General features: G+C 37.9%; 7 protein-coding genes and 1 pseudogene across 29 annotated transcripts; 3 read left to right on the top strand and 5 right to left on the bottom strand.

Moving 5' to 3' along the window:
• The first annotated feature begins 6,692 nt into the window (after positions 1-6,692).
• LOC127447953 (major facilitator superfamily domain-containing protein 6-B-like) lies at positions 6,693-23,664 on the top strand. The gene is made up of 7 exons (XM_051710207.1): positions 6,693-7,087; positions 8,226-9,702; positions 17,087-17,184; positions 19,134-19,295; positions 20,317-20,415; positions 20,516-20,793; positions 22,994-23,664. Exons 2-7 carry the CDS (start codon positions 8,228-8,230, stop codon positions 23,246-23,248), a joined length of 2,367 nt encoding a protein of 788 aa, XP_051566167.1. The 5' UTR covers positions 6,693-7,087; positions 8,226-8,227; the 3' UTR covers positions 23,249-23,664.
• A 571-nt stretch (positions 23,665-24,235) lies between these two features.
• nemp2 (nuclear envelope integral membrane protein 2) lies at positions 24,236-43,622 on the bottom strand. Of its 3 annotated transcripts, XM_051710210.1 has the most exons (10): positions 43,415-43,542; positions 41,790-42,174; positions 40,508-40,617; positions 38,378-38,609; positions 38,223-38,295; positions 37,434-37,527; positions 35,271-35,385; positions 30,880-31,105; positions 29,381-29,569; positions 24,236-25,219 (listed from the first exon to the last, which is right to left on the bottom strand). In XM_051710210.1, exons 3-10 carry the CDS (start codon positions 40,523-40,525, stop codon positions 24,916-24,918), a joined length of 1,251 nt encoding a protein of 416 aa, XP_051566170.1. In that variant the 5' UTR covers positions 40,526-40,617; positions 41,790-42,174; positions 43,415-43,542; the 3' UTR covers positions 24,236-24,915. The 3 variants fall into 3 exon arrangements, with proteins under 3 accessions (XP_051566170.1, XP_051566169.1, XP_051566172.1); XM_051710209.1 differs by lacking the exon at positions 41,790-42,174 and having other exon boundaries at positions 43,415-43,622; XM_051710212.1 differs by lacking the exons at positions 41,790-42,174; positions 43,415-43,542 and adding an exon at positions 40,938-41,776.
• A 35,118-nt stretch (positions 43,623-78,740) lies between these two features.
• LOC127447954 (NGFI-A-binding protein 1-like) lies at positions 78,741-108,698 on the top strand. Its single transcript, XM_051710208.1, has 8 exons — positions 78,741-79,039; positions 86,099-86,904; positions 88,360-88,493; positions 91,276-91,327; positions 97,525-97,644; positions 100,022-100,187; positions 104,619-104,768; positions 106,003-108,698. The coding sequence occupies exons 2-8, from the start codon at positions 86,101-86,103 to the stop codon at positions 106,083-106,085; spliced, it is 1,509 nt and encodes a 502-aa protein (XP_051566168.1). The 5' UTR covers positions 78,741-79,039; positions 86,099-86,100; the 3' UTR covers positions 106,086-108,698.
• Positions 108,699-115,453: 6,755 nt separating this feature from the next.
• On the top strand, positions 115,454-178,880 carry glsb (glutaminase b). 6 transcript variants are annotated; one of them, XM_051710171.1, is made up of 18 exons: positions 115,454-115,886; positions 135,993-136,089; positions 136,494-136,615; positions 146,022-146,151; positions 146,274-146,353; positions 149,257-149,420; positions 149,843-149,901; positions 156,502-156,534; positions 156,634-156,692; positions 157,116-157,182; positions 157,350-157,400; positions 160,715-160,891; positions 161,036-161,191; positions 164,216-164,308; positions 174,681-174,742; positions 176,836-176,912; positions 177,614-177,677; positions 177,831-178,880. In XM_051710171.1, the coding sequence occupies exons 1-18, from the start codon at positions 115,594-115,596 to the stop codon at positions 177,985-177,987; spliced, it is 1,941 nt and encodes a 646-aa protein (XP_051566131.1). In that variant the 5' UTR covers positions 115,454-115,593; the 3' UTR covers positions 177,988-178,880. The 6 variants fall into 6 exon arrangements, with proteins under 6 accessions (XP_051566131.1, XP_051566134.1, XP_051566137.1 ...); XM_051710172.1 differs by having other exon boundaries at positions 115,456-115,886; positions 161,036-161,167; XM_051710174.1 differs by lacking the exons at positions 174,681-174,742; positions 176,836-176,912; positions 177,614-177,677; positions 177,831-178,880 and adding an exon at positions 166,146-169,109.
• Positions 178,881-182,049: 3,169 nt separating this feature from the next.
• LOC127448035 (signal transducer and activator of transcription 1-like) lies at positions 182,050-195,397 on the bottom strand (annotated as a pseudogene).
• A 3,859-nt stretch (positions 195,398-199,256) lies between these two features.
• LOC127448086 (signal transducer and activator of transcription 1-like) lies at positions 199,257-225,958 on the bottom strand. Of its 2 annotated transcripts, XM_051710362.1 has the most exons (24): positions 225,835-225,958; positions 221,667-221,794; positions 221,250-221,394; positions 221,036-221,131; positions 220,826-220,915; positions 220,333-220,411; positions 217,361-217,455; positions 214,325-214,476; positions 213,428-213,586; positions 213,111-213,203; positions 212,737-212,796; positions 212,592-212,621; positions 212,341-212,431; positions 212,180-212,218; positions 212,002-212,085; positions 210,345-210,443; positions 210,116-210,257; positions 209,946-210,001; positions 209,563-209,657; positions 208,774-208,913; positions 208,485-208,673; positions 200,147-200,237; positions 199,946-200,000; positions 199,257-199,806 (listed from the first exon to the last, which is right to left on the bottom strand). In XM_051710362.1, exons 2-23 carry the CDS (start codon positions 221,792-221,794, stop codon positions 199,982-199,984), a joined length of 2,172 nt encoding a protein of 723 aa, XP_051566322.1. In that variant the 5' UTR covers positions 225,835-225,958; the 3' UTR covers positions 199,257-199,806; positions 199,946-199,981. The 2 variants fall into 2 exon arrangements, with proteins under 2 accessions (XP_051566322.1, XP_051566323.1); XM_051710363.1 differs by lacking the exon at positions 225,835-225,958 and having other exon boundaries at positions 221,250-221,407.
• Positions 217,478-219,769, bottom strand: LOC127448087 (saposin-like protein 11). 10 transcript variants are annotated; one of them, XM_051710372.1, is made up of 3 exons: positions 219,102-219,769; positions 218,673-218,945; positions 217,478-218,633 (listed from the first exon to the last, which is right to left on the bottom strand). In XM_051710372.1, exons 1-3 carry the CDS (start codon positions 219,366-219,368, stop codon positions 218,427-218,429), a joined length of 747 nt encoding a protein of 248 aa, XP_051566332.1. In that variant the 5' UTR covers positions 219,369-219,769; the 3' UTR covers positions 217,478-218,426. The 10 variants fall into 10 exon arrangements, with proteins under 10 accessions (XP_051566332.1, XP_051566327.1, XP_051566325.1 ...); XM_051710367.1 differs by having other exon boundaries at positions 217,478-218,516; positions 218,907-218,945; XM_051710365.1 differs by having other exon boundaries at positions 218,673-219,769.
• A 1,488-nt stretch (positions 225,959-227,446) lies between the features above and the next one.
• On the bottom strand, positions 227,447-260,831 carry stat4 (signal transducer and activator of transcription 4). 6 transcript variants are annotated; one of them, XM_051710275.1, is made up of 24 exons: positions 260,303-260,824; positions 259,638-259,772; positions 259,329-259,464; positions 253,584-253,682; positions 251,824-251,916; positions 251,647-251,725; positions 250,330-250,415; positions 249,063-249,214; positions 247,541-247,699; positions 242,825-242,917; positions 242,629-242,688; positions 242,406-242,426; positions 241,734-241,824; positions 241,106-241,147; positions 239,284-239,367; positions 238,786-238,884; positions 238,405-238,549; positions 238,206-238,258; positions 237,995-238,089; positions 235,950-236,086; positions 233,721-233,912; positions 228,555-228,600; positions 228,340-228,442; positions 227,460-228,163 (listed from the first exon to the last, which is right to left on the bottom strand). In XM_051710275.1, the coding sequence occupies exons 2-24, from the start codon at positions 259,763-259,765 to the stop codon at positions 228,149-228,151; spliced, it is 2,208 nt and encodes a 735-aa protein (XP_051566235.1). In that variant the 5' UTR covers positions 259,766-259,772; positions 260,303-260,824; the 3' UTR covers positions 227,460-228,148. The 6 variants fall into 6 exon arrangements, with proteins under 6 accessions (XP_051566238.1, XP_051566235.1, XP_051566239.1 ...); XM_051710277.1 differs by having other exon boundaries at positions 227,462-228,163; positions 238,414-238,549; XM_051710274.1 differs by having other exon boundaries at positions 227,463-228,163; positions 241,106-241,150; positions 260,303-260,823.
• Positions 260,832-261,921: the final 1,090 nt, after the last annotated feature.

Genomic DNA, 261,921 nt, shown 5'->3' with positions numbered 1-261,921 from the left:
CTTTTACCATCATGGTTTTAGTTTATGCAATTGGTGGAGAGCAACTATGGTGCCTAGCTCTGAAAACTGCAGACGCCTTGCTGTCGTGAGTATTTTGGCACGTCAGCATAACGTCACAGCGGTGATACAGCATATCTCACACACACCTAGCGGTTATCACTGGCTATTGGCTTTGCACAGAACTTCCTTATCTTATATGAGCCTAATGTGACCAATATCAGCTGCAGAGTGGTACTGGAATTCTTTTATAAATGATCTCTTCTGAAGGATTCACATTTCTCAAGCCACCCTTAGAACAAAGCATATTGATATTTGACGATCTCATTATGAGCAGTAACGATGATAGTAATCAGGATTAATGAATATCCCTAATGAGTATAATGAGTGCAATGATATATCTAAAAAAAAAACAACAACAACAAAAAACACACTCAATCCAAGAAAGAACATGAGAAAAACAAAAGGCCCTAAAAACAACAGCTGCTATACAACATAGACTGCCATCTGCTGGACATTCTGTACAGATGCAAGTATAATTAAATGGTTGTGTATTGTGAAGACAAAAACACATCATACACTGAATGCAAAATCAATAAGTGAATGTGTACAGGCAACAAACTACTAAGTTCAAATTTCACTCAAATAATAGTGCTTAAAAAATAAGATACTGAAAATTATGGACATAACAGATTTTCAAGGATGTAGGCTAACCAAATATTCAGTATTGACTTGTGATATTCAGAATATTCCGTTTTCAATTTTAAGAGTCTGTATTTAAAAACCCATAATGATCATCCCCTCAATGTCTATGGTGGTTACAGCCCTGCAGATTTGTATACATTTCACTACTTGAAAAGAATCAATTACTTTCACAGCTCCACGAATGAACCTCTGTAGTGTTCTTTACAACAACATCGTTCAACATTAAAGCATATGCCAGATGCTTCAATCCAAAGCAACTTATGTTGCATTCAACATACATTTATCAGCATGTGTGTACCCTGGGAATTGAACCCTTGACCTTGGCGTCGTTATCCCCATGCTCTACCAGTTAAGATACAGGAACCTGTGGCTCATATTTTTTTCAATTACAAATAAAATCACATACCGTAACCCTCTTGTACATTCAACAGATGGTTAGTGTCCCCTTTTCCTACTTTTACAATTATATCATTAAACAAGTAAAATGATTTCACAGGGCTACACTGATCCACAACAATATCAATTTCATGCTAAGCATGTGCTCCCTTCTCCCTGGAACTCCCTTTGAAAGGAAAATCCTTTCTGCGATTTGTCCTGCCAGACCCTGTTGTCATAGAAACACCATCACTCTCTGGACTGCTCAATTGAGAGCAAATGTGTGGATGCTGCACAGGTCTGTGTGGGAGGGAGCAAGGGAGGCAGATACAAGACTTTACTATTCTAACACAATAGGGGAGAAACAGATGCTTCAGTTGGCCACTGTTTTAGGGGGTAAAATGATTGGAAAAGGCATGGATGAATGACAGTAATGGAGACATTGGGTGTGAGGATGATAACATTAAAGGACGACAATGAAGATAAGAGTTACACTTACGTGTGGTCGAGTCTCACTTAAAGCTGGAGGCAGAGCACTGAGATGCTGTGATGAGTGGAGCGTCTGAAGTGAGTGTAAAACATCGCCCTCTGCTGGCTGAAACATAACCCTGACAATCAGGGTGTTTCCTCTGTGATGTCACTGAGCATAGATGATGCCCACATTTGTAATAATGCTTCTCACATGTAGCTACAAATCAGTAAATGTTTGCACTGAATAGCAGGAAAAGACAGAAAAATACATTAATCCCTCAATTAGGGGAACTTTTATATTCCTTTTAAAATTCAAGAAAGTGTTTATCCCTATGCCCTACTCTGAAGGGCAGAGCCCTAGAAGTGGGAAGTCTAAAGGGGGCATTGCATTACTGTATGAATGTACCCTTCACCAACAGTCTTGTGGAAGGGCCCTTAGTGAAAAGATACTTTTTTTTTTATCTTTTTTTTTGGAACAACCTTTCGAGAAAAGGCCCAGGGCGCCATACAACCAAGAACAGCTAATGCATCCAGCCCTTTCGCTTCACTGCAGCGGTTCATGCATCCATTTGTGGTTGCTTTTTCTGAGATCTAAACACTTTAATTTCCGTTAGTTACATGCATCCAGGGAGCATCCAGCCACCAACAACATGGTCCACATTTTAATAATGACATTTTATGAAAATCCTGTTAACATTAGTAACATTAAGCATGTTAATATCACTAGAATGAAGAGCCTCTCACTGTTGTTTTGAATTGGCTTGACAACTAGAAGGAAATGTTCAAGGGACAAAGATGAACAGTCCTTGAAATGGTCTATAGGTGTGGGTGAGAAACAGATTAATATAAATTATATTCTATATAATTCTTTTTTACTATAAACTTCCAACTTCATTTACACATCCACATTCTTCTTTTGTTTTTGGTGATTTGCATTCTTTGTGCATATCACTTACAGGGCTGGGAGAATTTATAGTAAAAAAGGATACTGATTGTTTCTCGTCCACACCTATAAAATAGCTACAGGTGCATCTCAATAAATTAGAATGTCGTGGAAAAGTTCATTTATTTCAGTAATTCAACTCAAATTGTGAAACTCGTGTATTAAATAAATTCAATGCACACAGACTGAAGTAGTTTAAGTCTTTGGTTCTTTTAATTGTGATGATTTTGGCTCACATTTAACAAAAACCCACCAATTCACTATCTCAAAAAATTAGAATATGGTGACATGCCAATCAGCTAATCAACTCAAAACACCTGCAAAGGTTTCCTGAGCCTTCAAAATGGTCTCTCAGTTTGGTTCACTAGGCTACACAATCATGGGGAAGACTGCTGATCTGACAGTTATCCAGAGAACAATCATTGACACCCTTCACAAGGAGGGTAAGCCACAAACATTCATTGCCAAAGAAGCTGGCTGTTCACAGAGTGCTGTATCCAAGCATGTTAACAGAAAGTTGAGTGGAAGGAAAAAGTGTTGAAGAAAAAGATGCACAACCAACCGAGAGAACCGCAGCCTTATGATTGTCAAGCAAAATCGATTCAAGAATTTGGGTGAACTTCACAAAGAACAGACTGAGGCTGGGGTCAAGGCATCAAGAGCCACCACACACAGACGTGTCAAGGAATTTGGCTACAGTCGTATTCCTCTTGTTAAGCCACTCCTGAACCACAGACAATGTCAGAGGCGTCTTACCTGGGCTAAGGAGAAGAAGAACTGGACTGTTGCCCAGTGGTCCAAAGTCCTCTTTTCAGATGAGAGCAAGTTTTGTATTTCATTTGGAAACCAAGGTCCTGGAGTCTGGAGGAAGGGTGGAGAAGCTCATAGCCCAAGTTGCTTGAAGTCCAGTGTTAAGTTTCCACAGTCTGTGATGATTTGGGGTGCAATGTCATCTGCTGGTGTTGGTCCATTGTGTTTTTTGAAAACCAAAGTCACTGCACCTGTTTACCAAGAAATTTTGGAGCACTTCATGCTTCCTTCTGCTGAAAGATGCTGATTTCATTTTCCAGCAGGATTTGGCACCTGCCCACACTGCCAAAAGCACCAAAAGTTGGTTAAATGACCATGGTGTTGGTGTGCTTGACTGGCCAGCAAACTCACCAGACCTGAACCCCATAGAGAATCTATGGGGTATTGTCAAGAGGAAAATGAGAAACAAGAGACTAAAAAATGCAGATGAGCTGAAGGCCACTGTCAAAGAAACCTGGGCTTCCATACCACCTCAGCAGTGCCACAAACTGATCACCTCCATGCCACGCCAAATTGAGGCAGTAATTAAAGCAAAATGAGCCCCTACCAAGTATTGAGTACATATACAGTAAATTAACATACTTTCCAGAAGGCCAACAATTCACTAAAAATGATTTTTTTATTGGTCTTATGATGTATTCTAATTTTTTGAGATAGTGAATTGGTGGGTTTTTGTTAAATGTGAGCCAAAATCATCACAATTAAAAGAATCAAAGACTTAAGCTACTTCAGTCTGTGTGCAATGAATTTATTTAATACACAAGTTTCACAATTTGAGTTGAATTACTGAAATAAATGAACTTTTCCACGACATTCTAATTTATTGAGATGCACCTGTATATATACTGTATACACTGGTGGCCAAAAGTTTGGAATAATGTACAGATTTTGCTCTTATGGAAAGAAATTGGTAATTTTATTCACCAAAGTGGCATTCAACTGATCACAATATACGGTCAGGACATTAATAATGTGAAAAATTACTATTACAATTTGAAAAAAAAAAAATCAGAACTTCTTAAACTACTTCAAAGAGTTCTCATCAAAACATCTTCCATGTGCAGCAATGACAGCTTTGCAGATACTTGGCATTCTAGCTGTATTCCTGTAGCACTTGCCATAGATGTGGCTGTCTTGTCGGGCACTTCTCATGCACCTTACAGTCTAGCTGATCCCACAAAAGCTCAATGGTGTTAAGATCCATAACACTCTTTTCCAATTATCTGTTGTCCAATGTCTGTGTTTCTTTGCCCACTCTAACCTTTTCTTTTTTTATTTCTGTTTCAAAAGTGGCTTTTTCTCTGCAATTCTTCCCATAAGGTCTGCACCCCTGAGTCTTCTCTTTACTGTTGTACATGAAACTGGTGTTGAGCGGGTAGAATTCAATGAAGCTGTCAGCTGAGGACATGTGAGGCATCTATTTCTCAAACTAGAGACTCTGATGTACTTATCCTCTTGTTTAGTTGTACATCTGGCCTTCCACATCTCTTTCTGTCCTTGTTAGAGCCAGTTGTCCTTTGTCTTTGAAGACTGTAGTGTACACCTTTGTATGAAATCTTTTTCCAATCTATTGCCTTCATTCATCAAAGCATTGATTGACTGATGAGTTTCTAGAGAAAGCTGTTTCTTTTTTGCCATTTTTGACCTTAAGACATGCCAGTCTATTGCATACTGTGTCAAATCAAAACAAAGACAATGTTAAGCTTCATTTAACGAACCAAACAGCTTTCAGCAGTGTTTGATATAATGGCAAGTGATTTTCTAGTACTAAATTAGCAATGTAGCATGATTACGTGTTGGAGTGATGTCTGCTTAACATTTTAACATTTTACATTTTTATAGTAAAAATGTTGGAATGTTAGTTAAAGGGATGGTTCATCTAAAAATGAAAAACATATATATATAAATATACATACATATCACCTGGCTGGTGCCTACAGATTTCATATTAGTAAATATTCAGACGAACCACTAACTGCTCTTGACTGGATGAAATTAGCTGCTTCAATAAGAGGTTTAAGGATCCATTTATCTTACATGCCTGCTTTTCAGTCCCAGACAGCGAAAATCATCCGGTGGTGACCGGTTAGACACTTGCACAAACTTCGAAGTGGAAAAATGAACTGGTCTGCACATAGTTGTTGTCCAGCTTCACCAGAAAAGTAGTGTAGTACCTAGTTCTCCCACGCCATCTGCTGGTACAGCTGGAACGTTGTGTGCGCTCGTGCATAGTCTTTACAGTTGTCCTTTTGTTTCTTGTGGCAAAAGTGGCATTTTAATCTTTCGTGAGTTGTTATAACTTTACTGTTTGCCTGCAGATGTCGCTGTTGTCAACGTTTCGGTTTCGGGATCCTATTGCAGAAAATCAATGTCGCCGGTCAGAAATATTTTGTTGGATAATTTTGATTTTTAGAGCAAACTTGTCCACCACACATAAAAGATAAATAAATAAAATGCACCGTTATCCCACCAAGAATTTAAAAAATATTAGAACCTTTGTTCATAAATTATAAACAACCCCATGTAGGCTATCACCAGCATCTGAATGTTAGGCGGTTAGAATGTTAAGACGGCATCTTTTCTTAAAGGGATAGTTCACCCAAAAATTGTCTCATTATTCATTCACTCTCAAGCAATCCCAGATGTGTGACTTCCTTTCTTTTGCAGAACACAAACAAAGATTTTTAGAAGAATATCCCACCTTTGTTCGTCCATTCATTGCAAGTGAATTTGATTCTAGCCCTTACGGTTGCGGAGACATGAGCAAAAACGCAAAAGTGCGTATTAGAGCGCCACCTTGTCTGAATTTAGTAGTTCCAAAAAGCACATGAAGGCATCATGAAAGTAATCCATGAAAGTAAATCCAGTGGTTAAATCCATGTCTTCTGAAGCAATATAATACTTGTGGGGTGAGAAATAGATCAACATTTAAGCCCTTTTTTACTACAAATCACCACTTTCACTTTCACTTCCACATTTTTATTTTGTTTTTGGTGATTCACTTTCAACGTGCTTCTGCCACTTACTGGTCTGGGCTGGTAAAAGGTGGAGATTTATAGTAAAAAAGGACTTAAATATTGATCTGTTTCTCACCCACACCTATCGTATGTTTCTGAAGACATTGATTTAACTTTATTGATACTTTTATGCTGCCTTTATATGCTTTATGGAGCTTCAAAGTTTTGGCCACAATTCACTTGCATTTGACCAACAGAGCTGAGATATTCTTCTAAAAATCTTAATTTGTGTTCTGCACAATAAAGAAAGTAATACACATCTGTGATGGCAGAAGGGTGAGTAAATGATGAGAGAATTTACATTTTTGGGTGAACTATTCTTTTAAGGGCTGTTCACACGCATTTTGCGCTGATTTCCCATTGTTTTTGCTTTGAAAACATGTGCTGGACGGACGTTTTTGACCGCCACATCTCGACGTTTTTTAAAGCTTTAAATTTGAAAATTTTCCGCGTTTAAAAGCGAAATCGGGTGTCACAGTCGCTCAATGACATCAGTGAAAATGAAGGCCGTCCCATGAACGCTACGCACATTTCAGGCAGGTGTGAGATTGACGTCAGGTCTAATGAAAATATGATGGCCAGAGAATAACCTGCTCTCCTGCTCTACCGGAATACGTCGCTGTTTGAGGATTATCTATAGAAAAGTACGGAGAATTCCGGGATGGTGAGAACATTATGGTTGGACGGAGGGACAGTCTGTGTTTGAAAGGAGCGTCTTCCTTCAGTGCGAGACGGTGAAATAAAATAAACTTCCAAAAACACAAATTGGGTAAGCATGTATTGAGTCACACCGCCTGTTTTATACGTACTCAATGTATAAGAGGCATTTTGATGTTTAATCATGCCAAATTGTAAATCTAAACCCGACGTCTTTTTTTATTTTATTTTTTATTTCACGTTTTATTTTTATTTCATTGAATGAAGTTATAATGTTAACTATTAAATTATGTCAGGACAGTGTAGTTCACGATTTGCTCATAAACATTTTGTATTGTGTTTTTAAAAAAAAATTACAGAATGCTCACGCGCCTTTGTGTTCGTGAATAATGTCAGTATAGGCTGTGTTTGTTTCTCGGTTTCTAGGGACAATACCCTTTTAAGTTTATTCTGATACACGATGGTGGTGTTTTGAATATTGACTGTACATATTCTTGTTTACACAACACCCTGATCTCTTAATTGCATTGGATTATACAGCTCTTACAAAGAAATCTTCAGCAAAATATTCACTTGAAAGAATTCAGCTGTTGTGTTTGATGATAGTAATGTGATTTCATTTTTATAAATCAAGGATTAATTGTAATTTCGTTAATTCTGTTTTAGGTCAGTCTATATAACAAACTGATTGAGGTGTGTTGCATTGTAAGATTACCCATAATTGTTTTTCTTCCTTGAGAACTACTAAATAAAACAATGACTAATCAATAGCACATCTTGTACAATGATATTAAAAGCAGTAATTCTCAAATGTTTTACTTTAGGACCCATTTTTTTAATTGGACATTAAGTGGCGATTCAACACTGTACCAAAATTGTTTAGCATACAAAAGAAAACAAAATTGTCCTTTAAATCAAACTTTGAAATGTATTAATAATACTCCCAATAACTGCATAGGCAACAATGTGCAAAATTACTAGCAAGTCATGAATAATAATAATAAAAAAAAGAAAAATAAATGTATAAACAACAGCAGAAGTGTGATTAAGCCTTTGATGTAACCAGCAAAAGACGGGAAGTGTTTTCTCTTCCTAAAAGTTTGTTTATTTTGCATTTATAACTATGTATGATTATGGTTAGTTGCATTTTATTATTTGTATTTAGCATTGTTTTTCCCTGCTGTGTTAAAGGATAAAACATGATGTTGTCCAAATGTCCTTTATAGATGTTTATCTTTTCTGTTTTACAGTAATGGCGAGTGATCGGGTAGCCATTCTTACGGATGACGAGGAGGACCAGAAGAGGAAATATGTCCTATCTGAACCATTCAATACCCTGTCCCTGGGCCAGGTAGCAAACACGACCCCACCCAGTCAAACAGCACCACTTCCTTCCCAACCCTCTCAGAGTATAGGCTGCATGGAAAGGTGCTGTGCACAAATAGACAATCATCTCTTGATATCCAAGATCTTCTACTTTTTCTTTTACTCTGCATATGGCTCCTTACACCCCTTGCTTGCTGTATACTACAAGCAGCTGGGAATGACACCCAGCCAGAGTGGCCTGCTGGTAGGGATCCGTTATTTCATAGAGTTCTGCAGTGCACCATTCTGGGGCATTATGGCGGACCGTTTCAAGAAAGGAAAGGCAGTTTTGCTATTTTCTGTGCTCTGCTGGGTAGTGTTTAACTGCGGTATTGGCTTTGTCAAGCCAGCAGCTATGAGCTGTGTCAGTAAGGACCCTACCATGGCACCACCAGCCAATTTTACAAACCATACGCAATCTGGTAACCATACCAGACAACGGAGATACTTGACAGAGGATTTATTCTCAGCATATGGACCTCACTCTAGGTACATTAGAAGTGTGGACGTAAATACAAAAAACAATCCCATTAGTATGCCATCTAACTCGACAACAGTGACACCCCTTACCTCCACAGTCACATCAAAATCTACCTCTACTACTGTAACACAAACTACAACTGCCAAACTAAAAGAGTATAGCATAATCTTCAATAAGGAACAAGTAGACACTATATTCCTCGTGATCCTGCTGGTGATTATTATCGGTGAGTTCTTCAGTGCCCCAGCTGTGACTATTGTGGATACAGTCACTCTTCAGTACCTGGGCCAGCACCGGGACCGTTATGGACTCCAGAGGATGTGGGGATCTCTGGGCTGGGGTATTGCTATGCTGTCAGTGGGCATTTGGATTGACCACACACACATCACTATCTTCATCCAGGGCTCGGGTTGCATTCTGCCCGACTACAAGAACTACATGATTGCATTTATTGTTTTTGGAGTTCTGATGACCTCTGCACTTATTGTGGCCACTCAGTTTCACTTTGACTACAGGGTTTACCAGTCAGGTGAGGAGGAAGCCAAGAAGAAGGATGTGGAAATACCTCAAGTCATTCAGGAGGTGACCCCTCCCGAGTCGACTTCAGATGAGGCACCTGTGTGCCCTGAAAGCAACCCCCAACATTTTCCCTTTAAAGACTTGTTTCGGATACTCTGTGGCATCCAGTATGGTACTGTTCTCTTTGTGGCCTGGTTCATGGGGTTTGGCTACGGCTTTGTGTTCACTTTCCTCTACTGGCATCTGGAGGACCTGAAGGGCACCACCACTCTCTTCGGCATCTGTTCAGTGCTCAGCCATGTGTCTGAGCTGGCCGCCTATTTCACCAGCCACAAACTCATTGAGCTAGTTGGACACATCAGGTGGGAATTACTTAATGGAGGGCCTAAAAATGGAGGGCATGCATTTATATAACCATGCCTTTTTTTAAAAAAGGTTAGTTAATATACTTGCATATCAATAGTCATGTTTCCATCCAAGTTACAAATTAAATGTATGTGCAAAATCGGGAAATCGTGAAAACAGTTTACAAATAGAGCTGCATTTCCATTCCATTTGTTTAACCTCGTACGACCCCGTATCCACATGCATGGGCGTTGTATTTTGGCTCCGCTGTACGCAACGCATAATTTAATTTAAACTGACTGAATACTTTTCCCAACACTCTAGACTGTCATTAAGGGTTAAACTTCTGCTGCACCGAGCATTGTGACACAACAGCATGCCGTCGATTTCCGTGAAGCGCTTCTACAGGCGCAGAGCCAACAAAAGTGCCTCTGGTATGAAACCTCTTAAGTTTTTTCATTGAAACATGTTTGGGTGTAAAGAGTAGGGTCTCTAGTTTCGTTTGATATGGTGGTTTAAAAAATCCATAAATTTTTTGCGCATCAGTGTGCTGACAAACATGATGTCCACATACGTGGATTTTGGGACATTATTCCCTCAAAAGTTGAAAAAACGTGTTATTTTGAATATCTTTTAACATTAACACATCGGTGGGTAACGTGGCTTCATTTTAATATACATTTTGTTAGATTTTATTTTGTTATCACTGTACAATACGGTTCTATTCATTAACATTAGTAAATGCATTCCTATATCCACTGTGCATTTTCACATTGAGAATCAATGGGTTCATCCAAAAGCTGAAGAATTCTGCTTTCAGAGGCTTGGACATGGAGTTAGGATGAAAATAAGGTGCAACTGTTCTGAGACCAGTGCAGACAGACAGCACACTGGAGGTTAAGTCATTCAATAAATAGGGAGCAAGGGGACATCCTATAGCTTTCTATGCAGCAAAGTGCATTCACTCCTAAAATCCGACCAAAAGTTCAGTTTAAGGCTACAGATGATGTTTGGACCGCTCAACTTGTTTGGCAGAGATGGGACAATAGTAATCAGTACATAGATTCAGAATTTATAATGTTAAATCTTATTTTAACAGGGTTTGCAGTGATTGGATGCTGCTGGCCATTACTTTGAATAAGAATTATTTATTCAGCTTTACAGAAAATTAGCTGTTATGTCTGTAACGTATCAAAAACATGAATACCCAACACTCCTGGAAAAAAATTTGGTGAAAACAATCTGACTTTCTATAGCTTGGTATTATTTAAAATTGCACAACTTAGTCCCATCAATTATTAGGAGAACTATTTGCTCCAGAAACAAATATATATATATATATATATATATATATATATATATATATATATATTTGCTTCTTTATTGGGTGCTACTACTTACAAACCAAAAAGGGAAATGGAAAATGCAGAAAAGCGCAGGTCTCAGGAAGTTAAGAGAACAAAATCATCACTTCTGGGAAAATTGGTGCAAAAAAGAAATGTATATGGAAGTTGAAGCCTCTGTGGCTATTTTATTAAATGTAATAAATTATTTATGGTTTGTGAGTGCACAGACAAATCGCTCTGACAAACTTTGACAATTTCACAATAACCAGAGCAACATTTGAGATGCTATTCAATGATATTGATGATATTATCTGAGCGAATTATGTATTTTCATATTGCTTGTTGAGGTAAAGCCACATGACTTTTTCGATGCGCCTCTAAATTCCTATATGACTACTACATAAATATATTCGGTAAATGTGTTTCTATTGTAGTTAATCCACGTCTTCTTATTGAATACAAAAATGTACCCACCATTAGCGAGTGTATACACAAACCTTTCAACAGACCATTGAGGGTGGAGCTTTCTGCAGTTCTGCAAAGTGTTTCAACAAACAGTAAAAGTTCAAACAAGCCATTCGTCTTGTCAAAAAGATAGAGCTATCAGCACAGACAAGCCTTCCTCAAATGACTCATTCAATGAGGCATGAATAAAAGTGGTACATCTAACCCTGAAAGAAAAAAATTGAGGATACAGTTTTTTGTGTATTTTGGAGATTGTACTTGCATCAATATCCCAAAATTCACATAAAAATAAATGGATGGAAACCTAGCTAATGTTTCTTGGAGCTGATTGTGGAGCAAAATGTATCTACTATATTTGCTCTAAGGTTTAGGATTTGTCTGAAAAGTGGGTGGGGCACAATATAAACTGCATCAGCCTGGCGACATCATGTTCGCCCATAATGTTTGTCAAAAGGTAAGTTGGGATAGCCATATTCAAATTACCGCTTAATCACTGCTACTGTCATTCAGTCTACTGTTGTGTTACTGCTGTGTGGTTTTGTTTGGTTAGAAATGGTTTCATAAAGGTAAAAATACCCTGTAAATCAATTCCAGGGGGCAAATATTGGCCCTCAATTAGAAAGTTAATTTCCGACACTGTTTGCAGGATTTACTAGTGTTCATTTTGTCATAGCTTTGACTGTTTGACCACACATATTTGTTTTATAATTTATTGGTAGATGTGTTGACTCAATAGACTCAGTAGTGTCAGTAGAACTCCAAAGTTAAAGCTACAGTCATGAGACTCATGCCTTCCACCTTTTGACTAGTCTTCAGAAAGAGCCTATTGATGTGGTGGCAGCTGCAACATTTTTACTTACTGACTCAACACAGTCTATAAAAGCTGATGTTGTCAGCACTGATACTTTTTAAGTACTTTAAAAGAGCTTGGGTTTTTACTAGATACAGTGACAAGATAGACAGGGTTAGACACATATTTGCTGTGACCTCAGGGATCAGTGTTAAGTTAGTTTATGAATTTTGGACCTGTGCCCAAGCACCACCTTCATACAATGGTTATCATATCCTGGTTGCTTAATATTTTATGAGAACAGAACGAAGCGCATCTGTTCAAAAACAACATTAGTGCCCTTTTGTCTTCTGCCTCACCTTTGTTTTAATACATTTAAAGACTGGCGTACTTGTGTCATAGAGGTGTATATTTGGGAAGTACAAAGGTTGTTTTCAACATCCATCCATCCATCCATCTTCGACCGCTTATCTGGGACCGGGTCGCGGTGGCAGCAGACTAAGCAAAGACTTCAAAATATTCCAGTAACTATTGTTGATTTTGGCTAAGCTCTAAATGGGCACTGCCTACTAGTCTGGGCACACACTGCACAACCAAGATGCAGACACCCTTTATCAGGATATTTACCATTCGTATGAGGGCACATGGAAAGGTCTGCTCACATCCTCTATCTGCATTGTGGTATTTCTCAAGTGTGTGGGATTTCCCAGAGCATGCACTCCTCTTCAGAGTTAGACAAATCCCTTTAAAGGGATAGCTCGCTCAAAAATGAAAATTCTCTCTCATCATTTACTCACCCTCATGCCATCCCAGATGTGAATGACTTTCTTTCTTCTGCTTAACACAAACTAAGATTTTTAGAAGAATATTTCATCTCTGTAGGTCCATACAATGCAAGTGAATGGGTGCCAACATTTCTGGAGCTCCAAAATGCACATAAACACAACATAAATGTAATCCAAAATACTCCAGTGGTTAAATACATATCTCCTGAAGCGATATGATTGGTGTGGGTAAGAAACAGTTCAATATAAACTTTCACTTTTACATTCTTGTTTTCTTTTTAGTGATTCACATTCTTGGTGCATATCGCCTCCTACTGGGCAGGGAGGAGAATTTATGGTAAAATATTGATCTGTTTCTCAAACTCACCTTTCATATAGCTTCTGAAGACATGGATTTAACCACTGGAGTCGTATGGATTACTTTTATGCTGACTTTATGTGCTTTTTGGAGCTTAACATTTTTGGCACCCAATCACTTGCATTGCATGGACCTTTTAAAGACCCCATGAAATGACTGGAAGAGTGCAGTTTTAACATATTGAAACAGGATGTTGGGCATGATATATCAAAGGGTTTGTCCCTTTTTATTTTTTATTTTTTTTTAAGTCAATTGCTTTTAGTTTCCCTCACATCCATGAACACACGTTACTTGCTATTGCCAGTCAGATGTAGGCAGTATAAGGGGAAGATACATTCTCATTCTAGATAGCATTGTATTGGATGATAACAGGATTCAAATATGTCTTTGATTGAGCACATGCAAACACTGGTTTGTCATCAAAAGATACTACTTAGATTTCTCACACATAAACCCTACACAGTTTACTAGATTCCTTGTACTTCATACAAATGGAAATGAGTAAGAATTCCTGTGTTCTGCAATTAAATAAAACATACAAAAGCAGTAAGACTGTTTGCTGTTCTGCATGATAGCTGCAGTCCTATCTTTCTAGTTTTAGATAGTGTCATTTTTTCATGCATGCTTGCCAAGTGGAACCCTGAGCATGTAACTTAATCCTGCCATTAGGCTCAGCATGCATTGCCTAGGCTTTTAAGCATTGATCCACACAGCTTTCTTCTTTTGTGGATCAATTGTAAAGCTTTCCATAGGCAAAAGGGTGTGGCGGAGCAAAAGCTGTGGATATTGAGACATTCTCTGTAGTTAGTGGAGTCCAGATTTGCACGACTATCTTCCAGACATGTAGCTGCACCTGAATATTGTATAGCGTTGACGTTCATGGAGAAAGTAGTTTAAAATCTCTTTAAAATACCAGAAAATAACTTTTTTAGTGGACAACCAATATCACGTTTTTAATGTCCTATACTGCTACCTATATCAGTGTAATACAATTTGATAGAATGAAAATGAGTTGAACGTAAACTTGCTAAAATTAAAGAAACACTCATTTTACATAATATTTACTAAAAATTTGCACAAAAAAAAAAAAAAAAAGAAAGAAAATAGTTGGAATAGTTTAATGTATGTTAGGTCGGCCAATATATTTTTCTTAAATGGCTGATACTGCTACAGTTATCTAGAGAACAGGCTGACTGATGGCCTCACTGTACCCCAGATTTTTTCTTTTTTTTTAAGAAAAGGAGGGACAAGTCAAAACAATTTTTTGTGGTAACCAATATTATGCCACAAATATTGCTGATTGATCTTAACTTGTATTGAAACCAGGAATATTCCTTTAATCCAGATTACATGTAGTCCATTACTACTTAACTGTGATTGCAGATATATGTAATACAATGCAACGATAGATGTAAATAAAATGTAATGAATATTGAACGCTTATTTTACACAATGATTCCTCAAAGTTCACTAAGAATATTTGAAAGCAAAAAAATTGTGCATGGAAAGGCTGTTGGCAGATTTTGGAATCGACACTTGGTGGAATGCCACCTTCTGTTAATGTGCACAGTTAACGGCCAATAAAAAAAATGGCCAACATATTGGTCTGTCACTAACACTACTGACAGTGTGTGGCAAATGGTCTGCCAACAATTGCTTCATCTCAAAAATAAAATTGTAAATATATATATATATATATATATACACACACACACACTGGGGGTCAAAAGTTTGGAATAATGTAAAGAAATATGGAAAGAAAGAAATTATGGAAAGAAATTGGTATTTTTATTCACCAAAGTGGCATTCAACTGATAACAATGTATAGTCAGGACTAGAGCCCGACCGATACCGATTTTAGAGAGGGAAAATTCACCGATTACCGATATGGTGGCCGAAATATTAAATATTTGAGCTGGAATGAAAACAGACCTTTTCTATGTGGATTGTGCACCGATATGACTATGCAAAGGTACTCAGAAGGCTGCTTCCTTAAACAAATATTTTTTTATCAAAGAATATTTGACATTATTATTATTATACATTGTCAACAAATTCTAGAAATGAACACTGAGAAAACAAAGAATACATTAAAATAAATACTTAAATAAACATCAGTACTGTTTAGTATCAGTCAAATGCTGACCATTAAAATAAAGAATAAATAAAATAAAATAAATAGCTAAATAAACATCAGTACTGTTTAGTATCAGTCAAATGCTGACTATATTAATATTGCCGAGTCAAGATAAACAAATAAGCAGTGGTGTTACACCGTATTCTTCTATACAAGTTCAGGGGAAACTTTCAACGGTGGAAAACCAGACTTTTAAATATTACATTTTATAAATGCAATGACTGGAATTGTTTGGTTGAAGGGTGTATATATATATATATATATAGTATGTATATATGTATGTGTATAAAGCAAAAATACAATGTTAAGTTAACTTCAGCAAAGCTAAGGTTAAGCTAAAAGGTTCATTGTCTCTCTAAAGTTAAATTAAAAGAATGTACATAATTTACAGTAAAGTATTTTACTTCTCAATAATTTTAAATGGCTTTACATACTTTGTTAATAGTTGTGAATAGTTCACCCAAAAAATTAAAATTCTCTCATCATTTACTCATCTTCATGCCATCCCGGATGTGTATGACTTTTTTTCTTCTGCAGAACACAAATTATGATTTTTAGAAGAATATTTCAGCTCTGTAGGTCCATACAATGCAAGTGAATGGGTGCCTAAAATTTTGATCCTCCAAAAAGCACATAAAGGCATCATAAAAGTAATCCATATGACTCCGGTGTTTTAATCGATATTTTCAGAAGTGATATGATAGGTGTGGGTGAGAAACAGATCAACATTTAAGTCATTTTTTGCTAGAAATTCTTCTCCCTGCCCAGCAGGGGGCGGTATGCATGAAGAATGTGAATCACCAAAAATACAAGAAGAAGAATGTAAAAGTGATCTGAAATGAGAGAAAAAGAGAAATTCTTCTAAAAATCTTCATTTGAATTTAGCCGATGAAAGAAAGTCACACATCTGGGATGGCATAAGGGTAAATGATGAGAGAATTTTCATTTTTGGGCAAACTATTCCTTTAATATGGTACAATGTGCATGTGATAGGCCAGGCTTAAAATGCAACACTCTTATACAATATGGGACAGGTTTCCTGCTCAGTTTATCCAGCCAAGGGGGCCTTGACCTGAAAAAGGTTGAAGACTCCTGCAATAGATAATTACAGAATTCTTCTCCAGCAAAGATCTTTAGAATTGTAATAGTATCTCTCAGAATTCTCAGTTCATCAGAATTAACATTATATTTGTAATTGCGGCTATTTAAAATTCTGTTTGTAGACTAGCACTGGTGAGATCTTGTGCTGTCACGCTCACTGACAGCCCATCCTTAGTACAGAGTGACTCATTTCATGACTTCATTTCAGCTTCAGAATAGAGACTGCTATCACCAGCAAATGCATCACCCAGTCTTTAGGACAATAGGCCTTATAAAAAGACTGCTTGGCTACACCCAGTGTGACATTTTCATTGTCAAGAAAGGCATTGTATTTCATATGGTTAAAGAAAAGATGGCATGTCAGTATTACGTGATTGTTATTCTATCTCTTGTTTGTATTTTTTTTTTTTTTTTTTTAGAGTCCTCTATATTGGGCTGGCCTGCAACACTGCACGCTATCTGTACATTTCCTACCTGGAGAACGCATGGATAGTTTTACCCATGGAGGTGCTTCAAGGTGAGAAATGAGGCATGCTTGTGTAGCCGCCTAGTTGTGTGACTTATCAAGTAAGAAGTGTTTGGATTGGAGGGCTGTGCACTTGTGTGACCACAGCTGACAATAAGTTCACCCAAGGACATGATTCAGCTGTTTTGCCATACATTTGACAACTTTTTTCATATCAAACACCCTTATTGTACATGTTGCAATCACTCTGTGACAGTTGAAAAATAAACAGTCAGTTTTAAACAGTGCAGTGTGCCATATATATATATATATATATAATGTGTCAAACCTGAACGGAATGTGGACTTCATAAAGGTTGTTCAATGTCAGTTCTTATAAGACTGGAAAAGAAAAAAGTATTTTCTGTATAAAGTATGTTTATCAGCACTCTACTCAAGGAAGAATGTCAGGACCTATGAAACTTAGAAAAGCAGGTTCTGAAAGCCAGTTTAACTGCTTCAGCCACTATTTGAGTATGCAGGCCCAGTTCCTACCTCACATGTCCACCGTTTATACTGCTGTAGATGTGTGGCTGTCAGTGGCAGGATTGATTTACGTTATTTACACATGAAAGTAATGAAAATATATGAAGTAATGCAAAAATACATAGCAGGATATGTCCAAAACAAGGCAAGATGAGCATTAGGCTGATATTAAGGGGTGTTGTTAAACTCTGCATGCATTGTACCTATTTGCAGTTACCGAGCAACGACACAAAAGCTTTGAATCTGGCTCATCCAATTAGAACCAAAGTCTTTCTAGCAAGTCAGTCCACTGTCAGCCATCTTTGGAATGCTCTCGGGAGGCTATTTCTAGTCATGCCAGTGCAGCTCCTATCAACTTGAATTGGAAAAAAACGAAATCTCAAAAGCGTTTGGTCAAGATTACGATCAAAGAACATATTTCAAATCAGCAATTAAATTTGATAATATTGGAATCATAAATTGTGCTTCTTTACCTCATATTACGCTAAAAAACACAATTTTCCCAGCTTGTGTAGTTGATGCGCATGCGTGTTTTCGGGTTGATTGACAGGCGATGTCTGCATCTAAAAGGTGACTGGCTCTTTTACCTTTAAGGCGGGATTTCCTTTCTACATCCGTTGACCATTGTGCGCTTGAGCTTCCTGGTTGGGTGTTCCAATTTCTCCCATTCATTTAAATAGAAGTGGCTCGTCTCTGCTAAATAATCTCTGGTCAAACTGTCCATTCAATATTATTTTATCTTTTGTTTTGAATTTAGTCTTTAAAAAAACTGTATTTGCACTGATACTTGCACTGATACCAGATTCATCACTAATTTGTTTTGGTTTGTGTCCATCATGTTTCAAATTAAAGGGGAAAATAATAAAAAGTGAACAAGCTTCTTTCATCTGTAAAGTATGATGTTCAATGGATTATCCAAATATAGGCATTGCCAAATGGTTATTTAATATACAACACATTTTTTATTTAATTTAAATAAAATAACTATATTGTGATATACTGTTACCTTAATATATATCGAATTATATCTTACCTTAATACAAAAGCTAAGATATATAATAAGATATAAGGTTTTGGTTATACTGCCCATTCCTATCTTTAACTATATTTAACTAACTTTTACTATTTGGCCTCAGGCTTTTGAGTTTATTGTGATAAAATCGCTTACTAACCTGATCTGTGTAAAGTTATATGCTATATTACAACTTTGATGTCATAGTCATCCCAGTATTGGATAAAACTTTACACAGATAAGACTAGTAGGCGATTTTACTTTAATGATCACCAATAGCAAGTCATAATTATATAAAACTTGTAGAGAGTTGCTTTTCAGCATTATTTAAACTGTATTTGTTTTGTTTAGCAATTGCAAATATTGTCTTTTTGTTGTGGTCACATGCATTCTTAAGAACTTATTGTACGTCTATCTTTTTGAAGCAGATGCATGAATGTTTTTTATTTTAATCTATCGTGCAGGTTTGACACATGCTTCAGTGTGGGCGGCATGCATCTCGTATTTAAGCGCGGCTGTCCCGCCAGCCCTGCGCACCTCAGCCCAGGGGATCCTGCAGGGTTTGCACCTGGGGCTAGGGAGAGGCTGTGGAGCCATGCTAGGAGGAGTTTTTGTCAACTTCTTTGGTATGACATCAGCAAAAACCTTGTGACAGAGCAAACATACCACATTACTCATGCTGAGCTATTGTGACTAATCACATCAGAGGTACTAGAATTAAAAAGTCTGTCAAGATAAACTTTGATGTTGGCTTGACAAAGCTTTGCCTGGAAGTTTAAAATATTATTTAAAGCTTGAAAGTGTAAAGGTTATTTTCCCCCCAGTTAAATATGCCAACAAGTCAGCCAGAATGGATGGATAGATGGGTAGGTACAGTATACGGGTATATCATAAAATATTATAGCTATGTGATATTATTGCCATCATAAATAACAGTAAATATAAGTATATTCTAGTAATATATATATATATATATATATATATCCGGAGTGAATTCTAGAGACTGTTGTGTGTGAAAATCCCAGGAGATCAGCTGTTACAGAAATACTCAGACCAGCTCGTCTGGCACCAACAATCACCCATGCGATTATCTAATCAGCCAATCGTGTGGCAGCAGTGCAAAGCATAAAATCATGCAGATACAGGTCAGGAGCTTCAGTTAATGTTCACATCAACCATCAGAATGGGGGAAAAAATGTGATCTCAGTGATTTGGAGCCTGGCATGTTTATTGGTGCCAGACGGGCTGGTTTGAGTATTTCTGTAACTGCTGATCTCCTGGGATTTTGACGCACAACAGTCTCTAGAATGGTGCCAAAATCAAAAAACATCCAGTGAGCGGCAGTTCTGCAGATGGAAATGCCTTGTTGATGAGAGAGGTCAACAGAGAATGGCCAGACTGGTTCGTACTGACAAAGTCAACGGGTAACACAGATAACCGCTCTGTTCAATTGTGGTGAGAAGAATATCATTTCATCCCCAATATCATGGGGGTCATACCATCTGTTGCAGGATTCCTTGTTCTGCTTCCATTTGCAGAAATAAAAACCATTTATTTTGTGCTTTCTGGTGTGAATAACTTTCATCTGAAAGTATTGAGCTTGTTTCCTCTCAAACTCCCTGTTAATTGTGTAAATTTCCTGTTTAGGTGCTGCTGAAACCTTCAGAGGCCTTGGAATGGCATCGCTGGTCACATTACTCATCTTCTCTCTCATTCAATGGTTATTTGGTCAAAATGATGATAAAAGTAAGTTTCTTCCTGCTGCTGTAAAGTAGAGGTTGTTTTGCTGCAATTAAAACATGAGACGGCTCATTGATTTTTATTTAAATCTTTGTGTTCTTTACAGAGGTCTCAATGCTGGCTGAGAACATCCCAGTACCATCCAGCCCAGTGCCTATTGCCACCATTGACTTAGTGCAGAACCAGACTGAGTCTCAGCCAAATCCAGAATCCAAGACACCTCCAAAAAAGACCAGGCACCAGGAAGAGCAGGAGGACACCAACAAGCCCGCCTTTGTGGTGTCTGCTTCCCCCTGGGTCACCATCGCTTTTGCCCTCTATCAGATCAGAGATATGGTCGCTATGACGAAAAACAACCACTGCATTGAAAGTGAACCCCCGCAGGTAGGGTGGCACACTTTGTGATTTGGGATGTGGACCTAAGGAGGAAGTGAACGTTTCACTGATTCTTTTTAAATTAATAACTTTTGTTTCATTACTTTTTCCTGCTAATTTTCTCAATTCTGTCTGTATTGGCTTTTTGGTATGTAATTGTTTTGAAAACCTATATGGAGACCCCATGAAATCAAAATTTGAGCTTTGAGGCTATCTATATGATAACTGTGATCCTAAAAGTGGAAAAAGTTAACTTTTAGCAGATAGATTCATTTAAAATGTAGTCTTTCTCATCTGGGAAAACAGACAAAAAATATTGATGATTCCTGTTCCACTGCACAGTTAAGCGATTTAATGGGGTCTTTTAATATCTTACTGATGGCTATTTATAAATGACTAATTTTTACTAAACTTTTCTTTCTCTTTGCATTCATGCTGTCATTTTCTCAGGGAAAAGGTGAGAAAAAATATCTTTGCACTATGACTTTCACAATTAATGCACTCCTGTCACAAGTCTGATTTGTCACATTCTTGCATTTCCCCTTCCATTCTGAATGCATTCTTGAATAATTTACAGCACTAACACCATTGTATCACTCTCTTCCTACCAAAATAAATGCTTTTCTGTTGTCATTTTTTGGTTTGTTGTCCCTTTAAAAGAAAAACTGCTTGAACTGCCTTTTTGTCCAAAGTTCTTTCTACGTTGAGGATTCTAAACTTGCTCTGTCAATGCTTTAGCTAAAGCTCTGATCGGTAAATGTGTTATTTAAACATATTTGTGTATTTTTCAGCACATCTATGGAAATGCTGTTCATTTGTTGTGTGGATGTGTGTGAATGCCTGTGTGATGTGGCAAAGTGTTGGTCAAATTTTGTGTGGAACAAATGGCTTACTGATCATTCAAAGTGCTGATCCAATTGTCCGTGCTAACACTAAACAGAAAAGTATCCGATATATTGTCCGCAGTGTCACAAAACCATTTGTACATGCTTAGCATCCAATTAAGATTTCACTTTAAAAATCAAAAGAAAGAAATTTGCTAAATAAATATGAAGCACATTAGGATTATTTTGCATTGTGACATTTTTATTATGACATTTAGGCACGCCCCCTCCCATTTTCATTACTGTTATGTAAAAATCTCATTCTGATAACTGTAACGTAAAGAAATTATTATAATTTAATGATTAAGTATTAATACAGTACATCATTACCATGATGTAAAATTATTATTTGTTTTTACTGCAATTCAGTATTTCAGTGGAGGTGAACATTTTGGAGGTGAAATGTGCTTAATTTTCATAAAAATAATACAAATCCATAATGCAAAAACCAATTAAAAATCTTAATGTTTCTTAAAAAAAGAGGTTAAATATTAAAGGGATAGTTCACCCAAAAATGAAAATCTCTCATCATTTACTCACCATCATGCCATCCCAGATGTGTAGGATTTTCTTTCTTCTGCAGAACACAAATGAAGATTTTTAGTAGAATATTTCAGCTCTGTTGGTTCTCACAATGCAAGTGAATGTGTACAAAAAAATTTAAGCTCCAAAAAGCACATAAAGGCAGTCCATACGACTCCAGTGGTTAAATCCATATCTTCTGAAGTGATATGATAGGTCTGGGTGAGAAACAGATCAATCTCCACCTTTGAGCAGCCCCTACCAGTAAGTGGCTGAATGAAAGTGAAAGCCACTTCAACACCAGAATGTTGAAAGTGAAAGTGTAGATTACAGTTAAAAAAGGACTTAAATATTGATCTGTAAATCTACACTTTCACTTCCACATTCTGGTGTTGAAGTGACTTTCACTTTCATTCAGCCACCTACTGGTAGGGGCTGCTCAAAGGTGGAGATTGATGGTAAAAAAAAAAAAAAGGACTTAAATATTGATCTGTTTCTCACCCACTCCCATCATATCACTTCAGAAGATACTGATTTAACCACTTATATTTTACTTTTATACTGCCTTCAGTTCTGGTCACCATTCACTTGCATTGTGAGGACAAATAGAGCTATTTGAAATATTCTTTTAAAAATCTTTGTGTTAGCAGAAGAAAGTAAATAATACACATCAGGGATTGCATGAGGGTGAGTAAATGATGAGAGAAAGTTCACCCAAAAATGAACAATCCTTTTAAATATCTAAATCCTGTATATAAATGCAGTCATTTGTGCTGTAACACTATGATATCCTCCTCTTGTAGGGGACTAGTGAGCAAACCTCAGTGATGCCACCTGATGAATCTACATCATCACAACCCAGTTCATCATGTCCAACAGAATTTCCCTCCCCATTCCAACCTGCTGCCAGTGCATTTGTTCTTCAAAACACAGATCTTTTCAGCCCTGTGAAAGAGCTGCCTCCATCCATAGAGAAAAATGAACCAGCAGAGAACCACAATCCATTGCCAGGACACTCAAAACAACTTCCCCAAAAACAAAACAAGAATCAACAATGAACTGATCTTCTTGGGGATATGGCCTTATCATTTAAAGGGATAGTTTTATCCTTTTCAAGACAGACTGTAGCATGGGGTGTGAATGCTGAGATTTAGGACTTTGGACAAAAAATAAAAAATATATATACACAGTATATCGTCAGGTATTCTATTTTAAGCAAGGGTTTTTCTTGCCAAGGCAATAGAATCAATATACTTTGCACTGCCAGCGGATGTCTAGTCTTTTGTACAGATTGCTTGAAGGTAAAAGCCGATGATGTGCACTACACATTACAGACAGTTTAATTGTCTATAAGCAAACAGCTGAGGTGGGCCAGCTTCAGAATAATATTCCTGGGATTCAGTGTTTCAAAATAGTTGCTTCACACTCTGTATAAAATGGGTTTGTTTTGCTAATCATGGTTCTATATAACTTGTGACCAAATAATCCAAACATCTACCCAGTATAAAATAAATTGTTATAGCCTTGTTCTGTTCTGTTGTGTATATAGTCTACTGTTATCTGTAAAGCGAAGGTGGTAAAACCAAGTATGCCATCTGAAGGTATTTATTTGCACAGTGTGGATGTGGTATCTCTCATCTTTGTGTATATGTTGTGTATCAGACTTACCTCTCCTGTTCTCCAAAATACATGAAAGAAATGTTTACATTTGATGAAACAATACAATGTTCTTGATGAGATTTCAAATAGTAATTTGTCTTTTTTTTTTTATTAAATAAGAGAATCTAAAAAGCTGTAAAAAACACAATTTAAAATGAACTGTTCATAAAACATGCATTCTCTCTTCAGATTAAAATCCAATAAAAAAAAGACCAGCAAATGGCAAAATGTACACATAATAAACCTGTGTGGATACTGATCATTCCCTTATAGTAAAATATAGTTCACCCAAAAATTCAAATTCTAACTTAAACATAAATTAACAAACTTTTCTTTTTGTGTTGAATAGAGAAGAGAAAGTCAAAGGGGTTTCAAAAACCATTAGACTGAGTAAATGATGACAGAATTGTAGTTTGTGGGTTAACTGTGCCTTTAACTGACACTAGAGGCCAGTGTTCCCTTATATTACAAACTGAAACAAATATCTCAGTAACTGCAAGGATGTCTTGATATACCTGAGAGCAGCACACCACCATCTATTCAGAAACATTATAAACATACAGTATGTACAGAACAGTGGTATCCTCAACAGAACTTAAAGGGATAGTTCACCCAAAAATGAACATTTTGTCATCATTTACTCACCCTCACGTTGTTCCAAACCTGTATGATTTTCTTTCTTCCGTGGAACACAAAAGGAGAGGTTAGGCAGAATGTTAGCCTCAGTCACCATTCACTTTCATTGTATGGAAAAAAGGTGAAAGGTAACTGAGACTAACATACTGTCCAATATCTCCCTTGTGTTCCACAGAAGAAAGTCATATGGGTTTGGAACAATATGAGGCGAGTACACGACAGAATTTTCATTTTTGGGTGAACTACAAATACAGGTTCACTTTTACAAAACAGCCCACGCTGTATCAAAGAGATAATTTAAGAAAACATGAGACAATCTTTACAAATCTTAGAGATCTTCTAAGGTTCCTTAGTGTCATGCTTTCCTTATGATATTGTGAAATTCAAAAAGTTTATTTAAAAACCTTAAAATCACATCCTTCAGTCAGATTCAAAAGAAATCCTGGTCTTCTGGATCCATGGGTTCTGGCTGAGCAGTGTAGGTGGCTGTGGGGAAGGGGCAGACAGCAGCGCTGTATTCTGGGGGACTGGGGAGGTTGTTTGGGGTTGGAGGACTGGTTCTATGTAGCTCGTCCTCGCTGTCATCGTCCTCTTCTCTCTCAGGCAGTCCATCACTGGAGCTGTGGTTAAACAGCATGTGCTCGTAGTACGCCCCACCAGGGCCATACTGTCTTTCGTGACACTGAAGCTCCTCCTGAGTGACGTGCGAGCCACTGCGCAGAAACTCTGCAAATCTGAAAGAGGTGGATGTAACTGATAAAGATATTTCTCCACTTCAGTTTTATAATTTAAAAATGTAGGAAACAAAACGAGATGTTGGGCAGCAAGTTAGCCTCAGTCACTTTTCAATTTCGTTCAAGGTCAGAAATTAACTTTTTTTACTATGGGGCAATTATTGGACCCTGGATCTGATTTTCAGAGGAATTTTTTTTTTCTTTTTGATGTTAGTTTTAAAGGGATTGTTCACCCAAAAATGAAAATTCTCTCATCATTTACTCACCCTCATGCCATCCCAGATGTGCATGACTTTCTTACTTCTGCAGAACAAAAATTTTTTTTTTTTAGAAGAATATCTCAGCTCTGTAGGTCCATACAATGCAAGTGAATGGTGATCAGACATTTGTAGCTCCAAAAATCACATAAAAGTAAACAGCAGTAATCCATAAAGGCCGAAACATACTTCACGCAAGTACGCGAACGCAGACTCGAGCACTTGGCCAATGCATAGCCTACGCGCGGTCCCGTTGTACATACTTTACGTGCGTTCTTGCGTTGCTCTGGCAGTTACAAACCTCACACCACAAGGGGGCGATAGAGTTTTTTTTTGTTGGTGCCACGAAACTGAATCACGAAAATTTGACTCTGTGGTCTGGTGTTTTATGAAGTCAAAAAGCCATCCCAACATGTCCAAAATGACTGGATATCCGTAGCTAGTTGCGGCATCTCCACTGCGGACGCCTTTCCATTTCTTGCTGGCTCTGAGAAATCGGTCCCGTAGTTGTTTCCATTTTCTCTTTACAGTGTCGTTATCAGAATTTAGGGAAGCTGCAATTTCTTGCCAAGCATTGTTTCTGTTTTATTCGAATGGAGAGGGAACAAGGGGTCGTAAATATGTTTGTATAATCTAACTTGTTTGGCAAGACTCTCCTCAAATTGCTGCTCCGCCATGACAGTTAACTGAAAACAGAAAATCTGCTCTAGCGCCCCTTGCGGCAACACAGAGAATGCAGCGTGTACTTGCGTTGGGTTATGAATTGAGCGCAGACACATATCTCTACGCAACGATGCGTGGAATCGAGCTTGCGTAGCTGGACTATGAGATGTGTTTTCTTCCTCTCCTCTGTCAGGCGCGATCTGCAGTGCTGCTCTTGTGTGCAATCATTAGAGTTTCATATGATCTTATGTTACGTTAAGATCAAACAACTATTCGACGATTTTTTATTGTTGACGTTGTCGATAACGTCAACTAATCGTTTCACCCTTAGTTTGGGCCTTAAGACTTCTGAAGATATGGTTAAATCCATATGTTCAGAAGCTATATAACAGGTGTGGGTGAGAAGCAAATAAAAATGTATGTCCTTTTTTTACTCAATCTCCACTTTCATTTTTACATCTGAAAGTCACATGTGGTGTTTAGTTTCACTTTCACATCTGAGAGTAAAAAGTTAAAGTGGAGATTTAGAGTAAAAAAAGGACTTAAATATTGTTTTGTTTCTCACCCACACCTATCATCACACAACACATATCGCTTCTGAAGATATGGATTTGGAGTCATATGGATTACTTTTATGTTTCCTTTGTGATTTTTGGAGCTACAAACTTCTGATCACCATTCAGTTGCATTGTGAGGACCTACAGAGCTAAGATATTCTTCTAAAAATCTTGGTTTGTGTTCTGCAGAAGAAAGAAAATCATACATATCTAGGATGGCATAAGTAAATGATGACAGAATGTTCATTTTTGGGAGAACTATCCATTTAAAAACCACTGTGTCATACTTCAATGCAAATACTTGAATCTGATCATTTTATTAATTTAAATTATAATTTCTAATATAAAATATAAATATTAATATAAAAGAAAATAAATACTTAGATGCTTTAGATGCAAATTTACGGCGTAGGCTACGCGTAGCTACGGTGGTTGCGGCGTAGCCTACGGCATAGCCTGACATGCACCTCCTCAAAACTTTACTGCGCGTCGCATCGACACAGACCACAACAGCTGTGATTGGTCCACTTTAACCAGAGACCACCCCGGGATAACAACAAGGATGTCTGAAGTAGCGTCGCATTTTATCCAAGATTATTTCCAAATACATATCACATTGTATTTGGACTCAGGACCATTAAAGAAATTGTCTCAATTGGGAGCATCTGCTGTTTTTTTTTTTTTAATCTGTTTGTGTTTCATAATAATAATAATAATATGTTTATTTTATATAGCACCTTTGTTGAACCCAAGGTCACTTTACATGAGAACAAATACATGAAATACAGCAAACGGATAGATAACACATACACTCCAAAAAAACAAACAAAAAGAAACTCCCAAACAAGCAGCCAAGAGATAACACTGAGAGAAGAAATGCGTTTTAGATGTGATTTAAAGGAGGAGGAAGTAGTGAGTTCCCGAATGGGTTGTGGGAGAGCATTCCAATGTCGAGGAGCAACAGTCATAAATGACCTGCCTCCCATTGGAGACAACATGAACTTCGGGGTAACAGGAAATTTGCACCAGTAGACCGTAGAGTGCGAGTGGGAATATAAGGGCGAAGCAACTCAGTGATATACTGAGCAGCAAGTGTGTGAAGTGCCTTGAAAGTTATCAACAATATCTTGTATTGAATGCGATAGGTAACTGGTAGCCAATGGAGCTGTTGGGGAATGGGGGTGATGTGTGCAGACTTTTTACTGGAAGTAAGAACTGTAGCTGCAGAATTTTGGATGTATTGTAGGCGAAGATGTATTTCATGAAGTTAGTAAAGTTTAGAAAAGTTAATGAAGAGAAAAGTTTACTTCACATTGTAGTAAGTGTTATGGAGGGGCGAATTTATGAACTTGCCACGCAAGAAAACAGGAAGTGTGCACAATAAACATTGAAAAATTTTATTAATGTAGTTCAATAACTGGGGTCTCTGGATACTCGGAAATTATAAGGTAAAAATGTATTAAAATAAATTGAGACGTTCAACATCTCTTCATAAATTTCAACCATTTTAAAATATTTAATGTAGCTTTGTACTCTCAAAGACATCATTTGTGAGGCAAAACGTGTGTGAAAAACACTTTGGTGTAAAGTTGGAGCCGAGGTTGTGCTAATGCGTCACTTCATAGACTTCAATGTATTCGGCAGCACTGACACATCATGTGAAATCCCCTCAACGTGTAGAAACATCAGTCACTTTTACACATTAATAGCTCTTCTGCCCTTTTCTCTCCATGATGAACAAGCTAGACTCACATGCTGAAGTAAATGAACAACATGCCCCTCTCATTCAGTCGGTCGGTACAAGTACCAGGTCATTCAGTTTGTTTATGAATGAGAAATTTCACGAATGCCGCTTCTTACTTTGCACGCGCCACTGAAGCAAAGCACGCGATTGGTCGTAGCTGTAACCAATCAAGAGATCTACCTCGGTTGGACCACGATTGCCAAGCACACGACTGGCTGCTGCTGTAATCAGTCATGAGGGTGTAAGCGCCCTTAACCACTGATGTTGTTTCAAAATGCGCAGCCACCAGCAGTGAAAAAACTATACAAATGTGTGTATTTGACTCCTATTCCGAGTCAGATCGTTACCATGTTTTTGTGCTTGTAACGGAAACCTTGCTAGCAACACAGTCAAATGGTTATATTAACATTTTCCAGGACAAATCATTATTTTTCCAGGACATTTAGGTATTTTTCAAATTTTCAATGACTGGAAAACTGCATTGCAAAATTCCAGTCCTGAATGCAGTGAGATTGGGACGGGACTACTTCTTTGTGTGACCAATGGCAGACAGACTTGGTCTGTTTGAAAATCTTTCAAACATCATTATTTTTGCAATTCTGTTTGGTGCCGCCAATGTAGCAGAAATGACACACTTCATCTTTAAATCTATTAATAATGTTAGTCAAGATTTCTTGCACCAAAACCAGTTGTAATTTAGTTTTATGTGGCCATTTTCCACCCACTCCCTGACCCTTTTGACACTGTATCTTTGACCTCTATAATGCTTGGCTACTCTAATACCATCAAGATTTCTGAACAACCCATTTTTGCTGCTTAACTTCAATAAATGGGCTGGGTTGACTGGAGAGGTAGCTCTGAATTCTGTACGAGCAAGGAAAATCCAGTTTATCGTAATATGTTCCCTAATGAATAAAAATTATTAATAATTTTTTGTTACTTTTGCGGTGCTCTGAGCCTCAAAACTGTCTCCCACGCAGGAAAACCAGGCTTGTTGCAGTGCTCCCTCAGTTCATCCAGTGACTCTTTAGTGTGGATCTCTCCCTGCTCTCTGTATTCCTCTTCGTTCAGCAACCTAGCCTTGGGGCGTTTCTTCCACCGGAACAGTCCAAGGAAAGAGAAGAAGAGACTGAAAACAGAAATGCAGACAATGCAGAAATTGACACCATTTACTTAATGCACGTTCCTGATCTTTTTATGCACGATTCATTGGTGCAACTTATTCCAAAGAAGAAGAAAAAAAATGTCTTTGTAATGTTTTATGAAAACTAGAGATCCACCAATATTGTTTTTATTTTTTTACGGCCGATGCAAGTGTCTGATAACTGATATGCAGAAAAAACATTCTGCTCTGTGACGCAGTAATAAATAAATAATAATTAAACAATAACAACAATAAACAATAGCAACAATAAAACCACATGCACTATGAATATTTTACTATTATTTATATCATTATATTTAGGCAAACTTCGTTTATGATCTAAATTCTCAATTAAGAATGAATGGCTGTTACATAAAAACAATGCATTAAACAATTACTTTGTGAATATCTGATTATCTCTCTCAAATCAAAATGTAATAACTAGGGATGTCCTGATTCCATTTTGTTTTTTTTTTGAGAACGAGTACGAGTACCGATACTTCCTACATGGTACTCGCCAATACTGAGCCAGATACCTGTTTTTTTTTGTTTTTTTTTTTCTGAATTCCATAATAGTTTATAACAATGTTATCATCAAGATGTTGGTTAAATAAATGAATTTATTAAAACTGTCATCAAATGAAAATATAATTAATTTTTCAACATAATATTTTTTTTTATCAAATAAAGTGCTTTTATACAGAACCTCACAGCACAATCCAAAATACAACATTGGAGTTATATTTTGTCAAATAAAGTGCTGCAGAACAGAGCATCACAGATGTGAGATATTGCTTAAATATAATACAATTACTATTGAATTATGATTATTATTTTTAGTAGTAGTATTACAATTAATACTGCATAACTTTATAGTAGTGATGTACTTTATTTACTTTTTTTTTTTTCATTAAATTGAGCTTTTAGTTTGACGTGTTTAAGACAGCCAGTTCAGAAAAGCCGGTCGCTACGTGACTCAAAGTGATTATTAAACCGCAAAAGGCTGCTATTTAATTAAATAAGTTTGCACTCTGTATGTGCTTCGCGCTACAAAATGAATTAGCACTCTATTCCCTGTCATCTGCTACAAACAGAAAATACGATGCTCATTATGGTGTTTTCCCTGTATGAGCCCTGAAGGAGCTTTAAAAGGTATGAGCAGCCAGTATCGGTATCAGGACATCCCTAGTAATAATGTGCTCTGCCTCAGAAACAACTTTCCTTTTCTAAATTAAAATGGGTTGCATATGGAATTTCACTATGACTTTAAACACATTTTGTGGTTGTTTTCTAACCTGCATATCCCCATTAGAAGGCTCAGGACCAAGGGCAGGATCTTCCAGCACAACAGGCAAGCAAGCATTATGTAGTAGGCAGGGGGGAATGTAATGCCATAGTAAAGCAACACTATGCCTACAGCTTGCATGCACCAGGTCATCAAGTTCAGGGTGTAGTTGTTGGTGATGGGGCCGTGCTTGTAGCATATGATGAAGCTAAATGAGCCCGAGATCAGCACATAGACTGCAGAAAAAGGGAAAATGTGTAAAAAGCACTTTTGTTTGCACTCTTCAGGATAATCACCTTATGAATACTTATAGCAGATCTGTCTCACTTGTCAGGGGGACAAAAACTTGGTTTTAGCCACATTCAACTGTGGTGTGACCATTACCCATGATCCTATCTGGTAGGATAATAACCTACCTATTATTTTGTTGTTTACATTAAAGTGGAACTAAGATTTGAGAGCACACCTGTTCAAGTTAACAACAACATTAAAAGCATCTCCAATTTGTATCAGACAGAAGCAGCCTGCCTTAGCTTGTCTGTCATTCATTGGTGATTTTGGCAAGCAGTCTATTAAAAAACAATATGTATGTTACAATATGTACAGGTGTTGCAAAGCACACTAAGTTGCAACATAATCACGAAATATATATATACACGTTGTAACAACTCAACATCACGTCTTTTTTGTTCTTTAAACAGGCAGCTCAAATATGATTTGGGTGTGCCTGTGTTTAATGCAACTGTTAAGCCCTGTTTATACTGACAGAGATTAAAGAAATAGCTCACCCCAAATTGAAAATTCTGTCATAATTTCCTCACTCTCATATCGTTCCATCCAAGCCTGTATGACTTTCTTTTTTTATGCAGAACACAAAAGATGTTTCAATGAATATTGCGGCCCGTCTCTTCAATAAAATGGCAGTGACTCACTTTAAAGCTTAAAAAAGCACCCAAAAGTACCACAGAAGTAGTCCATGTGGCTCGTGCCCAACCTATAAGTTTTCAGTGGAAATATTAAAATCCATATGAGAGAAGCTTGTTCACACCAGAGTGAATTCAGAATTGAATGAAGAATGTTAAGTCAATTCTAACTAAATTCCTGAATATGAATTGAGGTAGCAAATGTAGAATTGCAATTCGAATTTGACTTTAAGGAAGCAGAATTTAAATGGAATGAAATGTAAAGGAAGTTCATGAATGTTTTTAAGTTTATTTTTTAATACTAAATTTGATTTTCCAGTATAGTGTGAAACAGGTTATCATATTATCATATGTACAACAAATCGGATATTTCCAAAAACACTACACTGTAAAATAATTTTGTAGATCAAGTAAACAATGCTGAAAAAACATAGCAAGATTTACTTGATTATCGTAGTATTTTGGGCTTAGCAACTTCAAAGCTGAAGTATGTAATTTCTGCGCCACTAGCGCCACCAAATGGAATTGCAAAAATAAACTTTGTTTTCAAAACAGCTTTCTGAAAAAGTTACACAGTTCATCTTTACAGTAATGCATCTCAATGCAGCTTTTCTAATACAACATACTTAGTCGAACCAACAAGCACAGCAGTGAGTTAATTGTTAATTGGATTAATGTATTTATTTCAGTTCAAATTAGCCTACATAAAATGTGTTCATGTGTTGAGTAAAAATGTGATCTTATTGGCTTAAGACAGCAAGCACATCATTCTCCATGAAATATATGTTTATAGAAATGTGCATGAGATGCTCAGAATTGTTTAAAAACATGTAATAAAGCAGCAATTGTCATAGGACTAAGTTGACAGAGTTCAAGAAATATTCTTAAATTTAACTTAATTTAAATATGTAATTGTTAAACATGTAAAATGAATATGCAATGAGTACAGCTAATATGTATAAGTCATGGGAGGTTGACATTTTAAGTTCAGTTAATTTAAAATGCAGTTGATTAATTCAACTTGAAAAGGCAATGCAAACTTAATTTCTTTAAGTTTTACAAACACATCGCTTTTTACAGTATCAATAATCAATAATAAACATAATAAAATGTACTAATGTTTAAAAATACCACCTGTAGAATTTTCATTCATTTCACTATATTTAGTGCATTTTCATTTTATGGACCATAGTGGAAGAACACTTCATTTCCAGGAATGCTCTAATTTGCTCTATATATTAAACATTTAATAGATTAAAATTTTGAATCTATTTTTATGAAGTTATTTGAAAACAATGTGATGGCCCATTTGTGGTGCTGTACAGAAAAACTAATATCTTTTAATTTAATTTATTTTTTAGAGAAAGAAATTTTATGTCTAAGTTAAAAATTGTAATTCTACCATTTAGGGAATAAATAGGCATACTTGTTTAAAAAAAAAAAAAAAAAAAAAAAAAAATATATATATATATATATATAATAACGTAATTATTCGTCACAAAATGTGTCTTGGACTAATAAAATTGTCTAATGAAATGTATTTTAATTACAGTTCAGTAAATTCCATTTCCTATCATTCAAATAAAAATTTCAATTAAACTTCCTGTGGGCCATGGCCAATTTAATTCAAGTTCTAACTCATGAATTAAAAGGGAGATAATTCTGAAATCACAATGGCTCATGTGTTCATGCAAGAAGTCATGCAAGAAGCATTGTTTTTAGCGCTAAGAAGATATATACGTTTTTTTAATACGTATATCTTGGTTAACCACTAGCCAGGACATTCTGCTACACTTTTCCTCGAGTTTCAAGGTAGAAAAAAAGTAATTTAGATTTGGAACGACATGAGGCAAAATTTTCATTTTGTTATTACAAGGCAAGCTTTGAGGGTAATTACACTAGGTCACTTCATGCATTTTTACTGATCGGATTGCTTTCCATCATGAAAAGACCAAGTGTAAACACCCTCCAACATGGATTCGAAACGGATGTAAATCCGATCATTCAAACCACCTTCAGAGGTGGTTTGAGACACATTCCATTTGAAACTGGGTCAGGTGTAAATGCATCTGGCTGTTCAAGCCACATATGTAAACTTTACTCCGCCCAAACAACACTACGTCAGCATATGAAAAATGCAAAAAGTAACCGAGTATTTGCATGGGGCTAGCGTGGTGCAATAAATAATAACAAAGTAAGAAAAGGATGCACGTTGTAGAAGAGACAGCAATTTATTCTTCATTTATTTGATGCAGATCGCTGACAAAACTGAAAGACGCGCATGACGCATCTTACCTACGACAAGCACTGAGGGGAAAAATACACAGTGCACACACACACACACACACACACACACACACACACACAGACACCGGCGTGCAGGGCAAACTCACTTGGCATCAAATAATAAATCACATATTTAAAATTCGCTGCCCTGCATTAGCATAATCACGGAAACAAAGTCAGTTTTATTTGCATACAGCACAGGAATTGAAGATCGGATTTATATCTGTTTGGCAGAGACACATTGCTGTGGCCAATTGTAAATGCAATGTGCTTATTCAATCGGACCAAGTGTAAATACCCTATAATGTGTCAATGCCAAACAGTGGATGCCATGTGTCTGTATTTGTCTTGCTTTCACTCACTTAATGCATACATTACCGCCTACTGCTGCAACAACGCAATGAATTGCTGAATACTCCAATATAAAAGCAAAAGGAACAACGCTGAATTATGAATTTAACAACAATGGTGCTATTAATACTACAGTAGGTCTGTTTAAACAAAAGAGGGTAAAAAACACTGAAAATAAAAGGGTAAGTAAAAAGACACACATTGGCACTATAATTTTCCCATAGCCTTTTTGTTTAAGGCATAGAAATCAATGTTCCACCAGCACAGCTCTGCCTCTTTCCCTTAATCTTAATATGCCTGTGGTTTTCACATTCAAATAGTGATGCATTTACATACTGCAAGTGCTTGAAGAGGGAAATTGATTTGGCAGAGAATAGAATCTATTGAGCAGTCAAGAGGCAGTCATTTCTGCATTCAAAATACTTGGCCCTCATATTATAACACTAACTGAGCCAGGATATATGATACAAAAGGTGAATGTCAATCTGCTCTAGTCTGTTACCGTACGATGCTGGGGTGTTAAAACATGCGTGTATTTCAGATAATGAAACATGCAATGAGAGAGAAGAAAGATAATTGCTGTCAAAATGATGTACAGATATTTATTTATGTAACCATTGTATAGAGAGTGTGTCAAGCACAGAGGAAAGCACATAACAGACAAAACATGGCATTTGACTGATGTAGAACGCAGCACGCTGTGACTGTACAAAAGGTACATTTAAAAGTTAATTTGTAATGTTAGCAAAGGCTTACTGTCTGATGACATTGGCTGATTAGATGATCAGGGCAAGAGAGGGAAAATTAGGTCATAAATTATAAAGAAAGGTTGCCTAGTTACCCAGCAATTCTATCCAGTGCTCAGTCACGATGTTGTCCCATTCATTTAACACCCTCTGGATCCCTATGTAGGATAAACTGGAGCCAGCACCCAACAACACCAGAAACAGCCCTCGCTGTGGAAAAAGCAGGACCCAAGTGAATGTGGTTACGTGTAGGCTTTACCCAGGGTTATACTGTATAACTTTCATCAAAAGCATTAAAACATTAAAGAACATTACCGTTTTTCCTTCTATAATGATTAAAAGATCATGTGACCTGAAAAGTTTTATTTCAGTCAAGACTGTACAAACTTATTTTTGCATGATTGCTGATCAACTGGTTGAGCAATATAAAGTATTCACAATATGCACACAAGGATTTTAAAAGCACTATTTTTTCACAAATTTTTTATTTAGCAATCAAATTTCCTTTAGACTGTGTCATCAGACTAGATTCATGATGCTATCTTGTGTCGGGAATTGTGAGGATGATAGCATGAAGACAGATGTTTTAGTGCTTTAGATTTAAATATCAGAATCGCAGTGGTGCTAAACTTAGTTTGATTCATATCTGTGAATCACTTCAAACGGTTTCAATGAATCGATTTAAAACTCTGATGAAATGATTTCTTTGCATCGTTACTCAAAAGTGTTTACGGAGGTCCCCATCAGGCATTCTAAATAATTTATATAAAATGTTTTCAATAAAATGTTATGAACGTAGTGCTTTTTATTGTTACACTGATGCATATAAATGACAATGATTAAACATTTTCATCTGTTCATTTAGAAAACGTGCAATGATTGTTTTTACTTAGACTTTTACTGCATTTTACTTTTTGCATAAAACATTTTGAATTTACTTCAGCATCAGTAGGTGTTTGGTCAAAATGATAGTTCCTCTGATTGGATTTTTTTTCCAGTAATTTAAGAGCAAATACATGATTTTATGGATGGATGGATAATTGTGTAATAAATATCATAATCTACAATATAATAATATTATCTTAATATAATATATATATATATATATATATATATATATATATATATATAGGAAAAAACACATACAGAGATAGTCAAAATGTGATATATGCGTATATGAGATGTAAATGCTAATCCTTCCTGGTGCGTCCCATACAGCAGCGAAGCAACACCCCTCACCTGTAAATCAACCACTAAGTTATACAAGAGTTTTAAACAATGCCATAAGCGTGCAGCCTTAACAGGAAATGATCGTCCGATCAGAAATTTCGAAAAAGTGAATACATATATCTGCACAAAAATTTTACAGATCTTCTTCTATGTGTCTGATATCAACATGCAGGGACACAGATGACATACATGCACACCTGAAGCTCAGTTAATACAGTATTTTCTGTCTTTTTTGCTGTTTGATGCATTTCGTCATGAGACCCTCCCCTCCTTTACAAGTTGCATTTTATGGACCCACAGAGCTGAAATATTCATCTAAAAATCTTAATTTGTGTTCTGCTGAAGAAAGAAAGTCTGGGATGACATGAGGTGAGTAAATGATGAGAGAATTTTCATTATTGGGTGAACTTTTCCTTTAATACCAGATGTAAAAGGGGGTCTATAATTTAATAGACAGAGACAATAAGCACATTAACATGCACGTTCTAACACGGATTGCACTGACAACGTGTGTGATGAGCATGTAAATGCTTTAAACAGCATTCCTTTATCGGAATAAGTTCATAAACGGCATAAGAATAAACCTATCAATATGCATCTATTTTTGCCCATTACGCCAATTTCACGCTCTTACCGATCCAATGTGCACACGCCTCTTTAAGGTTCGACATCAAAAGCAGAGAATAACAGATAATAATGCAATTATTTCAAATGTCATTTAAACGCAGATTTCTTGCTTTGTCAGGTTTTTTTTAAATAAGTTTATTTTTGGGAGAATCAGCATATTGCTGTGCATGTAAACAGGCTCACTAGCAGCATCGACATGCTTACACCCAGACTTGTAAATCCAACATGTTTGATCAGTGTGAGGAAACATATGATACTGTGTATCCTGGGTATTTAACAATTAAGTTATTTTGATAAAAGCATAAATGTGTCGAAAGGAACCCTGCGGCCACAATGGCAATGATTTTCAATATTGTATGTTTAAACATTTTTGAGTAGACATTGACAGAAGCATTGCAAACCTTTGGTATGAAGTTCCTTAGGATAAGTATTAGAAAGACAAATGTGGCGATGACTCCCAATGTCACTCCAGTGATGTAGAAAAACAGTGAGCTCCTGAAAAACATGGAGGTTGGGTCAGATTGACATTTGACATTGACATTACTCCCTTAATCTCAGTAACCATCTTGTTATTGGACACTTTCACTCTTGGATTAAATGAATCATGGCTGATTGTGAATAGTGAATTTCTGCAATGGCATCTGTAACTGAAAACTATTGATTTTGAATGATGCAGCATCCACACCACTAGGTGTCACTGTAAGTCCAAGATGACACAAAGACAAAAGTTACTGAGTGCACCTTTAAAGGAAGGACTTAAAGGAACAATTCACACAAAAATTATTTGTTATTCACTGAAAATCTTTCCCTCCACTGCAGCTTTCAAATCTCATTTGAGGTCTTTGGTATAGGGGAAGATTATCAGGGAATAATGACTTAAATTTCAGTCTGTTCCTTGGATTAATATTCTGGTGCTTTTTGGACATCCACGGTCACTATGAACTGTTGTTATATGGAGAATTCTCCTTTTGTGTTTCACAGAAAAAACAGAAGAAAAAAAAACAGCAGACAAGTTTGGAACAACATAAGGATGGGTACATAAGGACAGAATGTTCATGTATGAGTGAACTTTTCATGTAACTGGATAATGTCTGTGCAAGGAAACACCCTTGATCCCAATTCATTCTGACATTATTCTATAGATTTCCTCTAGATGAAAACAACTAAACTAGAGCAAAATTGCCATTTACCTGCATATGGATCTCGCTCCCAAAAAAAGTGCCAGCCCACAGAAAAAGAGCAAGAAGCACATTCTATTTAACCCTGTAAATGAAAGTAAATCATCATGATTCAGTGCCCAAGTCCTTTGTATTCTTATAAGGTGTTATTGATTGCTCTTGCTCACTTTTGTTTGAGACATGTAGTGTGTATTCAGTGTTGCTTCTAGGTGATTCGGTCATAAAGCAGACAATTTCATCAACCAGAGGAATGTCCAAAGCCTTCTCCTTTTGGATAGTGGATGGCCAGTAATGTTCAACAAAGCACTTAGTAACTGTGAGAAGATCATCTGGATGGTGGCAATTACTGGTCTCCATCGGGAACATGATGAAGACGTCCTCATAACTCGTCACGTTCACCTGTGAACAATGCGAATACAGATCAGCCTTCATCATACATGGCGTGCACTGTCTGTGCTTAATTTAAAGAAATAGTTCACCAAATAATAAGAATTCTGTCATTATTTATTTGCCCTCATGAACTGTTATTCCAAAACCATATGCTGTTTATTTTTGCACTGTATTCCATGTGACGACTTCTTGTTCTTCTTTCGGCTGCTCCCGTTAGAGGTCGCCACAGCGGACCATCCATGATGTTGTTGTTGTTTTTGGTATTTATTGCCATATCAGCATCAAGGGCTATATCATGGCAAGTACTAGTTATAATAAAAAAAATCAATAAATACAGCAAATAAATACATTATTACCGCAACTGAGATTCGTCCTCCGCCACCCGGATTGAGGCGAGTCACTACGCCACCACGAGAACTTAGAGTGCATTGGGAATTAGGCATTCCAAATTGGGCAGAAAACAATTACAATAAATACAAATTCTAAAAGTTTTCCAGGTGACCCTGTATTCAACAAATCCTTCAAAATTTTATCTGAAATGTTGCCTAATTACATTAAAAGCAGAACAGTCAAAAATAATATGTTTCACAGTCAGAGTAATATTACAATGATGACATTTTGGTGGTTCCTCACCCCTCAATAAAAACCCATGTGTCAGTCTAGTATGACCTATGCAACACCTTGTGTGTACCACTTGATCATGTCTAGATTTAAAAGAATTAAAGATTCTTTTGCCAACCACAGGATTCATTTGAAATAATTTGTTTTTGTCACATTCTTCCTATTCTGCTTGCCATTTGTTTAATATGTAAGAGTTCAACAAGGACTTGAGGTCTGAAGGTGGAATCTGACAACTGATTTTTGTTGATAGGGCCTCTTTAGCAGCAATATCTGCTTGTTCATTGCGAAAAAGACTGCTATGGCTCTGAATCCAACAGAATACAATGCTGTAACTTTTGCTTCTGTAAAAGGTCTACTTTAACTTTGTGGGGTGGTGTAGTGGACTAAAGCACTGAACTGGTAAGTGGAAGGTTGTTGGTTCAATCCCCACAGCCACCACCATTGTGTCCTTGAGAAAGGCACTTAAATCCAGGTTGCTCCAGGGGGATTGTCCCTGTAATCAGGGCACTGTAAGTCGCTTTGGATAAAAGCGTCAGCCAAATGCATAAATGTAAATGTTAACTAAAATATGAACAATAATAGGGTGATCAGTCTTTAACGATTCAAGTGCTTGGAAGCAAGATTTTGAATCAGTAAAAATTAAAAAGTTCCATTCTTGTGCATTTTCAATGTGTTCCAGGGCTAAAAGCAAAGCTTTGTCCTGGAATGCGAATGCCATATCGCTGATGACCAATCACTGCCACTACAGATACATAACTGTTCACTTTAGACCCATAGGTTTATGATGAGGAAAATGGCTTCTTATGTCAAAGACCTATTGTTGATATACATTTGGAATTGTAACAGCATTCTTATTGCGAGTTAAATCCAAGTTGATATTTAACTTTTTCAGACTCCAGGGAGGAAACCATCTGTGATCCGCATATTTGACTGGCACAGGTTTTACGCCAGATGCCCTTCCTGACGCAACCCCCAGTGGTGGTTTTAAACATGGGGAAACCGAAACCCATGCAAACTCCACACAGAAAGGCCCAGTTGAGACGAGACTCAAAACCAGGACCTTCTTACTGTAAGGTCACAGTGCTAACCACTAAGGCACCATGCCACCCCACTGTATTCCATGTCATGAACAGCTAAAATTGCTTTTTATTGCTAACTGCTTTGGACTTTGTTTTAAAGACTAGCAATTCTCATCATCAAGGCATAAGACATGCATCTTCCTCATTTAACCCAACAAAAAAACACAGGAAGATTAACTAATAGGACAGCAGGATGCAGTAGATTACCTTGAAGGTGGACCACATGTCTTTCCATTTGATTACTGTACCAGAGCTGTAACAGAAGCATCGGCTCCCAGAATATGTATGGTCACTGTCTCCATTTACATAGGCGCAATCTGTCAGACACAGAATCAGGAAAGGATTAGAATTTCTCATCTGCTTTAATGTATAAAAAGAAACTAATTTTGGGCATCATAGACAAATTTTTTTGCAATTTGCCAAAAATGCTGTCTACATAGGGAGCTTGATACATTTTGAGACACCTAAATTATGATAAAACATTTCGGTGGTCAAACATCAAGACTCATTTTACTAATCTCATTGATAAAGGTATTTATTTAGAGCACACTAGACATAAATGAACCCTGACTTAAATGCAGTCTATGATTTAATCATATTCATAATCTCATAGATAAATGTGTATAGAATAACATACCATGTTATGTTTGGAGATATGCGTGACGTTTTAGCTGCCAAACAGTATTTTAGGCATCATATGGATTTTGGAAGCACCAATGATCTCCCAAAAATGCTGTCTAGGTAGGGAGCTAGCTAGTTTTTGAGGCACATACTGTGTCCAGACCGCACAGTTCACTGGTGATAAATCAAGACTGATTTAAAGGTGCACTCAGTAATTCTAATCCAATACACTTTGTCAAAGTCTGCAAATATCTCCTCACATTCTACTAGCTGTCCATTCTGTGGGTGGGCTGAAAACAAATCTAGTATTTGTACACAGCCCTGGCTCTGTAAATGGAACAAAAAAAAAGTGGAACAGACCGATCCATACAACACTACTCAAGCCAGTCAGCAACAGGGGGTGGTGCTTGCGCATGCACAGGATGGGGGGTGGGGGCAGAGCGAGAGGGAAATTAATTAGAAGAGCGATGGCAAATCTGGCTGAAGCAAACTTTATAATCTCCAAGGAGGACAAATGGTGAGAAACAGACCAAGAGATAATGGTCAGACGAATATAAACTAAAAAAATAAGGATTAGGATAAGTCGAGGGCTAGGAGCCACATCAACATGGGTGAGGTTTTTTAGCAGTGGAGAGACCTCTGAGAGGGTTTGAAGGCTTGAAGACAGATGCAGAAGTTGCTCTTTTTCTTCTCAATAGGTGGGTAACACACTCCTCCCTTCAGGAGCAGTTGTTTTGGCAGTTGAGTTCAAATATCAACAGTGTTTCTCAGGAATCGCTGAGTGCACCTTTAACTCCAGTTTGTGATCCAATCACATTGATGTTAATCGCTCTCTTATTTATTAGATAAAAGATATTGAGAATGGGACCTTGGTAGCTGATTACCACCCCTGGTGTCGCGAGTTCGAATCCAGGGTGTGCTGAGTGACTCCAGCCAGGTCTCCCCAGCAACCAAATTGGCCTGGTTGCTAAGGAGGGCAGAGTCACATGGGGTAACCACCTCGTGGTCGTGATTAGTGGTTCTCGCTTTCAATGGGGGCACAGGGTAAGTTGTGCATGGATCGCGGAGATTAGCATGAGCCTCCACATGCTGGGAGTCTCCGCGGTGTCATGCACAACGAGCCACGTGATAAGATGCCTGGATTGACGGTGGCAAAAGGAGGAAACTGGGACTTGTCCTCCACCACCTGGATTGAGGTGAGTAACCACGCCACCACGAGGACCTACTAAGTAGTGGCAACTGGGCATTCCAAACTGGGAGAAAAGGGGATAAAAAAAAATAAAAAAAAGATAGAGAAGAGGGTCACATCCATGTACAATATCATCTATAAAAAGACTCATTGAGTCTAAAAAAAAACCTAGCAAAATGACAACATGGACAAGAATTTTAGCATCATATGAAATATGGATGTTGTAAAGCCTGTACAGTGTAATGCCCAAAAATACTGTCTAGGTAGGTAGCTTGCAAGGTTTTTAGGAACATAATTCAAGATTGATTTTAAGGAATATAAACCTTATTCATGGTGGCGCCATCTTTGATTTTTCATAGGAATGACAACGTGGCTGTGAGGGATAGACTTACAGTCTCTTCAATGGCATGTACAGTATAAAGCTGTAAAAAGCTCCTTGGTCACATCTGATTTTCCATAAATCACGTTGTCTGGAGTTTTTAGTCTACTGAATGTTCTTAGAAATATATTTTGTCAATGTTTTGTCCGCGGATGATCCAGAAACACTTTAAACTGCAATACAGCCCATTGAAGAGACTTACGGTGCTGCTGTGAATAAGGTCTATTCCAGGTTCAATACAAGTTAAGATCAATCAGCAGCATTTGTGGCACAATGTTGATTTATAACAACAACAAAAAATAATAATAATTTCGACTCGTCCCTCTTTTTCCAAGCAAAAATCAACGTTACAGTGAGGTACATACAATGGAAGTGAATGAGGCCAATTTTTGAAAGTTTTAAAGGCAGAAATGTGACTTATAATTTTATAAAAGAACTTACATCAATTCCTTTGTTAAATCTCGTTTATTATTTGAGCTACAATGTTGATTAAATCATCGTTTACATGGATTACAGCGCAATAACAAATGGTTAGTAAGTGATTTTATCATGAATACTGTTTTTGGCTATACTTTTAAAACAGTGATTATTTTAACGTTTACGGATTGGCCTATTTACTTCCATTGTAAGCACCTCAATGTAACTTCGATTTTTGCTTCTTCTTTTTTTTAAAGAAAAGTTGGAACGAGTCGAAATGATTTTTGTGGTAATCAACATTATGCCACAAATGCTGTCGATTGAGTTTAAATTGTATTAATCCCGGAATATTCCTTTAACTGCAATCTGTTGGAATTATCAGGTAAAGGTAAATTGAATTCTATCCATGTACAGTATAATTCAGCCCTGTGGATCTGTTTTGTAATGTTTGTGTTGTTTGTTTATGCTTATGCTGCTGGCTTTTTAGCATGTGATGCAAATCATTTACCTGCGTAGGAATGTCCTCTGTTTCCCTCTGCACTTTGCCAGCGAGTACATAATAGCATTAAAACGGGTATAAAAACACATATCTTGCCCATGATTTGCGGTATATTGTGTTAAATGGACGGATTTTACAGAAACTACCGGTAAATGATTTACTCGTTTAGCTTGAGCTAAGCTAATGTTTTTGGTTTCAAATTCGGTGGGCTTCCTGTAAACCAGACCCAACTAACAGATTCAGATTGCATGATGGGTACTGATATTTACGCTATTTAACTTCATCCATCATGTAGAGAGGTTCAAATGCCTTCTTATAAAAACAAGCAAGTTGCTTTATATATAAATGAACACATTTAAACCGTATTTAAATGTTCGTAATTCTGCACGTCGATTTGCGTGTTACTGATCTATTAGTCAGGACTGAATCCGTGATCAAAAGTTTAAAAATAAACATGGCTGTGTCTCGTTTCGAAGGCTGCGTGCTAGGTAGGTCGCGTCCTTTGAAGGCTGCAGTATACCGAGTGCCCTCCTTTAAACAAGCCTCGTTTAAACGAGACGGCCTTCGTGGGACAAACGGAAACGGTACGTAACATGGTTGCTATGACAGCACGCCACTCTTTAACAAGCGCGAGCGCTTTGAGTGAGAAGGGAACAAAGTTCCTCTGGAAGGGAATGCATGAGGTACATTTTAGGAGAGTGATAAAGATGTAAAGAGAAAAGAAAATAGATTTTACAGGTGTGCTTTTAGTCTAATACTTTATTTTAATTATATATTATTATAATTATACATATTATATACTCTGCACCCATCTACTGAGGTACTTCAACTTGAGATTTAACATTCCTTGCGTTTGAATATCATATTTACGGGCATTTTTTTTAAACATTTCCGCTGAAGCAAAGAACTGTGGGTTGTGAGTGCCCACGAAGGCTACACCACATGCATCCTCCGAATTCCTGTGAAAGAAGGTCACATTCGAATGCTGCATTCGAAGTGTCCTACTCGCTTTTGCTGAAACGAGATTCGATGATGTATGCGGCCGACAAATGCGACCTCCGGAGGACGCAGCCTTCCAGACGAGACACAGCCACAGGCTGAGTGCGGAATGGCATACTACCCGTACTACTCTTATTACTTCTGCCATATGTGTCTATGGCAGAAATAGTATGAGTAGTATGGTAGTATGTCAATGCACACTCAGCCACAGTATACATTATGCAACGTTAAACGTGTTAAACACTGACTACTTGAATGGAGAAAGACCAAAATCTAAAAAACAGTTGGTCAAGATTACAATCAAAAGTTTGCATACCCTAGCAGAAATTGTGAAATTTTGGCATTGATTTTGAAAAGTCTTTTATTTAAGGATAGTGATCATATGAAGCCATTTATTATCACATAGTTGTTTGGCTCCTTTTTAAATCATAATGGTAACAGAAATCACCCAAATGGCCCTGATCAAAAGTTTATATACCCTTGAATGTTTGGCCTTGTTGCAGACACACAAGGTGACACACACAGGTTTAAATGGCAATTAAAGGTTAATTTCCCACACCTGTGGCTTTTTAAATAGCTGTTAGTGTCTGTGTATAAATAGTCAGTGAGTTTGTTAGCTCTCACGTGGATGCACTGAGCAGGCTAGATACTGAGCCATGGGGAGCAGAAAAGAACTGTCAAAAGACCTGCGTAACAAGGTAATGGAACTTTATAAAGATGGAAAAGGATATAAAAAGATATCCAAAGCCTTGAAATGCCAGTTTTGAGCACAACTGTATTTCAAATCAGCAATAAAATCTGACAATGCTGGAATTATAAATTATGATACTTTACCTTACATTACGCTAAAAAAACGCTATTTTTCTGGCTCGCATAGCTAATGCGCATGCGTGTTCTAGAGTTGATTGACAGGTGATGTCTGTATCTAAAAGGTGATTGGCTCTTTTAACTATAATGCGGGACTTCCTTTCTATATCCGTTGACCATTGGGTGCTTGAGCTTCTTGGTTGGGCGTTCCAATTTCTCCCATTCATTTTAATAGAAGTGGCCCGTCTCTGCTAAATAATCTCTGATATAACACTAGCTTGCAATTCATTTTGTATTATTATTATTTTAAAATATTATGTGAAACAGTATGCATTATCCAACGATAAATTTTTCAAACAGTGTGCTACAACAGGGATTTTCAACCTGTGGGCATGGGGCACCATATGGGTATTCTGATTCATCCTGACTCGAGTGTTTTTGAATCCATTCAAGAGATGCATTTACTGATGAGTTCAGTAAAAATCATTGTGAATTATAGCTTTACGCTTATGGATGGTGTGTAATTTGTAATGAGTGAGTCATTGAATCATTCATTTAAAGGTGCACTGAATTGTAATTTTGAAACACATATAAAATCATGAGCACTCACATGAGATGAGGACTCTAGTTATATCAGTAACCGCATAAAAGCTGTTTTATTCTACATGGTGCAGAGGCGCCCTCATGGGGGCTGCCATTTTAGAATCACATGACCAGCTTAATACTACTCTCTTAATCTCAGTAACTGTCTTGTTATTGGACACTTTCACTCTTGGATTAAATTAATCATGGCTGATTGTGAACAGTGAATTTCTACAATAGACCTTTTACACACTCAGGGTTTTGGAACGCGGAAGTAAACGTTTGCAGGGTAAACTTCGACAGCAGTGAATGGGAGACCACAGCAAATATTATTTTCACTAACCCATTTGCTCCAAGAGCAAAAGAAAAAAATCCACTATTACATTTGAATGACTTTCCAGAAGAAGAAAAAAATAGAGAGCGGTGAATTAAGATGGGAGAAGATGCCAAATTTACTGTCACTCTCTCAGCAGCTGTAATTGAAACACCCTCGCAGCTGTGGTAATTCATTTTTTAAAACTAATTTCAGGGTAATATAACAAAAAGAATAATGTTATAAACTTACACTCAAAAGTTTAGAAAATTATCATATAAAAAGGTTTGCTAGATTTACACTGCTAAATAAGGTGGAAACGCATCACCACAGTCTGTGAAAAAGGTCTATGGCATCTGTAACTGAAAGCTATTGATTTTGAATGATGCTGCATCCACACCACTAGGTATCACTATGTCCAAGATGACACAAACAAAAAGTTACTGAGTGCACATTTAACTGATTTGTTCTAAAAAATACTAGGTGCGTCCCAACCTGCACATTTCTGCACTACTCTACGTCATTTTGTAGAGTAAGTAGTGCCGGTAGTACACCGAAAATGCAACAAAAGGAAGTGTACTATGAATACCCGGATGATGCACTTCTTCAACCATGAAAACAGAGTGTGGAATATTGGCAGAGACTATTTAGTAGATATGGGCCACTTCTATTTAAATGAATGGGAGAAATTGGAATGCCAAACCAAGAAGCTCTAGCGCCTAATGGTCAACGGATGTAGAAAGGAAGTCCCGCCTTACAGGTAAAACAGCCAATCACCTTTTAGATGCAGACATCGCCTGTCAGTCATCTCGAGAACACTATACAAGCTGAGAAAACTCTTTTTGTATCATAATCTGAGGTAAGGAACCACAATTTATGATACCAGCATTGTCAGATTTTACTGCTGATTTGAAATGTGTTCTTTGACCAACCGTTTTGGAGATTTCGGTGTTCCCCCTTCAAGTAGATAAGAGCTGCACTGTCAGGACTGGAAATAGTCTCCCGGGAGCAATCCAAAGATGGCTGACTGTGGACTGACTTGCTAGAAAAACTTTGATATTGGTCACTTCATGCACTCAGCGCCCGCTGCTTGCCATGCGACGCGGAAGGGGTGGAGTTACCTGGATGCGTTGCTGGTCTGATAAACCAACTGCAAATGGAGAATGTGGCAACAAGCAAAACCTTGTTGAACACAGCACCTTACAAATGTGATTTGAACACTTTAGCATCATGTTGTTTGAGTTATAAGTGTTGAACTGAGGTTAGCTAATGCTCTAAAGCTAGCGGCAACACATTGCATGCTTTTGAAACTTCACTTCTATCAGCTCTCAAACAATGAATGCCTCCGTGTTGGAAAAAAAAACGTTACGTGTTCCATTTGGGACAATACTACACTGAAAATTTTAACACTACATGGCTGAGTGCACAGTGTATATTGTAAGTGCATAGTGTAAAGTGCGTCATTTGGGACACAGCTAGTCGTTCACAACCAAAACAATGTATATAAACAAGAACGGTTCGTTCACTTAAAAGATAAGTTAAAACCAATTAGTTCAAAACGAACATATTCTCAAGCGAAGCAAAGAAGATTGGACAGAACAATGGAGGTGTGATGAATTGTACATAAAATACAAATTCACATGCATCATAAATAACGAACCATGTCTACAGTTTGTTATATGTTCCGAGGTGCTCGTGAGCCAAGCTAAAGATTGTATTCTTTATTCACTAATTATAAAGTCCTTACAATAAAGTGAGGAAAGCAGATTGTAAAAGGGTCATAATTAATTAGTATTTGTTCAAATTGAATCAATCAAGATGAAAATGATTTACTTTATTTACTTTATATACAACTTTACATTGAAGGTTTCTTAGTTGTAAAGTCATATCTTTGTTGTAAAGTCACTTATGCCCAAACTTTATTTACTGTTATTATCTGTTTAACTTTAGTGCAAATGCATGCACAAGAAAAGAACATGGAAAATCTAGTGTGAGATTTTGCTATCAGAATTTTTTATCTTAAATGCAGGTTTAAAGCAAAGACACAGAAAAGCTGTGGGAAGAAAAACGTTAAACCAAAATCTAGTGGAGACCAGATGAAAAAGTCTTCGCTCTTTGAAATGGAAGGGGGTTTTTGTGGTGGGCGTAGACACAGCAGACGGCTGCTTTCTCATTTCTCTTGGATGCAGAGACAACAGCAGCTTTTCCTGACAGACACACCCACGCCAGGCTGAGACCCACTGTCACTTACGCTTGATTGGAGTCAGCATGCATATGACTAATGCAGATGCTGTCATTTTGGTTTCTAGGAAGAATTGTAACCTCATTCACTCAGAAAGAATGCGTTCCCTTTCAATCATCCTTTCTGAATAACACTCATGCTGTTCAATGCAAAAGCAATTTTTGTCTGTCATTTTTTCTGCCTTGTTGCCATATGCATGCTTGAAATGTTGGTACAGTGCATTTAGAAATGTACCTCTCTCACTGCAGTGTGTGATGAATAAATACTGCTTTTTTGCAATGGTAGCTGTGCTCTTTCAAACATTTGGCTCCATAAAGGCTTATCTTTAGTTGCTGTTGCAGACTCAAACAGTTGATGTTGTGTCCCACAGGGGAAAAGTATTGAGAAAAAAGTGTTGGTTAGAGGAAGGCTTTGTAGTTTTTGTTTTAGCACAAAAAGTCCCTTTTGATTCAGAGTCAGTTAAGGGCCTTTAAACAAAACAATTAATCTGGTGACCATTGCATGAGAGTTGTAACAGAAGCTATGGTTGGAATATGTTAGAGAAAATAGTAAATAAGGTAATTCAAAGTTTATTCCAAGACTACATTTGGTAATACTTTATATTACATGTGTCTACAGTGTGTTACACATATTACCCTCAGTGTGGGTCTATTTTTTGACCAGTTTTACCATCGACCAGGTGAAAATTCCAGTTGTTTATAAAAGTAATAGCACACATCCACCAATGGGTGTTTGTACACTGGGGGAAAAAAGGTAAATAAATAATTTTCTTAATTTGTATTTTTGTATAATTTGTAACATCCAGTAAAAAACAATATCTAAACATACTTAAAGCAAGATACAGTTACTTGAAAAGCAAAATAGCACATACTTAATCTTAGGGGGAAGGTATTCTTTGAAAACAAGTCAAATTATCTTTATAATTTGTACTTTTGACTAAAATACTGATTAAGATTTTTTTTTTTTTTTTACATATTTGTAAATATGCAGTAGGCTATTGAACATTTTAATGTAAAGTGTGTGGCCCTAAACTTTTTTTATTCTCAATTTGTGTCTTTACCCTACAAAATCCTTATCCGTGAGGCACAAGTTTCAAAGTGAGACACAAGTAAGTTTCATTATAACAACCACACGCTACTTCAAAAAGAGGTTTTGGCAAAGGGCTGATTCCACAGACAAACGCCTCTCCAAACCAAAGAAGGACTTCTGACTTTGTGATTAGTGGGTTAAAATCTGACACCCACAGAGCTGGGCCTGGTGGTGCACTTAAGCCCATCCTACACCCAGGATAGTTATAGAACCTTGAAGGCGAATAAAGCCTAGGGGTTTACAAGGCTTTTGATGGGAGGGATGGGAGCTAAACTGTATAATGGAAACTTTTAATGCTCTTTCTGTCCCTTTTTTTCATAATTTTTTAAAGAGGTAAAGGCCATATATTTTGCAATAGTTTATGTCTCATTTTTATAGTAGCAGCCCGTTTACGTTATGGAGGCTATCTATGGGTGCATTCCATTCAGAAGTAATCATCCTTAAGCCCTATACCCTTCGAAGACTTTACCATCCACCGTGAGAGCTTTGGAGTGCTGAAAAGTGTGGGGCTCAAAAACTAACGGTCATTTGGAACTCACTTTTAAAGTAATTTTTATTAGAAATTCTGCTTGGAATGATTTTTCTCCCTTCGAAGTGCCCTCAGGCATCTTTTAGGGGATTTGGAATGTAGGGTATGTTGTTGTTCAATTAGGGGTTGTTCACACCGAACACATTCTTGTGCCAGTCTACACTGTTTTTCTTTGTACGCAATGGACGGACATTTTTGACCGTTGCACCACATCTCACTGTTTTTTTTAGAGTTTCGTGCGGGAGCACCATGTTTTTAAGAGGCCATTTCAAGTTAAAATAACTTAAACTTTCTTAAAAACCATCTTGAGACAACTGCGTTCTGTTCTACTCGTGGTTCATCAAGCTTTTTTGGTGCAAGAATGTGCTCATCTGAATGGCCCCTTAGTCAGGTCTATGGTGCATTCACACCATGTCGGAATTACTGTAATTGCAAGATTCCGACTTGTAAAAAGTGTATATGTTTTCGTAGAACTCGTAATTACGAGTTGTAAACTCTGAATTCTATGAAAGCTCCAACTTGACAGTTGTGACATCATGTTAAAAGAACCAATATGGCAGCGGCCTCAACAGTTAAAGGAATAGTTCATGCAAAAATGAAAATTATCTTATCATTTACTCACCCTCATGCCATCCCAGATGTGTATGACTTTCTTTCTTCAGCAGAGCACAAAGATTTTTTAGAAAAATATACAATGTAAGTGAATTGTGATCAGACATTTGTAGCTCCAAAAATCACATAAAGAAAATATAAAAGTAATCCATAAGACTCCAGTGGTTAATTCCATATCTTCAGAAGCAAAATTATAGGCGTGGGTGAGAAACAGAACAATATTTAAGTCCTTTTTTACTCTAAATCTCCACTTTAACTTTCAGATGTGAAAGTGAAACTAAACAGACACCACATGTGACTTTCAGATGTAAAAGTGAAAGTGGAGATTTAGAGTAAAAACGACTTACATTTTGATCTGTTTCTCACCCACACCTATTATATTGGTTTTCTTTTTTTGTTTTTTTTTTTTTTTTTTTTTTAAAGTTCTGAATTCTTGGTGGTCCGATCAATCTTTCAGAATAGTTGTAGAAGCTTCAGGGCTTAGGGGTTTTACAAGGCTTTCTGCTCCATGCTGAGAGTTGACTTTTAACGCTCTTTCTTTCCCTTTTGTTTTCATGATCATTCAAAGAGGTTTAAGCCACATGTTTCTGTCACATTTTTATCACTGTGGCATGTTTGCGTCGTTTCATCTTTGTTTTGCAAGTTGGAAGACTGGCAGTTTCTTTTTTCTTTTTTTAAACACTTGTTTATGCTTTTTTTCCCATTTCTATTTCCTAAAGGAGGATTGGGTGGTAGGCTGCTGCTAGGTTGCAGAGAGCAAACACGGTGATTGACATGAGCAGAGAGCAGAGAAAAAAAAACTAGTTGAGGCTGAGTCTTTCTGTAGGTGGGCGGATGAGTGGGGAGAACCAATCCTCAGCAGAGCTTGTTTTTAATTGCCGTCTGGTAAACATCAAACACGAGCGGAGACGATTCCATCTTAAGATACAGTACAGTGTTTTGGAAAGTATTTAACACTTTGTGATTTTATATACACCTTGCCACTGAACATATTTTGAGTTATTATATTACTGAGATGCTCAGTTTCTCGGGTCATTAAAACTCAGTGTCAACTCTTGTTTGCTTTGTTGACGGAACTGTAAGTAGTGCAGATGTTGAAGAGGAGTTTTGACTTGAGGGAACATTTGAATGTTTTCATGCTCTTCTTTGTGGTAAATGTTGTTCTTTAATGTAGTGCTGCCTGGTTTACCCAAATATAAAATTTGTCATCATTTACTCACCCTCATGTCATTCCAAAATGACTTTTTTTTTATTTTTTTTATTGCTAGACCTCAAAAGGAGACTTAAGTCATTTTTTCATACTGATATTTTCCATAGAGTGAAAGTAAATGGTGACGAGGAGCTGTTAAGGTGCAAAAATTATATAGACTGTATATATATATGTACAATCACTGACCTCTTAGGTACACCTGTACACCTAATTATTCATGCGATTATCTAATCAGCCATTCGTGTGGCAGCAGTGCAATGCATAAAATCATGCAGATACGAGTCAGGTGCTTCAATTAACATTTACATCAACCATCAGAATGTGGAAAAACGGTGATCTCAGTGATTTCGACTTGTCGACTTGATCGTTGCTTAATTGTTGGGGTCAGACGGACTGGTTTGAGTATTTCTGTAACTGCTGATCTCCTGGGATTTTCACACACAGCAGTCTCTAGAGTGTACAGAGAATGGTGTGAAAAACAAAAAACATCCAGCGATGTTCCATCCAGTTCTGTGGGTGAAAACAGATTTTTAATGATATAGGTCAGAGAAGAATGGCCAGACTGGTCCAAGCTGACAGGAAGGTGACAGTAGCCCAAATAATCACACGTTATAATGGTGCTATGCAGAAAAGCATTTCTGAACATACAACATGTCAAATGTTGATGCGGATGGGCTACAACAGCAGAAGACACCTTCAGGTACTACTGTCAGCTGAGAACAGGAAACTGAGGCTGGAAACGAATCTGCCAGATTCCAGCCTTGCTGAAGCACCCCCAGATCATCTCCGATCCTCCACCTGGTCATCTAATGATTAGACGGAGACCTGGAGAGGCCTTCAAGCCACAGTGTTTCGTACCCACTGTGAAATTTGGTGGAGGATCGGTGATGAACTGGGGGTGCTTCAGCAAGGCTGGAATCGGGCAGATTCATCTTTGTGAAGGACACATGAATCAAGCCACGTACAAGGTTATCCTGGAAGAAAACTTGATTCCTTCTGCTCTGACAATGTTCCCCAACTCTGAGGATTGTTTTTTCCAGCAGGACAATGCTCCATGCTACATAGTCAGGTCAATCAAGGTGTGGATGGAGGACCACCAGATCAAGACCCTGTCATGGCCAGCCCAATCTCCAGACCTGAACCCCATTGAAAACTTCTGAAATGTGATCAAGAGGAAGATGGATGGCCACAAGCCATCAAACAAAGCTGAGCTGCTTGAATTTTTGCACCAGGAGTGGCATAAAGGCACCCAAAAGCAATGTGAAAGACTGGTAGAGAGCATGCCAAGGCACATGAAAGCTGTGATTGAAAATCAGGGTTATTCCACCAAATATTGATTTCTGAACTGTACCTAAGTTAAAACATTAGTATTGTGTTGTTTAAAAATGAATATGAACTTGTTTTCTTTGCATTATTCGAGGTCTGAAAACACTGCATCTTTTTTGTTATTTTGACCAGTTGTCATTTTCTGCAAATAAATGCTCTAAATGACAATATTTTTATTTGGACTTTGGGAGAAATGTTGTCAGTACTTTATAGAATAAAACAATGTTCATTTTACTCAAACACATACCTATAAATAGTAAATCCAGAGAAACTGAAAATTTTGCAGTGGTCTCTTAATTTTTTCCAGAGCTGTATATATATCAGTGAATAATGGCTGTTTTGGTGACTTCAGGAGACTTATAAGAAATATAAGAAATAATTCCTATGGACAACTTTTATGGTGCTCTTTGTTGTTTTTGTAACTAGACAACTCCTAGGCACAATTAGTTTTCATTGTATGGAAAAGAGCAGCATCAACATTTTGCTTAAATTCTCCTTTTTGTTCCTATATGCGGAATGAGAACTCTTCCTTAAACTTTGCAATTAATCCTTGTCTCTTTTCAGTACAGAATGAGGTTTAGGGAATAATAAAGCCATATAGTCAAGCATTTTTGAAAATATGATGCACATCAACCATTATTCAATATTCAATCAAATAATGATTCAAACAGCTATTGCTGTCTGAGAGATCTGGGCACTCTTAATTAATCCCGTTATTCTTATTTCTCTATTTAAGGTTCCTCACTGATCAGTTGGATCATTCCTCATTAGCCATGCTGTGCAGAAAATGGAAGGGTGGGCTGCAATGAGACTCTGCTAGTGGTAGAGGCCCCACCCACACAGCCAGGCCCACCAGGGGCTCAGAGATGTGATTACAGTTCATTAACATGGTGTGTGTGCATGGGGTGGGTGGGACACTGGTCATTATTGTGTTGAAATGTAGGTGGTGCCCTGAAACACACAGGAAGACGTGGGCAGAACTCACGCCCATGCTGTAGCCCTTAAGTCCTTTGTGAGGAATATTGGATGCAGAGTTTGACTCTAGGGAGTTGGCAGTGCATAATTACTTGGACGCGCAGACAGAAATGTGTGTTTGCTACAGTGGCACCTTGCATTTGACAGGGTTATTTGGAAGACTAGCTCATATTCTAAATTCATCCACCAGTATTCTTGCACCTACAAATTAACCACAGGTGTAATTTATGAGGCGCCACATGTATTCCTGATGGCATTTGTTTATGGTGAATAAAGTGCATATATAGACACATTTACTATATATAAAAAAGCATTAATGGATTTGGAAATAAAAAGCAGAAGTGTGTAAATGATAGCTACTTGTTGCAAAGACCATTTTAACCTGACCCTTTTCCTGGACTCTGCTTGATTGACCAGTGGAAGTGTTCAGAATTTTTGCAATTCTGTTTGGTGATACTATTTGCACAGATATGTCACACTTCCCCTTTAACTTTATCTGACAATAGAGTGCAGCAGTCCGGTTCTGGAAGTTAAAATCCCATTCATTTTCTTGAAAAATTGGCAGATTGATTTTGGTGACACTTTACAATAAGGTTCCATTTGAACTAACAATGAACAATATAATTTTACAGCATTTATTAATATTGGTTAAAGGAATAGTTCACCCAAAAATAAAAATTCTCTCTTCATTCACTCACCTTTATGCTGTCTCAAACTCATATGACTTACTTTCTTCTGCTGAACACAAACAAAGATATTTTTATGGAGAAATGATTTGAATTTATCTATAAAATGCAAGTCAATGGGGTCCAACACTTCCAAGCTCCAAAAAAGACATAAAGGCAGCATAAAGGTAATCCCTACGACTCAAGTGGTTTAATACATGTCTTCTGTAGCGAAACGATTGGTTTTGGGTGAGAAAGACCAAAACGTAACTCCTTTTTCACTAAAAAAACCATCTGCAGTCTCCTTGGCACAATTATGATTTGAAGCTCGATAGACCTTTTTCATAGACTGTGATGATGTGTTTCCACCTTATTTAGCAGCGTAAATCTCGCAAAATGTTTTATATTATAAATTTTTTAAATATTGAGTGTAAATGTATAACATTATGCTTATTGTTATATTACCCTGAAATTACTTAAAAAAAAAAAAAAAAAAATGAATTACCACAGCTGCGAGGGGGTTTCGATTACAGCTGCTGAGAAACTGACAGTATATTTGGCATCTTCTCCCATCTGACTTGCTAAATCCACTTCTCTCTATTTTTTTTCCTCTTCTGGAAAGTCATTCAAACATAATAGTGGATTTTTTCTTTTGGTCTTGGAGCAAATGGGTAAGTTAAAATAACATTTGCTGTGATCTCCCATTCACCGCTGTCGAAGTTTACCCTGCAAACGTTTACTTCCACATTGTAAAACCCCGAGTATGAAAAAGGTCTAATATGCTGTGTTCCATTCAACTCAGAAAGTCAGATTTTCCCAATTCCTACTGGGAAATGTGCAATGGAACGCCACTTGAAGCCATAATTCCAACTTGTAAAGTCATGTAGAGATTTTAAACTCTGATTTTGCCAAAATGCAGGTGCGTGACGTCACACAATCCTGTTGGCACCCAGGAAGATATAAAAAATAAGTGATAAACATTCACTTGTATTAAATAATATCAATAAATGAGTCAAAGTTCCTTCATTACATGATATTAAAGCGTGTTTAACAAACGTTAGCAGAGTAGCAGGTGTTCAAAACATGGTAAATTATACTCTCTTTTGATAATCATACACCTGTAGCACAAATCGTACACAAATGCTAGCGTTGCAAATTGTTTATGAATTGGGTTGCTAGGAGACATCTCTGGTGACAGTCAAACACCTGCTAAGCTAACAGCAGCGTTGCAGTTTTGTTTCCTTAAACGTCCACCTTCATCTGGCAATGGAATGCATTTATGGTTGGAGATCAGAGATATCAAGTAGGAATATCCCACACCCGATCTGAATGGAACGCAGCATTACTTCCTTGTGCTTGACAAACGCGCACCGCAAATCAGAATCAGAATCAGAATCAGCTTTATTGTCTTGGTGATAGGAGCTTCCAGTGTACAACAATACATAAACAATACAAAAACAGCAGCAAGACATAGATAATAATAAAAAATTATTATACACATACGTACATACACACACAGACACACACATACATACACACATACACATACGTAGTGCAAATGGTGCTCAGAGCTCTGAAGTGTCGGCCAGAAGGCAACAGTTCAAAAAGGTAATGGGCAGGGTGAGTGGGGACCAGAGTGATTTTTCCAGCCTTCTTCCTCACTCTGGAAGTGTATAGTTCTTGAAGGGGTTGCAGGGGGCAACCAATAATCGTCTCAGCAGTCCGAACTGTCCTTTGTGGTCTTCTGATGTCTGATTTCTTAGCTGAACCAAACCAGACTGTTATTGAAGTGCAGAGGACAGACTCAATGACTGCTGAGTAGAACTGTATCAGCAGCGCCTGTGGCAGGTTGAAATTCCTCAGCTGGCAAAGGAAGTACAACCTCTGCTGGGCCTTTTTCACAATGGAGTCAATGTGGGTCTCCCACTTCAGGTCCTGTGAGATGGTAGTGCCCAGGAACCTGAAGGACTCCACTGCTGCCACAGTGCATTTTAGAATGGTGAGGGGGGTCAGTGTTGTGGTGTTCCTCCTAAAGTCTACAGTCATCTCCACCGTTCTGAGCATGTTCAGCTCAAGGATGTTTTGACTGCACCAGATAGCCAGCTGTTCAATCTCCCTTCTGTATGCAGACTCATCGTCATCTCGGATGAGGCCGATGACAGCGGTGTCGTCTGCAAACTTCAGGAGCTTGACAGAGGGGTCCTTGGCGATGCAGTCATTGGTGTAGAGGGAGAAGAGTAGCTGGGAGAGTACACATCCCTGGGGGGCACCAGTGCTGATTGTACAGGTGCTGGAAGTGAGTTTCCCCTGTCTCACAAGCTGCTGCCTGTCCATCAGAAAGCTGGTAATCCACTGACAGATAGACATGGGAACAGAGAGTTGGTGTAATTTATTCTGGAGTATAGCTGGGATGATGGTTGAAAGCTGAACTGAAGTCCACAAAAAGTCTCTGGTCTGTCAAGATGTTGCAGGATATGATGCAATCCCATGTTGACAGCATCATCCTGGTCTGGTCTGTAGTCATTAAGTCCTTGGATTTTTGGTTTCTTTGGGACAGGAATAATGATTGAGCATTTGAAGCAGCATGGGACTTCACACTGCTCCAGTGATCTATTGAAGATCTGTGTGAAGATGGGGGCCAGCTGGTTAGCACATGATCGAAGACACGCTGGTGAGACGCCATCTGGGCCTGAAGTTTTCCTCGTCTTTTGTTTCCGAAAGACGCGGCTCACAGCATCTTCACAGATCTTAAGTGCAGGTTGAGTAGCAGAAGGGGGGATGAGGTGGGTTGCAGGAGGTGTTGGTGTTTGTGTGAAGTGAAAGTTAGAGTGGGTGTGGGGTGTGAGATTGGGCCTTTCAAATCTGCAGTAGAACACATTCATGTCATCAGTCAGTTGTTGGTCCACCACAGGGTTGGGGGTAGGAGTCTTGTAATTTGTGAGTTGTTTCATGCCACTCCACACTGTTGCAGGGTCGTTAGCTGAAAACTTGTTTTTCAGCTTCTCAGAGTATCTTCTTTTAGCCACCTTGATTTCCTTGTTCAGTGTGTTCATGGCCTGATTGTACAAGACTTTATCCCCACCCCTGTAAGCATCCTCTTTGGCCTGACGAAGCTGCCTGATCTCTGCTGTAAACCATGGTTTGTCGTTGTTGAACTTTAAATAACTCCTTGTAGGAATGCACATATCCTCACAGAAACTGATGTAACAGTATCTGTGAGCTCGACCAGGTCTGTGGCTGCAGCCTCAAAAACACTCCAATCCGTGCAATCGAAGCAGGCTTGTAGTTCCAGCTCTGCTTCATTGGTCCATCTCTTTACAGTCCTTACTACTGGCTTGGTTGATTATAATTTCTGCCTGTAGGTTGGAAGAAGATGAACCAGACAGTGATCAGATAGTCCCAAAGCTGCTCTAGGGACAGAGCGATATGCATCCTTTATTGTTGTGTAACAATGATCCACTATGTTCCTGCCTCTGGTGGGGCATGTAATGTGCAGTTTGTATATGGGCAGTTCACATGTGAGGTTTGCTTTGTTAAAATCCGCAAGAATAATAATAACTGAGTCCGGGTATTGTTGTTCTGTGTCTGTGATTTGATCAGTCAGCTGTTGCAGCACTGTGTTCACACACGCGTTTGGCGCGATATACACACTCACCTGAATAAATGAGGAAAACTCCCGCGGCGAGTAGAATGGCTTACAGTTAATAAAGAGAGCATCCAAATTAGGACAGCACATCCTCTTTAACGTTGTTACATCTGTACACCAACTTTCACTGATGTAAACGCATGTTCCACCACCTCTCGTTTTCCACATTAACTCCGCGATGCGATCTGCTCTGAACAGCTGAAAGTCCGGCAGCTGTAACGCGCTGTCCGGAATGGCTTCATTCAGCCAGGTTTCTGTGAAGCACAAGGCAGCAGAGTTTGAAAAGTCCTTGTTTGTATGGGTGAGGAGATGTAGTTCATCCGTTTTGTTAGGAAGAGAGCGGAGATTCGCTAGATGAACGCTCAGCAGCGCTGTTCGAAAGCCACGGTGACAGAGCCTGACCATCGCGCCTGCTCGTCTCCCTCGCCTGCGTCTCCCAAGCAACACAGCCGCGGCTCCAACTAAAATGTCCATCAAAACATCAGAATATTCAAAAACCGGGAAAAGGTTGTCTGGTATATGCTGCCGAATGTTCAGCAGTTCGTCCCTGGTAAAACTGACTGGAAAAATATTACTAAACACAGGACAAACAAACAAAAACAACAAAAGAACTGAAGAGCTACACACCGAGGTGGCCATCCGCGGCACCATCTTTTTGCCAAGGCCACCCATTGTTTGTATATGAAACCTGTGGATTAGTAGACACTTAAGCCCAAAGTATACCTCGCCTGTCCGCATTCCGCGACGGTACGCGCACAGTCCGTGTGACGTAATTTTCGTCATCAGGAGTGTCCGCGTGCAGCCATATATTTCTGTCCGCGTGGACTGTGCGCGGACAAATGCGCATGCGCAAGGTTGACTGTTGAGTCCACTAGGTGGCAATACGCACAGATGGGCTGTACTGTCAAGCAGTAGTCGAAGAACATATCCTTCTCCATCGTTTTGTTGTTGTTTTTCTTGCTTCCTTTAATGGTGGATCCTCAGTTTTTCTTCTTCTTTATCCTTCAGAGCGGATGTCCTGTAAATGACACAACTCGGTACTGCCCTCTAACGTCTGGTAGCATATAACAAAGCAATTGTACTGCGCATGTGTCGAACGCGTCCATTCGCGGTCATCCACATGAGGTATACTTTCAAAGCTGTGCACACACAGCTGTGCATGAGACGGAATGGAACCTGCAAAGTGAAGTATACACCTATACTTCATTTTTGCGTGTTCCGGATCAGCTCGCGCCTGGCCGACTGCGTTGACTTTGTGAGTATACTCTTCTGACCGCAAGTGAATACAAACGCGTTTGACGCATGCCCACTACAACTTCTTAGTGATACTCTTTTAGTAGAGTCAATGGCTGGCGCATGCGCCGACGATGCGTGTAGACAATGGCCCAGCCGCGAGTCAAAAAACTCTGACCACGTGGACTGGATTATGACAAAATTTATGTCAACAATACTGTGCGCGGAGCAATCAGCAACGTGGACGCGGCAAGTATAATTTGGCCTTTAAAACATTCGTGCTCTTAAATTTTTTTATCTTGCCCTATTAGGTTCTTTCCATCTGAGCTGATAACATTAATCTGTCAGTTTATTTCCTCCAGCGCTCATGCAGCTATCGCTAAGCAAAGCCACCTTTAAGTGTGACAAGTGTTCCCTGGGGCAAAACGTGCTGGAAGCCTTCTGTGTTCAAACCGCAGGGATTACACCACTCAATCCCCGTAGCAAATAAGGGAATTAGGGTGAAATTTAATCATATACTTAATTATAGTCACTGACACGTTACTACTGCCCCCCCTTGAGCTCTGTGTGAATGCAGCTCAGACTGATTTGACTTAATCTCATTCCTCAACCTGAATTCTTGATCATGGTATATTCCTTGTTTGGTATTTAGTCTAATTTATGATGGATTTCCCTGTGAGCATGTTCACATTTCAGATTCTTGAGCATTTAAAGTTCTTTCATTGTGATTGTCAGGATGTCACTTGCTTCTTTTGTTCGTTATAGGAATAGTTCACCCAAAAATATAGATTCTGTCATTATTTAATCACCTTCATGTCGTTACAAACCTATGTTTTTGTTTTTGTGTGTGGAACATAACAGGAAATTTGAAGAATATTTCTGCAGCTGTTCATTGTGACTGCAGCTGTTCATTGTGACTACAACTGTCAAGCTCCAAAAAGGATCAGAAAAAAGCTCAATAAAAGTATTTCTCATGACGTGTGTGCTATATTCCAAGTTATCTGAAGCCATACTATTTGTTTGTGTGAAGAACAGATTGACATTCAAGTCATATCTAAAGCAGAGGTGGGCTAGATGCTTTGGCAGAGATTAATATGATCAGTGAAAAACAATTACAATTTTGGTCTGTTACTCTAACAAAGCTAGCATATTGCTTCGGAAGACTTGGAAAATAACACAAGATTGGATGGACTACTTTTACAGTGCTTTTATGGTGTTTTTTTGTCTTAATTTTGAACTTGACTGCCCCTGATCACAATGAACTGTCATTGTACTGTACGTAACAGGGCTTCTTTGGAAAGTTCTCCTTTTGCGTTCCACAAAAAAAAATAATAGCAAACACTTGGAATTACATGAGTGTGAGTAAATAATGACAGAATTTTCATTATGGGAGAAAATGTTTTTTTTTTTTTTTTTGTCTCTGTAGTCTGAGCTGCTTTTGTGTGATTCCTCGCTGCTTCATATAATTGATCTTAGAATGAAGAGCATTGTTAAACCTGTCTGATGTGAGTTACTGATCTTACATCAATAACATGTTTCATGGTTGTGATCAGTCATTAAGATATTCTCAGTTCTTTTCTCCATGTTCTGTATTCATTCTCAAAGTCATATTGTAGGCTGATTTCTTTGTTCCTCCAGTGAAATTAGGTACATTCCAAACAACACTCTTGTCTCAACTAACCTGAAACACTTGATATTGCAAACATACTGTTACTATCTTACTGTAATCTGTAACATGCTCACGTCCTATTTGGGATCAATAAGAAGAATTTCAAATAAACTGCTTTTAGAGATCCAAGGTATTTTTTAATTTTTTTACTTTTTGTAAATGATGAATAATTCTTTTCTTTTTAGGATCTTAATAAAATGGATAGTTCCGGCATTCTGATTGGATGAGCCTTGTTTGAGGCTCTAACACACCTGATTAAACTCATCAGCTTCTTAATAGAGGCTCCATGACCTGAATTGGGTAAGTTAAATAAAAAATACTTGCAAAATATGCAGTGTTGGGGGTACTCCAGGATCAGGAAACACTGATTTAGTAAATACTTGTTGAGGCACTCCAAGGGTTGATACCAGACATCCGTTCACACTCCCTCATTCTCTTTGCTCTTAATACAGGTCAATGATTCTCCAGCATATACAAGTGTGTGTGTGTGTGTGTGTGTGTGTGTGTGTGTGTGTGTGTGTGGTGCTCTGGGGTCACAGCACGCCAAGCTTGTTTTTTTTTTTAGAATTCTCCTTTCTGTTCCTTTCTCAATACACGCCCATTCATGAACAAACATTTACTCTCTTACACAGGAAGTTTGTGTTCTATTTACACTATCATGAGGGGACAAGCTTGAAAAATCCAGTTCTCAACTGGATTTGCTTTAGGAGCCAGATTTTACATCAGACATCAATTGACGACCCAGCACTGTACAAAAATTGTTTAAAGGGATAATTCACCCCAAAAATTAAAATTCTCTCATCATTTAGTCACCATCATGCCATCCCAGATGTGTATGACTGACTTTCTTCTGCAGAACACAAATTAAGATTTTTAGGAGAATATCTCAGCTCTGTAGGTCAATACAATGCAAGTGAATGGTGGCCAAAATTCTGAAGGTCCAAAAAGCACATAAAGGCAATATACAATTAATCAATACGACTCCAGTGGTTAAATCCATGTCTTCAGAAGCTAAATGATAGGTGTGGGTAAAAAACAGATAAATATTTAATCCTTTTATACTATAAATCTCCACCTTTGTAAAGCCCCAACCAGAAGGTGGCGATATGCACGAAGAATACGAATCACCAAAAAACAAAAGAAGAGTATACATAAGTGAAAATAAAAGTGGATATTTATAGTAAAAAATGACTTAAATATTAATTGTTTTTCCCCACCTATCATATAACTTCTAAAGATATGGATTTAAGCTCTGGAGTCTTATGGTTTACTTTTATACTGCCTTTATGTGCTTTTTTGAGCTTCAAAGTTTTGGTCACCATTCACTTGCATTGTATGGACCTACAGAGCTGATATATTCTTCTAAAAAAATCTACATTTGTGTTCTGCATGCACAAGAAAGAAAATCATACACATCTGGGATAGCATGAGGGTAAATGATGAGAGAATTTTTATTTCTGGGTGAACTATCCCTTTAACATGTAAACAAAATAAATCTTTCAAATCAAATATTGAAATTTATTACTATTACCATGAACTGCATATGCCCTAAAATATCTAAAATCTTTAACATGACAGGATGAAAGTGAAAATTCAACAAACACATTGTGGTCAGCACAAATCATGTTGCTGAATTGCCGCAGTTTGCAAGGTTAGTGGAATAAAATCTTTGTAAGATCCTGAGAGTTTTTGTTTGAGGTGCTTAGTAGCAAGTAAACAAGTAGAATTGTATATGATAAATACATAATTGTATATTGCTTTGTTCTGAAATGTCTGTGAAATAATCTGTACATATGGCTTTTTGACAGACAGAAATTCTGATTACAAAGTCGACACACATTTGCGCTAATGTCTTTAGCATTTTTTGCATAGCACAATGTTTGTTAAGGTGGTATCAACTATTTCAGATAAACTTGACCCTAAATGGTTGCTCTTCACAGTGAGACAGTCTCTTCTGTCTAAGTGGGCAGCTCTTGGCCAGAATAAACTGCAAACTCAACCAGACTTTATGCCGATAGTGAAAAAAGTCTGGCTATGTGAGACTAACTAAATTTATACTAATTAATTTCAATCTTTAGTTTTTGACACACAGCTGTCGTAATGTAATTACCATAAAGCAAGTCCAAAGAAACAGAGAGCCCAGTCAATTGAAAATCATCTTCGCCAAAGTGAACAATGACCTCTGACTCTGCACTGGAGCCATGGGAAAGTTTGCTGGGAAAGCTTGGACAGAAAAAGCCAGACAGCTACCAGTCCCAGTCGCTATCTTTGGGTGCCAGATACCCCCCACCCACACCAAAACACACCCAAGCGCTAGAAATCTGCCCACGCTTGCACACACATGCTCTCTCACAGATACATTCACACATACAAAACACAGATGTGTGCAGCTCACCCACCCACACACTCCTAAACACTCGAACACACTAACACATAAATACCTGCCCACACTCACATACGTTTGCATAGACACGCGAAGACACAAACACTCTGTGGCCAACAAGTTTATTTGTATAAATTTCCATGTACTCTACTGCAACTCAGTGCTTTCCTGCGTGGTGCTGGGGAAGCTACTCTGAAAGTTTAGCTATTCAAGGATTTAAAGGAATGATTCACCCCAAAATGAAAATTCTGTCTTGATTTACTCACCCGTATGTTGTTCAAAACCCATATGACTTTCATTCCTCCGTGGAACACAAAAGTTAGCAGAATGTTAGCTTCAGTCACCATTCATTTTTATTGTGTGGAAAAAAAGTGCAATGAAAGTAAATGTTGGACTAAGGCTAAAATTCTACTGAACATCTCCAAGGAAGAAAGAAGTCATGCTGGTTTAGAAAAACATGACATGAGTTGTTTAAACTACAGTAAAACTACCTTTTTCCAAAAAATAGTTAGCTACACTAAAGCTACTAACAAACAGTAACTGACTCAATTGAAGAAGCATGCATAAGGCGGAAGTGTCTTTTTAAATATATAACTATGTGATAATAGTGGGCAGGGCCAAGTGTGCGATGATGTAAAGTAGGCGTTGATGTTGTTGCTATAGAGGTGGTCGTGAATTAACGAGTACCCTTTGTGACATCACAAAATTACGGAAGTAGAGAACGAGGCATTTTGGCATCTTGGGTTCAATAAATGCTTTTATTGCATTGGGGATTAAGTTTTCAGTTCTGAAATTTACAGTAGGTTTTTGTAGTAGAAAGACCTCTTAACCTATGTCAAAATATCAAGGAAAATTTGTTTCCTCATGACATGACCCCTTTAAAATGCAAGAACGCACTGTGAATGGTCCCTTAGTGAGCTAGAAACGTTTAGTTAGTTACTCCCCAGCACTGGTCCTGCATTCTTCTAATCTGAATTGGCCCCTCTCTTGCTTCATCCTCTCACACAAGCGTGCACAAATTCACATACTCCTTGCCTCCCTCACACACATAGCCCAAATAAATTGTCTTTGTTTGTGTCCACGTCTGTGTCTGTCTTTCTCTCTCTCTCTCTTCCTCTTCCTCTCATATGCACCCTAGCAAGGGCAGAATGTGTGTGTGTGTATATGTGGGCGTCGTGGTAAGAAGGGGTAGGTCTTAGATGCTGAATAACAGTAGTGTGTCTCTGGCAGCTGTGTGTGTGAGAGATGCTGTGTGCAGAGCTGCGTGGGCGTCCTCATCACGGCATCCATACAGAGACTGTCAGTTTCAGACTGGGCATTGTGGCTTCTAGCCACCATACTAATTGGGGAGAGTTGAAGTATATGCTATCCACAGCCTGAAATACAATAGCAGTAAAGTCTGAAACACCCACAATGCACGGTTCACACAAAGTCTCATGTTACAGTGGGATCAAACTTTCACAGAATACATTTTGATCTAAATTTGGCCTTACAGGTACAATGAAATTCGATTTCGACATTTTGAAACTCCTTAGTGGGATGATTTGATTCATATTTCACTCTCACAAAAAGATTTTTCACAGGACTGAATTGCCCTGATGCAGTTATAAATAAAAAGTTATGAATGAGAATAATGCAATAAGCCAGGTGAGGCCGTAAGGACTGTTCTTTGAAGCAGAGGAAAGGAGAGAAATCATGGCAACAGCAATATGAAAAAAGGCACCGATATACAAATAGTTAAGTTTCATCATAAACATCATAATCAGAATAAACAATTATTCTGCTAAACAATATTATTCATTGGCCTTACTGTTAGCTGTTTAATATATTCATTAAAGAGATCGTTCTGTATGACTTTCTTTTGTGGAATGCAAAAGCAGATGTTAGGGAGAATGCTAACCTCAGTCACTATTCACTTTCATTGCATCTTTTTTTCATACAATGAAAGTGAGTGATGACTGAGGCTAACGTACTTCCAAACTTTCCTCCTGGAATGACTGAAAATGTTGTTGTGTTACACAAGCCTGCCAGCTTTTAAACCGGCTAAATTAGTAGAATCAGAGACTATTTAGCAGAGACAGGCCACTTCTATTAAAATTAATAGGAGAAATTGGAACGCCAACCAAGGAGCTCTAAGCGCCCAGCGGTCAACAGATGTAGAAAGGAAGTCCCACCTTACAGCTAAAAGAGCCAATCACCTTTTAGATCCACACATTGCAAGCGCATTAGCTACAAGCAGGGAAATTGTGTTTGTTTTTTGTTTTTTAGCATAATCTGAAGTAAAGAAGCACAATTTAGGGTATCAGTGTTGTCAGATTTTACTGCTGATTTGAAATATGTTCTTTGATCGTAATCTTGACCAACAGTTTTGGAAATTTTGGTCTTTCCCCATACAAGTAGATAGGAGCTGCACTGGCATGACTGGAAATAGCCTCCTAAGAGTGTTCCAAAGATGGCTGACAGTGGACTGACTTTCTAGAAAGACTTTGGTAGAATTTCCTGGTTATCTTTATCGCTAGTCTTCATTAACAGTACACAAAATCCTTACAAACTAAATTAAGTTATTAAGTTATCATTTATACCAGTTAGCCTCCTCAATGGCTACACCCAAAACTTGGGATGATACACCCAAAACTTGTAAATTCTGGGCTCATACAGCTATCAAGTGGAGTTGGAAATATCGTAATTACAAGTTACATGCATATGAATGACTAAGCATAGTCATCTTTATAAATAGGGAACTCAGAGTTCTTAATTACACCCAAGTTGTTGAGATCTGACGTTGGAAGGGATTGTTCACGTGAAAGATAGAGGAAAGCAAGTTGGCAGTATATGGCAATGGATGATATTGCGCAGTTATTTCAATTGCAGTGCTGTACTTTACGCAAGTACATGGATGCAGACACTTCGAGCTACGCAAGCTCGATTTCGTGCATTGCTGCATTACCAAAATGTTTAAGACCACAATTCATGACAACACAAGAACGTGTTACAGTCTCAATCTTGCAATAAGGGGCGATAAAGCGGACATTAGTGTAAACTACAGTGAGTTTTCTCTTTTAAGCCAACTACTGTCATGGCGGAGCAAACGTTTGAAGAGAATATTGCTGAGCACGTTAGTTAAAAATCGCAATTTGTCCTTGCACCGTAGCGCTTCACTGCAAACAAACAGCGCTTCTCCTGTGTTTGAGTCAGAGATGTGTGAGCGCGAGGGGGCCTCTAGTGGCTACAGGCGGCACTTCAGCAAAGCAACATAACATTAAACAACACATTATCGTTAAATCGCCTTGTTGGACAGCAAAAGACGCATTTAATAGATCCTGATTTAAATCTCTCACCCTCTGTGCAAAACAAGCTGAATATTACTCTGTAATGTTATGTTGCTATGGTTACAAACAGCACATATTGAACAGTGATTAAAACTGACTGGAACTACCTGTGCATTCAATGGTTTGAACTGCATGCATTCCAGCCAATCAGAATCAAGTATTAGAACAGACCATGGTATAAATAAATATATTACCCACCATATATATATATAAACTCAGCAAAAAATGAAATGTCCTCTCACTTTCAAATGCTTTTATTTTCAGCAAACTTAACATGTGTAAATATTTGTATGAACATAAAAAGATTTAACAGCTAAGACATAAACTGAACAAGTTTCACAGACATGTGACTAACAGAAATGGAATAATGTGTCCCTGAACAAGGGTGAGGGGGGGGTCAAAATCAAAAGTAACAGTCAGTATCTGGTGTGACCACCAGCTGCATTAAGCACTGCAGTGCATCTCCTCCTCATAGACTGCACCAGATTTACCAGTTTTTGCTGTGAGATGTTACCCCACTCTTCCACCAAGGCACTTGCAAGTTCCCGGACATTTCTGCGTGCTATGGCCCTAGCCCTCACCCTCCGATCCAACAGGTCCCAGACGCGCTCAATGGGATTGAGATCCGGGCTCTTCGCTGGCCATGGCAGAACACTGACATCCCTGTGTTGCAGGAAATCACGCACAGAACAAGCAGTATGGCTGGTGGCATTGTCATGCTGAAGGGTCATGTCAAGATGAGCCTGCAGGAAAGGTACCACATGAGGGAGGAGGATGTCTTCCCTGTAATGCACAGTGTTTAGATTGCCTGCAATAACAACAAACTCAGTCCGATGATGCTGTGATACACCACCCCAGACCATGACGGACCCTCCACCTCCAAATCAATCCCACACCAGAGTACAGGCCTCGGTGTAACGCTCATTCCTTCGATGATAAACGCGAGTCCGACCATCACCCCTGGTGAGACAAAACCATGACTCGTCAGTGAAGAGCACTTTTTGCCAGTCCTGTCTGGTCCAGTGAAGGTGGGTTTGTGCCCACAGGCGACGTTGTTGCCGGTGATGTCTGGTAAGGACCTGCATTACAACAGGCCTACAAGCCCTCAGTCCAGCCTATCTCAGACTATTGCGGACAGTCTGAGCACAGATGGAGGGATTGTGCATTCCTGGTGTAACTCGGGCAATTGTTGTTGCCATCCTGTACCTGTCCCGCAGGTGTGATATTCGGATGTACCTATCCTGTGCAGGTGTTGTTAAACGTGGTCTGCCACTGCGAGGACGATCAGCTGTCCTTCCTGTCTCCCTGTAGTGCTGTCTTAGGCGTCTCACAGTATGGACATTGCAATTTATTGCCCTGGCCACATCTGCAGTCCTCATGCCTCCATGCAGCATGCCTAAGGCACGTTCACACAGATGAGCAGGGACCCTGGGCATCTTTCTTTTGGTGTTTTTCAGAGTCAGTAGAAAGGTCTCTTTAGTGTCCTAAGTTTTTATAACTGTGCCTACTGTCTGTAAGCTGTTAGTGTTTTAACGACCGTTCCACAGGTGCATGTTCATTAATTGTTTATGGTTCATTGAACAAGCATGGAAAACATGTTTAAACCCTTTACAATAAAGATCTGTAAAGTTATATGGATTTTTACAATATTATCTTTAAAATACAGTGTCCTGAAAAAGGGACGTTTCTTTTTTTTGCTGTGTTTATATACATACAGTTTTAGGGTTGCCATCCCATTTTTAACCCTTGTGCATCAATAAAAAAAGGTTACTCAGAGGTCCTTAGAGGACAAAAATGTCCACATCAAAAAACTGCCATATTAATATTATATATTACTATTATTTTCCACTTTCAATTAGTAAATTTTTTTAACCAACATCAGTCCTGATCATAACTACCAAAACATCAGTCCTGATCATAACTACCAAATGTTCATTAATTTTCAGGATTTTAACCCTTTAAATACCAGTTTGTTTACATAATGCTACTGTGGTTTTTTTACACACACACACACACACACACACACACACACACACACACACACATTTCTCAATACACACATACAAAACACATTCTGAAATCCATACCAACACACCCACACAGTTTTAGCTGCATCATTATTAAATTGGCCTTTAGTGCTTTATAATACAGCAAACATAAAATAGGAAAAAAGCATGTATTTGCTCCATAGGCTAAACATGAGAAAAATGGCGCCATCTGGTGGAAAATATTAAAATGTTTTATTTTGAAGCCAGGGCTCCGGAATGAAAGCATAATATCATAGAATTCATGATTTTATGCTTTAATGGCACTGGGATAAAATATTTACATTTACGTTTATTCATTTGGCAGACACTTTTATCCAAAGCGATTCATCTTAAGGAGACATATTGCCGTTTTAATAGGTTTCAGTGGGGACATTTTTGTCCTGAAGGTTCTGAGTCTAACTATTTTGTGTACACAGTGTATTATAGATGTATTATAGGAACTGAGGTTGAAATATCAAAATTTTCCCAAAAATACACACCTTTGGCAAAATTTATGCCGTTAGCATTAACACATTTTTTTTATAAGTCATGGGTCAGGAATGTTCTCATTGTAGCATATAAGAAAGGATATACAAATTGCATTAATAATGCTAAAACTGTGGTTAGGGGCCATGATTCCCCAAACAACCCCCCCCCCCCCCCCCCCCCACACACACACACCCCATTTAAATGTCCCTTATTTTACAACTTCAAAAGTGGCAACCATATACAGTATATGTTTATGTGTATATATCAGTGTGCCGACCTTTCACAAATTGCATAAATACCTTATCAAAGTTGTGTAAAAATGATGCAAGTGTATATACTTATGCTTATATGCCATTACAAATCAGCCTTTTACAATGGCTTTGAACACGGTTCATCTGATCAGAATTTAGAAGCACAACTGTCCGTTTTGAGCCTAATTTTGAAAGCAAGGGAAAGAGATGATCTAATGATTGGCTGTCCTCTAGTGAGAGCAGAGGGAAAGAGATGTGGGGAAAGCACAATGCTAAGCATGTCCTGTCTGCCCAGAGAAGGAAAAAAAGAGAGAGAGGGAACACAGGAAAATAAAGAGTGAGGCCACATTGAGGGCAGTTCAAAGCCCAGGGGAAATGAGCCACAGGCCGTAGGCGTTGAGAGAGAGAGTGAGCTACCTGTTCTGTTCTGTTCTGGAGAAGCCGATGTCATTACGCTCTGGGCACACAGATCTGACAGCTGCTGCATTAGTTCTCCAGCCAGTGATCAAATAAAAGATCCTTTTGTCCTATGAGACCAATACACAAGAGAGCGAAGGGTCTGGAGGAGACGCAGCCAATTAAACCGCATGGATCTCTTTTTCTTACTTAAAAGAATGAGTGGATGTTATGCACAGGAATGCATCCTTTTTTCATGTATCTTTGCATTGAAACTACATTTCATATAGGGGTACTAGACTGCATTTCCTGTGGTTTCTGACAATAGGGATGCCAAAAATGCTCTCTCAAGTGTCAAGGGTCATTTTGGATCTGTTCCAAAACCTAATAGGGTACCTACATAGGCAGCATTTATAGACAGCAAGAAAGCTCAGTATAGATCCTTTACTGTAATCAAGCACTTATACAGACAGGGTAGAATGAAATACTGTATAGTGCCACCAAGGGTTTTAGGGCATGTAAAACAAAATATTGCTCTGACCCCCATCATCAGCAAATGCTTTGAGAGACTAATCAGAGATTACATCTGCTCTGTGCTGCCTCCATCACTGGACCCATTGCACTTTGCTTACCGCAACAACCGCTCCACCGATGATGCCATTGCATCTACAATACACACTGCTCTTTCCCACCTGGAAAAAAGGAACACTTATGTGAGAATGCTGTTTGTAGACTACAGCTCAGCATTCAACACCATAGTGCCCTCCAAGCTTGATGAGAAACTCCGGGCTCTGGGCTTAAACAGCTCGCTGTGCAGCTGGATCCTGGACTTCCTGTCAAGCAGACGCCAGGTGGTTAGAATGGGCAGTAAAATCTCCTCATCACTGACCCTCAACACTGGAGCCCCGCTGGGCTATGTTCTTAGCCCACTCCTGTATTCCCTGTACACACATGACTGTGTGGTAACACATAGCTCCAATGCCATCATTAAGTTTGCTGATGATACGACGGTGGTAGGTCTGATCACTGACGATGATGAAACAGCCTACAGAGAGGAGGTGCACACTCTGACATGCTGGTGTCAGGAGCACAACCTCTCCCTCAACGTCAGTAAGACAAATGAGCTTGTAAAGACTTCAGGAGAAGAGAAAGAGAACACAGCCCCATCATCATCAATGGAGCACCAGAGTCAGCAGCTTCAAGTTCCTGGGTGTCCACATCACTGAGGAACTCACATGGTTCATCCACACTGAGGTCGTTGTGAAGAAGGCTCATCAGCGCCTCTTCTTCCTGAGACGGCTGAGGAAGTTTGGAATGAACCGCCACATCCTCACACGGTTCGACACCAACACTGTAGACATCCTGACTGGCTGCATCTGAAAAAAGCTCAGAGGATCATCAGAGACTCAAGCCACCCGAGCCATGGGCTGCTCTCACTGCTACCATCAGGCAGGCGGTATCGCAGCATCAGGACCCGCACCAGCCGACTTCATGACAGCTTCTTCCTCCAAGCAATCAGACTTTTGAACTCTTGATCTCTCACGATCAATATACATCAGCACTGCACTTTACTAATCTTATTATCTCACACTGGACTGTCATAAATTATATTCTTTTAAAAACACACTGGCAAATGACTATCAACCGACAGCCTGAATGTCAATACAGTACAATACAACTTACTGTACATTTTATATATACTATATATACTATTTTTTTTATTGTATACTGTGTATTCTATATTGTGGGTATTGTATACTGTACATTGTATGTTATTATTTGTATATTGTGTTGTGTGTAATTATGTGTATATTAGATTCTAAATTGTGTTGTGTAAATTTGATGTTTATTGTAGATTGGTATATGTCTCATCACTGTCACGACTGCTATGTTGCTCAGAACTGCACCCAAGAATTTCATACACTATTGCACTTGTGTATATGGCTGTGTGACAATAAAAGTGATTTGATTTGATTTGAACAGACAGCTGTTGAGGTTATAGTGGTATGTAAAATGGATAGAAAAGTAAAATCATTCATAATAATAAATATAAGTTCATTAAAAAATCATAATACATAAGATATAAAAAATGGTAAGAGATAACGGTTACACTTTACAATAAGGTTGTATTTGTTAACATTCGTTAATACATTAGGTATCGTTAACTAACAATAAACAATATTTCTTTCAGAATTTATTCATTTAGGTTAATGTCCATTTATCACAACACTATTATTCATTGTTTGACCATGATATTTCATGAAGTCTATGTTAGTTCATAATGCATTAACTAATGTTTCAATATCCACATTTTAATTTTACAAATGCATTAGTAGCCTATAGAATTTAACATTAACCAATATTATTAAATGTTGTAAAGGTATTGTTCATTGTTAGTGCAAGATAACTATTGCATTAACATATAACATATAGTGTTACATGAGAAAACAAATAATACCACAACGCCTCTCATCAAGCTCTTATGAGATACATTTGCACATCAGTCCACAGTTATTTGCATTTGAAGTGCCATGAGAGTATTCCGTTATTGGCCTTCCTCTTTAAACAGACTGTTAATGAATACAGTAATACATTGTTATTTATTTATTATTGATGTATTACATTCAGTTGTTCACTGAGATCTATAAATCAGATTCATGATTCAAAATGTTTCGTTTTAGAGTTGACAGATCATTTCCTTTTGCAACAACAAAGAATTGAAAAATTATAATATAGAAAAAATTATCCGAAGAGGTATAAAAGAGGTTTTAATTGAAGGAGGTATGACACATGTATCAACACCCAGCTCGTTACAGCTGCTTCTTGAAAACTTAATGAGTGTAATCAGATCAGATGTATTGGTTCTATATGAGGTCAAGCAGTTATAACATCCATTATGAAAAGAGTATATTATATTAATTTCAGACTGCAGTTGAGGGGAAACACTTGACAGTACCCACTCACCTGCTTCTGCATATAATTTACCTTGTTGGAGCACTTTCTGACACTGTTTCGACAAGTGTCATTCACTTTCATTTTAAATAGAGTGCAATGCTTACACCCAGAACCATGATTTAACTATATGCATGCAAATTAATTTTCACTAACCATGATAATGCATAAATCAGAAAAATCATGTTTAGGAATATTGTGGAAAGGATTTGCAGTGATATTTAGCCTACATACAAATTTGTGCACTGTGATTGCCTGGGCCAGGCCGTAGTTCTATACCTTTCTGGGAGGTTCTCACTGAGCGCGTTTACATGCACACCATAATAAGCTTAATAATCTGACAACGTATGTAATCATGTAAACGCCTTAAATGGTGTTTATTTATCGTATTACATCATAAACAATTTAAGCAAAAACTGATCGGCACCTTTTGCACTGATTTTGTGCATTACCCCGATTTCGAGTTGCACGTGAACACCTTTACTGGCGTTTTTACAGGTTTTTCCAATGTTTACATTGCAGAGAATAACCCAATGATTTAAAATCTCATTGAAATCACAGTTTTCGTATGTTGTTGGATTTTTGAATTAAGCTGATTTTTGGTAGTTGTAATCATGTTCACTGATACTTCCTGATGCTCTCATTATATACAGTATATATATATATATATTTAAACATACAAGAGTGTATTGCATTAAAAACTAAGAAAACAATATAAACAACAAAGAATAAACCAAAGTACTTTTAATTATTTTTACAATTATAAAGCTGTAATGTTCTATTTAATCAGGAAAATCGAACAGATTAAAGATGTAGATGGTAAAATGTTAAAGTATTTTTGTCTGTAAGTCTCTCTAAACGTTTGTCTGTGAATCAGTTGTATTCCCTTTAGAGTGATTTCAAGTGTTTTTAAAATTTGTCAATTAAACAGTTGCCTTTTCAATATGGATCAATGTGGTAGCCATCTGCAAACCAGCTGTCAAAACAGAAATGTTGAATACTTTTACTGGCATCATTTGATTGCATTTTAGCACACTTTTGTTACATTTATCATCTCCCCGAAATCGTCTCTTTGTGACGAGGAAAAAGAAGTATAAAAAAAAACTCAAGCATGCATGGCACCTTCGCTGGGCTGCTAGCTGTTGCTGGCCTACTTCCTAAAAATAGCATCTAATACCAAGGCAGATTTGATTTTTTTACTGTACTGCATTCTCTCTCTCACTTTCTCTCTTTCTCTTCATTCTCGCACCCATCACCCCACCCTCTCCTTTGTCTCCCCTTCTCTCTCAGTCGCTCCATCTTTTATTAGTGGGCACTGGGCACACTGAATGTGTTGTTTAGCTATTTATATCATTAACTGCGACATGTAAATGTATAATAAAAAAATTCTGTCCAGTATTCACATATTTATTTAAGTATGAATCAAGTTGTGATTTTTCTCTGTGCATTTTATATATGCAACCAAATACAAAATAAATAAATACATTTTAAAAATAAGGTGCCAGTAATAATGATACTAAAATAATGTAATATTAAAATGCAAAATATATAAATTTAAACAAATAATAAATAATACTTTGAGTATTAATAAATTGTACTTTTAAACAAAAATTTTTTTTTAGTTTTTATACAAAATACACAATATTCACAAATGTGAATTACTTGCAGAGGGAGAATCTCAGTCATAGACTTTTGACCATGGGTGTCTGATGCAGTCTAATCCAGCAGCTGTGTGTGTGTGTGTGTGTGTGTGTGTGGGTTTGGGTGGTTTCCGAGGAAATTTTTTTCAGTTACAAACTGGTAATTACAAAGGTATTATGCTATAAATGTGGTTTATGAGGACATTTCTAGTGTCCCCATAATTCAAATCGCTTAAAAAACATACTAAACAATGCTTTTTTGACAATTTAAAAATGCAGACATTTTTTGTGAGGGTTAGGTTTAGGGGTAGGGGTAGGGTTAGGGGATAGAATCTATAGTTCGTACAGTATAAAAATCATTATGTCTATGGAGAGTCCTCATAAGGATAGCCACACATGTGTGTGTATGTGTGTGTGTGTGTGTGTGTGTGTGAGTGTGTGTGTATGTGTGGGCAAGTTTAAGTGGTTTACAAGAACTTTTTTTTAGGTTACAAACTGGTAATTACAAGGGTTTTATGCTATAAATGTGGTTTATGAGGACATTTCTAGTGTCCCCATAATTTAAATTGCTTAAAAAAACATACTAAACAATGTTTTATTGAAAATGTAAAAATGCAGAAAGTTTTTTTGTGAGGGTTAGTTTTAGGGGTAGGGTTAGGGGACAGAATATATCGTTCGTACAGTATAAAAATCATTATGTCTATGGAGAGTCCTCATAAGGATAGCCGCACGTGTGTGTGTGTGTGTGTGTGTGTGTGTGTGTGTGTGTAAAGTATTAGAGCCAGCTGCATCACTGTGTGTGGGAGTGTAAATATCCTGAAAGGGGAGTGAGTAGTGGCTGCATACAGGACCATGGCCCCTCCTATCATATCCCTTTTCATTCTGCTTCCTGTTGCATACCCCAAAACACGTCTGTGAGCACATCTCTCAATGAATCTCCACATCTGATGAGCAACAAGATAGATGTGCTGAGGGGAGAGGTTTGTTTTGATTGAGTCACTGTAACAATGAAAGCCTCTCAGTCACAAACCCCTTAGAAGGTTATAGTTCCCAGTGGGTATTTTACTAAAAGGCTACACAAGGACCACACTCAAAGAAAGCATGCACATCTGTGTAAATGCAAAAGTAAGAATGACTTCCATTTTTGTAGGGCTTGCAAGGCATGTTCTAAACCCCTTACCCTTTGGAATTGGAATTTTGTGGCTTTTAGTCAGTATTAACTTTGATGCCAACAATATGCTAGTGTACTCCTTAACGTTGACTAAACTGACCTTAATACGCATTTAAAATTGATTGTATATTCTCTTCTGGAAAAACAGGCCAAAAAGTTTGATGACATAATGTGCACAGCAAAGATTTTTTTTTCCAATCAAATGCTCTCTAGATTGAGAATGTCCCTCCCCCTAGCACCCACTTCTGACTAGCAATAGCCTATTAGCAAATCATGTTCATGGTTGTGACAGAAACCTAAGTCTACTGGCAATAAAAAAATAAAAAAAAAGGACAAGTCCTGATATATGTCCTGCTCCAACTTTCTGTTTCAATAGCAAACTTGTCAACACAGAAGAGAAAACTGTTGTTGTCAAGCCAGTTCATTTGGACTTTAAGCAGAACCAAAGCCTAAGGAGCCTTTCAGACCGGATGTGTTCTTGCCCTAAAAAAAGTAAAAAGTTCCTTTCAAGACAAGTCAGTCCACCCGGTGGCCATATTTGGAATGCTCACGGGCAGCTGATTTCTAAGAGGCATGAAAGTATAGCTCATTTCTACTTCAATGGGGAAAGACCGAAATCTTCAATACAATTGGTCAAGATTACAGCCAAAGAACATATTTCAAATCAACTGTAAAATCTGACAACAATGGTATCATAAATTGTGCTTCTTCAGCTAAGATCACACCAAAAAACAAACAAACAAAAAAACACTATTTTTTCAGGCTGGTCCAGCATGCGCATACACATTCTCGGGTTTATTGGCAGGCGATGTCTGCATCTAAAAGTTGATTGGCTCTTTTTTTTACAACCGCCATATTGGGCGTTACAATTTCTCCCATTCATTTTAATACAAGTGGTCTGTCTCGGGCTAAATAGACTCTGGAAGCAGCACAATCACTGATATATACTGTATATACAGTATATATATATATATATATATATATATATATATATATAGAACTGGATCGCTGATGATGTTATATCATTGAAGCCACTGCGCCGCCATATTGCTGTACCCAGACATTCCAATGTCCCTATTGATATAATGGGAAATCATCTCATTCCAGCGAGTAAACATTCGTCATTCAAACAGACATTTTCAGACTTATTTATTGTGAACATCCAAGTGTTTGTTCAGAGCTACTTGTTTTATGTTTTCATCAAAAAGTGCACTGTTCTCGTGGTCATTTGTATAAGAGCGCGCGCCCTCTCTCCCTCTATCACACGTGTAGCCGGTGCGTGTATGAGACTTGCAAAGCTGGTTAACGTTAAACTAATACGCTAGGTTTAAATGGCAAACAAACATGTATTTATGACATATTTCCATGTATGACTACAGAGAGCACATCACTATAAAAACAGGCAAATCCCGGGCATTTAAGGCTATTTAGAAATCCTGGTCTGAATATTTTACAGTCCCTTTCAGGAGTAAGGATGTATTGTCACCCTAAAAAATCAGATACATAACAATCAGGCTGATAAACTTTTCCTACTTATATTACAACTTGTGCACAGTTTTGCCATTTCTTTTGGTGATCGTTGTGCTGCACCGGTAGACTGAACACGGAGGCAGGTGAGTGCTCTGACATCGCGATCGGCGTATATCTTCTCCCTCTTAACGGATATTATCCAGAACAAGCAAATTAAACATTAAACATGATTGTGACTAGAGTGCGAAATGCAACCGTCGTATCTGGAAGTCGGAGATGGTGAAACGGGGGTGTTTTCACCTGTCAGTCATTGATGCTCTATGACAGTTTGGGCATACTAAGATGGCAGCTCGAACACTTCCAGTGGCTTCACCTCCTACAGGCAGTTTACCATTGCGTCAGCGATCCTGTTCTATATATATATATATATATATAAGTGAGCGCAATGCATATAACATAACGTATGTGTCGCATTACACGTTTTTTCAAGATTACGGTCTTTTTTTACCTGCTGTGGCATCTACAGTATGCGCCGCTCCTGCGCGAGATGCTGAAAAACAGCTGGACGTGCCGCAAGTGGTCCATCTTGCATGTTTACGTAGAAAAATAAAGGAAAAGTGCAGACAAACACAAAAATGCATTTAGTGTGAATGGCCCCTTAATCTAAACTTACCTAAAACTTTAATGCTGACTTTAAAGCGTGGGTATTTCCCTCAAGAAATGCAAATTTATTATGTCTTTGTGAATTTTTTTTTTTTTTCATCTTACATATTACCTTGTTTAATCACAATTTCAAGACCCACTATTGCAGAAACTTGCATTGGTTAATTAAATCTAATTGAATTAAATCTTCAGAAAGTTTATTTGAGAAAGAGAAATGTGATTGTTATGAGTAAAGCTCAGATTGCTTGCTGTTTGGTCATTAGCAAGTTGTGCAAAACACTCTAAAAATGGAACAGGTAGAACTAATAAGATTTAAAACTGAGCCCAGTGGAATGAAAAAGGACTCGGTGTGACAGGCTGTAGGCAGCAGGTGAATTCACACTGGAGGGGGAGGTGGGGGGCAAGAATAGCACAGGTGTGGGCGTACAGGCGGCCACCGAACCACCGAACCGTACGCGTCCGTTACGCTGTATGATGGTGTGTATTTTCATTAAGGTCAACAAACATGATACATGTCCATGTATATATATCTATGTGAGGCGGTGCATGCGGCTGATATGAGGTTTGGTATTCCATGCAGCAGCCTCCCACGCGCCGCTACCGCCCACGCCAGGATCTGCGTCACGCAGCCGCGTGGGAGTAAGAGAGCAATGTAGCAAGCGCGGAATATCCCAATTCTGCAGTAGGGGAGAGAACGGAAACCAACTAGTTTGAGAGTCCCTCTTTTGTGAGCACCATAGTTTAAACTACAGAGCGTGTGAGACAGAGTTAATTCAATAACACAGAGTCGAAATACGCGTCTCGCGCGCGCACGTATCCTCTCCCCGCCAGCTGGACGTCAGGTGAAGCGTCGCGTCACTGAGCGGAGCGTCATAAATTCTAACTTGTAATTATCCAACATCTCTTTTGGAACAAGGGAAGAATCTTTAGGTGGGGAAAAAACAAAGAAAGAAAGAAAAATTAAAGGTACGTACCAGACATTTCTTCAGTTTGGCTTGTTTGTGCTTGTATTTGAGCTCGAGCGCTGAATTCATGTGCGCATTTACTGCATGGTGCAACTTTCCTGTCTGTTTTTGAGTGGTTTTGGTCCATGTGGCGCGTCTTGCCGTGCAGACCGGACAGCGCTCGATTCCGTATGTGAATGCGCCCCGTGGGCGTCTGTTCGTCGGCAGCTGTGCGGATAGGACAGCATCCTCAGCGTTTCCTCAATTCCAATGAAGTTTTCCCAATGGTTTCAGTTGTATTTGCTTGTGCAATAGCTTTTGAATGTGTGCTAATGATAGATTCATAGAAAAAAAACATGGTCAAGATACGTCAAAAGAATTAAAAAGTATTTTTTATAAATATTTTGTAAAACAGTTTTAAAGCGTTTAAGTTATAAAGGATAATAATAATAATAATAATAATAATAATAATAATAATAATAATATGTGATAGACTGATAACCATCACATTATATATCATTTACATCTTATATTAATATTAATTGGCTGCATTAGGTCAAATGTTTTTTTTTTTTTTTTTTTTTTGCATACATAAGCCATTACAACTCCATATCATTCAACCTCTAAATTTTAACTGGCTGATATTTGGCCATTTCTGAGATGATTTGTATGTTGCCTGTTTGGCAAACTAACAGAAGTTGTCATCGCACCTAGTGTCAGTTGGAAAACAATTCTGGAGAGGCTTGTAAATATATAATGCATATTTTCTGTTTTCAAATATTATTTGAGTGAATTTTAAGTAAGTATTGAGTAAAATAAGTGTATTTAAATTAAGCAATTTTGAGTATACACATACAGTACAACTAATCAACAACAATAATATTCCCATAAATTCCCATAAACATTAGTAATAGTTGATGATGCATCGTGTTTGGGTCATTATTTGAGTAATATTTTGAATGAGGTAATGGGACATTTTATTTTGAATTGTGTTTTCTGTCTTGTGGAGATATGACTCATTGTTTGCCACCTCACCATATACACAAGGCCCCCTAATATACCATCTCAGATGTTACTAATATTAAATGCAGGGTGGTGAACTTTGGTCATGCCTGTTTTCCTTCACTAATATTTTCCTTTACTCTTCAAAATACCCTGTAATTAATCCCATTTATGTTAAAGGCACTGTCACGATTTAGAGTCTATTTGCACCCTTCCTTTGAAGAGTTTTTAGTCTTCGGAGTGAAAAGCATCAAGTCAATAGTTCTCATTAGGAAATGAAAGCATTGAAAAGGAAATATTGAAGACATCTATATCTGTGAGAATGCAGTTGTATTCCATTGGGATTTGTTGTATGCATTTAAAACATTTAAAATATTTTACACCTTGTGATAATCTGTAAGGAAGGAATCTTGATCTTGATCTGCTTTTTGGAGCTTCAGAGTTCTGGCCACCATTCACTTGTATTGAATGGACCTTAGATATTCTTCTAAAAATCTTTGTGTTCAGCAGAAGAAAGAAAGTCATACACATCTTGGATGGCATGAGGGTGAGTAAATGATGAGAGAATTTTCATTTTTGGGTGAACTATCCCTTAAATGGCCTACATTTAAAGCATTTTATTTTGTAGCCCTCCACTTAAATGAATAGTTCACTCAAAAATGAAAATTCTGTCATCATTTACTTGCCCTTGTTCCAAACCTGCATGACTTTGCTTTCTTCTGTTGAAAACAAAATACATTTTAATGACGCCACTCTTTTCAATACAATGAAAGTGAATAGCAACTGAGACTGCCAGAATTCAGCATTTTGCCTGATAACATCTCCTTTTGTGTTCCATGGCAGAAAGAAATTCAAATGGGTTTGGAACAACATGAAAGGGAGTAAATAATGACAGAATGTTCATTTTTGGCCAAACTATCCATTTAAGAAGTAAGCAGATTGTATCCCTCCTAGTAGTGGTGCACGCAATATGTTCATATGGAAAACAGCTGTCCCTCAAATATTTAGTAGCTATTTTAGCACAGGACTGATAGGTTGCTTACACTTCAAGTGAAGCTCCTTTTTAATAGTTTCATCCCACAATATTGGACAGATCTCAATGTGAATCCATTATTCATTTAGATTGATAAGCGTCTGCTGTGGGGCACTGTAAGTACATGCTGTGAGTGCTCTCAGCATGTTGCGTGAAGCCCTGGACTTAGATCTCCAGCGTTAGGAGCCCAGCATGCTGGGGGGAGCAACAGCTCTGGATAAATTGCTGCCTAAGTGCCATCCATGCTAACACTGAATTGTTTTCAACAAGGCACCCTTCACTTGGGTCTAGGCCTCAGTCATCCATTAGTGCTGTGCAGTGGGGCGTGCTCATTAGAGTGCATACACTCACTCTTCAGTACGCGCTCTCAGCCTCACTGGGAGACTGTTCTTACTCAATTCTAATGCACTGAAACTCATGATGACTTAGCAGCATCTGTCATCTTTTACTGCCACTAAAATAATATTAATTGAGACCTGGCATTTACATTGTTTAAATGTTGAGTTTTCGAATGTTCTCTTGAGAGTCATACAGCATAGAGTTGTCATAAAAGACAGTGTGTTTTAAAGGAATAATCAACCTACACTGTAAAAAAAATCCTGTTAAATTTACGGTAAAAAACTGGCAGCTGAGGCTGCCAGAAATTTACTGTAAAAAATACAGTAACCACATTTCAGGCTTTACGGGATGTAATTTTGATGTCTGTATATTTTACGGTGCATTACCGTTGTTTATATTATTAAATAATAAACTTGATATATTAACCTTCTGGAACTGTAAAAATCTGCTTTTCACTTTATAATGTATTGTTAATCACCGTAGTATTTACAGAAGGGCACATGATGACATGAAGTTAATCAACAAAGGCCTTTCCAGGAGTAATGACCAATAAACATGTAGAGACAGTGCTCAGTGTCACTCACACAAACACTAAACACCATCAGGGTAACACATGTGAAATTAAAATAATATAATAAACATTAACTAAACTACATCAAATATAACACAGAACACCCCCAAAGCACATAACTGATATTAAAAATAAGAAGAAACATAACTATTCCCATAAAATATAGTGAAATGAAATGGGTCATGCAGGGAATTCTGGGAACGCCTGATTATTTTTTTTACTGTAATTTTAACAATAATTTACCGTAAAAAGTACATGTACACTCTTAAACATAATATACATTTTTTTACTGTTAATTAAACAGAAAATCATACTTTTGACATTACATTTACATTTTTTTTACAAACTTTTACTGTAAAACTACATGTATTGTCTTTTTAAATATATATTTAAAAAATTACCGTATATTTTAAAGTAACTATCTGTTAACCAATTAACGTTTTTTTACTGTAGCATTTTTAGTCTTTTACTGTTAAAATTGCAAACATTTTTTACAGTGTACAAATGAAATGTCGTTTCAAACCTGTAATACTTTCTTTCCTCCACTGAACACAAAAGGAGATATTAGGCAGATTTTAACCTCAGTCACCATTCAATTTCATTGCTTCTTTTTTCCATACAATGCAAATGAATGGTGACGGAGGCTGTACAATACAATACAATTCCATACAAGTTAAGCTCAGTCGACAGCATTTGTGGCATAATATTGATTACCACAAAAATTCATTTTGACTTGCCCCTCCTTTTCTTTATAAAAAGCAAAAATCTGGGTTCCAGTGAGGAACTTACAATGGAAGTGAATGGGGGCCAATTTATTAATGTTAAAATACTCACTTTTTCAAAAGTATAGCCACAAGACATTGACAGTGTGTTAACATGATTTTATCGTGATAAAAGTGCTTACTTACCTTTTCTGTGTAAAGTTATAGCCAGTTTTACAATTTCGTAGGAATGACGATTAGTGTCAACAAACCTTAAAACCCTAAAATGACTGTAAAAATTAAGATTTAATCAACTTTACAGCTCATAATAATACATTAGTTTTAACAGAAGAATTAATGGGTGTGCTTTTATAAAATTATAAGCTTCACATTTCTGTCTTTAAACCCTCAAAAAAATGGCCACATTCACTTCCATTGTAAGTTCCTCACTGTATACTCGATTTTTGCTTTTTTTAAAGAAAAGGAGGGATGATGTGAAATAATTTTTTTGTGGTAATAATCAACATTATGCGACAAATTCTGTTAATTGAGCTTAACTTGTATTGAACCCAGAAAATTCCTTTAACTGAATTAATCCAGAAAAATTAATTTGGTTAATGTGTGTTTGTAAAAATGCAATTGTTAATTATCAGTTCATGTATTAACTAATGTTAACACAATCACAGCTAATTTAAAAGAATATATTAGTATGTGTTGAAATTAACATTAACCAAGAATAAAAACTGCTGTAAAACTAAATTATTCATTGTTAGTTCATGTTAACTAATGTAGTTAACTAATGTTAAAGAAAACAACCATACTGTAAAGTGTTAATTTTTTTTTCTTTTTTAAACTAAGCATTGTATGGATAAGCATGCTTTTAATGTAGAACACCTCAAAACATTTCCAATGACACTCAAAACACATGTTCAATGAGATATCTTTAGGGTCAGAATGGTCTCAATATGAATATATTCACAAAATATGACTCACAAATGCATAAAATAATTCACATTAACAAAGTTAAATTAATATGTTCACAAAACATGAATCACATGCATAACCACATTCACCAAATATTATTCACAAAAGCATAACCAAATTCACATTCACAAGATATGATTCACAAATGCAAAGCATAATTCATAAATATACAAGTGCGTTCACACATTTTTTTTGGAATGTTTTTACATTTATCCATATTGTACATTTGTGCAATCATCTTTTTGGGGGGGATCCCATAAATACGTTATGGAGGTGTATTTTTTATGTGAAATACTGTAGGTTACACATTTGTTAATGTTTATTTTGTGTCTATTTTGACCCCATAGATGTATAGACTCTCATATCAGATGCTTTCTGTAGCTATGACAAGATATGGTGGGCCTTTTCCCCATCTCAGGCTCATTATTCATAGAATTTCCAGACTGTCATCTCACATAACAGACAAATGAGCAAAGTGAGCTCGGTTACACATTAGTATGCATTACGGTGTCTCTGACAAAGTTTGCAAAAAACATTATGTGCGTGTGTGTTTGTGATCATCGTACATCCATACTCCTTGGATCCATTTAAGGAAGCAGTGGGTGAATTAAAGTGAAATGCAGAAGTATATCTTCTAGCACGCACACCTACCATCCCACTCCCACACAGCTCCATTACCCCACCTCCGTCCCTCCCCTGCAGCCAATCTGGCTTTTATCACTGCTGCTGCTGTGGATGCAGATCCTGACAGTGGCAGCTGTAGAGGCAGTATCCCGGCAGAAACAAATGAGGCCTGTGCTGTGAGAGGCCACCTACGCGTGCTGCAGAGGTGGAGTGTGGTATGCGACTCTCCCAGCAGCCCAGGAGCCTGACAGGCACTCTCTTATAGTCGCCACTCTTGGATCCAGCCATACATTTCTGTCTCCCCCTTCTTTGGCAACCAGTGTTGGGGAGTAACTAACTAAAAGTAGCCACGCTTCTAACTTCAAGAGATAGATCACCTTTCCTCCGTGGAACACAAAAGGAGATGTTTGGCAGAATGTTCAGTCTCAGTCACCATTCACTTCTATTGCATCTTTTTTCCATATAATGAAAGTAAATGGTGACTAATGGTAAAACATTCTGCCTAACGTCTCCTTTTGTGTTCCATAGAAGAAAGTCATACAGTTTTGGAGCAACATGAGGTAAATGGTGACAGAATTTTCATTTGTTGGTCCCTTTTTCAGCGATTAGCTGTGTACTGTGACAAAATACTAAATTGCAATTTTTTCGTCACATTTAATTGCACCTACAGCATTACAGCAAAGCAAACTGAGATTCATAATCAGAAGCAATCACCTAAAATAAACACTCTCATGAAGCATTTGGAGGTCGTAAAGATGGTTAATTTCAATTAACCAGTAAAAAAAAAAAAAAGGTTCACAGATTCATTTGAGTTCCAGGGCAGATGGCAGCACAGCATTTTACGCCTTTTTTGTAGCACTATTCTAATAACTTTATTATAAAATTTAGTTAAATGATGTTGTTCATTACCATGTTTTCGACTCTATTTTATTAATTATATTGTCAATTAATCTATTAAAATGCCATTTAATGATGTCACTCTAGTTGAGATCCTCATTTTTTTTTGTGTCAGATAAACACTGCTCTGATATGGTAGTTAAGTAGTATATTTAAAAAGAAATTACCCCTCCCCCAATGGCTTTAATGTAGTTACATTAATTAAAGGTGCACTCAGTAGCTTTTTGTTTGTGTCATCTTGGACTTACAGTGACACCTAGTGGTGTGGATGCAGCATCATTCAAAATCAATAGTTTTCAGTTTCAGATGCCATTGTAGAAATTCGCTATTCACAGTCAGCCATGATTTATTTAATCCAAGAATGAAAATGTCCAATAAAAAGACTATTACTGAGATTAAGCGAGTAGTATTCTGCTGGTCATGTGATTGTAAAATGGCAGCACCCATGAGGGCACCCCTCCCCCATGTAGAATAAAGCAGCTTTTGTAAGGTTACTGATATGACTAGAGTCCTCATCTCATGGGGGAGGTCATGATTTTATACATATGTTTTAAAATTACAATTCATTTCTTTAGGAGTAAAACTTTTTTAACGGGGAAAAAATTGCTGAGTGCACCTTGAAAGCTCCTTTTTATTAGCAGCTTGTGGTGTAGCTAACAGTTTTTTTTTTTTTTTTTTTTTAAAGAGTAGTGTGACTGTAGTCACAACCATTTTAAAATGATCAGTAGAGTAAAGGAATGTTCTGGGTTCAATACAAGTTAAGCTCAATCGACAGAATTTGTGGCATAATGTTGATTACCACAAAAATGTATTTCCTAACAAGCAACATTTTTTAAGTAGCTTCCCAATGTGCTCTCTTTCTCTCTAGTTCTTTTGATTCTGCCCTGTTTTATTTCCTGTAATTGCTTAGTTTGTTCCCTCCTTTCTCAGGTATGGCAGCGACTTTACCCAGAACCCTTGGGGAGTTGCAGCTCTACCGCATCCTTCAGAGGGCCAACCTGCTATGCTACTACGACGCATTCATTCAGCAGGGCGGCGACGATGTTCAGCAGCTCTGCGAGGCTGGCGAGGATGAGTTTCTTGAGATCATGGCACTCGTGGGCATGGCTAGCAAACCACTGCATGTCAGACGCCTACAGAAAGCTCTGCGCGACTGGGTCACAAACCCCGCCCTTTTCAATCAACCTCTCACTTCCCTGCCCGTCTGCAGTATCCCAGTCTACAAGCTGCCCGAGGGGTCACCTACATTGTTGCCCGGTAATGGTGCCCGGGGTGATACCCAAGTTAAAGTGCCCAAGTGTTTGGCAGCTGCCTGTGTGGACCCAGGAAAGGGAGAGCCAGGCAATGGCAGTTCTTCGGCAACTGTTTCACCCCTCCAAAGTGGCAGCGAGCCACGGTTTTGGGCCAGTCATGGTACGGAGAGCGAGCACAGTCTATCCCCGGCAGAACTGGGCTCCCCGTCTTCCCCTCGAGATGGGCTTGAGGCACTCGATGCGGCCGCGGTTCAGTCTGTGGCAGAGTGCGTAGAAAGAATTGCACAGACTTTGCCCAAAAGTGACCCAGGAGAGGTTAAAGAACAATTAAAGGGCAATAAAAAGCTAGCCAAAATGATCAGTCACATCTTCGATTTAAGTGAAGAGGATCCCCACAGAGAGGAGGAAATCCGCAAGTTTAGTGCCATATATGGCAGATTCGACTCTAAGAGAAAAGATGGAAAGCATCTGACTCTGCATGAGGTACGTAATATGGTGCTCTCACCTCTTTTTTATTGTTTTTTTTTTTTTTTACTTAATCCAATTGGAATAAAATTCCTTGACTTTGTTCACATATGATATCTGAAAACACACAAAAGAATCAGACCATTTTCTTTACATTTATTTGGTTATATTTCACTTTGTTACACTTAATGTATTCCCAGTCAAAAATGACCAGCCACTGGAAATGAATGGATTAGACAACAAAATACAGAAAAATTAAGTATTCAGGAGCATCCCAATCGTTTGGATGAGCACATATGTGGATGTGTGTTTGCACACACAAAGTCCTCGGACATGTGCACATACACAACACACACATACACTCACACACACACACAAGATGTGTGTTGAACGCCCATTTGTGCATCGTCTTTCCATGTACACACTGAGGAATATTTCAAGATCTACTTATATTATGTTGTGTTTGGGCTCGTTTGAATCAGGATAGTTTGCTGTAAGTTACAATATGTCATTGTCTATGTTATGTATATATATAATATATAAGGAAAAACATGACAAAAACCCACTCCTGTTTATTATATTTATGTGTGTCAGTGGGAATTCCATACTCAAATACCCATTTGCTTATTGCATTCTACTAATTGAGACCTTCCCAATGATATATAATACAAGGCTATCTCATCTTTTTTTATGGTTTTACCTACTCTGAATATAATTGTTGTGATAACGAATTTGCAAATGATGAGAACAAAACAGCAAAACAGCTAAATGCATTGTAATGTCCAGATTCTAAGCTTTAAAATGACACCTATTTTGCTCAGATCAAGAAAGTATAAAAGTATAAGCTCAGTTCAATTAATCCTTCTATCAATAAAAGTGTATTTAAAAAAAAATATATACAACACCTGTCATAATTACTAAAAAATAAGTTGATAAAAAGATCTAATGCAATAGCTTGTGATAATATATGCAATATGAGAGATTTATAAACAATCATAGTGGGCCGTTCATTTCTGACCAGGAATACAAAGTGTGTTGGCACAAAATGAACACAACACAAGGGTTAAATAAATAATGGTAATTTTTTTATGTTAAAATATCCCAGCGTAATGTGCAGAGACATCTATAAGTAAGCCATATCTGATTTTTTTTACTGAAAGGTAAGTGTAAAGTGCACTATAAAAACATTGCTCAGCTTATTTGAGCATCATGACCAGCCCGAAACAGCAACATTGTCTCAATCAATGGCATGACTTTGGGGTGGGACTATCTGTTTGTTCGGCCAATGGAAGATGGGGGGAGTGTCCAGCAAATCTGTTTGAAAATCATTATTTTTCCAAATCCATTTGCTGACACTAGTGGTGCAGAAATGACACACTTCAGCTTTCTTTTTAGCATTAAATTCTGTTGTGTGTAAATTACTTTGCTGAGTGGCATTATCAAATAAATATACGTCTCCTCCCTTTTCTATAGCTGACAGTAAATGAGGCCGCAGCTCAGCTTTGCATGAAGGAGGTGGCATTGCTGACTCGCAGAGATGAGCTTTTTGGACTGGCACGTCAGGTTTCCAGAGAGGTCACCTATAAATACACCTACAGAACTAGCAAGTAAGAACTTTATAAGAGTGATTCCTCAAATCATTTAACACCTGCACTACTACTTTGGATTTTTGGTTTAAACTAGACCCATAGAATTCTGCAGTAAGCTTAGCAGAATTGGAACGTAGTCATTCACAAAGATCTGCGTGTCCTCTGCACCTTGCATGTTCATTTACGAAATATTTTGGCTAATTTGATTATGCTTTCAGATAACAATAAGAATAGAGTGTTCTCAGCAATTTCTACACATTTGACCATTCTGAGGAATTTTCCTCATAATCAGTGCAGAAAGTGTGATCAAAAAACTCTGCAGATTCTGTCGGGGCTTGTTTAAAACGAAGGTTTAAAAGATATGTTGAAAGGGGGGTTGTTAGTGTGTGTTGTTTTAATGGATTAAAACTCTGCATGCAGCCTTTTCTACACCTCACATGCAGCTGGAGTAATCAGTCATGATGTTTAACCTTTAAGCCAAGCAGAGAGATAGCTAATACTAATGCATTGTGAGCAGCTTAGTATCTGCTCTCTGGTAGTCTGCTTAGAGCCAAGCCAAGATATCAAGTCGGCTTTATGCGTGGCTTTTGTGTAGAGGTGTGAAGTACTGCACTGAAGTCTATGGAGACATGAGAACACTCCCACTTCTTTGCATCTAAAGGCACACAGGCCTTAACACACACTTAAAAGCTGGCATCCAAAGAGACCATACAGGTGTCTCCTGGATAACCAGGCTTGCGTGTCAGAGGATGGAAAATTCCATCTGGCGTTACGTAATTGCAGTCACTCATTCAAACTTTTTAGACAAGATTGCATCACAGTCATGGACTATGTGTTTCAAAAGTTATCTAGGTCACGTTTTCTTACAATGCATCTTACGTCATTATGAGATGATTCACTATGCAGGTGAAAAGCTACAATGATTTGAGAAACATGTTTGTACTATATGGTTATTTTACTCCCATTGTTTAAGAGAAATTCAGCCTAGCTCATTTTTCCTAAGAATTTGATAGTTGTGAATTTAGGGTTGCATCAAAGTTAATTTAAATTCCTTCTTTAATGCTATTTAATGCAATTCATATCAATCCATACAGAGTAAATCTGACTTAAGTAATTTGTCCATGATGGTGATCATCTGATTATGCTCTCTGTTAGGTGGAGATCAGACAAAATCTAATCACAGTATAAAATCAGCATCATGTTATGATTTTAAAATGGTTGTGAATAAATATGTGTGTAAATTCTTTCGATGTTACAATACTTTCCCCTATCCCAACTTAAAGGAATATTCCAGGTTCAATACAAGTTCAGCTCAATTAACAGCATTTGTGGCAGAATGTTGATTACAGTGAGGCACTTCCAATGAAAATAAATTTTTGGAGGGTTTAAGGCAGAAAGGTGAAGCTTATAATTTTATAAAAACACTTACTTTAAGTCCTCTGTTTAAGGGATAGTTCACCCAAAAATTAAAATTCTCTTATTATTTAAGAGATTATTCTTTTTATTCTCTTGCCATCCCAGTTGTGTATGACTTTCTTTCTTCAGCTTTGTAGCTCCAAAAATCACATATAGGAAACAAAAATGTAATCCACATGACTCCAGTGGTTAAATCCATATATTCAGAAGCAACATAATAGGTGTGGGTGAGAAACAGAACAATATTTAAGTCCTTTTTTTCACTCTAAATCTCCACTTTCACTTTTACATCTGAAAGTTATATGTGCTGCCAGTTTAGTTTCACTTTCAAATCTGAAAGTGAAAGTTAAAGTGGATATTTATAGTAAAAAAGGACTTAAATATTGCTCTGTTTCTCACCCACACCTAATATGTTGCTTCTGAATATATGGATTTAACCACTGGAGTCATATGGATTACATTTATGTCTCCTTTATGTGCTTTTTGGAGCTACAGTCTCCATTCACTTGCATTGTACGGACCTACAGAGCTGAGATATTTTTCAAAAAATCTTTATTTGTGTTCTGCTGAAGAAATTTTTGGGTGAATTATCCCTTTAAGACTTGTACATTAATCGAATTGTAAAGTTGTTTTAATCGTCATTTTTTAGGGTTGTTTTAGGGTTTACGGCGTTACGTCATCATGGCAGCAATGTTGTAAAATTGGATATAACGTTACACAGAAAAGGTTAGTAAGCAATTTTAACTCATTAAAATCATGTTAACTCTATACTGGCTATACTTTTGAAACTATTTTTTGATGTTTACGGATTGGCCCCATTCACCTCCATTGGAAGTGCCTCTGTAATCCAGGTCTTTGCTTTTTTTTAAAGAAAATGAGAGACAAGTCCAAATACATTTTTGTGGTAATCAACATTATGCTAAAAATGCTGTCGATTGAACTTAACTTGTATTGAACCTGGAATATTCCTTTAATATGGATAGACAACTGCAAGTAAGCAATTCGTAGGCTGAACTCCCCAAAAGATCTAAACAGAGTGGTTCTGTAGCGCTTTAAAAAAAATTGCTGTTTGTTTGAGTGTCCTGACCGGCCTGATATGGCAACATTGGCTCAACCAATGATGTGAGGTTGGGGCGGAACAAGCTGTTTGTCCAGCAATAGAAGACGATGGGAGTATTCTTGAAACCTGTCTAAAAAAAGTTATTTTGCATTTGCTTTTGATGCCGGTAGTTGCGCAGAAATACACGCTTCAGCTTTAAGGTTTTATTTATTCATGCTTAGTCAGGACACAATGTTGTGAAAAAGTTTAAAATTTCTGTTGTTTCAGTGCTAGTGGTTTTTCCCAGCTTGTTCAGAGCTAAACATTTCACTTCCTTTGTTACAGATCACGATGTGGCGACAGAGACGAGCCCTCCCCTAAGAGAATTAAAACTGAGGTGAGAACAACTGCTTCATAATTTCGCAACCTGAACAGTCTCTTAATGTCAAATAATCAGTGGGGTAGATTCCTCTCCAAAATTGAAGAAATAGGTTCACACTAAAATGACAATTCTGTCATTATTTACTCACTCTCAAACAGTGTGCAGTTATTTTTCTGTGGAAAAGAGCTGCCTTTGTGTTCCTTAGACAAAATAACAACATACGGGTTTGAAACGGCATGAAGATGAGTAAATAATGACATAATTTTCACTTTTGGGTGAAATATTCCTTTAAGGTTCCAACAGAATTGCTCAAGTCTGTTACTGATGCATGCTGAATTGCAGTGTTAACACCAATATGCGAGGAAACAGTTGTAGGAGGCTGGATTGACTCTGGGTGGGTCCAGTGGCTTTTGTTTGCATAGCTGCCTGTCAGCATACTGAACTGTGTGGGAGGGCTTTGCAGGAGCGTGTGGGGTAGCTCCATCAGGACTTCATGTCATGATGTAGGGGAAAGGGCAAAGTTCAGCATGCAGAAGTTACAAAGCGCTAATGTTCACGAGCCCACGCCTTCGATCACACCTTAAATCCATATTTAGACGGCCCACAGCCATTATCTTTCTATAACCTACATGTATGTGATCTGCCCTAAACATAGTGATCGTATTGATGTTGTCTGATGAAGAAGCCTTTGTGCTCTGCTTTTGTATCTATGGCAGCTGTCCATTCATAGCTCTCTGGTGACATACAGTATTTGATCATTGTCCAGTCGTTAGATATTCTGGAAATTTCTAATGTTCCACATCAATGCTATGGGCTGGGTTAGTGTTTCAAAATGAGCAGGTGTTTGCCTGTCTCACTTTGCTCTGGTTTCAGTCCACATATGCAGGCACAGACATGTGACCATCTCGGAAAATCAGTGGTCTTCACCCACTATAGCTCTAATGAGAAATGAGTATGTCTTTATATCATTATCAGGTAGTGGCAAATTACCAAGCACCTACTTTTTCCCCCTAATTTGCATTGTTGCTCACTTAATATCACATTTTACCTCACTTTGCGTCACATTCCTACACTAGACCTGTGAATGAATAGCAGTGATGGGAAAGCTATTATGAAGCTGTAGCTTCTCATGCAACAAGCTACTCATAATTGGCAATATCTAAACTACAGTCAAATGTCTTAGCCAAACGTCAAGATGTTATAGAACCACATTTAAGCTATTTAAGGGAGAAAAATATATTTATTTATAAATTTAGATAATACATTTATTTTTACAGTCAGAGCAGGATTTATCTGGCACAAAAACAATAAGAATCTCAATTAGAGTGACAGCATTAAACGAATGCACATTTACACTATATATTAAATGACACTATATTACACATAAATGTTTACATTAAATAAAAAAAAATAAAAAAAATAATTAATTTAATATTTCACTATAAAGAAGTGGACCTAAATGCCACACATGAACTTTGAACAGTGCAGACTAAAATCAATCAGTGAATCATTTTATGAAACAAACAAACAGATTCACTAAAACGAATCAGACTTTTCACCGCTACATTAAAAAAGAGGGCATATTTATCAGACCGCATTTTATTGTTGCCTCAACTCACTATGTTCAAAATACATGCAACAAAATACAGCAATGGAGAATTCTGTCATGCTACTCCGCTACTGGTTGCAAAAAGTAGCTTGTTATTGGAAAAGCTAGTCTATTTGAAAACCAGCTTATCTACTGTCATGCTACTGAAAATGTAGTTAAATTAGTAGTTGCTACATAAGTAGTGTTAGTTACTCCCAACACTAAAGAACAGTTGCAACAGTGTTCTTTTAAATTGCTCATTTTTATGATGCAGTAAAGTGGACAGCACTCAACTCGCTCAGCTCTAGAATGGATTTTCCATGTTTAACCATATCAAAGTGTCTTACGGTTAATAGCCTTGTGTCTCAAAGGCAAAAAACAAAAAACTTCCCTTCCCCCTCCCCCCATCGCTGTCCCTGTCTGGCCTCGACTCTACCCACACTACGCTCCCATCCACACCAATGAGAATAAGCCGTCCGCCCACACGCACCCAGACAAGGTCCAAATGAGATCAGTTGTGCGCCTACCTATATTCTTGAGGTAGAAGTGACATCATTACGTGGGTGCACTCGGAATCACCCACGCCCTTGCATATGCGCAGATACCACAAAGTGAATAGGGACAGTCTAGTCTAAAGGCACATGCGTAATACATGCAGGCACACTGACATATGCACACACCTTCTTCATCTATAAGCCCATTAAACCAGTCTCTATTTCACAATCACAGCAGTATTTATCTGGAACAAAACAATGTGGATTGCATTAAAAACAAAAACTTGAAAACACCCAAAATATATATAATTGAATTGAAAGCATGGTTATGGACAGCAACATTTAACTACATATTTTGCTTTAAAAAAATAATGAGAATTTTGAATCATTCTTTGAACTGTTCATTTGATTTGTTCGAACAAAATGACTCTAATAAAAGAATACAAATTCCCACTGCTATATATGTAAGATACACTACAAACTATTAAACAGAGACATTTAAGATATTTAAGGGGGCATTATATATAACTAATTCAATGATAACAGTAATTTATGTATTATTTTTTTCATCAGAGCAGTATTTATCAGTTTATAAAAAAAAAATTGAGGATCTTAGAGTGCTTTCACACTAGCACTTTTGGTGCATACCCGACGTATGCTGCATACTGACGTCAAAGTTCGGTTCATTTGGGTGGTGTGAACGCTGTTTTCCGAACTCGGGTGTGCACCCGCGAACCACACCCGAGTCCACTTGAAAAGGTGGTGTGGGGTACGGTTCATGTAAACTCCGGTGCGGTTCGCTGCTGATGTGAACGCAATCGTACCAAATCGCGGAAGAGAACCGCTATTGATGACGTATAATTTGTGCAGGCTCCCGATCGCAGTTATTATGGTTTCATGAATTTCTCATACCAGCTTGTGTCCAAATATTGCAAATCACCTTCAGAGAGCAGATCACATTCTTCACATCTCTTGCAACGCATCCGCGGGCTTGTGGCAGACAAATGCTAATATTCTTCACATCATTGCACATTCAGTGCATCCGTGGCAGACAAAAATAATTGTTGTTTTGTGCATGTAAAGTTTTGGTGGTAAATCCAAAGAGATTAATACATTAATAGCACAGCAAATCTGATGTCTTCTTGAGTTTTTGCCTAGTTACAGTGGTAAACAGCTGCAGCTTGTACTCACGTTGATGACATAATTGGACCGTGGTTCGGACACAAAAATATGATGTGAACAGAGACCGGGGGGGCAGGGGGAGGGGGGAGGAAACAAACTCGGGTTCGGTCCAAGCAATCGAACCAAGTGTGATAGCACCCTTTATTAAACCTATACATTTAAAAGCACACTAACCAATTGTTATATCAGAGTTGAAAACATAGTGATTGACAGCAAGATTTAACTGACTATTTTGCTATAAAATAGAAGACCTAAAATACCACACAGGAACTTAGAACTGTGCAGAGATTCAGACCTATGATTTTCATTGTTTTTTGTTTTTTTTAACTTAACTGTCCTCCCATAGGAAGGAGAACTCACCAATCAGTGAACATAATTTTTTTTTTTTTACTGAACATAGCGATTCACTAAAATTAATCGGACCTCTCAGAGCTACAGTAAACAAAGAGCCTATTTAGCAGAGCGCAACAACCAAAAACACTTGAAAACAACCAAAATATATATAACTGAGTCGAAAACACAGTGATGGACAGCAACATTTAACTAAGTAATTAGCTTTAAAAAGTAAACATTTTTTAACTGTTCATTTAGTTCGTCTGATTGAAATGTCTCACTGAAAAGAATCAAACTTCCCACAGCTACATACGAGAGAGAGAGTGTGCTTAGCAGAGTGCATTTCAATGTTGCCTCAACCTGCTGCATGCAAGATACAATGTGACAAAAAAAAACAGCATTGTACCGTTTTGTCGCGCAGCTCTGCTACTTGTTGGTAAACGTGTTTGTGTTACTGGAAAAGCTACACTGTTTTGCAAAACAGCTAATCTGAAAAATTTAATAAGTTAATAGCATTGTTAGTTTTACTTAGTTAATGTACTCCCCAACACTGATGAACAGGTGGGCAAATTTAATTTGGTTCTACCCATATTCTTGAGGTAGAAGTGACATCATTATGTGGGTGCACTGAGAATCACTCACGCCCATGCATTTGCACAGATACCACAAAGTGAAAAGGAGCAGAGTCTGAAGACACATGCGTATACATGCAGGCGCACAGACGTATGCACACACCTTTGTCTATAAGCTCAAAAAGTCATGGAAGAACGAGAGCTGTAACTGATAGGAGTGGCTCAATGACCTCATTGCTGCTGCGTGAGCGTTGGCAAATTTGCGTCAGAACTGTTATTAACAGTTACCTCTCCGCCTTAAATCCAACACCCAACTAGTAGTGAAAAGAGTGTAATGTTTTTGGTAGCATGTAGCCATGGCAACTTATGTAAACATTTAAAGTTTTGAAGCTCATCCTTCATGTAGTAATTTAAAATGTTGTGGCACGTCAAACAAAATGTTCAGTTTGCTAATCTGTCTGTCCAGTGGTTATACCTCGTTTTACGAAATTCATCCTCAGGGGATTCTTAAGCGGGATGCCATTTATTAAGTATTACCTGACCTTTTTACTTTGGAGGAATGAAGCTTTTTGGGTCTCCGTTAGTAAAAATGTGTGCCTTTGTTTATGTGAATTGGTTGAGATTTAGCTCATGGAATTGTTCAGGTTTTCTTCAAATGCCACCTTAACCTTGGCAACCACCAGTCTGAAAATATTGCTTAACATACCAGATTTATACCTGATACCATGTTTCTGACCATTGCAATCATAGTTTGTGGACCCACTAGAGGCGGTCACATTTTCAGTAGTTATTACACATACAGTGCTGTCCAAAATTCTGAGATTACTAGTGAAAATGCTTCTATTTTTATTTAGTATCTTTTTTTTTCTATTTTAATGCAAAATGATTCATTAGAAATTATGTTAGCTGCCTAAAAGTTTCATTAAAAAATGTACATGAATTTTAGAATTTCTTATTATTGGAATGTGTCCCCTTTTGCTTTAAAGGGTAGTTCACCCAAAAATTCTCTCATCATTTACTCTCCCTCATGTCATCCCAGATGTGTATGACTTTCTTTCTTCTGCTGAACATAAATTACAATTTTTAGAAGAATATTTCAGCTCTTTTGGTCCATACAATGCAAGTGAATGGGTGCCAAAATTTTGAAGCACCACAAAATCACATAAATCAGCATAAAAGTAATCCATAAGACTTCAGTGGTTAAATCAATATCTTCAGAAGCGATATGATAGGTGTGGGTGAGAAACAGATCAATTTCACATTCTTCTTCTTGTGTTTTTGGTGATTCAGATTCTTCATGCATATCGCCCCCAACTGGGCAGGGAGAATAATTTCAAGCAAACAATTACTTAAATATTGATCTGTTTCTCACCCTCACCTATCATATCACTTCAGAACATATGGATTAAAACACTGGAGTTGTATGGACTACTTTTATGATGCCTTTATGTGCCTTTTGGAGCATCAAATATTTGGCACCCATTCACTTGCATTGTATGGACATACAGAGCTGAAATATTCTTCTAAAAATCATCATTTGTGTTCTGCAGAAAGAAAGAAAGTCATACACATCTGAGATGGCATGAGGGTGAGTAAATGATGAGAGAATTTTCATTTTTGAGTGAACTATCCCTTTAATGACAGCATGCACTTGAACTGACATGGACTCCACAAGTTTGTGCAAAACCTGATAATCCATGTTATTGATTTGAGAATTTTCCAAAGACCATTTTGTGTGTTAAATAAATCTGACCTTTCGTACAAAGGCGTTAACATAGCCAATATCGTAAATTTGCTTACACTTGATTAGTTACCTAGAAATAGGGCAGAATTCGAAATATTTTACATCATAGTTTGTTTTTGTTTTTCTAAAACTTTTATTTTTTTTCTAGGTTTAAATTAAAAATAATATATGATATATTAATAGTAAAATCCCAGATTTTCAATGTGGACACCACTGTATGATCTTTACCTTTACTGACTCCATATCTTTAACCTCAGATTTGATCAAAGAGAAATAACAGTTCCATGTTATCTGTGCAGGAGGGCTGTTTTGACCTCCAGGAGGCGCTACAGGCCATTCACATGCGCCAGGAGACCCTTAAGGAACAGCTAGCCCACGCCAGGTCCAAGGGCGAAGAGACAGTTGGACGGAACATCCAGGTGACTAACTGCATTATTACAGTGTGTGTGTGTGTGTGTGTGTGTGTGTGGGAGAGGAATGCTCACAGGCGCCAAGCTGACTCCGTCTTCATGTCTGTCTACCATCATACGACTCACTCTGGTATCCTATCACACAGGTTTTCAAGTCAAAGCTGCAAATATTTCACCTGTCTGTCTGACCATACTGTGTGAACTGTTTTGGTTGTCTAATTAAATATATAAAGAGCCAATGGTTATACTACATTTTTTGAATGCATATGTCATGCCATAGCTGATCAAAAAGAGGAGGAGGACCTATGATTTTCATTTTTTATTTTTTTTTTAACTAACTGTCCTCCCATAGGAAGGAGAACTCACAAGGAGATTTCTTTTGTATCTCAAATGATAGAGGTTAAAGGTGCACTCAGTAATTTTTTCCTCATTAAAAAAGTTTTACTACTAAAGAAATGGATAGTAATTTTAAAACATGTGCCTGAAATAATGTCCACCCGCATGAGATTAAGACTCTAGTCATATCAGTAAGTTTATCAAATCTGTTTTATTCTACATGGAGAGGGTCCCCTCATGGGGGCTGCCATGTTAGGATCACATGAATTGCCAAATACTACTCATTTAATCTCAGTAACTGTCCTGTTATTGGACACTTTCACTCATGGAATAAATGAATCATGGCTGACTGGAAACAATGAAATTCTACAATGGCATTGGTAACTGAAAACTATTGATTTTGAATGATGCTGCCTCCAGGCCCCTAGGTGTCAGTGTTAGTATGAGACGACATAAACAAACAATGACTGAGTGCACCTTTAAATTGAGAACAAATGGAGACTTCTGCTTAAGTCTCAGGTTTTTCTCCTGAAGAAAAGACCCTAGCAATCTCACACATGTCTCTTTTTTCAGATGGGATTTCAACAATAAGCTCTATATATTTCATAATTAGTTAAGTCATGATGCCAATAGGCCATATTCTAATGGTTTTTTCAAAATAGCGATTTATGATTTCGATTTAATTCAAAAACCTATTGGAAATTCCAGAAAAATAATAATTCTCTTTTAGCTTTTGGACTAGAAACTGAACAGCTCTATAAAACACATTGTGATTTGCCAAGATACCAATACCTGCTACTAAAGATCTAAGATTATAAAATGAACTCTTCTTTGAATATCAAATTATGTGAGCTATACTATCCACTACTTTTATAGCTCTACGCTCTCTTTCAACAATTGTCTCATTTGTGTCTATTTTTAATTCTCCTAAGGAACTTTAAGAGAAGCATATGAGACCAAGTTGGTAATCAAATAAAACATGCTTGCTGAGCTATGAAAGAGCAACTTCTGAGCATTTAAAATTCTCTAGACTGTCTGTTCTCTATAATCATTGTCTTTTCACTAGACAGACTGACACAATGCACAATGTCTCAGAAACATCAGTTAATTGTGCCACATTTGTGTTCTTTTATTTATAGTGAAAAAGTGTCATTTTGTAACTGTGAAAAACATCTTCCTGTGTAAAAAACAACCAGTAAAAGTTTTGTTTGTTTGCCACTGTAGGTAGCATGCTATTGCACATGTAGGAGGGGTGTTAATGGAATGAATCAAGCACCAAGCTTTGTGCTGTTTTTAATAATAATCTTGATCATCATTAGCAGAATCATGTCACTTTTGGAAAAATAGCGAGAACTGTTGGAAACGAGATCTCTTTAATATCTCAATTGTTTATCCTAGACTGCAATAAGATTAAATTGAGAGCAAATTGATATTGAAGTCTTCTGTTTCTCAGATATTCAGAGGAGATCTCAACAATGTCCCAAACTATGCTCAGATTTGCCAGGAAACCAAAGTCTTCAATAATAATTCAGATATGTCAATATGAACTCAAACATTTCTTATCAAATTCTTCCAAGGCCAAATTATCTAGACTGTGCAATCCACATTCATTTTATCGCTCTATACTTGGTGTTCTGAATGTCAGTTGTCTCATTTGCACCTATTTTTATTTCTCCAAAGAATCTTAGAAGACACATAATAAAAAGTTATTACTTATTATAAATGAAACATAGCCTAACTGACTATTTAGCTATGAAAGTGCACCCTCAGAGCAATAACATTTTCCTCCGAGTACTGTAATATATTCATAATGAAATGTTTGTAGAAATTGCACACCCTGATTCACATTCAAATGTGAATGAAGAACATTTAGAAATGAGATATTTATACTGTAGGTGTAGGGGTTCGTTTATGGTTAGTTTTGTTTTGTGTCACTAGAGTTTTGGTATGTTTGTGAATGTTGAATATCGTAAATCATTTCTGTCACACTGTACATATGACAGTATATACATCCACCTGTCTGACACCCTGCTGTCTGTACATCTTATAGATTCAGCTGGAGCGACTGTTGGCCAAGCAGATGGAGATACTGCATGACGCTGCAGCACAGGACAGACTGCAGGCTCTAGAGTGGAGGGTTCCACCAGGTCCATACAAACACAGTGCGGACAGGCAGAAGAGCAATGGGGTTTCCACCGACAAAAGTGCTGAACATGGTGAGATTGTGCTAGCAGATGCTTTTTATTCAAAGAATCTCGCTGTACATTACTTGCAAGGACAGTCCTTGTAGAGCAAGTCCCAGTGGACTATTCTTTATCCAGCAAAGCAATTTAACGCAGTGGTTCTCAACTAGTAGGTTGCAGTGCAAAAATGGGTCGTAGGGGTGTTCTGATAGCAATAGGTAGGAAAAATAACAAAAAAGATCTCTTTAACATCTCAGTTGTTTCTCTTAGACAGCAATGAGATAACATGAGGAGCAAATGGAGACATTTGAGAGAGACCTTTTCTCTTCCTGCAAGTCTGCAACCAAAGTCTGCAACCAAAAGTTAAAGATTTCAGAATGAACTCAACATATTTGTCCAAGATCAAATTATCTGAGCTGTGCTATCCAGATTAAATTATAGGTCTATACTGGTTTCTTTAAACTACAACAATTGTCAAACAAAAGTTTTACAATTGTAAAGTTTGTAAGTTATACATTTTAGGAGAAACATTTGAGACAATGTTAATACACAAATGAAACTGAGATATACATTAAGTCTCCTGAGATATGAAAGAGCTTTATTTTTTAGGGAAGAGAAAACGCTTCAGAATTTTTGTATTATTATTATTATTATTATTGACATCAAAGGCCTTGCATCCAATCAAACTCTTTGGAATTTTTGCACAAATTCATCTGTCACTTGGTAGAAGCTTGCAAAATGACATAGATGCCAACATGGAGAGGTTGCGTGAAATGCTCTCGTCCTCGGAAACCAAAAAACTATGCAAGGTACTGTAAAAGAAAAGACTAGACTAGAATATACCAGACTATATTAAAGACAGGTTCACTTGCAGCATGTATAAACATGGTTTGGGTAACCACTTGAAATCCAATGTCAAATCTTGGTTCTACGGAAGCTAAACCAGCAAAGAACCACTGATTTAATACACGCTATGTAAGAGTTGTTACGTAGTGTAAAAAAAGCATTTTCATGATGATTTTCAATAAAAAAAAATTTAAAAAACAGCTATTATTACCACAAGAAAAGCAGACAAACTGTCATTCACTCTTGACTGACCATCCACAATATTTTTGTACCAGCAAAGTGTTTCAGTTGTTATTTCTCAGATAATTCAGTCACTTGCATCACCTGTTCCAGACTTCTTTTCTTTTTTTCTCATTTCTTATTGGCACTCTCATTTCTGGGGCTCATCTGCAGCTGCAGGTGGAGGCTGGGTGGTGGGTGTCAGGGAGGGGAGGGGAGGGGGGGGGAGGGGGGGGCATATAAACAGAGCTCTGCATTTTGCTGCTAATCTTGTGCCCTAGAATGCTGCCTCAGACTGTAGTTTATTTTGACCCTTGTGCTGGTTGGTACATGATGATAATTACTGCATGTACACTGAATCTGAGCACTGATTATCCACATCACAGCACAGGTACAAATGTTTACAAATGTTCAAGGGTTTTTACATTACAAGTAGTTGTGTTTGACCAATATGTTTTTTTTTTAATTGCATCTAGAGAGCAGAGTGGCCGATGGCCAATATATGCATACAAGTAAGGGATAATGTATAGTATAGTGTAGTCATTATCGCAAAATGAACCCAGACAGGGCAATCAGGTCTTGCATCACCCTTAAGGTTTTATTTTGCAATAATGCTTACCCAACTGGTTGTAAAATATCCTGCTTATCAAATGGCTACTTACCACATAAATAATAAATACTGATTTGAAAATATTTTATTGTATTATGTTAATTTAAATGATTTAAATGATTATATTTTATTTATTGAGTTTATTTATTTATCATGTGAAAAAGAGAGACCAAGGAGTGATATGGGTATGAGCTTACTAGCAAAGCTATGTAGAAAATTGGTTGCTTGGTACAACAGTCAGTTATACAGTTTAGTGGTCATTGTACAAAAATATTTAGCTGAAGAATGCCGCCAATTAGAATCAAGTGTTCCAGAGAGCAATGTAATAATACAATTTTATGATAATAAATACAATATAAGCTACACAAAATGTATACATTTAAATGAATGCTTATTTTATAAAAATTTTAATTTCGGCCAATGTGATAATCTGCAAATATTGGCCAATTAAATCACCTTGCTGGAAACTACATAATCAGCCTTTATTTCTCCAGTATAATGTGACACTGTGCTCAGTATTTTTAATGATTATTTGTCGTCCTGTTTTACGGTTTCACATTGCGCTAACAGAGTGCTCTCCCTCCCCATCTCTGAGAATAACTCCTTCATGAACTCTTTGAGTACATGATCTCTCTCAGCTCCCTAATATCCCATGTGTTCTCAAAACTCCAGAGTGGGCGTACAATATCTGCAGAGAACAGAGGGAGAGACAGAGAGAGAGAGAGAGAGAGAGAGAGGGAGAGCAAAACAGAAATTGAGAATTAAATGAGAAAGAAATCTATTCCTCTCTGGCAGGTAGAGTTTACCAAACTGAATCAATGTTGTTGTTAATTAAATAGTATCACATTAAAGGGATATCTCACCCAAAAATGGATCACCCTCTTGTCGTTCCAAACTGGTTTAACCTGTTTTCTTCCGTGGAACACAAAAGGAGATACATTGGGCCAAAAAGTATTTTTTGAACACTTAAGCCACACTTAAAAATGCATGAATGGCTTTGCATTATAAAACAAAATATAAAACCTGGTGGCATTTATTTTGATGAAAAGTGGCACTAGAACACTTTTCAAGTAATAGATTTTTCAAAATAAAGTTTAGGCTGGCCCTGATACCCATTCACTTTCATTATATAGAAAAGAGGAACTTGTACATTCAGCTAAATAACCCCTCTTGTGTTACATGCAAGAAAGCAAGTCAAATGGGTTTGAAACATGACAACATGATGATGATTAAATTATTTAAAAAATTTCATTTTTAGGTGAACTTTCCCTTTAAGGTAAAAAAGAAAGATTAGTCCTGACGGTGTGCTGTGCTGATGTTGTCAATAGACCCAAATGAGATCAGCCAGCCAGGGACAGAGGAGGTTAATGTGCTTTGTAAAGAAAGGAGGAGACAAACACAAAGGTGTAAGCGCAGAATGTAACCTGCATTCAGTGTGCTTTAAGCTACATCCGTTGTCCTCGAGCTATTACGCCGTGTGCGTTGGCAGGCTGCAGTTGAAGAAAAGGTGCATTCGTATTAAATGAAGATCAGTTGCTTGCATGAGTGAGAGTATTGTGCTGAGTGTTTCTGGTAGGCGGAATTCTTGTCTTGTAGCATTAGTTTGTTACGAGGCGCTTGGTAATGGACATAATGATTGAGGCTTGCATTTTGTTAACCGACAATCATGAATACAATAGCAAGGTGAAAAGACATATGAGTTAAAGATGCACTCAGTAATTCATTCCTCAATAAAAAAGTTTTACACATAAAGAAATGAATTACAATTTTGAAAACTGATGTACACCTCAGATGAAGACTCCAATCATATCAACACAGTCATGGAAAACCTGGAAATATCAGGGAATTTTTAAATTGTGATTTCCAGACCTGGAAAAGTCATGGAAATTGATAAAATCTTGTGGAAAAGTTGTGGAAATGTATATATTGAATATAAATTTTTCTAGTTTTCCTCTGCTTAAAAATATCTCAGCAGCTAGACAGTAGAGTTAAACTTACAAGCCATAGAAATGTCTGATTTGTGAGCGAATCGTTCTTTTAAATAAATTATTCGCTAGTCAGTCGGTGACCCTGTTTACATGCATTTAAGAAACTGCTTATTCCAAGGTTTTTGCAGAAAGTTGCATTCTGAAACAGCATGTTTACACAAACAGCATTTTCCTTACGCCGTTTATGAGATTAGGAGAAAGTGTTTTATCACAACTAGGTTTCTGCCAGAGAACGCTGCTTATGTGGCCATTTAAATGCATAAGCACCATTCTTGTAGGTTTTTGAAGAGTGTGCATGAGCGTATGCACTTAAGTGTATGACAGGAGAGGGAATCTCCACTATTGCAGTGCAAAGGCAATGAAAAGTTAAGGAAACAAACACAGCAGCAACTGGAACATCCAGAAATAAACCGTAGCAACGAAGAAAAAAATGGCGAAGTCATCCTCAGATGCCATGTTCGTTATTTAAACCAGCTCCCGGGAAATTGCCTTATTTCCTAAAGATGCTTTCTGACCGAGCCGCATGTACTGTAAACAGGAGTAAAGAGGAAACTATTTACACAGTGCATTTTTTGCTCTTTTTAAAGAAAAAAAGAGACAGGTCATAATAATTTTTGTGATAAATTAACATTATGCCACAAATGCTGTCGATTGAGCTTAACTTGTATTAAAAACCAAATATTCCTTTAACAAGTAATGACTTGCCTGCACCTTTAAAATGAGGGGTTTGTTTTTTGTATGTTGTGTTATCTGACATTGCTTACATTGTGTGTGTGTGTGTGTGTGTGTGTGTCTTTGAAGGAGAGAGGCCGCTGAATCTGAGGGTGAATAGCCAGAGAACATGTACATCAGAGGGAGAGACGCCTCTTGGAAAGCAGCTGGCCAATGAGTTGAAGAGGCACCACCAAGTACTGACCACTAATACTGAAAGCAAGACATCAGCAGCCACAGGTGGGTATTAAAAGGAACCTAGTGAACTGCCGAGCTTATTTAGTACTGAAGAAATAATGATATCTGATTTAACCCTTGTGCGTCAATTAAAAAAAGTTTCTCAGATGTCCTTAGAGGACAAAAATGTCAGCGTCAAAAAAATGTCAGCGTCAAAAAACTGCCATAATAATATTATATATTCATATTATTTTCCAATTTCAGTTAGTTAATTTTTTTAACCAACATCAGTCCTGATCATAACTACCAAATATTCATTCATTTTCAGGATTTTAACCCTTGAAATGCCAGTTTGTTTACATAATGCCACTGTTATTTTTTTACACACACACACACACACAAATTTCTCAATACACACATACAAAACACACTCTGACATCCATACAACACACCCACACAATTTTAACTGCATCATTTATTCAATTGGCCTACAGTACTCTATAATACAGAAAACAGGAAAAAAGCATGTATTTGCTCCATAGGCTAAACATGAGACAAATGGCGCCATCTGGTGGAAAATATAAAATAATAATAATTTTGAAGCCAAGGCTCTGGAATGAAAGCATAATATCTTAGAATTCATGATTTTATGCTTTAATGGCACTGGGATCAAATATTGCAGTTTTAATGGTTTCTTTGGGGACATTTTTGTCCTTAAGGTCCTGAGTGTAACTCTTTTGTGTACACAGTGTATTATAGATGTATTATAGGAACTGAGGTTGAAATGTCCCCAAAAAATACACACCTTTGGCAAAATTTATGCAGTTGGCATTAACACAGCCAAAATGATCGAAAAACATTTTGATTGAAAAAGACAAAAATGTCCCGAAGGTCGCACAAGGGTTAATGCTTTTTAGAGTATCTCATTATTAGCATAGCAACATGCTAATGCCAAACTCTGTAGAAATTAATTCGATGCTTTTATTGCACATTATCTCTCAAGCTTACACCCTAAAACCATAAACACAATAGTGCTCCATGGCCGACCAACTAGAAACTTGATTTTCATATATCATATTTGCCATTGGCCACTTAAAGGGATGGTTCACCCAAAAATGAAAATTCTGTCATCATTTACTCACCTGTATAACTTTCTTTCTTTCAAGGAACACAGAAAGAGATGTTAGGCAGAATGTTTGGGATTGACAACCTTAGTCACCATTTACTTTCACTGCATGGAAAAAAAGATGCTATTAAAGTGAATGGTGATTGAGGCTAACTCTTAATCTTTTTCCAGAAAATGGAGCAGACACATCTTCACGAGCCCTCAACCTTTCCGAGAAGAAGATCATCAAATCAGAGCCGGAGGATTCCAGATAGCAGTCCGGAATTCTTTTTTGTTTTTTAACCTATAACAATTTACGTCCTCTGTCAGTGAATACTAAACAAGCACAACTACAGTAGAGCCTTAACAACCAATGTTGCCTCAAAATAGAGTTTATTTTAGTTTCTCTCCATTTTTGTTTTTGCCAAAGCACCTAGAGCCCTTATTTTCATTCTCTTGAGTAGATTTACACTGTTTGTGCTGTCACTGACTCTACTCACATGTTTTTTCTGTTCATGCTTTCTATCTCAAGTTGGTGTGGACCACGATGTCCGCAATTTGTACATATATTTGTTCATACATAGAAACTGTCTGTTTGAAAATGATGTTATTTAAATACAGTATGTGTTGTATGTATATATGAATGCATGTAAAAACAGGGAAGGGACGCAGTGTTGTCGTCTTAAAATGTTCAGTACGCAGCTGTTTATTGTCACCTATTTAAGTGAGCCTTCTGAATTGATTTTCTCGTTAAGGGAGAATAGCTAGTTGACTTTTCCTCTGTCAGGGTTTCTGATAGCAATGCTAATGAATCTGAATTTAAAAGTATACTATGGTGCTATGGTTGTATTTAATTACTCACAGAGAGATACTGTGGTACTAACACATTGCTATTTAAACACTGAAATCTTTAAACACACAAAAAAATATCATTTTCTTAATCAGTATTTTTGTCTTTTTTTCAGTAAAAAGTAAAATTGTGTTAAGATAATAAGACTTGTTGTTTTCCTTGTTTAAAGCTTAAACTTTGTGTTTAAAACAAGAAAAAACAAAATGCAAGAAAGAAAATTAAGTCTTAATATCTAATGCACTTTTTTCTCAAGTAAGTTTAAGGATGTTTTATTATTTTTACTGGAAAACAAGACAAAATACTGAAATAGACAATTATTCATGAACCAGATATTTGGTTTCCTTTTTATCTTGAATAAGTAGTAATGCCTGATTTATTCCTAATGTAAGATATTAAGCACAGTTAATATATTTCATCGTACTCTCTACATTCTTATGAGTGAAACCAACAAAATACTAAAATTGTAAAGCATGTCTGTGAAATAACAATTCCATTCTTTAACATTAGAAAAGATAGTAGTGTAAATAATTTCAAATGACTGGATTTGAGAACAGGGCACCATTTCAGTCTTTATCATAATCACGTAATCTATTGTAATTCTGAATATTTAGTAGTAGAGCAATACCGGGTAGCTGTTGTCACTCAACTCAGTGAAAGTGTCTAGGTGTCCCAATCTCAGAGGACATTCACTGTACAGTATTTCTAATCTGTTTATTAGTGTAGCTAACGTGCAAATGTATGTGAAACTGATATGCACTAGTGTTTTATTCTAAAGGCATTTTTAGAATTTGCATCCTTTTGCGCATCATTTCTCGTGTTTCTCAATGGTGATACATGTTTTTGTAGGACTCGTACCGTGATATCTACCTATCATTGGTTTGGCCTTGATTCTCACTCTCTGTGTAGTTTTAGAGTACCACGTATGGTGACATAGGCACAAGATAATCAGGTTTTCACAGTTATATGTCTGTAATGTACCGGTCAAGCTGTTATAAATAATCTGTATATGCGTTGATGACAAATACCTCTTTCTATCTATTTAACGTCCTGATCATACACTTCAGTATTTTGAGGGAATATGTGGAGATGTTGTATGTGCTTTTATTTTTTTAGGATTACTTTCAGAGACTAAAGAGACCTTAAGTATGCAAAATCTTTCTTAATTTAAGTGCCATTTTAAACCTATTTCTGAAATTGTGATTGGCATGTGATAAGTGTGGTGATACGTTGGAGGATTACATTGCAAATGCTAAAGTCAAGCATTATAATGGTAGATTATTACATTTCTGACGATTGTGTTAAGATTTATCTGCATTTTCAACATTTTGCCTTAGTTAAAGCATTCCACATTAAGATGTTCACTTAACTGAGTGCTGTTTTGCTGGACGTTTATTATGGATGTTTGTTTTAGGTGGAATGGACAAAGAGAATTGGAAGTTGTATGACAATTGAGAGTTCAAGGGATAATTCACCCAAAAATGAAAATTTTGCCATCATTTAGTCACCCTTATGTCCTTGTGGCATTCTGCTTAATATCTCCTGTTATGTTCCATGCAAGAAAGAGAGTTATACATGTGAGTAAATAATGACAGAATTTTCCTTTTTGGGTGCATCTCGTTAAAGCCTTTGCAATATTAAGTTCTCTGAAATATCAAACAAATTTGATTGTTAAAAAAACTTTGCTCAGTTTGACAAAGAAGAAAGCTCATATCTGATTGGACCTCACTGATAACACCATTACAATGACCTATATAGCAAGACATATCTAGACACCTACATTTGTTCTTTGCTTGTTACTGTCTCTAAACACTTACAGAATATGATCAGTCTTTCTCTTATCTTTGTACTTGCTTTGTAAAATAGACTTATGCATCTTGGACTGTGGGATGAAACTGTGTTGTCAGTAGAACTTATTCTCATCACCTTTGAGTAGAGAGTACATTAGCATATGCATACAGTAGTCCTGCACATATTGTTTTGTACACTAATATATTTAATTTGTTATACAGCACATGAACATTAAACTCTATTTTTTTGAGATCTGATTGTGAAGTACTTCATTTTCACCTCCATCTGATACCTTCATCATGCAAAATGCTTTTAGTCATTTTAGTAAGCAAAGTGCATACAAGTGCCTTATTATAATAGCTTTCACTAAATGTGCACACCAAAGCCTTTTTCGCCCTTTCCAGTGGCCCAAAATTTGTATTTGGACACCAGAGCCACACTTAATAATGGATACATGTAATTGCATTAACTTATCAAAGTGAATGGCGTTTATTTGAAAGAAAGATGGTACACTTTTCAAGCTCAACATTTCACAGAAGGAAATGTGTTCTGTTTAAAATGATAAAACAATAGATATACAATACTCTTAAAATTGAAGACAAAGTATTTGGACAATTTGGTCAACTGACCAAAAATAAATTCACTAAAAATGGATGTTATGAGGCCTTTAGGCCAGTTGATTAAAAATAATTGCAAAAATGCTTAGTTCAGAAAAAAGCTTTAGCATCATTTGTTTGTGGATGCCACTTGGATTGATATTTTCTTATCTTTTGTATTTTTGCATTTTATCATCTAATGCAGTGATATTTAACATTTTTAAGTGTGATTTATATATACATTTTCAGTCTGCTGTATCTGAAAAAGTTTGATAAGGCCTATATCCTCCTGTTCTGTGGGCAGGAACAGATGCTAATGGACAAAACAAATTTACAGAATCACTATTAATATTTTCCACATTTTAGAATAATAGTAAAGTCATCAAATGTAGCCAACATAAATATTGGAAGTATGAGAAGTATGTAGAGACAAAAAGTTACATTTTGACTAGTAGTGTACAAGAAATGGGGGTCACACTTTATTTGACAGTGTTTATGTTACTGGTGTAATTACTGAGTAATACTAATGACCTACACGTATTTACTGTGTAATTATTTGCTTTACTTACATAATGTTATTACTATAGTAATTAATATTAAAAATAGTAATTTATTTGGCAAAATAAGCAACTGTGGGCTAAAATAAATGATCATTTGCATCCTAATAATACGCATAGTACAATAAGCACATCAGTGACGTGAAGTTTGTTAGTGTTGCTTATCTTCTTTCAAGTAGGCCTATTCGCCTTTGATGACATGCTTACAGGCAGATGACAGGGGGGGGCAGTATGTGGGTCGATGTGTTTTCACCTCTATTAATTTGCATCTACATCATATTTACACATTTCATAACTGCAGAATGACTCACACACATTCACTATTGTGCTTCCATTCTGTTGTGCGTATGCAGTGACTCTGTGGGTCTAAACTTTGTGCTGATAAACACCCCACCGATCGCCCACAGAAGACTGATGCCTTCCCCACGGGGATGTTGCAGTTAGTTCCTGGTGCCTCACCCAATGGCGTAATTCAAGTCAACATGAAATCAAAAGTGACCCTTGTTACTTTAAAACACATTCTTAGTCTTATTGTGAATGATTCTTTGGTGCACGTTATTTCACGTCTTTGTAATCTCCCCTTTGTAAGGAGGCACTGTTAAAAAAATGCAAGTAGTTTTACTACTTTAGTATTTTTATTTTTATTTGATTTGATTTATTTGACAAATTTTTACAAAATGCACAAGTATTATAATATATACACCACCCCATACTATTAAAAAAATAAATTAAAAAAATACATTGAGGGAAACAAACTTTTCCATTGGGGTCTTATTTGAGCTTAAAAGATGAAAGCACTAACTATTGAGAGGCTAACAATAACATACTTTACTAAACAAATAATAAATACTTAAAATACCAGTAAAATCTAAAAAAAAAATAAAAAAATAAATCATTATTATATATATTATTAAAATTATTATTTAAAATGTTATGGGTAACATAACCCAATTTTGTTAAAATAACCTTAAAACAAAGATCCTTAAAACGTTTTGTACCCAGATGAGTAACATTATATGAGTTATGTTAAAGGGATAGTTCACCAAAAAATGAAAATTCTCTCATCATTTACTCATCAGCAGATCTATATTTAAGTCCTTTTTTTTTATTATTATTATTTTTTTTACTATAAATCTCTACTTTCACTTTCACATTTTTCTTCTTTTGTTTTAGGAGATTCGCAGTCTACATGCATATCGCCACCTACTGGGCAGAGAGGCGAATTTGTAATAAAAAAGCACTTACATTTTTATCTGTTTGTAACCCACACCTACATTATTGCTTCAGAAGACATGGAGTTAACCACTGGAGTCGTATGGATTACTTTTATGTTGCTTTTATGTCATTTTTGGAGCTTCAAAGTTCTGGACACCATTCGCTTGCATTGAATGGACCTACAGAGCTGAGATATTCATTTGTGTTCAGCAGAAGTCATACACATCTGGGGTGGCATGAGGGTAAGTAAATGATGAGAGAATTTTCATTTTTGGGTAAACAGTGGAAAAAATGGACAAGATTTGAATGCTGATTTCAGCAAAAGACTACATAAATTCATTGAATCAATGCTTATTAGCAGACAGAGATTAGGTAATTTTGTTAAGCAGTAAAGAGCACAAGTTTGTGTTTAGTGTACATTGCTTATTATATACAGTATCTCATTGTGTGTTTCACAGAAGAAAGGGTCTGTTCTAGAAATCTTTGAAGGAGGGGGCCACAGAGGGGCCAAAATGTGCAGAGAGGGTTTCTATTGAAATGTGAACGTAAGACCTAGTACAAAATGAATGTAAAAACAAACTTGTTAAAAATACATGCATTGTTCTTTTATATATTCTTTTACATTGATCAACTCGTTGAATAATGAACATAAATTCAAAAAAGGTTATCAGGAGTGGGTCGTTGAGAACAATTGTAAACTTAATTGTCATGAAATGTAATTTACATGAGGAGGTGGATCACATTTACATCCAAATGGTAAGTAATTTACATGGTGGGTCTGTGCAACCTGGCTGTTATTCTTTCAAGTGCAGTAGTATTGCAGAAGTGCTGCTTTTGTGTGCAGCATGAAACAGGCAAGTTGAACGTAGGGGTCTCGAGAGGTGTTTTTAAAAGTTGAACTTCTTTTAACTTGACACAGCGCTCCTGGCGCAAGATCTAAGTCATACAAATTACTTTGTTTTTTTGATGTTGTGCTGTTGATGTTCACACTGCGCACTAATGTCACTACTTTAAATGGATAGTTCACCCAAAAAGTTTTATTCTCTCATTATTTACTCACCCTCATGATATCCCAGGTGAGTATGAATTTCTTTCTTCAGCAGAACACATTTTAAGAAGAATAGAAAAATCAGCTCAGTAGGTCCTTAAAATGCAAGTGGATGGTGATCCGACTTTTGAAGCTCCAAAAAGAACAGACAGTCAGCATAAACGTCATTTATACTACTTCAGTGGTTAAATATATGTCTTCTAAAGCGATACGATCACTTTTGGTGTGAAAAAAATATAATTATTTAAGTACTTTTGAACTATAATCCAGTGCTTCCGGTAAGCTTCACGAGAGGGATCACGCGGTCTCTCGTGTGATGTGTTTGCGTTGCCATTACGGACGTAATCTCCTCATTCTCCTCTCGGTTAAGACATCCAGAATAAGCACTAAATGCACCATTGTGAGTAAAGAAACAGATAAATACAGATCTAAACCAAAACCAACTAAGCTTCTGTACAGCGTTCCTCCTACTTACTTGTAAACAGCACTGCTCTTCCATGTGTGTAGCACGTGCCTCAGTTCTCTCGTGTCACATGTGTCACACGTGCCACTGCGATTACGTCACACGCATATACCGCTGCTGACCGGAAGCGATGATACAGCAATAAAAAACAAAAAGGTACTTAAATATTGATCTTTTTCGCACCAAAAATGATCGTGTTGCTTTAGAAGACATTAATTTAACTACTGGAGTCAGTATGGATGATATTTATGCTGACTATCTGTTCTTTTTGGAGCTTCAAATGTCAGATAACCATCAAAATGCAACAACCATTTGCATTTTAAGAACCTATAGTTCGTCACAAAGTCGTCACTGCTGTATACACATTTTCCACAAGATGGCAGCAACACACCTTGCACAAAACACAACACAGCAACACAAAAGCACTGGACACATTTTAAAAACAACTTCTCACCTTCAGTAGTCTTGGAAACAGTTCTCACACGTCTCTAACAGGAGCCAAAGATACTTGGTCCCTCAGATATATGTCCTGCATTTATTAACCTCATACCTGTCTGAGCAAGGACAGAACTGCCCTCTGTAAACAATAATAAAGCATGATGAAATGTCACGTCATTCCTCCTATATAGTTACAGAATAACCTAAACTAAACAAATGCAATTAGTATGTTTTATTTTAAAGCATTGGCATTTACGAAACATTTTCACTCTGCATTATTTTCTTTTGCCATGCATGAGAACCCAGAGTGAAATATTTTCACAGATCTCATGTGCAGTACCTGTCTGTGATGGTAGGGGGTTTGAAACATTACAGTTGGCTTTAGTTTTAGCCACAGTTGAACTAAAGAGAAGTTTCCAGAATGGGTAGGCTCTTGGTTGATGACTCATATAATAACTCCTTATTTGTCTCAAATGCTAAAGGCACGTGGTCTAAAAATAAGTTCCATACAGAAAATAAAAAGTCTTCTGTTACTGAACAAAATGTTCAATTAAGGTTCTTGCGTAGGCCATCAAATGTAAACTGAACATGGTCTTTGTCTGACTTACTGATTCAAACAGACATTTCTCACTTTAAAAAAATAAATAAACAAAATCAGAGTTTAATCTGCAATTTGCTGGCCATTAACTTCTGACACTAACAGTAGCAGTAGGCCATTTCGATCGGGTGGCTCCACCCCAATGTTAATAAAAAGAAAGATTTTTTAACAGATCAATCCCAAAATCCCAGAGTGAAGATTTCTATATGGCAGAGGAAGGTCAAACCCACACCTAAATTGATTGGAACAGCTGAATCCTTCTCTATTTAAGATGTCATTATCTTCTAGTTCACATATGGGGGCACGGGGCTATCAGCAATGAGAATTTTCTCATGTGCTCTATGCGGGCCTGACCTGTTAGAGATAAGCAGCTTTCTCTGAAGCATCCCACAATCCAAAAACAAGCGTCTCTTATATTGACATACAGTATCCTGGCCCTAAATTGAAAAGTAGAGTTCATAATGACATTATTGCATCAAGCTCATTTTTTAAGAATGCTCAATTTATTTATTTTTTTACAAAAGTGACTGGAGATATAATGTCTCATCAAATTTGTCCACAAAGATAGAAGTTATTCTCATGACTCTTCAATTAGAATGTTTCCATTGAAGTCAGGATGTTTCAATTGAACAAGCCTACGGGAAGTGATATTGTATGTTGAATGACAAAATGAGGAGCATAAATGACTTCCAGGCTTATATTACCATCAATAAATGTAATTCAAGAAAAACTACAAAAGTAGTTTGCCTTTCCATGAGCTTCTATATGCATATTATACACTCAAAAATATTTTAGCCTATTATTAAGATTTATGCATTTCAATTTCATAAAACAATTCCAGCAAATTGAATTACTAATGTTTAACTAAATTAAATTAATTAAAAAACATTTTATTTTATTTTATTTATTTTTATTTTATTTATTTTTATTAAAGATTACACAATTCAGGAATTTTGTTATAAAATTGAAATGCATAAGAGTACATTTGTAAAAAAAAAAAAGAAAGAAAAAAAAACTACAGAGTTAAAACTGACATTAGACTGAACAGTATTGCATTAGACAGTTATTATATTTTATTTAGTTTCTTTCTAATTTAAGAAAGCATTGCAAGAAGAATTATTTCTGCACAAAAGAACAATTACATTATTATTATTTAAATCTAATTAGTACCTAATTTTGTACTTAGAAATTATGGTTATAATTGTGTGTGTGTGTGTGTGTGTGTGTGTGTGTGTGTGTGTGTGTGTGTGGGTGGGTGGGTGGGTGGGTGTGTGTGTGTGTGTGTGCTACATTACAGTTATTTGTAATGTAGCCTAAATGTCTTAAAGGGATAGTTCACCCAAAAATGAAAATCCTCTCATCATTTACTCACCCTCATGCCATTCCAGATGTGTATGACTTTCTTTCTTCTGCAGAACATAAACAAATATTTTTAGAAGAATATTTCAGCTCTGTTGGTGCATTCAATGCAAGTGAATGGTGGTCAGAACTTTGAAGCTCCAATAAGGACATAAAGGCAGCTTAAAAGTAATCCATAAGACTCCAGTGGTTAAATCCATGTCTTCAGAAGAAATAGTACAGGTGTGGGTGAGAAACAGATCAACATTTAAGTCCTTTATTTTACTCTAAATCTTCACTTCGTTTTCACTTCCACATTCTTCTTCTTTTGTTTTTTTTACGATTCACATTCTTTGTGCATATCGTCAACTACTGGTCAACGGTGGAGATTTATAGTAAAAAAAAAAAAGGACTTTAAAAAAAATTATCTGTTTCTCACCCACACCTGCCATATCTCTTCATTTGTGTTCTGCAGAAGAAAGAAAGTCATACACATCTGGAATGGCATGGTGAGAAAATAATGAGAGAATTTTCATTTTTGGGTGAACTATCCCTTTAAAAACATGTATGTGCTAAATTAATGAACAGTACTCTCTTGAGTTTACAGGAACATGTGGGTCATACATAGGCCTACTGTGAGTCATGCATCAAGAATGAAACAATATGTTTCCAGCCAATAACTGGAAGAATTCTTTTTAACACGTTTTCACTTTATCCAATAGGACGTTAAGAGGGCGTGTACGTAGGCATTTTACCCGGTGAGCCTCTACAGTTAGCTTCAGAGTTCATATTCACAAGGTGCGCAGAGAGTACGGGATTTGACTCTGCTGTAGCTTCCAGAAGTACTATTAAAACAAAAGAGATTCAACTCAATTAGCTCGACGGGACTGAGATGTTACAGTTTAGGGCTTCATTTGTGCTGAAGGAGTTGATTCATACCAGCCCTAAGCGTTCGCTGTCTGACATTATAAGGCATAAAAAGACTTTACCAAACGCGTACTGCTTTGCCACTACTTATCCGGATAGTAAACTATCTAAGTTAAAAACTGTCCACAATGGAAGACATCTGCCTTTCATGCGACCTTCACCTGGGAGAAGATTCCTATGTACAAAGACCGAGGGAGCGATTGAACCTACAGAGCCAGTGAAAAAAGATGAAACCGTCCAGGAAGCCGCGGAAGACAAGTACGATATTCATTTATGTCGTTTGGTCATGACTCGTGTGTTAATTGATCATAAATGTACAGCATGTGTTCAGTTTAAGCGCCAGAATACTCCTCGCATCTCTCGAGCCGGAAGCTAACTGTACGCAGTTTGTTAACTGTTCGTGGCGCTGCGTGTAGCGGTTTTCAGCGAATACACGCGTTCGGTGTGAAGTACGTTTTGTTATGTCAAATATTAGAATAGATCGTTATGCATGTATTGGCCTAGGCCAAGTATACAGTGTTTCTTCTGGCAATCTAACACTGTAAAACCTGTCATTTGAAGTAGATTTGAAGTGCAGCATGCTGTGGTGGTGTAGATCCACGTTTCCTGAGTGGAAGCCGAATAGGGGAGGGCGCCATCTAGCGGTCTGATATCTATGAGTAACAACCGCACATCCGGGAATCAAGACGTATCAAACCACTCATCGGTGTAGTGCGTGCCATCTTTCCTGCTTCTCGGATCATTGTGCAATCTCTACAAGCAAGTCAATAAAATACTCAAATCAATGTTATCAGCTGCTGTATTATGACACCATACATACCACAGCTGTGGAATGTCAATAACCTAGATCCTCGGAGCGTTGGGAAACCATTAAAACACTACAGTTGGTTTAGTTTCAACTTATGGGCGTTTTTCTCTTGTAACAGAAGTTATATGAATGTTACATGAATCTCTATTTGTAGATAGAGATATAAATGCTTTCTCGTGTTTTTACTGTTTCTTTCGTGCTCTTCTGTTTCCTGCGGTTCACACGGTGCGTGTGACTCATCACTCGTCTGTCCATATGGGTTATTTATAAGATGAGGCAGGAGGTTCGTTCTGTGCCTGCAGAGAGACTTTAATCGAAAGCTTGATCATCATCCTCCTTTTTTTTTTTTCTTTTTTTTTTATGTGGTTTGTTTGGTTTGCCAGCCATTCTCAGGGACTGATGAGGTGACTTTCATGTTCCAGACAGTCACCTGGGACAAAGTGTAGCCTAAAATTAAGGGCAGTTTTCTGTAAAGTTTGTGGCAATCTCTTGAATTTGTACCTATCACCAGGTAAAAGTAGCTAATAACTTCTCCATTTAATTTTTTTAAAGTTATGTTTTGGGGTGTATTTTGTAATTACTAAAAGTGAAACACTGGGCATTTGTTAAGCTGGTTTAAATACTTTAGCGTATAATCCTATTTAGTGACGTGTTGGAATTGGATTACTAAAGAGTAAAATGTTGCATTACAGCATACAGTCTGGTCCAATTTGCTACTTATTTTGGCCAAGCACAAGACCTGCCCACTTAGACATTCAGAACTTTTACGTGCACTTTATGAAGGCCAGATTATACTTCGGTTGTGCGCGTTGCTGATCAGAACGCACATAGTATGCGTGACGGAAATTTCATCATCAGCACAGTCTGTCCCACATCTGACAGTGGACGGAAAGTCCACATTTGTGCGCAAACTGTGCATGTGTCGAACGTGTTCGTATTTGCTAGTGGTCAAAAGAGTATACTTTGAAGGGAAACGTGGTCGGCCAGGTGCAATCTGATCCGTAACACAGATATAAGTATACCTGGGTCTTATGTTTGATTTCAGTTGAATTGAAACAATTTTGTCTTTTTTAAAAATCTGACCAATTGAATTTTTTTCTTCTTTGATTTTTGCCCTATTAGAGGCCATTTACACAGAACGCCTTCCGCGCTTATATTTCCAATGTATTTTTCCGATGTAATTTGCACTAAATAGATGTCTTTGACCGTTACGGCATGTCTTGCTATTTTTTCTTTTTCAGCGTCTCGAAGTTGGTCTAACAAACCTATGTAATGGGGTTGTAGCTTGGCTTTGTCCAGCATGTTTAAACGTAAATCGGACCCCTTTTTGTGCACAACATGCAAGAGATGCTTTTGTCATTCTTATCAAATATGTGTCAATCCATGCAGAAATGGCTATAGTTAAACAGAAAGATGCACCATCTTATTTTCAGGTTATATCCTCAAAGTACCTCTGTAATAAGATCATTTTCACTAAGGACAGGACGTTGGGATGGTCCTGAAGCTGAACATAAACACCAGATTGCATGCTGACTCAGACTCTCAGAGCTACACTGATGTTACCTTGACAATAAGACTAACAGGTCGTAATGAGAGAAGGTGTAAGAGAACTGTGAGATTTATTTGTAGAATTGCTCTCTAATGTTCAAACCTTTATGTAGTGGTCGACTGATATGGGTTTTTAATAGCTTGTACTGATAAGGATTTGTATCGTGACATATATTGGCCACTGAATGCTGATTTAAAGTGTATAATACAATTTAATGACAGCTAGTGAGATGTACACAAAAAGCTTACGGTATTAGAAAATATGTACTTGACGAGGCTGATAACGATATTAAGCTCATAATATATTATGTATTGTAGGCATAAACAGTTTAAAGCAATTAATATGTAAACATACTTAAAATTAAGCATTTCTTAAATTGTATTTGCTAAAAATATTTGAAAACAGAAATTGTCCATTTTTCATTGCCGTTGATGTATTCTGGTGGATTTTGGAACTTCTAACACTTCTGTTAATCGGCCAAGTGGAAACGGTCATTGGCCGATACGATCATTTCAAAATCGCCAAATATCAGCTTATTTAGCTGCCTGGCAGATAAATCTGTCTAGCACTATGCTGAACCTGAAATTCTTTTCCAGATCCTCTGTATTTTGTTAGAATCTTTTGCATTTTGTCAGCAAGAACATTTAGGAGATTAGTTCATTTAGTTCAAGTTGAGATTGAATGGCTCTATTCCTAAACCTAGTGAGCTACCCACGAGTAGCATTTTATGGAATCATAGGTGCCCTTGTCCAAAAGGTAGGCAGCATTATGTTGCCTTCTAAGCTACCTTCATTCGAAGATGGCATTGTTTTGTGGATGTCCTTCATGCAAAAGGCAATCCCGTAAGACAGTACATTACGACAAGCTCTTTAATAACAATACATCCATGATGATGCGCAAAACGAAAAAAATTGATTTTACATCTAATTCATTCGTATAATGAAAAGTATAAAAATACTATAATCGAATTCAAATATTTTAGCCACTATTTGTTTGCTATGCATTTTATGCTTATTAGAGTATCTCGTTGTAAGCTTAGCAACATGCTATACATGCAACTCGATCAAAATCAGTTCTTAATCTCTGTGCGCTTCCGCTAAGAAACACTATTTGTATGTCGTTTTGATGACATTGATTCTAGTAAATTGTTTTTGAGTGGGGGCGGTTCAAAATATAATAAAGCATTAATTCTCCAATTAAAACTTGTGTTATAACACCCTATAATGCTATGAAACTGCTATAAAAATGTTATAAAAGGCAATGATCAGAGCTGTGCATTTACTGACATTCACAGCTTTGGTATTTTAAAGATATTTTTACACACATGTTGACAGCAACCAGTTATTCATATATTTCGAAAAATGTATAAACCGTAATTGAAATATTTGAACGAACATAAGATTTAGGCTAGACTTATGATCAAAAAATAAATAACATATAAAAACTGTCCTTGTGAAAGCCTGAGCTCCTGAAATAACAGCATACCAAAGTATTAGCTAGTATTAAGTCTTTTTACTATTTGTTTTAGGGACATTTATTAATTTTCTGCGTTTTTACGGAAACAGCGTTTACAATGCATTCTAACAGTTCAAGTTCACCTGTGTATTTGCTTCTCTGTACAAATTAATAAAAGTCCCTAAAACAAATAGTAAAAAGACTGTAACTTCTAAAACGATGTACGTTGTTTTATTAAGTTTTAGTTGTAGATACAGGTATAGCCTAGCTGATTTATCTCATGCAGTAGCCTATGCATTTGAGAGAAGTAATTAAACTGTTAAAGCTGTTCAGTTTACCGGTGATCAGCTCAACTCACGCAGCTCAAGTGGGAATATTTCCAATCTTTTTAGATTATTATTCTTCTCCTTAATTCTTATAAATGTTTTAAGCGTACACTTTCTTGACAACATTTCACAGGGCGTGCTGTAATGCCGATAGTGGTTCTGCAGCACCCCCAGCACCCATATTTCCTGCAGCTATGAGAGCAATTGTTTCAATAGTAATTGTCCCAATCACATTCTAGTCTCTCTATGTGTGTAACATGACCATGGCTTAACACAGGTCAACTCTTTGCAAGAGGCTGAAATAACTAAACATGGTGCCAGTGGAAATATCTGAGGCCAAAAAAGCTACAGCCATATCTGTTGATATCTGTGCCCGCTAATGGCCTAAAAACAAAGTCTTTTAAAGGCAAGTCAGTCCACTCTGCGGAAATCTTGGGAGTGCTCTCGGGCAGCTATTTTCTATGGATACAAGAAAATACAGCTCCTACTTGAACCATGCAAGTAGAAAGACAGAAATCTCCAAAACGCTTGGTCAAGATTAAAATCAAATAAAAATGTTCAAATCAGCAGTAAAATCGGACAACAACAATATCATAAATTGTGCTTCTTTAGCTATGATCACGTAAAAAAAATGCTGTATGTCAGGCCGGTTCTGATAATGCATGTGCGCGTTCTTGAGTTAACTGACAGGTGATGTCTGTATCTAAAAGATAGCTCTTTTATTATTTGTTTGTTTATTTGTTTAAGGACAATACACAATAAATATATTGTAACAGTATTAGCTAGAAGCTAAATTTCAACCACAGTCCCTCGGCGGCAGTTGCGGTACTACCCTGGAAAGCCATGTGTATCCCTAAGGCCTCTAAGGCGGGACTTCCTTTTCTACATCCGCCACACTGGGCATTCCAATTTCTCCCATTAATTTTAAGAAGTGCTCTGTCTTGGGCTAAATAGTATCTGCCTAAAAAAAATAACAGAAGAATGGACAATTCCTGTGATGAAAAATACAGCCTGTGCCAACCCACTGACTGGTGGAAAGTCTGCAATGAAGCTTTTGACAGCATACTTCCTGTCTAATGAGTTAGACAGGTACGCATGAGCTCTCTCCAAAGGTTCAGCTAATTGTGTCCAAGGTGACAAAGTGTGAAAAATTGACTGAGCCCTTGTCTTTGTCTGCCAGGGCACTTGTTTTCCAAATCAGTGAAGATATTGCTAAAAGCTGTCAAACATAGCTCCATCTGGCCACAGAGGACATTTAGCTTCAGTTCACAGAATACTGATGATTTTCATCATTGTTAGCTGTGGATGGTAATAGATGGACACATTACACACATAAACTAGATTTGTAGGAGAAAATGTGAGCGGTGCTTACTCGTGCAAAACACGTCATCACAATGCTCTTGGTGGTTGCTAGGGCATTGCTATGTGGTTTCTAGGTTATATGTGATTAGAGGTCATCCGATATATTGCATTTACAGATTAACCGGGGCCGATAGTTGCGTTTTTTAATCGGCTATCGGAAAAAACCCCCAACTCCGATAGTTTCCGATAGTTATTTTCAGTTTCATTTATCTGTGGTCGGTGCTGGAGGGTTCTACAGTCTGAACTCCTTGTTTCTACAGTATAATGGTGCCCTCTAGAGGTTAAATAAAAAACAATCACTGACTCTGCATGGAGTGTTTTGTGAAACGTGATTAGGCTATTTATAGAGACGGACGCTTCAAACCAGGGTTTAAAACATGGACAGAGAAAAGCCAAAGTTTGTATACAATACACGTTATTATTATTGTCATGGTACAATAAATCAGTCATTTAAGACAACCAAAGGTGGTTAATTAATTTGTTTATAACTTATCGCTGTACTGGAGAATTGCATTGCCAACAAGGTAGAGAGGAAGTCAAGGATGGAAACTGCTTACCTTTACTCAGTGGCGGACTGGCCATTGGGAGAATCGGGACTTTTCCCGGTGGGCCGGCCGCGAAATGGGGCTGCATGGGCCGGCGCGTTATGCAGAACGCGCCACAAAACGGCGCAGCAATATTCAGAAAAGGACAGCAACCCCCCCGCCCCCCCCCCCTACAACTTTTGGCCCAGTTTCTATGTAAAATTCCGGGCCGAATTTTCTTCCAAGTCCACCCCTGACTTTACTCTTACTATGATGTTTTGGGGAAAAAAAAAAATCACTTAAGAATTTGTGCAAATCCATTGAGTTTTTTTTCCCAGGGCTGAGGGGCGTCCAATTTGTTCCAGTCAGATTATAAACATGAGTGCCCTGAAGAGGTTTTTTTTTCTAAATTAACTTATAAGTTAATTATCAGTAGTAAATCAATCATTAATGCCAACCCTATATGAAAATGCTGCCCGAGTTTTTGCCTTTGCTCGGCCAATCGCATGCTTCAGAAGACAAAGCGCAAGCACAGTTCACTGTGTGAATGCACGCGCACAGGAACAGTTTTATAGTTTTCCATTTTATAGTTTTTTACTAAATTCTCCCAAACTTTTCTCTGTTCTCACAAAATGTACTTTTGTCCAAGCTTCCTAATTTTATGACGTAGTTATGTACAAAAAACGTAAGAACATGGTAAAATACATCCATCTGAAATAAATGTGATGTGAGTGGAAAGTTTAAATTCACATTATAAATTTTAAAAACTATCGGCTGATTAATTGGCTGTTGTCTGTTTTCCCACCTTAGTTATCAGTATCGGCAAAACCCACTATCGTTCGACCTCTCTTAGTGATAGACTGATACATTGGCCAGACCGATTAAATGGCCGATGTTTGGCCATAACCACATTCGCTGTCTTTGTCAAGTGCGAATGCACATGCACTTCTCTGCAAGCAAATAGGCAGCACATACTTTCTGAATCAGTCAGACTGGTTAGTCTGGAGTTTGCTTACAGTTTTCCACTGTTGCAATACATTTGATACCTTTTCTAGCTGTTTTTCTGGCCTATCATTTAAACTTAATCCCTTAATCACAGAAGATGTTCAGACAAACAAATTGCTGCAGATAAAAGGTGAATAAACATGAAGATATGATACCTGGAATTAAAGCCCTTATGTTGAGTTGATCCGCCAGCTCTCTCTTTCTCACAGGTGGGTAAAGTTATGTGACACCTGAAACCTGCACTGTTTGTTCCCCTGAGCAGTTTGCGCAACATTGCATGGTTCCTTTCCTCCAAGGGCCCCACAGAGGTGCAACAGAAGTTGCCACAATCCTCTGGTGAGCTTCACAGACAGGCACATGGCACTTTTTAGTTGGTACAACACTGTAAAATTTAAATTAAAATAAAATAATAATAAAAACATTTATAGGAAGGGTAAATAAAAAATAAAAAAAATCTCTTACATGCACAAGTACGCAATATTAAAGGGCTGGGTTAAAAATTATCTCAATTAGTGGTCAACTGATATATCGGCGAGGCCAATAAATTGGCCAGTATTCTGACCTTTTTCATTATCGGCCGATACATTTTCCCGTTTAGCCGATTTTTCTTTTCTTGATGGTGCCGAAAATTGCCTGCTTGCATGTGAAGCGAATGAGACGTGTAAATTACCAGTCACTGTTCATTTTGTTGTTACGTGCCATCGTGTTACTACAATAATAGACCGGTGTGCAACACTGTCTCATTTAAATGGTCCGCATATCAGAGATGCGGTAGATGCGTTTGAGCTCATAATGTTAAATTGCTCGCCTGTTTCATTCTCCCTCTCTCTCCTCAACAATTCCCTGTAACTTTTAACTGTCTTGTCTAATGATAAAAAGGCAAATATCAATAAAACTAATATCATATACTGTCTGCAAATATGCATATACCTCGTTTAGACAGATGTAATAAACCAACCTCACACAACTTCAGCAGATCCAGCATTCTGTGGAGCGCTCATAAATCTTCCTCTGAAGCATGTATTCTAACAGTCTATACTAAACATTTCCCTGTAACTTTTCTAGTGATAAAAGGCAAATATAAATAAAACTTGTATTATATACCATTTGCAAATATGCAGATATCTCGTTTAAACGGATGTCGTTCACAAACTTTCCGTCGAGCGCTCATCTAATATCTTCCTCTATTCTATCAGCCAAAATCAAAAACTTCAGGGTCAGGATCAAAAAAAGTTCATCTGATTCACAAATTATGACGACAATCCAAGCAGGCGACCCAGGCCGTGCTGGATCCGCACGAGCGCTTTAGTGCAACTTCAAGGCTGCATCCGAAACCAGGAAAATGCTGCCGCCGGAGGCTGTATATGGAGATACGATGAAAATAAGGTGCTTTTCAAACTGTTCGGAGACCAGTTTCCTTAAGAGTTCCATTCATTCAAAACAGATGGCAGTTATGCAAATAACTGATTAGGCAGCAAGGTAGCAAGTCAGCTGCCTACGTTTTCGGATGCAGCCCAAGGTAAAAGCTCTTCGCGTGTGCTATAAGTAAATGCCTTATTCACTATGCACTGTACAGTTGAAGTCAGAAGTTTACATACACCTTAGCCAAATACATTTAAACTCAGTTTTTTGCAATTCCTGACATTTAATCGTAGAAAACATTCCCTGTCTTAGGTCAGTTAGGATCACTACTTTATTTTAAGAATGTGAAATGTCAGTCAAACAGAGCGCATCCAAACTGTGATCTGTAATAATTTAATTTACAATTAGAGCTTTGGTTGAAAGAGATCTAATGCTTAGTAGCCCTACCTTTATATGATGTTTATCTTCAATTTTTCTAAATTATTTAATGAGGGGTTTGTGTTTGGTAGTTTGGGGAACAGACACAGCCTTTATATGATATCTAGGTGGTACAGTCTCTATGTGTTGTAGTTTATGTGACCTGTGTGATGTCTCAAGGCAGCTAGCAGACGTTTGGTTGAACCAGTTTTGTCTGCTTCATGACCTGGGCCCCAGTTAGTCAAATACTATCACTATTAAGACTATGAGCCAAATTACTAGAGAGGAGAGCGGCACCTTCCCTGGAGGGATGGAGTCCATCTCTCTTTAGCAGGTCAGGTCTAATCAAGGAAATTACATCAAAGTCATCAAGGGAATTACGAGAATATGTAACTGACACTTCGCTGATCCCCACCTTAAAAGCGTTTCTGACCAATCCTGGCTTAGCAGCTGTTGCCATCCGCCATTTCTCTGACATTTGCTGTTTTCCAATGAGAGCCTGTAGGAGTAATGTGGGTTGGAATACAACATATTGTTGGCCGATAAACGGGAAAATCAAAATATTATTATCACGCCGATTAGGGTTGCGATGTTTACTGGTACTGACGAAGTATTGCGTTACCAAAAAAATTACAACGGTACGATATCATCTTGTTCCTAATTCAGTACCATATCACAGTATGCTGTCATTAGCAAAATGATATGAGATGTGACAAATTTGAGATGAAATTTGAAAATAAAATATAAAACTTCTGGTTATGGCCAAATGTGACCTTTAAATAGTAGAAGGATGTCATTTAATTAAATAATATACAGTCACATGCGCTGCACACTACAGAATGAACAAGAGGTGCCGCTCTGCTCTGTCATATGATTCCCACACACGCGCACATGCACGCACACGCACACACACGGGCGAATGCATGCGCACACACTCACACAAACGCAACACACACTGCTGGTGCTTTACTTTCATGCGGTGTGTTTAGAGTATAAACGGTTAACGCTTAAATGAACTCCTCGGGTGCAGCTTGGAGATTCGCAGCGGGAGTATCCCAGCATTGATGGGAAGCTTTATATAACTATCCCGTAAAAACAGGTAGAACTCAAAGGTCTGTCAAAATAAAAGTCCTGCTAACATGAAAGCTCTATTCAAATGGATGCCTGAAATTGAAGACAGAAAAATATAACTACTGTTTAAAAAAGAAATAATCAAAAAGTAGCAATAATACTCATTATATATGTAATATTAAATGGTTGTATTTATTATTATTATTATTATTATTATTATTATTATTATTATTATCTGTAAGCAATATCACAAACGCAAGCAGTCTTGTGCTACAGGTAATCATATTTTTTCATTAATGTTTTCATTAATACTGTGAATCTCTCTTGTGGAGCATTTTATTTGACCAAAAATAAAATTGTCATTTTTTGTAAAAAAATAAATAAATAATAATAATTATGATATTTTTATTTGATTAAAACTGCATGTATCAATTTGATTAAACACGATTTGATTAACATTTAATTAAAATACTTAACATAGAACAACGCATAATTTGAATGTGTAAGACTTTAAGCAGTTTTAATCAAGTCATTTTCTGTGTAATTTCATAAAAATCGAAGGCTTTTTATTTATTGATTATAGTATTGTTTAGTATCGATACCGAGGTACTAGGGCTGGTATCGTACCAAAGCCAAAATTTGGGTATCGAAGCAACCCTAGCTCCGATAATGGAATTGCCACCGATATGTTCGCTGATAATTTGTTATGGTTTATTTACTCAAGGCTGAAATTTTCTGACTGCCTGCGGCGTCTTTCCTTCAGGCAGAGATTCGGGCAGTCTCAAGTGACAGTGCGCGTGTGTGCATACACAGCGTGTCTGTGTGAGTGAAAGCCAAGCTTATGTACAACTCTGCACCTTGTTAGGTTGTTTTGGGGCTGGTTTTAGTCATCTGCTGTAAGTAACGATGGAATTTTCCATATTCTGTTGGTTTCATGAGGCAATAAACAAATTGCGACAAAAACATGCATGATTGTTACTTGGGGGCTATCGTTTTTGCTTATTACTTCTTGAAACATAAACAGAATGTGGGAAATAGCACATCGTTACATACATCGCAGCATTGTGATTAAAACAAGTCCAAGCACAATCTAAAATGGCACATTAAATAAGTTATACAGTGGAACTGTCACAGATGAGCGCTGTAGCAAACATTTGTGAATGGGACACGCATAAGCACAAGAATGCACATTCATAACACACACAAACCACCGCTGTACTTGCAGTCTGGCTGCCGACACTAATAATACACAATGTATACAGAGATTAGGGTTTGTTTTGTGTGTTTTTGTTGTATAATATTCATTACATGTAGTTTATCACCTCATTTTGGTTTAATGCATTATTACAGCTGTGTAAAGTTCAATATTCTCACCAGGATTACCGTAAACACCTATATACAGTTGAAATCAGAAGTTTTCATACACCTTAGCCAAATTACATTTAATCGTAGAAAACATTCCCTGTCTTAGGTCAGTTAGGATCACTATTTTAATAATGTGAAATGTCAGAATAATAGTAGAGAGAATGATTTATGTCAGCTTTTATTTCTTTCATCACATTCCCAGTGGGTCAGACGTTTACATGCACTTTGTTAGTATTTGGTAGCATTGCCTTTAAATTGATTAACTTGGATCAGACTTTTTGGGTAGCCTTCCACAAGCTTCTAACAATAAGTTGCTGGAATTTTGGCCAATTCCTCCAGACAGAACTGGTGTAACTGAGTCAGATTTGTAGGCCTCCTTGCTCGCACACGCTTTTTCAGTTCTGCCTATCAGATTGCGGTCAGGGCTTTGTGATGGCCACTCCAATAACTTGACTTTGTTGTCCTTAAGCCATTTTGCCACAACTTTGGAGGTATGCTTGGGGTCATTGTCCATTTGGAAGACCCATTTGTGACCAAGCTTTAATTTCATGGCTGATGTCTTGAGATTTTGCTTTAATAAATCCACATAATTTTCCTTCCACATGATGCCATCTATTTTGTGAAGTCCACCAGTCCCTCCTGCAGCAAAGCACCCCCACAGCATGATGCTGCCACCCCCATGCTTTACGTTTGGGATGGTGTTCTGCGGCTTGCAAGCCTCACCCTTTTTCATCCAAACATAACGATGGACATTATGGCCAAAAAGTTCAATTTTTGTTTCATCAGACCAGAGGAAATGTCTCCAGAAAGTAAGCTCTTTGTCTCCATGTGCACTTGCAAACTGTATTCTGGATTTTTTATGGCGGTTTTGGAACAGTGGCTTCTTCCTTGCTGAGCAGCCTTACAGATTATGTCGATATAGGTCTCGTTTTACTGTGGATTTAGATACTTGTCTACCTGTTTCCTCCAACATCTTCACAAGGTCCTTTGATGTTATTCTGGAATTGATTTGCACTTTTCATACCAAACTACATTCATCTCTAGGAGACAGAATGCATCTCCTTCCTGAGTTGTATGATGGCTGAGTGGTCCCATGGCATTTATTATAAACAGGAAAATGTATCGGCCGATGCGATAATTAAAAAAGTCAGAATATCGGCCAATTTATCGGCCTCGGCGATATATCGGTTGACCACTACCAAACAGTTATTAGCTGAGCGAGTATTTTCAGTTAATTCCTATGGAAATATTGTGCCACGCTCGCTAGGTGGCTTGTGGGATTGACAGCGGAGCAGGGCAAGCGTGGAAAGCGGCCAAGGGCATCAAAAAGTTGAGAAATGCTCGGGTTTAATCAAATGAAAGAAAAACGGCGGGCGGCCACCAGTCACTGTAAGCTGAAAGCATTGACGTCTGTCATAAGCACTTCAACATGTGAAGATAATGCTGAAGTTTCTGCTGGATTCAGTGCTTTAATCCCAACGAGACTGCATGCATTCATTGTGAAAATACCCTGGCTGAATGAAAGGGAGGGTCCAGCGGTAGATAGATGTGTCGCCGGACCCCCGGCACGAATCAGATTCGACTACGTGGACCGGGATTCTGGGTCGCCACTCCCCTAACACACCACAGGCCAGGGAAGCCGGGTTGCTCCTAAGAAGCCGCCACTCCTCACGATCAAAGAGGGGGGGATCACATTGCGGCCACCGGACCTCGCCCATTTTACCTGGACATTACCCTCTCATCACTACCCTTCCTTCACATAACCCCATTCACCGCGAGGACGCCAGATTCCCATTTGTTTTGGACACTTTATTCCCCCTTCTCTGTTTAGTATTATTTCAAACAAATGCCTCTCTGAGGCCTGACGCTACACCCACTATGTCTGTCTTTGCTCACCCCACCACACTATCCAGAATAGTTATTTCCACTTGGCACATGGACCAATAAAGTGCTTTATCAGCAGCACTAATTGTAGAATACAGTTAGTCCTGTCCTCCACTCCATGCACTTTGAAGAACAAACACTTAACCATAAGCTTAGACAGCTGGATTTACAAATGGCTAATGCATCAGGTTCATTTTAGTCTTCATTGAGAGCTGTCAGCTGAAGATAATTTAGACAGCAGCTTCAGGTTGTAGCATCTGTCAATGGACAGAGAGTAATTGAACTTAAAGAATTTTTAGGGGTATTTTTTTGCCAGAAAATTATTAAGTATACTAGTTATATAAAATAAATAACTGTCCGATATTTATTTATTTATTTATTTATTTATTTTAAAAAAAAGCTCATACATGCGCAAGACTTCGCATTTAGACTTTATGCCTGATATTAACATGCAGTGAAGCAGATCATGTGAAGCAAAGCATGCACATTGACTAACAATGAACATTCCGCTTAAAGCGCCATGTTTGCGCTGTGAGATTCAAATTAAAAAGTATATTTGAGAGCAACAGTGTGCAGGCTTTTTTGTCATTTTTGTTCTTGATCAGCATTCAATAACACACTGATTTAGTGATACATGTAGCACACAATCAGAAAACCACCCTTTGAAGAAATCCAATTAAAAATGGTCACAGGAGATGCATGTGAATACCAGTTTTAAATTACAATCTATCTTAGCTAACCACTTGTTACCAGATCTTTCGAAGCAGATGTTTATACCAGGTGAAAACGGGGCCGTGGTCTTTGGAAGAAGCAATTAATCATGGGTCGACTAACTTATGTCTACCAAATGTAGACGCATTATTATCACTTCCTATACAGCAACAGGGCTGAAAGGATTACTCTCTTAACTACCAGCAGCACATTACTCTTGGAAATGGGGGTTACTCATCAGGGGGTTTGGACCATTCATTTCTAAATGACATCCTGCTGCTCAAAGGAAAACACTGTCTGTTTCTTGGCAACTAAACAAGTGTTTTCTCAACTTGGTCAATATGCTTTTTATTCACCTGATCTCACCTGATCTCCATGTTGATATGAACTTGTCAACATCAAAAAAAAATAAAAATAATTAAATGTGGAATGAGTAATGATCTGTAATGGCCTTGAAAAAGTAAGGCCTTGTTGAGCCCATAGTGTAGCATAGATATCGTATAATAGGCAGATTTATCTTCACCAACTGGTACAAGAAGTCGGCCAAAACTGGATGCCAATAATGGCCTATTATATCGGTTTTTTTTCTTCATCAACAATAGAATTAACATAGACTTTCCCATGTTTTTTTGTTTGTTTGCTTGGTGACACTGCCAAAGCAAACATTGCTTATTCTGATATTACAATAGTCCACTCAACTTTATTGTCAACCAGATCCAGGCCTGCATCGAAGGCTCTAGCAACAAAAAATGTGAAACCACCCAACAATTTAATGGTGCAATGTATCTTAAAACTGTAATCTTTTAGTGCAGCATTTCTTTAACTATGGGTCGCAACGTATTTTAATATATATGTAATTAATTCCTTAGTAAGAATAACTGAAATTGCTAAGAGCAAATGCACTCTGTTCAGCACACTTTAAGTTGTTGCGCTGGCCAGGACTGTCTTTCGGCTCTTTTCCACAATATCATTTGATAGGCAGGCTCTCCCTCTGCAATTTGAAGCGAGGTGAAGGCGCTGTCAGGTGCTGAGGTGATGCAATCAACGGGCTGGTGAGTTTAACATTTTTCACAGCGCCAATAACTGTTTACACAAGACAAACAAAAAGATGACAAATCCTTACTCAAAAAAACATCAAACACAACATTTCTATTTTGGTTGCTGAGGTGAGAAGGTTTAAGAAACCCTACTTTAGTGTAAAATAGGCAATTTAATCCAGTTGCAATTCAATTCCGAATATACAATGATTGATAGTCTTTGACCACCACATTAGGTACAGGTTGTTTTTGTTTCTATTTAATTGTATATATTTTTATGCAATACACTGTTTACCATTTTTTGGTTTTGTTTTTTACAATAGGCATCTGTCTGATTAGGCCATTAGTGGGAATAAATAGTAGTAATGTAGGGCGTATTAAGTTCTACCAGAAAGTCTCGGATATAGCATTGCATGTAAAAAGATTATTATACATTAATAAAACAGATAATATGAGAACGTTCTTTGGCGTAAGCCCCCGTCCGATGATCAATGAGAGACATCAAAATCTGCCGGGAGAATGGCAGGGGTGAGGAGCCTACTCCCTGCAGAAGGACAGGGACTCAACTGGTGGTGAAAGGGGTGGAGGAGATTGCCACACAGGCACACTGTAGGCAGCAGTATGGTAGGCTGTTCACGGACCTATAAAGTGAGAGGTGCGATATGATTGGTTGAACAAAATTCTGAATGGCGTGCTCGACTACTAGGAGTCTTCATGTTTGAATTACCGCTATGCTTTCATTTCTAATTCTGATAGTATAGTCTTTTTCTATTATTAAAAAAAAAAATACATTATAGGTTTAGGATGCCATCATATCAGTTATAAGCAATAACATAATGGATTTTTGGATCTGCCAACATTTCTACTAGGGATGTGCAAAACTACCAATTTTCATAATCGACTTGGTCGGTTGTTTGAACAACTATTGGACTAGTTGGTGTTAAGGATTATAATGTATAATTAGGCTCTGTTATGTTCATGTGACCATGATCAGACCTATTACAGAGGGATATATGGATGCTAATCACAGCACATGGTAACTAACTAACTGATATTCAACAAATAATAGGCTAAATAATGATAACATTCATCTAACAAACATTACTCACAGCTGAGGGTTTAACGTCCGACAGTTATCGTCTTGAAATGTATTGTTGATGGAGCACTTTGCTGTAACAACAGCGCATAAAAAGGCTAAACCTAAAGCATTAAAGAGACTAAATGTCTTGCAGAGGGTTTTATTGTACTTTTTCGACCACCCGGGCACATCCCTAAATTCTACAGTGGTGCATCACTAGTTTAGTTTAGATTTATTTTTATTTTTTTAGATTGGCCAATTAATTGTAAAACCAACTTTTGCCCTACCCTAATTAGTTAGTAGCAAAATCCATGATTGGTCTTCCTCTAGTGTGAACTTTGTGAAGCACTGACAACAAAGGCTTCTATTGGTCTATCAGTAGAAGCTTTTGTTTAGGGACCAAAAGGGAAATATGTTGACGGAAGTATCGCCCTTTCCTGTACAAGTTCATGGACAGGATGTTACGAAGAACCATAAAAGAAATAGCAGCAAGTGTACCTTAATAGTGCATGGAAGTTTAACACTCTTGCTCCCAGGGTCGTTGTCTCCTTTAGTGAGATCAAACAAATCAACAAATGATATACTTGGCATAGTGTGTGTATTTCAAAATTGACTGTAACGAGACTGCCAGTGCAATGATCAGAAAAACAGGAAGTTATAGTGTTTGCTTCCCCAGTAGGGCTTCAACTAACGATTAATTTGATAATCGACTAATCTAACAATTATTCAGCTATTCTGCCGATTATTGCAACGATTAATCATTAGCTCTTAACGACTATTCAGCTTGTGCCTCGACTTGAAAGGTTGTATGAAACATGCTTACTAACAATAAAGAGGACATAATCATCTTTTATAAATACCTCTAAATGACATTCACTGAATTACAAGGAAAAAAATACATATATTTACATATACATATATTCCCTGTAAAAAAATATTTTTGTTATCAGGTGTTTTTGATCTAAAAAATCTAAATGATCTAACAATCCTTATAAGAAGATACATTTTCCTGAGATATGATATTCAGAGTAGCTTTCAGAGAATGTATCTTTTTTTTTTTTTTTCACCAATTTGGCATGCCCAATCCCCAATGCACTCTAGGTCCTCGTGGTGGCAAAGTGACTCCATCACTAGTCAATCCGGGTGGCGGAGGATAAATCTCAGTTGCCTCCGCGTCAGAGACAGTCAATCCGTGCATCTTATCACGTGGCTTGTTGAGCGTGTTACTGCGGAGACCTAGCGCGTGTGGAGGCTCACGCTATTTCCCGCGGCATCCACACACAACTCACCATGTGCCCCACCGAGAGCGAGAACCACATTATAGTGACCACAAGGAGGTTAACCCAACGTGTCTCTACCCACCCTAGCAATCGGGCCAATTGGTTGCTTAGGAAGCCTGACTGGAGTCACTCAGCACGCCCTGGGTTCGAACTTGCGATTCCAGGTGTGGTAGTCAGCGTCTTTACTTGCTGAGTTAGTCAGGCCCCCCTCAGAGAATGTATCTTGAATATGTGCATTTTGTATATACACTATATTGCCAAAAGTATTCGCTCATCTGCCTTTAGACGCATATGAACTTAAGTGACATCCCATTCTTAATCCATAGGGTTTAATATGACGTCGGCCCACCCTTTGCAGCTATAACAGCTTCAACTCTTCTGGGAAGGCTTTCCACAGGGTTTAGGAGTGTGTATATGGGAATTTTTGACCATTCTTCCAGAAGCGCATTTGTGAGATCAGACACTGATGTTGGACGAGAAGGCCTGGCTCGCAGTCTTCGCTCTAATTCATCCCAAAGGTGCTCTATCAGGTTGAGGTCAGGACTCTGTGCAGGCCAGTCAATTTCTTCCACACCAAACTCGCTCATCCATGTCTTTATGGTTCTTGCTTTGTGCACTGGTGCGCAGTCATGTTGGACCAGGAAGGGGCCATCCCCAAACTGTTCCCACAAAGTTGGGTGCATGGAATTGTCCAAAATCTCTTGGTATGCTGAAGCATTCAGAGTTCCTTTCACTGGAACTAAGGGGCCAAGCCCAGCTCCTGAAAAACAACTCCACACCATAATCCCCCCTCCACCAAACTTCACAGTTGGCACAATGCAGTCAGACAAGTACCGTTCTCCTGGCAACCGCCAAACCCAGACTCGTCCATCAGATTGCCAGATGGAGAAGCATGATTCGTCACTCCAGAGAACGCGTCTCCACTGCTCTAGAGTCCAGTGGCGGCGTGCTTTACACCACTGCATCTGACACTTTGCATTGCACTTGGTGATGTATGGCTTGGATGCAGCTGCTCGGCCATGGAAACCCATTCCATGAAGCTCTCTACGCACTGTTCTTGAGCTAATCTGAAGGCCACGTGAACTTTGGAGGTCTGTAGCGATCGACTCTGCAGAAAGTTGGCGACCTCTGCGCACTATGCGCCTCAGCATCCGCTGACCCCGCTCTGTCATTTTACGTGGCCTACCACTTCGTGGCTGAGTTGCTGTCATTCCCAATCGCTTCCACTTTGTTATAATACCACTGACAGTTGACCGTGGAATATTTAGTAGCGAGGAAATTTCATGACTGGACTTGTTGCACAGGTGGCATCCTATCACAGTACCACGCTGGAATTCACTGAGCTCCTGAGAGCGGCCCATTCTTTCACAAATGTTTGTAGAAGCAGTCTGCATGCCTAGGTGCTTCATTTTATACACCTGTGGCCATGGAAGTGATTGGAACACCTGAATTCAATTATTTGGATGGGTGAGCGAATTCTTTTGGCAATATAGTGTAAGTGTATTTTTTCACTTGTTCATACTTATGCTAGTGCAGTAAAGACAAAATATTCTTATATATAATATATATTCTCTGAAAGCAAGTCTAAAAATCTTATGTTGCTTCTCAGGTAAATGCATCTTGTTTTAAAGATTTTTAGATATTTTAAAATATTAAAATATATTAAATATTATATTCAACATTCTCTAATATTTTTTTTTTCTTCTGCAGTATAGCTTCTAAAGTAAATGTACGTAAGGAGTTTTAGATATCTATATTGGAAAATAAAACCAAAACAGACATAAAAAAACGTGTTTTTCTTTTCTTTTTTGCATTGTATAATGGTCTTAAGTTTAAGACTACACTCTCTCACCTTTTTGTTAACTTCGATCCATCTTTAACTTACTAGCTCTTCTTAATAGAGCTGTGTATCAATGATTTTATTTATGATAAGATACACACTGTCAGTGACACATTTATATTATGATTCACTACGTCACAAGCCATCATGTTATAATCTAGCTGCAGCAAGGAGGGATGAGCATCTCTGCGCATCAGAGTGTATCAGCCAGGAGAAGTTTGACACTCTCTCGCTATGAGCAGCTCTGACCGCACAGACACATTTTAGACTTTGTGCTTATTTACACAACCTGCTTCCTTATTATTTGAACTTTAATAAAGGATGCATTAAAGATATAACGATGTGTTTTCTTCTTCTCAATCAGGCCTTTCAAATGATCTCGTGTTGCGTTACATGAGATTGGACGACTGTTCGACAACGTAATGTCAACATTGACGATAACGTCGACTAATCGTTTCAGCCCTACCCTGTATATTACATGATTTGATTAGGTCTCATTTGAATGCAGGTCTTATTTGAGAACAGAAAAGGCCAATGTCACAAAAAAAAGTGTTTTTATCATATTTGAGGATTCAGTTTTGAAAATTATGGAACACGGAAAGGGAAACTGTTTAACATGTTAGTAGAATTAGAATACCTTTATTGTCATTGCACAACTGTACAACTAAATTTAGTGCTTCTCCTCAGTGGTACACACATACATGAAAACATACATACAACAATTAATGTACACCCAAAAATGAAAATTCTGTCATCATTTTCCCCAAACTTTCTCAAAAGTGAAAAGTCAAACCATTTCTTCTGTGAAAAATAAAGAGCGATGTTAGGCAGAATGTTGGCAAGAGTCACCATTCACTTTTGTTGCATCTATTTTCTGTTCCAAGGAAAGTAAATGGTGACTAAAGCTCCTTTTGTGTTCCACTGAATCAAGAAAGTCAAATGGGGTTTGAAGGACATGAGGGTGAGTAAAAATGAAAAAATGAAATCAAGATCCTGAACAATGCCAAAGTCTCCCTGAAACATGATGACCAGTGACTCATGCCATTCTGGGCATAAAGTCAGTCATTCACAAGGAAAGGAAGGAATGGCCAATGCATTAGATTGTTGATCTTACATTGGTCACATTTAAGTCGAAACAAACAGGAGAGAACAAATTTCCCCAGAGATGAGGCAATCTAAATTGGAAATCAATATTCAAACTACTATAGTTTGCGTAATTGTTTCTATTACAGCAGTCATTGATTAAGGTCAACTCACTTAATGTCAATGCACTTTTCTGTCTTTTTCCAGGAGAAGGAAGGCTGGCATCCTGCCCAGCTTGGAGGACCTGCTCTTTTACAGTATTGCAGAAGGCCAGGAGAGGATCCCAGCTCACAAATTCATTACTGTGAGTTACAGCACTTATTATACACAGCTATTATTGGCCACAGGATGTTTATGTTTACGTTTTGTACTAGTGGGTCAATGTATCTGTGTGAAAGTATGACCGAAGGTCTGTGATGGGGCCAGGGTGTACTGTTACCGCTTAGTTGTTGTTATTATCAGCACCACTAAATTTGGCACTGAGCCATGTTTTATTACACCAAGGCTATCTTATCTAACCTGGCCAACAAAGCAAGTAAAACCCAGATAAGATTACTGTCATTGATGATAGTAATAAGTAATGCACTGAGATTTGTTTGTATTTGAAAACAACCTGTGTTAACTCTGACAGTTTGAATTTTGATTCATGGAAATTTCTTGTTTGTTGTGTGTGTGTGTGTGTGTGTGTGTGTGTGTGTATACAAATAGGCACTGAAGGCCACTGGACTTCGAACAGGAGATCCACGGCTGAAGGAATGTATGGACATGTTAAAAGTCACCCTTAAGTCCACATCAGATGGTGTAATGCTGGACCGGCACCTTTTCAAAAAGTAAGTTTTAAATGTGCTATAGGCTCAGAGTTTATTTTTAGAGTTCCTAATAGTCATGAAAAAGATTTCCAAAACATGATTTCCAGACCTGGAAAAGCCATAGAAATTACTGGGCTCTATTTTAAGAACATTAGTGCCATAAGACATAAGTGCAAAGTCAATGGGCATGGCTGTGAAGTTTAGGTATTTTTGTGCAAATATGCGCTAAGTCTAGGCGCAAGTGGGTTTGGCCAAATTGCGCACGCAGCGTGCTAATGGGGTGGGTCAAGTGCAATTTAATTCTGAGGTTCTTCTCCGGTTATTGCAGCATCTGCGTCTTATTATATAGTCCATTCCCTCAAGCACCCGCAATATAAACAAAAACGGCACATTCATTCAGCACAGAAATATTTCTATAATAATGACACAATCCTTTTAAATGCTTAAAATGTTTTATTTTCATCAGAATTTGGATGTACGCTCAGTTAAATTATAGGAAATGCAAGTATTATGAATAATTTTCATCTACTGACACACAAATCATGGCTAGTATTAATAGTGATTGTATCAGCATGCACTTCACTTCTGCTGGTCGGTTTTGAACAGTTAAATTCATTTATTGAAACATGAAAAAATTAAACAAAAAAATATTTCTAAATTCAAATTACACTTCAAACGAAATGAAAATATACTCAAAATAACGAACTGGTCAAAAAAATCATACCAAATCCAAACATTTTATCCTGTCCAACTTCTTTCACCGGCACCTTTTGCAGTGACTTAAAAATCATTCTATGAAACAAGGCAGAAAAGTACCAATACAGATTAGATCATAAATACAATTGTAAATATAAGCATAATAATAAGAATTGAAAAATAATCCATGACCAATAGATAATTTAACACAAATCTCATACTTTATTGTTTCATAAGACGACTACAACTCTGATCGTCAGGGACATAATTTGATGTTCCACTATATTTTCAGGGTTTGGACATGAACTTTTATTACCACTTGCTGGTGGTGGAGTCTAACAGGGTTCTTCCTGAAACAGATGACCTCTGCTTACAATAGACCAGGGTTTCTCAATGGGGGTGTTCAAAGTATGCCAGGGGGCGATGAGAGCAAATTAGTAGAGAGGGGGGCATTAGCTTACAAATGGGGGGCGTTTATCAGTCATAATAATCAAATCTATCGTCAAGTTCCTCTTTGCATTAAAACATTTATCTAGACTTGGAGTATATCAGTTGGTTCTCAATTCTACAGATTGGTATGTAATTGTACCGCGGTTCATCTGATTTTGAAGTCTAACGACACATCTGAAGTATCTGGTTTAGCAGCGTCAAATACACAAGCAGAGGCACAACCTCCGCTAATGCACCTGTATGGCTCTGTAGGTGGATACGGCTCAATGGTCAGAGCAGCGCGAGGCAAGGAAGGTGCGTTTTTTTTCTCGCTCTTAAAGTCGCAGCTTTGCGAGAATCAGTGAGAGGCAAGGCGCGAGAAGCGGAACCATTTGAATTCGGCACAGAATTCTACATCACCACCCTTGAATTTACTAAAGTAACACTAACTGTACTTTAAGCAGAAATAGATTGATAATAAATATTATCATACCACTACTTCAGCTCTATTAAATTTGTCATAGGCTACATTAGGGGAGTGAGGGAATATAGTACATTTTTGTTACAACTTATAAATATTTATATTTTGTATTTATTGTTTTTACATGTGTTTAGAGTAGGTCTACTGTTTATAATTTTAAAAATGCCATAGTTTGTTTTATAGAAATCTTGTTACATCTAACCACGGTAGTGCAGAAGATCCATGCTTCCATGTGCTTACTATGGTCATGTTACAAATACCACAGTTAAAACAATTTAAAAATATATATAATTAATGAATAAAATAAAATTTTCAAAAGGGCAAATGCAAAATAAACCATTTTTTTTAAAGATGAAATAGAAATGTGTAAATCCTAAAAAATAGGCACAAATATTTTTTTTGTGTGTAAGAAAAAACTGGTTTACTTTTTATAGGTGTTATAGATAACATTACTGTTGTTAATACGAGTAAATTTACATCTGCTTCCAACTCAAAATCAATGCTGTAATGTAGAATAAGCATTTTAGTGGGACAAAATATGCAATATTATTTTTATTTTTTTTCACTTATTTTTGAAATATATGAACAATGTCACTTTTATTATTAGTTTCTGTCTTCGCATTTTCATTTTATAGGCCCCAGATATAGCCTTGCATCTGTTTGAATTCAAGAAACGCAAGGTTTGGTCTCACATTCATGATGCGTAAGCCTGCTGAACAAAACTTTTAAATTATGCAGTGCATCGAAGTTGCATCGAGCAAATCAAGCAAATAACACAAATATTGAGTTTTGTGTTTTATGTTTTTTGGTAAAACAAATTCTCCACTTTCAAATTTTGTGTGTCAACACACAGTCAAACACGTTTCATGACATTTGTGATTGGTGGGTGGCACTCTGCATCTTATATATAGTAAGTTGTCCCCATCAGTTGGCCACACATCAGCGGAACCCACACAGTCTGCTTCTTCTAATTGTGCATCACTCCCCAGACATAATCCATAACACATCTCTACATAACCAGCCTGATAAATGTCTATTTTTTTTTAGCTTGCCTTCTGCGTGACTGTTGCTGGTGCTGTGTTCACTGACAGCTTCAATACTGGCTAAGAGAGTATATACAGTGGGTTTGTGTCAGCTTGTAGAGGCTTGGTAGATAACGGCAGGCAGTGACCTTGCATGAGAGACAGGGTCATAAAGAGAGAGAGGGAGAGAGAGAGGGCGTGTAAAGGAAAACGAGTGTACTGCTTGATGCATACAGATCCGTATACAGTATATTGAAATGTCTATAATGAATATACATTTTTCTAATTATGAGAAAATATTTAATTGGTTAGTAATTGCTTTGAGATTGCAACATCTGTAAAATTACTTTAAACGAAACTAGAGAAGTCATGGAAATTCCTTGGACAAAAAGTATGTGATTCAGTGTGGCATCCAGTTAACATCTTGGAAACATACAGTTGCAACTGTAATAAAATTTTCTATAAAAATGTCTTCACATGGCAGTTTTTGGTAGTTTAAACAAAAAAGTCACCAAGGTCACAAGTGCATTGCATTGTGGGATACAAGTACCCAGCACAGTGTGCTCTGTTTTATGCTGTACATTTTGGCAAATGTAGAACGTTATCCAGGTTATTTGCACACTGAACACAGTATACATACTACAAAAATAGTACGAGTACTCTGTTGCAAGGTATTCTGTACCTGTTTCTTTTTCTGTGCCCTACAGACAGCATGCAAAAGATTACCTCTGTCAATAATTCACATCCACATACATTTATACGCCAGCAATGTGTGTAGCTATTTTGAGCATCTCTGCCCCTTCAGGAACCTTGGTGAAACAACTGGACCAATATTTTAGACACAATAATAAAAACTTTCCTCTAGATCAGAGGGGAGGTTTTCTGTTTAGCACCATGTACTTGCCTCTTCTGTTGTGGAAATGAATAACACAGACATGGTTTCTTCTCTCACGCCGTAGATGTTTTGATATTTTACAATGAATTGCATATATTTCTGTGGAAATGTGTGTTGGTTCAGATCTCGCTGCCACCTGCTCTTACCTTTGATCAGCGTTGCTTTGAAATAAAACACCAGCTTCGTGCCTCTATGAGAATAAAATATATACACTTACAGTGAAAAGTTTGGACACACTTGACAGATCTGTAGACAAATTAGGTCCTTTGTTTGAATATCTTTGCAAAACATTTCCTGCCCAGGGGCGTCGGACCGAATGTAATGGTGGACCTGAGTAACAGAAAATCAAAAAGAGAAAGTATAGAATCTAGAGTTTCTTACAGTAGGAAGGTCAGTTATATGTGTCAACATAGCTACTTGGGAAATATTTGTTAAATATTTAATTAACACTTGGCATGTAGGGCTGCTCGATTATGGCAAAAATCATAATCGCGATTATTTTGGTCAATATTGAGATCACGATTATTTAACATGATTACTCATTGACTTTGGAAACATCATGCATTTATTGAACTTTTTAAAATCTTGTCTTTTTAGCAGTGGATTTCCTTGAAATGTAAACTGCACTGAGTAGGGGAGGAGGCTGTTGTCATATAATTATTTTATGTCACGTATGGTTGTCTCAGGTCTATTGAATGAGATCTTCTTTTCCATCGTGTTACTGCAGCAAGATCTACCAAGGCTATACATGATCACAATACCAAAATTTCAGTAGTCGGTAGTGAAATTTGACTATTCTCAATTCCAGCTTCAAAACCACAACAAATAATAACTAACTAATATGTTAATTATGGAAGAAAGTTTTCATGTTCTTAAGTAATTATTCAAGACTAGTAAACAGTCAGTAATAAAATAACAACAAAAATAGCAATGGGGGGATATAGATTAAAAATAATAGAACAAATTAAGAAACTTCAGTGCTTTTTAACAGCTTTAAATGTTTTTAACAGCAGTAGGCTATCAAGTATTCAAGGAAACATTCAGAATGAAATGCAACATAAAACTACTACTGGTCTTCACTGTATGATTATAATACATCAATACTTTTTAAAGTTACTAAAGTTACTCAGTCAAGAGCAGTGAGTGTTTTCTCGTTCTCATGTTCTGGTTGTTTGATTATTATAATGACACACTAGACGGCAGCAGGTCTGTTAGCTTACATTTATACTTACAAGTCCGACATTTTAATACAAAGCCGCTTTTTTCTCCGCTGTTTACATTCACTTTAGACATCACTCTCTGCATTTACATGAATACCTCACCAAGACGAGCATTTTGGCAGAATTTTGAAATGTATTTGACCGTTCAGGTGCGCATTAGCGCGAGCATTTTCAGAACACATGTGCATGTTAAGCACACACAGACGCCACTTGTCAATCAAACAGGGCGCAGCTGTTACTAGATCGCTAGCGAATTATACAATTATGTGCTCTTCATTACTTTCAACAGCAGAATAAGAATATGAACTTTCTAATAAGTGACACAGGCCTAGGCTATCACAAATATAGCCGGTTATTTTTTCATTATTGACGTTTTAATCAGTCTACTTGTCCGGTCGGGCAAGTGAAATTCTCTTTCACTTGCCCCTTCAAAAATCCACTTGTCCAGGACAAGCTTTAATGTTGAGCCCTGCTTAAATATTGTATTCAACATTCTCAGATAACAATGTTTTCTTCTGCAGTATAGCTCCTAAAGTAAATCAGGGTTCGTAAAGGTGCTTGAAGTGCTTCAAATTTAAGTTCTGGAAAACCCTTGAAAATAGCAGTTTTTACCAAGAGGTGCTTAAAAAGTTCTTGGATTACAGAAAATCTTAAAATACGTTGCTTAAATCATTTAATAAATGAAATGTATTATTTATTTTTGGAAAAACACGACGACAGACCACTAGACCACTGCTGAAGCAGGCAGCGCATAGCCACGCTGTCACGTGGCACCTGTTACTATTGGCAGCGCTGTTCAGAATGGACCAATCACAATCAAGTGTTACTGGAGGATTTAAAAATATATATATATTTTATAGATACTGCTGTGGTGGATTTAACAAGTATGAATCCTTGCAACTATCAGTTTTAATTACAATTTACTCTCCAGAGTGAAAAAATTATATGAGATTTAATGGCTTGACTGTTTTGCAAATTTTTTTAGAAAATATATTTGAAATAGTTAATTGCCTGAAAAAAAATCCTTGTTCCCGTCATCTGGTACACCACTTCTATGACATGTAAAGTTATTAAAAATAAGTACAAAATAAATACACGAATAAAAGTGTGCAAAAAAGCAAAACAAAATTATTATTAATAATTTAAGAATGTTTGTCCATTGATTTCATGATATTGGTTTTATCAATGTTCGAACCTTTTCTTTTTTCTTTTTTTTTTTTTATGTTTTAAAATTGATTTAAATACAAAAAGTTGTAGAAAATAATTTTTAAGGTTTAAGTTCAGAGGCTGCTTAAATATGCATATAGTGAGTTTTCCCAGCATGTTAAAAGTTATTCACATTTTAACTAATATTTTCACACAAATATATTTGGTGTTGTACCCCATTGAACCCTCAAAATGTGGTGTTGTAACCCATTTAACCCTCATTAGTGTTAACTTGCTTAATTTGTGAAACAAAATTAAATAATAAAAGAAAGAACAACAGTCAAGTTGTCCTTTATGAATAAAAATTAATGTAAACATGTTACAAAATGTTAACCCTCAGCGTTTGTAGGCAAAAACTGAACTAAATGGAAAATTTCAATATTTTGTAAGTTGGAAAGTCACATTTTTTTGAGAATGACTCATTTGCAATTTCGGTCAGTTCCTCACATAAATCTGTGGTGTGACTTTAGAAAACATGGAACACAGCACATGAGTCATATGGACTACTGTTTACAGACCCAGTTATTCACTTTTGTTAGAAAGTGAAGTGCGTTTTAAGGGAGCACTCTACAACTGCACATCAATTTCGTCATGAATGTATCAAGAATTGTTACTGTGAGAATATGTAGTTAAAGATGCTCATTGTTGTACTTGTAATAAGTGGTGTTTTATAAAAATAAATTAACTGAATGGTTAAACTATTTTTATTTAAAATTAACAAGAATTATTTGTTTTAATGACATCTCGAGCATATTCCTTGAAAACAAATATAAATGTGCTTGAAAAGTCCTTGAAAGTCCTTGAATTTAACTTTGAAGCATCTGTACGAACCCTGGTAAATGTACGTTGTTTTAAATGAGTTTTAGATATTATTTTGGAAAACAAGCCAAAAAAGACTAATCAAACACGTATTTTGTTTTAGTGTATAATGGGCTAAGACTACACTCTCTCACCTTTTATGTTCACTTTGATCCATCTTTAACTCACAAAAAATAAACTTTCTTTTTTTTTTTTCTCCCAATTTGGAATGCCCAATTCCCAATGTGCTTTTAAGTCCCCGTGGTCACATAGTGATTTGCCTCAGTCCAGGTGGCGGAGGACGAATCCCAGTTGCCTCCACGTCTGAGATTGTCAACCCGCGCATCTCATCACATGGCTTGTTGAACCACATTATAGTGATCACGAGGAGGTTACCCCATGTGACTTTACCCTCCCTAGCAACCGGGCCAATTTGGTTGCTTAGGAGACCTGGCTGGAGTCACTCAGCACGCCCTGGGATTCAAACTAGCGAACTAGCGAACTCCAGGGGTGGTAGCCAGCGTCTTTTCCACTGAGCTACCCAGGCCCCCTAAACTTTCTTTTCTTAATAGAGCTGCATACCGCCGAGTTTCTTCATGATAAGATACCCGCAGTGAACGTGACATATATTATGATTCACTACGTCGCAAGCCATCATGTTATAATCTAGCTGCAGCGTGTGTGTGACAAGCGTCCCCACGCCAATGTGTGCATCCACTGGGAGAAGATTCAGTCTCTTCCCTCATCACTTCATGCAACTCATAGATGTGGCACTGACCGCACAGAGAAATGCAGTTTTTGGAGTTTATTTTCATAACCCATTTTCTTATTATTTGAACTTTAATAAAGGATGCTTTAAAGATATAACGCCGGGGTGTTTCATTGCAAAACGGAATGCGGCACAGTAATCGTTTTCATAATTGTTGGAAGCCAAAATTGTAACTGAAAATACAATTTTATTAATCGCTTAGCCCTATTGGCATGTGCCAAATGCAAAATTAGCACAGACTCGGCACACACGAAATGCAATAAAAAAAAAATATTTTTTTGCGAGTTACTTAAACGGAATTATTTACCAGTTGGCCGGCAACATTATTAGCGAATACACTGAACTGTGAGAGCAATAATCTGACCCTTGCTAAATAAAGTGACGTGTGTGAATTAAACTGTTAAAGGAAAACATCTGCTGCAGCTCGTGCATCTTCAGAAATCTTTAACCTCAGTGGAAAGTTTGCAGTCAGAAATTTATCTACAGTATGATGCCTGAAGGTTTTTTCCTCCAGAACTCAATGAGATACATGTAGAATATTCCTAACATTAAGCCACCAAATGAATATGTGAGGAACAAAATCTTGTTCTCGCAGAGGTGCAGTTTCACTTTACTGACACAATGAATAACCTGCGTTGTTTGTCACTGATATGCAAGGAAAAAACAGATAAATATTTCTGCTGTAATAGAAACAAAAATACATTTTTTTTTTTTTTATATAATGCAAAATATAGTTTTTATGGCTTACTAAGAAATACTTTTAAACATTTTTATAGTAAATAAATTAGAATAAAAATTATAATTTGTTTTGTAATATTTTAAGTTAATCTTGGACCCTGTGTAAATTTAAATTAGCAAGGAAAGACTTGCAAGAACTACCTGAGAACAAAATAGACTGAACAACCTGGCACTCCTCTCATTTCATACATCTTATGCTGATTTTTTTCCAACAAGAAAACTCATTCATTTATACATGTATAATTTATTTTGTTAGTAGGCAGTGTTTTATGTTTTTATTTATTGCTTAATCCAAAGTTTATTTTATTTATTTATTTTGAAAATAAAAGATTGTGAATTACTTGTACATAATATTAGGGATGCACACTACTCACCTTTCAGCTAAAGTCACCTTTTCTGAAGCTAATTTGTCAAAATTGTTTGGAAAAATATTCAGCATTTTACTTGAAAAGGTTACTTTAAAGGTGCACTCAGTAACTTTTTGTTCATGTCGTCTTGGACTTACAGTGACACCTAGTGTTGTGGATGCAGCATCATTCAAAATCAATAGTTTTCAGTTTCAGATGCCATTGTAGAAATTCACTATTCACAGTCAGCCATGATAATTTAATCCAAGAGTGAAAGTGTCCAATAACAAGACCGTAACTTACATTAAGCAAGTAGTATTCTGCTGGTCATGTGATTCTAAAATGGCAGCCCCCATGAGGGCACCCCTGCTCCATGTAGAATAAAACAGCTTTTATAAGGTTACTGATATAACTAGAGTCCTCATCTCATGTGGGAGGTCATGATTTTATACATATGTTTAAAAATTACAACTCATTTCTTTGGGAGTAAAACTTTTTTAATGGAGGAAAAAAAATACTGAGTGCACCTTTAAACTTAAACACTTGAAGTTTTAAATACAACTAAAATTATAAATACAACAAACACCTGCTATGACTTTCTCACCTTTTTCACCTCTCATGAGCAACACTGTAATAAAGCACTGTTTTGTTTCCATCTAAAAAACGGTCATATATTTCCCCCACCGCACTCAAATTGTTTAGGGGGCCCTAAGATAGTTCTGTGCCCTGGGACCAACATTTGGTGCTACGCCCCTGTTCCTGCCTTTCTGCAATATCAGTGTTATCAAACCAATTCTATATGAAAAAATGTCTTTTCTGTCTTCAGGTGTGTCCAGAGCAACATTGTGCTCCTCACTCAGGCCTTCCGCAAGAAGTTTGCTATCCCTGATTTTCAGACGTTTGCTTCTCACATTGATACTCTCTATGAGAAATGCCGAAAACTTTCTGGGGGGCAGGTAAGAAGACAAACCTAGAAATTTTAAATCTCATTCGTTCAACTAAAACTTCTTTTTTTGCTTGATAAGGGTTTCATTTCTTTAAAGAACTGTGATTACATATCTCTTTCTTTTGCTTTCAGGTTGCTGACTACATTCCCCAACTTGCCAAATTTAGCCCTGACCTATGGGCTGTGTCCCTTTGCACAGTAGATGGACAAAGGTGTGAAGGAGCTTCTAGTGAATGCCCATTTTTTTTTTTTTTTTTTTAAGTTCAAAACAAATCATTATACTGTATAAATTAAATTGAACAAACACTTTAAGTAGACCAAACAATTCTCTATGAATTCATACTTGGACTTGTCTTGAAAGTCCTATTTAGTTAGGGGCTCAATTCAGTTTCCATTCACACGGATGTTGTTTTTTTTTTTGTTTTTTTGGAGCTAAGATTAGGCTGCTCCTAAAGTTGTTGTGTAAGGTTTCCACTCTTACTTCTTTTTGAAAATACTAGCAAAAGAAATAAAGAATACCAAAAAAGTATTCTAACAAGGTTTAATTATCATTTTGGATATTTATTAACCAGAACACTTGTAAAGCGTTATCACTGGCCATTCACCGTACCTTTATGTCAAGTACCGGAAATGCTTCATACAGTTAATGTTGGTCACACAACCATTAGATAAAATGCCAACTAATCTTATCATTCGGTAAGCAGTACACTTTTCCCCTGGACTTGTTACCAGTGGAGATAAAACACATAGGGTAGAGCAAAGGGGATGTTCTAATCTGCTAGTCATGTGAGGATCACTGATAACAAGACCATAAATTAATAGTCATTTAAGTTTCCCTCAATACAGTATTCAGAACCATGTGCTGTGGCATATTCTTTTATCCCTGATAACAAAGATATATGTTTTAACTCCTTGCTGTAAAATTTGTTTTAAAGATACATGGAGCACCTACATATAGTACATACTGTACATTGCCAAAACCTGAACCATCGACAGGTCCATATAGAAACTGCTGACTGTTTTCACATTTTTTGATCTGTTTTTTGGGGGGAATTCAGTGGAATTCTGCGGAACGTATTTAAATGGATAGTTCACCCAGCAATGAAATTTCTGACATTATTTCTTCACACTAAGGTTGCGCCAACTTTGTATGACTTACTGTCTACTGTGGAACACAAAAGGTACATTTAAAAAAAGTATTCACACAGTTGTCATAATGACAGTAAATAGTGATTCGGGTCTGTCAATCTCAAAAAAGGACCAAAAAACGCAATAAACCACCGTAAAAGTATATGAAACGACTCGCATCTCAGACTTTACGCATATACCTCACATTTGTTTGACGTTGCTTTAACTTTTGTTCTTAAACTGTAAGAACAAAATGGCTAAGATCTTTCTATTGAATGCCTAAATAATTCATGAGGCCCACACTTTTTTCCCATATTTTTTAATGTCTGCAAATCATTCACATTGTAGCTTTTAGGGTCTGCTGACTCTTTGTTTATGATTGTCCATTTGATAAATGAACATCGGTTCAGTAACTTTATTATCCACAATGTGGAAATTTGTCTTTGGCTTCATCATAGACAGTATAAACACCAACACATCGACATAAAACAGTATACAAAAAACATAAAAACATGATCATTTAAAAGTGTACCTTATGCAGGCATATTCGCATACCCACACACATATGCATACATATACAGCTACACATTTAATATTCTGACAGCTTTTGGCACAAATGACATCTGATACACATTCTTGATGGCCCGTGGTTGCGTAAAACGCCTCCCTGAGGGCAATAACTGAAAGTGACAGTGTAGAGGATGGGAAAGTTACTTTATAAGATTTGCTTTTGAGATTATATATATATATATATATATATATATATATATATATATATATATATAGTTGTGCTCAAAAGTTTGCATACCCTGGCATATAAAAAGTTATCCAAAGCCTTAAAAATGCCAGTCAGTACTGTTCAATCACTTAAGAAGTGGAAAATTCGGGGATCACTTGATACCAAGCCAAGGTCAGGTAGACCAAAAAAGATTTCAGCCACAACTGCCAGAAGAATTGTTTGGGATACAAAGAAAAACCCACAGGTAACCTTAGGAGAAAAAGACGATGTGGTTGTTTCAAGGAGCGCAATACTTGTTGACCCCTCTCCAAACATAGCGCTTATGGTTGTGACCATAAAGCTCTATTTTGGTCTCGTCACTCCAAATTACAGTGTGCCAGAAGCTGTGAGGCATGTCAAGGTGTTGTCGGGCATATTGTAACTGGGCTTTTTTGTGGCATTGGCTTCTTTCTGGCAACTTGACCATGCAGCTAATTTTTGTTCAAGTATTGTTGCATTGTGCTCCTTGAAACAACCACACCGTCTTTTTCCAGAACAGCCTGTATTTCTCCTGAGGTTACCTGTGGGTTTTTCTTTGTATCCCGAACAATTCTTCTGGCAGTTGTGGCTGAAATCTTTCTTGGTCTACCTGACCTTGGCTTGGTATCAAGAGATCCCCGAATTTTCCACTTCTTAAGTGATTGAACAGTACTGACTGGCATTTTTAAGGCTTTGGATAACTTTTTATATCCTTTTCCATCTTTGTAAAGTTCCACTTATGCACTCAGTCAACACCAGTTCTGAAGGGAATTTACATGGTTATAATAAAGATTATTCCTTTCTGTTTCTCCTTTTTGCAAAAGGCCAAAAAGTGCCATGGCACATGAATATTTAAATAGACTTAAAATGTGCATCTTGAATTTTTAATTCATTAGTATACAAAGAGAATAGTAAAGGTGACAGTATGGTTCCTTGTGGTGCACCTGTGTTTAAAATAGTTGTCTTTGACACTTTACCATTAACATACACTCTTTGTGGACTAATGGAAAGAAAATCTCTGATCCACCAGATGAGGACACCATTAACCCTAAAATCAAATAATCTCTGTAAGAGAATGTCTATCTTCATTGTATTAAAGGCTGAACTACAATCTTTAAATAAAATTCTAGCATAGTGTGGTCTGCTGTATATGTTCAGCAACTGAGTTACATACCATGTATTGTACGATCGTGTCACTTGTTTTGATCCATGTTCTCTCATTTTGCTCAGGCACACAGTTGGTGACACTAAAGTGCCATTTTGTCTGCAGTCGTGCGTGAAGCCGCTCAAGTATGCTATTGCTGTGCATGACTACGGCACTGAGTATGTGCACCAGTTCATTGGGAAAGAGCCCAGCGGTTTACGCTTCAACAAGCTCTTTCTGGATGAGGACGGTAAGGATTTTCAGCATCAGAAAAAGTGTTGTCTTTTGTAAAGAAATAAATGGCAAATTATGTTTTGCATTAAGGATAACCATTGGCATTACAGTATAACGTTATTTTCATGACAATTAACAGCTTTTAATTGGTTGTACTGTCTTAAAGCATATATTGTTACTGTGATATATAATTACTAGCACGGCCACAGTTTGGTGTTGACCTGAAATCAGTGAGTGGCTTCAGTCCTAGTCCAGCATTCATACCTGAAAGAAGTATTTGGACTTCATCTAGAAGAAAGATTACTTGTCTCTCTGAATTCTGCCACTCAAAACAGTAAATTATGTACTATACATGTATGTTGCCTATGCACTATCAACACAGGTATTTTGTGTGTTTTTCTGTTTTGTTTTGTTTTGTTTTTTTGTTGGGGACCACAGATAAACCCCATAATCCAATGGTGAATGCTGGTGCAATTGTGTGTACTTCCCTAATTAAGGTAAGCATCTAATTCCACTTGTTTTTCCTGTTTTCTTTTTTAATGTTAGAAATTGTTTTCAACTACTTCTCTTAACTGTACTCACATTTACTTTAGCCAGAATAGACTACTTGGTATTTGGTATTGGCTGAATTTTCTTCAAAACGGATTTTGTGGCATTTACAGTAATCATAATGAGAGGTTTTGTCTGTAGATGTATTTTTAAACTTTGTAAATGAGTCTGAGAAGTGATCATCAGTGCATATTATTATGCTTCTTGTCCTTTCTTGTGTTTTATTGCTGTGCACAGTCTATCTATAAATATCTAACACACCTACTCAAGGCCTTCATTATCATAGTTAAAGAAAATGTGGAGATCATCCCATTTTGAGGACCATTTTTTAAAAAGTCTGTTTGCTATGAATTTTAAGTGAAATTCATTCAGACTTTTTGTTCTCCAAACGTTTCCCTTCCACCCTCTGTTGTGACAAGGTCTGGGCAATATAGCGAAAAGAAATACATTAAAAAAACACATCATTTTTTTACCATTATTGTTTATATCTCTATTTATTTGCTCTAAAATGACTTAAAAGTTATATATGTATATACTGTGTATATACTGTATATATATTTTTTTCAATCAGAAGAACCAATATTTCCATCAAAGGGCCATTGATGACAAGTAGATTCAAAATGTTTAATGTAAGAACTTAAACTATTCAAGGCATGTTTTCCACTAAATGATCACAAGAAAGATAATTAATAATTTTCATTTATAAGCACCGATATAACAACACTAATCAAACAGTAAAAGTAATGAACAGCAATATTTACTAAATATACAGTTGTACTCAAAAGTTTGCATACCTGGCAGAAATTGTGAAATTTTGGCATTGATTTTGAAAATATGACTGATCATGCAAAAAAACTGTCTTTTATTTAGTGATCATATGAAGCCATTTATTATCACATAGTTTTTTGGCTCCTTTTTAAATCATAGTGATAACAGAAATCACCCAAATGGCCCTGATCAAAAGTTTACATACCCTTGAACGTTTGGCCTTGTTACAGACACACACAGGTTTAAATGGCAATTAAAGGTTAATTTCCCACACCTGTGGCTTTTTAAATTGCAATTAGTGTCTGTGTATAAATAGTCAATGAGTTGTTAGCGCTCATGTGGATGCACTGAGCAGGCTAGATACTGAGCCATGGGGAGCAGAAAAGAAATATCAAAAGACCTGCGTAACAAGGTAATGGAACTTTATAAAGATGGAAAAGGATATAAAAAGATATCCAAAGCCTTGAAAATGCCAGTCAGTACTGTTCAATCATTTATTAAGAAGTGGAAAATTCGGGTATCTCTTGATACCAAGCCAAGGTCAGGTAGACCAAGAAGAAGCCACAACTGCCAGAAAAAGCCAGTTACAATATGCCCGACAACACCTTGACACGCCTCACAGCTTCTGGAACACTGTAATTTGGAGGGACGAGACCAAAATAGAGCTTTATGGTCACAACCATAAGCGCTATGTTTGGAGAGGGGTCAACAAGGCCTATAGTGAAAAGAATACCATCCCCACTGTGAAGCATGGTGGTGGCTCACTGATGTTTTGGGGGTGTGTGAGCTCTAAAGGCATGGGGAATCTTGTGAAAATTGATGGCAAGATGCATGCAGCATGTTATCAGAAAATACTGGGAGACAGTTTGCATTCTTCTGCACGAAAGCTGCGCATGGGACGCTCTTGGACTTTCCAGCACGACAAGGACCCTAAGCACAAGGCCAAGTTAACGAATGGGCAGCTATACCACCTGCAAGAATTTGGGGCCTCATAGACAACTATTACAAAAGACTGCATGCTGTCATTGATGCTAAAGGGGGCAATACACAGTATTAAGAACTAAGGGTATGCAGACTTTTGAACAGGGATCATTTAAATTTTTTCTTTGTTATAAATGATGACGCTAACATATTGATAAATCTAGAGTTTTGAATCGATTCAATGAAATTATCATTTGAAGTGATTAACGGAAATGTTACAAAATCATTGATATTCACAATGTATCTTAATTTTATATTGCCAGCAAAAATTAAATAATTAAATATATCGTGAATATCTGATATATCACCCAGCCCAACTTGTGCCTTATTAAAAAAATAAAATCACCATAGACCATAAAATACATTATATTGTATTTACTGTTATATTTACACATTTTGCTGTATGCATATATAGAGGGTTTATGAAGCCTGGCTGGTATTTCTTGGAGTTGTTTGCACCTTTTAGTTTTGTTTGTGTGTGATGTAGCCGAGTTATATTTGTGTTTTGATCCATGTGCAAGCACACAAGAGAGTAAAAACACTCCAGCTGGGTTAATGGTGGTTTTGTAATGTAAGGTTTAGATTTAAGTGTTTTGATGGCCTTACATAAAGATGGCACTGTACTATATGCCCACAGTTGTGCCCTTGTATACAGTGTGCATGTGTATGTTTTTATCAGAAAACCAAAAGTGATTCATTTCTGTACAAACACACACAAACCCTCAAATACATTTTCAGCAGGCTTTTCTGAGCTGGGCCAGCAGAAACTGTTCTCATCCTCTGCTGTGACAGGCTCATATAAGTAGGGATGGGAATCATAAGCAAATTATAAATTACTAAACAAAATAATTATATTTTTTGTAACATATTTTGTTAAATATAATTTATTACAACAAAATTCTGTTGCAATGTGAACAACCAGTGAGTTATCACATTGATTTAAGTTTTACACCCTGTCTACACCGGGCGTGTACATTTACGCAAAACACCGCAACGGCTTGAGGCTGTCTACATTTGACGCATTGAAGCGAACATTCCAAACTTTTTATTTGTTCTGTTGGCAGGAGAAGCGGCAGTGTGTGCAGCGCAAAATGGAATGAGACATCCATTTACTGTCTGCACAACACACTGCAACGTACGCTTCCAGTATAGACAGCTTCATTGATTATAATGGGATCTATTTGCTTTGACACGCCATTCGCATCTGGAGTAGACTGGGTGTTACAAACCTTAAGTGGAGCATAACTCAGTTCTTGTTGCCTTGTTTGCATGTAATGACTTGTGGATCAATAAGTGAGTCAGATGTTAATTCAGTAATCGGTCCGACTGATTCAGTGAGTGAGTTTATAGCCCTATTCAGATGGGACTAGTTTTCCCTCAGGAGGTCAAGGAAGTCCGTTTCACAGGCGTACTTTGTGATTTTAATCACGTTCAATTATGACAAGTCTGTGTTTTTCCTCTCACAACCTCTGTACAAATTACAGAGCAAATGACCTACTGTTTTTTGGCTAACTCAAGGGTCCTCTGAGAAATCTAATCCCATCCAAATGCGAAAGTCTGTGATTGCTGATATTGAATTTTCCCAACGCCGCTTCTCATTTATTTTGACCTGCATGAACTACCGTTAAGATCGTACATACAGTATTTGCGCCAATCTTCTGCCTGCTGTGTGCTTTTCAATATGTATGTAGATTTGTTTTGCCATCTGACAAAAAAGTAAGAAAATAAAATCAACAAGGAGAGCTAAATCGTGAAAACTGCTCAGACTGGCCACTGTAAAATCAGCATCAGGCAGGATTTTCTCTGCTCAATTACTTAATATCATAATTATATAATTGACAGATAAGTCTCGTTTATTTCAGTGGGTTTGTTAAAAGCAGCCACTTCTATAGACACTTGTGAAGTTTATTTTAATAGGCTTTTTAAAATAAGTAATTTATAATGTATAATTAATCAATTAAAATGAAATCAATTAATTAAATAATTAGTTATTTAAAATGTAGTTTTATAATGATAAATCATTTTAAACTTAAACAGATAAAGTTTTAAAGATACGTTCATTTTAACACCTCAATTCATGTGTTCAACCTTCTGTAACAACCATATCTAGAAAACACACACTCCCACCTCTGTAATAAACATGGAGATAGTCCCCTTCGAATCAGTACATGAAATCACAGACGTCGGGTGATAATAATTGTTACTCAAACGTTGTTTAGAAAAGTAGTCCCGTCCGAATAGGGCTTATTTCACTGATTCATTACAAACAATCGGCTCATAATCGTTTAGTCATTCATTCGAGCATCAGACTTCACTAGTTGCCCTGTTTGTTATTGTGTGAAACCAGTGAGGACAACGCAATAGAATAGATGTGTTGTCTGTTTATCTTTTTTATAGAAAGACCTTTCTCTTGCAGTGGTGCTATAGATTCAGCAGCACCGCTGCCATTGAATAGCGGTGCAGAAAATACCATATTTTAGTACGGTATTCCATATGCACTGGCAAAATAATGCAGACATTACATAACTATTTATGGAACTGAGCATTGTAAAAAATCTTTCAGTTCTGGTATTTTTTATAAAATGAAGCTGGTTCTGAATAAGAACCGATTCTTGATTCCCAACCCTACACATAAGAAAAACTGTCCATATTTTTTATGTATTTGTTTTAACCTTGCACAAATCCACACAAAAGGATGCACCGTCACCCTCTGTAATTAATGATTAGCATCCTGTGAACAACACACCCGTGAAGTTTAAGCTCATTTAATTTCCCATCACACCCTAAACTCAACCATTATATTCTTATATTGCTCTCTTGTGAATGGTATTGGTGTAACGTAAATTGTCTTTTACCTCTTTGATGTGTCGACCAGTAGGTCAGTGCTAAATGTAAGTTTTGCCTGTCGGTTTCCTTTGCACTTTCGTAGCGCATGACATCATTTCCTCCCTTTGTGCCCAAGAGTCCTTGAGCAGTGCCATGAGCATATACTAAAGCGTATGATATGCTGTTGAAGGCTCTTTGTTTGCTGTTTTATGTTGCATATTTTACAGACGTAGGATCTATGGGATTTTTTGAGCACTGCTGCAGGTCAAAGACGTTGGTAATTTTTCCTTTCCATTTTTCTTCCCTCCCCATGAACAAGCCTGGATACTAAAATATCAGTAGTGTCATTGTGCTCTTTAATAAGGCAATGAAATAGGGACACAGTAGAGCATCTGTGCAGGATAAAATGCTCTTTTTGATGTAAACTACTGGAGCCAAAAGAGGCCATGCATATTATTGTATTCTGTCTTGCTTTCTTAAAATCACAACCTATTTTTCTTGTGAAACAAGACAAAAAAATACACTGCAACCGGTTTTAAGGATTGGATTGCATTGGGTTGGACAGACAGACAGACTGATTGATTGATCGAACTTAGGTAGTTAGTTACTTACAGTTTGAAATCATAAACATTCGACGCCAGACACTGAACGTTTTTTCAATGTCTGCTTTGGGAAATCTGATCTAGTATATAAGTAAAAGCTTTCTGTGTCAAAACAGGCTGCAGGACTGTGCAGAGTAGGGCTGTCACAATTATGAAATTTGGCTGACAATTAATTGTCAAACAAATAATCGGATTATGACGATTAATTGACTGTTTTAGGGCTTTCACGATAATGACGTTAATTGTCATACAAATTGTCATACTTCTTAAGGCGTCATACTGCTTCATACACCTTAATAATTAATTTATTCATATTTAACTTATAATAAAATAGAGATATTTGATTTCCTTTAAGGCTCTAAAAACGTGGAAAATATTGTACTGGGGTAGTGACATGAAAAATTATATTTTAATTCTTAAAATATTTCCAAGTACTTCTCTTATTTGGATTGTAAAATATGATTGAAATTTGAAGTGCACACGCACAATAATCGTGGTTAGATTAAATAATCGAGATCAGACAGTTATTTAATAATCGTGACAGGCCTAGTGCCAAGTTTGGTGGACATTGCTTTAAAGTATCAAAGGAGGAGTTCCATTTAGAAGTTGTGCTTTAGAATCTTTGTACAATAACAGTATGTTGGCCTTGTCAAGCCATCATTATAATAATGCATGGTCTCTGTGGGCTTCCATGGTAAAATGTAGTACAAGCATATTTCTTCATACATTTTTCCCTTTTGCTTTAATGTTCAACAATCTTAATTTTTAACAAACACACAAATTAGCCATTGTTGATTTAGAAAGATAATCCAATGTGGCAATGCTAAAAGTTGTAGGTTAATGGATACTGATCCATACAGTTGTCCAGATGATGCACACGTGTTAGCCTTAATTTGAACAACCCGTTTCATACCTCCTCCACGCACTCATAAATGCATCAACACACAATGCACAGATCCTCACAAGTACCTGTACCATCTTAAAATGTTATCAACCATGCTGATTTACAGCCACTTTGTTTTTTGACCCACTTCTCTGTTTGGCCTGCAGGTTTTCATGCACAGTTTTAACTCTTTCCACAATAGCAGTTCATCATCATTTCCTTTGTAGAGCATAACAGTACTTTACTGAAGTCAACATATGAAATCATGATCTTACTGATTTCTAACAGCAGACTACTAACCAATTTTAGTGTTGTACTGAATTGATTTTTACCTTGATATTACATTCAAACTGATATGATATAGAATATAATATGCTCTATTTTTGTTTGTGGATTTTATAATGAGAGCATTGTGAACACTTGAGGAACAGAGAATTTATTTCCATGTAAGTTTCGTATTTCCCTTAATCTCTTTCTGTGTCTTTCAGCAAGGGGCAGGCAATGCCGAGAAGTTTGATTATGTGAGTGAATAATTAGTAGATTACAATACAACTCTTCTAAGGAACTGTTTTCTTTTGGTTCCGTTTTATTTACCTGTCGTGATACATGCTCTCCTGCAGGTGATGAACTTCTTGAAGAAGATGGCAGGAAACGAATATGTTGGTTTCAGCAATGCTACGTAAGTGGAAATGCCATTTCTGTGCTTTTATCTGAACCATCACTCATTATGTCATTCTTTTCACTCTCCCACTTCTTAAAAAGCCCTTAGCAAACATTGATAAAGTTTGGTTGCATCTGAATAAGGGTAATTGATGCTTTCATGATTTTAGGTTAGAATTTAAAGGAATGTATACAGGAAGGTGTATATTTTAGGTACTGTAACAGGCCACCCAATTTATTTCACTTTTTAATAACTGTTTGGCCTTCACTATAGTATAGTATGTCAACTTCCCAAAAGTATTTCATGTCAACTACACATAAGCAAAGTTCATCATTGAAGATGATGTAAAAAGGGAGGAAAAAAGCAAAAGATGAATAGCATGTGAAAATTAGACTGTACTGTATGTGTCTGAATCTGAATGTTCGCTGTTTCTTGATCCAGATTCCAGTCAGAGCGTGAGTCAGGAGACAGGAATTTCGCTATTGGCTACTACCTGAAAGAAAAGAAGGTTGGTAAATTAGGATGCTTTTGAATATGCTCAGCGTTCCTGTCACCTCTGATTTATAGCATCCAATGATCTAGAAATATTTCTGTTTGGAATGATTTATTGACAGCTTAATAGATGTCTAACCTCTCTGAATTTAAACCTTAACCCTTCATTCTCTTTCTATGTAGTGCTTTCCAGAGGGCACAGACATGACTGCAGTTCTGGACTTTTACTTTCAGGTGTGTCTGACTCGTTTCTGAGTTAGACTTGTCAGATTTTGGTTTACAGACAATGTAACAGGTGCAACATAAGGTGTCCTCCAAAGCCAAATCTCTTACTTTGAAATCCATGAATAGAAACATTTTTGATTATCCAGCCACCAGTTGAAGTGTAAAATATGTAAACATCTTACAACACAATGATGAAACTGGAAGGTCAATATAATCAAATCTGATAACAAAATTTTAGCTGGTACCAATACCAGTGAAATTTCACAATTCTTGTTATTTGAAATTCAATAACACAGTAAAAATAGATAATATGCTATTATGGCATGTAACTATAAACATATTAAATACAAACAATGGCATGTTGCATTAGTGTTTCTCAGTTAAGTGAACACTGTTTCATTTTTTTTTTTAATTCAGGTAAATAGTCATAATAATAAATAACAATAATAATTTTTAAACAAAAAAAAAGTATTAGCCTAAGTATTAAGTAAACTAAGAACATAGTAGGCCGGTAAAAATAAATAAATAAAGAGCAGTCAGTGGCTTTCTTTTCAGTATTGTTGTTTGATTAATATTAACAATATAATAGACAGCGACAGATCTATTAGGCTGCATTATTGCATTTACACTGCAAAGTCTTATGCACAGATGCAATATTTTGACACATACCTGATTTGTTGCACGCGTTTGCATTCACGTAGGTCTTAAGCGACTGTTTACACTGGCGGCCAAATGTTTGGAATAACTGGAATAATGGTTTTGCTTTTATGGAAAGTAATTGGCACTTTTATTCACCAAAGTGGCACTCATCAGATCACAATGTAAAGCCAGGACATTAATAACATGAAAAATTACTATTACAATTTGAAAAAATTTTAAACAATTTGAAGTTAAACTACTTCAAAGAGTTCTCATCAAAAAATCCTCTACATGTAGCAATGACAGCTTTGCAGATCCTTGGCATTCTAGCTGTCAGTTTGTCCAGATACTCAGGTGACATTTCACCCCACGCTTTCTGTAGCATTTGTCATAGATGTGGCTGTCTTGTCGGGCACTTCTCACACACCTTACAGTCTAGCTGATCCCACAAAAGCTCAATGGGTTTAAGATCCATAACACTCGTGGGACCTGGGTAGCTCAGCAAGTACTGATGCTGACTGCCACCCCTGGAGTCGCAAGTTTGAATCCAGGGCATGCTGAGTGAGTCCAGCCAGGTCTCCTAAGCAGCTAAACTGGCCCGGTTGCTAGGGAGGGTAGAGTCACATGGGGTAACCTCCTTGTGGCCGCGATTAGTGGTTCTCGCTCTCAATGGGGCACGTGGTAAGTTGTGCATGGATCGCGGAGAGTAGCGTGTGTCTCCACATGCAGAGTCTCCGCGGTGTCATGCACGACGCGGATTGATGGTCTCAGAAGCGGAGGCAACTGAGACTTGTCCTCCACCACCCGGACTGAGGTGAGTAACCGCGCCACCACGAGGGACTACTAAGTAGTGGGGATTGGGCATTCCAAATTGGGAGAAAAAGGGGATACAAATTTTTATTAAAAAAAAAAAAGATCCATAACACTCTTTCCTAGTTATCTATTGTCCAATGTCTGTGTTTCTTTGCCCGCTCTAAACTTTTTTTTTTGTTTTTCTGTTTCAAAAGTCTTCTCTTTACTGTTGTACATGAAACTGGTGTTGAGCATGTAGAATTCAATGAAGCTGTCAGCTGAGGACATGTGAGGCGTCTATTTCTCAAACTAGAGACTCTGGTGTACTTATCCTCTTGTTTAGTTGAACATCTGGCCTTCCACATCTCTTTCTGTTCTTGTTAGAGCCAGTTGTCCTTTGTCTTTGAAGACTGTAGTGCACACCTTTGTATGAAATCTTCAGTTTTTTGGCAATTTCACGCATTGTATAGCCTTCATTCCTCAAAACAATGATTGACTGACGAGTGTCTAGAGAAAGCTGTTTCTTTTTTGCCATTTTTGACCTAATATTGACCTTAAGACATGCCAGTCTATTGCATACTCAACTCAGAAACAAAGACAATGTTAAGCTTCATTTAACGAACCAAATAGCTTTCAACTGTGTTTGATATAATGGCAAGTGATTTTCTAGTACCAAATTAGCAATTTAGCATGATTACTCAAGGATAAGGTGATGGAGTGATGGCTGCTGGAAATGGGGCCTGTCTAGATTTGATCAAAAATGACTTTTTTCAAATAGTGATGGTGCTGTTTTTTACATCAGTAATGTCCTGACTATACTTTGTAATCAGTTGAATGCCACTTTGGTGAATTAAAGTTCCAATTTCCTTCCGAAACAGCAAAATCTCTACATTATTCTTTTGGCCACCAGTGTATGTTTAATCACTCGCGGGACGGGTATCGATCATGAAGCACATTTAACCATTCAGGTGCGCAGCCGCATTTCCGCATTCACAAACAGCGCTTGCACCTATTGGTATATGTTGTTTCATGACTCAGTACTGAGTATTCACACAAGCTTTCACTCAAAGCTTCAGCTCCATACTGAAAAAAAATAACATTCACATGGACTTCAGTTGAAACATTGAGCATGCATTTACCTCTGATTCAGGAAAATCTCTAGGTTTTCCCACACACTTGAGTCCACCATCTGCGCATATGGTTTTTCCGGCTATTCTGGAGCAACATCAGAAGTGCACATCTAGACCCATCTACCTTATAGAGTGTGTGCAATTTCATTTACAATTCGTATGATTATGGAGGCAGTCTGTCTAGCATTGTGTGTGTCTCAGAAATTCAAACTTCTCCAGAGCACAATATAAAGTGTATATTCTACTGAAGTTGTTTTATGTATTGTTCATTCTCTTCATAAACTGTTATTTCATACCTTTCTCACTCCTCAAGAAGGCTGCATTGTTTATAAAAATAAGCAAAATGTCTCACATGAGTGGCTTTGGCTTAGTTTGACATGGCAAAGGCATGAAATGACTGTGGCCTGGTGACTGTCCCTTGACTCCTCTCATGTGCCTCTGAAATCATACGCATCTGAAATAGGATAGCCCAACTGATGGCTCTCTCACACTCACACATACTATTGCTCAAGTGCACTTAGGGTGTTGATGCCTCAAAAGGCCCTTCACTCTCTAAATAAAACCATGTAAGGTAATTTTTGAACAAGAAAATCAAAGATTGTCCAGTCAGAATTTGTTGACAAATGTAGATTGCTATTTATTAAGTGGAATAGCCCTCATGCAGTTGTGCTGGACTGGTAATACAGTGTTTTAATTGTGATTTGCATTGATTGTCATGTTGTATTCATTATTCATACTGTGTGTTTGTGTTGATATATGCAGCTGTGCTCCATCGAGGTAACATGTGAAAGCGCCAGCGTCATGGCTGCCACGCTGGCCAATGGCGGCTTCTGTCCAATTACAGGCGAGCGTGTGCTGAGCCCTGAGGCCGTACGAGACACTCTTAGCCTCATGCACTCCTGCGGCATGTATGACTTCTCTGGGCAGTTTGCCTTCCATGTAAGTCTTTGTGTGCATTTTCTATCAGCAGTAATTAATTAAATGATAATCAAATAATAATCACTATAACCGCACATACGGTATATCCAGAAATGCAGTGTAGTTTCTCTTTAATTTAAAGTCATTTATTTGTTGTTTGTTCAGGTGGGTCTTCCGGCCAAGTCTGGTGTGGCTGGTGGCATTCTGCTTGTTGTGCCCAATGTGATGGGCATCATGTGCTGGTCTCCGCCGTTGGACAAACTGGGAAACAGTGTTCGGGGCATCCAGTTCTGCACAGTGTGTGAATGTTCTTCTTTGCAGGCACAACCACCCACCCACACACACAAACACTTTAATTTCTTAAAAGTTTACACCCATGTTCTGGCAACTTCATGAAATATATTTAATGATTAACCAAGATAGGAGGCGACGAGAAACCTTCTTGTGTGTAGAGATGTTGGGTACGGTATGCACTTTTCACAAATGTGAATCACATACAGTACTGTGCAAAAGTTTTAGGCACTTGTGAAATGTTGCATAGTGAGGATGTCTTCAAAAATAATGACATAAATAGTTTTCATTTATCACTTAATGTCATACAAAGTCCAGTAAACAACAAAAACTAAATCAATATTCGGTGTGACCACCTTTGCCTTTAAAACAGCCCCAATTCTCCTAGGTAAACCTGGACACAGTTTTTCTTGGTTGTTGACAGATAGGATGTACCAAGCTTCTTGGAGAATTCGCCACAGTTCTTCTATCTATTTAGGCTGTCTCAATTGCTTCTGTCTCTTTATGTAATCTCAGACAGACACGATGTTCAGTATGTGGCTTTGTGGGGGCCATGACATCTGTTGCAGGGCTCCCTGTTCTTCTATTCTAATCTTTTCTATTTGCAAAAGTAATGTTTGTGAGTCTAATTTTATATTTCCTACTGACACACTAAAGCTGAAGATATAAATAACCATCTTAAGACAAATGTTTTTGTGAAACATCTTATGTGCCTAAGACTTTTGCACAGTACTCTGTGTGATACATGTAGGGGCATATAGGGTTATATTGAATAGTAACAATGTATTAGTAATGATTTTGCTGGTGATATGAAATTAAACAATATCAGGGTGAATTTAATGTGCTTTTATGGGTAAATAAATATATTATTGGTTGATAAATATTGTTTTATTAAATAGGTGCATGTAAAGTTAAATTATTAAATACAATTACCAGTATTATGTTCATTAATTCATTTAAAAAAATCAAGCAATATCGCTGTGATTTTAATATGCTTTAATTGGTAAATAAATATATTGTTGGTTGGTAAATGTTGCTGTATTAAATGGGTACTTATGCATTTAAATTATTAAATATAATTACCGGTATTTATCAAGTTTATATTTAAAAAAAATTTTTTGTTAAATACATATACAGTATATTGAATATCACAAGACCGAATAATAATGAGAACTGTTCAATATTTCAAGAAATGGGGCATATAGCTTTTTTAAAGATGCCACTTTTGGGGGGGCCTGGGTAGCTCAGTGGTTAAAAAAAACCCACTGGCTACCACCTCTGGAGTTCACTAGTTCGAATCCCAGGGCGTGCTGAGTGACTCCAGCCAGGTCTCCTAAGCAACCAAATTGGCCCGGTTGCTAGGGAGGGTAGAGTCACATGGGGTAACCTCCTCGTGATCGCTATAATGTGGTTCGTTCTCGGTGGGGTGCATGGTGAGTTGAGCGTGGATGCCGCAGTGGATGGTGTGAAGCCTCCACACGTGCTATGTCTCCATGGCAACGTGCTCAACAAGCCATGTGATAAGATGCACAGGTTGAAGGTCTGAGACGCGGAGGCAGCTGGGATTTGTCCTCCGCCACCCGGATTGAGGTGAATCACTACACGACCATGAGGACTTAAAAGCGTATTGGGAATTGGGCATTCCAAAATTGGGTGAAAAGGGAAAAATTTTTTTTATTTTTTTCCCCTCCCCTTTTTCTCCCCAATTTGGAATGCCCACTTCACAATGCGCTCTAAGTCCTCCTGGTGGCGTAGTGCCTCAATCTGGATGGCGGAGGACGAATCTCAGTTGCATCTTATCACGTTGCTTGTTGAACACGTTACCGCGGAGGCATAGCGTGTGTGGAGGCTTCACGCTATTCTCCGCAGCATCCACGCACAACTCACCACATGCCCCACTGAGAGTGAACCACATTATAGCATCTACGAGGAGTTTACCCCATGTGACTCTACCATCCCTAGCAACCAGGCCAATTTGGTTGCTTAGGAGACCTGGCTGGAGTCACTCAGCATGCCCTGGATTTGAACTTGCGACTCCAGGGGTGGTAGTCAGCGTCTTTACTCACTGAGCTACCCAGGCCCCCTGTTTGTAGAATTTTTAATCCCACAGTGCAGTTCTCATTAGTGCTTTTCATCATGTAGCTGTGAAGTGATGAAAACCCGTCAGTGTTATTTTAGATCTCCCTGAGAAACAGCACTTGTTAATTTCTGAATATCTACAAAGCATTCTCTAGAGTCTCTCAGATCCTTGTTTAAGGTCAGGAAGTCTATAATTACTGCCTGAATCTCGTGTGTTGGGTACACATGGGTGTGGGTGTATTCTGTCTCTTCAATCTATACTCGATCTGAAAGTGTAAGTTTTCTTTCCTCTTGTAGTGTTCTTCTGTTCACCTTCTGTGTTCATTCACCTTAGTGTTTCTTTGCCGGAGAACAGTAACAACTGGCAAATCAGGCAGTAACCAGACAGGAAATGTGCTTATTATTAGACTTTCAGGCATTCCTGCCAACTCGGTCATACTTCCAACAAAATTCAGGGAGACTTCATAAAGTTCTGGGTTAGGGTAAAGGGTTAATATGATCAATGTCACAAATATGATTAGTGACCTTGAAATGCATAATTTTAATTATATCCTATTCATTTTATGTCATAACATGTCTTTGTTTTACATTTGTCAAAATCCTACAACTTTGTTTATTTCCATGTTTAAATTAGACTTTGATTCCTAGATTATTAATGTCTGTTTATCTTGTGCCATTCTGTTCTTTTAGGCATAACCACCTTTAAAGACCATTAAAATTATAACTCAGGCTAAACCTCAGTGAACTTAAGAACCAACTAATGACATTGTGATGAAAGCTCATTTCAGCATTATCATTGTACAAAGGGCTCTTATGAAAGGGGACTTTTCTGTGCACCACACAGTCTACTGTCACTAGCAGACCACCTTGATACACTCAACACGAGCATAACCGGCCCTTAATCGAGCAATGTGTGTTTGTGTGTGTGATTTATGCCCTCTTGGACTGACTCCTGTTGCCTCTTCTCTGTTTTAGGATCTGGTGTCCTTGTTCAACTTTCACAACTATGACAACCTGAGGCACTTCGCCAAGAAGCTCGATCCTCGCCGAGAGGGTGGGGACCAGCGGGTGAGTGCCCTCTTCCCTCCCCACATGACCCATCGATGCATTACCTCACGTCTTGTATGAATTAATGCACATTTACTGAAGGGCGAATTATAGTTATATACTAAAAACTCTTTAAAAATTGCAGAGGAAGCTTATTTCCACACCACAACTGTAGAGAAACATTGTGCCCCCTACAGGACCATTTTGACACTACATAACTGCCAGTTGGGTAGCTAAACTAAAACGAGAGAAATTTGTTGGTGTTCTGTGGTCTCCGTGAAGCAGGACAGCTAAAGTAGTGAGAAAGAGCAGCAGTTAGTTCTTCAGAAATTCTCAGCTGTGCATGTGATTCTAATCCTGCATGCCAAATGCCACCTCTTATATTGCCCTTTTTCATGCAGTTTATCTGAAAGAGATTTTTCATTTTGCTTGCTTCCATTTTCATTTGCAGGCCCAGATGGGATCTGCAGATTTTTTATGGGGGGGGCGGGGGGGTAATTGTTTGTAATACGACACAGCAAGATTGACCATGTTTACCTGCACTTAAGAAAACAATTTATTCCAAGGTTTTTGCAGAAAGTGCCGTTCTAAAACGTCATGTAAACTAGAACACTGATTTCCATATGCCGTTTCCTTATGCCGTTTTGATTAAGAGAAAGCGGTTTAACACACCTAGGTTTCTCTTGGAGAATGCAGCTTATGTGGTCATGTAAATGCATAAGCGGCATTCTGATGGGTGTTTGAAGTGTGCGCATGAGTGGAACAGACCAGGACAAAAAACGTCATAGGATAAAGCCCAACAACAAGTCAACACAGGGGAAAGAATTCAACATTTCTGGGAGTCCAGTGGGAAAATCACATACACTATAAACTACCCATTTATACACACCAATGTAAAATATTGACTGTCCCTCATGTGGGCAAATATGCGCTTGTACATTGGGGGAATCCCGGAGTGTTATGTAAGAGGGGAAACCCCACTATTGCAGTTCAATTCAGCTGCTGGTCCATAGAAAATTACGGAAACAAACACAGCAACAACTCTGGAATATCTGAAAATAAAGCGAAGCAGCGGAGAATAAAATAGCAAAGTCTTCCTCGGATCCCATGTTTGCTATCTACAGAAGCGTCGGGGAGAAATTGCGTTGCTGTGGAGAAAGCTGCTTACTGAACGAGCATGTATACGGGAGTAAAGAGTATGCCGATTATACATTGCATGTAATAGGAACACTTTTTTTCTCACAATAAGCCGCCTTCTGTTGTCCATGTAGACATAGTCATTGGCTAAACCAATGCTGTGAGTTTGGAGCGGAACTAAGTTTTTGTACGACCAATGGCTGACAAGGAAGTATTCGGAAAATTGTTTGAAAACAGTCGTTATTTTCGCCATTCAGTTTGGTACAGTAAGTGGCAGAAAAATTACACACATCACCTTTAATTAACAATCATGCCAGCGGCTGGGGGATGTGTAGAACTTTATGAATAAAGATCGTTGTAATTCTGTGGAAATCAGAACTGGAACGGAGTTCTGCACGCATTGATTCCGTGTGGATCGGTTAGCTATTAGTAATAATCATGACCTTAGTGAGTCTTTTGCAACCTAAATGAGGTATTTGCGATTAATGTTTTAGGAGGCAATTGGTTTCTATACTAAGACAGACCTTTTTTGGTTTTGGTTTTAAATTTGTGTGCATTGTGAATAGGGGGTTCTCTCTGTGTTTGTTTTAGTTGACTTCAAAATCTTAAGTCTATTAATTGAACAATGTGAGTCATCTAGACATCAACACACACACTAACAGCAGCCTTTGCCTAGAAGCCCACAAAACTAATATGTTCTCCGTGTTGCTCAACACAGCAGTACACCTTTGGACCCATGGATTACGAGAGCCTTCAGAAAGAGCTTGCTCTCAAAGACACTGTATGGACAAAAGTGTCTCCTACAGAGTGCAATGAGGACAGCTCCACCACTGTAGTCTATAGGATGGAGAATATCGAAGATCAGAACTAAGATGGAGCAGACTCATCTGTTTTGACATGATATATTTATGTAAATTATCAACAGTTATTTATTTTCAAAGAACCTCAATGGATTTTAATTTTGGTCACATGTATATGGTTCTTCACCAGAGTCACTGTATCTATCCCTCTCTCTTGGTAAACACCCTGCTGGAAAATCCAGCTTAAGCTGATAGCTGTGTTTTGGAACGTGATAGCTGGTCTGAACTGGTCATTAGCTGTTTCATGCTAGTCATTAGCTTGTACAAACTGGTCATTTGCTTGTCCAAGCTGGTTGAAAGATAGTTCAAGCTGTTCATTAGATGGTTCAAACTGGACATTAGCTGGTACATGATGGTCATTAGTTGGTCCAACCTGGTCGTTAGCTGGTCCAATGTAGTCAATAGCTTGTCCAACCTGGTCGTTAACTACTCCACACTGGCCATTGGCTGGTCCAAGCTGGTCATTAGTTGGTACAAACTGGTTGTTAGCTGGTCCAAGCTGGTCCTTTGGTGATTAGCTGGTCCAAGCTGGTCGTTAGTTGGTCCAAACTGATTGTTAGTTGGTCCAAACTGGTAATTAGCTGCTCCAAGCTTGTAGTTAGTCAGTCCACACTGGTCATTGGCTGGTCCAAGCTAGTCATTTGCTGGTCTATGCTGGTTCGAGCTGGTGGTTAGCTGTTCCAAACTGGTCGAAAGCTGGTCCAAGCTGGTCATTAGTTGGTCTAAACTGGTTGTTAGCTGGCCCAAGCTGGTCCTTTGGTCATTAGCTGATCCAAGCTGGATGTTAGTTGATCCAGCTGGTCATTAGCTGGTCCAAACTGATCATTAGCTACTCCAAGCTTGTCGTTAGCTGGTCCACACTGGTTATTGGCTGGTTGACCAGCCATCATGTTCCAATCATGTACTGTACCAACCTGACCAACTCATAGCTAGTTTGTTGCTGGTCCAGGATCATCTACCAGCTTTGACAGCTAATAACTAGCTTTGACCTGCAATGACCAACGTAGACCAGCTTGAAACCAGCTACTACCTTCTTAAAACACAGCTACCAGGTTGAGCTTGAATTTCCAGCAGGGTATGATTGAGTACGGTAGAGGATGTGGTTGTAGCTTGTGTCTGGGGCAGCTTGGTTCTCTTTTAGTTGTCTGGGATTTATTAATTACATCAGACAACACATTTATATTCAGTGCAGTAGGCAGGCAGTACAATTTTGAAAAAATTGTAACGTATGCCTACTATTTTTCTGTATATTCTTTCATAGACCATCAAGTGTTTTTTGGTGAAAGTCAAGGACTGGTACAGTCAGACTGACTGATAAACAGGCTGCAGGTGCTTGTCTTTTGCACTACGGTTGAATGTTTGATCATACATCTCACACACAAGGCCTCAAGCAAACCAAACTTGTGTAAATTGTTTGTAGTACCATTTTTACATAAATTGTCTCATTAAATTCAATGCAACAATTTATGCAAGAATGTTTTCTCTTTTTTTACACAGAAAACAATTACAAAAATGTATTCACTCATTGAGTGTACAATAATATCAGTGTCATTATAACTTTATGGCGAGACAAACATAAAAGCACACTGATGGACCCACCCAATTCTCTAAAACAGGTATCGTAGTTGGTGCTGAATTGGGAGGATTGAGTTTTTTGCCAGATGTCAGGGAGACCTTTATTCTCACCTTAATATTATGGTGTTCAATTCTAGAATTTCAACACTAGACCTTAGAACATAATGTGATTTAAATGCAACCTTGCAGTCCAAAGCAAGGTTAAAACTAATACTTTTGGCAATTCATGTATCATGCTGTTACTAATTAGCTGTCAGTTTTTGGTCAGGTTTAGTTGTTCATTTACAGATTAGTTACAATATGTTCCTAATGAATTGCTTTTCTTGGTGACTTTGTGTTCTGAGAAAACCTCTGCCATGTTTTTGTATCACAGAGCTCTGTTAGTACTGCTCAGCAGCCAATTTAAACCTGCTGTCAGTCGATCTTTGCAGTCTTTTATAAGGTGAAATCAATAACTTTACAAACACTCCGCTCTTGTGTCTGACCGCATTTGGATGTCTATCTCTACACATTTTCAGATTCTATTGCTGGAATTACTGTCAACGTTTACGCACCTTATTTATGATTCAAGATTTCAGTTCATATCAGATGAAGCTTTGATTTAGATTTTTTAATGAGTGGAAAGATACTGCCCTCATCAGACAGTTTTGTATATTTTTGATTTTATGATTGTTCTGAAAACCCACATTTTAATTTTGGTTTTTATTATATATTAATTCTGCATGAATTATATATATTAATTCAAATTCTCATAATATATTAAATGCAAGCTTGAATATTTATGCTAAAACAGGAATCTAATATGGGTTTGTTTTGCCTAGTTTCATGTTTTTTTGTCATTTTCATGTAATATATCATGTTTTTGTGCTGCTACAGTGTTATCAGTCTTTTGCTATTTAGTGGATGTGATTCTCATGTGCTTACACTTTTAACAGTGTCACAATAGATCTCTGTTGTTCAAACACTTGCTTGCACTCACTACATGAACTGTCCTGCAAATGTGAAAACTTCTGTTTCCAGTGTAATAGAAATGCTGTCTAATTTTCCAACATATCACAGTTTGTCATCATCTGATTTCACTTGTAATGTATCTCTCCCACAGTTCTGAATGAATTCTGTTTATCTTTTCATGTTTTTCCTTTTGTGTGTATGTAAAAGTCCTGCTTTCCTGTTTTTCCATTTTTTTTTTTTTTTTTGTCATTAATAAATGTATTTAATCCCATTCCATTGTGACCCGAAATTATAATTTTTCTCCTTTGTTACTGTTTCATCTGTATCTGTAGAAAAACAAACTAACAAAAAAATCTACATGCTCTTTTATCATACATCATTTTCTGTCATTGTTTGTCTCGAAGTGGCTTAAAAAGTCTTGTGAGATGCAGTTAGTTGGTGTTTGGCCTCAACTTGAATGAAAACCAAACGTGTATAGTGACTCCCACAAAAATATCACAAGAAATTAGAAGATTGTTCTCATTTGAATTCTAATTATTCTATTAAAAGAGCTACCATTCAGCATTACAGCACTGGCTAAATTAAAATAATATATAGTTGTGTTAATGTGATACAGTTGAATTGCAAATGAATGATTATAAGATAAATATTATAATTGATATTCTTTGGCATGAAACTGTCTCTTAAAGGAATATTACGTGTTCAATACAAGTTAAGAAATAAAAAATGGAGGTTACAGTGAGGGACTTGCAATGGACTTAAATGGGGCCAATTTTTGGAGGGTTAAAAAGCAGAAATGTAAAGCTTATAATTTTATAAAAGCACTTACATTAATTCTTCCATTAAAACTCATTATTATTTGAGCTGTAAAGTTGTTTAAATTGTAATTTTTAAAGTAATTTTAAGGGTTTGTTGACATTACATCGTCATCGCAATGAAGTTGTAAAATTGACTATAACTTTACACAGAAAAGTTTAGTAAGTGATTTTATCACACTTAAATCATGTTTATGTGCATATTGTTTATGTCTGGTGTTTATACTTGACAGTGAGTATTTTAATGTTCAAAAATTGGCCCCCATTGACTTCCATTGTAAGTGCCTTCCTGTAACCCAGATTTTTGCTTCTTTTAAAGAAAAGGAGGGCGAGTCCAAATAAATTTTTGTGTTAATCAATATTGTGCCACAAATGCTGTCAATTGAGCTTAACTTGTATTGAACCCAGAATATTCCTTTAACAGTGAACATAAACATTCACTCAATATGGATGCATCTCTCACGCTATGTGGGCCACATGATGTTTAACACAATGTACCTTGATACAAAAACAAATTACTAACTCCACAGACCAAACTATCGATCGATCGTCCAACCGACCATTTGGTCTGTCTCTGTCTGTCAATCTTGCAACAGTCTAGCAATAGGGTGACCAGATTCCTGCTTGTGGAAAACAGGACAGCCCCCTCCCAGCAAAAATTAAATTGGCGCATCTTACCTAGGTGCAGATCAGTGCGAAGCAGAGGGTGCATACACATCTGTAACTGTTGTCACTTTGTAATTTGTGTAAAATGCAGTCCACTACAAAATTAAGAAGTAGGAAAAGCATTGCCTTCATGACTGTTACACTGTGTCGAGATTATCCGGTGTCCATGCTGCGTTCATTAATGAGAACACACGTTCCACAGATGCAGATGTCCCAGGCAGGCATAAAACAAAGTCCACGACCTTGGCTAAGACTTCGAAATAGTCTTGCTCTCCAGCTCACGAAAAATGTCTGTCCATCTCTCAGACAAGGCCATCTTGTTTATGTTCCACTCAGTGATGCGACGAGTGACAATGTTTTTCACGCAAGCCCACTAATCAAAGAGTGTGGTTTCGTCAATCAAACTGAGAGCGGGGATTCTGAAGTAGAAGTGTTCGAGACTGCTCTGAATGTCTTTTCACTCTTGGATGTCTCTCAGTAGGGCCCACTTAAGTTTTACCGTTCTCCAATGAGTGGCTCCAATTTTGGAGGTAATCCACCAATGCTGAATAAAAGTTTCTCACTGCACAAAAGGAATCATCCATTTCTTTGCATGTCACCAGCTTCAACCAGGGCATCCAACTGCTTTTTAATGACAGAGGATATGAATGATTCCTCCAGCCTGGCCTGCAAGACTTTTCTCAGGTCATGGATGTGCAAAGCCACTTCTGTTGCTGATATGTCATCTTGCTCTGCTGTCTTCAGTGCATGGTTAAAAGTGGCTGTTTGCTTGAGTGTGAAGCCAATCCAAAGTTTAGTGTAAGGATCGCTGAAAATGTCTCTTAGAAACTTTGGGCATTTTTCTTGAGAAAGAAAGTATGCACGCAGACCATTGAAAATGTGTAGTATTCTTTCAAGAGCTGGACCAAGAGAGAGGAAACGTGTGTTGCCATGCTGCAGTAATTTCTGATAGTCCAGCTGCACAAAAGCTAGTACGTTGCATATGACAGCTTCAGATTTGGTGCGGGCAGAAGAAAATTTCAAATCATACAGTTTCTTGATCAGTTTCGTAGTGCAGTCAGCCAACCGAGAACTATGGCCATGCACAACAGAATGATAAGCAAAAAGTCCTTCACGTGCATGCACCTCATCAGATTCTGAAATTTGCTTCACAAAAAAATTGCTAACACTTGGTGTGGCACACTAACGTTTAGCAGCATCCACATGCTTTTTTTGTATGAACATGCTGAGCAATGTCGTTGTGGCCTCCTTGGGCGATGGAAAAGCGAGCTCCACAAATCTCACACCTCACTTTACTAGGCTCTGTCTGTGACTCTTTTAGAAATGTAAACTCTTTTTGAAGATCTTCATTAAATGTACATGCATGCTTCCTTGACATTTTTCCAGCCGCAATTTCATCTGTGTGCTCTTTCAAATTGACTCTTCAGTCAGTTCACTAACTGGACGTCTGTTGATAGGGGATTGTGATTGGATAGTTTAATCCAATCATGTACTTCAAATAACATGGTGTGATTTTATTTTACAAGCCATATCCTTGGCTACCTTTGATTTGAATACGCGCATGACTGAGAAAGCCGCATAGGCGATAGAGAAATTTTAGGAGATATGGGACAAAGCACAATTTTTACAGAATAAGTCGGGAGACTAGAAAAAGTGCTTAAATACGGGACTGTCCCAGGAAAAACGGGATGTCTGGTCACCCTATCTAGCAACCATCCGCAACCGCTTAAGCTGGCTCTACTCTAGTTGATTTTTCCAATGATTTTCAGGTGTTAGCTTCATTAACATAATCACTGGCCAGGCAGAGGGAGACAGAGCACCCATTAGAACCTCTCAGCAGGAGGAGTTAATCACTTGACTGTCTGGACTCCCAGCTGAGTTAATGCCTTGAAATTATCACTGTTTGTGGGTGGGGTGGGAACACGCCGCCAAGGCAGTGACCAGTGAGTGCAGTTCATGTATAAAGCGTTTTTGTTTTGTTTTTTTGTCGGAGGACGGAAGGACGTCTTTTTTTTTTTTCTGCAGAAAAAGCATGGTGTCTGGAAAGCGCTCGAGGATGGTGCATTTGGATGAGAAGTTTATTGCTCTTTGGAGTCAGCACGTATGTTTGTATGACTTATCTCTATGAAGCTGACAAAATTAAATTAATAAATAAGTACAGACATGCACACTTACATAACTTATATTGTTAGATTATAGGTATAGCCTACTTTATATTGTAGGTTGTTTGTTCTCTATTTAATCATTTATTTTATTTAATAAAAGAAGCAAAGGTTCTAACACAAGTGACGATAACGCCAGTGACAAATTCTCCTAAAATGTGAATTTTCTAAAAGATTGTGTTTACAGCATCACAAAACATACTCCACTGATCTGATTAAAATCAATAAATCATACAATTAAAACACAATCTGTACATTTGAGCAGCCTCTTCTTCCTCAGAACTTTCACCTAGGAAGTTTTTTCCACTACTTTTTTGTCTTCAAATTACAAGTTTTTAACATTCTAAAAATGGTGGTGTTCTTGCTCTTATTTCTAAGAGCTTCAGGTTGATTGGTTGCAAAAATGGGGTGTGACAGTGAAGCGTTGAGAAAAGTCAAAGACATATGTTAAGTGTGACACCTTCCCATTTTTAATCGGTGAATGTGACAGGCTCACTGACTAGGAGGGCAAGATTAGCGAAAACAGTCATTAAGTGTGACACCCCCCACCCAATTCGAGTCTGTTAATGTAGAGCCAGCTTTAGCAATGTTATAACAACCACTCAGAATACCTTAGTAACCACCTAGCAAGGATTGCATCTCTTTAAATGTAAAATCTCACTTTCAATTGCCAGAATATTCAAAATACGCCAGATTGTATAAACTTAAAATTTCATATCTCTCTTCAAACTGCCACAGTATTAAAATTACAACGCCTATATAACCTTCAAACTAACCCTGAAACTATTTTAAACTTCCAGGCAAGGCTTTCTCCAGTCATAATGTTAAGTGTGACTTGAACTTTCTATTTCTAGTAGTAGTAGCTTATTTGTTATCTCAAATTAACATGCACATTACTGGAGAATTATAATTACACATCAGCAGACAGGAATAGTGCTTCGCAATTATATTTAAGACATTATACATGTACTTGTTGATACAGTTTATCATTAAAACACTCACACAAGGAGACACTGTCATTTCTGTGATGATCTGTTAGGCCTGGTGTTGACTATACCAACCAAATGTTGAAATGAGAAATGGTTGGAGCAGGTGAGAAAAAGCACTAGGCACTTGCATCTGAATGCATACCGTTTGTGCATGAATGTTAAGCATTAATGATAATGTCACCTTTATGTAAAATGTTCAATTTTTATCTAATGTTACAGTTCAAATGTTTATGCACTGTAATACTGATTGAATACTGATCAGTACTTTTGAATTGATTTGCAATTGTTTTTCTAGTTTGTGATTACATTTTCTTTTTTGCCATTTGTACAAAACTTAATTTCATGTTTAGTTAAGTAGTCCATAAGTAGAAGAATTTACAGAGGTGAATTGCATTGTGGCAACATGGGAGTTTAGGGTTGAAAGATTGCTTATGCCTTTCTGTCCCTTACCAGAACTTGCCTCAGCACAGCAGTCAGCATTACAAAAAGTGCATGACTTTCTTCGCATGGCTTGCTTGGCTTTTTTTTTTTTTTTTTTTTAATAACCATACAAGAATGTTCCAAGTTTTAGCTGACCCAGTACATGACATCATAAATGGTTATAATAATAACTTTAGCTGGCATCTATCTTGCCATTCTCTTCCAGATAAGACTATTTATGATACAAGATATTTTCGGCAAGTTGACATATTCTGCAGTGTGACATACTATATTCCATCTAAAACTTTAATACAAAATCATGCTAATTTTTAAAGAACTATTATGCATGTACATTTTATGACCCTATATTAATTGCAAGACTACATACAATATTACCACTTTAAACAATACATTTTTCACACCACAAGATAATTTCAAATGACATAGTAAGGCAAAAGGGTGATTATAAATGGTGAAAGACTATACAGAAATAGTGATCAGTGATGGCACTTAAAAAACACTTTAAAAACAAAAATTCCCCTTATACAGTCTACATATTAATTTTAACCAAAACTCTTTATGATGATTTAAAAAAACATCCATGAAAAAGTTGTTAACTGCCCACAAGCACATGTTGGTTAACATTTAAAATAAAAATTACACTAAATTAACTTGGCAGTTTGATATTTGCCAGTTCTCTATTCACATCCATCCATTAGACCTAAAGAAACGAAGATACTTTGGAGACCACCACCTATCTGCCATCTCTCCATCATAACTTATTGCTGTTCCACAAAGGTTCTTTTCTATCATTCCAGGTGAAATCTGTTATCAGTCTGCTCTTTGCTGCCTACACAGGAGATGTGTCTGCTCTGAGAAGGTACAGAGTTGTTAATTCTCCGCAAGTCTTTGAGACATACATTGCTGTGAAAAAGTATTTGAAATCATAAATCCTGATTTCTTCTATTTTTGTGTATTTTTCATACTAAATAGTTTTAGATCTTCAAATGAGATATAACATAAATCAAAGGTAACCTGAGTAAACACAAAATATTTTTTTACTGAAGCAAAAAAGTTATCCAACACCTATATCACCCATGTGAAAAACTAACTGCCCCCTTAAACTTAATAGCTGGTTGTGCCAGGGGCCTGGGTAGCTCAGCGAGTATTGACGCTGACTACTACCCCTGTAGTCGCGAGTTTGAATCCAGGGCGTGCTGAGTGACTCCAGCCAGGTCTCCTAAGCAACCAAATTGGCCCGGTTGCTAGGGAGGTTAGAGACACATGGGGTAACCTCCCCGTGGTCGCGATTAGTGGTTCTTTCTCTCAATGGGGCATGTGGTAAGTTGTGCGTGGATCGCAGAGAGTAGCATGAGCCTCCACATGCGTCTCTGCGGTGTCATGCACGACGAGCCACGTGATAAGATTAACGTCTAAGAAGCGGAGGCAACTGAGACTTGTCCTCCGCCACCCGGATTGAGGTGAGTAACTGTACATCCACGAGGACCTATTAAGTAGTGGGAATTGGGCATTCCAAATTGGGAGAAAAAGTTAGCTGGTTGTGCCACCTTTAGCAGCAACAACTGCAACCAAATGCTTCCGAAAACTGGAGATCAGTCTTTCACAACACTGTGGTGGAATTTTGGCCCAATCTTCTTTGCAGAATTGCTTTAGTTCAGCCACATTGGAGGGTTTTCCAAGCATGAACTGCCCGTTTAAGGTGAACTGCCTGTTTAAGGTTCTGCCACAACATCTCAATTGGGTTCAAGTCAGGACTTTGACTAGGCCACTCCAAAACTTTAATTTTGCTTCTTTTGAGCCATCCAGAGGTGGACTTTCTCCTATTCTTTGGATCGTTGTCTTACTGCATAATCCAATTGCGTTTGAGCTTCAACTCACGGACTGATGACCGGACATCCTCCTTTAGGATTTTCTGGTAGAGAGCAGAATTCATGTTTCCCTCAATTATTGCAAGTCGCCCTGGTCCTGAAGCAGCAAAGCGTCCCCACACCATCACACTACCACCACCATGCTTGATTATAGGTATGATGTTCTTTTTGTGGAATCTATGTTTGATTTATGCCAGATGTAACGGGACCCCTGTCTTCCAAACAGTTCCACTTTCGACTCATCAGTACACAGAACATTCTCCCAAAAGCTTTGAGGAACATCAAGGTGTGTTTTGGTCAAATTAATGTTCTTCTGGGTTAGCTGTGGTTTTCGCCTCACTTTGTGGCCAATGTCTTTCTGATAGTGGAGTCATGAACAGTGACCTTTATTGATGCGAGAGAGGCCTGCAGTTCCTTGGATGTTGTCCTTGGCTTTTTTGTGACTTCCTAGATGAGTCGTCGCTGTGCTCTTGGGAGAATTTTGGAAGATCGGCCACTTCTGGGCAGGTTCACTACTGTGCCAAGTTTTCTCCATTTGGAGATAATGGCTCTCACTGTGGTTCTTTGGAGACCCAGAGCCTTTGAAATAACTTTGTAACACTTCCCAGACTGATGTATTTCAATCACCTTTTTCCTCATCATTTTTGGTATTTCTTTCGACCTTTGCATAGTGTGCTACTGGGTGAGACCATTTAGCCAACTTCATGCTGCTGAAAAAATTCTATTTAGGTGTTGATTTGATTTAACAGGGCTGGCAGTAATCAGGCCTGGGTGTGTTGAGTCCAGCTGAACCCCATTTTGAATGCAGTTTCATACATTTGGGGATTTAGTAACTAAGGGGCAAATACTTTTTCACAAAGACTCAGTTGGTATTGGATGCATTTTTTGCTTCAAAAAAAAAAAAAAATTATCATTTAAAAATTTTATTTTGTGTTTACTTAGATTGCCTTTGTTTTATGTTAGATTTTGTTTGAATTGTTTTAAACAATTTAGTATGAGATATACACAAAAATGGGGCAAATACTTTTTCACAGCACTGTATTGTATTCTATTTCAATAACATTTTCATTAAATGTGACTGCAGGTTTGCATTGTCCTCAGTAGACATGGAACAGAGGGACTATGACTCCAGGACTGCATTGCATGTAGCTGCTGCTGAGGGTACAACATGCTATTCCACTACTGTCACTGTAGTTTGACACTGAAAGTGTGTTGGCACCAGTGGGCGCTGGTGCCTGCCAAAAGTAGGAAAGCATAGACTATTGTTTTCGGAATCTGCAATGTTGCTCGCAAAAGCTGCTGAAACTGGTACTTCAGTGTATTTTTTTAATAAACATAATTAACTAAGCTTAAAACTCTGTTTTGAAGCAAAATACGCAAAATATCCAATGATGAAAGTTAAACTAAATGTGTTAAGTCAAACACATATTGACATTTGCTGGGGAATAAGACACACTTTTAGATTGAGTGACAGGCAGATGATGCATGTTAGGGCAGTGGTAGCTCAGCGGTTAAGGCTCTGGGTTACTGATCAGAAGGTCGGGGGTTCAAGCCCCAGCACTGCCAAGATGCCACTGTTGGGCCCTTGAGCAAGGCCCTTAACCCTATCTGCTCCAGGGGTGCTGTATCATGGCTGACCCTGCACTCTGACCCCAGCCTAGCTGGGATATGTGAAAAAGAAGAATTTCACCGTATATGTGCAAATGTATAATGTGTGATAAATAAAGAAAATAATTATTATTAATTATTACATTGTCAGTGTCATCAATCATTTTCTGTGCACTGCAGTTTGATATCTAAAAAGTAGTCTACAGCTGGCTTGAATGTTTACTGCATTATAGAGCTATTCCCTGTGATTCTAGGACATGTTGAGGTAGTGCGATTTCTGCTGGAGGCCTGCAAGGTGAACCCTGTTCCCAAGGACAGGTGAGCAAACACCCTAAACCATACCAGCATCAATGTCTGCTTCATTCACATTTGATTAAAAATGAATATTCACTTTCTTAGTCTTAGTAATAAGAAATGAATGGAAATTCGTGCAGGATCCCTGAAAATAAATGAAAAATGATTACCTTCCAGGTGGGGTAAGACGCCAATTGATGAGGCACAACATCTTGGTCATCATGAGGTGCTTGCACTTCTACAGGAGTACAACAATAAGTACAATCCTCCAGTGAATGCTGTTGCAGACAAAAAGACCACTGAAAAAAACCTGGATGGGATGCTGGAGACATAACCATTACTACCATTAGAGGACACTCTTCTTGAACATTATTTCCTTATTAGTGTGCTGCTTGCATTACATCCTGTGGTCTTTATATGCTTTTGTGAGACACTTTGGTTTGTTCTCAATTTCCTCATTGCGAAAAAGGATGTGACAAATTATCTCAGTATGAAAGGGTGCAATCAGAAACAGTAAAACATGCCTTGATTGTATGTTTGCATGTCAGTGTTGTCTGGTAAAATTTGCATAACCTGTTGGAATCACTTAACTGAGATGGCACTGTTTTCCTGAGGGCAAATGACTACATTCTTGCTGAGTTTGGTGACAAAGGGGCTGTTCACACAGGATGTATTCTTGCATTTAAAAGTATCGAGCAGGAGCGCAACAGAGTGGAACCAAATGCAGGGATCTCAAGACTCGTTTTTCAAAGCTGAAATAGTTTTAATCTAATATGACGCCTTAAAAATGCAATGCTCGTGGTGTAAGACACAACACAACAGACAAAGAAGTCCAAATGAGACATGAAAAAATAGACCAAATATTAAAAATGGCAAGAACGTGTGCTGACTAAACAGCCATTTTTATTTTCATGATGTAGTGTTAACGTCGCATGTACTCTTAATAGAGGATAAAAACTATAACTGTCATTATTTTGTTACACATTTAAAATGTATATCATTTTATTTCATTATACTTATTTGAACATGTTCAAACACTGCCAATGACATCATGTTATTTCTGCTAGTCTTTACCTAGTCTTGATATGCATTCCTTAGAACACGCACATACATAAAGATGTTATTATTATTTGTTGTCCTTTACAGTGTTGGAAATAGTAATGTTTTTGAAATAGTTGATGATGCTGTTTGCAATTTGAGCATAATAAAGTTAAAAAAAAAAAAAAACATCACAAATAGGAGGAATCTTGAAAAAAAAAAAAAATACCATTACAATTTCTGTTTAGAAAAAGCTCTATGTATAAATCTGTTACTCCATGTACCATTTGTGCTCTAACTTATAAAAGATTTAAAGTCTTAAATTACTGTAAATGTGGATTTTACAGATGAGAGTGCGTTAACAGTTAAATGTGTTGGAGAAACACTTGAAGCATAACAAACAAGCAGTTGGATGGATGAAATTGAAAAGTTGATGATAAATTAACAAATTCAATGAATGTTAACTATTCAAAGAGTCTTTACGTTATCTAACATCATTAAATGTTTAGCTAGATACAAACTTACTGAAGCAGATTGGTGTTTATTTCTTTCTGATCTCTACAATCTGATTGTATCTGACTGACTGAAGTCAAAGTTGTGTGTACATGTGCAATTAAAGCAATGGTATGTAACCATTTATTTTGAAGTGCAATATTAAAAGTTGTGTAAGTAAAATAAAAGTGTCCTTTTATCATAAAAATTCACAGAAGATTTTTTTTCAGCCTGATCTTGTGAAATTTACATGAACAACAGTTTTGCAATTCAAAATTTATGTGCTGTATAACAGGTTTGGCTGCAGGTTTTCAGTTAAATGTCCAGATGGGGGCGCCAAAAGCAAGTAAAATGGTGTATTCAGACACGGTTTTAAGGTAAATTGTATATATATATATATATATATATATATATATATATACAGGGTTGGGAGGGTTACTTATGAAATTTGTTCCACTACCGATTACAGAATACATGCTGTAAACTGTAATTTGTAACGTATTCCTAAAATAACTCAAGGTCAGTATCGTAATCTAAATACTTTGGATTACTTCTTCAGCACTGGTAGATTTCTTCACTTGTTTTGACTATAAAAACCTGCCAGTACAATAAGACAAAATACACATGTTAAAAATACATTCTCTGAAAAACCTAAATATCTTATGCGGTGTTGTTTCTAAAACAAGATTAATCAAACTGATCTTGTTTTAAGGATTTTTTTATATTTTTACAGGAAAACAATACAAAAATTATTATCAAGAATACGATTTTTGCCCTAATATCAAAGGTCTTACTAGAAAAAAAGAAATTATGATCTAATGTGAATTTTCTTGATAAAAATATATGATCGTGTCTGGTAACATGCATGTAAAATGGCTAGAAATAGCATTTTAGCTTAACGTAAAGCTGACAATTTACACAAGGTTTATTTCTATTTCTTCTGCTCCAAACTTACTTCAAACGTACTTCTCTGTCTGCTCGTATGAATGTAACACATTATAAGAAAGTGTTTCACCGCTGTTCAAATGCACTTTGGATCGCATCATTTATATGTATAAATGTTTTCCATCTGAAAGGACTAAATATTAAATGAAACAAATGACAATAAACTGCAAAGTAATCTCTTCAGTAATCAAAATACTTTTGAATGTAACTGTATTCTAAATACCAATGATTTAAATTGTAACTGTAGTGGAATACAGTTACTTATATTTTGTATTTTAAATACGTAATCCCGTTACATGTATTCCGTTACTCCCCAACCCTGTATATATATATATTCAAACATACCTCCCTGATCTAAAACTTTTGCTTGAACCTAACCAATAATGTTTTAAAATATAAATGAAACGTTTAAAAGACATTCTTACCAAATCAGCGCCTAAGCTTAAACATTAGTGTTTTAAAATATCTGTGAGTAGTTAAAAAAAACAACATCTTTACATTATCAATGCCTAAACCTAAAGTTTAATGTTTTAAAATGCAGAAGCAAAATGAAAATGCACATTCTCAGCTGGAGTTTGCAACTGGTCTTGATCCACAGTCCTCCAATTTTAAGTCAAACACCCTATCAGGTGAGCTGCCACACAAGCTATGAGTGATGGAATAAGTAAATATACATAAGTGAATCTGTAATAAAAGCATTATAATGCAGTGTTTTATAAAAGATGTGTTTGAGTAAAAGTGTGTCGATATCAAAATAGCAGGTTCTGAGTAATAGAGAGAAAAATAAGTGTAGTCTTTATAGAAGTACTTTATAAAGTAATAATCAGCCATTTAAAGGTGTACTCAGTAATTTTTTCCTCACTAAAAAAGTTTAACTCCTAAAGACATGAATTGTAATTTTGCAACATATGTAGGAAATCATGACCACTCACATTAAAATAAAGACTCCAGTCATATCAGTAACCTTATAAAAGCTGTTTTATTCTACATGGAGAGGGTCCACACATGGGGGCTGCCATCTTAGGATCACATGACCAGCCAAATACTACTCGCTTAATCTCAGTAACCGTCCTGTTATTTGACACGTTCACTCATTGATTTAAGTAATCATGGCTGACTGTGAATACTACATCTCTACAATGGCATCTGAAAATGAAAACTAGTGATTTTAAATGATGCTGCATCCAAGCCGCTAGGTGTCAGTGTAAGTCCAAGATGACACAAAGACAAAAGTTACTGAGTGCACCTTTAAGTCATGATTTGAGTGAAAATGAAAAAAATACGCAGTTGTTGTAGCGCCTGTAGTGTTCGTTTCACCTGGAAACTGCAGGGAATTGTACCTGGATACATGTTTAACAAGTTTTGCAAAAATGCATATAGAGTCACATTTTCACTTTGAGACCAGGTCTAAAGCCTAAGCAAGCACCCACCACTAACAAGTTAATTTTCTTCTACCTAAATCCTTATGGGTCAGAAACACCAGGAAGTCTGTCTATGTCCATCTCTCCTTTAGCAGAGGGGGAAAAAGAGCTTTATTTTATTTCATATGTCCTGATGGTGTGAAAATACAACACACATGGACAGGAAATCTAACAGACAAAATAATTTCAGAAGAATATTGTTATATAAAACAATATGTTGCATTATATCGCATTTTCTACTGTTAATCAGTATTTTTGTCTTGTTTTCCAGTAAAAATTTCTACGTTTTTTTTATTTTTATTTTATTTTTTTTTTTAAATAAAATACATTTACTTGAAAAGCAAATTTGTTTGAGATAATAAGACTTGTTTTCAAAGAATACAGTTTATTTATTTGTTACACATCTGCAATTTTTACTTGTTCTCCATGTAAACTTCATTACATTTTGTCAGATTCATGCATAAAACAAGCAAAACTTTCGTGACTAAAACATAAACGAAACACATCCTAACATCCTAATATCTTATGCTTAACTTACAACTTGGTCCAATAAATATTTCATTATTAAAAGATCTACCAAGTGTATAAATGTTAATGTAAAGGAGTATCTACCATCAGAGGGGCTGGTATAAAAACGACCAAAGGTGACGTCCCTTGGGATGTCTAGATAAAAGTAGATGAGGGGGTTCACTGGAACCTTCTCTGCAGAGGTGAGGTGATAGTCACGGATGATGTTCGGTAAATAGATGGTCACCAGATCTGACCTAGTGAAGGTCTTCGTGGAATGCATGACAGGTTCACTTGTGCTAACATGAAAACACTCTCATAAGACACTGCCAGACACACCAGCATATTGCTTTCGGCAAAACATCTATTAAAATATTCCAATTTAAAACAACAGGCACCATCCTGTGAGTGCTCCACCCATGGAGGTGATTCCTCCATCTCGACAGGTTTCACTGAAGTGCAGAAGGAAAGTGCCTGGGAGTTTGTCTCTTAGCAAAGCCTTCTCTTGCTCTTTACTCAAAAAACCCATAATGTATCTGCATATGCATGAGAGAGTAAAAACCTTATGAAGTAAACAGAAAGATTTTTCTTAATAGTGGATTTTCATTTGGCGCAGCCCAAATTAATAAACAGACTTAATGGTTGTCCCATTAAATAATAACTATATATATTAAATATATCAGTCTTTCACTAAAGATAATGTTTAACAAATTTCCTTTTTATTTACATTAATTAAACATTAGTTGATTATTCACAAATCATCGTGAACAGATTTGAATATTTAGTACACCTTCAACTCGTTTGTACAGTTTTTGTTCAGTGTCTGTAACTTTGGATATCTTACCCATCATTCCAGATGTTAAGCAAGATTATTCAGGAGCTGAGTGTAGCTACATTTGGAAAGTTAAAAAGTATATTTAGAGACACATTTCAGCAAATTATACATTATACATTTGAGACGTCATGTTAGCGCCAAGAAACATAATTTATTGTTTTAATCAACTGACAGTTATAAAATAAGAAATAATCTTCCTTCCCTTGAATACATTTCTGCATGTATGCGCGCTGAACCAGAGATTATTTAGCAGAGACAGGCCACTTCTATTAAAATGAATGAGGGAAACTGGAACACCCAACCAAGGAGCACTGAGCACCCAACGGTCAACGGATGTAGAAAGGAAGTCCCGCCTTACAGGTAAAAGAGCCAATCACCTTTTAGATACAGACCTTGCCTGTCAATCTATTCAAGAACGCGAACTGATCGTAATCTTGACAAACAAGATTTTAGATTTCGGTGTTCTCCCATTCAAGTAGATAGGAGCTGCACTGGCATGACTGCAAATAGCCTCCCGGGATCATTCCAAAGATGGCCAACAGTGGACTGACTTGCTAAAGAGACTTTGGCTGACTGCTGTAACCAGGGGAGTAAACGGAAGTCATATAATGGGATTACATATTTAAAATACAAAATATTAGTAACTGTATTCCACTATAGTTACAATTTAAATCATTGGTAATCAGAATAAAGTTACATTCAAAAAGTATTTTAATTACTGAAGAGATTACTTTAAATATTCAGTTCAACAAATGACAATAAAATGCAGTCTATTCAGTTGGAAAACATTTCTACATATAAATGATGCGACCCAAAGTGCATTTGAACAGCGGTGAAACACTTTCTTATGATGTGTTACATTCATACGAGCAGACAGAGAAGTTTGAAGTAAGTTTGGAGCAGAAGAAATAGAAATATACCTTGTGTAAATTGTCATGTGAACATGTATCTTCATGCTAAAATGCTCTTTCTAGCCATTTTACATGCACATGTTACCAAGCACGGTCATATTTTTTTGTATCAAGAAAATAAATGTTAGATTATATTTTTTTCTCTCTAGTATGACCTTTCACATTAGGACAAAAATCGTATACTTTATGAGAATCCTTAAAACATGATCAGTTTGATTTATCTTGTTTTAGAAGCAACACTGCATAAGATATTTAGGTTTTTCAGAGAATGTATTTTTAACATGTGTATTTTTTCTTACTGTGCTGGCAGAGTTTTTATAGTCAAAACAAGTGAAAAAATCTACCAGTGCTGAAGAAGTAATCCAAAGTATTTAGATTACGATACTGACCTTGAGTTATTTTAGGAATACGTTACAAATTACAGTTTACAGCATGTATTCTGTAATCTGTAGTGGAATAAATTTTAAAAGTAACCCTCCCAACCCTGGCTGTAACCGGAAATGCCTGAGAAGCACTACGTAGAATGCAGAAGCAGTTGTGCAAGTAGTCCATTGCATTATTGGATATTAGAAAACTATGCCTTAAATGGATAGTTCACCCAAAAATGAAAATTCTCTCATTATTTACTCACCCTTATTATACCCCAGGTGTGTATGATTTTCATTCTTCACCAGAACACATTTGAAGAAAATTAGAAAAATATCAGCTCAGTATGTCCTTAAAATGCAAGTGGATGGTGATCCGAATTTTTAAGCTCCAAAAATCATAGACAGTCAACATAAACGGCATCCATACGACACAGTTGTCTTCTAATATGACACAATCGATTTTGGTGCGAAAAAAAAAAAATCAATATTTAAGCACTTCTTAACTCTAAATCGTAACTTCCAGTAAGAATTACGAGAGGGTGGACACAGTGACGTAACTAACGGCAGTGTGGGCTGAGCAGCCGCACCGCGGCCCACGATCAAAGGTGGCCCGTGATGACCGGGCCCTGCATTAAAATGTTAATCTATCTACACCTTCAGCGTACAACTCATACAATCAGAACTGCTTTGTATTTGTAGCTGGACTACACACTACGCATCTCATCCATAAATTATAGCTTATATCTTACTGTAACACTAATTAGAATATTTAATTAGAAATTACTCATTTTAAGCGATACATCGAATGATTCTCTGCATTTTTAATATTGTTTTAATAAACAATATTGCACAAACAAAAAAAAATATATTATATTGTATATATTTTAAGTTAATTCTTGTTGGCTATGAGTGGGTGGGGGTGGAAGGGGGCCCCATCATGTTTTTTTTGCACTGGGGCCCACAAGATCCAAGTTACACCACTGGGTGGAGATCATGCTGTCTCTCGTGTGATGTATTACCGTTGCCATGATACGGATGTAATCTCACGTTCTCTACTCAGTTGAGACATCAGGATAAGCACACAAACACACCATTGTGAGTAAAGAAACAGATAAATAGAGATCTAAACCAAAACCAACGAAGCTTCTGTACAGCCTTCCTCCTCCTCTCTTGTAAACAGCGCTGCTCTTCCAGCTGTGACGCATGTGCATCAGTTCTTGCTTGTTTCAAATATCAATGCGATTACATCACACGCATTTACCGCTGCAGAACGGAATCATGATTTAGAGTTTTAAAAAAAAGTATTAAATATTGATCTTTTCACACCAAAAGCGATTGTGTCGCTTTAGAAGACATTAATTTAACAGCTGGAGTCATATGGATGACGTTTACACTGACTGTCTGTGCTTTTTGGAGCTTCAAAAGATCACCATCCACTTACATTTTAAGGATCTACTGAGCTAAGATATTTTTCAATTTTTCTTCAAATGTGTTCTGGTGAAGAAAGAAAGTCAAACACATCTGGGATATCATGAGGGTGAGTAAATAATGAAAGAATGATCATTTTTGGGAGAAATACCCCTTTAACTTGTCATTTATCAAGTTATTTTACATCTAATAACATTAATATAAACATAATTAAAATAAAGTACAGAGGGCCAAACTGTTTTGCCAAATTAAACATTCTCTTTCTCTTTATTGGGTTCTTCAAACCACGGTCTCACTAAGTTTTGTTTTATTCATGAATCATGTGATGACACTGGAGAAGCAAACAATAATGCGCTTCGGTAATTTCCACCTTGGGCTTCACGACCTAAAAACCAATGTGAAATGTACAAGAGATTTAACATCTACTGCATCTTGTAAAGGAAAGTGGTGAAAAAAATGGTCCCACTTTATATTCAGTGTCTTTAACTACTATGTACTTTACAAACATTAAAATACATGCAATAAAATGTACTTGTTGTCTGTAACTAGTTGTTGTTTAGCAAAATTCTCACAAGTTTCACATTTGCTGCTACTGAGGTTGAGGTACGGGTAGGTTTAGGGGTAAGGTTAACAGTGTAGATAAAGATGTAATAAAATGCAGGTACTTTAAATGTAAGTACAATGCAACAACAAGTATGTATATAATAAGTACATTGTATCAAATGTTTAAGTAATAGAAAATGGGTCCAAAAAACTCACCGAGAAGTTTGTCGGCCAGCATTCTAAGCTGCTCAGAGTTCAGCACTCGTTTAGTAATAGAAGCAAACTGGCAACTGATCACCTTTGAAAGCAGCCCCCATTTCACTGGTGGGAGATTCAGGAAAAATGCCAGATTCTGAGACAGCGAGAGGGACAGCAAGAGTCAGAATGGAAACACCAATGGAGGATATAAATATTTTTGGACACAGAACCAACTGGACCAACACATACTAGATAGGCTTTAGTTTACCCTCAAATTGTGACTTTGCTTCCTCTGTGGAACACAAAACGAGATGTTGTGCAGAGTATTTGTCTCAGTCACCATGTCTTTCTCCTTTTGAGTTCCATGTAAGATAGAAAGTCAGACTAGTGTGGAACAACATGAGGGTGAGTAAATGTTGACTGAATTTCCATTTTTGGGTGAACTATCCATTTGGGTCATTACTTCTCTAGAGCACCAAAATCACCACTAGATTTTCAGGTTGCCCCACCTCCATAAATGTAATTTAGCTCATAGTTATATGATATAAGCTTAAGTTGATTTATATATTCAGGCAAAACAGGCATACTTGGGGTTCATTGCAAAACATGTTGTACCACAGGATGGAGGCCCAGGCTCTAGACAGCGGACATATTGAATTGATCACCACAACTGGCAGAGAGGTGATCTGTTTGAACATAATAAAACAGTCTCAGTGCAAAACAACGATCTGATCTTCAGTCGGCAGGCTTTTAGGTGTTTGAATGAAATACAATATTTCAACATTTTCTACTTGCAGAGCAGAACAAATCACTTTACCGATAAATCAATGCAAAGTTCAGGCAGAATGAGCTGAGTATCAAAGCTAAGCAAGTGCAGCTCTTCATACATACTGAGAGGAGAATGCTGGAAAAAAGAAAGCCATTTAAATACCAATAAACCTTTCGGTAGTTCATTATAAGTGACTTTTACATTTTGCCCTACCTCCTTTGATCTGTCGCTAGTCCTTTCTCTTAATGTCTGTGGAAATATTAGAAGCAAAAACAAAAAAGAAAGAAGAACTGTTAAGTTGCTAATTAGAAATATCCATATATGTATAATTGTAATTGTAGAGTTGTAATGTCTGCCATGATCTGAGTTTTAACATAATACCATAAAAGGATATTCAGCTGCTAGGCATCCACTGGACTCCTCAAAGACATACCACAAATTAAAGTCAAATCCCCTTGTGAACCAGTTTAAAACCACAAATGTTCCCTCTTTGATCAAATATTGGTGTTTATAAAAGCTTTTTCTGAAATCAGAGGAATATTTTTGAAACATTTACTCACCCTCACATCATTTTAAAACCTACTTTTTGAGTGAACTATTCCTTAAAGGCTGTAAAGACAACAATGTACAGGACAGAATAATTAAATGAGAAGCTCACTTTAATATGAGGTTTTTGAAGAGTGAAAGGGCCTGTTCATCCAGCTGGCTCTTGCCAAGAGTGAGGGGGTCTTTGTTGTAGGTGAATTTCTGCACCAGTTCTTGCAGTTTCTTCAGCTGCTGATGGATCTGCTGCAAACATTCTGCCACCACAGTGAACCTGTAGCACAATTCATGCATTAGCTAATAAGCAAACCATTCACATATTTAACACACACAAGATATGTATATACAGTATACACTGGCAGCCAAAATTTGGAATAATGTACAGATTTTGCTGTTTCAGAAAGAAATTGGTATTTTAATTCACCAAAGTGGCATTAAACTGATCACAAAGTATAGTCAGGACATTACTGATGTAAAAAACAGCACCATGACTATTTGAAAAATGTCATTTTTGATCAAATCTAGACAGGCCCCATTTCCAGCAGCCATCACTCCAACACCTTATCCTTGAGTAATCATGCTAAATTGATAAGTTGGCACTAGAAAATCACTTGCCATTATATCAAACACAGCTGAAATCTATTTGGTTCATTAAATGAAGCTTAACATTGTCTTCGTGTTTGTTTTTGAGTTGCCACAGTATGCAATAGACTGGCATGTCTTAAGGTCAATATTAGGTCAAAAATGGCAAAAAAGAAACAGCTTTCTCTAGAAACTCATCAGTCAATCATTGTTTTGAGGAATGAAGGCTATACAATTCTTGAAATTGCTAAAAAACTGAAGATTTCTTACAAAGGTGTACACTACAATCTTCAAAGACAAAGGACAACTGGCTCTAACAAGGACAGAAAGAGATGTGGAAGGCCAGATGTACAACTAAACAAGACGATAAGTACATCAGAGTCTCTAGTTTGAGAAATAGACGCCTCACATGTCCTCAGCTGACAGCTTCATTGAATTCTACCCGCTAAACACCAGTTTCATGTACAACAGTAAAGAGAAGACTCAGGGGTGCAGGCCTTATGGGAAGAATTGCAAAGAAATTGCCACTTTTGAAACAGAAAAAAAAAAAAAAAAAGGTTAGAGTGGGCAAAGAAACACAGACATTGGACAACAGATTATTGGAAAAGAGTGTTATGGATCTTAACCCCATTGACATTTTTTGGGATCAGCTTGACTGTAAGGTGCGTGAGAAATGCCCGACAAGACAGCCACAACTATGGCAACTACAGGAAGCGTGGGGTGAAATGTCACCTGAGTATTTGAACAAACTGATAGTGAGAATGCCAAGGATCTGCAAAGCTGTCATTGCTGCACATGGAGGATTTTTTTAATGAGAACTCTTTGAAGTAGTTTAAGAAATTCTGGAAAAAAAATTCAAATTGTAATAGTAATTTTTCATGTTATTAATGTCCTGACTATACATTGTGATCATTCGAATGCCACTTTGTTGAATAAAAGTAGCAATTTCTTTCCATAAGAGCAAAATCTGTACATTATTCCAAACTTTTGGCCACCAGAGTGTGTGTGTGTGTATATATATATATAATATATATATATATATATATATATATATATATATATATATATAGTATATATATCCTGTGTACTAAGGGACTGTTCACACAGGACTAGAGTTGCCAACTTTTTGCCACGTGAATACTCTTCAGCATCGGTGTTGGTCTTGAGCATTTTGGGGCAATACAGGACAATAGAAATTCAGCCAAAATAAGGTCCCCAATAATACGAACATCTGCATTGTTTTCTAACTGTTTGTCTATGTAAATGGCTAGGCCGACCGCTTTGACACGTCTCACTGCTTTTGTCTTGAGCGCAATATTTGTAAGGGAATGCTCACACAGAACGTGCTATGTCCGTCCACGCTGCAGTGTTGGGGAAACTTTGAAACTGTAGTTTCCTAAGCTAAGTTACTGATAACTGAAAGTAGTTAAATTATTTTCAAGCTACTCTTTTAAAATAGTAGATAGCTACACTAAAGGTTACTAAAAAAAAAAAAAAAGCAGCTAATTACATTAGTTACTCGAAAAAGAAAATATTTTTAAATATATAACAGTCAGATAATATTATTTAATTCTGCCATTTTTGTGGCATTAAATTTAACTGGAACTTATAAAACTATGAAACACCCTATTTTTTATAACTGAGATGAAATTAAGTGATAAACAACAGCAATTAACTAAATATTTTGCTTCAAAAAAGAAGACAGTTATTTCTGCCAAAGTCCCTGTGCAGAGGCTCAAGTGAATCAGTGAATCATTTATGTGAACTAGCTCATTTACATAAACTGGCAGAATGAACAGACTGGCAACAATTAATTGAAGTTCCCAATGCTAATATGAGGGCATCATTTATTTTTAACCGGATCATTTACATGGACAATCCGAAAGAACCGATTCACTTAAATGATTTGGAATTTCCAGCTCTGCATATGAGAGAGAGAGAGAGAGAGAGAGAGAAAACAGTTTAGATGAATATGTTTGATTGCTCCCTTTGCTGCAATATAATGTGACAAATGTAGTGTTTTGTTAAAAATTTTACAATAGTTCGTTACTGGAAAAGCTACCCTGTTGTAAAATAAAGCTGAGCTTCTGAAAACTTTTCAGTCATGCACCTGAAGAAATAACAGTACACCAATCTGCATTGCTACATTTAGTTACTTCCCATATAGCCATGTTTTTAAGATACTGCGTCAACTTAAAAATAACTTAAGCTGTTAACACACATCTCGAGAAACCTGCATTCTGTTCCGTTCTTCGGAATCCTGCATTACCATTCTATTCTGGGCATGATTTGGAAATACTTTAAAGGAATCATATCATACAGTTTTATTTTATACCAAAATTAGTCATAATTTTGTTTTTCATGACCATTTCCCACCCTCTCTATGATGGTTAGAATTAAACATGCTCTCTGTAATTTTTCCCTTATTTAAAAAGTTTTAATCATGAATGAATGATGAATGTATGTTACATTTACATAGTGCTTTTCTGACACTACACTCAAAGCGCTTTACATAGTGAACAGGGTGTTCTCCCCAACCACCTCCAGCATGCAGCATCCACCTGGTACTGACCAGGCTCAAACCTGCTTAGCTTTAGTGGGTGACCAGGCGAAAGCTGCAGGGTGATATGGTTGCCGGCAACTCAGAAATTAGTAATTTTGATACATATACTGTATATATAAAATCATGACCTCTCACATGAGATGAAGACTCCAGTCATATCAATAACTTACAAAAACTGTTTTATTCTACATGGAGAGGGTCCCCTCAAGGGGGCTGTCATGTTTGGATCACATGACCAGCTGAATACTACTCGCTTTTTATCTGTTACCGGCCAGTATTAGACACTCTCACTAATGGATTAAATTAATCATGGCGGACTGTGAATAGGGAATTTCAACAAGGGCATAGGTAACTGAAAACTTTACTGTGTTTGATGCTGCATCCAGGCCCCTAGGTGTCAGTGTTAGTTCAAGACAACATAAAAAAAAGAATTACTTAGTGCACCTTTAAACAGTACATTTTTGTGTCTTGCATGCATTTTGAATCATTTCAGGGCATAAACAGCATTCCCTAGAGGTTCTCACCAGCTCTGCAGTTGGTCCAGGCTAGGATTGGGTAGGCCTCTAATTAAAGCCATTTGTTAATGTTGCTTCCACTCAGGTACCTCACCTGATACAAGTGTGTGCTGGATCTGCTCTGCTAGAGTCAGTACATTAGCTATATCATTTATTACCACCTGCAAAAACATACACACACACACACACACACAGACACACACGCCAAACAGTAATACTGTATAACTTTTAGAACATTTATATATACTTATTAATATTCATGTGCTCACACTTAAGAATCTTTGCTTACCTCTCGCTTTTCATTTAGCCCAATAAACATTTGTTTGATGGCCAGTTCCTCCTGTTGCATTGTTTGACCTATTGTTTCTACTTCCACTGAAGATATAAAGAATTACCATCTTCATTCCAGATTTAAAGAGCCAAACTCTGGATAATTGTGTAAAACCATTCAGATTGTAATTTAAATTTGAATTCAAAATTCTACAAATTAAAAAGGAAATGTGCATTATTTATTGGCATGGCTGTTGGTAGATTTTGAAATTCTCAAAAGGAGGGGACTAGTGGGCAGATATCGGCCAATGAATCAGCCATCACCAGTATATCTGTCTATTCCTACTGTATATTAATTAGAATTACTGTTTGCATTCTTTACCTTTTCCCAATGTAATTAATAGAGAACACATTTGCAATATAACTTTGATCTAACCAAATACAGATAACATGGCCATCATAAAGAATAAAATGCTAACATTTTTTCCAGAGCAGAAATAATATTCTTATCTTACCCCCACATGACAAAATCTTTCTCTTGAGGTCATACTCGTCTTGCAGATTTTACAGAACCTGAATGTCCTGTTCTGTTTTCTGAAAAAACAAACAAACAAACAAAAAAAGATTTAATATAAAGTTTAATATCAAAAATTGAAACTTTTCCTGATATTTTAAACATGAGTAAAGTTGATTTTCATTAAGATAATTTACCTGCACACTCTTCTGAAACTTGTTGACTTTATAGTCCAACTCATTGTGTTGCTCCATCATAAAAACTCCCTGTGATGAATCAGCTTTGCCCTGATCTCAAAATCATGTGAGTATTTTGATGAATGAGAACACAAGAAAGAATGAATGCCTTACTTGAGACGTGCTGCTTCTTCATTCAGTGTGTTGGATATATTTACACTGTAGTCAGGATTCCCATGGAAGTGCTCCTAATGGGCTACATTATACCAAAGCAAGAAAAAAGTTGGGAAGTTGTGTTCCTGTAGTCTACGCTTGTCTTTTAGGATATTGTGCAGTACCAGGCAGGGCCGTGTTTGTAGTATATGACTGGGGGCGTGTTCTGGACCTGGGTAACGTGTATGTGAACGTGTGCATGGTGGAAGTAAAACCTGATGGAGGGAACGAGACGTTGTGTTGATGTAGTGACACTAGGGGTCACTCTTGAGAGCCCCGAACACCTCTATTCTTTTGAGAAAAAGCCAATGAGAATTGGCGAGTGGAATTTTCATGCCACTTCCCCGGTCATACGGGTATAAAAGGAGAAGGAATGCCCACTCTCATTCAGGTTTTGTGCTGAGGAGCTGAGACAAGGTCCGGCCATTTCAGCGGTTAGTACAGCGTTGTGGCAAGAGGGACACAACATCTCGTTCCCTCCATCAGGGAATGGAGGTTACAACAGTAACCAAGACGTTCCCCTTCTGTCACTCACTCGACGTTGTGACACTAGGGGTCCCTATAGAAAAATGCCACAACAGGTGAACCGTGTTACGTGAACTGCTGATGCAGGTGCAAGCAAGCTGCTGTGTGCGTAATAGCAGGTGCATCAGTCTGCACATAACCTCCCCCAATGCCCCAAAAAGACGTCATGTAGTTCCCCACATCCCTGAGGGGGGGAAGTGACGTAACTAACATGGGAGCATGTCTCACTATGTTTTCTCTCCACAGAGTATTAGATCCAGCTGGGGCCATCTAACGCTATTATACGAATTGGGAAAGGTGTTCTTTTCCATTCTTATTTTTTCAGGGGGAAAAGACCCTGCGGAGACCACATCCTACCGGGGTCTCAGGATCACGTGAGAATCTGCCGAACTCCAAGCAAGTGTCGCTGACAGAAAACGCTTGCAGGTCCCCACCCCTCTTGATGGAGGTGAGAGCAATCAGGAGAGGCGTCTTCAAGGAGAGTGCTTTCAATTCAACTGACTCTAGCAGCTCAAAGGGGGCTCCACGAAGGCCTAGGAGGACTGTGGAGAGATCCCATGAGGGGAAGAGGCATGGCCTGGGAGGATTCAGCCTGAAGATCAAGTCGTGCTTCCCTAGGGACTTACCGTCCACTGCATCGTGGTGGGCCACTATAGCAGCTACATATACCTTTAAGGTGGAGGGGGACAGCCGCCCCTCCAGCCTCTCCTGCAGGAAGGAAAGCACTGACCCAACTGCGCATCTCTGGGGGTCTTCGGCTCGGGAAGAGCACCAATTCGCAAACAAGTGCCACTTCAGGGCATAAAGCTGCCTCATAGAGGGAGCTCTGGCCTGAGTGATCGTGTCTACCACTGCTGATGGTAGGCCACTTAGGTCTTCCACGTCCCGTCCAAGGGCCAGACGTGGAGGTTCCAGAGGTCTGGGCGCGGGTGACAGATGATGCCCCGTACCTGAGAAAGAAGGTCCTTCCTCAGGGAAGTCTGCCAGGGAGGTGCTGTCGCGAGGAGCGTGAGGTCTGAGAACCAAGTCTGGTTCCAATATGGGGCCACGAGGGCCAATATGGGGCCACGAGGGTGGCTCGTTCCTCATCCTCCATGACTTGCACAGGGTCTGTGCAAGTAGGCTCACTGGGGGAATGCATATTTGCGCAGCACCCGGGGCCAACTGTGTGCCAGTGCGTCTGTCCCGAGGGGGGCTCCCGTCAGGGAATACCAGAGCGGGCAGTAGGAGGATTACCAGGAAGCAAACAGGTCTACCTGTGCTTTGCCGAATCGACTCCAAATCAGCTGGACCACCTAGGGGTGGAGTCTCCACTCTCCACTGAGTGTCGCCTGCTGTGACATGTAGCGTTGAGGCTGCCCGGGATGTGAGTGGCCCGCAGTGACCTCAGCCACTGCTGACTCCAAAGGAGGAGATGGCGGGAGAGTTGCGACATGCAAGGAGAGTGTACGTCACCGTGGCGATTTATGTATGCTGTCGCTGTGTTGTCTGACCGGATCAACACATGCTTGCCTCTGATCAATGGCAATAGCCTCCACAGGGCAAGCAGTACAGCCAGCAACTCTAAGATGCGAGGGGACAGGGAGAGGCCAAAGGGGAGGACCTTGTACTGATAGCCCGGCCATTGAAAGCAAACCGTAGGAAGGGTCTGTGTCGAGGTAAAACCGAGACATGAAAGTACGCATCCTTCAGGTCTACTGCTGCAAACCAATCTTGATGCTGGACGCACGTCAAAGTGTGTTTCTGCGTTAGCATCTTGAATCACCGTGGCCGTTGGAGGCGGAGAGATAACGACTGCATCCAGGAATCACACAAAGACAGAAAGGCATCTTTATAAAGATGTGTCTTTAAAAAGACGTTCAACATCAATGTGTGTGTCTAAGAAAGAAAATATACTCTTTAGCAGGAATATACACTCTTTTAGCGCTGTCGAAGCGCCCAGGGGCGAAATCTGCACTCGTCATGCAGAAGGAGAGAAAGCCGCTGGAAATGCATCGTATATCCAACAGCATACGCTCCTGGTTAATGGAACAGCAGTAGTATTCAGCTCGCTGATAGTACAGCCGCTCAGCTCTGAAGAAAAAACTGAATGAGAGTGGGCATTCCTTCTCCTTTTATACCTGTATGTCCAGGGGAGTGGCATGCAAATTCCACTAGCCAATTCTCATTGGCCTTTTCTCAAAAGAATAGTGGTGTTTGGGGATCTCAAGAGCGACCCCTAGTGTCACTACATTGACACAACGTCAAGTGAGTGACAGAAGGGGAACTGTTATGTTGTAGTTCGACACAGCTCTCTTGTGTGTTTATTATTTTCACCACATGTACAACATGGTGTCAGAAAATGCAAACTCCCCAGTCTTTCCTGAAGGGAGTGAAGATGTCCGACATGAGTTATAACTCTGCAGCAAGTGAGTGAAGCAGCATAGAGCAGTCAACGAGTACAGTAGCAAATAAACACAGAGATGAGAAGAAGAAGAAAAAAATACAGAGGTGCAGCACGTGAATGAGAGCACAAGGAAGATAAACATGGAGCAGTTCAAACCCCCGTCACCCCTCCTGCTAACGGGCAATATCAGTGAGAACTGCCACCGATGGGAGCAGCGGTTTGTGCTGTACATGATGGCAACGGGATCGAATGACAAAGATGAGAATGTAAAGATCGCAATTCTGCTTCACACAATTGGGGAAGCCTTGGAGGTACAGTAAATAACACACTACACATTGAGTATGCTGATCGCGATCATCCTAAAATCATCCAGGCATTTAGAGAGTATTGCAACCCCAAGAAATATGTTGTTTTTGAGCGCCACCAGTTCTGGACACTGACAATGACAGAATCAATGGGAATTGACAAGTTTGTCACAGACATGTGCCAGAAGTGTAAACACTGTGAATTTGGGGCAGCTGAGAATATATGATAAGGGACAAAATTGTTTTCAGTATACCAGACACAAGGATGAAAGAGCATCTACTTAGAGAAGCTGACTTACAGTGCATCCGGAAAGTATTCACAGTTCTTCACTTTTTGCATATTTTGTTATGGTACAGCCTTATTCCAAAATGGATTAAATTCATTATTTTCCTCAAAATTCTACAATCAATAACCCATAATGACTACGTGAAAGAAGTTTGTTTGAAATCTTTGCAAATTTATTAAAAATTAAAAACGAAAAAAAAATCACATGTACATAATTATTCACGGCCTTTGTCATGACACTCAAAATTGAGCTCAATTGAGCTCATCCTGTTTCCACTGATCATCCTTGAGATGTTTCTACAACTTGATTGGAGTCCACCTGTGGTAAATTCAGTTGATTGGACATGATTTGGAAAGGCACACACCTGTCTATATAAGGTCCCACAGTTAACAGTGCATGTCAGAGCACAAACCAAGCCATGAAGTCCAAGGAATTGTCTGTAGACCTCCGAGACAGGATTGTATCGAGGCACAGATCTGGGGAAGGGTACAGAAACATTTCTGCAGCATTGAAGGTCCCAATGAGCACAGTGGCCTCCATCATCCATAAATGGAAGAAGTTTGGAACCACCAGGACTCTTCCTAGAGCTGGCCGCCCGGCCAAACTGAGCGATCGGGGGAGAAGGGCCTTAGTCAGGGAGGTGACCAAGCACCCGATGGTCACTCTGACAGAGCACCAGCGTTTCTCTGTGGAGAGAGGAGAACCTTCCAGAAGAACAACCATCTCTGCAGCACTCCACCAATCAGGCCTGTATGGTAGAGTGGCCAGACGGAAGCCACTCCTCAGTAAAAGGGACATGACAGCCCGCCTGGAGTTTGCCAAAAGGCACCTGAAGGACTCTCAGACCATGAGAAACAAAATTCTCTGGTCTGATGAAACAAAGATTGAACTCTTTGGCCTGAATGGCAAGTGTCATGTCTGGAGGAAACTAGGCACCACTCATCACCTGGCCAATACCATCCCTACAGTAGAGCATGTATAGTGGTGGCAGCACCATGCTGTGGGGATGTTTTTCAGCGGCAGGAACTGGGAGACTAGTCAGGATCGAGGGAAAGATGAATGCAGCAATGTACAGAGACATCCTTGATGAAAACCTGCTCCAGAGCGCTCTGGACCTCAGACTGGGGTGAAGGTTCATCTTCCAACAGGACAACAACCCTAAGCACACAGCCAAGATAACAAAGGAGTGGCTACGGGACAACTATTTCGCCATTGTAAAGCCTAGTATAGCAAAGAGAGGATAAGGTACACCCCATTATCTCACATTTGCACTCAGTATGGACAAAAGTGTCCAGAGTGTTTAATTCAGACATTTATTTAAATGTTGCCTCAAGCATATGGTTGAACCCTAAATTATGTATTAATAAGTCTTCTTTCTGCTGGTCAGACTGGATTGTGAGGGGGGTTACAACACTCGGTGACCTACATGAGAATGGAGTATTGAGATCTTTTAAAAAATTTGGTTCAACATATTGGGATTCCCAGATCTCAATTCTATAGGCATTTACAGCTGCACCACCTGCTCTGTGTTGTTTTTGGGAGTAGCATACACCCCTCTAAAGCGGCAGATACTCTGGGGGAGGTGATTATTGCTTTTGGAAAAGGTCATGAGGCATCAGTGTATGACACCCTACAAATTCAGAGTCTGGGGAACGGAATTTCAACTTCCCTCAAGAGATTATGGGAGAAAGATTTAAACTTAAAAGGAGGGAGTGTGGGATAGGATTCTAAAAAACATAAAGTCTGCATCTAGAGATGCAAGGGTTTGCCTTATGCAATTCAAGATTTTACATAGATTCTATTGGACCCCCTCTAGATTGTATAAGTTTGGTCTTAAAGACACACCTACCTGCTGGTGATGCCAATCAGAAGATGGAGACACAACCCATATGTTAAGATCCTAGAGTTTTGGTTGAAGGTTCAGAGTGTCATATGTGATGTTTTGGGCACTCAAATTTCGTTTTGCTCCAGACTCTGTATTCTGGGTGATGGGGCGGTCATAAATTTGGGCGACAAACACATAAAAAATTGGGTCATGACCAGTATTATGATTGGCAGGCAGATTATTTTAAGGGGATGGAAGTCAGATGGGGAGGGTGGCGGCTTTTGAGGAGATGTCGAGCAGAGTGCTGGGGGTTTGAGATTTGTTTGCCGGAAAGTAGGGCAGGTATTTGGTGTTTTTGGGGGACTCTCGGGGAGGGGCTGTGGAGAGGGAGAGAAAGGTTTAGATTTAATTAGATATGATTATTAAATTTTCTTTTTTTGGTGGGGGGGGGTGGTTGTGTGTGTGTGTGTATTCTATTTTGTGATCACAGGGGAGTTTGATGGGGGTCGGGGTGTGGCTGGTGATTGGGGAGGGGTAATAGTGGTGGTTAAATGTTGTCTCAATGTATATATGTTGTGTTATTTTCTTTCTTATATGTTTGAGTTAATAAAAAAATGTTAACTGAAAAAAATAAAAAAAATAAAAATGTTCTACTTTTTTTTGTGTGTGTGTGGATTTTTTCCCCTTCTTCACCCAATTTTGGAATGCCCAATTCCCAATGTGCTTTTAAGTCCTCGTGGTCGCGTAGTGATTCGCCTCAATCTGGGTGGCGGAGGATGAATCCCAGCTGCCTCCGGGTCTGAGACATCAACCTGTGCAGCTTATCACGTGGCTTGTTGAGCGTGTTGCCACAGAGACATAGCACGCGTGGAGGCTTCACGCCATCCACCACGGCATCCACGCTCAACTCACCACGCGCCCCACCGAGAATGAACCACATTATAGCGACCACGAGGAGGTTACCCCATGTGACTCTACCCTCCCTAGCAACCGGGCCAATTTGGTTGCTTAGGAGACCTGGCTGGAGTCACTCAGCGAACTCCAGGGGTGGAAATTTTCTACTTTTTAAAAACTTTTTTAAACACGTTAAGACACAGCATTCCATTCCATTCTATTGTGGTAAATCAAGATATTTTTAAATGCAAGAATGCATCTGTGTGAACAGCCCCTAAGATTTTTTTTTTGTTTTTTTTTGTTTTTTGTACTGTACGAATGCATAGCATTTCCTCAAAAAAACTAAAATATTTGATTGAATCATTCTCAGACCATTTGTGTCCCCATGACTTACCACTGTAATTAACAGCTAAAATAAATCATAAATACTGAACTCAAGGATGGATAACGAACTGCGCCAATGGGGACATTTATTGGATTGCAGTTTTGCTGCCTTGGGAAGTCTGAAGTACACATGAAGTACTACTGAAAAACATGCAAACTAAATTAATACAAACATTGAATAGTCTTTATTGGAACTGCACATTATATAACATTGTCCAATAGTAAAGAATAGATACACATTTGGATTTGAAATGGTATATCTGACTGTAAAATGCAGGTTGAGGTTTATTGCAAAATTATTTCTATTAGAATGTATCTTGCTTTGTGGTCCAGTGGTGTGAACATGAGCAATTAAGGCAGTGGTATACATTATAAATATATTTAGATGTGCAATTATAAATAAATGCTTCACAAGATGGATAACCTTCTTTTTCCAAATAAATGACTTCACAGAAGCAGAATTTCAGAGTTTTAGTATGGATCCACTATTGCAGCACACAAATTCACGAAAATAATAATTATTAAAATTCACTCTCAGTGACAACATGCATGTTTGTTTTAACCATATTTTCACATTTTAATGTAAACGACAAAGATAGTATAGGATTAAATCGTTTTAACAGGAAATGTCTTCTCTGCTTTAACAGTGAGAATTTTGGATCCTCCTCTGAAAGGTGGAGAATATTGCTGAAATCCTAATATGGCAAAAAGGGAACCTGGGTAAAAAATTTGGAAATCATCAGTCATGTCCATTGTACATTAGTGTAATATATGTTTGATATACAGTATTTTTAGAACAGAATCATTGTCCTTTAGATTTAAATTAGGTTGCTCAGTGGAGTGAAGTGCACTTACTGAACAAGTGTGTCCAACCTGTGTCCTTGATGTGTTTTAGTACCGCCTTGTGAGTCTTGATCCAAAATTAAGAAATGGGGATAAATAAAATGTGAGAAATGCATTTCCATGATACAGTATGAACAATATTTGCTGATGTTACTCAATTTGCTGGCATGTGGTTTGTACTTTGTCAAAAAAGTAAGGAAAGTCATTGCTTACACTTCTGACACAGGAATCATGCGTCTGCCCATATACTGGTCAAGAGTATGGGGGCTGTGTATTGGTCTGTCTATCTCCATCTCTTCTGAATCTGAGGAATGCAGTAACATTAACTCATAAATGCCCAGATTTCTCAGAGATATTTCTTTTTTTAGATTTATTTATACTTTTACAAGGATTTGCATCTTACAAACGAACATATTGTGCAGTTCTTTTGCATATTTTAAATGCATTTGTATATGTAAATGTGAAATGGCAACTTTAGTGACTGGTGGGCACATTTCTCTATATTCCTTTATGGTACAGTGTAGCCAAATGGCAACAATTAATTTTCTTTCACTTTCTCACCTGTCAGAAAAAACAACAACATACTGCTTTGTTGGAAATTAAAGGGCAGTCTAATGCTGTTTTTAAGCCTCATGATATTTGATTTTGTCTCAAAGGGGTCACCATTAGAGGGGAGACACCTGCTGAAGTTCTCCACAAATTGCTCTATTAAACATTTCTGTATTATTCTTCTACATCATTATTTATTTTATTTTATTTATTTATTTTTGCTCCACTTTTGATAAGTTAATTAGATGGTGTTATTTACTGATCAACTTGTTCTAACATAGTTTTACAGAATCACAATGGAACTTCACTTCTGCATTTTCTCCTTGGGATTTTTTTATAGATAGTGGCATCAAATATATTATTTCATTTATTCACTTATTTGGACATGTTTACCATAATATAATTGCATTTATAACTAAATTAATACAATTATTATTTCTATTTTTTATTTTTTTAGACAAAAATGAACATGGCAATCTTTTATGGAAAGTGTAAGAAGAGTATACAGTTACTACTTCCAGTAGACAACAGTGTGGATAAGCTAGGCTTTAGTGACAATAATTGATCATATTGAAGAACACATGATAATGATTTTGAATGATTCTGAATTTTAATTTGTAGGAATTTCAAGTGTATTAATGCATCAATTAATTAAAGAATTATTCATTTAATTCAAGGAAAAATGTATAATTTTTAAGAAAAGTTTGAGCTAGAACAACTACTTAAGTATTTGAATCTGTCACATCTCTAGAATAAAATACTTTAGTCATTGTTCTAGCTCCATTCAGAGTTGCCATATGGCAACATTTCTAAATTTGTTTGGAATTCTTTCCAAAAATTTTTTTTATTATTATTAGAGCTATTTTATGTAAAAAAAATAAATAAATAACTTTAAACCATTAGAACACAATGCAGGGATATAGAAAATCCCATAAAACTGTAACATCTGAGCGGCCTCCTGCCCACCAGAGGGAGCCCTCACCTGAATTCTGAACTGTCACTTCCTGTTTCCTGCCACATCAGTTCCTGTAATGTAATTTCCTGTTTGTCTAGTATATAAGCCATGCATGCTCATTCCCATATTGCAAAGTATTGCTAGATCATCTGCCTTACTAAGTGTTTATATCATTGCCGTATTGCCTAGTGTTTTGACCTGTTTGTTTTGACTTCTCTTTTGGGTCTCCCCTTTTGCCTGTTTGCCTGGTTGGACTGCTTTACTGTGTTTTTGACCTCACTGCCTGTTTTTCTGACACTGTGTTTGGATTTTGATGGACTGTTTGAATAAACATCCGCATATGGATTCTTCCTCGGCTTCCGCCTCATCATTACAGAATACTTCGCCCACTATTCAAGCGGCGTTCGCTTATCAGAGCGAAATGCTGAAGAACTACCAAGAGCAGCTCAACAAACTGCAGTCGGCAAACGATCATTTGACCCACTATATTCGATCGCTTCTTTCGGCTACACCACCAACGGTAAGACTGGCGTTGCCAGACAAGTTTGATGGCTCTGCAGGACAATGTCGTGGTTTTATCAGACAAGCACACATTTATGTTGAAAGCCAGAGAGATCAGTTTCAAAGTGAAGCAAGTAAATGCACTTTTCTGATGTCATTGTTATCTGGTAAGGCGATTGATTGGGCTGCAGCGGTTTGGGAGATGGATTCACAGTTTCGTTCCTCCTTTGCATACTTCTTACAACTACTCAGATGTGTTTGAATATCCCCAGGGGGGAAAGGATATTTCCACACAATTGTTACACATGTCTCAAGGCAACCGTACCGCTGCAGATTTCGCTATTGAATTTAGAACCCTTGCCGCTCAAAGTGGATGGAATGATGTGTCTCTAAGGGCTGTTTTCAAACAGAGTTTAAACCTTGAGCTTCAGACAGAACTGGCCTGCAAGGGTGAGGATTTAACGTTCTCTGAGTTTGTTACTATGGCCATCAAGATAGATAACCTGTTGAGAAACAATCCTAAGAGGAAATCTGCTCATCTGCCTCACACACTACCTCACTACACCAACCGTCAACCAAGAACCCATGCAAATAGGCTATGCACATCTATCTGATGAAGAGAGAACTCGACGCCGCCAACATGATCTGTGTTTTTACTGCGGTGAAGCAGGCCACCATAACGTCGAGTGCCCACACAAAGTCGGGAGAGCCACCACTACTACCAGACGGGGGAGTGTTAATCAATGCTCTCTTCAGATTTCAAAATCGTTGTTGATTCCTGTTCAGCTGACCACAAAAAATGGTCCCATTACCTTGACTGCGTTGATTGACTCTGGTGCTGCTCTGAATTTGATCAACAAAGATATTGTCAAGAAATACAGTCTACCTACGTTACCTTGTGTTCCCACAATTTGCATCACTAATGTCAACAAACCCATTGAGGGAGGTATCACCCGACAAACTGCACCTGCACAGCTACAGATTGGTCTGTTCCATAGTGAAAACATATCACTCTACATCATTGACTCACCCAGGTATGAAATCATCCTTGGACAGCCATGGTTATCTGTTCACGATCCTGTACTATCATGGTATCATGGAGAACTGTCTCACTGGTCCAAATTCTGCCTCACCCATTGCATGAACATCAATATGCCAAGACCATGTCTCGCCACGAGTGTTGAGAGTCCGTTCACTGCCCCCAGTCCCAAAATTCCTGCCTGCTATCACGACTACTTAGAGGTATTCAGCAAATCCAAAGCTACAAAGCTACCACCACACCGCCCCTGGGATTGCACCATCGACCTTCTGCCCAATGCCATGCCACCTAAGAGTAAAGTCTACCCACTATCGCGTCAAGAATCTCAAGCCATGGAAGATTACATCGAAGAAGCTATTAACTCTGGATTCATTCGACCTTCAACCTCACCAGCAGCAGCAGGTTGTTTCTATGTTGAGAAGAAGGACGGAGGTCTACGACCATGCATTGATTATCGTGAACTTAACAACGTGATGGTAAAATTCCGCTATCCGCTCCCTCTTGTTCCTGCTGCCCTGGAACAACTTCGCGAAGCAAAGATATACACCAAGTTAGACTTAAGAAGCACTTATAATCTCATCCGGATTAAGGAAGGTGATGAGTGGAAGACTGCATTTCTCACCACCAGAGGTCACTATGAGTACTTGGTGATGCCGTTTGGGCTAGCCAACGTGCCAGCAGTGTTTCAGTCATTCATTAACGATATCTTCAGAGACATCTTGAACCAGTATGTTATTGCCTACATTGACGATATCCTGATTTACTCAAAGTCGGAAGCTGAACACATTGAACATGTCCAAAACATCCTCTCTCATCTTCTTAAGCATCAACTCTGTGTAAAAGTTGAGAAATGTGAGTTCCATGTTCAGAAAACAACGTTCTTGGGATATCACAAGTCATTAGGGAGTGGAGATGGACACTACGAAGATCCAGGCAGTCACAGAATGGCCCCAACCATCCACAATCAAGGAACTTCAAAGATTTCTAGATTTTGCCAACTTCTACCGGCGTTGCATCAGGAATTACAGCATGATCACCTCTCCTTTGATGTCTCTTATGAGAGGGAAACCATCAAAGTTAAAGTGGACAAACGAAGCCACCATCGCCTTCACAAAACTCAACTCAAGTCAAGTTTTACTTCGGCACCTATCCTGAAACACCCTGACCCTAACCTCCCATTTGTAGTGGAGGTGGATGCATCTGACTGCGGAATTGGAGCAGTACTGTCACAGTGTCAGGGTCAACCAGCTAAGTTGTACCCGTGTGCATTTTTTTTTTTTTTTTCAAGAAAACTCACTTCTGCCGAAAGAAACTATGATGTTGGGAATAAGGAGTTACTGTCCATGAAAGCTGCGATAGAGGAGTGGAGACACTGGTTGGAGGGAGCCATTCACCCGTTCCAGGTTATCACCGATCACAAAAATCTTGAGTATGTAAAGAGTGCCAAGAGACTAAACTCACGTCAGGCCAGATGGTCACTGTTCTTTTCAAGATTCCAATTTATTGTGACATATCGCCCAGGAAGTAAGAATAGCAAGGCAGGCACCCTCTCCAGACGCCATGACCCTCCTCTCCAAGTTCATTCACCTGAACCCATTCTCCCTTCTTCTGTAATTATCGCTCCTGTGAACTGGGACATCATGGAGGAGATCCAAAGAGCCACGCAGCAAAATCCTCCGCCTGCTCTGTGCCCCCCCGAACAAACAATATGTTCCCCAGGAACTACGACAACGGGTCATGCAATGGGTTCATACCTCCATCACCTCAGGTCATCCAGGTATCTCATGCACAATCAAATTAATCCACAATGCTTTCTGGTGGTCAACAATGAACAGAGATGTAACTGATTACGTGAAAGCCTGCCAAGTTTGTGCACAATCAAAGACCCCCAAGGAACTGCCATCTGGTCTTCTGCAACCACTACCCATCCCGCAACGTCCATAGTCTCACCTCTCAATAGACTTTGTTACTGATCTCCCTCCATCCGAAAATTTCACAACAATTCTTGTCATCATTGATAGATTCTCCAAGTCTTGCCGTCTTATCCCCCTCAAGGGTCTGCCAACCGCCATGGAAATGGCTCAAGCCCTGTTTCACCAGGTTTTCCGCATCTATGGTTTACCTGAAGACATCGTCTCTGATCGGGGGACTCAATTCACATCTCAGGTGTGGAAAGCCTTCTGCCGACAATTAGACATCGATGTGAGTCTGACGTCAGGATATCACCCCCAGTCAAACGGTCAAGTCGAGAGACTGAATCAAGAAATCGGTAGATATCTGAGAACATACTGTAGCCAGGAACAGAATCGGTGGGCAGAGTTCTTGCCATGGGCAGAATATGCACAGAATTCATTAACCCATGCCTCTACAGGACTAACCCCATTCCAATGCGTGCTAGGATATCAACCTCCTTTGTTTCCGTGGTCTGGCGAACCTTCCTCTGTTCCTGCGGTCAACGACTGGATACGTCGTAGCGAGAGGGTATGGGATAGCGCTCATGTCCATCTTCAAAGAGCTGTATGAAGGCAAGAACTCCAGGCTAACCGAAGACGGCGCCCACATCCTCGCTACCAACCGGGACAGAGGGTCTGGCTCTCTACGAGGGACATCAAATTACGTCTGCCGAGCAGGAAGCTCAGCCCAAGGTATGTTGGCCCATTCAAAATCGTAAAACAGATAAATGAGGTTACATATCAGCTTGAGCTTCCTGCTAACTACCGCATCTCTCCATTTCATGTCTCGCTCCTCAAACCGGTCCACCTGAATGCTGATCCCAATGCTGAGTCTCAAGAACCACGGCCTCCGCTGGACATTGACGGATCGCCAGCTTATAGGGTGAACATGCTGCTGGACTCGAGGCGTAGAGGGGGTCAGCTCCAATACCTGGTGGACTGGGAGGGATACGGGCCTGAGGAGAGATCATGGATACCTGCTTCTGATATTCTGGACCCCTCACTCATAGAGGAATTTCATTGAGCCAGGCCAGACCACCCAGCGCCACGACCACGGGGACATCCACGCCGAGCGCCAGGAGTCGCTCCTGGGGGGGGGGGGTTCTGTAACATCTGAGTGGTCTCCTGCCCACCAGAGGGAGCCCTCACCTGAATTCTGAACTGTCACTTCCTGTTTCCTGCCACATCAGTTCCTGTAATGTCATTTCCTGTTTGCCTAGTATATAAGCCATGCATGCTCATTCCCATATTGCAAAGTATTGCCAGATCATCTGCCTTACCAAGCGTTTATATCATTGCCGTATTGCCTAGTGTTTTGACCTGTTTGTTTTGACTTCTCTTTTGGATCTCCCCTTTTGCCTGTTTGCCTGGTTGGACTGCTTTACTGTGTTTTTTGACCTCACTGCCTGTTTTTCTGACACTGTGTTTGGATTTTGATGGACTGTTTGAATAAACATCCGCATATGGATTCTTCCTCGGCTTCCACCTCCTCATTACAAAAACCAATGCAAAGATTTAGATAATAAGTGGTTTTCTCCACAGGTCACTAAAGTTTTAGGTGAATATCTCATCCTAAGATTGTCTACTATATGCTTGCTGTAAAAACATCTAAACTCAGCAAAAAAAGAAACGTCCTCTCACTTTCAACTGCTTTTATTTTCAGCAAACTTAACATGTGTAAATATTTGTATGAACATAAAGATTCAACAACTAAGACATAAACTGAACAAGTTTCACAGACATGTGACTAATAGAAATGGAATAATGTGTCCCTGAACAAAGTGGGGGTCAAAATCAAAAGTAACAGTCAGTATATGGTGTGGCCACCAGCTGAATTAAGTACTGCAGTGCATCTCCTCCTCATGGACTGCACCGGATTTGCCAGTTCTTGCTGTGAGATGTTACCTCACTCTTCCACCAAGGCACTTGCAAGTTCACGGACATTTCTGGGGGGAATGGCCCTAGCCCTCACCCTCCGATCTAACAGGTCCTGGATGTGCTCAATGGGATTGAGATCCGGTCTCTTCGCTGGCCATGGCAGAACCCTGACATTCCTGTCTTGCAGGAAATCACGCACAGAATGAGCAGTATGGCTGGTGGCATTGTCATGCTGGTGGGTCATGTCAGGATGAGCCTGAAGGAAAGGTACCACATGAGGGAGGAGGATGTCTTCCCTGTAACGCACAGTGTTGAGATTGCCTGCAATGACAACAAGCTCAGTCCGATGATGCTGTGACACACCGCCCCAGACCATGACGGATCCTCCACTTCCAAATCGATCCCACTCCAGAGTACAGGCCTCGGTGTAACGCTCATTCCTTCGATGATAAACGCGAGTCCGACCATCACCCCTGGTGAGACAGAACCGTGACTCGTCAGTGAAGAGCACTTTTTGCCAGTCCTGTCTGGTCCAGCAAAGGTGGGTTTGTGCCCACAGGCGACGTTGTTGCCGGTGATGTCTGGTAAGGACCTGCCTTACAACAGGCCTACAAGCCCTCAGTCCAGCCTCTCTCAGCTTATTGCAGACAGTCTGATCACTGATGGAGGGATTGTGTGTTCCTGGTGTAACTCAGGCAGTTGTTGTTGCCATCCTGTACCTGTCCCGCAGGTGTGATATTTGGATGTACCGATCCTGTGCAGGTGTTGTTACACGTGGTCTGCCACTGCGAGGACGATCAGCTGTCCTTCCTGTCTCCCTGTATTGCTGTCTTAGGCGTCTCACAGTACGGACATTGCAATTTATTGCCCTGGCCACATCTGCAGTCCTCATGCCTCCATGCAGCATGCCTAAAGCACGTTCACGCAGATGAGCAGAGACCCTGGGCATCTTTCTTTTGGTGTTTTTCAGAGTCAGTAGAAAGGTCTCTTTAGTGTCCTAAGTTTTTATAACTGTGACCTTAATTGCCTAACATCTGTAAGCTGTTAGTGTCTTATCGACCGTTCCACAAGTGCATGTTCATTAATTGTTTATGGTTCATTTAACAAGCATGGAAAACATTGTTTAAACCCTTTACAATAAAGATCTGTAAATTTATTTGGATTTTTACAAAATTATCTTTCAAATACAGTGACCTGTATTTTTGCTAAGTTTATATTCATCAAAACATATTTACACATGGATATACTGTAGGTTGACAACTCCCAGCAGGCTTAAATGGGTTACCTCTTCAATTGTTCTGATTGTACTTCAACATTCACAATGCATACAAACAGGATATCCAACATATAAGAAAATATTAGAATCACAGAAGAGAAATGTGCCAGGTATAGGGTGCACAGAATTTGCAATGTGATACATTGTATTACACTGCATAATGCATTTTTGCAGCACTCATAAGATATACATCATACTATTCTGGAGCAAGATGTGGACCTACTTCTATAACTTTTGTTTCAGTTTAATACTTAAATCTTAGCCTTTGTTTATTTGTTTGTTTGTTTACTTGCAAGTCAGTTCAAGCAACTGAATCAACTGTCAGATCAACAATCAAATAAAAGGTTTCGTACAAAACGGATCTACTGTGTGTATAAACGTAATTGTAAAGGAGTATCTACCATCAGAGGGGCTAGTATAGTAACGACCAAAGGCGACGTCCCTTGGGATGTCTGGATAAAGGTAGATGAGGGGGTTCACTGGAACCTTCTCTGTAGAGGTGAGGTGATAGTCACGGATGATGTTCGGTAAAGAAATGGTCACCAGATCTGACCTAGTGTAGGGCTTCACCGAATGCATCTTAGGTTTACCTGTATTTCATGCACATTATGATACTCTCGTTAGGAACACAGCAGGATACTGTTTTTGTGTTTCTTTTCATCTAACATTCCAATTTAAAACAACACGCACCATCCTGTGAATGCTCCACCCATGTGATGGTGATTCCTCCATCTCGACAGGTTTCACTGAAGCGCAGAAGGAAAGTGCCTGGGAGTTTGTCTCTTAGCAAAGCCTTCTCTCTCTCTTTACTCAAAAAACCCATAATGTACCTGAATATGTGTGAGAACGAGAGTGAAAACCTTGATTTATGTCCCAGTGGATAAAAAATGTTTAACAAAAGTCAGTGTTATTAATTTTGTGGCATTATAACACTGTAAATCTCTACACAGCTTCAGAGAACAAGAATGAACAAGAACAAGTCTCGTTTGATCTTAAAGTCAACATGAAATGGCAAGATTTTAAAAAGACTGCATTGCCTTCTACAACAGTAGCCTAAAATAATGCCCAAGTAGTTATTTGACTATTGGTTAATATTAACCAATTTAGGTCTAGGAGACGTCAACCAAAAACAGAGCACATTATTAAGTTTTGATTAAAGATTACAGAGACGTTTTCATTGTAATAGTGTGCACTGTTGAAAAATCTTACAATAAGACCACAAACTTGTATAAAGAAAGTGAATAGGGTCCTTTTTATTTCATGTTGACTTAACAGTTGGAACTGGCTCATTTAAAATCAGTTAAATGTTTAATTTAATTTAAACAGTTAAATTTCTTTTTAGCACTTCTAGGAAACTTTACAGAATTATCTGTACAATGAACAAACAACAGCTGATCTACACATCTAAAATGATAACAGATTCTAATATAGCAGATAGATCATTATTTGTTCCTGTGTCTGCAATTAAGTATTTCTTACCCATCATTCCAGATGTTGAGCAAGTGTCTTTTAATAAGGTCCAAAATACCATCTATCCACTGCCAGAATGGTACACCCCTCACATTAGCAGACATCTAAGTGAAAACACACTCATTTGATGAGCTCAGGCTAAAGGATATGCTATAGCCTTGCTGTACCTTGTCATTTATCAAGTTACCATATTTCACATCTCACAGCATCACATAATGTATTCAATCAGAGTTGAGTAGTGTTTTGCCAAACTTATTATAGTCATGTCTGCTCTTTGTGGTTTGGTTTCAACCAGTTAATTATGTGATGACAGCAAAAACTAACAGAACTGTTTGTTAAAGAATGTGAAAGCAACTTTACTATTTTTGTTTCAGTCATTTCTATAAACCCACCTTGCAAAATGTATTCCAAAAGATGAGTCCCTCAGGGTCACTTTGGGCTTCACAACCTGAAAAGAGATGTAAGTTCCAAAACAACATTTTCAAACGGTGCAATGCATTTAACTATGAACATTTACTCTGAACCATTTCTAGCAGTGATATACTGTAGGAAAAAAGCTCACCAAGAAGTTTGTCGGCCAGCATTCTGAGCTGCTCAGAGTTCAGCACTCGTTTGGTGACAGAAGAAAATTGCCAACTGATCACCTTTGATAGCAGCCCCCATTTCACTGGTGGTGGATTCAAGAAGAATGCCAGATTCTGAGACTGAGACAGTTAGAGGGACAACAATGGAAACATAAATGGAGGGGGAAAAATGTTTCTGGATACAACAATGATGAAAAACAGCCTTACTTGGGGTTCACTGCAAAGCATGTTGTACCACAGGATGGAGGCCCAAGCAGTAGATAATTGATTCACATGGGAGATCACCACAATAGGCAGTGATGTGATCTGTTTAAACACAATGAAATGTTAACAGTGAAACATAGTTAAATGCAATAGATATCAGGGTTGTACTCTATTCAGAATTGGATTAACAATGTCATTTAAATTCCAATCAAATAGTAACATTTGAATTGAGTTAGCAAACAGAATGCAGAATTGTCATTGGAATTTGAATATATGGAAGTACCATTTAAATGGAATTAAATTCAAAGAACTTTATAGGTCTTTGAACTTTTTATCTGTTAACCAATCTGCTCGCTCACATGTGACATGTTAAGCCAATCGTCTCGCATGGTGTATGATGATTGGTCCTTTGACATGTATTCGGGTAACCAATCAACTTGCGTCTCTCTCTTTGTCTAACATTTAAATTGCTGTTTTGCAGTTAAGCCGGTTTCACTGTAGCACGATGCAAGAGTTTTTCTCTGAAAATGCTATTTGCTCAGGTGGTTGGTGGGGCTTTTCTTCTAGAGCTTGCACGGTAAGGTCTGCTTTTGGCCATGACACGTAGAAGCATGTCTTTAACAAGGTAAGCCTTAGCCAAATCTGGCTGGCACGCATTGCTATTAAAAGTCATTAGATTAAATAAATCCATAGCTAGTCTAAGTCACTAATTAAATAAGCTCTGGGCTTTTTCTGGTTCAGATACACATTATGAGTTAGGTCACTAGCCATTTAAGCTTTTCAGCAAGGAGGCCGGGGCATACATAGAAATTTAGTTAATTAGCATTACGCCATTTGGCCAGTGGCCAAGGCACACCTAGCTAGCATACACTCGGTGCACATGGCTCTTCGGAGTAGCAGAAGTACATAAGTCTTGGTGATAGATCTGCTTGTTTGAGGGGTTGTGTTTTGTATTTATGCGTTTTGCGCAGCCTCCCTGCTTTGGGGATTGTTTGTAATGTCTATTTGTGCAGCAGCATGTCATACATATTGATGATGTCAGTTTTTCGTTTTGTCTAATTGTGCAGCTGCAGCAGCATGTCCATATGCGAACTAAGTGTGTATATGTTTTTTCTAGCAACAGCAAGTCTCCGTACTTGTTCTGCAGCAGCACCAGCAGCGTAGCATATCTAGTTCACTAAGACCAATATCCTACAAATATGAAATACCCACATTAACATGCTAATCTTTCCGAAAGTTGTCATGACTGAACTGCTGTAATTGTAGTTTGTAATAATGCATCTTATTTTGCAGTATGAACATAACATATGGAGTCTAAATGTATTAATTTGAGTTTATGGACCATTGTGGAAGAACACTTCCACTCAAAGTTTTCAAAATGGAGCTAAACGGCATGAAGCAGGCTTACAAAGGACAACTAAGAAGTTAACTGTTGTTGAACCAACACAATTTGTTGATTTTCATTGAATTGCAATTCAGTAAATTTCTCTTCCTGTCATTTCAAATTCCAATTCAACATCCTGTGGGGTGTGGCCAATTCAATTCAAATTCTAACACATGGATTGAAATTCTGAATTTTGGTCAACCCTGATTAGTTTGGTTTAAGAAACACTTAAGAAATTCTATATTTCAGATTTCTCTACCAAATTAGTCACTTTACCGATAAATCAATAGATAGTTCTGGCTGAACAAACTGAGTTTCAAAGCTAATTAAATGCAGCTCTTCAGAAATTATATGGGGAGTCTGTAATAAAAGAAAAAAAAAATTAATACCAACAAACAATTCCTTAAGGATTTCATCATTTTATGTGACTTTGTAAATTTTTTTTTAGCCCTACCTCATTGGTTCTTTTGCTAATTTTCTTCTCTTTTAATTGCTGTGGAAATAAGAGGGAAAGAAGAAGTAACATTAGATTGACAATTAGTCATAATCATGTATTTATGATGTGCTGTCATTTCTGTGCCTTATCTGTTTTGTCCTGCATTTTTTACGTCATACCAGATGACGGAATTCTGCTGCTAGGCATCCACTGGATTCCTCTAAGTTCATAATTTTAAAAGCCGTCCCTAAAATGTTGAATATCCTGGTTCTAGGACATTACACAACAGACAACTGCATCACTTGATGCATGGTGGCATGCATAAAAATGCTAAAAGGCTCTATGTAATGAACTACATGTAATTCAAAACATGATATTGTTGTAATGAATAATACGTTTGTGCTTAGTTTCTATGTCAAATGTTACATACCCTTTCAATGTGTTCCTCTCTGTTAAATCTCTACAAGAGAAAAAATTCATATGAATACATGTATAGTATATATGGACACACATACTGTATATACAGAGAGATGATAGATAGATAGATAGATAGATAGATAGATCTTTTTACTTACTTGTCAATGGAGACTTTTACTTTGAGTTGACAGTTCAATTCAGACAGTTTGACTAGTGATCTACAAAATTATAGAAAATAAAGGAAATGGGTTATACCTAAATAAATATTAAAAGACATTTTAATTATGCTTTAGCGGTGTATAATTAATTAATAATTATCACTGCAGGATGTATTGCTGTTATCTGTGTACCACTTAGCAACCCATCCAACAACACACGCCTCTGAGACCGCAAAGACAGATATCGTAGAGCTACAGTGTCTGCAAAGGTGCTAAACCTCAAATTAAAAAAAAATGGAGCAGTTTTCCTCCGAGCGACACTGCATTTCAGTGTCTGTGAAAAACTTATTGACAGAAACTTCAAAGGAACCTACCTGATCTTAACTGTAAATTGCACACCCGTTTTTATTACCAAGGGTCTCTGTGGGTGTGTGGGCATGCATGGCTGTCTCTCCACCACAAGGGAACTGAAAGACACCACAACCATTTTCATCCTGTTCAAGTCTATGATCTATCATAAGTGACGTATACCACAAATTATAATAAAAATCGAATACAAATTTAAACCAAAAATGCTCCCACTCTAATCAAGATTGCCAGAAACTTACCAACCCTTTTTCTTTATTCTACTTCTGCTTTGAATATAAAGCCAAAATGTAAAGGATGGAATGGTTAGAGTGTTATATCTCACTTTAATATGAGGTTTTTGAAGAGTGAAAGGGCCTGTTCATCCAGCTGGCTCTTGCCAAGAGTGAGGGGGTCATTGTCGTAGGTGAATTTCTGCACCAGTTCTTGCAATTTCTTCAGCTGCTGACGGATCTGCTGCAAACATTCTGCCACCACAGTGAACCTGTAGCACAATTCATGCTTTATCTGATTAATACAGTACATTAGCTGTGCCAATACATACATACACAGCAACTCCATCAGTGCTATGGACAGCACCAAAACAAACAATGTCCACTTATACACATATGCAGCTAAATACAGTTGTCACAATTCTTCTGAGTGCTTAATCCCATTCTGTACACACAGAGTTTGGTTATTTAAAGCTGAAGTGTGTAACTTTTTCTGTGTTAAAATACTTTCTCCTATCCTAGCTTAATATGCAGAGACAGACAATAATAAGTAAAGGCCAAATGTTGATGGGGATGAATAGGGTGGAGAATACCACGAATGAGGCCCCTCATGGGAGCTGGGGGCCTCCCTGCAGCCACGGGCCCCATGGCTAATTGGTTAATATTAGCCGGTTGGTTAATATGGCCTGTAATAAAGCCATTTGTAGGTTAATTTTCTCAAAAACTGTAATAACTGTCTTTCTGTGGAACTATAAAAATACCTCTGTTTGTTTTGAGTGACCTCTCCATATCGACACGACAACATTGACTCAACCAATGGCATGAGTCGGGGGCAGAACTATCAGTTTGTTAGATCAATGGCAGACGGAGGGGGTAATTAAGAAGGCTGTTTGAAAACAAAGTTAATTTTTGCAGTTCCATTCGGTGGTGCTAGTAGCACAGAAATTACACACTTTAGCTTCTGCTGTGGGTAATTTTAGGTATAAACAGCACTCCCTGGAGGTTCTCACCAGCTCTGCAGTTTGTCCAGGCAAGCGTTGGGCGGTCCTCCAATTAAAGCCATTTGTTGCCGTTGTTTCCACTTAGGTACTTCATCTGATATGAGTGTGTGCTGGATCTGCTCTGCTAGAGTCAGTACATTAGCTATTTCTTTTATCACCACCTGCACACACATATACAGTGGCCCCAAAAGGTATTTCGAAACTTTAGCCACTTTTAAAACTGCATGAGTGTTATCATGTTAGATAACAAAAAACCAAGTGGGATTTATTTTAAAGAAAGATAACACAAGCACATTTTTCAAGCAATGCATTCACAAAAGATGTATTAATTTTGAAATGATAAAACAATAGATATACTAAGAACAATATTGGCACTTTCTCGTTGTCAAATGTCCAAAGTGTGTGTAGAACCTGTGACTACTATCCTAGTGTAACCAGTCCTTCTCAACCAGCTCAGAGCGGGATTCAAACCAGCGTCAGCTGGCATGGGAGGTGGGTGCACTAACAAGGAGGCTTTTGGGCTCATCAAACTTTCCAATAATTCATAAATAATATTGTATATGTATGGTATATATACTTTTCTTATTCTCTCTTTGAAAGCCTGTGATTCAGGCTCTGTTTGCTCTATGTCATGGCAAAAAGTTAGGTTATTCCCCTAAATTCACTCCTCTAGATGGCAGTAATTTTTCTCTGTTACCTCACATCACAATATATTTGTTCTGGACATCTGAAACATAACATTGGATTATTTGCCCAAGCAAGCTCATAGACAAGTGGAAAATGGCTCATTTTAAAGACAACAACCTAAGGTGTAAGCTGAAATAGAGTTTGTGGCAACTTCGGGCTTACAGAAGTAATTGGAACAGACATGATCCATTTGTCTTTGTTGTCTTAAGGAGATTATAGATCACCTTGTGATTTTTTTGATAATAATTTGATTTTTAGAGTTATGGCAACAAAATTATTCCTGAGAATTATTCCTAAGAACAGGAGAATTCATTTGATATAGAACTTGTCTATTTTAGTGCAATTTGAAAAACTTTATTCATATACTTCATAAATCCATCCACTCAATATGTAATGTTTAACTATGTAAGGAACACTGCTGAAGAGATATACATATACGGCAAACAAGAAAACGTCATGGTTACTTGTGTAACCTCCGTTCCCTGATGGAGGGAACGAGATGTTGTGTCGATGTAGTGACACTAGGAGTCACTCTTGGGAGCCCGAGACACCTCTGGTCTTTGATAAAAGGCCAATGAAAATTGGCGAGTGGTATTTGCATGCCACTCCCCTGGACATACGGGTATAAAAGGAGCTGGTATGCAACCACTCATTCGGGTTTTATGCTGAGGTTTTATGCTACCCCAGAACAGGGCTCTTAGTTAGCATGTGTACTGGGCCGGCAGCGAGTCTCCGAAAACTCGACTGCCACAGGGCTCGGAGGAAGTCAACCAGGGAACAAAGTTTGTGAATACTACTGGGAATTAATGGTACACATCTTCAGCTCCAAGGGAGGTGGAAAATGCTATGTGCAAGCGATACACCCGGCCAGCTGTCCCGGGCTTATCTGCTTGTGTTGCGTGCCACTACCTGGGACAAAACCGGTTCCACCCAGAGATTGTAGAACTTTGCACAGGTGTTGGGTGTTGCCCAGCCCGCTGCTCTGCAAATGTCTGTTAGAGAGGCACCCCTGGCCAGGGCCCAGGGAGCCGCTACACCCCTGGTAGAATGGGCTTGTAGCCCTACCGGGGGCGGCATGTCCGAGGCGACATATGCCATAGTTATGGCATCAATGAGCCAGTGGGCGATCCTCTGCTTGGAGACAGCGCTTCCTTTCCGCTGTGCACCAAAGCAGACAAAGAGCTGCTCAGAGATTCTAAAGCTCTGTGTGCAATCCAAATAGATGCGTAAAGCGCGCACCGGACATAACGACGACAGGGCTGGGTCTGCCTCCTCCTGGGGCAGCGCTTGCAGGTTCACCACCTGGTCCCTAAAGGGATGGTGGGAACCTTGGGCACATAGCCCGGTGAGGGTCTCAGGATCACGTGAGAGTAACCTGGACCGAACTCCAGGCACGTTTCGCTGACAGAGAACGCTTTCAAGCTGAGGCTTCCGACTGGACGAGCCCGCTCTCCGATGCTGCGCTCGAGAGCTGATCACTTTCGCGGGCTCCGAATAAGAGGTCGAACTCGCCGTGAGACGAGCCGGCGGACTCATCCGGAAGCAGACGAGCGCGCTGAGGAATGGGAGGTCCGCGGGGGGATACCCGGCGGAGGCGGTTCCATTGGGGTCCCTAAATCGCCCCCAGTGCTAGCCGTGCTGGCCTCATACCCGTGGGTAAAAGGACCGAGGCAGGGAGCCTCTGGGATGGCTTGCTTTCTTACAAAGGCGAGCCGCAACTGCAACGTTGCCATGGACATATCCTCACAATGAGAACATGACCATCCACGAACACTGTCTCCGCGTGAGCAGTGCCCAGACACGAAAGACAGTGATCGTGACCGTCAGAAGGCAAGAGATAACGAGCGCAACCAGGAATAACACACAATCGGAAAAGCATCTTTAGAAAGACGTGTCTTTAAAAAGATGTTCCGTGTGTGCCGCTCTTTTAGAGAAATATACTCTTTTAGAGAAATATGCTCTTTTAGAGAAATCTCTTTTATTTCTGCCAAAGTGCACCAGTGCATTCTCTGCAGTGCACCAGTGCAGAGGGGGGAGAAGCTGCTGAAATGCGCCGTCAGATCCAGCAGAGGTGAATGAACAGTAGTATTCAGCTCAGTGAGCATGACCGTTCGGCTCCGAAGAGAAAATCTGAATGAGTGGTTGCATACCAGCTCCTTTTATACCCGTATGTCCGGGGGAGTGGCATGCAAATACCACTCGCCAATTTTCATTGGCCTTTTATCAAAGACCAGAGGTGTCTCGGGCTCCCAAGAGTGACCCCTAGTGTCACTACATCGACACAACGTCGAGTGAGTGACAGATAGGGAACTGTGCACCATATATAGCTATGAGCAAGTGTATTTAATCTTGACCTACCTCTCTTTTTATTTTCAGCCCAATAAACAATTGTCTAATAACCATTTCCTCCTGCTGGATCTCTTTAGTTATCTTGGCATTCATTTCAGCTTCCACTGAAAATATAACAAAAAATTAATGGCAGTTTCTTCATTTTATATGTATTTATTTTCATCCAGGATTGTTATACACTCTCAAATGTAACTGATTGTGTGACGAGACAGGAGAGGAATGAGGATCTAAATGCAGCCTTTAATAAAACAAAAGTAAACCAGGTAACTCAGAACATAATGAAACAAAACAAGGAACAAAGCACAGCATAATACAGATGAAGACTGACAAAAAACCAGGGGAAAACAAGGGAGTGAGGAACACCTGGGGAAACAATCAAGGGAAAACCAATCATGAAAAGAAACTACAAAAAGGACTACAAAACTAACAGGAAACAGGAACTAAACCAGAATTTCAACATAATTCAACACAAACAACAGGGAATGTGACAGAGCCCCACTTTTAAAGGAGCAGATTCCAGACGCTCCAAAAAACAAAAAAAAAACTAATTGTCCATGGGGTGTGGGGGAAAAAACAGGTAGTTCTGGGGGGGCACAAGGGGAGCAGAGGAACAAGGCAAAGTCAGGGAGGCTTGAAACCAAGGCGAAGCTGGAGGGATGGAGAGCCAGGGTGATGCTGCAGGCTCGGAGAACCAAGTAGACCAGAGCAGATCAGGCAGACAGCAAAGTAGACCAGAGCAGATCAGGCGGACGGCCAGGAGACCAGAGCAGATCAGGCGGACGGCCAGGAGACCAGAGCAGATCAGGCGGACGGCCAGGAGACCAGGGAGACCAGAGCAGATCAGGGGGACAGCCAGGAGACCAAGGAGACCAGAGCAGATCAGGCGGACGGCCAGGAGACCAGGGAGACCAGAGCAGATCAGGCGGACCGCCAGGTGACCAGGGAGACCAGAGCAGATCAGGCAGACGGCCAGGAGACCAAGGAGAAGACCTCAAGGTGTGGACTGGGTCAGGAGGCCTGGGAGGTGGCCACAGGGCCGAGACAGGGTCAGGAGGCGGCCGCAGGGCCGACAGGGTCAGGAGGTGGAGGAGTCTGTAGGAGGAGTCTCTAGGAAGCGGGCAGAGCTGCAGGAGGTCGTGGGCATGGGCAGAGACTCGGGAACGACCTCCGTGGTCATGAACATGGGCAGAGACTCGGGAACGACCTCTGTGGTCGTGAACATGGGCAGAGACTCGGGAACGACCTCCGTGGTCGCGAACATGGGCAGAGACTCGGGAACGACCTCCGTGGACGCGAACATGGGCAGAGACTCGGGAACGACCTCCGTGGTCGCGAACATGAGCAGAGACTCGGGAACGACCTCCGTGGATGCGAACATGGGCAGAGACTCGGGAACGACCTCCGTGGTCGCGAACATGGGCAGAGACTCGGGAACGACCTCCGTGGTCGCGAACATGGGCAGAGACTCGGGAACGACCTCCGTGGTCGCGAACATGGGCAGAGACTCGGGAACGACCTCCGTGGTCGCGAACATGGGCAGAGACTCGGGAACGACCTCCGTGGTCGCGAACATGGGCAGAGACTCGGGAACGACCTCCGTGGTCGCGAACATGGGATGAGACTCGGGAACGACCTCCGTGGTCGCGAACATGGGATGAGACTCGGGAACGACCTCCGTGGTCGCGAACATGGGATGAGACTCGGGAACGACCTCTGTGGTCGCGAACATGGGCAGAGACTTGGGAACGACCTCCGTGGTCGCGAACATGGGCAGAGACTCGGGAACGACCTCCGTGGTCGCGAACATGGGATGAGACTCGGGAACGACCTCTGTGGTTGTGTAAATGGGAAGAGACTTTTCTTCTCTTCCTCCTCCTCTGGATGGCCGAAGTTGGCAACGCTGGCTCTGGGACGGACGAGGCTGGCAATGCTGGCTCTGGGACAGACAAGGCTGGCAACTCTTTGGCCGTGGCAGGTGTGGGCTTGTTGACCGTGGCAGGCATGGGCGCTGGCTCATTGACCGTGGCAGGCGTGAGCGCAGACAATTTTTGAGGTAGGGTCTTCATAGACCTACACACCGACATCAGTGGCAGATCATACAACTTGGAGACAGGGGCCATGGAAGGCTTCGAGACAGGGGCCGTGGACGCAGGTTTTGGCCCGGGGTTCCCGCCATAATCCACTGATTAAGTGGAACCGCTAAGTTCCAGAGCCTTCTCCACATAATCGCTGAGCATCCAGTGAGGATCAGCTGGAGGCATGAGTTCCCTCAGTGCACTATTCAGACCGGCCCAGAAGAAAACCACCAGAGAGCAGTCTGGATAGTGCACTACGTTTTCCAGCTCTAAAAACTCACGGGTGTGATCCTCAACTGGACGGTCCCCTTGCTGAAAGAGTAGAATCCTGTCGGCCGCTAGATCCATTTCTCGGTCAGTCTTTCTGTGACGAGACAGGAGAGGAATGAGGATCTAAATGCAGCCTTTTTAATAAAACAAAAATAATCCAGGTAACTCAGAACATAATGAAACAAAACACAGGGAACAAAGCACAGCATAATACAGATGAAAACTGACAAAAAACCAGGGGAATAAAAGGCTTAAATACACAAGGGAAAACAAGGGAACGAGGAACACCTGGGGAAATAATCGGGGAAAACCAATCATGAAAAGAAACTACAAAGGACTACAAAACTAACAGGAAACAGGAACAGGGAACTAAACCAGAATTTCAACATAAAATTCAAAACAAACAACAGGGAATATGTGACAGATTGCATAGAACTCATCTGTACATTTTTATATTTTTATATGCAATTTACTGTGATTGTCACCCCAATACTTCAGATCAACAAATGAGATTTTGCTACATCATGCGACCCAGCTAAAACATGGTGATGCTAATATAGACTTACAAAATGCCCCAGATAACCATAATTCACCCTAATACACTTTTCTTACAGTAAAGAATTGCAGAATACTTACGTCGACTCTGCAAGGTCTTTCTCTTGAAGTCATACTCATCTTGCACATCCTCCAGAACCTGAATGTCCTGTTCTGTTTCCTGAAAGAAAATACAAATTGCAGCCTGTTAAAACAAAATGTAGTTTAAAGATACATCTATCTTGGACTAATTCAAGGTAAAACAGGAAATTCTGTTTGATTGTTTAAGCAGATCCAAAAGAGCACATCAGATCTATATGATAACAGTAATTAAGGAAAAGCAGTAAGGTAGTGATATCAAAATCAATATGCTACTCAAATTTTGAAAGTGAAGGTGATTCTGAAAATCTATGGTTCAGGCAGCTATAACATCCTTTTTTTTTTTTTTTTTTTTTTTTTTTTTTTTTTGGTTACAGCTCTTATGCAGGATTCTATTCCTGTATGTATAAAATAAGTAGAATAAATGTCTGGAGAAACTATTGCTAACCTCTTTTCTCTCCAACCTAAAACTTCATTATTCATTAAGATGGTTTACCTGCACGCTCTTCTTAAAATTGTTGACTTTATTGTCCAACTCACTGTGTTGTTCCATCGTAATACCCCCCTGTGAGGAGTTAGATTGACCCTGAACACAAAATCAGGTGTGTACTTAATGTAGACCAATGAAAACAAAAGCACTTAGTAAAAGTCAGTTTTAAATGCCAGCAGGATGCATGTCATTGTGACTCAATAAGGAATGTCTTACTTGAGTATTAACTGCAGTTTCCAGAATTTTTCTCTCTTTGTTCAGAGTGTTGGATATGATCATAGCCATGTGAACAGGATCTTTCTGGAAGTGCTCCTAATGGGAGATGGATATTTGCAATGGTCGAGCCATATATTTATGATAAATGATAACAGTCAGAATTTATCTTGAAAGTAATAATGTTAGAAAAACAATGCAGTAAGAAATTGTGCACCTGTACGCTGCGCTTGATTTTGCGTATATTATGTTGCAACAGGAAGTTGTTTCCCAGGCTGAAACGACTGTAGTGCTCATCTAGTTCATTTAGGAGCTCATGGAAGCGCAGGGTTGCCAAGGACACATTACTTGCAACCGATTCCCTGCAACCAACAACTGGAAATGAGGATTTAAAGCATTGATGCAGAAACTCAAATGTGCTACAGTGTACTAAAAGAAAAGAAAATATATGTTTATGATTGTATTTATTTATTTTAAAATATAATAAAATACAAAAAATATAAAATGTCAGGATTTACAGCAGTGATGTGGAAATTAAATTACATTTTAAATTAAATTATTAAATTCTCATCCAAAAAGAGGTAAAAGGTTTATGCAGATAAACAACAGCTTTTATATGTTTATCAAATCTCACCAGTCATGACCCTCAATCCATTGACTGAGATACTGACGAATTTCCATAGGGAAAGAGTCATTATAAAGCTGGTCCACTTGCTCTAAATACCAAGAGTCCAGCAGCTGCAGCTGTTGCCACAGTGTCATCTAGTAAGCAGAAACATGCCATCCATTATTTCACATGAGCCTTTATTTCCAACTTTCTGTCTGTGTTGACATATCTCACCCAGTATTGTGCTAACCAGGCAATGAGTTATAATTAAGTAATAAATTACATAAAAATTATATAAAATTATACAATTATTTGTATTGATAAAAAACTAGCAATATAAAAGGTTAATATATATATATATATAATTATTGTAAATCTGTGCTAAACCTTTAAAATAATTGCGAATCCGTTCAAGATGTTTGATTATGCTAAAAATCCCTATTCATATAAATAGGTACTATTCAGTCAGATAAATTAGTCGTATTGAAATAGTCTACGGCAGATCAAGACATCACAGGACAAGTGGCGCCTGCAGCTGTACAGCCGTACACACTGTGCATACCATGAGCACTCCGACTGACCTGAGAAATATTTACTCTCAGAATATTTCACCAATCATGAAATGTGTCCCGTATTTCTGCTGGCTGTTTAAAAGAACTAGCGATGCCCAATTTGCGAAAGAATAATTCTTTTGAGTCGGTTCCTATCAGTGAATTACCAAACGCACTTGCAAAACGGTCTGAATCGATTCGTGATTCAGTACAATTAGTTCAGAGCGCTCTCTGAATCATTTGAAGCGGTTTCTCACACAGTAAAACAGTATAGGGATATTTACGAATACAGTGCTGGATACAGTGTAGGCCTAGATTTACCTACAGTTAACTGAAACAAAAGTCTGTCTTTTTGAGAGGTAACTTTGAGAAACTTCAGCTAGTGCTGTATCATGTGAACAAGGGGCTGTTCAAACTGAACGTGTATTTGCGTCCGCTCGCGCTGTTTTTCAATCGTTTTCCATTCGCTAGATGGATGTCTTTGACAACTGTGTCACGTTTCACTGTGTTTTTAGCATCTCTCACGTGAGCGCTGCATTTTTAGACGCTGTGTCAGATTAAAAAGAACTTCAACTGATAAAAACGCGTCTCGAGACCATGGGCGGTTCTAGGGTCAGTAGACATCCGGGGTTTAGCCCAAAGACATCTACGTATGCATCATAATACACGGGATGCGCTTTAAAATATGTTTAAAAGATACATAGGCAAAGAGCATTTTAAAATTAAGTATTTCAATATTGTTTGTTAAAGAATACAAAACATAAAAAGTATGCCTGAGCATAAAATTAGTTGGATTGAAAACATTTCAGATCAACCAACTGCTTTATTCCACCACTGTAGACAATCATCCGCAATCCTCCTTGAGAATACTGCTCTATGCTATTATCATTTTTAATCAAACTCATTGAACACAGGCTATATGTTTATAACCTACAAATCCAGTGCCATGACACCAAGCTGTTATTTCTATTAGGAACCTGCCTACAGAACATCCACAAATTATATCATATTCATCAACAAATATGCATGGTCACAAAGTGAGAATACCAGACTTTCCAAGATGTTAGATTAACAAACAAAAGTACAGCACAGGTAATGAAAATAACAAAAATTAAAAGAATATAATGATGAAATAGTTGTCTCTTACAAGGCTGTTAAGGGACAAATAGTTAGCCTCATTTGACAGTGCAATTAATTAGTTACACGGTATGAAGCAGTTAGCAGAATACATCTTGCTGTTGAAGTGCTGATGTCGGCTGAGGAGGTTTTACTATTTCTTTTTTTAAAATGTCCATTTCAATATTCTAATAAATCTCCTCATCAAGACAAGTGCACACCTATGAACCATTTGGCTCTATGGAGGTAATTATATCCAAAAATTTCCATTCTCATTGGTTGGATCGTATGTAAGTTCTTATCAGCGATTGGCCAGTTTACATGTCAATTAGCACTTCTTGTCTGATTGGGCGGTTCTTGTCAAGAGTGAATGAACACACTGTTTGATGGGCACCGAGCAATTCTAATAAGGATTTTTTTATTATTATTATTTATTTATTTTATTATTATTATTATTATTATTATTATTATTATTTTACTGCGCGCACGAAAACTCGGTGATTAGTAAAAAGTTATAAAAACATTCGGGGTTTTTGCTGAAATATCCGCTGCTTAAGCCCGGTAAACCCACCCCTAGCGCCGCGCCTGCTCGAGACACCAGGGCCCAGTTGCACCAGCTATACCTGTTGCAACTTAGCCTATTTGTGGCGTAAATGGGCACTAAGTCACAATTTACGCGCTACTAAATATTTGAGCGTTGCACCCTTAAATTTAGGTAGGACGAAACCCTAAGTATAAGCTAAATATTTACGGAAGCCTCCGACCAGGAGTAAAGGATGGAATAAAAAAGCACTCACTTAATGACATCAATGAGCTCATGTTTTGGTTGAAAGGCTTCAGTCCTTTCTACATATGATGACGTTGGCATTTACACACGTTTACATTTACGGGAGAAAACATTACGTAAAAAACTTGCTTCTTCATCATGAAACCGATGTAACGGTGCACTTTCCTGTATACGTCGCCCGGTGTCAAGTTTCAACATGAAACAACGAAATATATAAAATATTCAAATGAATAAATGTCTATTTTTGCAGCCTGTTGTATTAGTAGCCTATGTATTTATTATCCCTTATTCATTTTAGATACAGTTATTGAATATTGTTATTTACATATGCTAAACTGCCGATATAATTAATGAAATCTTGTTTTATTACGTATCGTATTTTAATAGGGATATAATTAATTACAGCTGACAGTTACGTGAGCAAACAAGGTTTGAACATCAACCGTAACGAGATAAAACTGAAATGCATGGCTTTTTAACAGTTCTGTGTACAAATTTGAAGGCTGCTTATTGGATAAATACAGATAAACATCATATTATGCGACAACGCATTACTTTACAGAGAGTTTACGACCTGTCAGTTAAGTGTTGCATTAACAACAGGTGGTGCAACCAAATTAAGCACTGACTTAGTTACAAACTAACTAGTAGTTACTAAGCCCTTAGTGTGAACTTTACGTCTCAACGCAAAGCTGGTGCAACCCTACCCAGGTTTGTAATTAATGAAAAACAGGCCTACAGATGTTGCTTCGCTCTCACTCACAGACACGCGCGAACGGACGAGTTAGGGGCCCTTCACACCGAATGTGTTTTTGCGCACGTCTGTTCTGTTTTCTCATTGTTTTAACACCTGCTTGACGACTGTCTTTGACATTTGCACCGCGTCTCGCTTTTTCTTCAGCGTCTCGCGCTTGACCGGCACTATTTAAACACCATGTCAATTTAAAAAGAACTTCACAGTTTGAAAAACGCATGTTGAGACCCCTGCGCTCCGTTTCATTCTTTGCGCTGCGTCTAGATTGTTTTTAGCACAGTTGTCCCGAAGATTTGAACAAGTTCATGCTGCATAGAGGGGACTGTTGCATTGTTTCATATTATACCAGGTTGTTCTGCACCAGTGGTGAAGTTTCAGCAAATAAACGGTAAGTCAATGCCTTTCCCCCCTTCTGCTCTATGTACTAAGGGGCTGCTGTGCCTTGTTATAACTGTGTATGTTTACTGTTTCAGTTATGCTTACATAAAACACAGCTATACTAGGAGAAGATACTAGGAGAAGAAATTAGATGTTAAGCTGGTTAATAGACCGGGTAGGGTCGGGCCACACGGTCTAGGGTTCGGGTCGGGTTTCACTTTAAGGCCCGTGCAGACCTCTAGCAGATTTCTGTGCATACCCTCAGATTAAATCCTGCAGGCGCCCATCCAATCAACACTTAGCATGCCTAAATATAATTATTTTCTGTGTCATTAATACCATATTTAACATTCTTTTCCAACTGTAAATGTCTTGAAATATATCTGTCATCGCATTACAAACATCTAGCAAACTGCATTAAATAGCATTCTTATTCAGTTTATCCCGTAGCTTTTAACATGAAAAAACACCATAAGATAATATTACATTTGATCAGACATTTAACCTGTAATAATGACAACATCTTTCAATGGTCAGTGCCAACAATCCTGTTGTGATTTCCAATAGGAAATCAGTGTTCTAAACCTACCCAACATAACAGAAAATTACCTTTTAACATAGAAGAGGTCTCAAGACACAAAAGTATTTCTCAGGCTGAGGAAATCTAAGCACAGACTAAACTGTCTCTTCTCCAACTTCAGACTTTTATTCTCCCCACTGATCCCAAAATTGTAAAACATGACCTACTGACGCAGGTTACAGCCCACTTTGGCAATCTGAGCCAATCGAAACTATGCATTTATAATATTTAAGTAGCTCGCAGATGACAGCCAATCATCTCTGGGTGCGTGTTTGAAACCACGCTCATTTTGCGAATGGCTGTTCTAGGTAAGTGCAGCCCTCCCTTGATCATTGTCACAATTATTTCAGAAGTGCAACTGATGAAAAAACAGAAACTTATGTGAACAGTGCAAAATAAAGCATGCACCCGTACAATCCAGTTTGGCATAGGTTTGATTATGATAATGAGCTAAGATGCATTGTTTTAAGGCTTTACTATCAGTTGAAATAATAAGCGTTTCGATGCATCGCTGACCTTTTAGTGGAGGTCACAAAGACAGTAGCACTCTGCAACAGTATGTAATGCTACAGTTGACCATTGTGCAACACAGATTACACGATCGGATACCCTAGGTCGATAGCAGAACCGTTCGTGCTGTGGTAGAGGGGGAAAGTGAAACTGATGGAACAGCGTGCGGGCCGCCATGCGTTTTCTGAGAAAGCGAGACTAAAGACGATGCAGGAACGAAACTAATAAACGAAACTTGGAAGTGCGTCGATTCCTTATCATTTTACTCCAATGTACGGGATGTATTTTGAAGAGTTATACGTATGTTTTTTTTATTCACTCTATTTCAAAGCATGAGGCACATATGGAGAGGAATAGATACAGCACGAGATTCTTTTATGGTTAAAGTGATATATGTAGATAGGACTATACGTTTAAAGGGTTAGTTCATCCAAAAATAAAAATTCTTTCATCATTTACTCACCCTCATGCCATCCCAGATGTATATGTCTTTCCTTCTGCTGCAAACACAAATGAAGATTTATAGAAGAATATCTCTGCTCTGTAGGTCCAGTCCATACAATGCAAGTAAATGGTGCAAGAACTTTGAATCAACAACAAAAAAAAAAAGTCACATAAAACCAACTTAAAAGTAATCCATATGACTCCAGTGGTTAAATCCACATCTTCTGTAGTGATATGATAGGTGTGAGAAACAGATCAATATTTAAGTCCTTTTTTATTTTAAATCTCCACCTTTGACCAGCCCTGACCTGAAGGTGGCATAATGCACAGAGAATGAAACGTGCCAAAAAACAAAGAAGAATGTGGGAGTGAAAGTGGAGATTTATAGTAAAAAAGGACTTAAATATTGACTTGTTTCTCACCCACACCTATCATATCGCTTCAGAAGATATGGATTAAACCACTGGAGTCGTATGGATTACTTTTATGCTGTCTTTATGTGATTTTAAGAGATTAAAAATCCTGACCACTATTCAGTTGCATTGTGAGGACCAACAGAGCTGAAATATTCTTCTAAAAATCTTCATTTGTGTTCTGCAGAAGAAAGACAGTCATACATATCTGGGATGGCATGAGGGTGAGTAAATGATGAGAGAGTTTTTATTTTTGGGTGAACTATCCCTTTTAGTCATACTTTTAAACTGAAACCTATAAATTGGATTCACATTCCGTCATAAACTGTTTGTATATGTGTGTGTGTGTGTGTGTGTGTGTGTGTACATACGTGTCAAACCTAATATAATATTTTTAAAGATCATTCTTGATATTAATTTAACATTATTTATCATGTACTTTTGTGCAAGGATTTTCTCTCTTCTACTATTACTACTACTACCATTTACAGTATAGTAATAATACTTTAACTATAAAAAAGAGAGACCATAAGATTCTTGATTTAAAAAAATACATATATATTGCAGAGACCGTATAATACTTTATCTAAAAAAAAATGTGCTTAGCAAAAAGAAGCTACGTCATAAATATGTACAGTAAGATGGATTGTAACATTAAGGCAGATTAACGTTTGGGCAAATCAGAATTGTACAGATAATGAGACCTTCAGCCATATACTGTTTACAATGAATGGTTCATTACAAGCCCAAATTTTGACATGATTCATCTATGATACATTTTCATATTGCCAATATTTTGCAATATACATTCTTTGTCAGAAAATCCAAACAGAGAAGTGATACACTGTAGTGGCACAGAGCCAGAAGAGCAAATATAATAGATCAGAATGACAAAAATAACAGGAATGAGGAGACGGAAATCTTTAAAGCCACCCAGACTCCTGGATCCAAACAAAATGAAGTTGTTGCTCTTTTCCTAGGGTGAACTCATCTGCAAAACAAAAAATAAAACAAGTGTCAACTCATTTTCCAGTTACATTAATTTGCTTATATTAAAGCTTTATGTAGACAGTTAGGTTCCACTAATTTTTGATAGCCATCAGTTTACCCACTAGCTATGATTTTGTTTTTAATGCATCACAAAATAAGTTTTGAAAAATAATTTACTGCGCTTTCAAACTCGAAGGGAGTGAGGTGCTGGCTGAGAATGTCAAACATTCCGGGAGACATTGGCGGCTCAGGAGAGGAACATACATGTTGGACTCGACCACTGAGAAATAAGAAAATATAAGAAAGTAAATTCATCACATCATAATTCATCAGAATCAAATCTCGTCATCATGCAACACTGAACACAAACTGAGAAGAATTCAGATACTCACTCCCGATGGGAAACTGGAACTAACTGTGTCGGGAAATAAGGATAAACTGCAAGAACAAAAATAGAGGCCCCTTTAAGAGATGACATATGCCTTTTTCATACAAGAGTATGGTATATGCTACAGTATATTACAACACTACTTGGATAAAGATTATCTAGTGAAGTCACTAGTGATGAATGTGTGATGTGATGTCTAAAATACATAGAAAAACACTTTGTCCAACCACTTTTCACTGATTATATAAAGAGAGTTTATTTTTTCAAGCATTCAAGAATATTTTTTTTTCCAAGGAAAAATGTGTTACCTTATTACTACTTAGAGATTTAAGCAACCATCTTAGCACAATAAAACGGGTTATTCCATGTCAAATCAACCAAATTTAAGACAGTTAACCTGTAGTTTGGCTCCAAATTCATAAGTGAAAATTGTCATTTTGTCCCCCTCTACAAAACAATAGATTACTCATTAAGCATTGATCCGTGCCATTTAATATTTTGGCTTTCATTTTAATTTATGTATTTCTTTCTCCAGTAATATATATTATATATCAGCCACAACATTAAAACCACCTGCCTAATATTGTGTAGGTCCCCCTCGTGCCACCAAAACAGCGCCAACCCGCATCTCGGAATAGCATTCTACGATGCTGTTCTTCTCACCACAGTTGTACAGAGCGGTTAACTGAGTTACCGTAGACTTTGTCAGTTCGAACCAGTCTGGCCATTCTCTGTTGATCTCTCTGGTCAACAAGGCGTTTCCGTCTGCCGAACTGCCACTCACTGGATGTTTTTTGTTTTTGGCACCATTCTGAGTAAATTCTAGAGACTGCTGTGTGTGAAAATCCCAGGAGATTAGCAGTTACAGAAATACTCAAACCAGCACCTAGTCTGGCACCAACAATCATGCCACAGTCCAAATAACTGAGATACAATTTTTTCCCCATTCTGATGGTTGATGTGAACATTAACTGAAGCTCCTGACCCGTATCTGTGTGATTTTATGCACTGCACTGATGCCACACGATTGGCTGAATCGATAATCGCATGGATGATTGTTGGTGCCAGACGGGCTGGTTTGAGTATTTCTGTAACTGCTGATCTCCTGGGATTTTCACACACAACATTCACTAGAATTTACTCAGAATGGTGCCAAAAACAAAAAAAATCCAGTGAGTGGCAGTTATGTGGATGGAAATGCCTTGTTGATGAGAGAGGTCAGCAGAAAATGGCCAGACTGGTTTGAACTGACAAAGTCTACGGTAACTCAGTTAACCACTCTGTACAACTGTGGTGTGTGTAAGGGGTGTAAATCGGATGTTTCATCATGATACGATCTTGAATCGATTCTCTTTGCCTGCGATCCGATATTTGCCAATACTTCAAAGTCTGCCACGATACGATTCGATTCAGGGGCCTGCGATCGATATTCCGATATTATGTGCCTATTTTACATAATCAATTAAAAAAAAAATAGTTTGCCCTCAAATGCAACCAAAATAAAATCTGATTCTTTCATTCAGTTCTCTGTATATACATTGGGACATCCACAACAAAATAAGGTACTTCAGATGTTGAAACAAATTATACAGATAAATAATATAAAAAATAAAGTCACACAAAAGTGATCATCACTCATTTGATGCTAATTTTTCCATTTAGTACAATTCAAAATACTTACATAATCATGACTTGTTTCCAACTATCCGTGGTTTTCTTGGCTACAATTTCCACAGTTGTAATGAAAAATTCTGTTACAGTTAACTGGGATAAATGTTAGTAAGGTTGTTGATGTGTAGATGTGTAAAGTCTTATAACTGATGCTGGAGCTGAGCAGGTGTTTCTCTTTCCCTCATTGGTGCTGTTCAGTATGTCGGCGTTGTCAAGATGTTTCACATGGTTGAACTTCTCCATGGTACTTTAAAATAGCAAATTCTCATGTAAAATTAAAATGGGTCACATGCACAATGCTATCGATGGACGCCCGAATTAATCACGCAAGTTAGCCGCTCTGCGTTTGTCACGAGAGCTCACATTTTAAGGAGTGCCTGGTTGATGCGCACACACGGATCCTGTCAATGGAGCTCGCATTTCGTGGGAAGCCCGGTTGATGCGTGCGCACGCCGCATGGATACCAGAGCACAATTTGGCTTCAAAGACATATTTAGTGCTCATAAAGTCAAATTAATTTAATAAGGTTGCCTGACGGAAATGCGTACGGACGTGGCTGACATGAGGGTATTAAAGTAAAGGTACATCTTAAAATATATATATATATCAGTATTTACGTATTATATCGATAACATTGGATCGTTGGTTATTTGATCGATGCATCAATCCAGATCAATGGATCATTACACCCATAATATATATATATATATATATATATATATATATATATATATATATATATATATACAGTGCCTTGCAAAAGTATTAAGACCCCTGACCAATTATCTCATATTACTGAATTACCAAATGGTGCATTGAAATTTCATTCTGTTTGATATTTTATTTTAAAACACTGGAACTCAAAATCAATTATTGTTAGGTGACATTGGTTTTATGTTGGGAAATATATTAAAAATAAATAAATAAATAAATAAATAAATAAAATATATATATATATATATATATATATATCTTGCTTGCATAAGTATTCAACCCCTGTGCTGTGGAAGCTGCCAGGTTACACCGATGAAAGAAATTGCCCTAATGAGGACACAATTACTTTACTATTGGCATCCACCTGTGAATCGTTAAAGTTGCAATCACATTTTCTGGATAAAAAACCCATTGTTGAAGGATCATTGGTGAGGCTGTGAATCTGAAGGAAAATGAAGACCAAAGAGCATTCCACAGAAGTTAGAGATAAAGTAATAAAAATGCATAGATTAGGGAAAGGGTACAAATAATATCAAAATGTTTGGCTATCCCAGTGAGCACAGTTGGATCAATAATCAGGAAGTGGAAGCTGCACCACACCACCTAGGCACTGCCAAGAAAAGGCCATCCCTCAAAACTCAGTGCTCTAACAAAAAGGAGACTTGTGAGAGAAGCCACAGAGAGGCCAACAATCACTTTGAAGGAGCTACAGAGTTCAGTGGCTGGAAGTTGAGTAATGGTGCACCAGTCAACCATATCAAGAGCACTGCATAACGCTGGCCTGTATGGGAGGGTGGCAAGAAAGAAGCCGTTACTCAAAAAGTACCATCTGAAAGCACGTCTGGAGTTTGCCAGAAAGCATGTGAGTGACCCAGCTGCAATGTGGGAGAAGGTTTTGTGGTCAGATGAGACAAAGATACAGCTTTTAGGCCAAAACTCAAAGCGCTATGTGTGGCGCAAACCTAACACTTCCTATGCCTCAAGACACACCATCTGATGCTTCTCATCAGCAGGGACTGGGCATCTTGTTAGAACTGAAGAAAGAATGGATGGAGCAAAATATAGGGAAATACTACAAGAGAACCTGCTTCAGTCTGCTAAAAAATTGAAGCTTGGGAGGAAATTCACCTTTCAGCAGGACAATGATCCCAAGCACAAGGCCAAAGCAACAAAGTGTGGCTCAAGAACAAAAAGATAAAAGTCCTACAGTGGTCCAGTCAAAGTTCTGATCTCAATCCAATTGAGAATCTGTGGCACTATTTGAAAATTGCAGTCCACAAGCGTCACCCAGTCAATCTGAACAACCTGGAGAAAATCTGCTGAGATGAATGGGCCAAAATCACTTCATCACTGTGTGCAAAGCTAGTACATATGAACCCCAAAAGACTTAAAGCAGTTATTGCAGCAAAAGGTGTCTCGACCAAATATTAATGTGTGGGGGTTGAATACGTATGCAAGCAAGATATTTCAGTTTTTTATTTTTCATAAAAATATTTCCCAACAAAAAACCATGTCACCTTACAGTAACCGATTTTGAGTTTCAGTGTTTTAAAATAAAATATCAATCAGAATGAAATTTCAGTGTACCATTTGTAATTCAGTAATATGAGAGAATTGGTCAGGGGTCTAAATACTTTTGCAAGGCACTGTATATATATATATATATATATATATATATATATATATATATATATATATATATATATAAAACGGTAAGTTCCAGTCCTCAAATCTGATTGGATGAGAGACGTTCCATGAGTACTGATGGTCTCATATAATCAGCACTCCGACGCGTCACTGTTTGTATCACTCCGCTTGTGTTCATACTGTTTGAAACTAAAGTGTAAGAGCAGTGAATATGTGGTAAGAGCTATATGTGTCTCTTTACCTTTAATTTTGTGACATTACATATTTTAGCCAGAAGGTAGTGGCAAAAGACCATTTTTGTGTGTAATATGAGCCAGGAGATGTGAAGTGAGTCAGCGTCAGTCAGTGTTTTCATTCATCAGCACTATGTGATCGCTCGGATTACTATTACACTACTAAAGCTAGGAAATAGCTTTAAACCAACAACTTCAGCATTAAGGGTCATTACAGCTGAGAGACACAACAGATTAATTACTGATTAATTACACAAAGTCAAGGTGCTTACCTCTTACTGGAGTTTCCACATCAGAGAGAAAATACTGATCAAAATGGCGGAGAAGATTGCAGTTTCTATAGTGAATGACTCTGCGCACCAACTACCGCAAAATATGGAGGAATACCCCAGCTTGGATAACTATTTTTCCACTGAGAAAATAGGATGAATTTGACCATATGACATTATCTCCAGAAAGCTGACTAACACACTACAGTTTCTCTGCTTGGGAGTGGCAACAGGTGATGGCACACACTCCATCTCTCTCTCTCTCTCTCTCTCTCTCTCTCTCTGTCTCACTCACACACACACACACACACACACACACCCTTGTTTCTCCAATAACTTGCTAGAAACAGCCCAAGCCGTGATACTAGTTCTAAAGTGACATTTTTGAATTACTAACAAAGGCTTGGATGCATCATTTGGTTTGAACTAGCAAACGGCAGTTGCCTGCAGCCGAATCACAGTAGTGCTGATGTAGGGCCATTTCACACTCTTTTTCATGTGATATTGCTTAAATATATATTATATACACTGCATATAAACATACTTTTTATCTGGGGACCTCTGGTTGAGTTGACAGAAGGAGCCAAATGTTATTCACTTATGCTGTATCTTCTGCAGAGTTTGTAGACAGCATACCTTTGTTTGGATGACTATTGTAATGTTTCCCAAAAGCCTCATCTTTGGGGATGTCAGGGTAAAGGAACTTCAGAGGATTCTCTGGGACAACACCATCTGCAATGACCTTATAGTCCCGTATAATATCAGCAATGGCCAAGGCGTTGAGACGGTTTTTCGTGTACGGCTCTACAGAGATGAACTTTGGCTCTCCTGCAGGTAGAGTACATGCGCTTTTAAGCATATACTGTATCTGGCAGGTTTCATTGTGACAACTTCAATAACTTTCAATAACTTTTTGTAGCCTAAACTTAAAGGTGTGTGACTATACAGAAATTGATTTACAAAAATAAACCTACCCTGATCTCTCCTACTGAATTTTAAGATGTACGGGATATAAAACATCTCTACATTTTGGAACAACTCCAGACTGGAAATTCCCCAATTCCTCTCAATTCAGGACAATGTCCCAGTGAGGGAAATTGTTTCTTAACCCGGCAAATTCCTTAACTCTTAACCTCTAACTTCTACAGAGGAATATTTTTCTAGGTTGCAGTTGCTATGCTTGTTTTAAAACTGGACACTTCTGACAAATTCTGACGATATATTTTCTACATATACAGGTGCATCTCAATAAATTAGAATGTCGTGGAAAAGTTCATTTATTTCAGAAATTCAACTCAAATTGTGAAACTCGTGTATTAAATAAATTCAGTGCACACAGACTGAAGTAGTTTAAGTCTTTGGTTCTTTTAATTGTGACGATTTTGGCTCACATTTAACAAAAACCCACCAATTCACTATCTCAAAAAATTAGAATACATCATAAGACCAATAAAAAAAACATTTTTAGTGAATTGTTGGCCTTCTGGAAAGTATGTTCATTTACTGTATATGTACTCAATACTTGGTAGGGGCTCCTTTTGCTTTAATTACTGCCTCAATTCGGCTTGGCATGGAGGTGATCAGTTTGTGGCACTGCTGATGTGGTATGGAAGCCCAGGTTTCTTTGACAGTGGCCTTCAGCTCATCTGCATTTTTTGGTCTCTTTTTTTCTCATTTTCCTCTTGACAATACCCCATAGATTCTCTATGGGGTTCAGGTCTGGTGAGTTTGCTGGCCAGTCAAGCACACCAACACCATGGTCATTTAACCAACTTTTGGTGCTTTTGGTAGTGTGGGCAGGTGCCAAATCCTGCTGGAAAATGAAATCAGCATCTTTAAAAAGCTGGTCAGCAGAAGGAAGCATGAAGTGCTCCAAAATTTCTTGGTAAACAGGTGCAGTGACTTTGGTTTTCAAAAAACACAATGGACCAACACCAGCAGATGACATTGCACCCCAAATCATCACAGACTGTGGAAACTGAACACTGGACTTCAAGCAACTTGGGCTATGAGCTTCTCCACCCATCCTCCAGACTCTAGGACCTTGGTTTCCAAATGAAATACAAAACTTGCTCTCATCTGAAAAGAGGACTTTGGACCACTGGGCAACAGTCCAGTTCTTCTTCTCCTTAGCCCAGGTAAGACGCCTCTGACGTTGTCTGTGGTTCAGGAGTGGCTTAACAAGAGGAATACGACAACTGTAGCCAAATTCCTTGACACGTCTGTGTGTGGTGGCTCTTGATGCCTTGACCCCAGCCTCAGTCCATTCCTTGTGAAGTTCACCCAAATTCTTGAATCGATTTTGCTTGACAATCATAAGGCTGCGGTTCTCTCGGTTGGTTGTGCATCTTTTTCTTCCACACTTTTTCCTTCCACTCAACTTTCTGTTAACATTCTTGGATACAGCACTCTGTGAACAGCCAGCTTCTTTGGCAATGAATGTTTGTGGCTTACCCTCCTTGTGAAGGGTGTCAATGATTGTCTTCTGGACAACTGTCAGATCACCAGTCTTCCCCATGATTGTGTAGCCTAGTGAACCAAACTGAGAGACCATTTTGAAGGCTCAGGAAAACTTTGCAGGTGTTTTGAGTTGATTAGCTGATTGGCATGTCACCATATTCTAATTTTTTGAGATAGTGAATTGGTGGGTTTTTGTTAAATGTAAGCCAAAATCGTCACAATTAAAAGAACCAAAGACTTAAACTACTTCAGTCTGTGTGCACTGAATTTATTTAATACACGAGTTTCACAATTTGAGTTGAATTACTGAAATAAATGAACTTTTCCACGACATTTTAATTTATTGAGATGCACCTGTATATTTACATAATGGAGGAAAATAACAAATAGCACAGAAAAACATACCATTTTCATCTTGTTCTACCCAGGTGAAGGTGATTCCTCCGAGGTGACTTTCACTAAAGCGCAGCAGGAATGTTCCTGGCTCCTTCTCCTTTAGTAGGGCACGTTCCATCTCTTTACTCACGAATCCCATTATGTAACTGAGAAGCAAAGAACAACAGAATCCATTGATAAAGGCAACAGGAAGCAGTTGGCGATTTGCCTCATGTAAAAATGTGTAAAGCTGATGCATGTTAATTAATAGTCAACAATAAGTAAACCATTTGCAGGTTGATTTAATGTTTAACAATGTGCAGCAATGCGATGGTCCTCTAACAATTTAATCATTGCCAGCATGAACGCCCGTCAAGGGTTACAACTGCAATATGTGATAATGTACAACTGCATGACTTCACTTATACATATTCATGTTAAAGGAATAGTTCACCAAAAAATTTAATTCTGCCATAATTTGCTCTCCCACATTTAATTAAGACTTTATATCTTTATCCAGAAGACTGGGGAGTCTAGACCTGTTTGGGGAGAAATGGGGCAAATATCTGTCTTTTTTGGAGGGCTCTCGGGGATTGACAGTGTAGAGAGGTGTAGGGGATATGTGTGATTAGTTTATTATTTATTTTATTTTATTTATTTATATACTTTTTTTTGTTGTTGTTGTGTGTCTGTAATTATGTGATTGGGGTCGGGTGAGGGATTGTGGTATAGTTAGGGTAAAATATTGATTCTGTGTAAATATATATATATATATATATATATATATATATATATATATATATATATATATATATATATATATATATATATATATATGTTTTGCTGTTCCTTTTTAATAGATGAATCAATAAAAATGTTAATCCAAAAAAAAAAAAAAAAAGACTTTATATCTTATGTAGAACACAAAAGCCACAGCCAATCTTTTTAATTCAATGAGACTGGATAGTGCCTCACTTTAGAGCTTTAAAAAAGACCAAAAATTATAATAAAGTAGTGCATGCAACTCGTGCATCATATTCCAAGTATTTCCAAAGCATACGATAAGTTTTGAAGAGAAACTCCCCGAAATTTCATTTTGAATTCCGAAGTCATTTTTCAGCGAAATCTTGATGTCCATTGCGTGTTCATGAGTGCTGAGATCTGTATCGATGGATCACATAACCAACAATGCGATGTCATCAATGGAATGCGTAAACATCAACATATATTTTTAAGATGTACCTTTATTTTGACACTCTCATGCCAGCCATGTCCATACGCATTTCCACCAACCGTACTACACATTTCCATCGAAGCGTGTAGTACGTAGTAGATTGTACAACAAGCGCTTGCCATTGCAGCAACCTATCACTCTAAGCAGTAGCAGCCAAGAAAGAAATATAGACAATGTATAGGAGCTGTCAATCAACCAAATGATCTCATGTGTGTGACTTTAATTTTTATATTATTTATTTTTCTGTATTACATTTAATTTAATTAACAACTAAAGTACCTTACTTTGTTGTGGATGTCCCAATGTGGAATCTGGATTTGCACTTTTCAGAAAGCTCAATAAAATCTTCAAATTATATTTTTGTTGCATTTGTGAGTAAATAGAAATGTAACTGAATGTGTAAAATAGGCACATAAAATCATTTCATATCAATGGCTGGCCCCTGAATCTAATCAAATCAAAATTGCATTGCGGCAAGATTTTGTGTTATCTACAAACTTATGTCGCTGGCTAAAAGAATCGATATAAGATTGTATCGTGATGAAACTTGTGATTTACACCCCTAGAGAACACGCGTGCTACTTTGAATGGGCTTCTCTCATGACAACATGAGGGTGAGTAAATTATGACAGAATTTTCATTTTTGGTGGAAATATTCTTTTAAAATCATTCCCTTATTGTTTGTGGCCAATGATATAAAAAATAGGGAACGGCAAAACGTTCAACATTGATATTGCATACCCCCCGCAAATGGATAGTTGCACCCCTTATTTTATCTATTTATTGTAACTAAGATTCCATCCTCAATGTAAAAATAGCAACAGAAAACAAGACCACTGACCCATCAATCCAAACAGGATGTAAATGTTTCTTAATGAGGTCCAGGATTGAGTCCAGCCACAGCCAAAAACTAAATGATTTGCCAGGGATTGTCTCCTGAGAGCCACAAGAAGAAACAGTCCATATTGGATTTACATTGTCTTGCTTTCATGTTGCATGATGCTAATGTTCAATTTGAAAACATCAAGAGCAAATGATTTATTCAACATTACCTTCCAGAACTTTGACCAAGAAACCTGGCAGTCATTATAAGACGCTTGTTGACCTTTAGAAACAAATGACAAAAATGACAGCATTATCAGCATGTTCTTGAAACAATGAGGGGAAACTGTCTACACACAGTGTAATACAACAGACACTGACATAAAACAAAGCGTTTTTATTTTGTCTTAAGTTTGCAAAAAAACCTACACAATGTACCCAAAAGTTTATCCCCCAGCATGTTAAGCTGTTCCTTGTTGAGTCCTCGGCCAGCAAAACTTGAGAACTGCCAACTGAGCACCTCCGACAGTTGGCTCCAACTTGCCCGTAATGGGTTACTGAAGAATCCAAGGTTCTAGACGGGTCAGAAGAGACGAATCTTACACAGAAGTCTGAGAACTGGTTAAAACAAGTAACTAACTAGGACCCCTAGAGGTTTCAGACCCCCATCCTAAACATCAGTAAAGCATATCCGTATTTCAGGTGCAGATATTTTGGATGATTAAACCATGGTACAATGGACAATCTTTTTTGTGTGAATCAAATAGTAGCAGCACACAGTATTTTACTACATAAGTGAGTCTAATTTACCTTTGGGTCATCAGTTAGCAAGTTGTACCACATGACAGAGGCCCAGCCCCCGGGGAGCTGACTGACATTGGAGATGACCACCAGAGGCAGGGAGCAAGTCTGCATAGGTGCAAAATATAAACCCAGTGAGTGGTGCCAAGGATCATGTAAAATACATAAACATGAGATTGTAACACAGAATTGTAAATTATATGCATTTAATATAAGTGACTTAGTTCATTCAAGACATATTTTATCAGTATGTGTATGTTCCTTGGGAATCGAACCCATAACATTTGCATTGCTAACTGTAGCGACTGATTCCTCTTTGAGGTGCGACAGTGAATTTCTACAATGGCATCTGTAATTGAAAACTTGATTTTGAATGATGCTGCATCCACAATACTAGGTGTCACTGTAAATCCAAGTTGACATGAGCAAACAGTTACTGAGTGCACCCAGCTGTACATAATAAATAGCTGTTATGAAAAAGAAAATCAAATGAAACCTCAAACATACTTCAAGATCAATATCAAGACCCTGTAACATCAGCATGGCCTCAAAGTTGAGCGAGTGTAACTCCTCTGTTACCGACAGGGGACCCTGCAATAGAAGGTCAATAAACAGGATTCAGCAAGGTTTCAATTCAATGCCAAAATCAAGGTTGTGCTCTATGAGACTGCCCTCTGTTGGTCAGCGAATAACATACATTACAAATACATGTAACCAAATACATTGGTTGTAATTTTTTTCCCTGCTCTCTTTTGCAAACAAAGAACATCCTTGCGGTTATACAGTATATTGGAACTCTCTGTTTAAACAAAAGTTTGATTGGAGTAAAAATATGAATGACACCTCACAAGTATTGCATTACGAATAAAGTGAAGGATGTTTTATATATGATTGTCCATCGAGTATACCCGGTTAAGACACTTGTGATACAGCGTTTTAAAGTTAGTATACTGTAGAAGATAATTGTGTTTTTTGTAAAAATGCTCCTGAGACTATTAAACATTTATTTTGGGAGTGTCCTAAAGTACACTTGTTTTGGAGAGAGTTAAATATATATACATATATATATATATATATATATATATACACACTACCGGTCAAAAGTTTTGAAACACTTACTCATTCTTTATCTAATTTTTTCACATTTTAGAATAATAGTAAAGTCATCAAAACTATGGAATAACATCAATGGAACTATGGGAATTATGTTGTGACTAAACAATATCCAAAAATAAATCAAAACTCTGTTATATTTTAGCATCTTCAAAGTAGTCACCCTTTACCTAGAATTTGCAGACATGTACTCTTGACATTTTCTCAATCAACTTCTTGGGGTATCACCCTGGGATGATTTTTAAACAGTATTGAAGGAGTTCCCATCTATGTTGGGCACTTATTGGCTGCTTTTCTTTATTAATTGGTCCAAGTCATCAATTTCAAAAACGTATTTATTTCTAATTAAATTTTAGTTTTATAATGACAAATGAATATGGTGGCACAATTATATTTTTGTCTACAAAACTAATTTCAAACATTTAAGCATACACCTTCAGATCAAAAGATTTTTAAGATCATGAGAAACATTTCAGTCAAGTGTTTCAAAACTTTTGACCGGTAGTGTGTGTGTGTATATATATATATATATATATATATATATATATATATATATATATATATATATTTATTATTATTATTATTATTATTATTTATTTATTTATTTTTTTCAAAAAGAAGCCAATATTTTTGTTAATTTTGAAGAATTGGATTTTATGTTAAATTGTATTTCAATTGATAAAGATAAAAATTTATTTTAAAATATTTTAAAAAGTATGTGATTTAATCATTATAATGGCTCCTTATTATATATATAATGTGAAATGCACTGAAAAAATGCCTGTATTTGAACAATTTAACATTTTAATTTGTACATACTTGGAAACGATATCCTAAAGTAAAAATATCAAAGCACTATGAATACTGCAACTATTTACTATGTACAATCTTTTTCTATAATGTAATTTGATTCACTTTTAAAAATACATATATATTTTATTTATTATATATTCAATTATTTATTTTATGTATGCATCCGACATGTTTATTTGTAAAGAAATGTTTTTAAAGCTGTATTAATTATATGTACACCTGTTTGAACAATTTATAATGTTCTTAATTAAAAACAATAAAAAAAAAATAAATAAATAAAAGAACATGACATTGGATGGGACTCTATTGGCTTGCTACGTCTGTTCTCCCTGGTCATAATGTTTATTAATTCACATATGCTCCAGAAGAGTAGATAATATGAAGGGAGCAGCAGCTATCTTACCTCATTTCCTTTTCCTCCAGTAGGACACTTTCTCTCTTTCAGCTGCTGCAGAACACAAAAAATTGTTCAAACATCTGGCTTCTTAAAGGAATAGTTCACCAAAATGGACAATTCTGTCATTAACTCACCTGCTGTTATGTTATTTTTTTCTGTAGAGCACAAGCTCTTTTCCATACAACAACATAGTGACCATGTCTTTCAAGCTACAAAAAGGACAAAAAAGCACCAAAAAAACTAGTCCATATAAGACTCGCCTGATGTATATTTGAAGTCTTCTGAAGCCATACGACAGCTGTGAGGAATAGTCCAAAATTTAAGCTGTTATTTACTGATAATCTGAAAACCTGTTTTGGAGCTTGACAGATGTGGTCACTATGAACTGTATGGAAAAGAGTTGTGTGAAGATTCTTCAAAATGTCTCCTTTTGTGTTACACAGAAATAACAATATACAATTATGGAATGACAAGTAAAGGAAAATAAGAAAAGAATGGTTTGAAAATAGTGACAGAATTTCCATATTTGGGTGAACTATTCATTTAAACAATTAAATACATTTAATACCAAGCTACAAAAGCCTTATAAGCAATACTGCTCTAAAATATAGTGCAAGAATTCAGACTGAAGTACCAGATGTCTGAACTCTACTGAAAGGCAGCCAGTCGACTCCTCAACATCCATCACTTTGGTGTTGTTGGTGAGTATGAAGAACTGCCTATTCCTGCAGAGAAAGATCAGTAATATTTCTCAGACTGCTCTCATGCATCGGACTATATCTGAATGTGATAAGTTCATTTGAGGATAAAACAGTGCTGTAAAACCTCTGTAAACTACAGTAACTCAACACGTAGAATTTATAAAGGTGAAGTGTGTAATTTCTGCACCACTAGCAGCAGCAAAAAAATGACTTGTCACACAGGTTTCCTGAACAGACCCTCTGTTTGCCATTGGTCAGGTGAACAGATAGTCTCGCCCCAAACTCAAGCCATTGGTTGGGACAATGTTGGGATGCTCAAACAAACAGAGCAATGTTCTGAAACCACTACAGAGCCATGGTGTTTACACTATTGGGGATATCAACCAACAAATGTCTTATTTAAAGTTGTCTCTGCATATACAGCTGGGATAGCAGGATGCATTTTAACATTAGAAAAATGACACACTTCACCTTTAAAGAACTTAGCTTGTGAGGCTTTGCTGTCCCCCTCCCCCACACACCCTTAGCTGAAAAATTCATATTGAGATTTGGCCTAAATAAACAACAGGAAACTGCTTCTTGTGTTTGAGGTTGAGTGCACTCACACTTTGCCTGGTGGAAGGTCTCTGCACACACAAACAGAAAAAAGTAAAAACACTGAGGTGACACTGGGCTAAACACACCTGTAATACAAACTCTGCTTGGATGGAACATGCACATTAAAGAAGTCATTTAAAAACAAAAGGCTTAACATACAAGCATGCATGTTATTGCAATAATGACTACAGTTTATAATTATATAATGTATATATAATTCAAGGAACTTACTTGTCAAATGTTGTTTTGACTTTGAGTTGATAATCTACCTCAGGTAACTTAACCAGTAATCTGGAATGAGACAGTGAATTAGAAATAAATAAATAAAAAGAAAATATTTGTGTTTTGTGTTATGGCAGTTTCCTCTAATACCTTGTAAAATTAGATTTGTTTACAATCAGTGTTTGAGTGCAGACTGCATTCATACCTGACCTTGGTGGTGAATTGCACCTGTGTTTTGATTATTAGAGGTTTCTGAGGGTGTGTTGGCATGCAGGGCTGTTTCTCCACCACAAAGGAACTGCAAACATAGCCAAGAAAGATTTTCCAGATTTCCAACCTTTCCTTCTTTTAGACATATAAACTTTGTTTTACACTGCTCCATAATAAAGCCAAATGAACAAATTGTAGCCTATGATGATATGGACTTCTTGAAAAACAGTATTTTTATGGACCTGTTTAACATTTCCAGGTTTGGATCGTGGAAGTAAACTATAGCGGGTTAAACTTCTATAGCTGTAAATAGGAGAACATAATAAATATTATTTTTACATTCCTATTTTCTCCAAAAGCAAAAAAATAAATCCAAATCCAATATTACATTTCCACAACTTTCCAAAAAAGGTTTAAAAAAAGGACAAAAAACAAACAAACAAACAAACACACAAATAAAACAGAAAGAGATGGATTACAGCAGTCAGAAGAGAGAAAGATGCCAAATTTACAGTGATGACTCCAGCTGTTTTTGAAACTTCATTGCAGCAGTGTTGACTGTTTTTTTTTAAATTATTATTATTATTATTATTATTAATGCCAGGGTAATATATCACAATGTATAGTGATATATATGTGCATTAAATCATTTAAAAATGTAAAATAAAAAAGTATGCCCTGCTAAATTAATGGAATATTCCCGGTTCAATACAAGTTAAACTCAATTGGCAGCTTTTGTGGCATAATATTGATTACCACAAAAATTAATTTTGACTTGCCCCTCCTTTTCTTTAAAAAAATAAAAAATCTGGGTTCCAGTGAGGCACTTACAATGGAAGTGAATGGGGGGCAATTTCTGAACTTTAAAATACTCCCTTTTTCAAAAGTACTATAGCCACAAACATAAAGGATATGCATGTAAACATGATTTTAGTGTTATAACATCACTTACTAAACTTTTCTGTGTAAAGTTCTAGCCAATTTTACGATGTGATGTCAGCAAACCCTAAAATGACTGTAAAAATGAGATTTAAACAACTTTAACTTAGCTCAAGCAATATATAAGTTTTAACAGCAGAATTAATGTAAGTGCTTTTATAAAGTTGTAAGCTTCAAATTTCTGCCTTTAAACCCTCCAAAAACTGGCCCCATTCACTTCAACTGTAAGTGCCTCACTGTAACCCAGATTTTTGCTTCTTATAAAGAAAAGGAGGGGCGAGTCAAAATTAATTTTTGTGGTAATCAACATTATGCCAGAAATCCTGTCGATTGAGCTTAACATTTATTGAACCCGGAATAATCCTTTAAGTTGGAAATGAGCCTTCACAGTCTGTGAAAAGGGTCTATAGACCTTATTCACAGCATCGCCATCTTTGGTTTTAGATGTACAATCTTCAATGGGCTGTACTGCAGTTTAAAGTCTTTTTGGATCATTCAGCAGACAAAACATTGAACAAATATCTTTCCTAGAACATTCAGTAGACAAAAAACTCAAGACAACCTGAGTTGTGGAAAATAAGATGGGATATAGAAGCTTTTTACAGCTTTATACTGAGCGTGCCATTGAAGAGACGGCAAGTCTATACCTCATAGTCTCATTGTCATTCCTATTACAAATCAAAGATGGTGCTACTGTGAATAAGGTCTTTTGTGTTTATTCCTGTCAAGCATTTACTATAGACAGAAATAGTGGTTGACCTTTATATCGCCGAGGCCAATAAATCGGCCGATATTCGAAATTGTTTAATTATCGGCATCGGCCGATACATTTTCCTGTTTGGCCGATTTGTTTCTTGAGGGAGCTGAAAATCGCCTGTTTCTAATGTGAAGCGACTGAGACATGTAAATGACCAGTCGGTTCGTTTTGTTGTTACGTGCCATAATGTTACTACAATAATAGACCGGTGTGCAACACGGTCTCATTTAAACCGTCAGAGCTGCAGCAGACTCGTTTGAGCTCATAATGTTAAAAGTGCTCACCTGTTTCATTCTCCCTCTCTCTCCTCAACAGTTCCCTGTAACTTTTAACTGTCTTGTATAATGATAAAAAGGCAAATATGGATAAAACTAATATCATATACCGTCTGCAAATATGCACATATCTCGTTTAAATAGATGTAATAAACCAACCTCACACAACTTGAGCAGATCCAGCATCCTGTGGAACACTCATTTATCTACCTCTAAAGCACATATTCTATCAGCCTCTCCCTCAGCAATTCCCTGTAAATTTTAACTTTCTTTTCTAATGATAAAAGGCAAATATCAATAAAACCTCTATTATATACCATCTGCAAATATGCAGATATCTCGTTTAAACAGATGTAATTCACAAACCTCACGAAAATCCAGCGTTTTCTTCCCGTCGAGCGCTCATCTACAGGAATATCTTCCTCTGAAGCGAATTCTATCAGCCAGAATCAAAACTTCAGTATCAGGATCAAAAGTTCCTCTATTCACAAATCATGACAGTCAGTCCATGACAATCCAAGCAGGCGATCCAGACCGTTTAAACTGTCAGGAGATTGCTGCTCGTGCTGGATCTGCACGAGTGCATGAGTGCAACTTCAAAGTAAAAGCACTTCACCTGTGCTGTAAGTAAATGTCTTATTCACCATGCACTGAATGTACAATTGGTTTGATTAGTTTTTTTGTTTTTTTAGAAAATGCGATTGCTAAAGTGAACATGCGATCCATGATTGCTAGACTACTGTGTACACTGTTATTTCCTTCTTCCTAATATAAAACATTTCTTCATGGGCAAATAAATTACTAAAATTTGATGACTACGAAGAAATCAGAAGAAACTGCTTTCTACCATATAAAATAAAATAATACTTTTTGCAAGTTTTACACAAGTTAAAGTTTTGTGTAAAATTGAGTAAATAAGAGTTTATCATTTATTTATTTTTTAGCAATTTTATGTTTATGTTATTTACTATATGAAATTGTGTGATATATCGGTATTGTATTGGTCTATCGGCCACCCTGCACTCTGAATATCGGCATCGACCATTAAAAAACCCATATCGGTCGATCACTAGACAGAATTGATCTGTTGTGCTGCAGTTGTTCATATATCACGTGCAGCCGCGGGCCGTGCATTTTAAGTCTAGGCCTTCGGTGTGATTCATGCCATTAAGAAAACACAGTTTCACAATGAATAAGATGCCGTATGCCTTTCATATATTACGGGCAGTCAACTAGTAATACCAACTGACATTTTAAAAACACATCCACGCACGAAAGCCAGAACCTGAAATGAAACTTAATGCTCAAGCAAGCCTAATTTTAACTGCAGCATGACTGTTTTGTGAACTGAATGTCAAAAATCATAATTTTTCATATGAATCTAACAAGGAGGTATATAATACCTGGAAAAATCTATCTAATAATATTTGCGATTTAAATGTTGCTTGCAATAAATGTAGTTTCGTCAGGGTACACGGTTATGCTGCGTTCCATTCAAGTTGGATGTGGGATATTCCTACTTGATATCTCCGACCATGAATACATTCCATTCCCCAATATTCTGAACTGCAACGCTCCCGTTAGCTTAGCAGGGATTTGACTCTCATTAGAGATGTCTCCTAGCAACCCAACTGATAAACAATGCTGCAGCACTAGTATTTGTGCTTCAGGTGTACGATTATCAAAAGAGATTATAATGTTTTATACACCAGTTTCTGCAGGCGTTTGTTAAACAAGCTTTAATATCATGTAATGTAGAAACGAACTCATTTATCGATATTACTTAATAAAGTGAATGTTTATCACTTACATTTACATGTTTGTGTGACATCATGCCCCTGCATCTCGGCAAAATCGGAGTTGAGAATTTCTGCACGAGCCAACAAGTTGTAATTCTGACTTCAAGATGCATTCCATTGCACTTTTCCTAGTAGGAAGTTGTAAAATCTGACTTTTCGAGTTGAATGGAACGCAGCACTACTTTTCCAAACTTGATCTGACACTGAATGCTCCAGCAGCCTAATTTACACTTAGGAAACTCCTGATGTTGCTATAACAATGCAAAAAGCACTTACCAATTTACTTGAAGTGAAAATCAGTCCTCCTTTCCTGTTTAATATATAATGCAATCACACGGTCATGCAGAACATCTCGTGTTTTTAAATCCATAAGGATCTCTTTCTCAATTGTGATAGTGGCAGTGATGACGATATCGCACTCTTCGCTTTCAAATTATGTACATCACTTAAAGCGTGATTGCGTCTCTCAAGGCCAGCTAGAAGGCCTCGACCGGGACATATCCTAAAGATCACACCCACCAAGAACAAATAAATCAATCTGACTGGCTGATGAATCTGACAATCTGTCTTTAGTTGCTCATTCATTTGCACTGTTGAGGGATTCTGTGGAAATTCTGAAGGCCTGAGGGGGTGGAGCTCAGACTCATGCACTGCTTCCGGCATGCGATTTGTGAAACAGCTGTCACGCTTCGCTTGTAAGCATCAAGGAATAAATTCTGACTGGATAAACTTTTAGTTTTTCTCTATTTGTTTGTAGATTAATTAAGAGTGGAAAGCGATTAAAAATACATAGGCAAAAAGGTGATTGAGAATGAAAGGATGAAAAATATTTATTTATTTGGCATTTTAGGCCAGCAGAGAAGGCTATGCTGGCCCTGAGAATTCGCCACTGATCACATGTGATGGATGGGTGCATAGTAGTTTCTGTTAAGATATTTCACCTTTTGATGAGGTGGTAGATCAGATATTTGACTTGCTCCTCCATCTGAGGTCTCTGTAGTGGGATTGGATCACTCTCGTAAGTGACCTTCAGAATCAGTTCACCCAGTTTGTCAAGCTGTCTTTTAATCTGGAAAAGACTCTGGGCTGTCAGGGTAAACCTGTGAAAAGTAATATCACACAAAAACTTGGCTTGATTCAAAGCTTAACAAGCAGTGACTATATTTACATGGACACCAGAAAGCTATTTATTGTGAGAAAACAGCGTTCCTGTTTACATGCACTTTATAAGCGGCGTATACTGTATTACTCCTGTATACGTGCATCTCAGAAAGTAAGCAGCTTTCTCCACAGCAACGTAATTTCCCCCACATTACACTTGCGTAAATAACAAACATGGGGATCCGATGAAGACTTTGCTTTTTTTATTCTCTGTTGATTCACTTTATTTCCAGATATTCCAGAGATGTTGGTGTGTTTGTTTCCTTAACTTTCTATCATGACTTGCAGCTGAATTGCACTGCAATAGTGGTGTTTCCCTCTTATTTAACACTCCGTACCAACGTACAAGTGCATATTCGCACATGTGAAAGACAGACAACATTTTACATTTGTGTGATTTTTCCCACTGGACTCCCAGAAATGTTGAATTCTTTCCACTGTGTTGACTTGTTGTTGGGCTCTATCCTTTGACATTTGTTATTCTGTTCTGTTCCACGCACGCACACTCTTCAAACTCCCATCAGAATGCCGCTTATGCGTTTACATTACCACATTACGCCAAGAGAAACCAAGGTGTTTTAAACCGCTTTCTCTTAATCCCATAAACGGCGTAAGAAATCAGTGTTCTAGTTTACATGACGTTTCAGAACGCCGTTTTCTGCTATAATCCTGGAATAAACCATTTTCTTAAGTGCAGGTAAACGTGGTCATTGAAATACAGTAGATTAGGATTAGTAAATTTATAGTGACCACAGCTGTCAAGCCTAAAAAAGGACACAAAAAAGCACCATTAAAGTAGTCTCATTCACTATATTCCAAGTGTTCTGAGGCTATTCAATAGGTTTTGTGAGGAACAGACCGAAAATGAAGTCGTAATTTACTAATACTGTAATTTGGATACGTGTTCAGATTCAAAAAAGTAACTGACACCAATTGTCCTTGGTTCTCAGAGTTGAGTGAAGATTCTCCAAAATTCTCCTTTTGTGTAACAGAAAAATAACAGCATACAGGTTTGGAATGACATCAGGATGAGTAAACTTAAACAATGACTGATTTTTCAGTTTTGGATAAACTGTTCTTTTAAAACTGCCTTCAGGAAGTTCTATATGACTCCACTGATGGATGGAGGCAAGTGTCATTTGTTAGTTTTTGTAATTGTTTTGTAGTTAACACAAGTCTGTGTACTGTCTGTGCACTTACACATGCTTTTTTAGTATGGTTTCAAACTAAACCAAAACTTAGCAAAAATAATTATTAAACATCACAATAAACTTAATATTCTATTATTATAAAGGGTCATACCAGTTCTGGAGCTGATCCAGTCCTAACAGAACCGGGCCTCCGATACAGGCAATCTGTTGCTTTCGTTTCCATTCGATCAGTTCAGGGTTGAGCTGAGAGGAAATCAGGGCATCGATTTCCTTTATAACATCGGCAATTTTTAACAAAATCTCCTGCAAAGGCAAGACAGAGTGCAAAAAAGAGGTTAAATGACCAGTCAACATCAACACACAGTGGTTTCACAGTACAGAGTAAAATGAACCAAAGAAGTGTGAAAACCACCCATGATATTTTCATCTGAGACAGGATGTCCCAGGGTAGTTTACAAAGGGCACAACACATCTAAATACCCTAAACCTTTGCAAACAGAGGGCAAGTGGGAAGAGTGAAAAAGTGAAACAGAAATTGTTTACTTTCTTATTGTTTAAGTCCCTTGACAGATATTTTATATGCAGGCAATACACAGAAAATCCTATCTACTTGAATGGGGAAAGACCCAAATCTTCTAAAAGGTTTGTCAAACTTGCAGTACGTTTCAATAATAAATTTAAAATCAGCTATAAAATCTGACAACATATCATAAATACAACATATCATGACTTCATATCATAAAACTACAAAAAATACACAAATATATATCTTTTTTTAAGCTGGCTAATGCGAATACGGATTCTAAAGTTTTAAACAAACAGACGATGCCTCTATCAAAAATCTTAATGCATATTCCTGGTCTTAGTTTGAACGATTCATCTGTGCATGTTAATCAAAATAAAAAATGCTTCTTTTTGCAATCTTTAATCAAAATATGATAACTTGCTCTTCTTCTGATATGACACTCCTTTTCCGCTGATGTCACTTAGGCTGTGCAGGCTACTGAATAATGTTAACTGACAGCCAAATAGCTGTTAAGTCATTGTTTAAGCAAACTCATATTCACAATTCAATTCCCAATGGATATAAAACACAATTCCCAATGGATATAAAAACAAGTCCAGTGATACATAACATTTTTATTGTTGAATACATCCTATTTCACATTAAAAAGTAATAAGTTGCAAACGGAATCTCTCGCCAACTTTAACAGTAGCGCATCTGCCGCGTCACTTCCATGCCATATAAAATCATTGTGTTTTCTTCCATTAATTTTTCTGTGAGTGTTCCGTCTCCCCCCTTGTATCGTCTTTGGTATTATAAAATAAAAGCCTCAAAAGAAACAAAATGACCTGCTCAACTATCATAAGCACCCATTAGAACAAAAAGGGTGCTGTCAGTCAACAGAAACACTTGCCTTTCTTTTGAAATCCAGGCGGTTCAGGATGTCCTGAAGTGCAGTTACTTCCTGCTTCATGGACAAAGAGTTCCTGTCAGCTGGATCTACAGATCACAAAGTATGTTTATCAAAAATCATCTCTCATATGCCCATAGGATACGTCATATCATTCAACCATAAGTTGGAGACATACAGTGGCACCAAAAAATATTTGAACAGTTAAAGGGATAGTTCACCAAAAAATGGTTACTCGCCCTCATGCCATCCCTGATGTGTATGACTTTTTTCTTCTGCAGAAAAAAAATTAAGATTTTAAGAAGAATATCTCAACTTTGTAGGTCCTCACAATGCAAGTGAATGGTGACCAAAATGTTGAAGCTCTAAAAAACAAATAAAAAATATAACTCCCTTTTCACTGTACATTTTGCCATTGCAGTCACTAGGCACGATCATGATTTCAAGCTCGATTACAATAAAATCATGATCGCCACAGAGACTGCTGATGTCAATATTTAAATTTTTGCAACAAAAAAAAAAAAAAGTGTTACATTTTGGTCTGTTCTCACCGAAAACATATTGAATTGCATCCGAAGACATGGATTAAACCCACTGGAGTTGTACAGATTACTTTTATGCTGCCTTTATGTGCTTTGTGGATCTTAAAATTTTTGGTCACCATTCACTTGCATTGAATGGACCTACAGAGCCGAGATATTCTTAATAAAAATCTTCGTTTGTGTCCAGCAGAAGAAAGAAAGGTATACACATCTGAGATGGCATGAGGGTGAATAAATGATGACAGTTTTCATTTTTGGGTGAGCTATCCATTTAAGGTGCACTTAAATATATATGAGAATCTTTGCATTACCTTACAAACTATCACACCAAGTGGCATTCATTTGAAAGACAGAGAGCACAAAACCAAGCAAAACATTTGATAAAAAGAAGTTGGGTTTCAAATGATAAAACAATAGACATATTGACATAGACAATAAAATATAGACATAATGTATTTGGATATGTTCTGGTTGTCAGACTATGTGGAACATGTCAATAATTATAAAGACTTTGCCAGGACACCTGTGTGAACTTAAGGGAACTGACTTCAAACATCCACTAAAATGACCTTAGCACCAGCTGGTTAAAAGTAATTGCATAAAATGTCTGAGAAAAATGTTGTTAGTTCTGAGAAAAGGTCTATCAACATTTGTTTTCAGATGCCACTTGGTTTGATACTTTCTTTTTAATGCAATGACACTTATTCAAATACTTTTTGGGACCACACTGTATTTTTGAAACACATACTGAAGGAATCATGGACATATGATAGCCCACCTCTAAGCTGGAGAGTTTTGTAGCGAAAGTCAAAATCATCCTGCATGTCTTCAAGATACTTCACAGCCTGGTCCAGCATCTAAAGCATGAAGAAATAATGACACTTGTCACACAAACACTTTTTCAAATCTAAATCTCTATATGGCTAATAACAAATCAATACAGGATATAAAGTACCTGAACGCTGCTTCTTATTACTGCCACTTTGTTGTCGAGGATTTTCTGTTTTTCCAAGGCTGCAGAGTTCTGCATTGACTTCTCCAGTGGACCCTTGCATTAATGAAATGGAAACATAGGAAATATTTACATTTACATTTACATTTATGCATTTGGCAGACGCTTTTATCCAAAGCGACTTACAGTGCACTTATTACAGGGACAATCCCCCTGGAGCAACCTGGAGTTAAGTGCCTTGCTCAAGGACACAACTGTGATGGCTGTGGGGATTGAACCAGCAACCTACCAGTTATGTGCTTTAGCCCACTACACCACACCACTCCAAATAAAAAAGACGTTCAAATTTCAAATACAACGTGGGGGCCTGGGTAGCTCAGTGGTAAAATACGCTGGCTACCACCCCTGGAGTTCGCTAGTTCGAATCCCAGGGCGTGCTGAGTGACTCCAGCCAGGTCTCCTAAGCAACCAAATTGGCCCGGTTGCTAGGGAGGGTAGAGTCACATGGGGTAATCTCCTCGTGGTCGCTATAATGTGATTTGTTCTCGGTGGGGTGCATGGTGAATTGAGCGTGGTTGCTGCGGTGGATGGCGTGAAGCCTCCACACACGCTATGTCTCCGTGGCAATGCGCTCAACAAGCCATGTGATAAGATGCGCGGGTTGACTGTCTCAGACGCGGAGGCAACTGGGATTCGTCCTCCGCCACCCGGACTGAGGCAAATCACTATGCGACCACGAGGACTTAGAGCGCATTGGGAATTGGGCATTCCAAATTGGGAGAAAAAGGGGAAAAATCCCCCCCCCCCAAAAAAAAAAACAAATTCAAATACAACTGCACTAAATATCCACAAAAAAAGAATATTACACCTTTAAAAGTTTATTTTAAGAAAGTTTAATTTTCTTAACCTTATGTTTTTTCCGAACTCGTATGCTGATATTTTTTTCATGGACAGAAGCAGAATTTTTGAAGAATCTTCATGCATGATGGTTCTTAGTGACCATGTCTGTCAAGCTACAAAAAGGAACCTTAAAAAACACCAAATAAGTACCATAAACATAGTCCATATGACTCCTGCACTACATTCCACATCCTCTGAAGCTATACAATAGCTTTGTATGAGGAACAGAAGTTATTCACTAACAATCCTCCCCTCAATTGCCGCTCTCAAATGGATGAATGGCAGTGAGTAATGACTTGAATGTTCGGGCCTGTTTCTCACAAAAATCTCTCTTACACCCTGTCTACACGAGCGGCTCGTCGTGTCAAAAGCAAATAGATCCCATTACAATCGAAGAAGCTCTCTACACTGAAAGCATCCGTTGCAGGGCGCCGACAGTAAACGGATGTCCCTTTCCAATTTGCACTGCACTAGCTGGTGCTATTCCAACCAACAAGACAAATAAAGGTTTTAGAACGTTTGAACGTTGCACCCAGTGTAGACACTAAGTGTTATGGTACAGAAGACTTGGTATATAGTAGTCATATTTGGAGCTTGACAGATGTAGTCACCATGAACTGTCCTTGTATGGAAAAGAGCTGTGCAAAGATTCTTCAAAATTTCTCTTTTGTGTTCCACTGAAAAGATAACAGAATACAGCTTTGGAACGACATGGTGGTAAAGAAATAATTACAGAATTTTTAGTTTTTGTTTTGGTGAACTATTCGTTTAAATGTGGCATAACAGAAAAGGGAAGCTTGGTTAACAACTTAGTGGCACATGTGGTTTTTGCATGTCGTTTGTCATGTTTGAATTGGCAGTACCTGTTCCTGCATGCTGACTGTGGATAAGATGCGTTGCTCTTCCCTCAGGCAGTTACAGATGACGGCAGCCATGTGGAGAGGGTTTGCTTTGTACTTATCCTGAAAAATTAAAGAAACTGCATTTACTCACTGATGTGAGACCGTTACGTACTTTGGTGAAAGTAAAGTCACTGTTATATTTGAATGAGAAATGGACAATTGAATGTCTGTTTAGCTGGAAAGAGTTTTCTGCAATATGTGAAAATAAAAGCAGGAGAATCTGAGGTATTTGGGGAAAAGGAACAGAATACTCATCTATTTATGTGCAATACACTGTATACACTATTGGAATGGCACTTTTCCAATTAGATTACAGTAACAACTAACTGTTGTGTAACAATTAACATGGAACTTTATAACACACATGTATACACATTATAAAACCAATTTCAACTATATACAACATTAGTCATCAGATATCCAACAGCGCACAGACAATTTTAACATCCGTGTTAAACTGAAAACACTCTCATGCTCATAAAACTGGAAATCAAAGTTCTGGAGAAATTTGGCTGACAGTAATAACTCGTCATCGTTTACAGGAATCATGCACAAGGAATGTCATATTACAAGGAATGAAGCAATCTGGGAAGTGAAAACATTCCATGGATCAAAACCTGATACATTAATGTATAGAGATCTGTCTTTTTCATTAAAGGAACAGTGCACCGCAAAATAATTTTTTTAATCAACTTTACCCATTCAAAGGCATTTCATAGTAGCCACGCCTTTCAAGCTTCAAATATAACTGTGCACATATAAGCAAAAATATTAATGAAATAACTTTCTTACATTTCTCTTCATACGATATCATATGGCCCTAGAACACTTGTAATATAATGCACAAGTTGTATGGACTACTTCATGATGCTTTTATGGTGTTTTTCTTTTTTGAAGCTCAACAGGCATGTGTGAAGATTTTTCAAAATCCACAGAAAACAAAATAAAAGCATATGGGTTTGGTACAACATGTGGGTGAAAAAATAATGACAGACTTTTAATTTTGGGGTTAAATATTGCTTGAACTACACACTTAGTAGAAGTTCACTGGAATTGAATTAAGTGCTTTAAGTAGCATATGCTTGAAGTAACATGATTATTGAAGAGATAACAATAATTTGTATGCAAATTCGTTCACGCTTTTTATGATTATTGAAAATCTCCTAGATGAAACTATATGGTGGGTGTCTATTCTGGGTGTTTTGTTTTTTGTTTAGTTTTTTTCTCATGCAATCTTTGACGACAGCATTTCCAGTTATGACTGACAGAAGGGGAAATTTCTTCCAAAAAAAAAACAAAAAAACATTGGCAACTGCCCTAAATATGGTCTATGTAAAAACATACATTTTGCTGTCTCTCCCACACTGTATTTTGCTCCCAATCACACTGTCATTTTGTTTTTGAGGTGGCTTAGCAACACCAGCTCCAGACAGATTTGTACCTTTCTTTTTTTTTTTTACCAAGTAAAACCCCCGAAATTTGACTCTTATGATCTGTCTTTGAATTTATACCGAAAAATCCCCACAGCACCCACTCACATAAAACACTGTATAAATAGCAGAAATGTGTTCATTAACCTGAAAATTCATTGTCTAATCTGATCTCACTGTAGAGTGTTATAAGCCTTTGTCCATTCAGCTAAATCATAATGTTAATGTTTTGCCATCCTCGACTCATATTTTCTTTTTTATATTTCATTTTTTAACAACTTTTCAATTTTAGTATACATAAAAAAAAGAAAAAAAAAAAGAAAACATGAGGACTTACAAAGAAATCACCAACCATTTAGTACGAGCAGACTGATACAATGGAGAGAAAAATAAAAAGTTAAAGAAGGAGTTCTAGTCAGTGTCCATTTCTTGTGTGTAACAATCCTATTTCCTCCAGTATTTTTCCCCTTTTGGTTACAAGCAACCAAAAAGATCTTCAGGAGGTAATTATCACCTTTGCATAAACCTTCCAGAGTAACCCCAAGAAACAAAGAGGAAAACAGCACATCTATGTTAAAGCCTAAGATCCTGGACATTAATTGTCTAGTTTTACACAAAAAGGTTGAATATGTGGACATAACCAAAACATGTGGGCTGAGTCAACTTGCAATGAACCACACTCCCTCCAGCAAGGGTGCTGAAACGTAGTGAACTTAGATTTCTGCTTTGGCGATATAAAAAAATCTAATCAAACTCTTCCAACCAAACTCCCTCCAGATCAGTGAGTGAGTAGTAGAACACTAAGTTTCCCAAGCATGTAACCATACTTCCTCAGGTATTTCCACCCTCATGTCTTTTTCCCATCGCTGTTTAACATAGCCAATTGAATTTTTATTAATTGAGGAGATGGCATTGTATAATTTACCTTTGATATTTTCACCCGTATATGCATCTATAAAAACCTCGGTCAATTTTGAAAAAGTTCCACGATTGGGTCTTCTAATCTCTGTCCAGAAAAAATGGCATATCTGTAGATACCTATAAAAATCCTGTCTACTGAGATCAAAATTCTGACAAAGGTTCTGAAAGTTATCCAGATCCCCATTTTAATATAATTTTACAATGGGCAGTAATGTCATGTGAGGTCAAGACCCTGCATCTGTGATCATGCAGAGCTGGAGCAAAGTGTGGATCATAAGCTGGCCAACCCAGCACTTTTACCTCTCTGTAAAGCTGGAACCGTTTAACCACCTCTATCCACAGCTTAACAGACTGACCCACACATTGATTCCATAACTGATATATGTCCTTCACCAGGTCTAAACAACCCAGAACCGACTGTATTGGTGTGTCCATCACGGAGAATTCTATATCTTTCCATTTTGCTTCATAGATTGGACAACACCACAATACTTAATATCTTAACTGTGCGGCAAAATAACAATCCCTAAAGCACGGTAATGCCATGCCTCCCCTCTCTCTCAGTAGTTGCAGGGTTGAGTGTCTTACTCGAGGTCTCCTGTTATTCTATATAAATCTGGAACAAACATATTTCCAATCTCTAAACTGTTTACAAGGGACCTCGACTGGCAGCGCTGTAAATAAGTATATTAATTTGGGTAAAATATTCCAGGGGAAGCAAGGCCCATCTGTCCAAATCTTTATACATTTTCTTGTTTATTCGGTTATAATTTAGGGTATACAAAGAGGACATATCCTTCGGTAAGTACATCCCAAGATACTGAATGTATGGTAAATTCCAATTAAAATTACACTTATTTGCCTGTTCTTTGGTAGGAACATAATTTAGTGTCAAGGCCTGAGTCTTATGAATATTGAGTGCATATCCATAGTGGCTCCCATACATCTTTAAGATGTCCATCAACAAAGGTACTCATGAGCCTGGGTTTTGTAGTGTCACCAGTACATCATCTGCATAGAAACAGACTTTGTATTCTGCTCCCCCTATAATTATCCCCTCTAAACCATTCTCCTGTCTGATTTTGAAATTGTTTGAGCCAAGAGTTCAATAAAGAGATTAAAGAGAGTCGGGCTAATGGGACAGCCCTGTCTTCATCCTTGTTGTAAAACTATTGAATTAGAGAGACTACCCTTGACTTTTATCATAGCTGTCGGAGATGAGTATAATGTCTTTATGCATTGTACAGATCCTTTACTGAACACAAATCTATCCATAACTTGATAAAGAAATTCCCAACCGACCCAAGAAGTGACCCAAGAAAGGGTAGAGACCCCCCCACACCCCCCATCATAATGTGATTAAAGCAAGTTGTAAGTAGAGGACGCAGTGATTCCCTCATTGACTTGTACCATTCTGGTGGGAATCCATCAGTACCTGGCGATTTACCAGAATTAAGGGCTGAAATTGCCTTATCTATTTCCTCACTTGAGATCTCAGAGGTAAGTTCATCATTATGTTCTTTGCCTAAGGAGGGGAGGTCTAATGAATTTAAAAACTGTTACATTTTTTTGTCCATTAGCTTTCTCCGGTTGAGTATTTAGTGATTTATAATATGTTTCAAGTGATTTCTGGATTACCTCCAGCTTAGTTGTTATTGTATTCGACGTAGGGTCTCTTAACTTTGTATTGCACTTCCTGCTTGCGGCTTATGTAGCCTCCAGGCCAGCAATTTTGCCGCTTTTGAACCTGCTTCATAGAACCTTTGCTTCATAAACCTTATTTTTTTCTCAACCTCCTCACTATACATTTTTTTCCATTTCCTGTTTTATAGGTCTCATTTGCATAAGGATGGATGGACCTTTAGTAGAGCTATGACGCAGTTCCAACTCCCTAAATTTAACTTCTAGATCAAGCAGTTTTTTAGCTTTTAGCTTTTTTTGTAGAGCTGTTTGAGGTATGATTTTTCCCCTAATAAATGCTTTAGCTGCATCCCACAATATAACCGTGCTCACTTCTCCATTGTCATTGTGCTCTAAAAATACTTTCAGTTCTTCTACCATTCTAACTCTAAATGTTTCACTGTTTAGCAAACCTGTATTTAGCCTCCACACAGTTTTCTTTGGGGCATGATTAAGATGTCATTTTAAATATAATCTGGAGTGGTCCGAGAGGTCCCTCTGGCCTATTCTGCATTCCCTAATTCTATGTCGATCCCTGCTAAACATAAGGATGCCATATGTTTAATTCGTTATTAAATTAAAAATCTTCTTGGGGGGGGGGGCGTACACGTTTAATAAAGTGACTTCCTCAAGTTTACCTTTAACTAAAACATATCTACCATCTTTGTCCTTTATTTCGGAGGTTAATTCGAAACTAATTGAATTTGGTAATTATGTTCAAGTTTACCTTTAACTAAAACATGTCTACCATCTTTGTCCTTTATTTTTTAGGTTAATTTGAAGCTAACTGAATTCGAAACTAATTTAATTTGGTATTACGATCGCAACTCCCCTTTTCTTACCAACTCCCCTTTTCTTAGCTTTATATGAAGAATAGAAAGTGTTACGAAAACCCTGTTTTTTAAGTTTTTCATGTTCAGTGTTGGATAAGTGAGTTTCTTGCCAGAATGACTCATGTTTTCTTGTAATGTAGCTACATTACAAGAAATATTACATACAGAATTAAAAAGACTATTTGCTCCTACAGCTAACACATAAATTACTACGTTACAGCACTGTTATACATTTCAGCCATCATGTATCACTAGCAAATTCTCCTTCACTAAATGTGGTCAATTTTAGGTGGGTGAGATAACCTCAGTGCTAAATATTGGCGAGGAGTGTTTCCACTGAAGTCAATGAAAAGTTAGCAAAAACCACACCTGAATACACAAGCTTCCGTTGACACAATCAAACGTAGCACTTACAATTTACATCATTATAGTTGTGAGTGAAGTTGTAAACAGGGACCCATTATGCAGTTAATTAGCTTTCTGAGGCACACTTACAACCCTTATTAAAAACTGATGTTGAAAAATATGCTGATCTCGATAATGGCTAAGCTTCCTGTTATGTGGTGACATAAAAGGCATCCATTTGTGCATTTGATAAATAAACAGTCATGCATAGTTCTCTCACTTCTCTTGTGAAGAACACAGAGCAAGAATATAAAAATAAATACAGTAACATTATTGAATGAAACTTTGCACTTGGTAGGTAGGTATGTCACATATCTAGGTCACACTTAAGAGTGCAGGAACAATGCTTCCATGAATGGGAATGAATCAGTTCTGGTCAAAGCCAGATGCTCAGATTGATATGCCCTCTTTTAAGAAAGGTAGAGTGTGTCTGTTACCTGTATCTGATGAAATATTCTCTTTAAATTGTGCCTGTGAAGAAAGTTCTGCTCCTGAGAACACTGCCTCTCCAACTGTATGAGGAAGTTGTTGAAGAGTACAGTAGCCATAGACTCATGATTTGAGGCTGTTTCCCTGAGAAGATAAGGACAAAATGACTTCAGCAGGATGCATTTCCTTATTATGTATTCAAGTTTATAAGAGCTGTGTAACAAATGCACAATTCATAATATGACATTCAGTTATCAGATTATTTTATGGGTGATCTGAGGGAGAAATGTTTAGATGTGAAATAAAAAGCCACATACCAGTCCTGACTTTCAATCCAGGTGGCCAGCACTTGTCTCAACTCCATTGGAAAATTATCATCATAAAAATAGTCTACCTGCTCGAGGAACTTAATATCCAGTTGCTGAATTTGTTTCCACTGGCTCATAGTGGTGCTGAGAATAAAGATAAAACTATTAAATTCGAAAAATTAGCTACACATTCAATAAACCGCATTTCATAGTCAATGAGCAACATCATAACAACTACATAATATAGAAAATAAATTAAATGGTAACACTTTGCAATAAGGATCCATTACTTATCAACATTTGTTAACATGAACTAGCAATAAACAATAATTTAACAGCATTTCTTGATCTTGGTTAATGTTAATTTCAACATATTTTTATTAACTAACATTAACAGAGATTAATCAAATCTGTAAACAAAAAAACAAAAACGAAAAAGACGTTTGATTGTTCATGAAACCTAATGCATTAACTAACGTGAACGAATGGAACCTTATTGCAAAGTGTTACCAATAAGCTTTCATCGTCATAGTTATTATTACAGTCACAAATAGGCACTTCCAAAATTATGAGATGGTTTCAATATCAGGCTACCATTTCTTTGATTTGAAATATTTGCATTAAAGTTTATGCTGATGCTCCTTTTAAATTTGTGAAGATATTACACTGCTTACCTGTTAATCGTATTAAGGTTTAATCCAGAAAAGTTTACACAGTATTCCTTGCTGCGGTTTGCGCAATATAAAATCAGTTCAGTATTGCAGGCAACCACGCTTTAACCCGAATTCAGTTCCTAAAAACTTGCACTTTGACTGCAGACTTAGGTCCGACAGTACTGGGTCAACAGCTGTTCGGATATTTCCTTCAATCGTCGAGAGATTCTACAAATGTTCCTAGAAGTCTGGAATGGATCTTTACGGTCCCGTCAGCGAGAACATTAATGTCCTTTAGGGCATAAACGTCAACAAACTTGTCCAGTGATTATTGCTGAACGTGTAGGCAGGTGGGTTCTTCAAGGAAATGTTGAGCACTTCTCGAACACGGAAATGTTGTAGCACTTGGGGAACTCCCCACATGACAGTACCTAAGGTTAATTATGAGGATGACTCCGTAAGTCTACTTAAGGGATAGTACACCCAAAAATGAATATTAAGTCATTGTTCACTCACCCCTGTGTTGTTATAACCCCATTTGGCTTTCTTTCTTTTTCGTAACACAAAGTGAGAAATTGTGAAAAAATGTTGTGCTCAGTGATGTCATAAAATCATGGGTGTAGTTTCCAAGGGGGATGGGTGATAGGTAACCCCCTAATAAGCAAGTACAGAGATTCTTGTAAACCATTTCTAAAATGGTTTTACTTACAAAGTGGTTTAACCTCCTAATAAGATGCAGTCTCTGCATCTTGTCAAAGAATTGAAAATCCTTTGGCTCTGGAGACATTACAGGACACTTACATGTTCAAGCTGACGCCCCCGAGCAGGCCGCGAGCCTGGGAGATGATTTAGTTGGGGAAGTGCGAGAAATGCGGCGAGAGATGCTGAACATGTCGGCAATGCTGACGAAAGTCATTGCTAACTTGGAGGATCTTGCTGTGATACGTTGATCGATCTCTGCCATGGAGGCAAAGTTCACTGAGGTGGTTACAAGAGTGGGGGATGTCGAGAAATGGATCGATTACCTGGAGTCATCGGAGAGGGAATTATCTGCTAATCTGCTAGCGACCAAGGTGGATTTGGAGCATGGTGAAATTCTTGGATGGGCTCTTTCCGAATCTGCTCGACATAGCAGGCCATAAGCAGAAAATCAAGGCTCAGCAGGCCCCGATCAATTCTGGACAAATTTCTGGGATCATCCGATAAAGATCTTGTGTTACTGAGGCGAGGAGTAAAGGAAGGCTTTCTTGGAAAAACCACAGCATTTTCTTGTTCCCAGACTTTGCAAATTCGACAAGAGAAAAATGTGATCGACTCAAGGAATACAAGAAACTCTGACATCAACGGAAGGTCACTTTTGCACTGATATTCCCGGCCAAATTGAGAATAGATGCTAAGGATGGCCATAAAACATTCATATGCCCACAGCAAGCGATGTCCTTCATAAAGTCAATGGAGACAGTAAGTCATCTTGTGGTACTCACGTTGCAGCCGAGTGGACCGGCTCACTGAACATTTGCTTGACTGTTTGAGGAAACTGAGTGTTTTTTTTTTTTTGTGCTGGTTCCGCCTAGCGGCTGGAGTTTGTTTTCTAGAATAACACACCTTCAGGACAGTTTTATGGATGAACCTACATGCTC

Source organism: Myxocyprinus asiaticus, chromosome 11, assembly GCF_019703515.2.
Source record: "Myxocyprinus asiaticus isolate MX2 ecotype Aquarium Trade chromosome 11, UBuf_Myxa_2, whole genome shotgun sequence".
NCBI lineage: Eukaryota > Metazoa > Chordata > Actinopteri > Cypriniformes > Catostomidae > Myxocyprinus > Myxocyprinus asiaticus.
This window is presented reverse-complemented; position numbering and strand designations above follow the sequence as displayed.

Excerpts from the sequence above, each read along its gene's own strand:
- LOC127448087 (XM_051710364.1), bottom strand. The coding sequence starts at position 219,471 with ATGGCCCCTGTCTCCAAGTTGTATGATCTGCCACTGATGTCGGTGTGT. Across the intron at positions 218,517-218,984 it reads CCATGTTCGCGACCACGGAG|GTCGTTCCCGAGTCTCTGCC; the intron begins GTCGTTCCCGAG and ends ATGACCACGGAG.
- LOC127448086 (XM_051710362.1), bottom strand. The coding sequence starts at position 221,794 with ATGACACTGTGGCAACAGCTGCAGCTGCTGGACTCTTGGTATTTAGAG. Across the intron at positions 208,914-209,562 it reads CTCAACATCTGGAATGATGG|GTACATTATGGGTTTTTTGA; the intron begins GTAAGAAATACT and ends ACACATATTCAG. Across the intron at positions 208,674-208,773 it reads GGTGGAGCATTCACAGGATG|GTAAACCTAAGATGCATTCG; the intron begins GTGCGTGTTGTT and ends CATGAAATACAG.
- LOC127447953 (XM_051710207.1), top strand. The coding sequence starts at position 8,228 with ATGGCGAGTGATCGGGTAGCCATTCTTACGGATGACGAGGAGGACCAG. Across the intron at positions 17,185-19,133 it reads ACCCATGGAGGTGCTTCAAG|GTTTGACACATGCTTCAGTG; the intron begins GTGAGAAATGAG and ends TCTATCGTGCAG. Across the intron at positions 19,296-20,316 it reads AGTTTTTGTCAACTTCTTTG|GTGCTGCTGAAACCTTCAGA; the intron begins GTATGACATCAG and ends TTTCCTGTTTAG.
- nemp2 (XM_051710209.1), bottom strand. The coding sequence starts at position 43,505 with ATGGGCAAGATATGTGTTTTTATACCCGTTTTAATGCTATTATGTACT. Across the intron at positions 35,386-37,433 it reads TAAGGAACTTCATACCAAAG|CGAGGGCTGTTTCTGGTGTT; the intron begins GTTTGCAATGCT and ends CTTTTTCCACAG. Across the intron at positions 25,220-29,380 it reads AGGCTCAGAGCACCGCAAAA|ATTTGCAGAGTTTCTGCGCA; the intron begins GTAACAAAAAAT and ends CACCTCTTTCAG.
- glsb (XM_051710171.1), top strand. The coding sequence starts at position 115,594 with ATGTTACAGTTTAGGGCTTCATTTGTGCTGAAGGAGTTGATTCATACC. Across the intron at positions 146,152-146,273 it reads GAAAACTTTCTGGGGGGCAG|GTTGCTGACTACATTCCCCA; the intron begins GTAAGAAGACAA and ends TTTTGCTTTCAG. Across the intron at positions 149,421-149,842 it reads GCTCTTTCTGGATGAGGACG|ATAAACCCCATAATCCAATG; the intron begins GTAAGGATTTTC and ends TGGGGACCACAG.
- LOC127447954 (XM_051710208.1), top strand. The coding sequence starts at position 86,101 with ATGGCAGCGACTTTACCCAGAACCCTTGGGGAGTTGCAGCTCTACCGC. Across the intron at positions 86,905-88,359 it reads AGCATCTGACTCTGCATGAG|CTGACAGTAAATGAGGCCGC; the intron begins GTACGTAATATG and ends CCTTTTCTATAG. Across the intron at positions 104,769-106,002 it reads CAAGACATCAGCAGCCACAG|AAAATGGAGCAGACACATCT; the intron begins GTGGGTATTAAA and ends ATCTTTTTCCAG.
- stat4 (XM_051710274.1), bottom strand. The coding sequence starts at position 259,765 with ATGAGCCAGTGGAAACAAATTCAGCAACTGGATATTAAGTTCCTCGAG. Across the intron at positions 250,416-251,646 it reads CAAAACTCTCCAGCTTAGAG|ATCCAGCTGACAGGAACTCT; the intron begins GTGGGCTATCAT and ends TGTGATCTGTAG. Across the intron at positions 242,689-242,824 it reads CAATTCACCACCAAGGTCAG|ATTACTGGTTAAGTTACCTG; the intron begins GTATGAATGCAG and ends GTCTCATTCCAG.